Source organism: Trachinotus anak, unplaced genomic scaffold (assembly GCF_046630095.1).
Source record: "Trachinotus anak isolate AG129_WGS33_773 ecotype Australia unplaced genomic scaffold, CSIRO_AGI_Tana_v1 ptg000015l, whole genome shotgun sequence".
In the NCBI taxonomy this organism is placed as follows: domain Eukaryota; kingdom Metazoa; phylum Chordata; class Actinopteri; order Carangiformes; family Carangidae; genus Trachinotus; species Trachinotus anak.
The window spans coordinates 13,608,957-13,842,827 of record NW_027273866.1 but is presented as its reverse complement, the minus strand read 5'-3'; the positions used below and the strand labels follow the sequence as shown (position 1 = coordinate 13,842,827).

At 41.8% G+C, this 233,871-nt stretch overlaps 11 protein-coding genes and 1 long non-coding RNA gene across 34 annotated transcripts; 4 read left to right on the top strand and 8 right to left on the bottom strand.

Moving 5' to 3' along the window:
* Positions 1-4,646: 4,646 nt before the first annotated feature.
* psen1 (presenilin 1) lies at positions 4,647-17,395 on the bottom strand. 2 transcript variants are annotated; one of them, XM_071497853.1, is made up of 11 exons: positions 17,239-17,395; positions 15,324-15,409; positions 13,174-13,514; positions 12,517-12,658; positions 10,978-11,045; positions 10,626-10,846; positions 9,949-10,047; positions 8,942-9,034; positions 8,663-8,836; positions 7,018-7,136; positions 4,647-6,807 (listed from the first exon to the last, which is right to left on the bottom strand). In XM_071497853.1, the coding sequence occupies exons 2-11, from the start codon at positions 15,357-15,359 to the stop codon at positions 6,652-6,654; spliced, it is 1,449 nt and encodes a 482-aa protein (XP_071353954.1). In that variant the 5' UTR covers positions 15,360-15,409; positions 17,239-17,395; the 3' UTR covers positions 4,647-6,651. The 2 variants fall into 2 exon arrangements, with proteins under 2 accessions (XP_071353954.1, XP_071353955.1); XM_071497854.1 differs by having other exon boundaries at positions 17,243-17,388.
* Positions 17,396-17,758: 363 nt separating this feature from the next.
* Positions 17,759-20,595, top strand: LOC139632710 (enhancer of rudimentary homolog). Its single transcript, XM_071497855.1, has 4 exons — positions 17,759-17,915; positions 18,772-18,859; positions 19,150-19,270; positions 20,454-20,595. The coding sequence occupies exons 1-4, from the start codon at positions 17,913-17,915 to the stop codon at positions 20,554-20,556; spliced, it is 315 nt and encodes a 104-aa protein (XP_071353956.1). The 5' UTR covers positions 17,759-17,912; the 3' UTR covers positions 20,557-20,595.
* A 2,316-nt stretch (positions 20,596-22,911) lies between these two features.
* On the top strand, positions 22,912-39,545 carry LOC139632562 (BRD4-interacting chromatin-remodeling complex-associated protein). 2 transcript variants are annotated; one of them, XM_071497505.1, is made up of 14 exons: positions 22,912-23,035; positions 23,450-23,633; positions 24,744-24,789; positions 24,916-24,958; positions 25,170-25,235; positions 25,436-26,965; positions 28,269-28,502; positions 29,077-29,749; positions 29,871-30,019; positions 30,751-30,812; positions 32,120-32,268; positions 33,024-33,118; positions 33,431-33,533; positions 35,101-39,545. In XM_071497505.1, the coding sequence occupies exons 3-14, from the start codon at positions 24,749-24,751 to the stop codon at positions 35,820-35,822; spliced, it is 3,867 nt and encodes a 1,288-aa protein (XP_071353606.1). In that variant the 5' UTR covers positions 22,912-23,035; positions 23,450-23,633; positions 24,744-24,748; the 3' UTR covers positions 35,823-39,545. The 2 variants fall into 2 exon arrangements, with proteins under 2 accessions (XP_071353606.1, XP_071353607.1); XM_071497506.1 differs by having other exon boundaries at positions 23,000-23,633.
* Positions 39,546-39,617: 72 nt separating this feature from the next.
* exd2 (exonuclease 3'-5' domain containing 2) lies at positions 39,618-48,048 on the bottom strand. Of its 5 annotated transcripts, none has more exons than XM_071497515.1 (10): positions 47,866-48,048; positions 46,191-46,259; positions 45,671-46,089; positions 44,737-44,993; positions 44,116-44,242; positions 43,301-43,611; positions 42,882-43,027; positions 42,402-42,537; positions 41,612-41,980; positions 39,618-41,132 (listed from the first exon to the last, which is right to left on the bottom strand). In XM_071497515.1, exons 3-10 carry the CDS (start codon positions 46,061-46,063, stop codon positions 40,916-40,918), a joined length of 1,956 nt encoding a protein of 651 aa, XP_071353616.1. In that variant the 5' UTR covers positions 46,064-46,089; positions 46,191-46,259; positions 47,866-48,048; the 3' UTR covers positions 39,618-40,915. The 5 variants fall into 5 exon arrangements, with proteins under 5 accessions (XP_071353616.1, XP_071353615.1, XP_071353617.1 ...); XM_071497514.1 differs by having other exon boundaries at positions 45,671-46,104; positions 47,866-48,046; XM_071497516.1 differs by having other exon boundaries at positions 45,686-46,104; positions 47,866-48,046.
* A 515-nt stretch (positions 48,049-48,563) lies between these two features.
* numb (NUMB endocytic adaptor protein) lies at positions 48,564-89,368 on the bottom strand. Of its 7 annotated transcripts, none has more exons than XM_071497509.1 (11): positions 89,203-89,368; positions 66,987-67,123; positions 61,757-61,831; positions 56,426-56,458; positions 55,604-55,678; positions 54,281-54,421; positions 53,610-53,814; positions 52,943-53,239; positions 52,550-52,693; positions 51,690-51,833; positions 48,564-50,843 (listed from the first exon to the last, which is right to left on the bottom strand). In XM_071497509.1, the coding sequence occupies exons 2-11, from the start codon at positions 67,110-67,112 to the stop codon at positions 50,095-50,097; spliced, it is 1,989 nt and encodes a 662-aa protein (XP_071353610.1). In that variant the 5' UTR covers positions 67,113-67,123; positions 89,203-89,368; the 3' UTR covers positions 48,564-50,094. The 7 variants fall into 7 exon arrangements, with proteins under 7 accessions (XP_071353610.1, XP_071353608.1, XP_071353609.1 ...); XM_071497507.1 differs by having other exon boundaries at positions 52,943-53,242; positions 89,203-89,367; XM_071497508.1 differs by lacking the exon at positions 89,203-89,368 and adding an exon at positions 88,726-89,162 and having other exon boundaries at positions 52,943-53,242.
* Positions 89,369-93,441: 4,073 nt separating this feature from the next.
* galnt16 (UDP-N-acetyl-alpha-D-galactosamine:polypeptide N-acetylgalactosaminyltransferase 16) lies at positions 93,442-131,234 on the bottom strand. 2 transcript variants are annotated; one of them, XM_071498003.1, is made up of 15 exons: positions 130,572-131,234; positions 121,770-121,951; positions 120,269-120,367; positions 120,100-120,167; positions 115,408-115,473; positions 110,777-110,898; positions 104,547-104,634; positions 104,109-104,193; positions 103,359-103,462; positions 101,674-101,800; positions 100,551-100,643; positions 99,929-100,012; positions 98,669-98,795; positions 97,512-97,628; positions 93,442-94,351 (listed from the first exon to the last, which is right to left on the bottom strand). In XM_071498003.1, the coding sequence occupies exons 1-15, from the start codon at positions 130,770-130,772 to the stop codon at positions 94,208-94,210; spliced, it is 1,707 nt and encodes a 568-aa protein (XP_071354104.1). In that variant the 5' UTR covers positions 130,773-131,234; the 3' UTR covers positions 93,442-94,207. The 2 variants fall into 2 exon arrangements, with proteins under 2 accessions (XP_071354104.1, XP_071354105.1); XM_071498004.1 differs by lacking the exon at positions 130,572-131,234 and adding an exon at positions 129,689-129,733.
* An 11,468-nt stretch (positions 131,235-142,702) lies between these two features.
* On the bottom strand, positions 142,703-168,200 carry vps39 (VPS39 subunit of HOPS complex). Of its 2 annotated transcripts, none has more exons than XM_071498105.1 (24): positions 167,602-168,200; positions 167,285-167,350; positions 166,641-166,705; positions 166,283-166,325; positions 165,966-166,060; positions 164,346-164,444; positions 164,137-164,229; positions 163,272-163,455; positions 160,373-160,493; positions 159,290-159,410; positions 158,835-158,964; positions 158,046-158,188; positions 157,700-157,840; positions 156,362-156,503; positions 153,745-153,831; positions 152,160-152,233; positions 151,793-152,009; positions 150,340-150,468; positions 149,856-149,958; positions 149,441-149,486; positions 148,465-148,614; positions 145,563-145,697; positions 144,986-145,077; positions 142,703-144,484 (listed from the first exon to the last, which is right to left on the bottom strand). In XM_071498105.1, the coding sequence occupies exons 1-24, from the start codon at positions 167,672-167,674 to the stop codon at positions 144,403-144,405; spliced, it is 2,631 nt and encodes an 876-aa protein (XP_071354206.1). In that variant the 5' UTR covers positions 167,675-168,200; the 3' UTR covers positions 142,703-144,402. The 2 variants fall into 2 exon arrangements, with proteins under 2 accessions (XP_071354206.1, XP_071354207.1); XM_071498106.1 differs by having other exon boundaries at positions 158,835-158,961; positions 167,602-167,815.
* A 571-nt stretch (positions 168,201-168,771) lies between these two features.
* LOC139632974 (transmembrane protein 87A-like) lies at positions 168,772-182,102 on the bottom strand. Its single transcript, XM_071498284.1, has 20 exons — positions 181,943-182,102; positions 180,743-180,800; positions 179,491-179,588; positions 177,661-177,777; positions 177,467-177,514; positions 177,302-177,343; positions 176,953-177,079; positions 176,770-176,831; positions 176,308-176,491; positions 176,109-176,208; positions 175,859-175,952; positions 174,152-174,223; positions 173,896-174,004; positions 173,454-173,512; positions 173,214-173,317; positions 172,289-172,365; positions 171,539-171,603; positions 171,386-171,438; positions 171,031-171,061; positions 168,772-170,879 (listed from the first exon to the last, which is right to left on the bottom strand). Exons 1-20 carry the CDS (start codon positions 182,036-182,038, stop codon positions 170,838-170,840), a joined length of 1,638 nt encoding a protein of 545 aa, XP_071354385.1. The 5' UTR covers positions 182,039-182,102; the 3' UTR covers positions 168,772-170,837.
* A 1,982-nt stretch (positions 182,103-184,084) lies between these two features.
* On the top strand, positions 184,085-193,828 carry ganc (glucosidase, alpha; neutral C). Of its 5 annotated transcripts, XM_071497529.1 has the most exons (25): positions 184,086-184,292; positions 184,666-184,728; positions 184,940-185,042; positions 185,550-185,677; positions 186,118-186,294; positions 186,390-186,411; positions 186,510-186,579; positions 187,216-187,312; positions 187,441-187,624; positions 187,841-187,985; positions 188,385-188,620; positions 188,728-188,854; positions 189,136-189,215; positions 189,508-189,651; positions 189,753-189,849; positions 189,935-190,036; positions 190,311-190,485; positions 190,867-190,935; positions 191,073-191,137; positions 191,228-191,304; positions 191,399-191,473; positions 191,602-191,715; positions 192,602-192,714; positions 192,878-192,981; positions 193,376-193,827. In XM_071497529.1, the coding sequence occupies exons 1-25, from the start codon at positions 184,264-184,266 to the stop codon at positions 193,495-193,497; spliced, it is 2,718 nt and encodes a 905-aa protein (XP_071353630.1). In that variant the 5' UTR covers positions 184,086-184,263; the 3' UTR covers positions 193,498-193,827. The 5 variants fall into 5 exon arrangements, 2 of the variants coding, with proteins under 2 accessions (XP_071353630.1, XP_071353629.1); XM_071497528.1 differs by having other exon boundaries at positions 184,086-184,728; positions 193,376-193,828; XR_011693584.1 differs by lacking the exons at positions 192,878-192,981; positions 193,376-193,827 and having other exon boundaries at positions 184,085-184,728; positions 191,228-191,320; positions 191,399-191,715; positions 192,602-192,637.
* A 1,018-nt stretch (positions 193,829-194,846) lies between these two features.
* On the top strand, positions 194,847-208,258 carry capn3a (calpain 3a, (p94)). Of its 4 annotated transcripts, none has more exons than XM_071497531.1 (20): positions 194,847-195,244; positions 195,778-195,847; positions 196,837-196,955; positions 197,174-197,307; positions 197,713-197,881; positions 198,038-198,121; positions 198,332-198,426; positions 198,567-198,644; positions 198,849-199,009; positions 199,322-199,503; positions 200,034-200,242; positions 201,972-202,008; positions 202,195-202,272; positions 202,491-202,548; positions 203,133-203,197; positions 203,617-203,685; positions 203,807-203,885; positions 204,551-204,667; positions 205,916-205,974; positions 207,126-208,258. In XM_071497531.1, the coding sequence occupies exons 1-20, from the start codon at positions 194,993-194,995 to the stop codon at positions 207,150-207,152; spliced, it is 2,142 nt and encodes a 713-aa protein (XP_071353632.1). In that variant the 5' UTR covers positions 194,847-194,992; the 3' UTR covers positions 207,153-208,258. The 4 variants fall into 4 exon arrangements, 2 of the variants coding, with proteins under 2 accessions (XP_071353632.1, XP_071353631.1); XM_071497530.1 differs by having other exon boundaries at positions 203,133-203,206; XR_011693588.1 differs by having other exon boundaries at positions 204,551-205,974.
* LOC139632572 (uncharacterized) lies at positions 203,380-206,561 on the bottom strand. 2 transcript variants are annotated; one of them, XR_011693590.1, is made up of 4 exons: positions 206,099-206,194; positions 205,871-205,991; positions 204,487-204,679; positions 203,380-203,658 (listed from the first exon to the last, which is right to left on the bottom strand). It is a non-coding gene; the product is annotated as an uncharacterized lncRNA (long non-coding RNA). The 2 variants fall into 2 exon arrangements; XR_011693589.1 differs by having other exon boundaries at positions 205,871-206,561.
* An 85-nt stretch (positions 208,259-208,343) lies between the features above and the next one.
* znf106a (zinc finger protein 106a) lies at positions 208,344-227,436 on the bottom strand. The gene is made up of 22 exons (XM_071497526.1): positions 227,331-227,436; positions 225,184-225,266; positions 224,710-224,771; positions 222,992-223,186; positions 219,348-221,276; positions 218,805-219,270; positions 218,395-218,464; positions 217,979-218,133; positions 217,226-217,286; positions 216,594-216,914; positions 215,104-215,926; positions 214,535-214,584; positions 213,149-213,294; positions 212,911-213,045; positions 212,635-212,751; positions 212,327-212,518; positions 211,984-212,046; positions 211,708-211,827; positions 211,489-211,560; positions 211,173-211,244; positions 210,306-210,452; positions 208,344-210,003 (listed from the first exon to the last, which is right to left on the bottom strand). The coding sequence occupies exons 2-22, from the start codon at positions 225,262-225,264 to the stop codon at positions 209,947-209,949; spliced, it is 5,334 nt and encodes a 1,777-aa protein (XP_071353627.1). The 5' UTR covers positions 225,265-225,266; positions 227,331-227,436; the 3' UTR covers positions 208,344-209,946.
* Between the last annotated feature and the right edge of the window lie 6,435 nt (positions 227,437-233,871).

Here is a 233,871-nt window from a genome sequence, read left to right as displayed (position 1 = left end):
GTTGATTTTTAATTTTTGCCTGGTCAATAATTCAAAACACTGATTTCAAATAAAACAATAACACAGAGGCTCTTGGAGGAATTTGGATATTTAATTGCTATATCATCCTAAACATGTTAAAATAGCCTGAAAACAACACAGAAAAGTGATAATTTTGGGCTTTTAAGAGGAAACCACGACCACCACCAAAGCTATTTTAAACATCTGCCAGTGTATCTTTATCAAAAAGATTTTCTACCTCTCCCCTCTTCTCTCGTCTCTTTTGGGGATGAGGTTTCTCATAACATCCCAAGAGCCTCAACCAAACACCCAGAACTTCTGAAATGGTGCATGTCACTGAGGGCTCCTGTAAAAATATATCTTGGGTGTAGCGTGCATCTTTGATTTTTTTATTTATTTATTTTTGCTATGATTCATGCAGAAAGGGTGTGTGGAAACAGCCAGAGAACCATGGGGGGCCCAAGACTTTTTCACATGTGAATCACCCAAAGACAAACTGCTTTCAGACCAAATATGCCACCGAAACCCATTCAAGCCACATGTTTGTTTATCTGGTTACACAGAAAGATCTTTTCACATCTTCAGGCGAGGATGAATGACTCACACGTCTGGGCCTAAATACTCAAAATCACTGCAACTTCACTACCCAGCCTCATGTCAGTCAAAGCACCACTGAAGTTCAGTAGACCATCAAACAGAAACTGAGTTACCTCCTGCAGTTCCAGCTCAACCTTTTCATAGAAAAAGTCAGTTTTGTCATCTATTTAAAGCTCCCAAAGAAGAATATCGTGTCCGTCCAACATCCCTGAGCAGCTGGTGCAACATAATCCAAAAGGTTCGTAGCACATGTAGAATATTTACCACAGGATATTTTCTGTACAAGGACTCCAGTACGAGGCGGAGATGGAGAAAGTATCAGACCCTTTACTTAAGTAAAAGTAACACACTGTCAAAATACACTGTTGTAAGTCAAAGTCCTGCATTAATGTTACTTAAAAGTTTTCAAGTTGTAAGTGTTGTTAGTAAAATAAAAAGAGAAACTTGCAGATAAATGTAGTGGAGCAGAAAGCACAGTTTTTCCACTCAAGTAAAGTGCAAGCACCTGATGCGAGTGTGTGTGTGTGTGTGTGGGCTGAGATGAGACTGACTCCAATTCAGTGACAAACTGTGATGGATGAAGCCTCGTTCAAGGGCTCTGGTTCTCATCCAGCCACTCCTGTAACAGCTGAGCTGCTTTTTCAGTTGATGTTCATCCATGAATGTGCAAGACAAGTCATATGCACCTGGAGTGGGTCCATTCGGCTGCACGTTGGTAAGAACCTGGTTTAATTTAGCTCTGGGTCTAACAACTTTATCAAATATTTAGTTTCCTCTTTGTTTCTATCATCAAAGAACAATGTAAAAAGTATGGAGGTTGTCATTTGCACAAATATCAAATATATCCAGCAAAACTTGAAGGAATAGTTTTGCATATGCTCTCTTGTGGAGAGAGATTAGAAGATCAGTACCAATCTCATTGTTATCTGTTGAATATGAAGCTACAGCCGGATGTGGGTTAGCTTAGCTTAGCATGAAGACTGAGAGCTAGGAAAGGTCTAGCACAACACCCCCATGAAAAAGTTGTAATTCTACACTTTGGTTTTCAGATTAATTTACACCATGTTAGTTAGTGAGCTTTAGAGGTCCTGGTGTATTTTATTTGAACAGGGTCAATCTGTTCAATTGTTCTGATTTAATAGACACTGAACACCAGATTCAGGATCAATAAAATCCTCTCAAACCTCAAACCTACAGTCAGAGACTTAAAGATGCAAACAGGAGTGAGTTTCACTTTCAAATATCTGTTGATTCGCAGAATTTACACAACATACTGAACATCAGCAAAACTTTATTGTGGTACATTTTCACTAAGTCACACTTGCTCCATTTTCTCTCCTCTCTGTTTTCCCATGGACTGTGACCCAGTGTGGAGGGAGGCACCTGAACTCTCACATTGCACAAGGTCGAGGGCTGGAAGGGATTATCAGGCATTTTTAGCACTTTTGACTCTCCAAAGTCCAAAAATAGGTGACCACCCACTTCTTCTGGTCACTGAACAACAAAAAATAATATCCAGTGGCTGTCGTCAAATAAAGTCTTTTACAGGGGCCGTGCAGCCTTTCTTCCATGCATGTTTTTTTAATTATAGAAACGTAATAAGCACAATGTCTTTTGCATGATTTTCGCCCACTTTTGAAAACCCCCTTTTCAACCCGATTCCACATTTTCCACATCCACATTTCTTGGAGCCCTCCAGTTTTGATTCCTGGTCGTTAAGTCTAGCCATAGTTTTAAAAGGAGCCCTAAACCACAGGATTTACGTTAACATTCAAATTACTAAACTTTACACCCAACCTCTTCCGGACCTAAAATGTACACAAACAGGGACAGAAAAAAAAAAAGAAGCTCTTTCTATATGTTAAAGAAAACAGCTGTGCCCAGTTTAGCTTTCATGCCCACCCAGTCTTTAGAAATCTTCTGTAACCAGCTGCTTTTTCCATCTGCCTTGTCCACTCTTGTTTTCCTCCAGGACTCTGTTCTCAGCACGCCCAGCTCACATCCACCTTCAGTCACATTTCCACCCTCCTTGTGGGCCCTCAGAGCTGCCGGCTCAGCTTCTGGGCCTGCCTCTCCTTTGCATTGAAGGCATATTTTGTGTCCTGTAGCTGTTCTATAATCTCCTTGGCTTCCTTCATCTCCACAGTGAGCTGGTTGTACTTCTCCACCAGCTCCTGGTTCTCTCTCCGGAGCTCCACCACCAGCTGGCTCAGCTCCTCGCTCTGCTTCCCGCAGTGAAGCTTCAGCTGCTCCATCTCTGACAGCGTGTCCTCCATGCGCTTCACCAGGCTCTCCAGCTTGTCCTTAGACATCTTCTTTGTATGTTTTATTCAGCTTTAAAGATTTTTTAGCTCTTTTTGTCTGAGCCTTGTCTCTTTTCTCCTGTCGTTGAGCGTCCGTGCCTGTTGCCCGTCGAGAGCGATTACTTAAATCTAATCCTCAATTCTCACATGGAGCAGACTTCCGTATCTGCACAGTAATCCCCTTAGCAGAGCTATCCTGGGAAACCTCTAACGCACATAGGTGTGACACACAGTCACAATGTCTCTGCCTAAGTCCACTCTATACAGAGGATGAGTGACTGACAGATTACCTCAGTTCACTCTGGAGTGTCATCCACTTGTCACCAAATAAGATTAAAGGCCTTCAAAGAAATGTGGAATCTAATTTAACATCTACAAGGAGAGAAGAAGATTCAAATTTCTTTCAATGGTTCCTCATCATTGAGAAAAAAAAAGAGGTTTTATGAGTTAATCTCGTCTGGGAAAGAATGCCAAAGCTTCAAGTGCATGGTGTAACATAATCTGAACGGAGCAGGTGTCTGGAATCGATGCAAGAGAGGCCTTATAGAATTAACTCTGCTGTAGTTCACCAGCTGAGTGACAGGATACACATGCCAGAACGAGGCCTCACCAAGGGCTGGTTAGGTAAGGCACAGTATGAGGCTAAACATTCTGGCTAAACTGCCATACTGTGCCACTGTCCCGGCCGGCCAGGCCAAACAGTCCTCATGGTGACAGCTAGTGCATCCAGCGCTCCGGGCGACGTGCCAACAGCGCCCGTCAGCCAGTTGGCATCGGGGGGCGGCGAGCGCGGGATGCCAGTGCATCAGCATGCCGAGGAATTTCCACAATGTTCCCACCGTCCGCAGAGATGCTGTGCGTCAATTCCCAGGAGGGTTTGTTCACTGGACATCAGTGCAGATGAAGCATGAGAGACAACAGCATTTTATCACAGTGTGAAAGGATTTAACATGCAGGTCCAGGGGCGCTGAGCTTGACCTATGACCTCTGTGTAGAAGGGGGCAAATGAAAAGAAAGAAGAGTTTAGTCTCATAGAAATAAAAGCTGACATCACACAGCTTTATCTGTTGTTTTGTGCTGTATATCAGGTATGCAGTATGTTACTAGGTACATTTACTCAAGTACTACAATTTTGAGGTATTTGCACTTGTTCTTCTCCTTCTTTTAGTTTTTATTTCACCTCACTTCAGAGGGAAATATTACACTTTTTCCTCCACTCTAGTTACTTAGTATTTTACAAACAAACAATATAATCAGTTTACAAAATATGAATTATTATTTAATTATTCTCTAATTGTTTTAAACTGTGCAACAGTACATAAAGCTCTTAAACTGTGTCAACCTCAACCAAATACTATAATACCATAAACAACATGGCTCAACAAAGATCAAAACATTGTCCATTTAAATAAATGTACAGATTGGAGTCAGTGTGAAAGCTTTACACTTTTCATGACTTCTGATTAACCTACAGTTCATGTGTGTGTGAACAGGGAGTTAACTATACTCACACTGAGCATGTCGATACTTTGATGGACAGTTTGACTCTGGCTGATAAAGAACAAAAAAAAAAAAAACACAAGCACAGTCACCACTTCGCATCAAAGCTGCAGCCAAAAACCAAACCAAACTGATTTCACAGACGACCACTTGAAGGCACATTGTGGTCCACACTATCCACACAGGCTGAGAAAAAATAAAAATGAGAGAATCTGCATGTGGAACAAAAAAACAAGGGGAAAAGAGTTTTTTTCAGTTTCATTATTTATTAAAAAAGGAACAAAATCGGAATTGAATAATCTTGCATAACACATATATGCATGTGAAGGACAGAAAAAAGCCAACATATTCCCTAAAAATAAAAAGGGAAGAAAACAGTCTCAGAACAATTATTATTATATTGTTCCCTCTTGGTTTCTTTTCTCTGCAAGCATGAAACTCGAGTGCAACAACAAAAGAGCAATCAGTGCAGCTCATCTTTACTCTCTCACTCAGAATTACCTCGTACGTGAGAAGCCACAGAGTTTGGGTTCATACACATCTCACCGTTTCATAGCAGACCACGATTTTCTGAGCTTAAACTGTCTGGTTTGTGTTTAACTTTATTAAAGTAGTCAGTTAGGCTAATAATGCTCGATGACAGGAGATAATGTTTGCAAAAATGTTCACAAATTCAAGTATCAAATTTAACTAGATCTACAGCTCCCTCATTTACCAGGGCTGGGTGGTTTTTTTTCTTCCTCAACACGTGAACATTATTTCTGTCAAAACTTTTGTTTGTATTCACATTTGCCCAGATTTTCTGTGTAGGAACCCTGCTAACATTTACCGCTATGTTTCAAAAAGTACAAAGTTTTTCTTGTGCATATCTTGAAAAAACAACAATACCTGTGTATAGATGAAATCATTTTAGTGTTTGATGTAGCATAGTTCAAGACAGCACCAGGCGAGCATCATGAGGGCAGCTATAGCCTAAAGGTTCAGAGTTTGTGACGAGATGATCACAGGTTACAATCCCTGGACAGGTTGGAAAAAAAAATTTAAAAAATCTTCTATCTCAGTCAGGGTAGAGAATGAAAAGCACATTTCTGTCCCACAATAACGACGACAACGACGACGACGACAACTACTACTGAAATGCCCTTGAGCAAGGCACTGAACCTCCACCTGCTCCAGCAGAACTGCTCAGCGGCTGACAGTACATGGCTAACATGGGAGGCAGGTCTCAGGTGTGAGTGTGTGTCAACTTTCCTCCCTCTGTAAGCTGCGAGTTCAAATGTGATTTAAGGTGAAATCAAGGACCGAAAACACGTGGTGAAATTAGTCAGTGTCACAAAAACACTAAATTTGAAATTCTTCATACACATTTTCCCACTTTTTCAAGTGAGAAAGATTCACATGTTAAAACCTCCTGTTCAGTGCAGATCTTTCTGGGTGTGAATCGCTCTGGTATCAGAGCTCTGGATTTTTGTGTCTGAAGTGGAAGAAAAAAGGTCTTAACCATTCTTAACAGCGGTGAGGAAAGCACGCTCTGGTGACTGACAGCTCATACATAATCAAACTACACATTTACCAATCTATAATCAATATCATTGAGTGTCCATTAGTCTGATGAAGGCTTTTTGAATCTTCGGTTAAGTTTGGGAGTGGTGGTAGCTCACAAGTCATGAAAACGAACCTGTGACGGGAAAGGTGTTTGATTAAAGTCTTAAAGGGGAGATTCAATCAAACCGTCTCCCTTTGCTCAACAGCTACTGCCAAGGTGTCCATGAGCAAGGCACCGACTGTAAAGCCCCAGTTGTAGAGGACTGTGGTTGCACTGGGCAGCTCCCAGGTATGAAGGTGTGTGGATGTGAAGCAGGGCGCTGCTGGAAACAGAGCAGATAAGCTCTTCCCTGGATAAATAAAGGTAAATTATTCTCACAGACTTCTCAGATTGTGCCTGAGAGCGGCGAGGAAGATGAAGATTTGAAGATGAGGTCCCAAGTTGAGCGAGAAATGTCACTTCTTGGTTTAAAACAGAAATAAAATATTTAAGAACAGCTGTTGTGGGGAATACCCTCTCTCTCTGCGCCAGAGATAAAGGCAGAACAAAAACAACTTGTGTCCCATCATCGTGGGTTCTTAGGAAGGGATGTGGGGGCGGAAGGGCCCCCCCTGCACCACCATTTGTTCCCCGGCTGTGAAGGGACCTCTCTCGTGTTGTTAGCCAGAGAGCTGTGTGGGTGTGGGTTATCGGGGCAGCATCCTGCTAAATGTAGAACTGGTGCAGCGCCAGCTTGTCCATGAAGGGCTGCACCAAGTTGTCGGTGGCGAAGTAGAAAACCAGGCCGAAAAAAATGGAGATGGGCAGAGCGGGGAGCGCTTTCTTGAAGATGGCGAGGAGGAGCAGGGTCAGACACAGGCCCTGTGGCGGCAGAGACAGACAAAATTAAACAGAGGAAATAACGCATTGAGCAATTGTGTACAAAACAAAATCATCTCTGAAGGGGATAAAAGGGCCTGTTATACAATCAAGTGGTTCACATAAAGTGTGGTTAGATAATGTGCTGGGAGACAGAGATGAGGTTGTGGTGACTTGAGCCTGACACCAAAATAAGCAGCTGTGGTCACTCACAATGAGGATGGCTACAAAGCAGGCGAGCGTGGTGTTCCAGTCGCCGCTGGCTGTGGCTGAGGCCTTTCCCACCAGCATACTGTAGAAGATGAAGTCTCCGAGGCCCAGCTTGACGCCCCCTGAGAACACAGGATGACACCACAGTCAGGGTGGAGTCAATTCAAAAACAAGATTCGCTTCAGCCCCACACCCTCCAACGCTCATAGAAATCTTTCCTCAACTGTAATTACTGTACAAACAAGAGCTCGACCCCATATTTACTGAAGCTTTAGGTTTGAAAGAGCACAGGTCCCCAAATAGTACAGACATGAAACCTAGCAATTGCCATAAATAATCGCTTCCTAATCTGCTCTGACTGAAAGCGGTCCACAGACTGACATGGAGTCACACTCACAAACACACTCATTTCACAGGAAAGTGAACACATAAAAACATTCCTACATGTTTTATGTGTTTGGAGAGGGGGGAGCTGAAGGATGATGATTACACACTGAGCTGGAGGCAGACAGAAAATCTGGGAATTCACGAGTTTGAATTACAGAGCTTGGCTTCATATTAGGGCTGGGAGGTAAATCTAAAATCGTCATAGTCTAGTTTTACTCATGTATTTAATGGTAAAACAAAGTCTCATTGTCCAACCCCCCCAGTAGATGATACTTATGATAATACAGAGTCAGACAGTTGTGTAGGAAAGAAACATATTTGCTTCAATTTTGATTACGAGCATTAAAAACAAGAAATGAATTAGCTAAAAAATGAAAGATTGTGAATTCATAACTTCACATTATCACCATATTATTACCATAGTGACTTATGATGTTACTGATAGTAATAAAATGTGACATACCAGCAAGTATTTTGTCCAAATTTAACAATTAATATGTTTTTATTAACATACAATATACGAGACACTGCCTCGTTACTGTCTGGTTAAAATCATTTATAGATTTAGTCATTTGAGTTTTTCAGAAAAAAACAAAGAATTTGAATTGAATGTTTCTTTTTGGGCTTCTTCTTCTACTTCTTATGCTACATTAACACTTAAAAGCCCATTAAAAATTTCTGAAAAATACTTTCTCACAAAGCTGAAATAGAGGAATTTTTATAAGCTCATTAAAAAAAACATTTCATGGTTGTCACAGCAAAGCAGCAATATAACAGTTAATACCTTTTAATATCTGATCTGTACTAAATGTGGTTTTCAATATCGATTGTTCAACTGCAGAGTTGTCAGTGGTTTTAAAAGAGCCGCTGGCACTGACTGTAATCTCATTAAATGGGAGGCTAATGAACTGATCGCATAATTAAATCAATGAAAGACATCTGATCCATCTGCATCTGTCGTCACTTTAAAGCTCAGACTTATTACAGAAGCAGGATCTATGCTGGGCTACTGCAACAACAACTCAAATGAATAACTAAAAAGACTGAAAATAACAATATTCAATACAAGCATGTTACTTCACTGCATGTGTACAACCCCTGTTTAAATATTTAAATGTTCTTTAAACCTCTTGTAAGTGGAAGGTCACATGGTTGAAAACACAATACGGATCCTTACAGCGCCAAACAACTTGGATCCTGTTTTTAATACAAATGTCGGCTAAATGACAAAAATGTAAATCATCCTGCTGACAGCACTCACTCTCTTCATCGTCATCTTCAACAGGCGGACGAGCAGAAGGCATCTCCTGGATCTCCCGCCTGGACTCCTCGGTGGACTGGAGCGGCCCCAGCTGGTGCTCCTGCTGGTTGACCCAGGAGGGGTTGAAGCCTCCGTCGTCCTGTGACGGACTGGAGGGGGCGGGAGACGCCACGGCTGCAGACGAGCGATATCAGTCAGACTAAACCACAATCACACTGTGTGAAAGGTGACCATCCTGCCACAGGTTGAACCCCACTCAGTCATTAACACCCCACTCACCCTGTGGAGTCTCTTGCTGAAATGAAGCTGCTTCTGTCGAGTTCCTCTTTGGCCTGTCAGTGTCGGCCATGTTGACGAGCCACACCATCGTAGCTGGAGAGGAAGTCAGTCAAAATGGTAAGAGGCCTCACGGTTTGTGTTACAACAGAGTCAAAGAAAAACCAACTGAAACTTTAAAAAGGTTGAAAGGTTTAAAGTATTGATTGTGTCGGGTCATCATACAGACGTCACAGCTGAAGCTAAAATACTAAAATCAGTTGAATTGGTATTAAAACAGAAGCACTGAAAGAAACTGAAGAGGCAGTTTGATGAAAGCACCAAACATTTGAAGGAAGACTGTGAAAAATGTTTAGATTTGAGTTGATTTTTGAGCACAGAAAGGAGTTGAAGTCTTATTACAAGAGACTGTGTTGAAAGTAACTGAGGTGTTAGTTGAAGTGAAATCTCTGGAGTGAGTCCGTGGAAGTGCTGGGAGTTGAAATGTTGTTGTAACCACATAAAGCACTAAGTCTAAGCACTGAATGGAGTTCAGTTTAAGTGACTAAAAGTAACTGAAGTGTGAGCTAAAGTGGATGTGTTTACTTGAAGTAAACATGCTGAAAAAAGTCAAATCACAGCAAAGAGTGAAAACTTTTAGTGAAAACACAGAAAGCGGTTGGTTTCTGAAAGGAGTTGAGGTGTCAGTTGGTGTCTAACCAAGAGCTGAACTCAAGGCACTTTTTAGCACTGTTTAATGTGAAGTATTTGATGTACAAGCACTGAACAGAGTTGAAGTGTCATCTGAAATAAAAGCGCTGATGGGGTTTAAGAAGTTATGAGAGGTGAAAATGCTGAAAGGAGTCAAAGTGTTGAAGTGAAAGCACAGGAAGCAGTTGGTGTGCAGGCACTTTGAGTTTCTGTACATTTTCTCTATATAGCTCTCAATTGTCAAGTATTTCATTGCCCTCCTCTGTTTTACTAAAATAAAATGTTAATAAATTTGGGTTTATAGTCGGCATCTATCTTACAGGAATAGATGAGAGCTGGGAAGATGGGTTCGTTCCTCTCCTGAGCTGTCTCCACCAGGATCCTCAGAGGCCCTTTGGGACAGAGCACCGCTAACAGATCTGTGAGAGGGAAGAAGACAGAGTTCAGCTTTCAACTTTGTCTCCCAGTAGACTTCCTATTCTCATAGATTTGTCTTTCATTGCACATTTCCCTTAGAGCATTTGTGTTAAGGCTTTAGGTCTTGAGATGTAACCTTCCTTTCAGCACTATGATGATGACATCTGTCCCTGCTTACTGCATATATGCATAACACTGGAGAGAAAAACAGATCCTTACAATAAATGAGAATATATACCGAAGTCACAACAGTGGTTCCATTTGAAAATTTTACGCTTCAATTTACTTGTTAATAAACTGGGCTTTGGTTCAAATGTCATTGCCTTTTACGATTTTTCAAAAGTGCTAAAATGCTTTTACATGGCTGCTTTTCCTCTAGTAAAATAATTCTGTACATCGACTCTGTAATTTAGAAACAGAGTTAGATTATACATTTGGAGTTTTCCCTTTTTCCTCAAGCACTAACAGGAACCAGATGACTGAACATCGGTGCACAAAAACATCAAGGCTGAGACTTCAGCTTTCTTCCTTAAAAGCAGAAAGGGTCAAAGCAAAAGGAAGATGAGAGAAGAGGATTTACCGTAGACCGATATGACAGCTAATATAAGCCAGGCGGTCCACTCTGGCAGGTACTTAATGAAAACCAGGGCCATGAGGGCGCTGATCATGATGAGGTAGGCCTGCTGGAGCCGCAGAGGTCCTTTCCAGTGAATACACATCATGCCCACCACTCCGAAGTTCCAAATTATTACCGCCAGGGTGAAGTAATCCATGGCCACATTGTAGGTCTTGAAAACCTCTCTGTTGGACAACATAGAGACACGACTGAAATACCTGGAAAGACTCCATCTATTGTCATAAAGAATTAGTACACTTGACATTTAAGAGAATCTGGGGCAAGTTTGGAAAAAGAGGGAAAATGTGAGGCTTACTTGAGGTAGATGTAGGAGAAGAAGAACAGCAGGAGGAGAGAGGAGAGGAAGAGCCAGCCTTGGATCACCTTATGAGAGACAGAGACATGGGATTTAATGTATAGCACTGTTTCAACAAAGCAGTACCTGCAAATACCTGTTACTAGTGTTTGTTTTAAACTACCACGACTACCAGATGGGTGGGGTTTACCACAGAGGGCAACACACAATGAGCGCCGCAGAGTTTGGACAAAGTGAAAATCCTGATGAGCCCCACCTGTCTGGTGCTCCAGGTGTCTAGGTTTAACTGCAGTTTAATGAACTTGGTGTTCAAACCATTAACGGCAGCTTCCATTATCATAAGAACCTTCAGGTTTTTTTCAGTATCTTGAAATGATGAGACATTCACCTGGAACTGTGCGGGTTTGCAGAAAGTGCTCTATTGACATTTTCTTCACTGTTAGGGCAGAACAACTAATACCCCTCTATCAGCCTGTCAGAGCAGGAAAAGGTGTTACTAATAACATTCATGACGACTCTGTTCCATTTAAGTGTCGCAGTAAGGTCATGACAGTGTCCCAACATGCAGAGAGAACATGAGAGAATGTGGGGTTGGGACTGGCACACCTAAATGCAAGGCAGGCATTTCAGTGATAGGTGCACCTGTGTTTGGCAAGTCAAAACGCCCCCTGTCCATCATGACTCCATCCAACAGGTCTAGTGACTGAGAGGAAAACATTATGGCTTTGTTCCCTCCCAATCTCTCCCTGTTTACTACAAAGTGGATTTATTTTTCTTACTATGAGTGATGGAGTCGAACATGAACAGGAGATTGTTTGGTGAAGTTAGAACTCAACCGTTCTGGTTGTAGATCTGTGAATTTTTGTAACTGTGTGTCCTTCTCACCAATTTAAAGTGGACAAATTTCAGTGAAGAGAAGTTTACGTCACATACTTCCGAACACCAATCAGAGTTTAGCAAAACTGGATCACAGCATGATGGCAGTTGTGGGGTGGTTTGCTTTGGTTGCCTGTAAATCTAAAACCTCAGACCACATCCTCACAGCCTTGATAAAGAACACTTTTACAGTATTAAACTTTAAAGAGTGTCAAATCATCAAATATGTCAAATAACAGATTTTGACCTTTTTATGTAGCTGGGTTCATGAAGGAACATCCATCATATCAGCAGACAGATGCTGGTGGTGGATGCTAACATTTCAATGCCATTTGCCAGTAGGCCTTTTTCAAGGAAGACGGTTTTGACATTTTTCCACAGAAGGAAAAGCACAGGTGTAAATAATAACATTTAATTATGATGGCTGAATTCCATTTAGCTGCTTTGGTTTTTAGGCTCCTGGTATTGTTGGTATTATAATACTGGTACTTGAATAAAGCTGTAACCAATGTTAATACTATTTGTAAAACCTGAGCTTTGAAAGTCCTATGAAAAGGGTTTTTAAACCTAGTTTAAATAAACAGAAACATTTCATTACATTATTCATCTCAGGCCTGCAGTATGTGAAGCAGTGTGATGTGATGGTGAGGTGTCAGTGTGTACCTTGTAGCAGCGGTACTTGTATAACAGCACCAGCACCAAAGTCATAACGATGATCACAGTGATCATGATGGTGGCGTTGAGGATGGAGTTCAGCGCTCTCTGTGCTACTGTGTCTGTGTCTTCAGGGAACGGTGTGTAGATCCTGAGGGTGACATTACAATGACACATTACAACGACATGTCTCAGTCAAACAGCAAAGAATAGAAAATGTATAATACATGCAATGGTGAATTTATCTAGCTCACCGTGTCATAACATTTTATATATACACAACTTTTGTTTTCCTTGTATAGTCTGTGTGCAGTTACTTTCCCTGTGGCTCTTATTAAAGGTGATTGACATCAAACTTATTTGCTCTTACTATTTCAGGGAGGTTAAATTGCTCTGAATAAGAGCTAAAGATATACAATGTTATTTTTAGGTGCTCTGAGCCAGATTCAGACTCTATCATAATGATCTTATACAATTACAGTGATGTCTTGGTATTCAAACTATGTAGGAAAGATACAGTGCATATTGCATTAACTCCACCTAGTGGTACTGCAGGTGTGTTGCATTTCATTCAAACACCGGAGCAGATGAGCTGTGAAGCTGGCACAAGTCCCATATTATTTCCCTATCTATCAACAGCCGCCTGATAAAGGTCATAACACTTACAATCTCTGCCCATCATTATGGGTGTAGAAGCTGACAGACTTTATGGTTGCCACAACAACCACCATGCAAAGGGTGACGGGAACGAACAGCATGATGACATGCTTGGCCCCATATTTCAGGGTCAACTCCTCCTCCTCGTCATCCTCAGTCTCCACCACACGTGGAGGATGAGCGGCAGGAGGCTGCCCGTTCTGCTCCGGCCCACTGCCGCCGCCTCCTCCTCCTCCACCATTGCCTCCTCCTCCGCCAGCTCCTGAACCGCCCCTGGAGCGCGCTCTGGCCACCCCGGCTTCTTGTGGCTGCTGGGTGGGTTGAGGGGCCGCACTGGACTCCTGTTGGTTCTGTCGGTATGAGAAGACGATCTCATTATTTTCTATGTACGCTCACTGTTTAGGAATTTCTATGACATTGGTGTAGGGACAGATTAAACAGCACATTCCTAAAATTACATAAACACAAACAAAACATACATGTACTTCCAGATCTTTCTGAAATCAAAAGAACTGTGCAAAACGTAGAGAAAGTAAACTGAGCGACACTAGTGATTCCTAAGAAGCAACAAGAACATGCCTGCTGATCAAAACCTCTATCTAGGTGTGGTCCAGTTCCGCCACAACAAGTATAATCCATGAAACCTTCTGGGACGCCCTGATGGGCTGAGACATACAGTGTAAAAAGTAACTGGGACCGTGCTTGCTCCAACTTTATCTACCTGATTCAGTCACTTGTCGAACATCTTTTTTTCTCCCCCATCTGTCCTGTCACTCAGTACTCTGAACTATCCAATAAAAAGTATATATATTATATAAGTATATATATATTTTGGGCATTTAATGAATTTATATGAAAAGTATGGAGATGACAGGAAATAAGGGGTGAGATATGGGGAATTTCCCCAGCCAGGGGCTAATTTAATCTAATTTGCTAAAAATTCAAGATTTAATTTGCAACACAAGATACTTTCTCCTTTCTCTTAGTCAAAAAAGTTTCACTACTCAGAAGAAATGCGATGCTGAGCCATGCAGGAATACGAGTCTTGTAGGACTGTGTGTGAGCAGGACCATCGTATCATTCTATGAAACACAGTTTTTATTGGCAGAAATACTACTGAACAAACATGAGAGCAAACTGTTATCAGGCCATCCATGTTTCAGAGCTGAACTGGCACATTTACACTCACTACACCAGTTCCTCCAAGGATAACAACACTGTGCTCATTCCCACTCACCCCGAGGACCTGTTCCATCAGGAAAAAATAAAGAGGAAATTCAAGGAGACTTTGTGAACTAAAACTGTCAGACTGCCAGGCGAGTCAAGACGTGCAGCAGCCCAGACATGAAGCAATCTCACCAGGTACAGAGAAATGAAGACGGGAGGGTTCCCCAGGGACTGATCTGAATAGTGAAAGCTGCCACGGCCCTTAGAACAAGCTGCTGTACAAAGTGACCTCAGTGTGTGGTACGCTGCATTGTTTCTCAGCCCTGGGAATAAGGCCAATGTTAGTACCAAGGACACAAGAACTACAGACTACTTTAGTGAATTAGTTTTAAGCTTGTCAGTTGTTGAGTGTTGTGATACTGTAATAGTATATCAAAATGTGTATTAAATAGCTATACGGACAACCTCATAATGGCCTGAAGGACCTCTTCACTATAATCTGCTATCTGAGACAGAAATGTAGACACCCAGAGCTGAGAAATGTGGTTGTACTGTACTGTTATGGGGTAAACAAAAAACAGGACGAGGCTTAGGATTGCTCAGCTGATTGACACAGTAAGGGAGACTTTAACCCTTTGGATACGCAAGGACGGCCACACCTTTATTTACATTGACAGCAAAATGCAGAGAGAGGAGGCAGCATACTCATATTCATGTTCCTAATGTTTCTACTTCAGTGATTCAAAGCCTAAAATATTTCCTTATCAGAACAGAACCGTCTATAATCATCATTCATTCTATGAAAAGCCAAATAAAACCAAAGTTACCAGACTGAAACTCCCCCACAGCGAGTGGTGTCACAGACGGACTAGGAAACAGATGCCTTTCATCACTGATGTGACACTGAAACACTCTTGGCTAATCATTACCCAATACATTAACATGGACAGACAGAGTGTTAGAGCAACTGTGACACATTCTTTCGTACTCACCATATTGTTTTCAACATCCTCTGCATTGTTCGCCATTGTTGGCTCGGCAGACACTTGTCCTCACATGCAAACCAAATTCTTTTGCCCTGATGACAGAGAGTGGGGGGATAATATTGAGCTCACAGCAACAGACACAGATGCAATAAAGGCATATCAGCATATCAGCAGCAAGAAATCAAATCATAGTTGTAAACATAGAGGGATTGTAAAGCCCTGTGAGGCAAATCTGTGATCTGCAATTGAATTGACAATGATTGAAAAAAAAAAAATAGAAACAGTGAGAGACCATCTTATTCTGGAGCTTAACCATTGAAAAGCTTTGCTGTTAAAATTACACTGATGTTAGATACTGATAAAAGAGCAGATTGTCGCATTTAAGGATAAGTTCACAGTCTGTCTTCATTCCCAGGGATCCACTGATATTTAAAACAAATAAGATTTGAGTAACTCTAAAAAAAAGTATCTGTAATTAATACCTTCATACCATACATGTGTACATTCAAAGAGTTGCTGTAATCATTCCTCCTGTCCACACCAGTCATAAAGTGTTGCCTTCCTCGAGTGACTACACAATCCCCTGACCTCATTCTGTACAAGATGCATTTTAAAGACGAGCCAACACTGACATCATAAGATTTCAACAGTCTTGAATTAGTTGTATCATGTGTGTGTCTGCCTAAGATCTCTTCTTAATATGAAATTCCCTCTTTGTGTTTCACTTGACAGTGTTTCCTTGCTGAGCAGCGGTGGAGAGACAGTGACACAGAGAGTGAACTCTGTACTAAATAAACAGAAACTTTAGGAGTCACCAGCTGCTGAAGACTCATATGTAGGCTGTGGGTAATGTGCACACCACAGTTTGTCTTTAATCAGTTATTAGATTATTAATACTGATGCAGTGGGTTAGCAGCAGGTCGAGCTGTGAACTACTTTATATACAGTAGGTAGTTTAGTCCAGGGGTTCCCAACTTTAGGCTTGGGCCCTTGGGAGGGGTCACAGGATAAATCTGGGTGGCCATATGATTAATGAGGTGGGAAAGAAGACAAGACTTAGTTCTGTTTTTTTGACTCTTAACTGACCTTCGCAATCATTTGAGAAAAATTGGAGAATTTTAGCTCTTTGTGCCTTAAACAATCATTTGAATTTAACTATTTGAGACAGGAAACATCTATCACAGACATCTGAAATTTGACTGCCAAAAAGGCTGAGGTGCACTTATTTATTATTTTTAAACTATATTGTATTTTATAAGCTTATCTAATGTGGTTTTAGGTAAAATCTCCATCTGCAATGTAACCAGTAACTACAGCTATCATAAAGTGGTGAAGTAAAATGAACAATAACCCCCTCTGAAATGTAGTGGGGTAGAAGTAGAAAATATGTGAAAGTGGAAATACTCAAGCAAGGGATAAATGTGTTAATACAGATTCTACCCGCCACTGCATGTGGGTATCATGAGGAGCTAAAATCTGAACATGTCATTGATAAAATATGACAGCAACTATGTTGGTTAATTAGTGATCAATTTAGCTGTTAAGCGTAACATGAAAGCTCATGACCTTTTGCAAATACTGCTCAAAACTAAGAGTTGAAACCATGAACAGCTAACTACAGCGGGGATGTAACGTTCACGTTGCTGATTAAACGCCGGGAGACCATATCTTATTATCAGCCTCTTTGTTGCTACTGAAGGCATGGCGTGCGGTTTGCTGCTAATATTATTTTATAATTACATAAAGGCTAAGTTAATTAATCATCTGTATTCATTACTCACATTAGCGACTCGCTAAAATGGCTAGTTAGCCAATAATGTTATAATGTTAGCGGCCGCGCTAGGTGGCTAACGCTACATAACTTGCATAGCTCAAACAAAATATAGTACATGAATAGCAGGCTTGAAAGAATTACGCTTACCTACTATAAACAGTGGATAATTTCCTTGATTTTGTGTTTTGAAGTAGGTTTAAAACCCGGGCGCTTTCCCTTCTTTGTTGTTCCTGTGTTCTCACTGAACATCCGGCCGCTGGTGTGAACCGCGCTAGCTACTTCCGGGGGGCGTTCAGGATCAAAACGTATTTTTGTATTGTTGTTAATTTCGTCAACGTTAAAATAACAACTTTGATTTAAAAATATATAAACATCTTATTTATATGATAATCAACTGGGCGTCAGGCTGTAAACCAACGGCAGACTAAAATTAGCGTCAGAAAATGTAACGTTAAAAACTAAAATGTACATGCCGCGTTCAAGTCATATCGTACAGAAAAGTGTTCGCCCGGGAATTTACTGCTGACTGCATGGCTGGCAATTACACCAAAACAGAATGTATCATTGATATTAATACAATCCATTCAGCCATTTTCTTTCTATACACTGTTGCTTATTAATTTCTACAAATATATAACACTGCTTAACACACTAGAGTTAACTCTTCCAAGTCGAATCATAGCTGTTTTTCCTACTCTGCCGACATTACATGAATGTAGCATTAATGGCCACTTCTTCTTCCTGCGGCAAAGGTCAACCTGTTCAGAAGAAGCAAGGATCCAAGAAAATCGACCGAAACCGACTAAAAAGATACTAATAACATGGTTAGTACACTGTGATCCAATGTTTACAGGGCATATTTTTGTGCGATCGTCTGAAGTCAAACTAGTGTGTCAGTTTTACCCCAGAAGAGATGTTTGAAAAAACAAAAACAAAAAAAAACAAGCTCTCTGCTAACGTTAGCATGAATGTGGGGGACGTTTAGCAGTTGAGCTGCACCGCCGCACTGTCGCAGACAAATTAAGTTCATTTCTACTGCTTACGAAAATAAAAACACCCCAATACAAGTTAAGGTCCTGCATTCAAAACTTTACTGTAGCAAAAGTGTGGAAGTATTATCCAGAAAAAGTACTTACAGTGGAATAAATGAAAAAACTCCATGCAGGGAGATAGCTAATGTGAGATAGCTATTATATGCTTTATCATTGAAATGATCTATGCACCAATATTTAAGCAGCATTTAATAGAACTTTTCTTTCAATTGACTAATCATTGCAGTTCTGCAAAGAACAACACCACAGTAAAATAAGACTAATTGTGATAATTGTTAACTATTTACGTGCCAATATTCCACTAAAATACCTTAAACTTCTTTTACAATTACCCATCATTTGTTAATTAACCATCAGAACTCAAAGCAGAGACCTGAAGTTGTTAGTTTGTACAAACAGCCACAACAAACCTGAGCACATTCAGTTTATGTTGAAATAATATGGAACAAGATAAGCAGCTCTGTGCATATGTAAATATTGAAACAGCAAGTGTTTCATACTTTTACTGCATGATACACTGATGAACACACCTTGAATATATTTATTTGGTCAAACGAGACAATTGTTTCAACAGGATGTTGAAATGAATAGTTGAACCAGTCTAACATCGTGTGTGTTTTTTTTTCAGTCCCACACCATCCTGCTGGTGCAGCCCACCAAGAGGCCAGAGGGAAGGACGTACGCTGATTATGAATCAGTCAACGAGTGTATGGAAGGTGAGCTGATGATTGCTGTGTTGTTGTCTTCACACAAATATGATTAGAATTGTAGATTTTGAAGTTGAGGATCTAAATAGTGCTTGTTTAGTATAATTTGTCCAGGACATAGAAATGGAAATATACAGATATATCTACATTTATGAAGTATTCTTCATACAGACAGTTCACAGTAACAGTTTAGCCAATTTCTTAATCAGCAGCTATTTTCTCTAATTAATGTAGATGGTTGGGTGAACCGGTTTTACAGTGAGAAGCGTGATGTACTGTATTTTCTGGCTCCTGCACAGGTGTGTGTAAGATGTACGAGGAGCATTTAAAGAGAATGAACCCCAACAGCCCGTCGATAACATACGACATCAGCCAGCTGTTCGACTTCATCGATGACCTGGCCGACCTCAGCTGTTTGGTGTAAGTTTAACAAGGAAACTGACTTCAGTGCATTTAGAACTGCTGCTAATAAACCAGCCTGTACTGGTTTACATCTCTAAAATGTTGTTGTCAAGATTGATTGTATTGATTGTAATGTGACACTTTGGTTGGATTCCACACAAATATAGTATACACGAACAGAGTATGGCCCTCCAGTTCTCCTTAACAGAAGCACACGTGTTGTAGAATAGCAGAAACATCATACAGAGTAAATGTAGGTTACATCAAGATATATTACATTTTGACAAGCACGTAAATATTTGCTCTGTAATCTAGACGCTGCTTTTTCACGGTAGCTTTAGATAAACTCATGACACAATATGAATTGAGATGTAAGAAGTTCTAAAATGGGAGAATACTCTATACTCAGTTTTGAAAACACACTGTGCTCACTGTTTTGGAAATATTTGCATTTGCAGAGTGATAAACACACTGAGCCTGAGCTGCGTGTTTATCAGTTTCCATGGTAACTACTCTTCCTTGCTCATGCTGGAGGTTGGCATGCGTGTCCCACAGTTTACCTGTTTATTTACACCTTCCCTCTGGAAGTGCCCCCAAAGCTGTGAGTGTGACTTCATGTGGAGTTACTCCAGAGTGAGGCGCTGGTGGAGAAACGTCCTGAATCCCTAAAAAAAAAAACAGAAACCCATGGGAATTTTAATGTTGTCAAGAGATGCAGGAACATTTGATACATTTGTCCTGTAGTGATTGAACAGATGAATCATTCCTGGCCAAAAAGCTTTCATGTATTTATTAGGATGTTTCTTGCTCTTCAAAATGTACATGTAATTCTCCAGGAATTACAAAGCCTCCAGCCAAAGGAAGGTAAATGAGATTTTAAGGAGTGAGGGTGAACAACGTTGCTTATTCCTATTTTCTCCATCATGCAACATATAATTCATTTCTCAGTCTTAGTCAGGCAAGTTATTTTCATAACATACCACCCATAAGTCAACTGTACATTCCTCAGCATTTTAGTGATAGAAATTTTGATTTGACTAGTTTTTAGAAACTATTGTTTAACTTCCTGTTTTTCCGTAAGAACCTGAGTCTTCTGTGCAGACTGGAGATTTCTCATTAGAGAAGTGAGGATCCAGCACAGCCGTCCAAAAACAAACAAAAACAGACGTGAAACTTAATGTCATTTCTCGTGCTGCCTCAGGTATCGTGCCGACACGCAGACGTACCAGCCGTACAACAAGGACTGGATCAAAGAGAAGATCTACGTGCTGCTTCGCCGCCAGGCCCAGCAGGCGGGAAAGTGAAGCCTCTGAGGGGGGTGGGTGGATGGATGGATGGATGGGTGGATGGGTGGGTGGGTGGGTGGAGAGGGTTGGGAAGGGGGGGGGGGGGGTCACTATTGTTTTTACTATCTGTAACTTGTGTTTAAAAAGTTTGACCTACCTTGTTTTGGGAAGTTCTTAAAAAGTGTTTTTCTTCAGGAAGAAGGGTGAAGGGTGTATTTTGTATTTTAATGTTTGACTTATTAAAGATTTCCTTTAAATAACATCAATTTTGTCTTCTCTTCCCGATGTCTCTTTTATTTCTTGTCCTTTGTTTTCTGTCTTGCATTGTGTCATCTTTTGCTTTTCTTTTCACCGTTTTCCCCTCTTTCCATAATTGTCCTTTCCCCTTGACTCTCATCGTCCTCATTTCTTTATATTTTGTATTTTATTTATTTGTCTCTCTGTGTTGTCTGTGCAAAAGTGCCTCCATTGACTCTAATTTGCAGTGTTGCACATGGTACTTCCCTCTTTTTCGCTCAATACACTGACAAATAAGCATGTCATGTAATATTGATTTTTTTTTTTTTGTGCCTGGTGAAAATATTTCCTTTTTATTTTTGGTTTTTGGTTTCCTATCTATCTGTCCTGTCTTTTCTGTTTTTGGTCTTTTTATTTTTGGGGTTTTTTTTCACTTTCAAATTCTCTTTCCTCTCTGTTTTCAGTCTTTTTTTCCCTTCTCTCACCCTTTCTCACTCTGTGTTGACTACAGAAAAGCACAACTTAATAACAGTTGGCGTTGCAGTTACAGATTACAATCTTGCAAATAAGCCTCCCTCAGTATTGATTTTTTTAATGTGCCTGGGAAAAGTATTTGAATTTCTTGGACTTTTGAATAAATAGGCTTTATGGAAATAATATTTTAAAACAAGTCTCTTCTTCCACTGGTTTGCTTTCTTCCTGTTTTTTCGTTGTCAGAAAGGTGCAGCTGAGGATGTCACTTTGCTGTGGTGCACATGGTAATTTCCTCCTTTCTCACTCAATACGGGCACAACAAGCGCTCAAAGAATACTGAGGAATATTTACAATTTCCTGGACTTTCAAAGCAGAGGAGCCTCGTGGGAATAAGATTTTAAAAACCTCATGTCCTGTCTTTTCTCCCTTCACTCTTCCTTTTTTGTGTTTGTTTTCCTGTCTGGGATTAAGATGAAAACATGTTTTATCTTCTTTCTGTGATGTCTTTTCTCCTTTCAGTCTTTATTGTCTTTTCCCCTCTGTTTCTCTTTTAGTGTTTTATTCCTCATTTCTCTTTTTTGTCCATCTTTTCCTTCCTCTGTCTCACTCTCTCATGGTTTGCTGTTGACTAGGGAACTGCTCAGTTTGACTGTTTGCTTTGCTGTGGTCTATATGGGAATGAAATTTCAGAAATGAAATGTTCCTTCTTTTGGTACACTAGCAAACGAGCGTATCTCGAAATATCGATGATTAAATATTTGAACAAGAAAAAGAAAAATCGATGGAGCTGGATGAAAAACATCTGCGCCCTGGATGGAGGAGCTCCGCACTGAAGCGCAGGCACTCTGACGCGTCTGCCGCCTGACGGATCTCAGGAGGCGGCCACGCTCCTGCAGTCGCGCCGCTGAAGCTGGATCCTGATCCTCGCCTCCTCCTCCGCCTCCTCCGCCTCCTCCTCCTCCTCTCACTTGTATTTTTTCTTCCCCCACCTTTGTGTTGTGATCTGCTCTCCCACTCAGCCTGTTTCTCACACCCACCCCGGTACCCCCCCCCCCCCACCTCCGCCCCTCTCTACACCCCTCCTTCTCCTCCCCACCTCCATCCCACCCTACCCTACCCTACCCTACCCCCTCCACCACCGCCACCACCCCCTCTCCTCCTTTTAGCATCTGAAAAGCCCACTGAGTGAGAATCGATGGCGCAGAGGCCCGCTTGACAGGACAATAAACCACAAAGAAGGGGTGAGTTTTTTTTTCCTCCTCTTGCTTGTGTGTTTTTTTTTTTTTTTTTTTTTTTTTTTTTTTTGGTGGAATCGCAGAATTACTCTAATGGCACACCGACAAGAGACCCGCTCGGGGCCGGCTGTGTGGAGGTGATATTTAACACAAGGCATCTTTTGTTACCGCGATATGATTTGCAGCAGGCGTCAGCTGCCGCGGTCCCAAACCTCAGTAAATACACAGAATCCAATAAGAAAGAGATGAGAAAAACACCACCAGGTGCAGCCGGCGGCTCCGCATCCTGCACCGTCTGGGACGTTCATTTCACAGGAGCACATTCACCTTACGTAACCTGTGAATGCATCACTGTGCCCCGGTGCTGTTGTTGCACTTGCCGCTGCAGGTTTAGATGAGGGTCGTCTGCGTGGATTTCATTGGGCGATGCGGGACCGTGCGGGTGTGAATGCGGCTGTCGCGGTGTAAACAGATATGTCAGCGGCGCCGGAGAGGGAGGCTCGTCCTGGGTGCTTTCTGAGGGACCTCCCCGGGAAATTGAGCGCAAGGCAGTGAGTAATGTCTAAAAATGTGCGATGTGCCGAGCGTTTCCACGCTGCTGCTTCTGTGGGGGCTTTTTTTTTTTCCAGCCATGAGGAGAGAGGACAGGTCGCATCCAAGGCGCAGGGGGAGCCGTGTCTCCACAGCTGAGGCGCTCAGACCTGCCGCTCATGTCTGTGATAGCCACAACAATAGCTTCCATTTTCCTCATCAGCCTCGGGCATAATCGATACAGCCACACATGTGCTGCTGTCACCGGGGCAGGGCCGGTCCAGCCTGGCCAGGTGTCTGCTGCCGCCGCTCAGGAGAAGCTGATGAATCATATATTGGTCTGAAGTCTCACCGGTGAGATGAGAATGTGTTTTGGCTTCTGGTAACCTCAAGTGACCTGATGGCATGTGGTCGTGTGTTTGTGTGCCCCCCAGCCCCCCAGCCTCTCCACACCGTGAGGACGCAGCGATGCCCCAGCAGAGGGAGGACCCGTCTCCGTCCCGCCGCCTCGGCCTGGCTTCCCCCCGCCTCCAGACACTGAAGCCCGGCCACGGCTTCCCATGAGGCCACCACCAGAACTCAGCCTGACCGCTCTGTATGGGGCCTCTCACATATGAAGTAGGTTCACATTGTGGTCCTCTGTCTGGACACATGAAGGACCTCAGCCTGTGGGCGACTGGCTCCGTCTGTAACTAGCTGAGATAATGAACAGTTGTCTCACCTTGTTAACTATGAAAAGCTTCACTGGTTCCCAACCTGCGGTCAAGAGAGATCTGAGGGGCCACCAGACATTTCTGTTACCTTAAATAATTTAGTATTTTTCTATTTTTCTCAGTTTTTTTGCTCTTTTATGTGAAATAAATGACACTTTCATCTCCTCAGGCCTCTAAAAATCCTTTAAATGAAACTATCTAAGAGGAACAGTCTCCGGTCGAACTGCTCAAAACTGATGTCCATGACCCTGATTTTGAAGGGTCACAAGTCAAAAAGCCTGGGAACTAGTGATGTCTACAAAAGTCAGAACTGAAGCAATTTGTCCATTAATAAAATATTCAAGCAGCAGTAAATTTAACAAGCAGCTATTTTGACAATTTTTCAATCATCAAAACCTTTTTTTGACCAACATTTGCTGATTCGGCCGTATTCCTTCAAATGTGAAGATATGCTGTATTTCGCCGTTTTTTTGGTCATGTACAGAGGATTATTTCTGTGGTTGAGACTGTCGCTGGCTCTGGAAACTTGTAATGGATGCTTTTATGACTTTTCCTTGCTTAAACTATCAATTAATTGAAATTATTAATCTTTAAATTACATTTCTATAGCAGCATTTCATACAAAACAGAAAAGCAAATAGGAACATGTACTGTTCGTCACTCAAGCAGCAGCTTTCTGAATGGGCTAGGTGTGGTTTTAGCTGGGACAGGAAACTGCTGTAGTCCAGTCAGAGGCATGCATGAGTTTATCAGACTCTTATTTTTGAATTTATAATAAATCTATATTTCTTAGAAGGGGAGTAACAACCTTAGTGATGCTGCTGACATGAATACTTAAACTAAAACTGCCATTCATGATAACTCCTGGGTAAGAAGTTACCTACAGATTGATTATTAATGGAAATAATGATTGGTTGCAGTCATAATAACAATAAAAAGAGGTGTAATGAATTTTTTCTCCCTCACTGATTAATCATGTCGCTCACGATTGCCTTCCTCCTCCTCTTCCCCTCAGTTGACATGGAGGATGAAGATGGGACTTGTCTACTTGATGTTTTGTGGTGAGTTTGTCCGACTCTCACAGGGAAACAGCACAAATACACATAACAAAGTCTTGTTGTTGCACCGAATATTCACCAAGATTGAACCGTGTGATTACAATCCTCTCACTCTCTTCGTCTTCGCAGTGATCCCCAAGCCCTGAACGACTTCCTTCATGGGACCAATGAGGTAACAAAAGTAGACTTAAATAGAGAGAGAGTCAAATAAAAAAATCAATAGTGCAAATGATAAATTTGAGATGGGAATATTTCTTGGCACACGGTCTTGTGAGATGTGAGGAGGAGGGCTGACGGTGGGAAAGAGAGTCATAATTTATACTGCATGCATGTAGAAGGACTGTGCGAGCCCAACCCAAAATCGACTGATTTTATCCCACCAGCTGCAGACTGAAGACCTGCTCATTAACTCCTCCTCTGGGGAGCCCTCCCTCTTCACAGATGCCCCGGTGAGTGTCTGGATCCGCAGCCGGCAGCGTCACAACAACCAGCATTTTTCCCAGGAGAATGATTTTTTCTCTCCTTCTGTGCCTGAAACTGCTTCCTGTTAACGCCTGCTAATCGCACAATTCTCCCCTCCTTTTCACTCTGCTTCCTCTCTCCTGTCGTCCGCACCTCTCTGTCTCTCTCCCGCTGCTTCTTCCTCCAGAGCCCCGTCTCTCTGCTGGGAGATGGCAGGGATTCCCCAGACACGCCCCCGCCCGGGTGCGTGGATCTGTCCTTCCTGGAGGAGGCCCTCCTGTCATCGCCGGAGGGTGGAGAAGAGCCACAGGTGGTGCAGGGTGGGCCACCTGTGGAGGGTGGATGTGAGGCAAAGAAGGGAGAAGTGCAGGCGGTGGAGGAGGTGGAGGTGGCGTGTGATATCCTCCAGCAGAGCCTGCAGGAGGCTGAGATCACTGAGCAGACCATGGCTCTGGAGGCAGGTCTGGCCCAGCCCGGGGACAGCCTGTCCCTGTACTCACCTGCTCCTCTCCTCTCTCCTCCCACCATACCATTCGTACCCAAGTCTGTGACCTTGCCCGTCACCCCGGCGTTGCCCAGAGACACCCAGGCAGCAGTGGAGCCTCCCCAGCCCTCCCTCCTGGCTGTCGGGCCTGGCTGTCCTTCGCTAAAACCTGCTGCCCCGCCTCAGCTGATGGGGCTCCTGCCTGGAAATGTGTTCCCTTCTCCAGAGACCTCCTTCTCTCTGAGTCCGGCCCAGGGCTCCAGTATGATCATCCACAAGGCTGTCCCCAGTGTGACCAGTCGTCCTCTTATCACTCCAACCCTGAGAACGACAGCAGCAGCACCGGGAATCGTCCTGCAGAGGGCTCCTCTCCCCATCCAACCCAAGATCCCCATCAGCATTCAGCCCAGACTGGTTCAAATTAGCCCCAAGCCCTCTGGGCAGAAACACACTCCAGGTCTGACATTTGTTCCTGGGACTGCCTCTCCAAATATTTTACTGTCCCAACCTCCAGGCCAAAAGCCTAGTGCTCCGGCGCCGCAGCCCACCCAGCAGCTCCCCAAACCAGTCAGCCTGCAGCTAGTCAACCAGGGCGGCTCCTTTGTGCTGCAGCCTCAGGGACTCTTCCAAGGCCAAAACCAGTTCCTTCTTCCAGGCCAGTCCCCTGTTACAATCTCTCAACCTGCCAGTGCAGCTCGACAACTGCTGACTCCCAGTCACCAAGGCCCGACGGTCCACAGCGTGACTCCCTCCACCGGGCAGCTCGTAGACGGCTCTCAGATCCTAACTGTGCCCCAAAGACAGCTGAACTTCAGCCCTGTCTTCACCACCCCCACAGGGCAGCTAGCGCTCCGCCAAGCCACTGTGCTTTCAGGACCCTTGCATCTACAGTCGGCACCCCCCACTGTCTTCCAGATGCCAGCACAGCTGGCTGGAACCTACACTCCAGGAGGGCAGGGGCAGCGTGCCACCCTGGTCCACAGTCCTGCTCTTGGAAACATCACCTTGATCAACAGTTCAGGGGTGCTTCCCTCAGATCTCACTTCCATCTCAATTGTTAATGGCCCCTCAGTGGTTCAGGGGCTGCCTTTTGCCGCCCAGGCCCCGGCTCCTCAGGCAGGAGTGCCAGAGGGACAGCTGAGCCTCCAGCAGGCGTCGGTGGTGCTGCTGCCAGAGCGAGCTGTTCAAGAAGAGAGGAGCAGTTCAGAGGAGACGTTCCACCAGCTGCCACAGGTGAGCTGCCAGGTCTGCAGTGTCAGGACCTCTGGAGCGAGGGCACACAGAGGAAAACATCTTAAACTCGATGTTTTTATGTAATAGATTTTAACTGGGTAACTGTTAAAATAGTCAGTTAAAATAATGTCTATTTTTGGCTAATGTAGTGAATAAAATACCTGACGACTCAACATCAGATTTATGCACCAAGGCTGTAAAACCACTGCTGCTCAATGATTTGCCACTTTGCTGACAATGACCCACTGCAGCCAGAGATATTACAGGCCTGTCTCCCTCAGCAAAAACAGCTGCCAAATCTCTATCATCTCATTACAGCCCCTGAAGGTGCCATGTTGTTTTTAGATGTGAAAGCAGATTTACACCATCTCTCCTTCAGCCAGATGTTAACTCACCGCGTGGAGTTTAAGTATGAAGCTTCAAATTAAAAGACCATACTGCTGGTTTATCAAGTTTTAGTCTCTTTACATCACAGATAAACATTTTGTCAAGCATATTGTTGAGTTTTAATTGTTAAAATGTTTTTTTTTCATTGGTTCCATTTATTTTCAGGCTGTTTAAAAAAATCTATTCGTAGACTCGTGAAATTTGTTTGAGTTGTGCAGTGAAATGCAGATTTTTCAAATCAGTCTACACTTGAACAGAACGACCACTCACTGATAATGAACTGAACTAGACTGTGATGGATTACACCACTCACACAAGTTTCAAGAGTCCACTTATTGGTTTTCTTCCTGTATGTGGATGAATGAAAACCAGTGGATACCAGGAAAGGTAAAAAAAAAGACCTTCAATATTAAAATATACTGTATTTGTAGTTACATGAAGTGGGTAAAGTTGTATTTCTGGTTACACACTCATCCTGAGATGTTAACACAGGTGTTTTGATGAAGACGTATGATGGAAACGACCTGAGTTCGCACCACTGTATTGAGGTGTGGAGTGAATCTGAACACACTCGACTGTTTCAGCAGCGCAGAACCTAATTTCTGATGCGTGTGGTTCAGTCTTGAAACACACTGTAAAATGTGAATGACTCATCAGATCTTTTATCTCTTTGTTACACTGTGTTTTTAATGAAAACATTCAGAATGCTGGTTGTATAACATCCCTGCAGAAAATCTAAAATGAAATAGATTTTATTATTTAGAACATTTATATAAAAGTGCTTGACCTGTTTTTTTTGGTCAAATTATCAAAAACTTAATTGCACTTTTCTGAACCTGGTAGTTGTGAGGTTGTTTAAGTGATAAATTCAATCTCTCTGGAACCTGATACACTTTCGTCTCCTATCCCTCTGTAGCCCTACGGACACGTGCTGCAGCACGTCTCAGTGCAGCCCACCTCTGCGGGGCTGCAGGCCTCCTCTCCTCCTGTAGTCACAGTCCTGCAGCCTCCCCCTGAACCACCTCTGGCCCCTGATCCAGCTGTGGAGATGCCCAAACTTCTGATGCCCCCAGCAGACATGACCCAGGTAGTGGAGGAGGTGGCCCACTCGATGAGTCAGAACCAGGCCTTTATGCAACATCTGCAACAGGTCAGAGATTCAGCGAGTTCTTGTTGATTTTTTTACACAGGGAGAAAATGTTTGTGGCGGCTCAGAGCTCGTGTTTGTGTGATTACAGTAGAATTATTAACAGCCTTGGGTGATAATTCTGTTTATTGACAGTGGAATTATAATTTGTTGATGTGATGCTTATTCTGCCTTCACTATCGGTGCAGCTGAACACATGCAGCTCACTAACTCCCTACAGTATATTACTGACACTCAGTACTTCACTCTATAGTGAGCAGTAAATATAGATCATTATTATCTGCACTATGGGACCCATTGCTTTGTGGGACTGAGAGCAGAAGGTAACGTTCACACCGTGGAGGCCTTTCAAACATAAAGTCTATTTAATTCTAACTTTATTGTTAACAGGGGAAAAACGGTTCCTCTTGCAGCAGTGAAATTTAAAGACAGAACAACAGGAGAGTTTTTAATCTGGATTTGGAAGCTGGTCCATCTCTGTGAAACACAGCAGCTGAATGCAGCCTCGCTGTGTTTGACTCAGACTTCCTGCTTCCTATAAGATCTAACTAACTGCACGCGTTCATTTCTATCACAGCAAGCACTTAGCTCTCCCATCGCGTCTGAACTGCTGGTTGGAGCGCTGCCAGTGGTGCCGATGGAGTCTCTCGCCTCCCCTGTGGCCAATGAGAGAGAGACCCAACCTCAGACCCATGCAGTCCCTGGTCAGGACGCCCACCCCGTGATGTCCGACCAGTGTGTCGAGGCTTCTCCGCTTCACTCAGACCCTGAGGACACGTCGCTGCTCTGCTCCTCCCCTCCCATTCAGGACACCGGGAGAACAGCTCCAGGAGCTTTCTCCCCTCCAGCTGGACCTCAGATTACTCTACCTGGTCCCGAGAGTTCAGTCCCCCAGACCGCAGCTCCCCAGCCTCTCGTCGAGCCCCAGGTCCAGTACCAGGTCCCTCATCAGCTCCAGGCCTCACAGGCCTTATTTGCCCAGAACCAGGTGCAGATCCAGTCATCTGTTTCCCAGCCTCTGCCCCAGCCTCTGCCCCAGGTCCAGGTCCAGGCCCAGGCCCAGGCCCAGGTCCAGGTCCAGGTCCAGCCGTCTGTTTCCCAGCCTCAGTCCTCGACCCATACTTCAGTCCACAGCAGCCCCCCCTCTCTGCTTGTCAGCGTCTCGGTGCCTCAGCAGCAGCCTGATCCCACGGCTGCTCGTCTCTCCAAAGGAGGAGACGACTCCGCTGTTCAACAGCACACACAAAACAGTGAGTGTCACTGCTGCTCAATGAATCCAGCTGTTAGAGTCACTTTTCATCACTTCTCCACCATCATCATCATCATCATCATCACTATCATCACCTCTGTCGTCACTGTGTCCTTTCTCAGAGCCAACAGCTGCCTTGGCCGTGGAGAGTAAAGCGTTTACTCTTGATGTCCATCCACCCTCTCCAGCAGCCCAGGGCGTCCAGGTTCACGGGCCCCCGGCACCCAGGGAGTGTGCCCCCCTCCAGACGAACCAGCAGACAGGCACCAAGGTGGGAAATCCATTCACCTTAGGTCCAGTTCATTTTGGAAATACAGTATTTACATTTTAGACCTGGAAAAGACTATGAATCTAACTTTGTGCCATTTACTTTTTGATTATTTCTAATTCTTGATTTGATCAAAAAAATGAATGTTTCCCAAAAATGAAACATATATTCATTTGTCTCTCCATGTTGTATCATATTATATTTAGAACTGCAACTACAGATTATTTTCATTATTGATTAACCGTCAGTTATTTTCTCAACCAACTGTTAAATTGTTTGGTGAATAAAATGTTAGAAATTGTAAATATTCCACTCAGGATTTCCCAGAGTTCAAGCTGACATGTTTGAATGTCTCAGTTTGTCCAAGATTTCAAATTTACTGTCATATCAAATATCAAATATTCACATTTTGGAAGCTGAAGCCTGATTCAACTAAAAGAAAATGTGACAGTTTTCAAAAAAGTTGCTGATGAACTTCTCTGATTAACTGATTAACTGTTTCAGCTCAAACTGCTTCATATAACTTGTTTGTTTCCTTTTACACTGACAAATAATTAGTATTAACATTTTTATGATGTCATTTCTTCTCTGCTGAATTGGCTCCAGTCTTGAAACAGAGATAGTGGGCTTTGAAATGATGATTTGTTAAATGCATCAAATTTATAATTAATGACTTAAAAATGTGCTCCTGTCTCCGTCCTTTGATCTCATCCGAAATGTTGTGTGTCTGCCAGCTGGCAGGTCCTGTGGAGCCGCAGAGAGACGAGAGGCTCACACCAGCAATGCGCAGACACAGGTAAGAGACACTGACTCCAGATCTGCGCTGATGGAACTCACCATGAGATGATCAGTTCACTCAGATTTAGGAAGACACACAACTTCTCTGACTCACAGTCCGTTTTTCCTTATTATGAATTTTGAACACATGTCGTGGAATAATGGGAAACTGGCTGAAATTGAAACTTAAAGTGAATCAGATACTGAAGATGCAAAGGAAGTGATGGTAAAAGGAGTCACTCTTGTTGTATGTGGCCCTCATGAATACAGAAACAGGTGTAACATCCTGTGGAGACACAGCTGTCTCTGTGCTGCACTCTTCAGCAGTGAGAGTAACTCAGTTCTGTTCGTCCTGTGAAAAACCCGATGGCCTCCTCAGGATCCTGGTCCTGGATACGATCCACTGCAGAGGAGCTTTCTTACCTCACTTCATTCATTAACTATAACAGTTGGCAGGTTTCAAACACATGGATTAAGTCTGATCCTTCACCAGTGTTTTCTAATCTCAGTCCTCCAGGACTGCTTTTACTACAATTACTACGTCTACAACTGTGCTCCTGTCTCTGCTGCTGCTGCTACTCTGGCTAACACTGCCAGCACAGTGATGACAGCCAGTGCTTTACTGCTTCCAGTGCTTTACTGCTACCAACAGCAAAGTAGGATGTTTCCTCTACAAAATACAACATCCTCTGGGTCCTGGATTATTACATAATCCTGTGGTCCGGTCTTCTTGAAGGGCCTTGTGTCAAAAACAACTTTTAAGTGGGTGTTTTTCTCACAGAGGACATTCTCCTAAATACAGTTGTGTTTCATCCAATTAACACAAACTAACTGATCTACGTGAAACCTGGAGCCGTGTAGTATCACAGTGTGCTGGCTGCTTTCTGGGTCTCTGTGAAAATGATAATGAAGCTGGGAACGTGGAAACAGCAAAGCCTGGGGCCCTCACACTGAAACTAGTTAGAAATGATAATAATGAATAATGATGACTTTTCAAAATAAAAGCTACAAAGTGCTTTACAAGGAACTAGGATGTAGTAACATTTCTGATAGCACTGTTACTACTGCTGTTACCACTTACTGCTGCTGTTCCTTCTCCTCCTACTCTCATACTGACCCACCGACATGTAACGTACCATATTAACGTGTAGAAGAAACACAGGATTTAACTACTAACCAATAACTTTACATCAGTAAACAATCGGTGAATCAGAAATGTGTTTATATGAAGTTGCCGTGTTTTATTACTGTACCAGTTGTCGTCTCCCTCCAGGCTGTGGGGAGCAGCAGCTCAGGCTAACACGGTGTTTTCACTGCGGCCCTCAGGTTCCAGCAGCAGCTTTGTTTGGACCACGGAGCCGTTCAGCGCCCGTTCACCGGCCCGGCCTTTTCCACACTGAGGGACGCTGTGAGACGCCTGCTGCCCTACCACGCCTGCGCCGGTCACCTGCCAACTCAGAGTGACTTCAGTTTAGGTCGGTGAGCTTTGGTTGATGGAGATGAAACCATCTGCTGTGGATTCAAAGCAGTGTGACAGCAGCTGGTGATTCAAGCCCTTACTGACAAAATCAGAAGTTAAGGCCATGCTACAAGTAACTATTTTAACCTGGATGATGGAGAAAAGATCTAGTTTTTAATCAAACATTGGTGCCAAAGTGTTGGGGCTACGTACCCAAAGAGGGCAAGAGAAGCTGGAGACAGTAACACAACCAGAACAATTTAATGACAAGAACAAAATGATGGATGAATTCATAGAAACGCATGGTATTTGACTATGAACATTATTTATATGGAGAAAAAATGTTCTTCAAATGTGGAGAGGGGCGGGACAAAGTGATTGTGCCACAATAATTGAAATTATTCAAACATAACACAACTCTTGCTTCAACTTATATACAAAATAAGTCAAAAACATTACTATCGGGGCAGTGGTTCTCTGTGGAAAGGCCTCATGCTAAATAGACTTTATTCAAACATAATACTTATTAACATCACTTTAGGTTTCAGAGCAGAGTTTGAATCTCCCATGTTTAGAGGCTTTTTTCCTGTGTATATATCATCACAGTTCACAAAGCAAATTTACATTTACTCATTTGGCAGAAATTTTGATCCAGAGCGACTTACAAAACTTACACAGAGGTCATATCTTTTATCTTTTCAGTCCCACATCAGGGTGTAATAATATCATTAATAACGTTACCAGAGTGTGATGATGCTTCTCTTTCCACAGTGGACCAGGAGTTTGACACTGTGTCAGGTTTCCTGCTGAAACGCACCAAGGACATGGTCAACAAATACAGGCAGCTACTGGTTAGAGAAGCCCAGGTGAGAAACCGCACTGCTCTCTGTCTGCTCACCTGTATTTATGAGCTCTGAGTCTCGAGTCGCTCCCAAATCAAGACCGAGTGTGGGTATTAATTCACTTTCAGCTCAGACATCATTACCAGATAACTGCAGTAAACAAGCTTCTTATGAGACCAGGCAGCTTTTTGATTACAAGCCCTCATTCATGTGTGAATGGGCAGTGAGGGCCCTAATGAAGCGAATACAGGCATTCAGCTCAGTCGTGTGCTCAGCGCTGTGCGGAGCGGTCCGGTGAAGCGGTTTGTTTGATGAGATATGAACTGATTTCCACAGCAGGAGAGTCCGTCGGCAGAGATGGTGATGCTGGAGCGTCTCTTCCTTCAGGCCGAGCGATACGCATTAGCGGAGGACAGACGGCGAGCCCGCAGAGATCCAGGTCAGTGTCCCGGCAGGAGATAATAATCATCACCACCACCTACTTTATTACACACAGGCTCTGTCTGTGTGTCTGTGTGTGTGTGTGTGTGTTTAGCTGCACTGTCTGTTTTGCCAAGAAAGATGCTGTTTCAAATCTCAGGGCTGAGACAGAAAATCTGGACGGGGTAAATGAGGAAAGTGAATTAGTGACACATTTTCTCTTTTTTTCTTACAAAGTAATTTAGCGGCGCCTCAGAGCGCGACACTTAACCTCCATATTTGCTTCAGAGCAGCTCCCAGGTGTGAATGTGTAATTAAGCTGTGTAAATGTGGAGCAAGGGCGTGCTGAGAAAGACTCAGCGTGGTGACGGAAAAATTACATGTGAGAGGTTAAGAGCAAATTAAAGCAGGGTTGTTATGTTAATTAAAAAGTTGGAGAGGGGGAAGGAAGCTCTTGAAAACTGTTAATCTCACTGCTGTTTGATCCTGGGACTTATGAATTAATAATAGTCCAAAAATATTACAGATTTAAAAGTGATATTTGATACTCTCCAAAACAAAACCCTTAAATGTATTAATAATGTTTTACTTGTAGAGACAGCACACATGAATAAACATTGCTGCAAATGAGTTTTTCATCCATAATCCCTGGACAGACGTTACATATTCCCACTAATATAGCTCATAAAAATAAATACATGTGGAATATTGTTGGAAAAACAACAGGATCCCACAGCAAAAACCTAGAAGAAGAGGAGCAGACTCAATTTGAAAACATATAAACACATACACACACATAGCGCTTTATACGCTAACAGCAAACATCACATCTAAACCCTTATCTTCCCTTAAATTCACCACTAAGTAGCTTTAGCATTTAAACACATTAAAGCCACATCTGTCTGGTATCTTTGGAAATTTTGAGCACAATTTAAAAGGTCATCTCAATCAAATTCCCCCCAAAAGTTCATCACTTCACAATAAAAGCATTTTAGTATCAAACTGGTAAAATAGTAACAAACAAGACAACGTAAAAGAATTTATAAAACAGAAACAACATCAGTTAAACAGCAAACCAATGGCTGAGAAAAGTAACAAGGGAATATAACATTCAATTTTTCAATTTTCAATTTTTTGTTGTTTTCTTGTAAATTTCCATTGAATCAGATGGTCCATTTTTCAAAGTTTAGGGGCTCGATCTCAGACCTCATCATGTTTGACAGAAATGTGCAGCTGAGTCTCATACAATTAAAACTAAAAAGATTTAAATGGTTAAATGATGAATGAAAAGGCCCAACAAAAGGTAGAAAATAAACTGGGATGAGAATTGACCCCTGAGGGCCAACATGATAAATACAGTGCTGAGGCCTGCAGATAATCCAGAGTAACAGGGACACATTTTCATACAAACAGAACTGAAGTCACCGCTGCTGTATTGGAGAGAGCAGAAGTCTGAGAGTGATGTCTGAAAACGTGGGCAACTGAAACTGAAACCATCTGGGGGGGTTAGATGAGGCGATTTGGGTTTGTTCAGGAGGTCAGAGGAAGTGACGCTGTTACATCGTATCCCCTTCTCTGCCCTCCAGAGTCATTCATGATGGCCTTGGCTACATCAGCATCTTCCCCTCATGGAGCCCACTCCTCCGGCCCCTCCCACCTGCACTCCTCTGGCAGCCCCTCCTCTCCACCAGCTTGGACCAGACTGTCCGACCGGCCTCCGGGACTGAAGACGTACCGCTCCAGCTCCCGCGGGGCTCTCAGGCTCACCATCAAGCAGGAGTCCGGCTCCCGTAAGGTGGTCCACAACTCGGCCTGTGACCCCGGACTCAAGAGGGACCACACGGGGCAGCTGACCAACGGCGGTGGAGCCGTGAACGAACGCCACTCTCAGGCACCCAACGAAGCACCCCAGCGCCCTCAGCACGACGAGACCTCCAACGGAGCTCTGCCTGGTAACACTGCAGAGGAAGTCCCACAGACAGCAGCACCCAATTCCAAAATAAAAGCCCCAAATCCTCTTTCTATGCCAGAGCCACAGGCTGCTTGCTACGAGTTGCCTCCCAGAGATGTCAGTGCCCCAAAACTGAAATGTTACAGGGCGGATGCGTCTCCTCAGCCGGAGCAGCGGTTCAGCCCGCCGCCTCCACCCCTCCAAGAGGACAACATGCTCAGTGAACATCTACAGAGTGCCATCGACAGCATCCTGGAGCTCCAGCGCCTGCAGGGCCCCTCTGCAGCCCCAACCAGGGCCACGTCAGGCCCTTCGCTGGACCAGGCTGTCACCAGCATCCTGGAGGGACACCTGTGAGGTAATGTGCCCTGACAGACGTCCACACAGATCCAGAAACATCTGTCTGAGCTGGCAGAAAACAGAGGAAGGCGTACGTGACTTCTTATCTGCTCCCAGAACTAAAAGAGATTCAGTTTCTGGGTTTCAGATTTTACTTTTAAAGAACTGATTGTTTGAAAGAAGAGAGGAGGAAAAAAATTAAGAGGCACTATAAAGAGATGCATACCAGACAACAGCACTATCTATAGTCTGATAGATGTTAGATACTTCATTTTGATGTACGTTTGTGGAAAAAAAAAATCTATTTGAATAGGAGCTATATTGTTTCAGTGGTAGTTAAGTCATTCAGAGGTTTACGACACTGGTGTAACCTTCATCAGCATATAGTATATAAGTAATAGTGAGGATAATGAAAACGTGGAGTAGACTGAGATTATTCAATAGTTTTTTATAAGATTTCTTTCAAAAAAAAACAAAACGTAAAGTTTCTTTTGCATAGTGCCAAGCTTCCAGGGTATTTATTTTGATAATCTGTGCCAATTGTGTTTTCAGATGAGTTGCATTGAGAAAGGCAGCAAGTGTGTGACGAGCGTGTGTGTGTGTGTGTGTGTGTGTGTGTGTGTCTTCATTGGGAAATAATTTGCGTGGATCTAAAGAGAGAGAGAGAGAGAGAGAGTGAAAAACATTGCATCCTGCGTCGGGGTGGTACATGAACATCCCGCAGGCTCCATCATCTCGGCTTAACGAATGAAACTCCAAAGAATTTGTGACTTGCTACATCCTGATTACACCAGCAGACGTCCATGTTGTGTTCCTTCCCACAAACTGGAGTGTGTCTTTGTTATAGCAGAAAGAACCCGAGGGGGCACAGAAAAAAACAAGAAAACAAACAAAAAAAAAAACACAATAGGCAGTTGTGCTTCTTTTTAAAAAAATGTATTTCTTTTTTTTTTTGGGACCCTTGTTGTCGCTCATGCTGGAGTCTGTGAAATAGTTTTCTGTCTGTTTCCAGAGACACAAATGGTCTCCCATACTGTACGTGTTAACATGCAAGCAATAATGAGTTAGGGTTGTTAGGAGCAGTGGTGGTGCAGCGAAGAGGAGGAAGAAGAGGAGGAGGAGGAGGAGGGGGGAGATCTTTGCCTGTTTAGCTTATTGTCGTGATTGGATTAAAAGAAAAAAAAGTTTGTTTTTCAGGAATGAAAGATGCTTACTTTGTCATCGGAGCCCGCGTAGTGTAGAAATTGTGTTTCTAACATGTTTCAAGGGCTTGAGGGTCACTCAACAGCAGAAATGACCACGTAAAAAAAACGTCCAGTTTATGAGAGAAAAACACCAAAACTGCAGTTTGTTTTTCCACTGTACAGAACCTGAGCCTCTCTGCATCATCAAAGAGCCTTTGACCAAAAACTAGAGGAATCATCCGCTTCACATTTTCACACCTCTCTTCATGAAATCAACAGTCTGTAGCCCGCTGTGCTAAGCCGAAGATTTATTTCTCACGCAGCCATTTTGGAGCAATATATAAGTTTCTGCAGCATCTTATGTTAATGTGACAATCTTATTGGTCTGAGTGAAAATGTGAATTCTGTTCACATGAGGGGGGGGTTGAGCTCATGTGGCACGACTCTCCTTCATGAAACGTGTGCAAAATATTCTTTGTGGATGGATTTTACCTTCAAGGTCGAAATGTAAAATCTGCAAAATCTTTTGTAATATAAATTGAAAACGTGCTTCAAAGTTTTAGTTTTTGGAGATACGTACTGTTAGGGGTCAGATTGGAAATGTTTAGAATATGCCTTCAGTGTACCTTTAAGGAAATGGAATCTGCAAAGAAAAGATAATAATTAATGTGAAGTTTAAAATACTGTAACATCTGGTGTTCTGAAATGTGAAAGTAACCTGTCCCTTCAAAAAGATGAAAAAAAAAAAAAAGCTCAGAGATTTGGGGGCTAAATCAAACAGGACTTCTCATGTCTTAAATTGCATTGTCATTTTTTTTATATATGAAATTGTCTTTTGTTGGAATGAACAAAAGGAGTTATAATATGCAGTAATTTAGTGTTGAAACTCTCTGCTGTAGTTCAGGTAGACACACACCAGAGGATTCATGAAGCAAAGGTTGGTATTTTGGGAAATACAGTTTTTCTTTCTTGCTGAATGAGATGAGAAGACTGATATCACTCATGTCTCTGTTGTCTCTGTAAATATAAAGCAACAGTTAGCTTAGTGTAGCATAAGGATAGGACACAGCGAGCCTGGCTCCGTCCAAAGATCACAAAATCTTCCTACCAGCACCTCAGAAGCTCATTAAACCTTAAAAAAATCTGATCATAACGACGACATGTTGCTGCATTACGAGGACGATACTGCACAGTGAATTATCACCTACTTTATGAAGCTTTATAGTGAGTTTCAGTTCATTATTCCGGCTGTTTAGCTTCACTCTCACTGTTCTCATGGGCAGAATAAACTGTTCACTACCTGCTCAGCACCAAACAGCAGACAGACAAAGGCAGAGAGCTGGCGAACACAGTGGAGCCACCACCTGGCACCAGCTGTTAAACTTTACAAACCAGCTAAAAGTATTCATGTAACACAGGTGGAGGGAAATGTGCATTTTCATTTTTTCTTTTAAAATTTGCACTATATTTGGATGGAAACCCACCAAAATTGTTCCAGCAGGAACAAGTGGAAAAAAGTAAAGTATAAAGTGAAAAAAAAAAGAAAAAATCTGTCATTTTGCTTCTGCGAGTTTAAGTTTTTGATGGTTGTCTGACAACCACACAGTGATGACAAACTCCAGGAAATACTCTTTTGTTACCCTTGGCCAGTCGGGCTAGCTGTTTTCACCTGTTTACATTCTTTATGCTAAGCTAAGCTAACTGGCTGCACTGTACAGACATGAGTTATATTGATATTCTCTTTAACTCTCAGTAAGAAAGCGAGTTAGCATATTTCCCAGTTTGTTTTTTTCCTTTAACAGAATTTGTTTGAAAAAAAATCAGAGAAATTAAAAACAGATTGAATCTTAAGGTGTGTTTCCACCCTCAGAGGTTTCACTGTAATGCAGTAAAGATGTCAGAGTGTCTTTCACAACACAGGATTGCACTCCTCGTCACCGCTAAACTTCTTAAAAAGGGGAATTCCACCAAAATTGACTTGTTTTTATTTTTTAAGAAGCACTTCCAGACATTTGCCAAAATCTTTGCTCTTTAATTCAAAGACACTTAAAAGAAAAATAAATTCTCAAGTTAACTTTGATGGAATCCCCTTCAGTGAAGCAGCCTCATGTGCCATTGTTATTGTTGCATTATGTCCTCAGTGTCAAACACTGACCATTAGAGATATTCTTCGTTTTGTCAGCATTTTAGGACAAAGGGATAACATCTGCATGTTGAGCCATTTTGTTATTTATTTGTAAATGTTTTCATTTTTCTGACTGAACTGTGAAACCAGGGGAGCTCATAACTCTTACACCAATTCAACTTCAGATACAAAACATTTGACTGACAGATTGTTCTGATGCCAAAATCAAGAGGCCTTAATTCAGCAAAACTAGATTGTAAAAACTGTCATTCCTGACAAAAAAAAAAAAAAAAAAAAAAAATCCAACTAAAGACTCCTTTGACCTGAAAGTCATGAGTGATTCATATATGAAATGTTAAGAAAACCGCTTTTGTACTCATTTTTACAGACTATTTATTAAACTGTGATTTTGTAAGAAATAAAAATTAAAAAGGTGAATGTGGTTGTGTCTTTTTAATGCTTGCATGTAAAGATGTGTTCACCAGCAACACAAGTCACACAAGATTAATACAAACATGATTTTTATTTGTTTTTTAACATTCACAATTTAGGAAAAACAAACAGCTTCAGGGCTTACATCCAGGAAATGTGAATAAGACAAAGCAGCTGTTTAAATAATAGTCTCATATATTGTAAATAAATTCATTATGCTCAAAAGATAAATCTGCCTTGCAAAGAGGGTGGGGGGTGGTTTAAGGTCATTTTTATAAATCACATCAGCGTTGGCACCTTTTCTTCACTGTGCAGTTTGGATTCTGTAAAACGACGTCGCTGCTGTAAACTGAAACGAGGTCATGTCCTGACGCTGTGACAAGTCTCCAGTCTGGTTTGGGGATTAAGAGGCACATTAAAACATGAGCCATGGAGTTGTCCCAACCATCAGGAGAATCAGCAGCAAGACATAAACATCACAAGTTCAAATGATCAACTGAACGGGCCAACTTTTCTCTGCAAGCATTTTGTCTCCCCCTGCAAAAAAAAAAAAAAAAAAAAACACAACCAAAAAACAGTCCGGCTGAAAGGCACCTTGAGGTCAAATTCATCTTTTAAAAAGCAAAATGGCCAAAGATGAAATTTGATTTCAAGTGTCTTCTGGGAAATTCATCCTTCATCCATTGACTTAAAACAGACAACAGACAAATAAAAAGCAGGGTGGAGCGCCAGACAATTTAAGGTCATATTAAAATGACCCTCTCTCTACAAAGCTAATCATTTATCCTCATACTGATGAAGTAATAAGCTGCTGACCTGCAGGGAGGAGTGTGGGTGTTAATTAAATTTAAGGAGGAAGTAAGAGCAGGCTGCAGCTTTGTCTAAAAATCACTTCTTAAATTTAATTTTCTCAACCATTTTCATAAATAATTATATTCTCATAATAAAAAAGTGTCCATATGCAGTTACATAACGTCCACCATGGTGTTGCAGAGTTAGTGTTTTCTCAGATTCAGTGCTGGCTTTCCTCTCCACAGGGAGAGTTTCTGTTTAAGTTCACTCTGGGTCCACGAAGCAACCTAGCAGCATCTCACAGGTGAACAGTTTCACCAAACAAGAGTGAAACGACATCCACCCTCCATCACAGTTCAACTGTATTCACTCACACGCTCATCACGAGTGGGACCTTGACAGCCGCCACATGCTGGTAACATTTTGGTCCTGGCTGGTGGATTAGTGCATTCGCCCACTCACTATTTAAAAAAAGAAAGAAGCTATTTGGCTTGCAAACTCGACAAAGTGGCTGCAGAAGTTTCAAATCCAACTGGCACTTCGACCAGCAGATGAGAAAATCGAGCATCCTGTCCTGTTCAGTTGAGTTTGATGGGCAGGTCCTCTCCGTATTTGCGGAGGAACTTGCTGTGGTTGTGGTCGACGGACCAGAGGGGAGGGAGGTGGCGCGGCTGCATGGCGGTGAGGAAGTGCTGCCTCCACCGACGCTCCAGGTCCATCAGGCCCCGCAGGCCCTGCTCAGCGTGAGCTTGCACCACCTTCAGGCCGTGAGGCACGTAGGCCTCGTTGAATATCCTTCAGAGGAGAGAGGATGTAAGAGGATGGGGGCACACTGTGTGGAAAGTGACACAGCTCTATAACGACTGCTGCAGGCCAGGAGATGAGCATGACATCTATTGTTTGTAACCTTACTGTTGTTGGGGTAACAAGTGTTGTCAGACTTCGTCAGCACTGAAAGGGATTCGTTAGTCCAGTGGTGTTACTGGAGGCTTGTGTAACGCATTTTACTGACACAGTGGAAATTAATTCATGACGACAGTAATGAGTTCATAGCCAAGAACAGCCAGAAATTACAGCCGTCATAAATGAGATAAAAAAGACAGACTGGAAAATGTTACATGTTAAGAAAATGACTTTGAGAGAGTGACTGATGTGGCGTATTGTTAATTAGTGACATTCAGTCTTGCACTTTTCAGCACTTCTTGCTGTGTGGTGGATTCTGCGCACAAAACATTTTTCCCCAGTGTAAATATTTTAACACAGTTGACACTCACCTCGTCTCCAAACCGGCGGCCTGCTGCAGCGCCTCATCCGTCAGCTCCTGCTTTTCGTTCATGTTGAGGAAACTCTTGATCAAAAACTGCAGCTCGTCTCGTCGCTGCTCTGGCAGTCCTTCCCCGGCGGTGAGCAGAGCCCGGGCCGCTGAACGCACCCGCCGTCGGTCCGAATCCTCCAGCAGACGGACCCCCTCCTCGCAGCCCTGTGGGGCGGCAAACTCATCGGCGAGCTGCTGCTTCAGGAAGCTGTCGTGCACATTGGAGGCGGCGTGGCAGCTGGTGCAGAGCAGCAGGATGTCATGGGAGTTGTGGTCCTTCATCTCTGTGGGAAAATGTCGTCTGTACTCATGTGGCACGATATTTTTCCTGTGTGACCAGAGAAAATGTATTAATCACATCTACTGAGTATTTAAGGTCTTTCCAAAATGAGATAATGAATAGACACTAAATGACTCCGAGGAGGAAAGTTACTGTTTTACTTAAAACAACTTAGGTCTGGGTTGTCTACCCTGACATGACCAGTCAACCCACAAAAAAACTATTCTCATAACTAGTTAATCCTTTAAGTAATTTTTCAATCACAATTAAAGAATTTCATTGGGTCAAGCTTCTTAAATCTGAGCGTTCACTGTTTATATCACTAAAAATTGAGCATTTATGATCTATTAACTGTTCTGGGCTAAATGATAAAAAACCCAGACAGATGAATTGATAAAAAGACAGAATTTCAGAAAAGAACACCCTCAACTTCAAACCCAGATTACAAGGTAAGAGAAGCAGGTCAAACCTGATGTAGGAATCTGCTTTGCCACAGACCACACACAGATTCTCCTTGGCAGTGAGATAATAGTCCTGCTGGGAGTCAGGACGTCCTGACGGCTCAAACAACAACCTCACAACAAACGGGTCTTCACTCTGAAGCACTGGGTCACAAACAGATCTTAGTATTACACATACAGCAGAGGAAGTAAATGGATGTAACTGGATAAATGGATTAACTCTTACAATGAAGCTACAATATGCAACTTTTAAATAAAAATTTTTCATTTTATTTGGTCAACATGTGTGATGTTTAAATGTGTTTGCTGGACAAACAAGACATTAAAGTCAATGATGTTCACACATTCCCATTTCAGGTGTAAGTTACCATCTGAAGAGACAGGGAAGAAACTCTAAACTTGAGGCAAAAAGTTGCATGTTGTAGCCTTAAAAAGTTTAAATTAGAATGAGAAACACTTGAATTAAATTTTTACACATTGTGGTTTACCTCCTATTCCTTTATCTAGGTACCATTTGGCCTTCTTCTTGTCGCAGGTACACAGGGGCTGGCCATCGGGAGCGTGGAGGAAGCAGTTATCGTAGAGAGGAGACTTCCTGTAACAGAATGATGAGGCTTGAACTGAAGTCTGCAGCCTGTTAAACAAAACGTTATTCTCATAGAAGTTTATTTGAAATTTGCACCAGTTAGAAATGCATAAATGAAGTTGGTTTTTAAGCTGAGATAAAACTTAATACCTCTATTAAATCATGTATGAAACAACATCATAGCAGAAAAAAAAGAAGTGAAGATATGGATCTGGCATCTAGCATCTTCAGTTTTCATTCTGCCACCCACTATGCCCCAAACAATAAATAAAAACTGGCTACTTTTTAGCTGTTTGGCAACCTGTGTAGTGCCTCCCTCACCTGGCAGAGTACCCCACACCCAGAGGTTTCCTCTTGTTATTCTTTCGTGGGTCTGGGACTTGCTGATCTCCAGACTCTGGGCTTTCATAAGTGGGAGGTTTCCGTGTCCTCCGCCTCCTCTCTCCATCAGCGGCTTTGTCGTCTCCGTCTCCTCGGCCCCTGAAAGGCACATCCACCAGGCCCTGGCAGCGGGCGGCTAACTCAGAGTAGGAGCTCCCGCTGGAAGAGGCGGGTCCGGCTTCAGAGCGGAGGCCGAGGAGATGGAGGAAGAGAGCGATGGAAACTTGGGCGTCTCTGGCAGCATAAGTCATCTGGAGGGAGCAGAGAACAAAGATTTAGAAGAAAACATGTAAGTATTTTCCCATCTCTGAATTCCCATCTCAAACTTTTCTTTTAATGATCTCAGTGTTATTCAACATTGATAGAAAGGTCTCCTGGATAATGCAGTGATGCTGTAGGTTGATGTTGTGGCCTTCAGTTTCAATCATTTCAACTTGGTTTTTGAGAAATCTATTTTTTTTCCAGTAAGTATGGTAAGACAGATGGCTCCAAATACTACATTACCCATGAGTCCCAGCTGCTGTTGCTACAGAGAAGAATGGCAGATGAGCAACTAGGTGAGTTCAGTGTCCATCTTATCTATGGAAGTACTATCAAATGAGTCATGTAACACTGTCTGTAGAGAAAACAAACTGGAGTTCTGGAACCAGGGGCCCCCAGAATAACTTTGAATTATTGATTGTTTATCAAAGTCGATCAGAAAAATTAGTGGTGTGCAAAAATGTGAAAAACGTTGTGATGCATTACATCGCTACCTGCTCCATTGTCAGTTGATCTGCCTCCCAGTCACTGCAGCGCAGCTCCAGAGATTTATCTAGAGATACATTCAACAGATCTGCTGCCAGGGACTTCAGACTGAGGCCATTATTCACTGCAGCTTGCCTGAAAAATGGAGAAAACAGCCATTTTGAATTTACATAAATAACTTCTCTCAAAAAGTTATGTTTCCAAAGAAATGGGTTCACAAATCAGTGGCGTGCGATGACTTTTACAGATAGGCAAGCAGAGCCTTTAGCTATAGCAAGTCACTAATCAAAGATCTGAGGATTATCCCCAATGCACAAACGCCCATAAAGATGCTACTCTCATCTCCACTTACAGCCTCTGCCTTTGTCAAAGGGACCCAACAGAAACAATAGATACAACAGCTGGTAGTCAAGCAAGCTTCCAAAAACAATGACCTGGTGCTGCCACAAGAGGGCAGTAAATTATAAAGAACGCAAACAAGCATCAGCTCCTCCTAGGACAGAACACTGTTCTGAGATCAGATGTAAGGAGAGATATCGCTTCTACTTCAGTATCTATTAATTATTGTCTGTTTTTAGCACTGCTTGCCTTGTTTGCAGTGACAGCACACCACTACAACCAAACTGTACCTTTGTCTTAAGGCAAGGTAGCGCAGGTCGACAGTACATGACAGGGACAGACCGTAGTCACGCGTCAGGCGCTTGCCATCTTCATAGCAACCAACGCCGACTTTCAGAACGTGGGGGTCTCGGAGGACTTCTATCAAACTGAGTGGGAACGGCCTCTGACCATTGCGAAACGGCAGCAGCCTCACCAGGACGCAAAGACCTGAGTATGAGGCCATCTGTAACAGGGAGACTGCGGAGGCTTGGCCCTTCGCTGAGACCTGCAACAGGAAACAGCAGCCAGGTCAGACAGGAGCGTGAGCCGCTCGAAATGTTAAAGAGGGAGGTTTAACAGGAAAATTCCACCCTTCTGATAATTTCACATTTGTAAATGGACATTAAACATATTTTTGGAGTTTTCTGGAGTTTGTTTTTGTACCAAGTAGAGTGAAGTACTTCTGGGTGAATTTCTGGTCTATGTGGGCAACTGTCACTGGACATACTGATACAACTCCCCGTTTCCCTTGATTTGTTCTTCCTGTATAATAATTATACATTAGTTTAAAAGAGTGACTGATATGGACTCTTTGGACTGACACCAAAGTAGTAGTAGTAGTAGTAGTTGAACTGAACTTATTGTCAACAAGGCTGCAACAAATTTTCATTATTAATTAATCTATTGATTTCTTTCTTGGTCATTTCACTAAATTTCATTATATACGGGAAAGAGAGGAAGGAAACAGTCTCATTCAAGAGTCTACAAAAGGATGTTAATCATTTTTGCTGAAAAATAAATAATGGATTCATTAATATTTTTGTTAAATAAAGTTTTGCCAGATCAACCATGTATGTGTATACCAAACAAACAAAATAGCCCAAACACAGGGTGCAACGCTGAATCATTCGGGGTGGATTTTTCCTCTTCATACTCTACAAACATGCAAAAGGTATTTCTTACGCCTTTGGTCTTTACCCATTCACAGTCAAGCCCCAGCACAGGGAAGACTGACAGCTCCTTTTGCATCAGGGGCCACAGCTGCTGCCATTCCTCTTCAGAGCTCACCATGACTGGTTTCACCCCAAGCAGCTGTTCGGCAGAAGGTATCTGTACAGGAGGGGGCAGTTGTGTGGTCTGACACTCCACAGCCTTGAATTCCTTCTCTACAAGGTTTTGTGGTTGGTTGTATTGACACTGCCCAGATGCGGACTCCTTTTCCTCAGGATCAGCCACCTTCTGGATGGAAGGCAGCCTCTTCCGTCTCGTTCTGTAAACTCGCCATATGAGCAGCCCTCCTAAGGTTGCCCCAAGTACTGTTGTTATGACAGCAGTTACAGGCCCTCGATGAGACATGTTGACTTGGAGTGATTATGAACAGGCTGAAAAGTGCAAACCTAGAGTCAAAACACAAACGTATTCTGTTTTCAGTGGCTGGATCTGCATGTTCCAAACTGTTTATGAAGGGGAGGTGATGTTTTACCTTTCCTGTCAGTAGGATCCCATGTAAACCTGGCTCTGTTTCTGTGATCTGGACAGGCACTGCATCCCTCTGAAACAAAAAAATTGAACTCCGTGGTTCCCCCGTTTGATACAACAGTAACAGTAGTAACATTAGAGCTCTTGCTGTGGTTGGTATTTGGGCCTGAAGCCTGCTTGGTCTACGATTGAGTGAAAGTATTGTTGCCAAAAAAATGTTCAAAATCTTTTCTGGTCAAATTAATATCATTTACCTGTATTTTTCATGTGGTAACTTTACTCAATTTCATTTCTGCACCATTCACAGATTACAGTGTTTGTCTCTTTCTTCATGTGGGGGCAGCACCATTTTTTATAATCATTTACTAATTTTTCAAACAAAAATGCCAATAAATAAATAAAAATTTAAATTCTGCTTTCTTCAGGTCAGGTCATCAAGATTTCCAGTTCTCTCTGTTTTATATCACAGTAAACTGAATATCTTTTTTTCTAACGTTTTATAGACCAAACAATCAATAAATTATTGTCAGATTAATTGATAATGAAATTGTTAGTTGCAGCTAATGGGGCAATATTCAATGTTACAAGGTCATATTTATGATCATTTTTGTACATACAATGTTAAAGTGCAAACTACAAAATGGAAAGTTTCTGCTTCCTTTGAAAGAACAGACTGCACTGAACTTCATGAAAATAGTGAACCTGTCCAAGAATCTGTAAATGTGTAGTCTGATTTATACAGTATATAGAGATTTATGAATCTCTAACAGAAACTGAACCTATACATAGGTCGGTTAATCTGAAAAAGGCACAGTGCATATATGAAAAAAAAAAAAAAAATCAGAATATATATGCACTCAAAAAACTGAATGTAAATGCCCGTTTATTTTGTGTGAATATAATTAAATGTATGCTCAGGTGTGCTTCTCAATTGTTACAACTCCAAGGATTTTCCTCCCATATAATAATGTTAACAACAATAACAATAGTCCCGTAAACAGAGGCGGCTGAGACATCACCAGGTGAGGTGTCAGGGCTCTGCAGACCCATAAACTACAGTTGTTGCTGTCACATCAACAACAAAAACACACAATACGATAAAGTAGCTACGTTTTAAAACAAGCTCGCAGATGCATTATGGGTAGGTAGTTTCCTAATTGGGTCACACAATTTGCTTTTACACCGGCACAGGTACAGTTGTGTCAGATTAGCCGCCAGCTAGCAAGCTAACATGGGTCTCACAAACGCAACTAGACAACGACAGCAGTTGACTTATAACGTAACACAAAACACAAGCTCAACACAAGACTGAGCGATTATATGACTTAACTATGAGGGCGACGAGTTCATCTACAAAACCGTTAAAGTTAAGCTAACACTTAGCAGCTAGCAGTTAATACACCTTCTGCTAACATTTGCCGCTTCTAGGGTCAGAAACTGAACCGGGTTACCTTTCTCCGTCTCAGGGAACATGTTTTACAGGTGATTCCTTCTAACATCACTTGCTGCCATGATTCCGACCAGCCTTTCTCGTTAAGGCAGAGTCAAACCAGCGTTAGCCGCTACAGTTAGCCGGGTAACTTGCTAACTCGTTAACTCGACCTTGGGTTGAACCGGACACACGGCCGCTCAACAGCAGAGGGACTTTGTTGTGTTAGCAGCGGCACTTCGGACCTTACCTTTACGTCCGTGACCAACACGACGCCAGTGTCTCACACATGTACACTTGCTTCTTTCTGCTGGCCTGGCCCATGGCTTCCCGGCTGTATTTATAACGACGCTGCCGCCGCCGCCGCACCGGGACGCGGCTCTCCGACTCCCGCCGCCTGCTGGACGGACGGACCGCGGTCACGACTCCACCATCAACCGCTGGGAAAGTTCCAGCTTTGTTTTTAAATCATCTCATTTTGTCTGAAAATAATTGAACATAATGATTCAGTGGTTTCAATTTAATAATAATTGTTTCATGTCAGCAAAAAAAAAAAAAAAAAAAAAAAAAGATACACAATCTACTCATCTGATTATTTATTCAATATTTTTAAGGTCTTAGCATTTTATGCATGCGCTTGCAATAGGGCCCAAACTTAATATTTTAAGAGGAGGTCCTCACATAACTTCATTTTTTTTTTGAAGATACTCAACTCACATCACATCACACAGAAAAAAGCTGTAAATTCTCATATATAAGAAGCTGGAACCAGTGAATGTTGGTCATCTTTGATTGATTAATCTATACAAAAATAGTTGAGCATTTCGTCTTCGGCTCCTTCTTGTGCCCTCAGGACTGGCACTTAATTCCTCATCAGCCTTAAAGAATTTTACTGTACAATGTAATATGATCAAAAGACAACAGTATTGAGGAACACACACCACTTACTCCTCTACCACCATCAATTTATTCAATCTTTTAGCTTCAATATTTCTCCAAAGAAGTGGAATTAAGTAATGAAATAATTACAAAATGGAAAAATAGATCAGAGAATAGATCATATTCACAGGTTTGATTTAAAAAAAAAACAAAAAACAAAAAAAAAAACAACATAACAGAGAGAAATTAGACAGTGAGAGATGAAACCGTTTTATCTCCCTGTAGTTTTCTGCTGACTGTCAGAACCACAGCAGGCTAACGGAGGTCAGGGCAGGTCAGCATGCAGCTTATCAGCTACTGCAGCACCACAACTGACTAACCCCTGTTGATCAAGGTCACCTGTGAGGTCAAATCATCTACTTTTAGTGCTTGTGCAAAATAAAAATTTAGAAATCAACTACTAAAAAAAAATAATAATAATAATACAAGAGGTGGAGGAACAGAAGATGACACATCCTAATGTGTTAAATAAAAAACAAGATCGTTACCACGCAAATGACAATGAAGACAGAAGGAGTAAAATGTTAAGTACTGATGTGTACTAAACTATTAAAAACTGAGCACAGGTAAGAGAGGCAACCAGTTGGGCACCACCACCATTGCTAGGTCCACATTGATTGTTGCTGCAATGATACCGTATTTACAGTGAGATGCTTCACATCCGATCAGAGGATGCAACAGACGGCAATAAAGAGATCTTTCTTCAAAAATAAAACAATAAAACACAAAGGTAAAGCAGCTGTCCCTTCACAAAATCTCTTTACATCACATTAAAAATTAGCACTGCTGTGAGCTGTGTGTACAGTATAGATTCTTTATAGATATATATATATTTATGTATAATATATAGCGTCATTTCTTGTATACACGAACATAAACTTGTCTCATTGTAGCTATCCTGTGCCTTTGGCAAGATTACTTACAACTCTTGTTAGATTCCAAAGCTATTTAAAATATACTTAATGCATAAAAATAAAGATTTTGGCATTGTCTCACTCTTCTTCTGATTGGGAAGTTATTTACGAGAACTTCTCATCTGGAAGCTGAGTTCTCTCAGTGCTGCAGTTCCTCTGCCAGGTGAGGGAGGTCTCGTCCTGTCAACAGGGGGCGCTGGGAGCTAGACCAAGCAAAGGAGGTGTAGGGGACGGGAGCAACCACACCTGGGTGGGTGGGAGAGGGCTGACAGGGGGCTGAATGTGGCCTCGGCACAGATACTCCACGGGGTAATGACGACCTTGCGCACCACAGCACAAAATAAAAAAACAATACAGACAATGCTAATGAAATGCCTGGGGAGCTGCACCCTTGTTAACAGCAACCTGCGTTGTTTTTTTTTCTGCCCTCACTGCTGTGCAGAGTTCTGCTCCCTGTTGATTCACCCGTTGCTCTCCACTGTGCCAGTTCTTTTCAGCCTTGCTGAGCTTGTCCGCTGAAACCGAGATGAAAGGAGGCAGGACATGTCCCTCTCTTCTGTAGTCAATTACCCACCTCCTCGATCTAATCTTTATTGTCCAGTACTTTCTCATCTCAAGCAGAGTCTTCAGAGCTGGATCTCGAAGGTCTTGTGCAGCTCGGTGGAGAAGGGATTTGTCGGGGAGGGTGTGGTGCGCTGGCGCGAGCGGCTCTCCAAGGCTGCCCACTGGGCCTCAAAGGCATCTTCCTGCTGCTGTGGGGCTGGCTGGGTGGCCGGGGAGGATGGAGCGAGTTGGGACGGAGCAACCCAGCTGTCTGCTCCATTAAAGGTCACACTACCGTTGGATGGCTGGAGGTGAACAGGGTTCATTGCCGTGGACTGTGGGGGTTTGATGAACGGGCTGACGCTGCCGACAGCCTGGATATCATGCTGGGGTGTCGTAGAGGCAGGGATGGGGAACGGCTGGGGTTGCGTGGCTGAGCCAAACACATTAGCCACCATCTGTGAAGGAGTGATACCGACCACGGGAACACTGGGCTGAGGGAATGGCAGCCCGTTGGACACTGGGTAGGAGGCTGGAGCCTGAGCGTGGAAGGCAGGCTGGCGAGGGGGCAACATGGGCACGGCGGGGGGCAGAGAGGACATGAAGGGAACAGACGGAACGGACGCCACGGGTATCGGCACGGGGGCAGTGAACTGCTGAGTGGGAGGCGATGCTGCTACCATGATTGGATTAGGCTGCGGCCCTCGGACAGACTTGGTGACTTCATCTAACCACCGGTCTGCTTCTGATGGTGTGCGTTTGTGAGAGGATATAGCTGGAGAGGATGAGGGGGGGACTACTATCACTGGAGCAGGTGATGACCAGTCACTTCCTGTTGTCAGAGTACACAGAAAAGGCAAAATAAGTGAATAAACCAAACATTTAACAGGGAGAATGACAGACCCAGTTTATTTCTGATGAAGTTTAAAGTAGCAAATAACACTCAAACAGCCCTGTCTACATTAACTAGGTATAAGAGATTACTGTTTTCAATGTACACATAGACATACAGACAACTATCACTGGACCCCTTTGATCCAGTGATACAATCTTAAAATCTTAATCTAAAAAATGTGCAGATTCTCAGTCAAGCTCTGAAGTTATGAGGAGCAGAGTGTGATGGACATCAGAGATATGGATATCCTTGGAAAGTTTAAGAAACACTGAACCTAAAAATACGGTGTGCGTTTGAGTGTGTTCAGATTTGAGTTATGACTCTGAGGAAAAGTTCTATTTTTCTTGCAATATGTAGTAATCTGTCACTAAGGGTTTTAAAGTACTTTAACTGCCTCAGTGTGCTTTATGTCACGGCCACTGCTGTAGCTCCTGCTGCTGACTGTGTTGATAAGCAGGACAAATCAGAAGGTCAGACTCTAATGATTAACAATCTGTTGTTCAGATCACCGGTGCGCACCTACCTCCTTCGCTTCATGTAACAGTGTCTCCCTCACAGTTTGAAAAGCTCAAGTTAAAGTGATTCTGACTCTGAATCATTGAACTTTTTTTTTCAGCTATTGTATCCCCATGTCCTTTATAATAACAGGAACTTTACTCTTTGCAGACACACAAAGGCCCATTGTAATGTCCTCATCACATATTTTTAATTTCAGTGACACCCTCTCGGTGCATCCTGTGACATGCAGGCCTTGCAATTCAACCTTCCTGAGGAGCTGCTTACCTGGCTGCACTGAGGCCGGGGCCCCTGCTGGGGTCTTAGCCCAGGGGTTAGTTTCTCGAGCAGGCAGAGCGGGGGCCAGAACTGGGGGGTTAGCAGTAGCAACAGCAGCAGCAGCAACAGAGAAGGCGGGAGGGGTGCCGTTCACTACAGCGGATAAAAGACAGATGCTAGTATGGAGCAAGCTTGTGTGTCGGCTGTCATGGAGCCATGTTTAGTTAAACATGCACAATGTTACCGTGCAGTTAATTAGCAGTCTTAACAAGTGTTAATCACATGTGTTAAATAAACGTACAAACTTAGTTATAACAAAATGTGAGCAGGCACTCATTCTCTAACTATTTCAACATGATCATCAAATCACTGGAAGTCTATTAATTTCCTATGGAGCCAAAATACCCAAAATTTCAGCCAAAATGTGGGCAATGAATGAGACTGTTGCCCAGAAAAGTTGGCCACAGATAACATTTGGCTGTCATCTGCAGCTAACAACCATCTATTTGTGTGTGCTTCCTCATTTCCCTTCTGAATGTGGTAGTTTAGCCTGTCGAGTGCAAAATGGCCGATTAGTTGATTACACACATTAAGACTTTTATTTTTATAATTAAAAGAAGCTAAAACAATTGTTGCTGCATAATAGGCACATACCAGCTGGCACAGCGAACTAATTTAATGTAACTTTATGGCAGTAAAAACCAGAGCAGCAATAACATATCATTTCTCTACTTAAAGCTTTGTAGTTGAATCGCAACACAAATTCCAACAGAGCATCTCATGCTACACAAAGCTGGCTATTAACCAATCAGGTGAGTCGTCATGCACAGTTACATGTTAGATACTCAAGGCTCAAGAAGAGGCTGTACCTGGTGCTACAGGAGACTGTGGGGATGAAGCTGGCTTGGGCATTGGTGCTGAAGAGAAGGGGTCCTCTGGAGGTCCACTGAACGCTGTTGTGATCTGAGTACACAGCGAACTGATGCTGTCACCTTCGCCTTCTACCTCAGGTACTAGTGGAGGAGACCAGAGAAAAGGGGGCAAACATCACCAAAATACACAAGATGAAAACACATCACTTCAATAAAAGATCAAAATGATTTTGTTCAGAGAGTTGGTTGATGTTGGATTAGTCACTAATCCAAAGTATTTCCAAAATAAGACTGAAAAGAAGACTTTTATTCTGTTCTTTGTGGATCCTTTCAAATAATCCTGTGTACTCGAAGGTTATCAGTTAACAACAAAAGGAGCTGAGGACTCACCTGTGTTTTTGATGGGGAAGTCCGACTTGCGCTGCATGGTGGAGGGCAGCTCGTTCATGCGCAGCGACAGCTGTCGTTTGAAGGGAGACGTCTTCTGACTGAGGGCCGGGAAGCCTCTGAAGGAGCCCTGCCTGGCGAGAGCCTCGGCCGGTGCGTGCCTGCGGGGGATCGCCTGAGGTCCCAGGGCGGACACAGAGAGAGGCGGGGAGGACGAGGGGGATGGTGAACCTCCTGTCTGGTGTGCTGAGGAGTTTGTCACACTGGTGGCTGAGTTCCCAGCAACCTTCACATCTGTCTCTGCTGTTAGAGGAGAGGAGAGTTAAGACAAAAATACTGTTTTATAATGTGTCTTCAGGATAACGTTCCTTGAACTTCATCAAAGGTTCAAACATGTTTAATTATTTGAATATATGAAACAAATACTAGAAGTTCATTTTGCATTTTTTTACAGAGTTGAATTTTACAGTGCTGGGTATCTATTCTTATTGGTAGGTGGTACTTGGCTGTTCCTCAAATAGCAGACTTCTATTTTCTCTTCTACATGAGACATAAGCCAAACACATCCAGCATTAACATCAGCTGGAAGTGGGAGTATGTGTATAAAAAGACCTTGGTTGAACAGACCGTCCGTTTTCCCAGGTCAGGGAGTAACATAACAAATACAGACCTTTTTTAGCATCCTGTAGCTGCCTCATGACTTCCTCCCGCTCTGCCGCCTCTGTTGCTGTAGTAACACGAAATGAGCCCTCGCGGGTGAAAGTTGTTCTGTTGGCGTCAAAGGTTGCCGTGACCCCACACTCCTTCTCCCGTTTCTGTTTTCGCTCCAGACAGGCGGCAAATGCACAACCCACAGCGTGACTGAGCCGCTCTCCCTGAGAGAGACAGTGAAAAAAAATTTGCTGGGGTCCTGTGTTCATTCAGGAAATCACTTCCATCACTGACCATCGAAGTGTGAAATTAATATAATGGCCTAATTTACATGAGCTCAAAGCACAGTCTTAATGTGAAGTAATAATTAGTTTTCCTATTATAAACATGATATGAAATATGCAATTTACAACAGGGCTACAATTAATTATTTTGATTAATGTTTATTTGTTGATTGTTTTTTTTTTTCTTTAGATTGATCAAAAATAGAAGAAGCAAATCCAAAACAGAGAGGAAGCTGAGGACATACAACATTTGGTGTTTTTATTTGATAAATGTCTTCCGCAATTAGTTGATTATAGAACTGGTTAACCAAACATTTTCTGTCAGGTGACTCACTGATTAACCAGGTAATTGTTTTGACACTAGTTTACAATAGTATTAGAGCATGTATTAGTGATGATTTCTCACTGAGTCTTTGATGGCCATAAAACAATGGCAGATCCAGCGTCGCGTAGTGCCGTCCCTGCAGATGTAAGAAAACGCCCTCTCAAAGTTCCGGTCCGGAGCACAGAACGACACCTTCTCTATTGTCTGGTCCAGGATCAGGTCCTGCGCAAAGAATAACCATTAGCGCGTGAAGACTATGGTCAGGGTTAAGTGATTCTCACTCGAGTCGGTTCAAAATGTAAGATAAATGGTTGTACAGTGAACAGTGCTTCAGTGACAAGGTCTGGCTACAAGGGTGCTCAAATAGGACTGAACTACTCCCAGCTCCAGAAGCACCAGTCTGCACCCTGACCCTCACATGATGAGCAACCCTCAGAAAGGAAATCTGGATGCTGGATTTCGTTTTCCTGCTTTAATAGAAGATAAATACAACACATACAGGATCCTGGATGTCTTAACAGCATCTTTTCACATACTACAGCAAAAAACAGACTGACACATATATCCAATAACTGTTTATCACTATGTTTCAGATCTAAAATTACTTTTTTTGTTATTTTCTGTTATAAATTAACATTTTAGCCAATTCTCCTGGCTTGCCAGACTTTCTTAGTGACTTAATATTGGAAAAAAAGTGTTTATTTCATTCTTATTAACAATAGATTTTGAAAATTCACACTCATTCAGTAAAATCCTTTGACAATGAAACAGATGATTCCTCACACCAGCAGTATGTGGGTCAAAACAATAAAGGAGAGAGGTACATATGTATATATGGAGGTGAACTCTTTTAACTTCATTGCTGAGCAAAAGACAAACCTCAGACACACTGGTCCTAAATTAGACCCTTAGTCCAAAATGTGTATGGTCGCCTGGCCTTGTTAGCAAAGTTAACTGAGTGTTAGCAATAAATACCAACATATTTAATGACAAAACTTAATATCTATGTAGATTAAGAAATAAAAAAAAGGAAGAGAGAAAGAGAAAAGGTCTCGTCTTTCTCTTTCTAACTTGTAATTACAGCCTCACAGAAACTATGAAGCCACTTCTCTTTAGAGTAAAGGTTTGATGCAGCACCAGTGCTTTCCAGCAGGTGTCAATATAATCTTTAATGTGATACTGTTTGCTCAACTCATATCTTCTCCTGCAGGTGCACTGAGCACATATTTCTAAAGAGGATCATTTGGAGGTCACTGGACCAGACGAACAGCAGCTTCACAACCATTATTGACGGCTGCAGCTCAGCAGCTTCCATCTTTAAAGCTGCTAAAGCCACGCGGGCTTCCTCTGGCAGCTCCTTCTCTTTGATCACGCCTATGATAGAGGACTGAAAGGAGTTATTACCTTTGTTTTGTCGTCTACAACACGAAGCCCATCTGCCGATACCCACAACACAGCCCGCACCGGCTTCTTCCCAGCCTGCAAGCACACACACACAACAGGAAGAGGATCGAGTTAAGAAACAAAGAAACTTTTCCAGTCTTTCCTTATCCCCTAAGATTACCTCCCTTTGTACCAATCCTTGGTACCTATTCAACACACACACAAAGCACACCTGTAAATAAAGAGAAAGCACCAAGTAAGAGACAAAAAGACGACACAAGTCAGGAGCTGTTTTCTCTGAGTTATGTGTCGTTCACTAGTACCCAAAATGTAAAAAAAGAAAGAGGATGATTGGCATGAGATTTGGTGCACAGATGCAGTCGACAGTGGTGGCCCCATTGGTTAGAACAACAATAAAATATCTGTGCACAAAAAGGAAATGTCCATTCACACAAGCTGCTCATTGTTCCATTCTTGGTTCATGGAAGAAGGGCTGAAGGGAGAGAAGGCACGCCTGTTAACAAACACACACACACACACACACACACACACACACACACACACACACACACACACACACACACAACACAAAAGTGCCCCACCCAGCCTAAACCACCCCACCTGCTCACAGACACATGCATCATTGTGTTTGTCTCTCTCCAGACAGATTTCTCCCCTGTGTATGAGTGTGTATCTGTGTGTGTGTGTGTGTGTGTGTGTGTGTGTGTTTCTTCCAGCCTTCAGACACAATCAAAGGGTGAAGTGTTATGTGAGAGGAAGAATAATAATAATAATGCTAATAATAAAGAGAAACACACTGGGACACACAAAGCAATAACTTACTTTTGCAAAGAATCCTTTGAAGAATTTCCTGTCCTGGAGGGTGGGTGAGAGGGGTGGAGGAGACGGAGGGAGGAACAAGGCATGAAAATGTTACCTAGGAAGTCTAAGAATTGTCTGGAGCCTACAGGAAGGGTTTTTGATTTAGGTTTTTTATTTTTTTGGTGAAAGTGAAACTGGGTTATGGGTGGGTGGGTGAGTGGGTGAGTGAGTGAATGAGGCAATGGATCAGGTAGCTCCACATGATTCCACACCGACAGATGTTTTAATGTGGTTGTTACTGTGTTTTATGGTGATCACTGTTAGTACGACGACACCGGAAGCCAGTAAACCACATTATTTGTTCCCACCAGACCCCCCTGGCAGCAGGAAATGACACCCCTGAGTTCTTCTGTGACTGAAACAAACAGCAACAACCCTGTGACACTGCCACAGCTAAGACAGCACAGCGAGCCGCCTGGACAGAGGAGATAGAGATGGCAGACCTGCAGGTGTGTGTCTGTGGAGGGGATAATCCCAAATCCCGTTTTTATTCCTTCTCCTCTGATTCCTAGACCGAGACGTGGCCCTTCCATGGGGGTTCAGCAGACAGAAACACATTCCCACAGATGGCAGTTTGACCTCTGAGTCGAGCCTGTGGCTGTTCACCAGTCAAGCCTGAGTCAGGGGTCAAGTTTAGGCCGCCGCAACCACATAAAGACACCGCAACCAGACCCGGCCCAGCCTAGTTTTAATCCTCCCTTCTTCCCCCGCTCCCTGAGTGTTCCTCTCCTCCCCATAAGCTGTGAGAAGGAGTGCCACTCTGCTCCTGTTACACAGCCATGGTGGAGACAGCTCTCCAAGCACCATGTTAATGCATGATTTAACGTGTTAACCAGCACTGGAGATTCATTTGGAATGAGCTAAGCACTTGTTAGTGTGTGTGTGTGTGTGTGTGTGTGAGTTTCTGAGAACCACACAGACATGCAGATGCTGGCAGAGCCTGCACAGCTAGTATTAGTAAGCTAGGTTGTTAGGCGCAAACATATCTATAAGGTTAAGATAGCTAGAATGGGAAGGCAGTGTTGGGGGAGGGGGGATTTGGAGGCATTTCTCTGCAATAAAAACCTGCTTAAAAAGACAAAAAAAATGTAGAACACCAACAAAAAGGTAACACAATATTCAGGTATTCAGTGTGAATTGTGATGAAACTACAGTAGGGGAAAAAGCTTTCTGGGCAGAAAGGATAGCTGAGTTTAGAAAGATCAGGGTGAAGCCAACAAGGCAAAAATGAAACAACTGAAGCGGGAAACTTACTCTGCAGCCATCAAGCCTCACTTCTGTGTTGATGAAAATGTTTAGAGCTGTGCATACTTGACCTCTTTTTAATAGACAACTGCACCACGCACAGTCAAAAACCTTCTACTGCTGCTAACAATCGGTGTCTCTGGCCCCGAAAACAACACGAACCATCAGCAGGATGTGCAACAACGAATCACACATCTTGTGCAACATCTCTGACAGGCCTACTCTGTGCAACAAGTCACTGTACAACATTTGCACAAGCACGACAGATACCCCTGCTCCAAGACAGAGTACGTCATCCTGTTACTAAACCTGACAGGCTGTCAGAAGAAGCTAAAACCAGGAGGAGGACGATGCGTGATCCTGTGTAGTAAGTGTATTTTTTGTGATATCTCTGTGGTTAAGTTGAGTTCAGGACATGACTGGAGATTTCCCTCAGACCACATGCAGCTCAGGGCTGAGGGAAGACTCTGTTTTGTAGTTTCCCACAATTGGTATTTACTCAGGAAATATCTCTAGTGGGGGTGGAAAGGCATCTGAGACAACTGTTCATACCATGTGACACTAAAAGTATTCATTGAAACACACTGTCTGATGGACTTGGATACACTGTCAATGATGAACCCTGAGGCTACTGTGTGTTCAGGTACAAATACAATTGAAATTCTTTCAGCATGCTAGCGTCTCTTGGTGGGGTGCCCCACCCTGTCCACACAGAGGAAACACTCCTGGTCATTGTGAGCTCCTGAGTAACAGCGAAAACATTCCCCTGCTGCTAAAACACAGAATACACCTCCAACCCTGGGCTGCTGGCCAACAAGCAGCAGCAGGAAGTGACGTCATAATGACAAAACAAAAGGGCAGCTCAGGAGGTTGATAGTGCCGCAATGCAGCCTCCTCCTCCTCCTCCTCCTCCACCCGCCTCCATCCTCCTCTCTGAGTCACAGGTCACAGAGCTGCGAGAAAACTCTCATTACCGCCCCAAAGGCTGCTGGGAAAAACAATGGAGTCGGCTTAGAGCTGTAACTGTCACACACAAGCACGCGCTGACTGACAAGCTTAGACCCCCAACAGGCACGCTCCAACTCAGGACACATACAGAGAAATCTCAACAGATTTACTTCCATGTTTTTCATCAACATCAGCTCACTGCTCTTCATCTGACTCTCCCACCCCAAGACCTGAAGAGCTGATGCTGCCGGATAATGTTGTGTTGTGGCTGCTGCCTGGCTGCAGTCAGCTGATGTTCAGGAAACAGCTTCCTCTCATCAGCCCACATCAAATATTAAGTGCCTACAGGTTTGGGCCTGGTTCCTGACCAATTGAGTTATTAGTTCCTGGAACAAGAGTTTACTGCTGAGTAATATTAACTCACATTCACTTAACTGGTGGGGACTATATCTGTTGCTTGGCAACAGTTAGCTACTTAGAGAGTCAGTGAGGATGAACTGGGATCTCTCAGGGCCTCGATAATTGTACATCTGTGTAGAAGAAGAGTGGTCCTGGTCTGGGCTGGATGATCTATATCTGACATAAATCAGGGGTTTTTGTATTCTACGCCAATAAGTCCCCCCAGCCCCTCCCATTTTTCCCCATGTACCGCCATTAAAGGGAAAAGTGTCTGTAAAACTGTTTACAGAGACCTCACATTAGTGCTGACCCCTGAAATCTCATCAGTCAGGAACCCCTGACTCAAATCCTCTGAGTCCAGATCATCGCTTCATTCTTTTTAAGCAGGTCGCTGTAGACAGAGTAACACAGGGTGACAGCATGGCAGCCTATAAAGCTAACAGTCCTACTCTTGTCTGAAAAACACTTCACTACAAAACTAATTGTAACACAGAGAGAATGAGAGTAATGGAAATGAAGTGCAGAGCGACGCAATGCAGCACGACCCTTCTGTTGCTCCACTGCTCTCAGCTCCGGTGTTGAATGTTAGTGAATATTAATATTTCTGTTATGAATTTTTAAATAGTGAAGATTTAGTATTTGTAAAACTTTTTCCAGAGCCTAGAAGTGTGATTTTTCCCGTGTGATGGTGTCTCAGTGTGAAGTGTATGGGATAAGGCAGCAGACTTAAGGAAGGAGACGACCATGCTCAGGTGTAGGGGAGCGCACAACAAGCAGACACACCTGGAGGAGAGGAAAAAATCTGCTGTGTCCTTTCACTGGAATGAATGGACACCGTCTTACTGTATGTAGTTCCCAACCAACGCTGATTGTTTTCTAACATTTCCTGTAAGACGAGCCCCTCAGGCTCACAGGTAAAAAGTGCTACGTCAATGCCAGGACTCCACTGGGAGAAGGCCGCTTTGCAGGAAAGATGATGTGTCGAGGAAGAACATGAAACGATGGCAGCCTGACTCATATTTTGACGGAGGCGAGCCTTAATTTCCCACCACTGCTTGTAAATGCAGATCAATAAAGTCATGCCTGTGCTAGCTTACAAATGAGGTCTGTGGGTAGCGAGGAAGCGAGGGAGGATAAATGCCAGAGGAGACAGAGGAGGAAATGTCATTAGGTTGAGGAGGGTCAGATGGTCGCGGCCCGCGGGACGACGGGAGGCAGAAGCACCCGCCCCTCCTTTTGACTTGGCTCCATTTTGTCCAAGTTGTTCAAATGACTGTAACTCAATAAGATGTCACAGCTTCAGGCTCTGTGTTACACCATGTGACCTCATCAAGCACCAGCCTGCATGTGCTTACACCGCTTGTACTTGTGTGTTCAGGTTTTGTGTTTTCACTATAAGAGCATTATGTTTATGTGTGTTTGTTGTGTACATCCAGCATCTCTGGGTAAACTTCTTCCTGTGTGTGTGTTTATGTGCCTGTGAGCCCTATCTGAGTGCGTGTTATAGTTGTGTGTTTGTTGTGCTTGTGTGTCCTATAAATTTGTGTCATACCAATGTGTAAAGCTGTGAAACACGCATGCTGCTACAAGTGTCTACAAGTGTGTGCATGCTTGTGACTAAATATAAGCACTGTGTGAAAGCACATGCTGTATGAGCGCATGTGTGTGTTGTGTGTTTGTGTGTGTGTGTGTGTGTACGTATCTCTCTGTGTATATGTTCTCTCATTTGCATTATGTTAACTTCTCTTTTTATATCTTGTTTTATTTTACCTGATATTAAAATCTGAGTGTTTTTATTATCCATTAAATTGCATGAAAACACTCTCAACCATGTTCTTCAGTATAATCATACCAACAAATAGCTTTCAGCGGTTCAAGTAGTCTTCAGCAGCTCGTAGAGTAGAGCATGTGATACAACTAAAAGGTCCTTAACACCGTTTTATGCAGCAAGAAGAATATGGATTGATAACAGGAGAGACCGGGTGACAATTCTCATTTAGTCTGAGTCATTTTAAATTGAAACTGAAAGTGAGTCACAGCAGTTGTTTCATGACATTTGTTGGCACAGAATTCAAATTTTGTCCTGAGATATGAAGAGCTGAACAGGCTCCGATCATACAGAGACGGACCCCAGAGGCAGACCTGTCAACTCAGGTTTGGCCTTGACTTCAGAGAATCACACTCATTTACCCACAGGACTTTATAACCTGGGTGGGGCCTTGGCAAACAACTGACAACATGGAAAAGCAATTGCTCCACAGCCCCACAGCCCCACCCCCCCCCGCGCTTCCTGCTGCAGCAGGAAGTCCACGCCGGCCTATCTGCTCCAGCTGGGAGAATGTACAGGGAGAGGAAGGGACGTTCAGAGCAGATCCCGACACCCCTAGAGGTTGTCTGAAGGTAAGGCTGGGAAGAGACGCTCACATTTAGCCACACTTGGGCTTTATCTACACCCTAGGCAAACTAGGCAGCAATAAACAGTGATGAAACACTAAGAACAACGAAACCTGCATTCTGACAAGCAGGAGGGGGGCTGCCATCAAACAGATGTTAGAAAGAGTCAGCAGGAGGCTGGTATCATAGAGAAGGAAATTATTGGAGGAAAAGATAAGAGACATAAGTGATAAAAAGGAAGTAGGATTTCTGGTAGTTAGCAGCCTTGTTCCTGGAAGTACAGACAGATTTTCTAGTGAAACCTACCGTCTTCAGCCGCTTCACTGCATCCTCGCAGATGTGCATCCCCCTGGACTCCTCCACCTCCACATGTCCCAGGTACTGCAGGGTAGAGAGAGGTAGACAGACAGACAGAGAGAGAGAGAGTGAGTGATGCTGCGACAAGTCTTTTCTGTGAAGTTGAAGTAAGACTATAATAATAAACTCTAGAAATAGATTGGCTATTTAAATGAGTCCAGATTGTTTAATACCCCCTGATACGGTGACGCTGGTGATTTACACACCTAATTAATTAATTACCATTTGGAGGTCAATTGCAGTTCAATTCCTCCCTAGTTGTTCCCTTAATTTTGTCCATGGAGATAATGCTGAGCCGTTCCTGTTAAATATAAATGGGCAAGTGGGCAGATGCAGCGGCAAGTGTGTGATTCTGTGAGGAAGGGACTGCATGAGAAAAACAAAACAAAGACATGACCAGACAAAAAGAAGCTGCTCTTTCATCCGAACCCAGCTCCTGTGTGTTCATGTGGACTTGGAAACCTGACCTGGATCAGATCTTCTGTCTTGGCTCATCCCACAAGACAATTAGAATAAAATTGTACGTCTGTGGGCAACACATCAAATCCTACCACTGTGGTATTTCAGGACCACCCACAGGATATTTTAATGGATGTGGGCTCCCTCACCCGGAGTAAAGACTGCCTCAACTGACAATTCTCTTATTAAGAACAACTTTATTATTAGACCAGTGTGTTTTAGCTTGTGGCGTTCACCAGGGTCATCCCCATCCTGAAGCCACAAGCTGATGGTTCCATAAATTACTTTGTTCTTTATACTACAACTGAGGGCTGCAGCTGACAAGCATTTTAATAATGGAATAATCTGCAGATCATTTTCTTGATCAATCATGTCACGGTTTTTTCATTTTTCAAAATATTGAAAAATGCATGTTATAATTTCCCACAGCCCAAGTTAATGTCTTTAATGTCTTGTTTTGTCAAACCAATTCACTCATAATCACTTTAATGTCATGTATGACAAAATCCTCACATCCGAGAAGCTGAATCCTGTATATTTTCGCCATTTTTGCTCTAAAAAACCCCCCAAAAAACGAAAAACATTTATTTCATTATCAAAATAGTTGCACATTAATTTTCTGGCAAACAACTCATCAATTAACCAGCACCTCTACTGCAAGTGTTGCTGCAGTTTTGATCTTTTCAGACCATTTTTCCTTCTCCATGCTTTAGTCACAGTCTAACATTAAACCTCAGGGAAAAGAAGCAGACATTACATCACCATATATGTCACATATCTAATGACTGAGGTCATTCTGAAAACCGCCCTTAAGGAACAACTAATTAATCAAAAAGCAACATTTGTCAGGATTTGTCAGATGCGGCTCAGGAGAAGACAGATAACGCCATACTTTACTTACTCTCCAAACACATGACAACCTACATCAGGAATTATGCTTAAGTCCTACGTGAGTAAGTTTATCTGCAACTGAATGAACGGAAAAAGCTGCCTCCTCCAGCTCGTCCCTCCCTCCCTCCCTCCCTCCTCCTCCTTGACCTGAAGCAGCATCACACCCTGCTGTGTGTCACTCCAGACCCACAACCCTGACCGCCCCACAAGCCATTGTGCATGCAGGGCCGGAGAGGAAGTCCTTACCCTTTCCTTATAGATACACGCAGAGCAAGTGACGCTGGGCTCCCGCCTGTCACCCCCACCCTCCGGCCAATCTATTTTAAGAGTGTGACGCCACAGCTGTGAGTCACACTGTCGGTGTATTAGAATACACATTGTGTATACAGTTACACATGTAAACACACGGCAGAAATGCATGTGTGTTAAAGACAGCTGATGTGAGGAGGCAGCTGTGGGTAGTGAGGACAACGAAGAAGCAGCGGTGCCACTAACAGGGGATGCGCCAGGAGACGGGGCTAAGGTGGATGAGTAAACGCAGGGGAGGCTCAAAATGTCACAACAGATGCTTTAATGTAGCATCTTACTCCGTCCTGTTAGTAACTAACTGGCAGCAACGATCTGGAGGCTGAGACATGCACATTTAATAGATGCGCTCAACCAAAGCAACTTAAAAAAGAAACAAAAAAAAAACAACTGAATTAATATCTCCTGTGTTTTGTTTTGCAGGGTGATTTGGTTCTGAAACCGTGGTTTGTCTGTGGGCGACCCCAGCATTAGTTCCGCTTGGCACTAATCCTACAGTGGGCTCAGAGTAGATTAGTTTATATATGATGATATTTGTATTAAGATGCTGTTACTGCAACTACAGTGTTGGTGTCTGCTGAGGAACGACTTAATCGGAGATATTATATTTACATTTTTCTGTCCCTGGGGCTGATTTTCCAGGTGCAAAGGGCCAGCAGAGTTAACATAACAAATAGAGAGAGTGCAACACTGGTGTGCATTTAAATTCACATTTTGTAAATAGGTGAAGCAGTAAATGATAAGAAGTACAGGGGCCAAGATAGCCAGACAGTTAAAGAGAGCAGTGCTGCACTGTTTGAATACTCAGCTTTTATCTTAAAGGAATATTTGAAGATTCAGGGAACTACACTCATTTGCTTTCTTGCTGAGAGTCAGATGATACTTGCCTCATGTCTGTGGAATAATTATGTAGCTGGAGCCTGCAGCCAGTTAGCTTAGCCGAGCAATAAAGACTGGAAACAGCCAGCCTGGCTCCGTCCAAAGGTAACAAAAATCCCCCAACCAGCACCTCAGAGGACGGCACAGGGACGAGGTGGCATTTCACACACACACACACACACACACACACTAGTGTAAATCCTCTGGATGTAATCCAGATGGATTCCAGGAATTAATTGAGGGTATTGGCCATAAATCAGCTTCAGTGATATATTCTGTCAGATTCAACAGAAAGTCAAAGCCGTGAGCAGCCTCACAAACTGCTTCTTTTCAAGGTGTGAACAACGGCAGAAAGCAAGCTCACACACAAACGCACACATTCATCTCTGTACAAATAAGTCCACATAATTTAATTCTACCAAGGACATAAAGGCAGATTAATACATTTCCTTCTCCTCTGTTTTCATTGGTAAGCAACACACACAGGCAATTCAATCTAATCTCACATCCTCCTGCAGCCTTCAGCAGGCTGATAATTCCACACAAAAGTCCTCATTTTTATGCCTTTGACAATCACCTTGAATCATGAATAATTGTCTGTCTAAGCGGTTCATGCTTGAAAAGCAACATGCACACGCACAAATGTTCACACACATAAAACACAAATGCTGCTTAATTCGACATATGACCAATAACTGCCTGTGCACAGGCACAGGTCTGAATGTGACAGTCAGTGGAGAACTGGGCTGCTTGTTAAAGATGCTATTGTAAAGGGGGACACCCGAAGCCACAGCTTATCTAATTACACCCCGTCCTAACATCAGCACCAGCCCAGATTTCCTCTTCTCCTTCCAACACCACTTTCAAAACACGCTCCTCTCTCTCTCTCTTCTCTTCTATCCTCCTCCTCTTCCCTCTGTTCGTTCCTCTGGAGTGCAGCAGTCAGTGATAATTTCACTGCACCTATTCCTACCCACACACAACTGGGCTCCTCTGAGGCACCTAGAGCAAGAGACAGGGCGCGGGAGGGGGAGGAGGAAACTGAGGAGTAGCATGGTAGGTTGCACTGGCACGGTGAGAGCCAGTGCAGAGAGAAAAAAAATGTGCTGGTAGAGACGTGTGTGTGGCTGCAGAAGTGATCAAAACAATCTAAACAATCAAAGATTAGTTGTTTCTTTTTTTCACTTGTCCACTGTGGATGACAGATTTTGTAATTAACTGTTGTAATTAACACATTCACAATTTACCATAAGATTTTTAGAATAATGTAAGACCCTACAATGGTAAGTTACCTGAGTTTAAAATGTGACACTACTGACTAATCAGTTACAGAGAATAATTTAGCTTTGTTGTTTTGTTGATTTATGTAGGAGCAGAGCATCTTTAAGGAAAGATCAATAGTACTTTCTCTCGTCTCTTTAAAGAAAAGATCAAACACTTGAAGAAAGAAGTAAATTAAAACTACATGTGAGAACACCGAGTTCATCTACACCTTTAAAGAAATGTGAAGAAAGAGTAGAGCGGCTTCTACTCGGCAAATCTACCTTCGACGGTGAGGGAGGGAAGGTGTGTGTGAACATGTGTGTGGAGGGAACATTTGGAGCTAAGAAGAAATCTTGAATCCAGGGCATTGCACACACGGGCTGAAATGCATGTATGTAAGACTTGCAGCCATGGAGCAACACACACACACACACACACACACACACACACACACACACACACACACACACACACACACACACACACACACACACACACACACACACACACACACACACACACACACACACACACACACACACACACACACCGCTTCCACCTCAAGCCTCTATCTGTTCAACTAAAATCTCAAACCCCCTCCACTGCCTTCCTTTACTGTCATTTCCACCTCCCTACAACCTCTAAAGGCATTTTCAATTCCCATTTCTCACTCAAATGATATGCACAACCCATAACCTGTACACTCCTTTGACCTCAGAGTCAGAGTCTGTGTTGGGGAAAACTCGACTCTGAGGTTTTAAATTTCCCTTCAGCCTGAGTGAGGTGAACATTTGGACCCATGTGATGAGAGGAAGTGTACCATCGCGCTTCTGTTTGCAAAAGTGAAAGGTTTTGTTGCCACAATACAGTGAACTCTCCACTTCATCAAGTGCAGTGCTGCAGGTCCAGTTAGTCCATTTCTGAACCCTGAAGACTGCATATAGAAAGAGACTGTACATTCAGCTGTGTCATGTGACTTCGTTTCACTGCCCCTGAGTTATTTGTCAGGTGGAACAATGGAACTTTTTGGTAAATTTGTATATTTTACTTAATAATTCAAGTGGTTCTGAAAATTCTTGGAGGCCAGAAATCAATTGTGAGCACACATCCCACAGGTTTGGAAAGCTATAGCAGATAATCTTGCAACCTAGATAAAAGCTGTGCTCACACTCGCTTATGATTAATCACAAGCGGTGCCCTTGGGGAGCGAGGCGACATGCAAGTTTCTCTGAAGTATGAACATGCCACAGTAAGGTCAACACTGCACTCTGTGTGTGTGAGTTTGTGCAATTGTGTAATGTATATGTGAGATTTTGTGCATGCAGGTGTGTTTATGTGTGAGGGTAGGTGCAGATTGGTGGGGGGGTGGGGGGGGGGTCACCTTGACTGCAAAGCTGCATTTGCCGCTGCGGACCGCCTCCTCGTCTGTCTGCCACTGGTGCGGCCGACTGGACTCCGGCACATAGACGTCTTTCTTCCGGCGGAAGCTCTGCCGTAGCTTATTCATCGCTGAGCTCCCTGCGAGTGATGAGAGACACTTTGTTAAACGCAGAGTGAAAACTGAGCAGTCAGCTGCTGCGACAAATAAAAAGGTGCAGCACTGGAGGGAAAACTGGAGAAATACCAAAAGAGGGGCAACGATTACAACAGAATTAAAACATATTAAGTAATAAAAGTTTTCAGGCCTGGGAAATGTACCAGGTCACATTCAGTCAATCAAGTATGTCAACACAGCAATTAGGCAACTTCCTGTGTTTGATAACGGATAAGAAGTGATTGTGCAGAACCAGAATGCTAGACTACTACTGTCATCTGTCCTGTTAAGTGCATGTAAATAGAAATGCTTTAAACACAGACATCAGTGCACAGCACAGTAAGCTGGTGTCTCTCACAAGGAGGAACAAAAGAGTTGAAGCCTGAGTCACTGTCGTGTTAGGAGTCAAAGGAAACGAAGCACACTGAGGGAAGTCTGAGAATTTTTAGCTCCTCATTACACCAGGGCAATCACTTTACAGCAAACTGCAATCCAGGTAATTTAACTTGCCACACAATCATTAATTTTTCCAACCTATTCAATAAATATCTGTCGACAATTAACTCATTAGCCATTGAATATACATATAGTACAGTTAAGTAAAGTCTAGGCTCCGGACATCACTTCTGTTGGATATAATGACACTGTAGATGCCAGAGTGGCTGCTGCAATCATTTATAACAAGAGCACCTCGGCAACAAGCAGACGATCAGGCAGAAAGAAAACAAACTACCAGGTTAGCGGAGAGGCCAAATTCTTTGTGACAAATAAATAGCTGAGCGATAAATACAGCTCTGTCTCTGTGTTTCCTGTCAATCTCACCTGTTGCTTTTACTCTAGCTCTCAACTCTCTCACAGCAGCATGTTGGCTGCTGTCCTCCTCCTCCTCCTCCCCTACCTCTCTCTTCATTAGCTACAGCTCTCCCTCCCTGACCCTCTCAAGCCTGGAAATATTCAAAACAAATTAATTGAGTAGCTAATCACACTGGTCCGACGGTTCAGCTTTCCCAAGTATGTTTTCTTAAGTTTCTGGGTCCTGTGATTTTTTCTAATCCCTCTGGTCCAGACTGCACCTCCTCAGGACGAACCCCTTTGAGTCTGTTTTTCAATATTTGTACAGATTAACCTGGTTAACTCATTTACGTTAACATTAGCCATTTGCAGGAGCAGTCGATATTGACTAACAGCTACGCTGGCCATGTTCTCTGAGGGGAAAGGCCAACAACAATCCTTTCCTCCCGCTCATGATCATGTTTTGATCGAGAGCGTGCACATAGAGGAGGGGGTATTCAGACGGGTGCATGGTCTTGTGTGTGTTTGTGTGTGAGACAAAGAGAGTGGGGCAAGGAGAGGCTGAGTGAATCAATGCACTGCACACAGCTCTACAATGAAATGAGACTGTACCCATTTGAAATAGTAAGAAAAATAGAAAATCAATACGTGGTGGTTGATGTTGGAATTGTGGAGGGACGCCGCAAGTAAATCAATGCATGGGAAACACTGTAGTAGTTTTTCTTCAGGTTTCACTTCAGTGCAGGGTTAAAACAGCCCAATTAATCAGGCTAAATGCACTTCTTTAAACAGCACATGTATGTCTTCTTGGCTTTGGGAGGCAAAGAAAAGCAGAGACCCAATTAAAAGTTGCTGATCCAAACTAGACCTGAGAGGTGCATCCATCATAGAAAGCCTGGTTTATGTCTCCCAGAGCAGCCAATAACTGGGGAGAGTTGTTCAGCAGTGCAGGTCAGACTGTGAACACGTGAGCATCGAGCAAACTCCTTGACTAACAAGTTGCACCCACTAACTTCTGAGCTGATGAGGATCTGGCGGGATTAAAGGTCTTTAATCCAGGAGAACTGACTGTCCACACACACACATATACACACACACTCACACACACAAGAACAAGCAGCAACATAGCAGCGTACACTCACATCACACACATATGCACCTACTTAACTACACACACGCACACATGCACACACAGGACTGAGCTGTCTGTTTGCATAATGAAACCCGTCCTGCGAGCCGGTAATGGCTGGGGGTAGAAAGTGTGTTTGAGGTGAGGCTGTCTTATCTGTCCGTGGCAGGCTGCAGCTCTGTGGGCAGCACACAATGCAGCTTTGAGTCCTGACCAGGCCACCGAAACACACACAGACACATCATACTTTCTACTGTCACTAAAGGGAGAGGTGGCGGGGTGTCTGGAGTGGACCGTGGACTTAGAAAACATCTCGGGAGCCTGAATCTGCCGTGTGAAGTGACATATCTCTGTGCTTCAAACAGCCTGAGAGCACCTACAAAAGCTGCTGTTTAGGCTCTTTTACAAGCCAACTACATTTTATGAACTAATTATGACTTTTAAAGGACAGCTAGTCACCTGGCCAAATGAGCGCTGGTGTGGCCAAGCCTGAAAGCCAGAGGCCAAATTCAAGTAGAGACTTTGGCTGGAGTTGGTGGATTTTTCGTTGCCCCTTTTCCCACATGTTGTGTAATGGAAACTACAGTGTGGTACAGCCAACACCTCTCCTGTCTGTTGTTCACAGAAAGACAATCACGACCCCTGATACTGCAAGTAGAGGGCCAGAAACGATGTCTAACAAGTGTTTACATGTGTGCAACCACCTGCATATTAACAGCTAAATGCACCTTTCAGGTGCCATGATGTAAATACACCCAGTCTGACTCTAGTGTGCATTAAAATGTGTTTGTGTGCATTTGACTGTGCACGTAAGCATGCAAAAGTTGTAGCCTGCAGCAGGGTGAAGTGTTTGAAAACAAGAAGACTGAGTGAGAGGGAAAAAATATTGCTTCACCTTTCACTCACTCACTCACTCTCTCTCTCTCTCTCTCTCTCTCCCTCCCCCTCTCTCTCTCTCTCTCTCTCCTAACACACTCGTTTATTTAGGTCATATCATGTTTGGGCTCACTGCAGTGCCAGTGACAGGCTGCATGATTCCAGCCTGCAGAGTGAAGAGGAGGAGCAGCGCGATGAAAACAGATTTGTCTGTTCCTGAGCACCTCGTCTTTGGTGCAACAAACAACAGCATTTGTTTCCAATGTGCCGTGCACACGTTACGGGTAAATACAGTCGCCTGGGATTCACTCGTCACACAGTCACCAGACACGAGACACCACCCAGGGCTTCTGTTTTTAAACATGTTTTCAAGATGTATCAACAGAGCCGGTGTGTTTTAACACATCTTTAAGCAAATAGTGCGTCTGTGATACTGTGGAATGACATTTTTCGGTAGGCAGTGTTTTAGAAAACAGGCAGCTCTTTTTCAAATTTGAAACAGCTGTGTTGCCAGTTTCACAACCACACATTTTCTGCAGATAACTACCAGATGGAGATTAGCTTTAGAATGGCAAAGATTGATTATTGATTGATTAAACTGTTTGGTAGTCAATGCATTAAGTCTGTAAAATGGAAAAAGGAAAATCACAACATAGAGCCAACCAAAGGACCAAAAGATTTCCTGTTCACTATCATAGGCAACAAATCTGCAAATCTGGCTATTTGAGATGTTGGAAACTATTCATTATCTTAGCTTAAAACATGAAACCAAAACTGTTATTCATGATTATTTTCCTGCTGATTGACATATCAATTAATCAACTAATGATAAGCACTAATTATTTTTGTAGTTACGTTTTTTTTTTTTTGGTCTACAGTCAGTTTTGACACAAGAGGTCTGTCAGGAAAACCCCAATAGTTGCTGGCCAATTCTGGGATGAAGAAGACACCAACTCAGACTAAAGAATAGAAAAAAAAAAAAAAACATTTCCAGCCAGGAGATCTCAATTTTGACAGCCGCTTTGAATTTATTCCAAGGACAGACAGAGGTAGGACACTGTTAGCTTGAAAATGGTACTTTTTTCCATCTCATAGGCTAATGTAGGCCCATTAATACCCCATTTTTTTGTCTCATCTCACAGCGCCTTACTAAAACTCACCTTCTAAACCACTTAACATGCTACTGCCAGCTTACAACCCACACACCTTCTCTCCTGACTATTGCAGCGTCTAAACGATACAAACAAGGAGGCAGCGGGAATGTAAATGAAAGCACATATATTCATGTGCGTGGGAAAGAAAGCGCACACTCGCTCTGTTTCTGTGTATAATGGTGAAATGTTAGTGCTCAGCCAAGCATATGCACCTAGGGAGTGAGTGTACAACATGTGTAACCATTAGCAGGAATGTGATGTGTGTAATGTTGTCAAAATGTGAGATGTTTGGACCGAGCAGTACCAGAAAACCAGAATCCCCCATCAACATGTTCCTGTTTTGAAAAGGCTCGACTCGGGATCCCTTATCCCTCATACCCCAACCACACTGACACAGGATAAATCCACGCTGGCAGGTCATTTCATTAAAACCAAAAAAACATTCATTTCTAACTTAAAGAATGCACACAGAGCAAGGAGTCTTTATTCATCACACTCCTTCGGCTAACTTGTCCTGATCAGGGCAACCAATCTGAACTATTATACCACAGATCATCTGACTTTACCCCTCAGTATTGCTTTAAACAAGGGATTAACCCTGGTCTGACAGAGTATGAAAAGGTTTTTTAATAATAACTGTACACTTTAATTGTACTCTCACATTGAGGGGTGAGATTATTTTTGTCTAATTTTCACAATGACTCCAAGTGTAAAAACTGCAGCAAAACCCTTTAATGAACTGATCAGGTGAAATACTTTGTTCAGCAAATATACAGCATGACACTATAGCAGTGTAACATGTCTTACAGCACGGTGCACTGAACTACAAGTTAGAGAGTCTGTGTCAACATCGGCAACCAGGGATTAACCTGTGAAAGCAGCCGGGTGGGTCAAAAGTGGGTTGAACACATGTTCATTATCCCATGTCAAACATGGAGATTGTATATGAAGTACATGCATTACCGCCAGCATTAGCTAACTCTGGTGTGTGTGTGTGTGTGTGTGTGTGTGTGTGTGTGTGTGTGTGTGTGTGTGTGTGTGTGTGTGTGTGTGTGTGTGTGTGTGTGTATGTGTGTGTGTGTGTGTGTGTGTGTGTGTGTGTATGTGTTGGCAGGAAGGTGAGCAGCGACAGGGATGGAGGCCAGGGGGAGCAGAACACAGAATGAGCAGTGAGGGGGAAAGTCTGGCTGTGTGTGCCTGGTGCAGAGCACTGGTGTGGGTGGGTTGGTGGGTGGGTTGGTGGGTGTGGGTCATGTGAGGTGGGTTTAGCCCCTTGTTTTGGCCATGATCCAGGGGGCAAGGAGGGAGGCAAGGCGGGAGACCGAGAAGTAGCAGCAAATTCAGACAGGGACAGGTGAGGCGAAGGTAAAGGGAGGGAAAGTCGATGTAAGTGGCAGGAGGGACAGAGGGAGGTCAAATAATTAGAGGTTCAGACAGAGAGAGAGAGAGAGAACAGAGCAGCTGAGGAGGCTGAAAGGTCGGGTGGAGAAGGCAGCGGTAAAAATTAGCACAGCTTCCCTTAGGTTTGTTTTTATTCCAGCACGACTTCAAAGGTTGTTTTTAACTGGATTAAGAAATTAAAATCAGTGCAACCTTATGACCTTAAAGAGGTGACTCAAATCTGCAGTAAAACAGACACATATAATAACTTCTGACGGGCAAATACATCATGGAGTTTATGATCTTCTCTTATGAGGCATAAACAGCAACAGAGGAAAGAATCACGCTGATGTTACTTACTTACCTTCAAGTGAAGCAGGCAAATAAAGCTCAATATAAATGCTGATTTTACATCTACAAAGCAACAAGAGAGCAGAGCAGAACACGGTTTTCCCACTGAGGAAATGAGTTGGAGTCTTTAGGCAGCATGTAATGTTTTGTTTTTGCCCTGCACTGGGTCTATTAAAGTTACTAGATTTATTTCTCTGCCTCTTCACCAACAGACTTCTTGCTTTTCTCAAACAGCATGGTGCACATAAACCTGACGGTTTCCAAAGGTGAAACTTTACTGTTCACAGTGAATATCCCAATATAACATAAGTATATGTTTAGCTACTTATACCAAACCAAACAGAAAGAGCCAGAAGTGAAGGGTACTTTATATTTATGGCCACAGGCTGCACGACAGGTATAATCATGACAGATCAGAAACAGAGACAGAACGTTCCTCCTTGTCAGCACTGAAACATGTTTGTCTACTTCATGTCAGAAGGCAACTAAACGTCCAAGGGCCAGCTTTTACAGCATCAAAAATAAAACAATACTGCGGCGGCTTTTAAAACTAAAAAGGGAGTGAATGGAGGACAGAGAGGCAGGGAGGGGGAATGGAGAGAAAAGGCAGGCGGGGAGGTGAAGGCTTTGGTGTAGGAAAGCAGGAGCTGAACCCTGTTGGAGCTGTCACAGCTCCTATAGTCTGGTGCCGTGAGGATCTTTGGCTGTTCTCCTACCAGCACTAATGAGCACAATTACACAAGGGCCGTTTATACTCTGTGTGTGTTCATATACACAGGAACTAGCAACAGCGAGGGACAAAAAGCATGGAGCTCTCTGAAGACCCTCACATGCAACATCATCAGCAAGTTTACTGGACAATTACAGACAAAAGGACACACACGCAGTCCACAATGGTGATTAAGTGTAAAAACACAGAAGAAGAGAGAGCGCACATTGGACAAACGGAACAAAACTACAGAGATAGAGCAAAACAGAGAGAACGAACAAGACTTTTCCCTCTGCCAGTGCTGTGCTGCTGCCCGGGAAGGAGGGAGGGAGCGCTGCTGCTGGCTGTAGATGTAACAGTATTTGAATAATCTCTCCAGGAATGGAAAACTGATTAATCCTTGCAGAAGGATCCTAGGGATGAGTACAGGGGTTGGGTTTCAAAGAAGAGATGGAGGGAGGGAGGGAGAGGCTCGGAGAGCGAGTGAGCATGAGAGAAAGAGAGAGAATGGGCAGCAATTCAAGACAAAAAGGCCCCACTGTCTCCTTTCATGAGTTGCCCCACCACTGTGCCAGCCGATACCCTTCATCCTATTTTATACCGCTCTGTTTAGGGAATTCCACATCTTCCGTGTTCAGGCTGAGTTTATAGTGTGGAGAGCAACAATGAGATAGGATAGCCTCAATCAATAAGGCCAGCCATCCGTAATGCAAAGCACGCCTGGCCAGCGTATCGGTTGAGCCCTGTTATCAGGGAGCCAGCGGACTTGAGGTGATAGGGCCTCTGTTCTGCTCCCAAACGGCCATATGAGGAGAGAATTTGAAAAATGCTGTTACCGTGGTAATCCAATTTTCTGGGCCCCGGTTTGTGGCTCGGCATGCTTATGTGAAAAAGAGGGGCAAAAAAACCCAAAAAAAAACACAAGGAGAAAGTCTGGATGAACGTGTGTAGCACATCAAACGGAAAAGCGATACTCAGCACACTATGCTGAGAAAACTACAACACCCAGGACAAACTGTGAGTTCTAGATGGGGTCAAAGGTCAGAACATTTCTAGTTGATGAGTTTATGGTGAAGGCTGAGGGAACTCAGTTTGCAAACTATTCTCTCACCATCTTTACCACCGATATCTACACAACAAATTCAATAAATCCATTAACTACTGGAATTGGAAAAGTCACAACTGACATGTTACGCTGTTGCTCGGGGCTGCAATTGATTTAATTACAGTCTAATATTGACATTCATTGTTCAAGTACGAGAGAACAATGTGACATAGGGCATCCTGCAGCTCCTTTTATTAATGCCAACCCCTCAGTGTGACATTCTGGGTCACGTGCATCAGTACAGAATTAATTACTGTGCCACAGTTTGGCCCAAATTGCATTAATGTCTATATATATATATATATATATATATATATATATATATATATATATATATATATATATATATATATATATATATATATATATATATTCAGCAGAGGGACGTTGTCTGTACAAAATCAATTGCACAGATGTTTTCCACCCTCTATGAAAGTGTATTTGTGTGGCACTAACATATCAAAAGCAGAGGCAGGTTTGTTTTTCTCTGGAGAGCCACATTTGGTCGCCATGAATGCACAGCTAATGCAAATGTGACAGATCAGTTTCTGTGCTAAACAAACTGCCAACAAACAACAAGTGAAGCACCACTTGCTATAACTTGTTCGCCATAGGTTATGTGTTACGTTAAATTATTTTTCTATCTGAGTCTTGTGCAGCTCAGTTTTTCAGTTACAGGCTGAATTACACTGTGTAGCCAATGCAGTGGCATTTAAAGGGTTTCATCCAGGCCGAGGTTTATGTAATCTGTTTTTTTTAACCTGGCAAAACAGATTTTTGATACAGCTGTGACCCCCTAACCAGGATCACACCTGTCTTCATCATAGCTAATTAGTATAATTGACTTCAAAAGGCTGAACATAAAATAACTAGAACAGAACTCACTGATTCAGCAGCAGTGTGTCTGAGACACAGTCAGTAAACCAGTCAGTCATCGTTAGCCGCCCTGCGTCAGCACGCCACCCTCTGCTTCCATGATCTATACACTTTGCACCATCAATGTCCTCAGAATCTCTGTATTTGATAGCTACAGCATGTGTCTGTGCAGAGATCCACACACGTGACCTGACACCCTGATGAAAAGACGGATGCAGATCCGAGCTCTGACCAGCGGGTCGTAACGTCCTGACCTGCGCATCAGATACATGTTAGGAAGCATTATTAGCATGAGAGCAAACTCAACCACTAAAAATACTGAAACATGCACATCAACAGGACAATGAGTCAGTATTTTTATTATTTGTGGAAAGCATCTATTTTCGGAGGGTCAGAATGTTTAATGGACAGAACAAGAGACGGGGAGAGAACGACCAGGACTCAGGACAACTGGGTGGTACTCAACAAAGGAAGGAAATGATGGGAACAGGAGTCCTGGCTACTGTTTGCACGGCTCACTCGCACCCTGTCTGCCACTGAATCATTTCGGAGACCTTCAATCTGTTCCCTGCCCCCAGCGAGACATGACGACCCCTGTTTCCTGAATACACATGACTGACCAGGGTTAGAGGAGACAGAGAGAAAAAAAAAAAAACAGGGCCCAGACTGCTGCACAGGGATACTGAGTTGCTCTCTACTCCAGCCACTTCTAACTGTGCGCGTACATCCTTGTACTGGCTTTTTGTGTGTGTGTGGCCATGCTTGTGTTTGTGTGTGTGTCTGTGCGTCTAAGAGCAGCCAGGCGTGGTATTAAGGGGGCCTGGCCCGACAGCGAGTCGACCAGCCAGCAGGCCATTCAACACTGAGAGCCACACATCACTTTGGGCAACAGCTGAGGCCACATTTAAACGGCCAGGGCAATGCTCTGGCACCAGGGAGTGGCAAATCACTGTCACTGTATCGTCTCCCCTCAGGCGTGCCCCGGCGGTGATTCACAGCCTCAATCAATAGGCAGGGTCTGGCCTGGTTTCCACCACGAGGCTCAGAGCGGGCACCGAGAAGGCTTCCTTAAAATCTATATTCTTTGTATTTGCCCCAAAACAGCATTTTTTTGTGATTGTTTTTCAAAAATTCTTGCCAGAGGAGACGGTGCGCCAAATGGAGTGGACTTTCAAGTAAATGAAAAGAGCTGTAAACACTGCGGCCGTGCTGTGGAGAGGGGCCGCTGACTGAAAGCACTGGTCTGCTATGAGGGGTTTGATGTAGTAGTCTGAGAGCCCCAACTCCATCAATCCAGGTCCCTCTTCACGGCAGAGTGCGGCTGCGAACACAAAAGGTACCCACTCGTGTGGCAGCCGTGAGAAGATGTCTTCATAAAGTGGCAGAGACTGTGCACACCGGCTGACCTATAACAGTCATGTGTTCCTTTCTCTTCAATGGAGGAGAATCGCTGTTTTCCTCGTTGGGGCGAAATCAGTGTCGTGCAAACTGTGGGACAGAAGCTTAACCTCCTCACAGGCGATCACTCAGACTCAACCACAATACACTGTCCCCACTTTACAAGTGAACTCTGCACGGAAACTTTGAGTAAACCTCGGAGCAAAAGAGCTACTCATGGAAACCCTGTTTACTTTTTCCCCTTGACATCACTCACATTTACACACACATGCAACGCGGCGGTGGTAGCACCAGCGCAGAACACACAGGCTGTGGTGGATACACACTTGCATAAACACACACCTGCCATACACCCACAAGTTTAAACGGAATACACACACAATACTTGTGAAAACACACCCTCACAGAGTTGCTCAAGGGCCCAGAGTCAAAATGGCTCTATTTTTATTAAGGTTGGTGTTCTAAGGAGAAGTAAAGAGCCATTAGAAGAGTTGCAGCACGGTGGAGAAATCAGGCCAAATACTACACACTGGGTTTTCTCTCCAAGCACAGCAGTGACCTGAGGAAACACAGCCGGTGTTACACATTCACCAAGCCTCAGAAAAGCGCTGTTAATACATGATCTATAAATCCTACTTATGGTTGACTCACTACTAAAAAGGCCAGCTTTAGCACATTTATAGTCTCAGAGGAAGAATGCTGATCTAAGAATGCAGTGTGCAAATCCAGGCTGTGAATATGCTCGTATATAACAGCAAATTATTCAAGCTGAGCCCCTGCTGACTAAAACAGATAGCTGACCATTCCTAGATAAGTATTCCTACTGTGATTTTGTGACCTTGTGAACCTGAGCCCAGAGGGTCCGCGTGGATTAGTGAGTAGGTGGAGACTGCCACAATCTGAGAACGTCGGTTAAAGTCCCATGTGTCAACATTCACTTTACGATCAACCACAAAAAAACGTTCAGCGACACTCCTGTTGTGCTGAAGTGAAGCTGAGGACTTAACCACAAAAGTTACAGGCCTTTCCCCCATGAAGAATGACTTGGGCTGTGTTGCATCATGTCCTACACAGACAGACACACTGTTTCTGTCAAGTTAAACAGGTCTGGCTGTGGCTGTGTGAGCCAGTTAGCATGTAGGGCAGAGGCATGAAAAGAGACATGCAGCAGAGAGCACTTCCTGCAGAGCTCCTGATTCACAGGATAAAAATAACATACCACAGATAACGTTATCAATAGGTGAGTGATGTGTCGGAAGCAGTCTGTGGCAAATTTTATGCGCAGTTGTTGGTTTGGGCCTCAGCGATCACAAGTCAAAAGATCTCTGAGCTGACACTCGGCTCTTCCTCTGCACCAGCAGTGCTGTCACTTCTGATTTAACCACCGCAGGCGGAGTGACAGTCTATAGCTGGGTTTCTGAAACGCCGTCATTACTGCTGACACGAGCCGGCTGCCACCACCTCCCTGCTTCTAATGCAAAGATGTAAATGCTTTCAATTTTAAAAGCACCTCTGGTTTAAATCTTAAAGAAGTGTTTAGGAGCACAAATAGCACAGAGGAAGGGAATCACTGTGAGCCAAGATCTAATGAAGTATCTGAAGAGGGCTGAATCAACCCTTCAACCAGATTACTTTAACTTTAATTAAATAAACTGAACTGAAAACAACAGTGACGTTCAAATCTCTTTGTATTTTACTTGTGAACATATGTTGGCGTTTTAGCTGATTCTGACAACTTCCAGTGAGCACAAACATGCTGCTAAATGGTTGCAGTTACTTTTACATTATAGTCAAGTGTTTATTTAATGCTGAGAAGTTATAGTTTCCTCTCTGCCCCACTCTGCTCATCCTCCTCCCTGTAGTGCTCTCATCCTCCCTTCTTTCAGTTAAGGTGACCCAGAGGAGATGTCTGCCCAGTAGCTGCCAAATGACTTTGCTATTTTAAAAAAAACAAACCCGAGAGCAAACTAACTCGCCTGACTGACGCGACAGCTGCAGGGAAACACTCTGTTTATATCATATTGATTAAACATGGCGACTCTTGCATGATCACTAATTTAAAAAGAGAAGTGAGTCAATTTAGGCATCAAAGAAAAACTACAAAGAAGGAAAAATGATCAGAGCCAATTAATTTGCTCCCCAAAAGAACCTTCTGAGCCAATTTCCAGGAGAAATTAAACTGCATGGGGATAATTCTTCTGTTGTAAGCGCGGTGCTAAGTTAAGTCGTGCTGTTGTTGTGTGGTTAGCAGTCCCTTTAGCGTATGCTTTTATGTGGCGGCCACTCTGGAAACTGTTTGGAATGACTAAAAGCTGGCTGTTTCTGTCATTATCATCATTACCACACACAGATTATTTAAAGCAGAGAGCGACATTTTTCAGCAGCATTAGGTTAGCCACAGCGGCACCACATAGGATGCAAACGAGCCTGTGTTTGTAGGCCAATACAAAAACAGAGCTAAAGAAATGTGGATGGAAGATGCAAAAAGAAGACTGAAAAGAAATCTTCCACCTTTAATCATCAAGATAAATAATCATCATTTGTCGTTGCATGTTGCTAAATAATCAGACGTGTTCACAGCAGTAGAAACAAATCACAAATCATCAACACTGCCCATCAACTAGCAAACCTTCACAGCTTGTTCCAGTTTTATCTATGTGGCCAAAAAGATCATCACACAGGCAGGCTATCTGAGAGCAGAGAGGTGAGGAAAGCCCTGCAGTGTGGAACTGTGTCAGTATGTGTGTTCACTGTGTTCACTGAGTGATGAGGACCTGTCACTCCTCAATGCCTTCCCAATCATAAAGCAGAGATGGCTGCAGGGCGAACGTCTTCTGCCGAGGCTTTAAACACTGCACTGCTGGCTTCTGACATTCACACACGCACACTTGCGACACTTTGCAATGATTCGCATACACACTCACATAACGCAAACACACAGGACTGAAGCTGCGAGGGCAACACGCAGAAGTGACAGAGGTGTTAAAGGCAGAAAGACGGAGACGTAGAAGAGAGGTGACGGTGTGAAATGGATTTAAAAGTGGGTGAAGGAAATCCTGCGAGAGAATAAGAGATGGAAATGAGGGAGAGAAAAAGAAAATATTATGGAAAAATACTCGCAGAAGAGTCAATATCACGCAGAGAACCCACTCTATGGCTCCAGCTGCTGAGTCAATAATACAGCTTTTCATCCCAATGACACTATGAGTAAATGGCAACACAGTGCTGCTGGTCAGTGGCACTAACAGTGCAGTGTGTGTTTGTGTGTGTGTGTGTCAGTAGCGGTATTTGTCTAGCAGCAGGAGTGATGAGAGGATGGAGTGGAACAGGAACTTCCTGCTGAGTGAGCAGACATGCAATCGCCACACTGCCCCTCTGACCAGGCCAAGACACACACACGCACACATATAGAGTACGTAAACACACACACACACACACACCTACAAATCCCCTTCTTTTCACCTCATCCGGCCTCCAGGTCAGGTGAACTGAGTAAAACATACTGAATTGTGAAACATGGGGATAACAACTGATTACTGTGCCCACGCAGTTATTTGAGTCTATAAACTGCTTTTTATTCAGCTTCAAAGCGAAAAAGGAAACTGAGTCAAGCAGTAATAGGAGTCCACATGATGCAAGGTGGGTAGTATTGACGTCAGGAATCAGCCAACCAAACTGGTCTTGTGAGCGTGAATGTGAGGAGCTGTAGTATTCAGTGCGGCTGCTGAGCTGCTCGCTCATTTCAGGAATTCTTTCCACGTACCTGAGCTTCCTTCTTTGTGTTCTGGTTGTGCTATTTGTCAAGCCATGGATGACTGTAGAATACAAAGTTACGCAACAGATTAAGCCACAGTGCTGGGGCTACCTGGCTGTTTATCCAGCAGATCTATGGTGCAGCTCAGGCAGGACTTCATGATTTAGGAAATTACACGGAGGACGTGCACAGCTACTTTAAACCTACGAGTACATGTGTGCATTTTACCTCCTGAGAATATACTATGTTCCTTAGAAATATTGACTTAAGTCTTGAGGGCTGGAATTGTGTTAGCTGTGTGGTTAAATTAGATTAGGGAACAGAGCACTGTCTCTAGAAGGACAGGGAAGGTTTCTGTCTTTGCCATTTTTTTAGTTTCAGGGAAATAATTTTAGAAATGGCTGCATGTTGGAGGATATTTCTGAGAAACGAGCCTGGAAAGCACCTGTGACCGTATGATGCAGGAGTATGAACTCCAGGACTGACAGTGAGAATGAGATTATATCATTACAAGTTCCACTCCAAAACACTGAGATCCTAACCTCATAGAGATTGATGTTTATGTAAGCAGCAGTCTCTAAATGGCAACTTCTTCCATGGTGAGTTTTTATTTCAGTGCCAGGAGTGATTCAGCAGTCATGGTAGACGCCTTCTTTTTCCAATAATGTTGGACAACTCTTTTGTAAAAGAGTCCAAAGTAGAAGGCTGTGATATGAACATGAGAAGTGATTTCACCATCACACAGAGCAGCAGCCAGGAAATCGTGCTCATTCTCTGCAGCCAAACATGAAGCTCAGGCAATGAAGCCATTTTATATTTTGGTCAACCTTTAACAAGCTAGCATGTAAGGCAGTGTAATGTAATCATGTTTGATAAGGTTAAAATGAGGGTTACTGTGTGCAGGTTTTCATTCCAGCGCAGGACTAAACCAAGTAATGTTTCCATCCACCACACCTTCAAACAGAGAACAAACTAATCGGTAAAATCAGCGAGAGTTCATCTGAACAAAAATCTGTGTGGCACATGACTCAGGTGTCTTGTTCTAGGAATCTTTGCCAAGTAGCGCGGCTGCTGGACACACTGGCTCCAGGCTTGAACTTATGACCTTAGCTATCTATCTATTGCATTCTGCATGTTTTTGGTAAATTAATGAACTTGATCTAACAAGGATGACGTGTTATTTTTCTTTCTTTTTTTTTTTTTGAAAGGACGAGGGAAGGACAGGCCAGCCCTGTCATCTGTGTCCAGACAAGGAGGAATAATAAAGCCGACAGACATCAAGCCTTTTCCTCCTTGGCCAAAGACGGGCTCTGGGCAGGCAGGAAGACAGACGAACAGGCGAGTAGGCATGGACTGCAGAGCATCAGAGAATGGAAAATTACCAGGGCTCCACAATCAGCTGGGCACCTTTGATCAGCCAGAGCCCAGGCACCAATTACTGTGGGATAATCGGTAGCCCTCAGAGACCTGACGAGCTGCAGGCACTGTGGCCACAACGGGTCAGTGACCAGCAGGCAAAGGCCTGGTCAACAAGGCTTGCGGAGCCAAAAGCCGGCGGTGCCCCTCGCTGAAATGCTGCATGAAGGCGGCCAAACAGACAGGCAGCACAGCGAAGCCATTGTTCCCCTCCTGTCGACTCAGCACAGTGGCACTCTCACAAGCCAGACATCCTCTCCACAGACCGCTTGCTGGTGGAGGAATGGTGCACTGGTGTGGGGTGTGTGAACCTCCTGCTGCACATGCTTCTGGTTTTTTTTTTTTTTTTTTTACCCCCCACACACTTTCCCTTGTCCCTACAACCCAACATACGTAGAACTAAAGTGCACACACACGCTGCTCACACACCTGTCTCTGTAATTCTGTGGTAAACAAAAAGCTGCAGTGCTCAAGGCAGCACTTGCTGCACAGTGATGCAACACACAGGAAACACTGATAACCCTCTTCTCCTCAGGAACAAGGCTTCAACTACCTGTTCCTGACTTACAGTATGTGAAAGGAATGTGGATTGACAAAGAAAGCAAATCAAACTGCGTCCGACACAAATGTAACATTTTTTCCAGCAGTCTGGCGTCTGACACAAATGCAAGCGAGCAGCAAAGATTTATAAACAAAAACTTGGCCTCTGCACCTGAGGCAGAACATGATATTCAGCTCATTAATAATTGACATCTTTCTTGTGCTGGGGAACGTTCATCATCGATTAGGCCAGGCTACAACGCTGGCTGCTGCGCTGTTCCTCCCTCCATTGTCAACAATTCAGTGACCCGAAACAGTTCAGACACTGCTACAACAATAACTCTTCAGTCACTGCTGCAATAAGAAAATAACTCGATTACACCATCGGCCTTGAATCTGAATTTTTGTGCTCAGTCTTTTGCCTACTCATTGCAAACTGCTATCAAACAGAAACACAGTAGCCAGTTGACTTTGGATCAGACACACTGTAGTTACACAACAGTCAGTGCTGGTCCAAAGAAACCCATATGGGCCAGAAGGAGCTTCCCTGTACACCACGAGTCAGCAGAAGAGTCTGAGCTCAAAGCAGTGAGGCTGGAGGGAGGAGAGCTGTAGCACTGGGGGAGGAGAGCATGTTTTTGAGGACATTTTGATCAAAGACAGATATTAATGACATCTTTTCAAGCCAATTTAAAACAACTTGGTCTTGTTACCAACACTGTCCTTCATTTGATACATTATTTATCAAAATCATGAGTCAAGTAAGAGATACCTTTTTAAAGAATATGTAAACATGGCAAAAACCTGACCAATCATGGAGTGCAGACTTTAGCTGCTGGTTTTCAATCAATGCTACAGACACAATTCTGTCAGAACACCACAGATATTGAGATTCAGTACAAAGCCTGGTTAGAATTACAACAGAAAATCTGATTTTAAACAGTTTGATGCTACAGCTCAAAAGTTGTAACTATACATTTCATACAACTAATATCACACATGTGAAAAACAACACATTGCAGCCACTTTGTATAGTTCTACTTCTATACTTTACTTTGGACCTATTGTAATCCAAGATGGTCACTACTGGTGTCAGTGAACACAACCAGTCCAGCTGGGGGGGGGGGGGGGGGGGGGGGGGGGGGGGGGGGTGACTCAGGGGTTTGAGGTCAATTCATGTCAGACACAGTGAGACATGACAGGGCTTCCAAAAAGAGACAACAACAACAAAAATGTAGCTCCTAGCTGGCAAAAAGTCATTCTTAGGACTGCACAAATTAATCGAAATATAATGAAAATTGCAATATGGCCGAGTGCAATACCCAAATCACAAGAGCTGCAAAAAAATCAGAGGAGCTGCATTTTTTTTGACAAAAGGTAAAATGTGTCATATTGTCCAGATGTAAGGGAAACTGCTTTTTGGTACAAACCCCAACGGGAAAAAAACAAAAAAACACATAATCATAATTTTTTAGATTTTTCAAAGAATATGAAATACAAAAACGATCATGGCAACTGAAACCGTGACTCATATCACAATCTTAATATCTTCCTAAATAATTGCAAATCTTGCAGCCCTTGTAATTATTAAAGATTCTTATGTTCTCATGTTAATAGCAGCTCATACAGCACGTGCTTCGAGCTAAGGCAGTTTGCTGTCTGAGGCTGATCTTGAAATGCATTTCCTACTTATCTGCATGTTTTGGAACAGACACGCTGATGTTCGTGTTTTCCACAGTGTGTGCTTTTGTTAATGTATGCGCATCAATATCGTTAATAGGAGGAGTTTTTATTCTTCTCTTTGAAATGAGGAAACAACTCTGAAATCTTTGTTGGGTCTTATTATTATCGCTCCATCACCCAGCAACTGCTGTAGTGGTTACCAGGGAAGCGGTGCCACGGCAACATTGATACATGTCCAGAGTGATGGTGGAAGGCGGAGCCAAGAAAGGTTGGGACTACACTGAGACTATACTGGGAACAGCATGCAGACACTCTGTCACTGTAGCCATGTAAATGGAAATTGTGCGCAACATGTGAGGGAATGGCATCGGTGTCACCCGTGCTCTGGACAGGGAGTCATTAGACATAAACACAGACACACGCAAATGCGTCACTTGGGTTTGAAACAGGGAGTCATTACACCAACCACACGGTGAGATGGTCACAATAGTGGAACTGAGAAGTGGGATTCACAAAGGTGCGACATCAGACAAAGTTTTTAATTACACAATGAACGCAGCAGCAGGTAAAGCCTTCTACACACAGGTTATACACGGTTTAGGTAAAGGTAATTAAAATTTGAGGATATTAAGTGACAAAAATGTGGTAGAGAAGATGGACAGGGAAGGCAGGAGGAACAAGGAGGGGTGGGAAACTTTTTACTCACAAGCCAAAATAATTGCAACTACTGCCATTTGCCAAAAAAATGGCTTGTAGAAAAAAAGAAAAACAAAATTGAAAGACCAGATTCACTACTTTATATTAGATTTTTTTGGGTCAATCTTTGTGTTTTGTTTTATAAATAATGTGTCTTTGTGAGGTAAAAAAAAAAAAAAAACTGCAAAAGGTGTACACATCTAGCATTCTGACTGGTACCAGCAGCTGCTACAAAGTTCCCACCCTGTGAGGTACACCACCCGTCTCTCCATCCTGGGTCACTCGTAATTAAAGCAGAGATCAGAGGGCTGAATAAAGCATGAGCTTTTCCAGCCCAGGGGGCTCAAGTATCACTCTATATAGGGGCCCAGTGAGACAAAAAGAGTCCATGAGCCCATACTATACCCAGGGAGGAGTGATACAGACGCAAACCTGAAAGGCAACTCCTTGCATACAGTGACGCAACCCCCCGACCCCCCACCCCCCTCCCACCACCACCACAGCCCTCCCAGGTCTAATCCACAGTTTAAACAGCCTGGGCAAAATGAGGAGCTCAATGCCCCTTGGACCTAATTAAGAGCTAAAGATATTGTCCCAAATGGGGACACTCAAAGAACTGTTCAAAGCAGTAAAACACCATGCAACACCCACCTTCTCACTGTTGTTCTCCATTTTTTAAATGAGTGCTGACGCAGGCAAATACTGTGTAGACTGTATAAAACAGGGGGAGTAAATCCACTGTAGTAACAGAGCCACAAACACTGATATAAATGCAAAACTCAGTTTCCTTTATAAGGCAAAGAGATTGGTGATAATCTGGTTAACACTGGTTGTTGATGTTGTGGAGAAAAATATACTCCTGCCAGTGAACTGCAGAGAGATTTATTACAGGTTTTTATTTGTGTAAAAATGTTATATGCTTATAACTGCTAGCGGCTGCTTGCTGTTTGAATACAATAGTGTGCAGATAAAGGCATGAGATCTGCTTTTGGGTTTGTTGGGGGAAATTTGTTGTACTAACCAAAACACTGGGGTTTAAGAGCAGTCAGAGCAATACAATAAATATTTATCCGGTTTCCTAATTTAACCAGACAGTTTTGTGGGCGCACATGTACATTCGTCAAAGATGCTCCTCAGTCTTGAACTTTGGAACATGTGGACTTGTTTACAATCAGACTGAGGAACAAACCTTCCAAATTTACTGTTTCTGTGAGAAAGTCATGGCCAACAACAATTTTCCTCTGTGACAGAGGACATCGTACTTACGCTGCTCACAAACAAACATGTTAGAGAGACAGGCTCAAACCCACTCTGCAGTTCCACAGAACCTATTTTAGGCTACTTATGTTGAAACGGGGTCAGCTGCACATTTGAGATCCTGATTGTAAAATCTCCCCTCTAGTTGAATCTTCTCAGAGTGTCTCTGCTGGATCCAGTCCCAGTCAGCTCAGAATATGGAGCTGCGGGTGTGGATCTGCCATATGGACCTAGATGTTCATGATGCTCGCAACACCATTTGTCCTCTGAGGGAATCATGAGAATAATTTTCAAACTTCCCTTGGGTGCTGCGCATTTTACAAGTCATTTTCTCTCCACTTAACCATAGCAGCAAAATTTACTTTCGTGCCCTTTTGCACACACTTCATCCTGAGTCATGCTGTCCAATTACAAGTGCACCAGGGATTGTAAGTAATAATCTCTTGACTGCAAGCAGCTCTTTTATTGAAGTGTTTCAGTAACCCATCATCCCACGAGTTTAGTTCTTCGGCAGAGGAGAGCGTCAAAACAAATCCAACTCTAGTTCCTGTCACTTTGTTATTGAGATTCATGCCATCGAAAAAAAAACAACACACAATTTCTGATCATATTCTCACTTGCACTGAACAATATCACTATTAACTAAGAAGAGAACTGAATTTTCAGGCATCTCAGTGCACCTGAGTTGACATGTCCTTCTTCTCACCTTCCCACACAAATCAAACGGAATGAGTAAACATTTGAGCAATTTATGAAATCATTCCAAACGTGCCTGGTGTGCCCACACTTCTAGTGATGTACGATGTTGACAAAAAGCACAGGTTATAGATGACAGTATCCACCAGCACATTCAATGACCCGCATCTAAACCGCAGCCCCGAGTGAGGATTAACATGACAAATAAACAGGACAGGTGAGCAGTCAAGAGATGGGCACAGACAGATTGCCCTGATGCAGACTGATGTTGAAAAAGAAGAACCGAGACACAGAAGCATATCTCCCATTCCTGTCATCTCATATTGCCTCAGTTAGCACTGCACTGAAAGCTGAGCGGACACCGACACTCACTCTGCTTTCACCATGAGCAGCAAGAAGCTCGGCTATCTTGCCGCTATCAGGGGACAAAAGTGAAGCCCTTTGATTGCATCGTCATCGCACAGCGAGGTTATCTTCCCCGTGTTGCATCACTACTCAGCATTCACATGTACAGCTCACTGCCAAGAAAAGGCCTCTCCTTTGAGAACAGGGCGAACTGCTGAGAGTAACGCTAGTTTCTCCCACAGAGTGAATCACAAAGCTTTGGACAGAGACTTGCTCTCTCACTCTCCCCCTCTCTCAAACAGCCGACAGACTTGCCCAGTGGGTTTGGTGGCAAATAGCCGATCTTACCTCCCTTATGCTGTAAGATGAGATAAACCATTAGTTACTTTCGAAATTTGGGGGGGAAAAAGAGATACTCCTAAATCCCTCCTCTCTCTATGTATGGGAAAGATCATCAAATTCCTTTCCAAAAGACAAATACAATGTCCAGATGGTTAGAAATTCCATGTACTATCAACATAAATAGAGTGTGACATTAGAGCTAAAGTAACTAGTCATTTAATCAACAAAAATTAATCTGCATCATTCATCATTGCAGTTACTTTCAAACAAAAATGACCAAACATTTATGTGGATCAGGTTCTCAAATGTGTGGATCTGGTGCATTTCTTTGTTGTATGTGGTAGTAAATTGAACAGATTTTGGTTATGGCCTGTTGGTTGGATAAAATATGCAATATCAATACATGACATCTGGCTGTAGAACGATAGAATGGGCTTGTTTTTGTTTGTTTTTTTACTATTTTCAGATAATTTACAGCCAAAATAGTTAATACCATATATGACATTCAAGTAACATTACAAAACAGTTGCATAACAATGCTCACCACAGCTAATGCAGTAAAATAAACAGACTATATCTCATATCTTTGTATTAATTCAATTCAAAAATCTCAGTAATGACTTAAAGATTATGGATAATCATGGCAATGTGACTGCTGTCCAATAAACAGGATGTTTCAGCCGAATGAGTGTGCTGCTGTGGCTATCATTCAATCTCTCAGGGAGCTATCTTGGTAAGGTCTGCATGTGGAAGGTAATCTGACCACTGATGTTTATCTGGACAGGGATGGAAAGCTTTTACTCTGTGGCTGTACTGGGGAGTAAACTCGCATACAGGCTAAAGCTCCAACAATGATATCATTACCATATAAGAGAATCATCTAGGCCACATTATCACACCTCACAAAAATTCAGAAGGTTAAGTCTGTGAGTCACCGTTTATATCTTCAGGGCAATCAACCTGTCTGATGGCTGAGTGCTGAATCCATGAGCTGTCCGTGTTTCACCAGCTCAAATTTTAGCCGGACACATTTTCACAAACTTCCCGAAGTCATTAAAATAAAGTGCAAATGAACGCTGGTCCTCACCGTCAGCCTCCGTGTGTATCCATACCACACACAGCACAGATGGGACAGTCTGAAAATGATGTGTCAAATAGCTGAAAGCTATCCCGTGTTTCTGACCCGAGTTGGATTCATTATTTTGCTGAGTAACGTTGATCCCTTAAAGTTAACCAGGTAAGTTGAGTATCCTTAGCTTCCTCACTAACGTTAGCTAGCTTTCTAACCTCATAGCTCACTCGCTAGGGCAGAGACCCTTTTCCGATATCCGATATCCGAGGTGGGACACGGCTTCACAGCTCACGTATGGATCCTTCTGTTATCCAGTCGGGTTAGCAAGCGGGCTAACGCCATGTAATTGGGTGTGCGGGGAGCTAAGAGCCGCGGAGCTAACATAGCTGCGTGTGCCGCATCCGAAAAACACACACACACAAGCTAGTGCTGCTTAGCTTGGCGAGCTAACAAGCTTCACCGGGCAGGCTAATTAAGACACCCGTTACTAACCTGTGATCACCGCTGCGACCCAGAAGACGCCCCGCTAATGCCGTCACCTGTGTATCACGAACCGTGCCGTGCCGGAATAATTCAAATTCCACAGAAAGCGCAGGAGAGCCGCCTCAGTCCAATCGCTTCAGCCACCGCCGCTGAATGGCTGCTACTCGGAGACTCAACCAAACTTCCTCCTTAGCAACGGACCGCCTCCGCGCCACCTCATTGGCCGGCGCCCGCCGATCGGAGGTGATCGATAGACGATGATGCGACCTGGATCAAAACTGGGCTTTCCCTGCGTTTCTTACAAATCACGCAGAACAGCCAGGGGTTAACTCTTCCTCTATCTGACTCATGTTTCCAGGGCTGCAATAAAGATTAGTTTCATTATTGATCTGGAATAATGTGCAGGTAATTTTCTGGATTAATCATTTCATCTATAAAGAATAAGAATATAGTGCAATGTGACAAAAACGCTTTTCTGCCCGACCAATTCAGTTCATCATGATTGATGACACAGAAAAGCTGCAAATCCTCACATTTGAGATTTTTGTCAAAAAATAATTGACTAATTTATACATTTATAAAATATTTTAACCCTGTGATGCCTGACCCCAGAAATAATGGACAGAAAATTCTGATTTCTTGAATCTGGAACCTTTCACAAAATTTGGAAGAAAAAAAATTACAAAAAAATATTTGCATATAGGTTTTTCCAAATTTTATACACGATTTTACTACATACTAAAATGCAAAACATTATGTAATTATAACTTGCTTCAACAGATTAAGTGTTCATGTTAGAATATTACTAAAAATTTCACAGAAAATGTCACTGGAAAATCATAAAAATCCACCAGGGGTTGGAAGACAAGTATCAGATTGGATACGAGAGGGTTTTGAGTGAAGTTTTTACCATAAGGTGATGCAATAGGTCTCAGAAATACTTGTATCAAATTTGATGCGTTTGACATTATAGGATTAAACTAAATCATTTAAATGATTGAAAACTAGCTGCAGAGCTGAGCTCGCTGTTTGTTTCCTGCTCCAGTCGCTGAATTCCTTTGAGTAAAAGATGAGCACACGTCTGGAATCTCTGTCTCTGCTCCTTACACACTGGATTAATGTAATACCCGGGTGCAATGAGTGCGTAGTGAGGCTCCAGCAGAGATGGAAGAAGTACTAAGACTTATTAGATCTTAGTACACAAGTATTAGATCAGATAGCCAGTGGTGAAATGTAACTTATTGCATTTACTCGAGCACAGCACATTGGTGCAGTGTTGTTGTGTACTTGTACTTTGAGTATAACTGAGCAAAATGTTGAACTTCCCTCTACGCCACTATATTTATTTGACAGCTACAGTTACTAGTTTCTTTTCTGATTTAAATTTTCCAGTAAAACACGATGAGTTCATAAAATATAATGTTTCTCGAGATAAAACTGTAGCTTCCAACTTTTTTGGCTTGTATAATAAATCAGTGCTTAGTTGGGGCCCCTTGTCATATTTCAGATGTCTATGATTTGTTTGCAGTTTCAGATGAAAGAGAAGTTTCCCCTGTTAACGTCTCACATGGTTTTATTTTCTCCAATATTTCACAAAATAAAAAAGATTGGCGAAACGTCCGAGACAGATTTGTGTATCAGGATTTTGTCTTTCTTCTTTCCTCTCCTATTAATCATCTCACGACTTTTCAGATTTATCTCGTGACCCTTGGATGGGACCGACCCCTAGTTTGCAAACCACTAGAGTAAACAGGCTTGAGCAGTACAATGCAGTAAAATAAAATGTATGTGATGTATCAAAAGTTACAATGAATAATGGGTTGTTTACATTATTATTATTTATAGTATTTTTGCTGGATCATTATTACTGATGCATTAATGTGCAAGTAGTGTGTTATATTTGTATTAGTTTGAATTTGATTTTACATTAGACTACTATTTTGATAATTGAATAATCATTTTAGTAATTTTTTAAAGCTAAATGACCAAAACATTTGTTGGTTCCAGCTACTGAACAGTGAGGATTTGATGCTTCATCACAGATTATAGTAAAATAATTATCCTGATCTTTTAGACTGTTTAGACATTTGAAGACCTTACATTTGAATGTGGGAAATAATGATAAAATGTTTTACACTACATTCTGGCGATTTATACACAAGCATCTAATCGATAAAGTGAGAAAATAACGAGCATATTGTATTGTATGATAGTTTAATCAATAATGTATCAAGTTTTAAGTTTATCATATTGATCTTTGGATGTAAAATCATAATGCACAGAGAACTTTTAACTAAAGCTGATATAATGGGAGGATATAATGGTAATGTTCATAAAAACAAACGAAAAAAAACTAACTAAAAAGTGTGTGTGTGTGTGTAAATGTATTGGTTTACATGTCTCCATTGGCATCCAGTATCTGTCAGACATCTGACTAACACTTCATCATATATCAGGTATCTGGCTGATATGCAAATAAGCCCGGCCAGTGAAGGAACTCATGAAACCACATAGTTTAAAAGCCCATTAGCATAACACCATAGTCTCAACGCACCTCCTGTTTCCACACCAGAGATCCTAAAAGTGATTTTCCTAATATCTGTTACAGCACTTGAACTGTGGCCAAGGCAGACATGTTTTAACGACTGGCATTCACTGTGCTGTATTTAAAAATCAGACTTTTTATTGTCTTCTGTCCAGCGTCTGCCATGTTCACCCCCACTCGACCCACCCTGCTAATGAAGCCTCGGCCCCTTTAAAAGGCCACAAGTTTATCAGCATTAAGTTGCATTCCTCACATAGCTTCCAAGCTTATTAATCTGCAGTGTAGCATGTTTTGTGGCACTGAAGGTTACAAAACCAACAAAGGGAAGAAAAAAAAAGAAGCTTGGTTAACAAAGTTGTCGAGCCTGTTACTGTGATTATTGTCATGCCAATGTGTTTCTTTGCACCAGCTGTGAATCTCCCTCTGTCTCTCTCTCTCTCACACACACAAACATTATCTCCGTCTCCTTTTCACTGCCTCTCTCCTTTTATTCTGAATTATCTCGAACACAATCTTATTTATGACTCCTTCTTTTACAACAATCGCCCATCCATCAGCCTGTCAAGGTCAGAGTCATAAAATGTTGCTGCTGAGCCTCTCACACATCTGTTAGGATACCCTGCCCCCTTGTGGTCACAGGGGGTAGATCCCATAATGTGACATGTTCACGACGCCCTCCCACAGCCACAGTTTTCTCTTAATGCGCTTAATTAGCCTTCTCCTCAGGACTGTGTGGGTGGGACGTTTCCTTAAACCTCGTCTGTGGCTGAGTTTTGTCACCTCATTATTTAAAATCTGCTTTCATGACATGTTTGAACTCAAATCTCAAAGTGGTAATTATCAAGCTGTCACCCTTATTTGTGGTGAGTTAGACAGAAAGCTGCAAAGAAGTTTCCACTGTATTTATAACACAAAAACAATTTATTATACCAACAGCGTCTTTGTAGAGCACAGACTGTGACAGACTGACACTTCGTCTCTCTCCTGTCAGTTTCATTGCACCTGTTAGAACAGTAGAACTTCCACCTTTTTCAGCTCTTATTTAACCTCACTGGCCATATTCAACCTGAGCAGAGGCCAAATTTGCCAGACTAATTACTAACACCCGTGCAGAGCCTTAATTCATGCATGAGGACTAACAGGAGGCTGTAATGCTCATTACACACCAGCACAGTCTAATGTGATATATGCCATAAAATCTGCCTTTATGATGCCTATAATGTTCAGGTTTCGTTTACATTGTACATAGATATTTAAAATGTAATGTTAGCATGATAATATGTTTGTATGTATGTAACATTAAAGCGTATTGCAGCCTACATTTAGTATAGTAAGTATGTGTATAGCATGCTAGCATAATATTAGCATTAATCTCAAAGTCTCATTATGATAGATATTGAAATATTTCACTGTGGCCTCAAGAGGTGGCAACAGACGAACCTGCTGACAATACCAGAACTACACTGCTCAAATTCTTAACATTTGCTTTATTACTTGTTTGAAACATTTGAAATTTAGCTGCCAGTCAGGATTTCGTGTATTTACATTATTATTGTTTATTAGAATTTACAAAGTGACTCATTGTAGTCCGAGTCTTCGTTGTTTAAAGTGATGAAACTGGTGGTATTTGACGTGTGTTTATGGTTCAAAATCACATTCAAGACCAAACAAACACAATATTACAACACAGACTAGAGCAACAATTTCTTTGTTACCACATTTTATTTTTCAAACAACATATAGAGTACTTTACACAAAACCCAAGCCATTATCTGCTTCAAATATTTACATAAAACTTTGTAGAGAGACAGAAAAAAAACATTCTTTGGGTCTGACCATGCAAAACAATAAATAATGTTCCTGACAGCGCTTTGCATGGTGCTTTCAAGACTGCTATTCAGCAATAAAGATTAAAAAAAAGCTTCAGATTTTAGTTGGCTATAGATAAAGCTGCCCTGGTCCACACAGTCATCAGACATGCCTGAACCTAAGACTAGGCAACAAGACAAGCAGTGACTTTGACTCAGAGTAGGTCAGGTGCACCTCAACACATTTGCTACAGTACAGTATGCGCTCGTTTGTTCTGAGGCAATCCACACTATTCCAATTTTAAGCAAATTGTTGACCAGGATAGATACAGAAATGAAAAAGTGAGATGTGCAACAGTTTTCAGTGAAAAGCTTAGATTATGTAGAAGAACTGCAGCATCCTGGAAGGATGAAGCACTGTACACGAAGGACCTCAGATGGTTTGCTCAGCAAGGCCTAAAAATGTTGTCGGTGACAGTCTTGTCACTGAGACACAATGAGCAGGAGCTTGAAGTTGAAATTACAAAAGTACAGTTCTCACTCCTTATATCCCCCAGCAAGGCGACAGACAGTGTGCAGATGTGACCCCCCGAGTCCTCCTGGAGGCCGGGTCCAGAATCTGCTCCTCTCCTCCCTCTCCCTCGTCCCCATCAGCTGTGGCTCAGGTGATAACTTGAGGCTCCCAGGTCTGGCTGGCCATCTGGGGGCGACACTGTGCGATGACTGGAGGACCTGTCGGGGTGTTACTGTCCAGACAGAGGCCGCTGACCATGTGCTGCAGAGCCGTGCCTTTTGGCTTCCACTTCTGAAGAGAGAGAGAAAAAATGGAAAAACATCGATTCATCTCTGCCATTTAGTTTTATAGAAAGCACACACGTCCTCATGTGTTCTGCGTTGTGTAATGCTTCCTGCACATGAATGATAGGTATCAGCACAGGAGGTTCATGTTGGTAGTGAGTAATGGAGTGAGTCAGACCTGGATTACAGTAATCAGACGAGTGATTGACCTCCTCTACTCACAGTGGAAAAATCAAAGAAAAGCAGGCTGCGGTGCACGGCAGTCTGCCATCCCACAAGGGAAGAAACTGTTTGTTTTTGCTGATAAAACGTCCTGCATGTGCTCCATTTGTTACCAGGTTCAGCAGTGGTGGAATGAAACTTACACCACTTAATTTTTCAGCTTCATACCTCTTCATACTTCTACTCTACTACATTTCAGATGGAAATATTGTTGTTTTTACTCTTTTGACAGCTTTAGTTACCAAATATATTTGTTTAGACACAAAAGTACCAAAGATTTTAGATACACAAAAGAGTATAAAATATGATGCATGGCTATAAATTACCCAGTGGTATATAGAATAGGTCAAACTAGCGCCACACACAAAATGCTACTTTCACATTAGTTTCACACAAGTAATATGTAATAGTGAATCATTTTTCTGTGTTATGTGTACTTTTACTTTTGACTTTTAATTCACATATATAAGTATATATGTATGAGTGTGTCTATATTATGTATTATGAAATCTGATAATTAATTTTACATAAAGACTTAATACAAACAACAAATCTTGATATTTATATTTATTTTTAAAGAACTGTGATCAAGACACACTCTCTGATGGCGATGCAGACAGGTGTAATCTGTTATTTAAGATATTCTCACTGATTTAAATGGGATGAACAAAATACTAGAAGCACCTCTCGGTGTGATGCAACACAGTTTAACAGAACCACAAACTACATGCACCAAAATGAAAAAAAAAATCCAGTTGAATCAGTCTCAACAAAAACTGAACATTGGAACCGTCATGAAGGATTTACTGCACGGCTGTTGTATTAGTTTTATCTATAAACCTATAAACTGGCAGCTGAGCTTCAGTGAAGAATCTGAATACACACATAATCCACAGCTGAGGTGTACAGAGGTATATTTGACTGCAGGCTTAAACTTAGAGGAGGGAGCGTATTACGAATTCATATTATCACCCCTGCTGCAAAAATTGGTGTGAAAACCTTGTTGTATTTCTTTTATTTATTGCTGTACTTTCTGATAATGTTCTCTATGGATATAATTTCCTCCTTTGCTCTTTCCCAAAATCAATAACAGCCCATTCTGATGAGGCGGATCAGAGATGTAATTCTATTTAAATTCTTTCTTACCAACACACCATATTATTTTTTGTATTGTGATATTTTTCCATTGAGTAACAAGTCACCTCCATAAATCTAATATTCCTGTCCCTGTATGTAAGAGCACTGGAGCGACTGTGACAAGAGACTTGAGTCCAAAAGTAAAGATTGAGAAGGCGTGTCTGCCATAAACAGTATTATTATACTGTTTATGGCAGTATAATTATTATTATTAGTGGTTTGTTTATTTGCTCACTGATTAAATAGTTAGAGCTGAACTTAGAGCAGCAGCAGAGCGTGACAGTGCCACGCACAGATGTCTTGAGCAATATGGAGGCTTATCAAAGTGTGGTGGGGGTTAACTTTAAAATCCTGGAGGAGGGAGGGAGTGTGTCTGTGTATATGTGTGTGTGTCACATCCTGTAAACATACACGTGTGTATCTGGGTGTATTTGTGTAACAAAGACAAGGAGGGAATGAAATGTCAGAGAGAAAATCTAACAGTTGAGTAACTGAGTTTTTAAAGCTTGATATATTATGCACAACAATATATGTGTAATGAAGCTGCTGATCGCAAACATTTGGAGCCAGTTTTCTGTCTTGAAATACAGCTCATTCATGCCGAAGACTTTCCAAGTATTTCATTCTGTTTATTGTTCCTGGAGAAGCCTCTAAAACAGCTTTCAGACCAGGATTGGACAAAATATATCCAGTAAAACCGAAATTAATGAAATTCTTTCAGGATTCAACTAAGAAATCATTTACAAAGAAAGTCAATAAAAAAATTTATGCTGCAAAAATAAAATGCTGCAAAATTGTGCCCGACTGTTTTAATGCAGCAGTGATCAGGGAAAACCCTCTCATTATACTGGTGATGGATGTCATGACGGAAATCCAACACTTAATAAAAAACCTTATAACATTAACTTCTGTCAATAAAGTGTAGCTTTGGTTTAACCTTGAAATGAGCCATGTGTTCACATTTTAAAAAAACCCACCACAAATCTCTTGTTCCTCACAGAGTTAAACACTTCAATGCTCTTTCATTGAGACAGCAAAGTCAGAAACAAGAAAGAGCGCAAGTAACTTTTTCCTTTCTAGGGGATTAAACACTCAGGACAAAGAAGCCAAATGTCTCCCACAGCAAAAACGGATTGCTTGTTAATCTCCCAGTGAACTCTCAGAGGACTGCAATGGGCCTGCAGAGAGATGAGAGGATGGTCTGGCGAGAGTCCCACACACTCACACACATGGTTTAAGTTAATAACTCCTTCTTCAATGACATAAATCAACCATGCAGCCAACACGGGTCCACATGGGATGTGAGTGTTCAACATTCACAGAGGCGAGAGCGAGAGAGGAACAGGGTGGGGTCTGAAGTTATGGGAGCGCTTGTTCTACGGCATCCATAAAAATCAACTTGTCTTCCTTTGACGGGAGCTGCACCAATCAGGCCACTCGGAGCGTCTCAGCCCTCCTGGCATCAGCACCAGCAGCTGGCGGGCTGCTTAGCATCTGTCCTGGAGCCACCTCTTATCTCCAGATTGTTCATGTCTGAGTTCAGCGCTGTCAGTGGCACATCAAGGACGGATCGGCCGCTCGATTCCAAAATAATAACCAGAGGGAAAAACTAAGACCTACCGTTAACATGACTGATAGTGGGAGATTAAAGCTTGAAATCCTGTTTCTGCTGTTAACCCTTAGTTCACTTCATAACTAGAAAAACAAAATAATTGACACTTGTTTATGTCTCTTTTTTAACTTTAAAAAAGTCTTTCAAAATGGAAATGAAACATATTTTTTAAAAACCAACACAACGTTCTTCTTACCTGTCTGGGCTCCTTTGTGTTGCAGGGCTCCATCTTGACCTTTGACCCTGCCGTGAAGGCTGAAATGGCCAAGCAGAGGTCCTGCTGTCGGATCAGTGGCTCTATCAGCTCCCATCTCTGCAACACACAGAGAAAAACGTAGAGGACACACGTTAGGGTTCATGTGATTTTCAGAGGAGCATTTGGTTTCACGTGTTCTTTTTTGATACAGTACAAATATTACATCTGACACTTGGACCTTTCAGCTCACAGTTAATCACAATGAATGATTTCCATACTGCACAGTGATGCAACGGGTTTGTATAAACAATGGTACTAACTCAAAAGACTATGCACAAGACATTTAACCTTACTGGATTGCATATTTTTACTGCTATCAATCAGAAACCAGTAAGTTTATGTCCAGCTGATTTACAGAGATGCAGTCTGAAACGAAGGGATTGAAGTGCTTCCTGGAAAGAGAAGAACTGCTCCAAGTTCTTCTCACATTCACTGGTCTGAGCCTCATTTCCCTGTCAGTGATGTGCTCTTGAATCTTTTTGTATCACTTGCCTGTTTTTACCTGAACCACAGGTTAGAAGTGTCATCCGAACAACTAACAGTAACTGAGACGCCCAGCTGAGTTTGTACTGTATGCATCGTGAGTAATGTAATGGTGAAATCATAACAGTGATTAATGATGACTAATGTGACTAAACTTCATTTAAGGTTTGGCACATTGTTCCTCACGATGATGATTATTTAGCATATGTTTATTCATTCTGCAACCCGGCAACAGAAGATGTTTTTTTCACCTTGGCAACAGAATAAGAAAACTAAAGGGACATCATATAAACATGTTGATAAAAACGTTATATTTCCTAAAGAAAAACATCACAACATGAAGATATTGCTTTTCTCAGCCACTTATGTTACTTCATTTGTCTCACAAAATGATATAAGTCATGCAGTCACTACATTCTGTACAGATCCAGAGGTCCATGTAACTGTTGACATTTGACATTATCCCTGTGCCTCTACATTCTCACATCAGTGCATTAATCATTAATATGCCCTCAGATCAGTGTCATCAGGTCAAATTCTTACACATTTATTGTATTTCATATCAATAATTCAGACTTTAAGTGTATGGCCCACAGCCTCCTGAGGGTCCTGACCTGTGACTGAGGCCTGTTGGCTCCGATGCCCCTGCACTCTGCCAGGCCCAGGATGTCGGTCCCACGGGTCTCCAGACACAAACCGCCTTGTTTCAGCACACTGGACACCGCCTCCTGCTCGGGGACCCTGAGGGAGGCATTTACAGAGAGGAGAGAGGTCAATGAAAGGTCTTATTACAACAGCAGAGAACAGATGGATTGAACTGACTATTTGCCCTATTGAGGAACTGAATCACACCACCAAGCAATCTGCCCTATTACAACACGTACTTATAAAGATATACGGTTACAATTTGAGAAACCACAGTTACTTGGAAAGAAGCCATAGATACAGCTGGAGAGGGGTGGGGGCTTCACTTGAGAAACAAGCTTGTGGGATACACACTGATAAACCACCCTGAGACTCTCATCCAAATCAGATACAGACCCTGCTGTATATTTAGATTATTGGCTCTGAACTTGGGGGCCATGACACCCCAAGGGATTGCAATTTTATTTTGTAATACGAAAAAAAAACCTTCTGCATTTATTATAATTGTGTCTTTTTTTTTTCCTTTTGGAATGAAATGATGGTTGAAAATTATTTCTCCCTCATTTCTGCCACTTGGCCTCAATATAATAATCTATCGAAAGAAAAACAGATGAACAACTTATTTTTCATTTGTTGGTTTTTTCTGGTGTTTGGAAGAAACCCTTGGCTCTCTTTGCTGTTACATAGCAGACATAAATATTAAGAACTTTATTAGGGGCACAGGTCAGAGGTAAAGTCATGTACAAATTTCCCCCTCTGCTCTAAATTGTGTGTTTTGTTTTATTTTATGTGACCTTCACTGATTTCCGTTTGACACCAGAGGACTGTTTTCACATCCATCTGTTTCCCCTGTGTTCACCTTTAATCTGAGTTTAACACTGGGATGTACAAGCAGGATTTTTTGACATCACAAGTTTTCACTAGTTTTTAAACCAATCACGGTCCAGTATGAGACTGAGAAAAATGTGCTGTGAAAACGTGAAGTCTCCAGTGCTCATACACCCATGCTGGGTCTTGTGCAGTCTTGTGTCACAACACTTTTGACCTGAAATTTAAGTCATAGATTACGGAAACGACTTCAATGTCATTTTCAGATTTTGTAACGAGTTAACTTTTTTGTGGATCACATCATTCAGATTCAGATGTTCAGCAGATTAATTGTCTAAATCCTAAAACATTTCTGGATTCAACATGGAGGACAGTGCCTGCTGCTTAGTTTCGTGTCGTACCTCAGCTCAGGATAAACGTTTTCCATGTACCAGCGGAAAGGTTTGCAGTTCAGCTTCCTCCGCAGGGTCAAACGGTCGGCGATACTGCACAAACACAGACAAAGAGAGTTAGAGAAAGACATTTAAAAGTTAGATCTGCCTCCAAGAAGAAACAAGACATGAGCTCTGTGGAGCCCAGAGGACCACAATCAGCAGCTTGGTGAAGATAACTCAGCTGCAAACTCAGCTAATGGGGATTTTACTAACAACAGCGTTAAACCAGCCACAACTCATTTCTGCTAATCAGGGCTTTTTGTTGTAATCCACAAACACAGCAGTGGCTTTATGCAAATGTGCTGGTCCATGCATACAAATAAAACTAGTGCACATAATACAGTACAGTGTTATTTATATGGCATCAGCTGTAATGGGAATAATTAGCAGGTTGAAACATGTTGTTTATCTGAGTGAAACAATATCAAATTTGTGCAAATTAAAGTGTCAGAGACAAACAATGACATAGTGATGAGAGACTAAATCAGTGAAGCTCTATCCTGTATGAAACATAATGACACCTGTATCTGAGCTGCTGCCTCTACAACACAGAGAGAGAGAGAAGGGGATGACAGTATAATACACAAACCTCCCAAAGGCCTTGCCCTGGGCCGACGGCCTCGCAGAGTAGTAGTACTGTTTATACTCATCCATCCACACCTCAGCAGCCCGCCGGGTGTTCCTGCGTGGACACAGACACAACACCTGCTCAGACACGGTAATGACAGTGCTTCTGGCATTCCTGCAGCTAAATCTAATGGCAGCGTCGCACACAGCAGCCTTCAGATGCCAACAAAATAAACTAATAAACAAAAAAAGATTTCCTTCAGGAATTTCATCATCCTTAAATTCTAGGTGTATTTATAAGTGGAGACAAATAAGAAGAAGAGATAGTTTGGATTCTTCAGAACAGTTCAACTTGTTTAAAGAATTTGACTGTGCAAGTAAAAGATATTTATACAAAACTACATCCTGATTTTCAGCATCAGTTGATGTACTGTGTGTATACTGTGTATACCACAGATTTTCTACTGAATCTGGTTGTGGACAAGACAAAAACTTTATTTGCTCTGTATTTCATTTACTGCTAAACTACAAAAAATACACATAGACCCGTCTGTGGCCTCACAAAGGTTTTATATACTCATGAAGGCTAATCTGTAGTTAACAATCACTATAATGTTGTCAGGAGCACTATTGGAGGTGGTGGTGAGGGAAACAGACTATACCAAGTTAATGGAGGACATGGCAAAATAACTTATGACATCCAGTAAAGTTGTATCATCACTGTTAATCTTTTGCTGATGAACCATATAATGTCCTATAAATGTTTCCTGGCCCCCTCCTGGTCTGCTGCCAGGGGCTTCTTACACTCTGCTCTGTTCATCCAGAGAAAGTTCAGTCTTTGTCAACATCTTAAAACCTTCTGGACGTCCGGAAGAAGATTTTAGGTTTGAGTAGTTTCCTGTTTTTACGTTACATGAGGTCTAGGTAATGACTTTTCAAAATCCCACTTGCTGTCACTTGGTCAAAACGAGTGAAAAGTGTGAAAGCACTTAACTTCACACTGAGCTGTGCTGAAATATGTGACACTTCAGATTTTAAGGCTGACTGAAAGATTAGCCTTCTTTGCAGCTGGTAAATTGTTATGCGGTGTAATAACACTGCACAGCAGACAGGATGTCAGGTTTCTCACAGATCAACCCACTCACTTAATGTAGGTGAGAGCGTTGCCTTCTGGGAAGTCGTACGGATGCCGTTTCCTGAACACATGACCCACACGGCTGCAGGGAAGGATCTCCAGACTTCCTCCACACATCCACACCCGGAAAGAAAGCTCTGCAGGGGAGGGAAGACAGAGAGGGTGAGGCCAGGAACACGGGCATGTAGTTATCCGAAGTGGTGTCTGTCTATCTCTAAATTACACCATTTAACTTGCACCATCCCAAGTTCAGCCTGGCCATGTTCACCTGCTACATTTTTCATTCAGCAGATCACTATAATCTGGAAATCAATAGTAGGCAAGCTGCTGGGGTGGATAAGTTAATGCTCTGCTGCTGCCTTGCAAATTCCAAGGACATGTTTGGGATTTTCGGAGCACAAGCTGCTGAACCTCCGCAGCATCCAAAAGCATCTGCAGTCGTCCAGAGTCAGACAGGCTGCAACACGACTAAATAGGCAGGAGCGGCGTGCAAAGCTCCAAATACTCCAGCAGTGCGTCGGGTGCACGGGCGTTGCCTTCTAAACAGAACAAGCAGAATGCCGGCACTCACAGATAAATACTCTTCTTGTTTAATGTGGGGTATTTCAGCTGTAAGCCATCATCAGTGTAAACTATAGTAGTGAACGTTACAATTTATACACACAGGTGAGGCTTAAACGCCACCTATCAAAGACAGAACATGATAGTTTAATGAGATACAGCCATGAAAAAAATCTCCTAGGATCAACATCTCCAAGGAGGAAGGTGTAGCCATGACAACAGCATCACATGATGCCAAACAGCTAAACTAAAAGTGAAATAAAAGACTTATACAGAGAGATACATCACAGATGCTGGTAAATAAAGATGTATATAAATGCATAAAAAACAAATACAATTACAACAATACTTTACATGATGTATGTACATTTATATGACCTCAGTAAAGAAAAAGATGATTTGGAGAATAATCTATGGTTAAGAATGTCCCAAGGGAATTAAGACATTAACATTTCCTCTTCTGTTACTTAAATTTAGAGATTTCATGTTTATTTGTGGTTTTAAATTCGTGACTCTTCAGCTGCTGGAAACAGTTGTGTGTTTCTCAAATAAACAAAGCAGTCAATGTGACAAATAAGCACACTTCTCTTCCTTCCTGAGAAAATGTAATTTTTGTAAATAAATTATTTTTGTTTTTGTAAACACAAGGCTCTTTATTAGTTTACAGTGAATGGGAAAACCATTATTCTTCTCATTATGCACGATAATAGGGTGAATCCAGGTCAAATCCATTTCCCCTCATGGATTTCCTTTTTAAAATAAGCAACTTGTAGCGTGTTTAAGCTTAGAAATAACCTCATTTAGGAATCTGGTTCAGTATTCCAATTTAGTATTGAGTAAACTATGTGTGTAATCTCCTATCCTCCTATTTCCCCTCTGCTACTCACCTATTTAATGTAAAGCTCATTTAGAAAATACCAAAGTATAAATTATGAAATCAAACCCTACTTATTGGAGCGTTTTTCTTTATGAGTCACAACAAAATTTGCAATATCAACAATTTCAAAGTCTGTGTCTGAAGGGCAGAGTGAAGCCTGGGTTTGTCTACCTATTTAAAGACAGTGTGAGTGGGACGTCTGTGGAGGATGATGAATAAAAAGCCATTATTCTGATTCAAGTACAAGTTCAGCTCACCAAAGTTCTCCCCTCCCCAGATGTCCATGTGGGTGTCATACTGGCCCAGGTGGTTGAACCAGCTCTTGTCCATGACGAAGATCCCACCAGCGATGACGGGAGTCCTGCACAGAGGGGGAGGAAAGAGTTATTTATATCCTTTCCACCTTTTAGAGAGTTTATTTTTTACAAGTCAGCAGACTGCATAGCCCTCTAACTCTGCAGATGAGCTCACCGTACTTCAATCTAAGTCATATTTCCACAGGAAAACAACAAAGCAAAGGAGATGTTTGAGCTTGGATTCCCATATAGCTGCTATATTTGCTCCACAGGAAACAGACACAGAGGATAGAGAGCAGGGAGACCAGCCGATTTTTGCTCTTAGGTCCCTGAGCAGGTTAATCCCTCATGGGCAAAAGAATTTAATCTCTCACAAATGTTCCTACCTGACAGAAGATAAGAGACAAACAGGGTTTATGTTGTCAAATGAGAAGAAATCCTATAATCAACTTTAATGTGGTCTTAATTTGACCGTTTTCTCATCTAGAATCACTGAGCTGAAGAATCTCACAGGAGAAAATATAATCAAAAAATATCTTTTTTGTATGTTAGCATATGTAACAACTGTATGTTTTGTCAGTGCATTAATGAATATCCTTAATATTTCATACATATACATGATATACTGTATGTTCACTATGATCTTTTCGGCACTATGGCTACACCGTGGAAGAGGAGGAAGAGGGCTGATGAGGAGTCCTGTAGACGGACCTGATTGGCTGTGTTGGGTCACTTCTCGCCATTTTCTGCTCGATAGGAATCTGCTCCCACTTGAAATGGAGACTCCAGTCAAATCCTGACAAAAGACAGACAGCACAAGTGAGACGACAAGTCAAATCCTGCAGTTAAATTTACAACCACTTTATCCAGACATCAGCCAAGAAGACAGTTAGGAGCATCCTGCTCATTCTGGCTGCTGCCCACAGTTCATACCAATAATAGCTACAAATCCCTGCAGAAAATATTTTTTATAATTCTTCAATTCTTATAATCTTCACAATCTTTCTATGCAAAGTGACTGAAATCCATTTTTAAAATTTCTGTCATTGTTTTTGAGTTGATCTGGCTGTTGTGAAACAGGGGTTTTCCTTGACTCCAGCTGTGTGTTATTAACTGTTACCATTCATGATTTGTGTTTTGTGTCCTGACCTCCTCTTAAGTCTGCAGAGGCAGCCAAGTAGGCAAAGTTATCCAGGCTGATGACGTCAATGATGGGGCTGACCACACGCGTGTGATCCTGCAGGGGAGGACAAGACACATTATCATTGAGACACTTCTTAGACATGATTTAACATTTCATACTTAAACTCTTAAAAGAATTTATACGTCCTGTTTGATCGGCAAGGATGGACGTCATAAAAGTTTTTAAAGTCAGTATGTTTTATATTAGAATCTATTACATGAAATCACAACCATGTTTTTAGTATTAGGACATGAGAAACTGGGTCAACATGAAATGCAAAAACATGTTGTGCAGAGATTACAACATCAAATGATCACTTTATCCATCACAGTAGTTACAGTAATTTCTACCCTGCTAGAGTAGTGTTAACAGAGCCAACATGGCTCTAGAGATGCTAATGTTAGTCGGTCAGTCCACGACTTTGGTCTGATCTGACATATTGCCATGAAACTTTCATTCATGGGGCTTGGAGGATGGATATTACTGATTCTGGTGATACTCTGACCCTTCATCTTTCTCAATATCCTGACGATCATGTTTCCCAATGAATGCAAACATAGCAAACATCACGTTAACACTCTTGCTGTGAGCATGTAGACATAATCATCACTATACCAACCACTTATATCTACATTTACCTCATCACAACTGATCAAGAGCTTCCTCAGCCTCAACTTTTATCCTACTTGCAATTCGATGTTCTTTATAAGGAGCTTTACAACCTCACAGAGAAGCTTCGAGGGGTTAAACACCGCACCAGTCTTTTGATTTTCAGTAACTCATCTGCACACTTATAGCTCCTTTATATAACAGATGAATTTACAAGCAAAAACAGTCATGGTAACTAACAAACTATAAAATCACAAACTGAACTCTCACTGTTTTCAGAAAATGTTATGCATCATAATGTATTTCAATATCAGATTTTAAAATTTTAAAGTTATTTTTTTTTGGGCTTTTTATGCCTTTATTATAGTTAAGTGGAGACTGACAGGAAAGGGGGTAGAGAGGGGAATGACATGCAGGAGAGAGTCGGACCGATCGGGAGTCGAACCGGTGCCCGTCTGCTAAGAGCGTCTTTGCACCCAAATGGTATGCGCCCTAACCACTCGACTACCGGGCCGCCCCTCAGATTTTAAAATTGTATATGCTGCAATATATCATCTGATCACATCATCCTCTCCTGCTGTGGTGCAGATTAGATTGTAAGTGACTAACAACACAACATACACAACAGTAATAATTAAATGACAAATACTTATTTTGCATTGCTGTTTTTTTTATCTTGGGTGGATTTGATACTGAGTGAAGCACTGACTTTAAAATTTTCATTCAACTTTGGATTTTTGTATGAGAAATTTGATTTTGGATCAAGTGTAAATGTAGGACGGCGCTCTGTCTAAAGCCAGAACATTTTATCAAACGCTGTTTTAATCAGACAAGAATCTTTCTCAGGATGTTAAAGTTCAGCAAATTACTTCAGTTGTCTTTGTGTGTGTCAGGAGGATAAATCACTGCCTATTGATGAATATTAAGTGTTGCACTACTTTGTTAGGGCCGTGGCTTAGTCTCCCAGTGGAATGTGTGATGAAAGACAGGCTTGATGATTAACTCCCTGCTGGATCTTATGTTTTTGATAAGCAGAGATAATTACTGGGAACACAGAACTTTTTCTTTCAGTTGAGCGCTGTTGTATGTTTACAGTGTTTTTTGTGTTAAGCCTATTAGGATAAAAATGTGAGAACAGAAAAAAGAGAGAATAAATAAATGCACCAATTATTTGTGCAGAACATAAAGGGCATTTGTGAGTGTGCCAAACTTCCCCACTCTACCCACAGTTCCTAGTGGACATGAATTCATGAGGAATGAACTCTGAACCTCCTGCTGCAGAAGTAACACAAACCCAAAAGTAAACACAGCAGAGGAGAGAACTGTTGATTACTGATAGTCGCTGCGTGTGAGTGTTGCCTACATCTGTCTGTGCCAACACTGGTGTTTGCCCGTGAGGCATCTGTGTGCGTGTTTGTGTAGTGGAACAGCTTAACATCAGGACACTCCAAATGACTGTTTCCAATTAGAGCTGTCGCTCTCTGTGCTCAGAACCTGAACCTGGCCTGAACTTTGTGCTCAATGCACCAAAAAGTGCAGGGGAAGAGCGAGTGTGAAAACACCACTCTGCCAGAGAGCAATTTAGAAAGTGATGCTCTCAACACCTTTAAGCAATAGACATTAATTGGGCTTTTAATGAGTCTCTGTGATTTTCGTAATGCATGAGGAGGCTGCACTTCCAAAGTGGATGTCACCGGTGATCTCTGGATATCTCTACCCTCTCTCACTCTTTTCTTCTCTTTATCACAGAGTGAGAGTGCTGTGATTTTGTCTGTTACATCTGGCTGCTTTTAATGCCACCGATAAAAGAATTTCAGCTTATTTTCTACTTCAAAATAGGATATATACGGCTCTGGAACAAAGCACCAATTTACATGAAAAGTGACATTAAAAAAAGAAGAAATGGAACAAAAATGAACAATTAACTATAGAAGAGAATAAAAGGCTTTATCTGGCATGAGTTTTGTGTGCTCTGAATTTCACATTTTCCACATGATGTGAAGATCTCTGTTCCTTTGCTTCATCACACAGCAATGTTGCATCAGTGTCTGAGTAAGAGACCAACAGAGGACACACTGTCCAGCTGGGGTTGAAGGTCAAGCGCCAGGCGTCTGTCTTGAATCATGTCCTCTGCTGCACATGCTTGTTTGGCCTACACCATGTGGAGATATAGGACTTTGCTGTTTGTGGTGCAGAATACACGTTTTCCTCAACAGAAACAAGGTTGACACATTTTCTGTGGATGAAGTTAAATCTCAACACAAATTATCTTGAGTGATTTAGAGTGAAACCTGGTCAATCAATACAATCATTGAAAAGGACAACAGACTGGTATTGTTAGTGATTAGAGGCACTGTTGGTGCAAGTCTGAGGTATTTCTACTGAACTCAGGTATTTTGATTTTCTGCCACTCAGTACAGAGCATTCAGGTAGTATTCAGACCCCTTCACATTTTGTACATTTTGTTGCAGCCTCGTGATAAAATCTTTTAAATCAGGCCTTTTCTTTTTTTTGTGCCTTTATTTGATTTGATAGAACAGTAGACAGTGACAGAGAGGGGGAATGACATGCAGGATTTGAACCGGAGAATCACCTGCTAAGAGCATTTGTGCTCACGTGCTACATGCCCCCAAATCAGGGCTTTTGGAGCAGTGGTCAGCCAGGTCATGCTAACGTCAGCCTGCAAAACATTCTGGCACCAGCTTTCAGTAATCAGTGAGACTTTCTGCTTCGTGAGCAGAGGTGCTTCTGAGAACTGTTCTGATCCGAAATGCTAATTGTTTTTGGTCTGTTAGACAAATGGTTCCCACCCTGGAGTTGGGTCCCTGGATAAGCATGAGAGAGCTACAGGGTTTCAAGATGATTAACAGGATAAGAAAGAAGAAAGAATAAACATATTTTTGTTAGACTTTTCTATTACATAAGCTTTTTTTTGTCTTGTGAATAAGGTTGATTTTGGTGATGAGGCGTCACAAGTTGCTTCACTTTAATGAGTCACAAGCCAGAAAGGTTGGGGCCCACTGCTTTAGCTTTGGTCAGAGAAGAAAAAGATGAATAGAGGAGAAGAGCATCATCCCTTTAAGTTACTGTACTTCTTAAGTGTGTAAGTGCTGTAGTAAATTATCTTCAGCGCATTGCAGTCACTCTCTATGGTCTACAGAAGGTAATACATTTGAAGAAATATCACCCAAGAGGTATTAAATATCACCTCAGACAATGACCACGCTGGAGAGAGGGCATATTATAGTCTGTACTTTTCACTGAACCCCAACATGTGCGAGCAGAGAACTCATCCCTGGTATTTCACAACTAATCAAATTAAAGTTTTTTCAATTTCTTTTTGGAACTTAGAAATGCAGAGCATTGATAGGATGCATTAAAGGGAACATACTGGACAGTGACCCCTCTGCTCCCAAAGGCCTTTATGAAAACAAAACTGTGGTCAGAGGAAGATTAATGAGTCCAAAGCCAGGTGCAGCCGGCCCGAGGAGCTGGAGCATTACCACTGAGCCCTGCACTCTCATGACTGCCGGACCAAGAGACTGTAATGCAAGCCGGATGAGTCACAGCAGCCCAGAGCCAAGGATGAGTGTACGGAAAGACAATGTGCATACACTCACTCGCATCGTGTAGAGTCTCCTGAATAAAACATTCAGATGTGGTTTGAATAGGAGTTCTGTTGCATGCAGACTTTAGGTTGTCGTCTGTCGCACTTTCTGAACCAGCGACTCCTGTCCTTTAGCAAGGTGACTGCTCGCTTTTAGGTAAATACTTTTTAAGGAAAAGTTCAACAATCTGAGTCACTTGTTTTCTTGCAGAGAAGAAGAAGTGTTTGAACGACGCAACTCTCATGTCTGTACGGTAACCATGAAGCTACAGTCATTAGACGGATCACTTTGCTTAGTGTAAAAGCTGGAAAAAGGAGGAAACAGCTGCATCTGAAGGGAACAAAATCCACCTATCAGCACCTTTAAATCACATTATATCTTCTTTTTATTTCATTTATACACAAACTGAGTTTGTGCAAGAAAAGTCCAACATATAAAACTATATTTTTTGCTTTTTTTTAATGACACAACTGATATTATGTTGGTTAGTCAGCTTTAAAGGTCCCTTCAGACAGGGCCAGGCTAGCTGTTTCTCCCTGCTTCTAGTCATTATGCTAAGCTAAGCTAACCAGCTGCTGGCTCCAGCTACATATACACCAGACATACATGAAAGTGGGACCAGTCTTCTCATCTAACGCTCAGCAAAAAGTGACAAAATGTAGCATCCAGAATGTCAAACGTTTTCTTTAATGAAGAGGCGAGGCGAGATGTGAAGTATTGTGGTGCACTGATAAGACTGAAGAAGCAGAGGAAGAGGAGAAAGAGCCCATAAGAGAGAGAGAGCTCTTATGAAGAATCGAGGCAGTGGACACAGATGCAGCTCCGCCTTAAAACCAGAGCGGAAAAGGGAGTGGATGAAGAAATGAGGCGCATTGGAAGCAGCTCGGTCTGAGCGTCAGACTTTAGTGGGAGCATAAAACGAGAGGAGAGGCGATCACTGAGAGAAATATGAGATGAAACAGTTCCTGATGCAGAGTCAGTGGGAGTGCCTGGCCTGTGACGGGGGATGGCAGCAGACTTGGGGAGCAGCTGTGCTGGTCAGAGCCCAGTCGCAGGTTTGTAATGTCAGGGGAAGGAGGAGAGAACAGTCTATCAGTCATTAGTGAGTGATTCATGTGTCTTTCTCCAGCTACATCTCTCTTTATCAAAACGCCACACTCGTGTTTCAGTGAGTGCACACAATCATTTCTGCAGGCGCTTATGTGTCTGTAGATGCATGTATTTATATTCTGTGTGCGCTTCACTTTTACGACTTTAGGAAACTGATACAGAAATGCAGACTGAGACGGAATCAGTGAGGGGCCGACGGCCAAACTGCCCTTGAAGTTTCGCTTGAAAATACCAATGAAATTAAAAATGACAGAGCCAAACCCCCTGATAACCAAGAGTGGCTGGTTATGCATTTCATCTTGTGCACATTTTCTTTTTGAATTGCCAAACATTCATGTGTGGTAGTGTCCCTGGTGGGCTGCATAATTATTTTGTAGGACGCGGTGAATGTGGAGAATCTTCCCACCGCATTAAAAATCAGAAAAGATCCCAGCATGCAGCCTGGAGCCGGAGTTAGTGCTGTCACCATGCACAACACCAACCGCTGCTGCAACACAAAACAGACCACCTAATCGTCTGAAACGCTCCAGAGTCAAGTGGAAAACACATCGGCTGGGAAAATGGCACCACAGTCTTTCCAGCAGTGGCAAAGCAGAGTGTGACATCTGGCGCACAATGGCTTAAATCTTAGCTGAACAAATTGAGTGTTTATTTAACAATAAGCAATGCCAACGTATTACATCACGGCCAATAAAATCTGCCCTGAAAAGCAGCAAATTCCCCTGAAGCGTTACATCACAGGGGCAAAAAAAGCAAATGTTCCACCTCCAGAATATATGTGTGTGTGTGTGTGAGAGCTGCATGTAATAAGAGTCTAATTGGAGAGTGTGAATGACGGCAGACTGGGAGCCTGTGGGCCTGTACTGTACCTCCTTGACTCTCTGGATCATGGGCTGGAGCCAGTCAGCGTTGACCTCGCAGTGGCTGTCCAGGAAGGTCAAGATGGAGGCCGAGGCCGTGTTGGCTCCTCGCACACGTGACCGGATCAGACCTGAGGGAAGCACAGGGCAGGAATGACACTGAAGTCTGAAACCACCACTGGACCTAATTCAGTCGTGCTTCACTGTGAGGAGGGAGTCTCCTGGTGTTGCTGCAGTGAGACCAAAGCACATGTTTGGGTCGCTGTTAGAGGTGATTTCAGATGTCATAGTCAGTTTACTTCTCTGCTCCTCAGCCTGTGAGCAGCTGTGCAATAACCTCTGTGGCTCTGTGGGAGAACTGTCAAATTACTGACAGGGAAATCCAGACAGATTGCGTCTTAAACTGAGATGAAGATGATTGGTCACTCTTTATTCTCATTTCATCTCGACCACTGTAACTCCCTCTTCACCAAACTGCTGCTCGGCTTTGGACCAAGTCCTTCAAAAGATCTCATGCAGCAGTGATCTAGATTTCTTCACACTGGCTTTCCATCAAACTCAGAATTCAACTTCAGATCCTTGTGCTAACTTAAAGAGCTCTGCATGGTCAGCTGTTTTCAAACTAAAGAAGACTGTGACTCCTGAACTTTGGCACTGACCTTATATCACAAGTGTCCACTTTCTAGTGTCTATTGAAGTTGTTTTTACTCTTCTTAAGTCTGTATTTTATTTCTGCTGCTTTATTTTTTTTATTGTGAAGCACTCGGTGACATTGAGCTCTTGAACAGAGCTCTATAAATAAACTCACAGCTCAACTGACACTGTTGGAATCATCTCATCTTCATCACATGGAGACTGTACACTTATGACCCACATTATAAATTAGCCGTGTGAGTTTGAACAGTATGGGCACGTGGGGTCTAACAAAAGACACAACCATTAAAAGAGTCCTCCACCGATTTAGCATTTCACTCCTCCAACACTGTCTGATTTATGATGGACGGTTTTAAAAAAAGAACCGGGTACAATGTCTTTTTTATTCCTGGTGCCTACATTACTCACAGTGCAACCCTTCAGTCAACAGTTTGGTACCTCCACCCCCCCAGATTTTTTTAAAAGTCTTTATCCCAAGCTCATCCTACACGGTTTATCAGTTTCCCTCTGGAGCCACAAAAGGCTTCATACAACTTTACACAGTTTTTTTTCCACATATGCAGTATGTGACCTGAGACCTGTAAACTCACTCTGATGTGTAAAATTGGTTGAGTATCCCTTTAATGTAGGGTTAGGCTTGGCTTATTTTTGTACTGTGACTCATATAAGGAACCACAATTCAGGATATTTCAACCTCTGTTGCATCAATTTTTCACTGTTCCTTATATAAAACTTTATAAAATCCAGCACTAAATAGATGGAGTATTGTTTTAATATGATTCAGTGTTGATTGATGTTGCCCACCGTCTATGCTTTGCCTTGCCTACAACTGAATTGATCTTTATTTCCTGTTTTCCTTCCAACAGCTGCAGGTGAACAGGTATGAACTTGCTGCTTCAGGTGCGGATCACATGTGCGAGTGGAGGGAATGATCAGGAAAGTTTTCCAGTTGGCTGCTTTGCATTCCAGTGCACTGAGTCAGTGTGTTGACAGAAACACTGGCCTCCAACCACCACTCCTTCTTTTATATTACTGAACATCACTGAAAAACTGTTGATATTTGATTTTGGGAAACTGACGTCATGTTTACAAGTGATGCCTTTAAATGCTGATGACTTTTACTGCTGTAAACTTTAAACTGCATTCATGAGGTCATCACAGGTCACACTGCGTCTGATTTGTCTGTTATCTGTCTGCAGGAATTCAAATATAAACTATAGAACAATGCTAATATAAGGTAAATCCCACATTTGTTTTTGTCCGGAGTTATTTACAGATCTATCTCATCGAAGTGACTCATTTGTTGAGAGGAAATCGTCTGTGTTTCTGGGATATTCATGTTTGACTTCAGCTGGTAAAGTTTAAGAACAACCAGGCTTTAAAAATAAAAACAGTTAATTAGATACCATGTGTCTTGCTCTTTCCCCGAGCAACCACTTTCAATTCCTTGTTAAAAAAACAAAACAGTGTTAATTTGGAGCCGAGGGTAGAGTGTATTTTAAAGGAGGTCAAGTTGAGAAAAGAACAGAGGAGCAATGGCAGCAAAGACGTAATTATTCATCAAAATTTCACACAGTAATTTGCATTTTACACAAGAAATGGATGGAGGAGGTTAATTGTCTTTTCCCTTAATTTTTGTTTTCTGCAGCTTCTACAGTTAATTAAACACATGCATCTCATCGTCTGAAGAGTCACAGATCATCAAAACAACACAAACTTGTGAAACTGTTTGAAAAACTAAAGCCCTGGAGTTTAAACTGATTATCTGCTTATCTGATTACCTGCTCTACAGAAATATGAGTCAGAGGGAAGGAGTGATTATTGCCTACATTTTTTTATTTTATTTCAGTTTTTTATTTTTAACAAACTCCTCAGAGATGCACTTTATAATGAGATAAACACACGTCTATTTTTAAGGTCATTAAACAATGTGCACAAACATGTAAAACTTCACAGAATTAACAGATAGAACAGAAACTGGAATGAAGAAGCTCAGTGCAGTTTCACAGTAAAGCAGTACATAAAACACAAAAGGGCTTGATAAGAACAATGCACTCAATCATCCTATATCATTCTGTCCAGCAGTTACAGAGCAACATCTTTTATTTGGAGTCATGTCTCTGGCCAAATGAACTGATTTTATTTTGGTTTTATTGTTTTTTTTATTCTGGTTCTAAAGCTTTTTTTTACCTATGTTAAGCGCTTTGAATTACCGCTGTGTTCTCTGTCTGTCATTTGATCCTTTGTTGATATAAAACATTGATTATAGTGGCATTTCAACGTTTATTAAATTCATTTTAATGTCAGATATTTAATAGCAGCCTATTCCACCCATCCATGGTTTCTCACCTATCACAATAAAAGCCTCCTCTTTTGTTCTGTTTTCTCTGTTTTGGTAAAATCCCCGGCAGCTGCAGCTGGGTTGTATTTCTTGGTTTATCTGGTTTTTACACTCAACACTATTTTAAAGGCCAACCTGAGCTCGCTCCTGGCTCATGTGACTCGGCTGCCAGTTGGGGAGCAGTGGCCTAAATCCAACGTGCTCGTGTTTTGTCAGCATGTGGTTCATAAACCCAAACAAAGTCTTTAGTCTGGAGCGAGAGCAACAACACAGGCGGCAACCTGAGTAAGAGGAGTTTATTGTTCAGCATCCAAACAAACCAGGAACACTGGTGCTTTTGGCCTTTAGTTTGGCTGAACTTTTGTTTTCTGGGTCGGATTTAATCTAATTCAGAGATTAAATTAATTCAGTTCAGAAACCTGCGGGAGATGACTCCAACCAGGGCTCCCTGTTGTTTACAGTTTGTGGTTTTGCTGCAACAGAAAAAGCTGTGACAGAGTTCATAGAGTGGCCTTGTTCGTCCAAATTAATTTCCAATGTCAGGTGTGCAAACCTGCACACAGGAAGTGACAAATCCAAATGAATGTATACGAATATATATGAAAGTAAAATGTACCAAATACATGTGTGTACAATGTATGTATGTGTTGAGACATGGACAGAAGCATGTTTGTGTACTGAACATGTACATGTGATCAAGCTTATATTTTATTATTGTATTTATATGTGTTTGTTTCTGTGTGGAAACAGAGAAATATGTATGATACTAATTATCGTTTTATTTGTCTTTTTTAGACTGTACATCACCATCAATGCATTTCAGAAGACTGTTTTATTCAACTTCTTTTTTTTTTTCTTTTATTCTACTTTTATTCGACTTGTAATGTGTGGTGCTTTTATGATAATGAAAACTGACTGTTTTAATTACACTGTACAAGTAAAAACACAACTAGGGTAGAGAGTTGAAAATGAGCAATAGCTATAAACTCTGTGCAACACATCACTTTCATGCTCTGTATCGTAACTATGTCAAACTACATCGTCCATATTGATTAAATAAATACTGTGACTGTGAAATCCACTGGAGTCTATGTATGTATGTGTTTCCACTTCTAGTCTTTTCTCTCTCTCTTCTTTGGTCTTAACAGATTTTGGTTGTTTTGTGTCGACTGAGGCTGTGATACATTTAAAGAGGTTACTTGCACTTCTTTGTGATGGGTATTTTTCACTGTTTTATTACATTTTACTGACCAAATGATTAATTGATTGATATGAAAACAATACAAATGTAGTTGTAGTTGTAGTCCTGGTTACCAAACAGTTTTCGTTGGGATGATTCACAACGTATTACTCTATTGTAACTACATGAAAACTGCTATCCCTGTCCATTCTTTTTAAAATTTAGTTTCATCATATTTTATTTTATCAGCTTTAATTTTCATCTTCGTATTTTTAAACATTATTTCTATTGCATTCTGTATGTAAACCAGCTTAAATTGACCCAACTAAACATTTCTTGCCTTTTCTTTCGCCTTATTTTTTTAAACACACCATGTACAACACCTTTAAGCCCAGTCTCTTTTCCAGTAAGCCACTTTGTCTCCCCTCCATCCCTCCCCCGGTCTCCCCCCGTCCCTCCACTCACCCTCTCTCCTGCCGTTCCTCAGGCAGCGCACTTTGGGGATCTGAGAGAGCAGCTGGCAGTCCTCAGCTGGAGGAGGAGAGCAGAGGAGATGGGATGTTATGGTGGGAGCAGAACACACACTGAGAAAAACATCTCTCTTCATCGCCTTGCCTCACACTCTGTCACTCACACAAACCCACAAACACACTGCACTCCCGCACTTACATTGATTTAGAGCACTCACACACACATAAACACAGGCACTCAAGCACATAGTTATACAGGTACACACCCACTGACACAATATGACCTAAACACTTCACATTCAAACACAACATCCATCACTGCTGCAAATAATCAGAAACACATAAACACAAAAAGTGCATATTTCAGAATGACCAAATGCTCAACAAAAGAGCTTCATCTTAGTTGATAATCAAATTCTTCTTTTTCAATCCAACAATCTTTTTTCCATAAACAAACCCAGCGAGCAGCCAGTCTCCTTCATCCACTGTCGTTTTCTGCATGAGTAATAACTGGCACAGCCCTGCTGTTGACACATGCGGACGGACATCGCAATCAGCGCGCAGACACAGGTAAACACACGCACACACCTTGAGAGGATTAGCATTAGCAGCAGAGTGTGAGTATGAGCTTGCTGAGGGATTGTGGGTAGATCAAGCAGACCCCCTGCCAAGCAGCGATGCAGCCGTATGTTGACAGAAGCAAGCAAGACAAGTTGTGAGCCTGTTTCATTAAATTTGCTGTGCGTACAAACCTGTTTGTTTGCACTTAAGCTGTTGTACATGTGAGAGCGGGAGAGCTCCCACAGAGGGGACAGCTGGTGTGTGTGTGTGTGTGTGTGTGTTTGTGTTTGTATGTGTGATGAAGTGGCGGGGAGCTTCAACCGCTCAGTGTAGAAGAGCAGAAAGTCATAGGTCGCACCCACTGAGCAGATGTTGTATACTTTTAGCCAGACTGTGTGAGTCCATCTGTGCATATGTGTGTGTGTGTGTGTGTGTATGTGCTCGCATGTTTGATACATTTACATGCATGTAACTGCATACTGTGCATAATGTGAATATCAAGTATGTTTACACAGGAAAAAATGACTACATACAAAAATTTAAATATTTAAGATTTGTCTAATGGGAGATTTTTTTCCCATGATGCACTGCACAATGGATATATATATAGGCTACTTTGAGCTGATGAAAACTAAAAAACAGCTCAGCAACAAACAAATAAAGAAACAAAAACAAGGAAAAATTTGGTATTCTATGCATGAAGATATCAAATTTAAAATTAGCAGTGGTGATTCAAAGTTGGAGTTTAGTGGATGTAATTCGGGCTACACCTTGTGTGATTTCCTGTCAGTACAACACAGTGAGTCCCATTGATTTCTTTGACCCTAACTGCCACAACAGTGCCCTGTTGACTTTAGCACATAGTGTTTACTGTAGAGTATTCTTGTCTCAGCACTATTGGAGTCACATGCTGTTGTCTGGACTTGCCGTAAAGATCACTGTCCTTGATTAAGGATGGTGTCCTTACGATTAAGGCGAGCCTTAACAGGATTACACTCAGGCAGGACGGTCCCTCCCCCACCACCTTCTCTAGCTGTTTGTCTGCCAGGTCACATCCATTGACCAATCAGCTTACACTCTCACCCCCTTGGCTGAACTTCACCTGCACAGCAGGACACAGCAGCTCTGTCTTAAATGTTAGACAAACTGTGAAATCTCTGTGTTGTTGGGTGTTTTATTGTTGTTGGGAGTTATGTGAAATATATAAAATAAAAAAAACAAAACAAGCTACTATAGCACACCCATTGTGTACGATCTTAGTAGTAATGTTGTTAGCCAGTTTGTTTTGGCCACTCCCATTAACTCTTGGGTATTTCAAGTCTTTCTAACGTTGTCATAATTGAAAGTGAGAAACACTGTTAACTCTGAGAGGACAGCATGAGGATGCCAAATGATTCGAAAACAAGCTAAAGTAAACTTTGTTTACTTTTGGCAGTGAGGGGATCCATGTTCATGCTTCACTGACCATTTTGTCAATTTTGCCTCCATTATTGTTGCATTTGAGGTCGTTTACAGTTTTTATATGCCTGACATCAATTAGTCATGTGACCTAAAATCACCACACCCAGAGTTTAGAATATTTGGTTTTAGTTTAGATTTTTGGAAATCTCATGGATAATTTATGGACTGTATTTTGCAATGTGACAACCTCCACGTTCTAACATCATGTAGTGATTTGGATTTTAGTCAACATGCTCGACATCCTGCCCTGAAACCACAAGCAGCAGTTTTATTTTATTTTTCTTGGTGGGGTTACTGAGGCTTTTAATAAAACACAGCTTTAGAAAGTGGCATCACAGGGAGGTGACAGAGAAGCGCCGGAGGAAACTGAGTAGGGGGCTAATGGGAGGCTTACTGGTTGACAGTCAGATTGAGCCAAAGCCACAGAGTGGAACACAAAGTGTGTTTGGTGTGATAATTAACACTGAAAAAATTGAAATCTGAAACAGAAAGGATGTTAAAAAATGGTTGCTCAAGGGCGCTTGGGCAGAGAAGGGATAATTCAGAGGCTGTTGGTGCTGCCACTTCGTCGTGGGTGCAGGTCGACTGGCGGCAGCAGAGGGAGAACAAACGAGGCATTAGTGAGCTAATAGAGCTCCTGCGGCTGCTGCGGCTGAGACACTGCTGTTTAGATGTCTGGCCAGCTATGACACCTCCGAGTGTGTCTGCATATGTGTGTGTGTGCGTGTGTGCGTGTGTGTTGGCGTGTGTGTGTGCCTGAGTACACAGCGAATGTAGGTCGCTTTGCTGCTCCCACAGACAGAAGATGCATGTGGTGGTAATTACAGAAAGCGCTGGACAGTGAGAAGCATGAACTCAAGTAATTCTCCTCCTGACAAAGGGGAATAATTACTAAAATGTGGTTATCCTTTAATGTCACAGTCCCGGTCAGTTACATAAAAACATAACCTGCTCTTTATGGTGCTATTAAACTGATTTGTTTCCTCATCTTATTAATGTCAAGGTTAATTAGACTACTAATTTGATTTTACATAAAAGGTAAGTAGTTTCTCTTGGTGTTAGCAGCTCCAGCTCCTTCCTGCCATGGCCGTGTTGTTTTCATCCCTCGGAAGCGTCACTGACATGAAAAGCAAGCTAATCCTCAGGATGCTCTCTCTGATTGTCTGTGATATTAGCACTCCTGTCTCTTGACATTATCCTCCACCTACATTTTCCTATTACCGGGCCTTCTCTTCTGCTGGAATATTCCTTTGACATTTGCATCACATATATTTATAGCAGATGATAAGAGCTAAACAGCTGGCACCCAGACTCCAAGCCAGGATGTTAGAATATTACAGGTTTTGAGCCCAAATTCCTTCAGTGCAGCCCCAACCTGCTAAGAAATTTGTAAAAAAGCCACAGAAAAAAGTCACATTTCATTATATTGTCTGTAAACTTTTCAAAACTTCTTGATACTGCTAGTAATATAAATCATTTCTTCTATAATTATTCTAGGAACTCCAGGGAATTGTAATCCTTTGATAGATGGTGATAGTGGAGAGATGAGGGAGGATGTTGTGGTCCATGGTCAGTGCCTTAACCCCACAGGAATGCTCTGGCTAATAATATAATTACGCTGGAGAAATAGTAAATCCCTTTACTTTAATTCAATGTAATACAAACAGTCCAATTTAAACCTAATAGAACTGTTCTTTTGGCCCGTTTGGGTGGGAAGAAACAAGCTGTAAACAACACTAACATATTATCCCTTTATCCACTGACATATTATCTATTATCCCCCTTTTGATTGGTTGATATGGTGAACATTTACACATCCACCAGTCACAGAGAAACATAATATTATTCATTCAGAGTCATTTTTCTGGCCATCTTCTGAATTTAAGTCCAAAGATTCTCTCCACTTTCAGTCCCCACCAGCTCCAGAGGGAAATATCTGGCTCTTCGGCTGCTAAATGCTGCACTGTGTTCACCAGCTAGTGGCTAACTCTGTCTGTCTGCCCTTTGATGCTGAGCCAACCAGTGCTCCAACCTGAACAACCCTCCAGGCGTACCGGACCTTGGTTGTCATGGTTACAACAATAAACACGCTGACTGTATCGAGAGCTATATACCTTCCTTCATCGCCATGGTTACTATAATAACAGTCCTGGCTTGGTTAGGTTTAGGCACTAAAACTGCTTGGTTAGGTTGAAATAAGTACTTCCGATAAACTACATCACCGAGCTTCTCCCTTTGCTACTGTCATAATTACTTTGGCTGCTAGACGTCGCCTAGCAACAAATCGTAACCATGGGTCTGAATAACCTGCTGCATAAATGTCACTTTCTTTTTTTAGCTGAAAACAGTTTCCGGCTGTGAAACCGACCCTGATGAGAGCAGTGAGACTGAGCCGGAACAGTAAAACCAAAACAACGAGCTGAAAGACACTAAAACTGTGTAAGGCTGAGAGGAACTGTAGTGTGGATAATTCTCTGGGGGTTCTTCACATACTAGAAGTCATGTGATCCATTGTTGATACAAAAATATTGATTATAGCTGCTTTAAAAATATTGTGCCTCAAAACATGTTTCAAAATTGGTCCAATGAAAACTCAACACAGAGGTTAAAGGCTCACTGTGCTCCACCTCAGCTTTAACCAGCAGTAAATAAAAGAGAAACTCACGGTCAGAGCTGAAGTCATCTATCAGGATTATTTCTTGAATCAGAGGTGCAGGACTTCGCATCAGGACACTAAGGAACAGAGAGGAGGTGAGATGGAGATGAGAGAGGAAAAGCATGAGTCAGTGTCATTGCTCCTGTCTAATCAGACCAGTTATGTTCCACCTCATTACCTTTTGATGGTGCGGAGGAGAGTGGAGCGAGCCTCATTGTGGAAAGTGATGATGATACTCGTGGAGGGAAGGTCGGTGTCGTAAATCAGAGAAGCACATCTACAGACAGACAAATGTAACACAGAGTGTGAGCAGGTTTAACTTCTCCCTCTTTAGAGATCACATGTGTGTGTTACATTCTCTGAGATGCCTCACACACACAAACATCCAGTCACTGAACACACGCACGCACACACACACACACGGCAGGGTTCTGGGCAGCTGTGATGAGCAGCGGTACCCTCTGGAGTCGCCTCAGCATTGTTGCTTTGGTGACATGGAAATAGCTGGTTGCCAGGCAACAGTTGCACAGGTTTTTTGACCCTCTGCTTGAATCTGCTACCTGTTGCTGGCTGGGGGCTTTAAACCCAGGTCAGAAAGCATGAGGATGAAATATCACACACCACTGATTCTGTTATTGTGCAACAATTAATTCACTGTTTATTTACAACAACGAAACAACAATAAATAATGTAAGTGCTACTTAAGTGTTACTTAGATTACTTAGTGTTATAAACTCATATGAATCCATCACAATAGTGAATACAATCACTGTATAATTCTCTTTTAACTGCTTTAAAGGAGGTTGTACACTGTTGTTTGTATATTATGCTCCTGCTATTTTATTTCTCAGTGTAACTGTGAACCGAGTGTTGCTGTAACAGCCAACATACCACCAAACAATACTGGTTCAGAAAACACTAGGGCTGCAACTAATGATCATTTTCATTATTAATTAATCTACAGATTATTTTTATCTATCAATTAAGTTAATTGTTTTGTCTAAAAATATTGAAAATATTGATTTCTGGCACAACTTCACCTATTTTCAAGGTAAATGGAGAAAGCAAAAAAGTCTAAAGGGATCAAAACTCCAACAGAACTTCCAGTATTACAAGCAACATTTAAAATAGCTTGTGATGTGTTTTGTGATGACACTGATGAAGACCACAAAGAGACACACACCAGTCTAACAGTTAAGTTGCTCTATACTGAAAGTTATAACAGTTCAAAATCCAAAGATCCAAAGACAAGCATCAAATCTTCATATCTAAGAGGTTAGAAACAGCAGAAATTATTAATTAATTATTCAGTCATAAAAATTATTATATATTATAAACGTTTTAAGATTTAATTTTATAAACAGCATAAAGAAGCCATACAGAGTCACATACAGGAGCATTATATGTTTTCTGGTCATAGTTGGGGTTTAAAGTCTGTGTCTTTATTCAAAAACTGAACTCAAATCTCTTAGAAGTCCTTTTAAAAGCCATTTCATCATCCTGTGTATATTAATTTGTCTATCTTTGTGTCAAAGGGATACAATCTAAGATACACTGGTCAGGTTACTCTACACCACTCCAAATCCATGTGCAGCCAGAGCTTAAGATTAGTCCCTGATCCACTTGTGCAGATCAAAGCAGACGGACAGCACCTGGGCCGCGGCTCTAACCCTGCTCACCTGTAGTGTCGGGTGTCTCTGATGGCTCGCTCGCTGCCCAGCCGGTCGCTCTCCTGCAGGTTGAAGGCGTGCTCTCTGTACGGGTCGTCCCCTGGCTTCATCTGTTTCCCCGCCAGGTACGCCTTCTCATCGAAGCCGCCCAGCAGCTGACCCTGCTGCTCAGGCCGCGGAGGCTGGGTCACCTGCAGGGGACACAGCAAGGTGTGTTTAAAGTCTCACATCAGCCAAAAAAAACAGGGATAATATCAACAGCTCGAAAGAAATGTCCAAGTAGAAATAGCTGATTAAAACTGAAATCAAAGTAAGACGAAATGATTAAAAATGACAAATGTTGTGACACACAACCACAAATGGTCTCTGAGACACATCAGCCTGAGTTGTTTCTGGTGTCAACACTCGCTGCCATCACCTCTGTCAACACTCTGCTCCTCTGCCACATCTATTATTACTGTGGAACGGCTCAGTGCAGCCTCCTCATATTTGAACTGTCTGTGTTAATAAGCTGTTGAGGAAAAGAAGCTTTGTTTCATTTTTTGAATTCCACTGTTGGTTGTGAATGTATTTCACAAGCCGTCAGGTCACAGATCTTTCTGTAAAAGACGAACTGAACCTTTGAAACAGAAATATAACACAAACAGGGCTTTTTACAATCTCCCATTAAAACTGCATTCATGCTGAGAGGCCTACACTATGGTTGAGATTCAGGGTTCATTTTGACACTACACCACCAGGTCCATGTAGTAGCTGTTCTGGAGCTTTTGATCATATCTCATGATCTTCCTTGGCAGAAGGAATTATAGACAAATTTCCATTTTTTCTGGGAACTTTTAGGACTTCTTGTCTATGTTGGTTTCAAAGGTGAGGTTGAGGCTCGTGCTGCGTATTTCATAGGACTGCAACAAAAGCTTGTTTTCCTAACTTGATAAGCTTGATTAAGATTTTTTTTTTTGTCAAACTGCTGGAGCTGAAACAATTATATCTCTAGTTGTTTTGATAACTGATAAATCTTTCATGTCATTTTAAAATGTCAAACATTCTCTGGTTGAAGTTTCATCAGATGAGATATTTTCTTGCTTTTCTTTGTTTTCTATCAGTGTAACATGAATGTCGTTGGGTTTTGGACCAAACACACGATGTGAAGACGTCATTTTTGACTCTAGAAGCCTGTCATTATTTTCTGAAATCTCAGAAACTAAACTTAATCACTTGACTAAAAAAATGATTGAGAGTGTGAGTGAGAATGTAAATAATGAAAATAATTATATTATTATAGCCCCACAACACAAGCTCCTATTTTCAGGGTCATCAATGAGCTTTCAAAGATATTCAATTTATAATGAAATAAGACATGAGAAGCGAAACTGTTGTGGAAGCTGGAGTGTTTGACACTTTTGCTTGATAAATGACTTAAGTAATTAATAGATTATCAAAGTTGTTGCTCATTAAACCACTGTTCAACTAATTTATTAATTACAAATTGACTACACTTAATTTTCTACCTGAGCAGACAGAGTTTTATCATTTGACTCTAATTCACTGATTTACACACCAAGGTCAAATGCTGCCTTTGTCAATGGGGGCAGTTTGGGATTCAGGGACACTCTGACACGTGGATCGAAAAAATCAACACAGAGCCTAATGGAGCACTCACTCTACCTCCTGAGCCTCAGATTAACCAGTCAACAGTTTCACCCATGTCCAACACCTCCTCTGCTGTGGCGCTGCATTGTAATCCTGCGGCAACACTGCTCATCTAGTCTTCTTTTGCACCAACCTTTAAATCAGTCTGAAGAAAAGTATCAGCCAGATGATTCAAATTTAAATGCTATTTTATTATTCAGGTCAGCGTGTCAGTGCTAACAGAGCAGAATGGGATGGGAACTCATCAAATCAGAATACACAGTCAATAAATCCTCAGTAATTAATGAATGTTCCCCGCAAGGAAGGTTTCATACTCGCTGGCAGCCTGGGAGGGGTGAGCGGGAGGTTAAAACAGCTGATGAATACATAGAGGCATGAGAGTGGCCCTCATCAAAGAGAAACAACAGCACAATAGACTGATGGAAGAATGGAAGAAAAAAAGGAAAAGAAAGACAGGCTTTGTTCTGTGCTGTGTATTAAATATTGGTGTAGATGGAGGAAAACGTTTCAAAGATTCACACACAAGCACGTCCTCAGTGTTCAGGGCACATTTTGATATCACTGTATTAATTTCTCAAACTAAAGCTCTAAAAACTCACTATACACTGTCGGCCCGGCACCGAACAGCAGACAGACCCAGTTAGAAACTGACTGGTGAACATGGTGGAGCCCAAAACAGGACTAAAACACACATGGTCAGAAATGAATGATAAAGTTGCTCTGGTTCTGTTCTGTAGGTGTAAATGTCTGCTTACATGTTCATCATAGCATCTTTAAATGTGTAAAATGTTGTGTATTTTGGCAACATGGGAGCAGCAGAAACAAACTGTGAATACACACATTTATATATATCACCTTTTAAGTTGATGCGATGAAGTCATGAACAGCTGCTTATTTACACATCCAGCAGTTACAGAGAAACATTGTCAGTCATTCAGAGGCGTGTTTGTTCACCAGATGAATGTACGTCCATATTCAGTCTCTTTTAGCTCTGTTTTTGGGCTCTACCAACTTCTGAGGGAAATATCTGGCTCTTCAGCAGCCAAATGCTCCGCTATGTTCACCAGCTAGTGTCTATAAGCCTGGCACTGGGAGTGGTGAGGCTGAAAACGCAGTGAGAGTGAACCAAGAACAGTAAAGTTGTGGTCTGGACAGATAAACAGTTAAAACTCACCATAAACTCTTTAAAATCGAGGCGAGCTGCAGATTCAGTTCATCGCTATGAGCCACCGCTTTCACATCAGCAAAGTTTTCACATTGTCTCTTGAGACCTTGTTATTATAAGAATAACGGTTACAGCCGCTTTAAGTGGGCAAAGCACCAGTTAATGCAGGTTTGAAGGTGGTGAGGAGGTTGAGAGACACTTACACGCTTTTGAACAAGAGGCTTGTTCTCAAACATGAGTGTTAGCAAACATACAACACAAGCTAGCATATACATTAGCTCCTGCACTTTAGCCAACGCTCTCCACACACTTTTAGAGCAGATTAACACAAACTAACACACTTTGTTTCATGAATCATCCTACTCCTACCGTGGAGGAGAAAACCAGAGGTACGCAAACCTCTGATGTAGGCTGTGAAAAGTAAAATAAATGTATGCTAATATTAACGGTATGAACCCACCTGTACAAACTGGTCTTTTTAACTTTTTATTTTATTTTATTTTTTTATGAATTAACTTATTTTGTTTTATACAGTATATATAATTTATTCAGCTGATGGTTTTATTTTAAAAAAAAAACAACTTTATTTTATTTAGTGATATAAAGAAACTAAGAACATTTACCCAGACTACTCCTCTTTACTACCTCGCTGTTATATTTCTACTCTTCTACATTTCAGAGGGTAACAGTATAATTTTTATCCCATGACATTATCTTAACTTCAATTACTTTTCAGATTGATAATACAAAATATGATCAACAAATAACGCAGGACTTATTATTATAGATTACGATAATACTTTATTGATCCCTGGAGGGAATCAATAAGGGAAATTATCCAGCAGTATATGAAGTCATTAAAATTAGCCACAGCTGAACAGCTGCAACATTAGAGTGATGTACACATTAAAGCATCAATACAATCCATGAACATGATGTACATTATTATGGAATGGGCCATTTTGAATAATTAGTAATTTTACTTTTGGTATTTTAGGTATATTTTATTCTCATGCTTCTCTCTGACAGAGTATTTCTACACTGTGGTATTGCTACAAGCATCAGAGTACTTCTTCCACCTCTGCTTTTATTTCTTTACATTTGGTTATTTCCTGAAATCCTTCTGCATTTGATGTTACTGTATTTTAAGTGCACCTGTCAAGCATCTCATAACTCTCTCACTTACAGCCTCTGCCGAGCGGCTTAGCATCAGCTGCTTGTTCTGGCACTTTTATTAGGAATTCAACACATAAAGGAGTTACTCTGTAAAAATTCAATTCAATTTTAATAAGCCGTTTTTATCAGGGTATTTCATGCTGCATTGTAAAGTGTATATATAAAGCACACATAAAGTTAAATTGTCTTTATTCCTTTTCCTGTATTTACTTCCTGTGCAGCTTTGGTTAAATTAAGTATTGCATTAATTATACTCCTTTCTACCTCATCCAGTATGTGCATGTATTTAAACATAAGGCTCATTATCACTGCATGATGTGGATCCAGCAGAATAAGATCTGGGCACAAATTATAACTTCATTGCATTGTTATATGTGACAGTAAGCCTCTATCTAACCATGTTGACCTGAGTGTGTAGTTTTCACCATTGTCCATCAAATTTGACTTCGCTGCTGCTACTTCAAGAGAATCTCTATTTAAGTGCAAAAAATAACTCATCACATACATCTAGAGACAGGTCTAATAACACAACTCCTCTGCATGCGAAAAATTACGAGTTAACTACCAAAAAATCAACTCATTTCACAAGCATGTGTTCCCATTTTGGGCCATGCATGCATTTAAAGCCAATATTATTATCACCTGTTATGATAAAAAAAATCCAGCATCGTCCAAACGACCTTGGAAAGGACACTAGCAGGGTTACATGTCTATATTTATCACTACTATTACTTTGAGCTGTTTCATCTTTTCTGACAGGAAGCGGGTGCACTAAGATGACAGAGTCAGGCCAGGACAACAAAGTGGAACAAGTGGTTGGAGAGTTTGTGATTAATTGATTTTCATCTGGCTTCACACGCTTGTCAACAGTAAATACTATTAAAGAGGTTATTTCTTCAACTCTATCCTAAAGTTCATCTGAGCCACTTTCACCAGTAATATTAGATAATGAAGGTGTTTTACTCTTCATAGTCCAGACCTTCTTCCAAAATCTTGTATCTAATATCCTTTGGTAATCTGCAAGTGTCATCCTGACCAAAACAGAAGGCGCTCTGTGGCTGGGTCCACTGAATTAAATATGAATCTCATCTGGAATATGAACACGTGTCCGCTGCCTCTTTCAAGCCCAGTTAAAAGACTCGACAATGCTATGGACACACACCATATCAGAGCATATAGTGGTGACGTGGTGGGTTCAAGTCCTGTTCGTGATGTGTTTACGTGTCATACAGTGGAGAAGAGGCACAAAGACAATTTTCTGCTAAAGGTGGGGTCATGTATTTCTTTGGACCAAGAGGGATTCAAACAGGATTTAAACTGGGGTTGTTTGCTCGTGTGATCATGCTGCTGTCGATCAAATAAAACACCCACACAGAGCTGATCAAACAGATTAGCTGAGTTTTCAAGTCTTGATAAATAATTCATTAACGGATGTGTTTTTCTGAACTTTAGCCTGAATTGTTGCAGAGTTTGTGATGATTATTAATGTTAGAAATCCATGTTTTCAGGGGCTTTAAATGAGAAAAAGCGATGCTGTGTGTAGGTACTGAAAGTTGCCAAACTGTTTTGCATTAGTGGGGGTTTGTTCTCTTACAGTGTCGTCCAAGTTTTGTGTGCATTACTGTAGTGGAAAATATAGCTAATCCTAACTCAAACAAGACTGTTGAGAGCATTTAACCCAATTCTCTTGTGAACTGTTTATATGATCACATGCTTAATCAAAAAAAAAAAAAAAAAATGCCAGGTTGGTCAGAAAAAAAAGGTCTTGGCAGAGAAAGCAGCCTGAGTCCAGGACTGACAACTACTCAGTATCAAATAATAGATAAAAAATGTGACAAGCCTCCTCATAATCTTTTGCTTTCATCTGTGCTTAGAAAACTTGGCCACACATATGAAAACACACAGGAGCCGTGACATCAGATGAAAGCTGCGGATAAAAACAAACCGGCGAACTGATTGGCTGGACGTGGATCTGCGGTCCACATGTCCACTGCTGATGGTGAGGCCTCGACAGCAGATGTGCAGGTCAGAGAGCCGGCTGATTACTGCCGATGTCGAGGTTAAAACACATCGTGTTCACACACTGTCACTGGAGGGGGAGGCCAGAGAGTGGTGCTGGGAAATGAGACCACTCACCAGAGGAAAAGAGGGGGAAAAAAGTGGAGTCAGTGCAAACAGATTTCACAGATGATGTCATTTGTGAATCAAATGCTGCTAATGAACGGACTTATGGGGGAAAGAAAGAGGGAGGGATGCGAGGAAAAGGAAGGGAGGAAGAAGGAGAAGTAAAGAAAGAAAGGAAAGGAAAGGAGAGGACATTGAAAAGAATGAAGGAAGGAAAAAGTACAGAAGAAGAAGGAAGAAGGAGATAAGGACAGAGGAAAAGACAAAAAAAGAGGGAGGGAATTCAATGAAAAAAAGTAATGGAGGACGAAAGAAAGACAGAAGGGCTTTCTCTCTGTACCAGCCTGGTGCGGCTGAAGTCTTGGACGCTGTTGTGCGCCGCTGGCAGCCTCTGAGCTTCAGGTCAGATTACCTGAACAAACTACAGCGAGGAAATCTCAGTTTGGTGACAAAGGTGAACGACCCCGCTGAGCAAATCCAAGATTACCACAGAAAAAAAAGTGTACAGTTCAAAGAGTGATCTGATTAGAGGTGATGTTTGTTAGTGGTTCAGCGGCAGTTTATGGCACCAGCCTGTAAAGTGCAGAGATGAAACCTCTTTTTTTATTCAGAGTGGTTCCACGTCTGTTTGCACGCATCTTCCGAACATCACCACACTCGTGGCCCGCGTTCACACGCTGATGCACACCACGGTGTCGGCTTAGGTAGCAGAGATGCCACAACAGCTCCACCGTTTGGCATTCGCCCTTGAATTATTTAATCCTGTGAGCAGCATTTTAATGATTCTGCTGCTGCCGGGGTTGAGACATCCTGACATGTTGGCACACATCCTCAGCCACAGCTGAAACATTTTTATTGGTCTTGTACATTTTGAAAGAGGCTCCAGTGAGCTGTATTTCCTCAACAGTCTGTGTCTCCTAGAAATACAATTGGATCTACATATTTAATTTGTCTGGCAGCCTGGTTGTGGAGCAGTTGTGGCAGTAAAGCAGCTGCAGAGCGTAAACAAAGAACTGGATTGTTTTTGCTGTGAAAATCTCATATTTTCATAGAAATTTAACAAGATTTGGATTTTAACGCTCAGTGAATATCACAGACTTTTATCAGGCTCAAAAGTTGTGCAAACTGGATTCAGATAATCAAATAAGTGCCATTTATTCTCGAGCTTCAATGATTAGTTGATTCGTTGACTGACAGAATATAAATTGGCAATGATTTCAATATAATAATAACATAAAACATAAATAAAATTGTTTTTATATCATTTCTCAAAAATGTGAGGTTTTGATACTTAGTGATACAAACATCACACAAACTAACAGTCAAATAAAACAAGCAATGTTATTACTTTGCTTTGAGCTGTGGGACATTATAACAAGTATTTTTCACTATTTTCTGTAATTTCATACTTAAAATGATTAATTAGTCAATCAAGAAAATAATTGTCAAATTATTATGAAAATAATCAGCAGTTGCAGCCCTAGTTTATTCTCAGGCTCCAAATAACCAAGTATTATTGTCAGTGTCAGTTAGTCTGTGAATTATTTTCCATCTAACAGTTTGTTACTTACATTTACATTTACTCATCTACTCATCATTTAGTCTAGAAAATGTGAAAGTGCCAAACATAAGTGAGGTCTTCTGAATATTTGCTTGGTCCAACCAACAGCAAACAACCCAAAGTCTTCAGTTTACAGCAGAAGAGCAGCATATTCTCACACTGAAGAAGCTTGAATCAGAAAGTATTTACTACTGTGATGTGTTTTTAGGGTAAAATGTCAGATTTATTTATTTCAACTAAGATAAAACTCACTTTGTATGTGAATACCTCATAGATTTCCATCGTGTGAAAGTGTAGCTGCATTTAAAAATGTAGATACAATCACTGATGAATTCTTTTGTCGGCGGACAAATGGATTATCCCCTCAGCAGCACAGCCCCCTTCACTTTCTCCCTGTTCACACACTAAAAGCACAAGCCACAGGTCTGGTCTCTCTGTACGCTTAATGCAACAGAAACCCCTGAAGGCAAGCAGACCAGATCTGCTCATCTGAGCTGGCAGGGACCCAGACAACAGCCCCAGCAGTCACTGTAGAGACCGTGTGGAGCCTGACGGCCACCGCACCTCCAGCCGCAGCCTTCAGAGGCTGTGTCCGCTCCTCTCCTGGCGCAGGCAGCCACGGGCGAATACAGACCTGACCCGACTGAAACAGGCCTTTAATGACAGACTGGAGAGGGGAAGGATGCCTCTTCGTGCTCTGAAAGCCCGTGTTTTTCACCTCACATGTGCAATCCAAGACAGCTCTCAGCATTATGTGGTTTACAAGGCGTTTGCGCACGACGCGCAGGACTTATGGAAAGCCTCTTACGGGTGCTTGAGGTTCTGTCGGGCCCGGGGAAAGGCACGGAGAGGCAGGAGCACACCGACCAACAGCCTCCACAGCCTGCAGATGAGTGCTGTGGCGGAACGGGGGGAGGTTGGGGACGGTGCTCAGAGCAGCGTGTTCCTGCTGTGACATCCAGCTGTGCACCACCTCCACCACCTCCACCACCATCCCCATCATCCCAGGTTCCACACACATGCACATCAACATGCAGCACACACTCTCCTGCAGCTCGGCGCTTTCAGCGACACCCCCGCCCCCCACCGCCCCCCCCCTCTTTCTCTTTATCCCCCAGCAGCCGCTCTCACTCACTATCAGCGGGATGGTCCTGTCGTCCCGGTGGATCTCCAGCCGACCGGGGACCACCTTCTGCCCATGGCTCCTGCCGCGGGTCTGCGACGCCGACGACGACGGCGACGACGGGGGCTTGTTGTCCTGCCACAGGTAATAAAACGTCCCCAGGATCCACGCAACGGTCAGAATCGCGATGGCGTTGGCCCGTATCCTGCGCATGGTGAGCCCATATGGAGGGCTCCGGAGGCGAGCCGGGCTGGGTCGGGTCCGTCCGCGGCAGAAGGTGCAGCCTCCCCGCCGGTGATGGGTTGAATCGCTGCGAGGACGGACAACCTCTATCTCCTCTGCCGGAGCGCTGCCTCTCTGCTGGGATTTGCGCACTGACAGAGCCAAGGTCCTAGCGCCGAGTCATATCACCCCCACCCCCCCCCCACACTAAACACACACACGATCACACACAAATGCACACACACACACACACACACACACACACACATCATCCATCTACTGGCTGCGATGAAGGGAGGGTGTCCAATCTGCATCTGATGGTGGTTTCAGGCACATAAAGGCGCAGGTCGGCGGGGGCGGAGGACAGTTTCATTCCTCCACCTTCTCACCTCTGATGCGCATCATGCTTTGTGTTTACTCCCATCGAGGGTCAGAGAAACACGATCCAACACTGTGGTCGTCTTTACATTTCTTTCCCTTTAAAACACAAAGCCCTTCCCCTTGTTTCAATCGCATTGTGTAATAAGTGCGTTAAAAGCAGCGGTGGAAAGTAACTGAGTACATTTACTCAAGTACAGTACTCTGAGGAACTTGTACTTTTTTGCATTTTATACTTTCACTCCTCTACATTTATCTGACAGCTTCAGTCACGTTGCAGATGAATATTTTACATCTATAACAAGCCGTTAAAACACACAGTTAAAGACTGAGCCAGTGGTTTCAACCCCTTTTGGTTTCTGCTGTCTTATAAAAACAGTGTGTGGTCGGTTTCACAGTTCAGATGTCTCTGAGTTGTTAACAGCTCCTCCATCAAAAGGTGGTTTTTCCCTCCAAACCTCTCATATTGTTTCATTTCAGCTAACATGAAATGATCCAACATCTCACCAAAAATCAAAGATTAGAGAAAAGGTGCAAACACTGGAGACAGATTTGTTTTTCTTCCATTAACCATCTGACCACCGCTCAGTAAAGTAGAAGCAAAGTAAACTAGCTCCACCTCAGTAACATGCAGCTGACACACTGATGATTCACTATTAATCACCATATATAATACTACATCATCATATATAATATTACATCATTAGTACTTTTACTTCAATACTTTTAATTACATTTTGCAGCTAATACTTTTTTTCACGTATAATGGAGTATATTTTGGTACCAGTGGATCTGAATCCGTCTTCCACCACTGACTGTGCTAAAGTGTCATTTTCATGTAGCCAGTATTTTATTTAAGTGCTTCCGTTTATAAAATAAAAATGATGCAGTGTTGCAGATTAAACTACACAAGAAAATAAAGAAAGACCAAGTAGCTTCACCTCAACCACCTACAACATTAAAGCACTTCTTGCATGTTATTGCAATAGTAACAATCCAATATTAAGATAATCTAACAGTCTGTATTTAAAAATCTTCTTTAAGTATTAAGTATTTTAAGTATTTTTACGGAAATGAATATCTTAGTAGAGTTTCTATGTTTTGTTTCAATCTTGCAACTAATGAATATTTTTGTCATTGTTTCATTATTTCCTTGATTAAGGTCAATAAACGATCAGAAAACAGTGAAAATGTTGATCACAGTTTCTCAGAGTCTATTGTCTTATTCTCAGCAGTTTCAAATCTGCAGACTTTCAGTTTAATGTGACATAAAACAGACAGAAGTTTCACTCCTGTCAGCCGAGTCAGTCAGCACACTCAGTAAAGACATATCCATCTTTTGTTTCACTTGCCTTCACCTCAATATAATGGTGGTGAATAGATTTTGATTTGTGGAGCAAAGAACTGGCAAATGACAAATGAAAAATTCAACAGCAGCATCTCTTTCCAGAAACAATATTACACATTAGAATAAGACACGGGCTTCACTGTCAACAGTTTTCATAGAGTTTATCTTCTGTGTAAAGTAGTTTCACTGAAAACTGAAACTAAAACTTGGATAGATGAAGCTAAAACAAGCAGCCAGAGAGCTCTGCAGAAATGAGAATATATGTTAATTTGAGTGAACTGACCCTTTAATTTCCTCCATACTGCTCCCCCAACGGCCAGAATCCAAATGAAATCTGCAACATATTTATTCAAAGTGTATAAGAAGACTCATTATTCTGCCTATGCATTTTAAATAATGCATTTAAATTAAGAGCCTCCAGCTCACGCAGAGGAAATTAAGCGATGCAGCTGAATTGATCATGAAGAAGAAAGATGCCTTTGCAGTCTTTGAACTGCAGCTCCATGAATATTCAGCCCCTCCTGAGTTAATTCTGGATTTGCTTAGATGACCTCTGCAACTATGACTTATTCAGTGTAGGAATAAAAATCTGAGGCGAATACATTAAACCGAGTGGACCCCTCTCCAGAAATCCATAACAGCCTTTAAACGGCTGCACAGACCTGCACAGAAATCAGAGCAGAGCAATAACACCCCAGAGGCATAACAGAGCTGAGGAGGCTGAACATTTTCATCTTATTCCTTCTCTCCTAGAAGAAACATAAAAACAGTCCCCAGTATGAGCTCATCCAGCCCCACCTAACAGCAATATACTGTGTGTGTGCGTGTGAAAGAGAGAGAGGCGTCCACACAGCTGGGCCCACCACCACAACATCACGAATTAGGAATGCCAAGTTCTCCCTCCTCAGAAACATAAGCATAAAGAAACCTGATCCAGAGACAGCAGGGGAGAGGCAACACGGAGTACAGTGAAATCAATAGCTGAAGGAAGAATCCATCTGCAGCTGCACGCTGTCGTATTCATCTGTGATGCATCCAAGCAATTACTTTGTGATGAAACATGGGAACTTTAATTGGTTTCTGTACCGACCTTCACTTTAAAGTGCCTCAGTTAAGAGGGTCACTTACCACAGGCCTCCTTTAGAAAGCATTTATAGTTGGAAGTAGTGGCTTTATTAATAGTAAACAGTAAGTTTATTACGGTTTTATACATCGGTAATAAACTAGTAATAACAATAAGCGATTGTTTGCCAGTTTGTAAAAAAATATTGGACCATAAAACCCTTTATCCTCTGGAAGAGAGCTGCAGAGAATCTGGACCAAACTGCAGTTAATAAACATATTATTAAGCATTTATTAACAGTTCCAACATGTATAATTACATTATTACTACAAACTAGCGAAAACACAGAAGCACAATCTGGCAACCCAAAATCAGTTCTCATTAGTGTTTGATCTATAGAGCATTAGTAATTGATCTTACTCTTAAACCGTCAGATATTATCAGCTTCATACGCTGGTTAACGGTAAAGTTTGAGCAAAAAAAAGACTTCCATCCGATAAACACAACAACTTGTATTGCCCCAGTGCATTCTGCTCTTTTAAGGCTGCTGTCAGTGTTAAAATGGTTCTCGATGACTGATTTCCTCTTGTATGATTATCAAATGTTAGTGCAAAAGTTTGAGTCTAGAAAGCAGCATTTCCTCTTTGATTCTGACAATAAAAGGAACACATTTAGCCAAAAGAAAACAAGAAAAACAAAGAAAATCAAAGGGATGCACACTATAATGCAGTCGGCTGGAGAAAAGTAATTAAATTGTGGCTACAGGACATTGGATGTGAAAAAAGGAGCAATCTTGGACGTGGGAATGCAGAACAAAGTATGAATATCAACTTTGTCAAAGGACAACAAGATAAAAATATATATCCTCAGTTATATGGAGGTGATGTGAAAAACAGACATTTATTGCTGATGTTTTACAGCAGATTGCTGAAAATTACTTTTATATCAAACTCCCCAACTGCTGATGTGACATTTTGTTGCCTGTATTTCACCAGTTATCTCCAGGAATAATAATAATGTCGTAGACAGCAACGAAATAGGCCCAGAAATGAATGGGCGCCCGAGCAGTTACAATGATAAAGTCTCGCAGGTTGGATTTTATATCAAACAAATCAGTCATTTACATGTAAAGAGTGGCTTTTCCTCTTCATTTAATCTAATTACCACGATGTAACTGTATGTTAAAATCAAAAAGTCTAATGAGCTGCGGGGCAGAGATCCCTCCACTGTGTCTGCTGTCTCTCTGAAGCTTTGCACTTGGAGGTTAATCTCATTATACATGTAAGCCGTCTATTCCCTCTCCTCCACCCCGTCAGCCAACGTGATCTGCCCTGCATCCAGCTTGTGTATATGGAAAGGGAAGGTCACAGAGGTCAGAGCCACATCTGGCTCAAGGCTGGGATATATTTGTCTTCATTCGTAGGGACAGGGCTGCGCCTCTCGCGGCTCTGCTGTCACTGTTATCTGTGGGAAAGACAGTGATGCCCCAAAGCAAGGAGGGGAAAAGTCTCTACATATTCAGACAAGGGAAGGATGAAAGCACACAGCAGCCATGGTGAGGTGTCGGTACTGGCAGCTTTGTTGGGAACACCCCACACTCTCAAGTCCCTTTGCATTTTTTTCAATCTCGGGACCTGGCAACCCAGCCCTTCACTGGCATGGTAATGTCAAGATCACTGGGTGCAGAGAGGGAACGACGGCTGCATGTGGAGTTTCCAGCAGGGTCAGTCTGCTGCTCGTGTCAACAGACCCTCTCCTGAGACTCATGGAAAGACAAAGCTCCACATTCCCATGTCAACAGTGGAAAAAAAGAGGAGAAAATGGGAGTTTTTCCAAAGTTAAATATACTGGGTGGGAACTTGGACTGAAAAGCTGGTGGGTGATAAGTCATGATTCATCTAAAATCACCATACTAATCACAACAAGCTAAAAAAACAGAATAAGATGACTGTTTTATTCTATTGAAATTGCCATTTTAAACATTAGGGAACTGAATAAGGCAACCACTTCCACAATATGTTATTCTTTATAAAGAGGTGCAACTGATGGATTTGTGAATGTTAATCACTGATTTTTCCAATGCTTTATACATCTGTTCTAATCTATAAAGAGCAAAGTTTGGGTTGCCAGGTTGTAAATCATTTCTCTGACTGTCGCTCATAGTCTTTTAGCTAGTTTATGACTCATTACTAAAGGCTCATGAGTTTGTCACTTTCTAATAGGACAACAGGAAATGTTAGTAAGTTAAATCATGATGCTAATAACTTGTGAATAAAAGTTTGTCGTTGTAAGTGTTAATAAACTCTTGATAAATCAACTCTGGCCCCAGAGGCTCTGCAGCTTTTTTTCCAGAAGAGCAGAGCTAAAATTTTCCACTGGAACAAACTAAGTGATGAATGAAAGGGCAACAAGGACAAAGTAAGGATTAACAACATAGTGACATTTCATTTAAAACCACAAATTAGTAAGTAAAACAGTAAGTAAGCAGATCAAAAAGTCATTAAGATTCCTCCTTTGGGGAAAGTGAATGTCTGGACAACCCATCCAACTGTTACTGGTGTATTTCAGTCTAGACCAAAGTGGTGGATCGATCAATAATAGTATTCATAGAGCCACACAGCCAGCATGACAAAAAAACCACATAACAAGGATTCATCCACACTACAGGATAATGTGAAATGATTCTGTGAGCAGAATTTGTCTGCACAAAAATGGTCAGACGCTTTTTCAAATAGGCCACAGTTATCAAGAGCGTGTGGGGGCGAGTGAGTGTTCTGCTGTGTCCTGGAACAAAAATCTCTACCAGCCTCTTTCTTCTGACCGTGACCTCCGACCTTTTTGTCTTTGAGGATTTCACAAAGATAATTTACCTACAGGGATTTTTATGTTTGTAAGTTTGTAGAAGAAAGTGTAAAGGGTAGATGAAGCTTTGTATCGTCTTGTGAGCGTGTGTGTGTGTGTGTGTGTGTGTGTGTGTGTGTTCTGCAGACACTAGTCACCAGCCTTTTAGTGCCGCCAAGAATCACTGCTGGCATTTCAGACAACTGTGCCAAAAAGATGAATCCAGAAAAGCAAACAAAGGCACAGAAATCCCAGCACGCACGTACGCACACACACACACACACGCAAATACATTCCTACCTTACCAATAGTGGACTGTCAGACTAAATCTAATCATTTTGAACACAAAAAAAGTTATACACATTTTTTTATTTAAGTTCTTCTTTCATAATATAACCACAAAACTGCTTTTGTTATTTTCTTTTAAAGCCTGTAAAAAGGGATCCTGCGACCCTGCGACCCTGCGACCCTGCGACCCTGTGAACCGGCCCCATGTCGGTCAAGGTGGGCACCTCCAGATCTCCACTGAGATAGAAACAGGGGGTTAAGCAGTAGCAAACTCGTGGTGGCTAATATTCTTTTTATTTCTATTTATTGTGTAATTTTACGACATGTGGAGCAGCCTCCACAGCGCTGCTGCCAAACACAGGCTGGAGCCTCCCTTGGTCCTGCCCTGTGCCCCTCCACCACCTCAGACTTCTGTTCCTGGCTGACAGGGCTGGACCCCAACGTGGTCGCCTGCCGTTGTAGCCCGTCCACCTCAGGGTTGGGCGTCTTGTGCATTTTGAGATGGTTTTCACTGAGATCGCATTCTTTTCCTCATTCATGATCTTTTAATGTGAACATTACCTGAAGCTGCTGACCTGTGTGTGCATGATTTTATCCATTATAATGATTGGCTGATAAGATAATTGCATGAGGTGCACAGGAATTCTTCATAAAGTGCTCAGTGAGTGTATTTGTTCGAGCCTCTGAGTGTTGTCTTTAGGTGTCTGATTTCACCTGAGGATTGAACCCAAGATTTCAAAACACGCTGAGCTATTTGCCTGTTTCATTCTTTTACTTAGAGCTGTTGACTCTTTCCTTCGGGTGCTGTTCGAAAGAAAGGTTGGGACCACCTTTGGAAGGTCATGGTAACCAGGTGGATATGCACCGTAGTAACAGGACCACTGAGAACTTCTGAGGACGTGGGTTCAATAATCCAGGAAACTTAATCGTAATCTGAAGTCCGCGACCCAGAGGAAAGATTCACAGCTATAAGAAACAGAACGAGTTCTTCTGCAGGCTTGGGCCACCGCTCTGCCACTGTTGGATAGGTACATAAGCAAATACACACACACACACACACACACACACACACACACACACACACACCTTTGGAGTTGTGAGGGAAAGGCCAAATACCTCACTCTCCACTCTGTAAGGTCTGTAACTCAAACTGGTCCTCACAAAGATAGAAGTACAAGTACACACACACACACACACACACACACACACACACACACACACACACACACACACACACACACACAATCCCGTAAGCCTCTAAGGAATTCCACTATGATAATAGTGGAAACTCAGCCAATCGCCTCTTGGCTGTAACCAGTGATCATCAAGCTCTGTGATGTTCAAGTTCAGTCTTGTGTGTGTGTGTGTGTGTGTGTGTGTGTGTGTGTGTGTGTGTGTGTGTGTGTGTGTGTGTGTGTTATGCAAACACAGAGTGTCAGAGAGCAGACACGCAGCAAGAACAAATTTATCTGAGCTTCTGTCCCGATGTGGAGGGGACAGAGCGGTGGCCCACTCACACAGGTTTCCCATGGTGCTTCACTGCAGAAGCTCTACTAATGAAATCATCGTGGTTTTGTGGCTTCGTGAGGCTGGCTTAGCGCTGTCTTGTTTTTCACCTTTGAGTCTCAAGGCAAGTGAATTTGTGCAGTTTCTTTCGTGCCAAGAGTTAGAGAAGACTGATGCTACTCTCTCACCTGACGCTTAAATTAGAAGCTGCAGCCATGAGACGTTAGCTTAGCTTGGCACTGGGACTGGAAACAGGGGGAAACAGCTAGTTTGGATCTGTCCAAGTGTAAAAAACCCAACTTCTCTCACCTCCAAACATTACTAAATATATCTTGTTTAATCTGAAGGAAAACCAAAGTGTAAAAGCAACACAGCTGTTTCCCCTCATTACCAGTCTCTGTGCTAAGCTAAGCTAACCAGCTAGCTGTAGCTTCATATTTACCCTACATACATGTGAGTAGCATCGACCTTCTCATCTAACTCTTGGCAATAATTAGCAGTTTTCAAAATGTTGACCTGCTCCTCTTTACATGGAGATTGAAAGTTCAGTCTTGACTCTTTAAAATCTTGCTCAAATTAAATGTAAATATCGACTTTTAAGTGAAAACGGACAGAAACTGCACAGATTTCTCACCATTTACAACTGGACGCTGTGTGCTGAAGAGGCTGACGTGATGCACGAGCGCTTCAGCTCCTGAATGGATCTTGTGGTGAGGCTGGTCTGTCTGAATGCCTTGTATGTCTTATATTAAGGTCTTTGAATAGCCTTGTTGTTGAAACGTGCTACACAAATAACCCTGTCTTAAGTTGTCAACAAGTTTATTATAAGATTTTTGCTTTCAAGTCTCAAGATGAGTATCGTAAAAAATCAGTCAAGTCCCGAGTCAATATGTCAAGTTTCTATGAAAAGGCAGCCTTGTTTCAGCTTAATGATGGTTTTAGAGGATGTGATAATAAAGTTTGACACAATAATCCTAACTCCATGTCTGCTCACCAGCTTTTTCCAGCGGTTTCAACCACATTTTATAATCTTCATCAATGGAAAGAGTTTGCTCAGTTGTCATGGAGTTTCTGTGATGTTTCTTTTGTTGAAAGTAGATGCACAATGTTAAACTCATATCACATCGATGACAGATCTGCTGACACTGTTTCACAGAGGCTACTGGGGACGTCTCATCTACGATAGATATGATCCCTGAAACCAAAACTCAACATTTACCCCACATGTTATAGATCTCTGATGTCAAAGTCCAGTGGAGCTGCACTAGAAAAGTTACTCTGATCGTCTATCATCCTCTACTTTTAGCCAGATGATGGCAAGAAAAGTAAAATATCACAACAAACACTAAATGGCCCATACTAGATGTTTTTTCACATGATGGATTGTCTCATTAAGTTACTGTTCTTACTATAAGTGCAACAGTTTTCTTAATTTGTCATTTGGGAAGAGAAGATACAGATTTTTTCCAAACAGTGACGTGTGATGGAACAAAACATCATTTGTGGTTTGTTTCAAGCAAGTCCCACCAGACGGGTGGAGCTGCAGGATGCAGACGCTTCTGAGCAGGAAAGTACACTATACTGATACACACATACTGTCAAACGCTGGTGCACGCTCGTGTCCTTTTGTGTGTCTCCAACCCCACCCATCACTTAACTGAAATCAACCACACGCAAACCATAACCAAATATTTGCAAATAAATTAAACCGTTTGTTTGGGGAGATAAACACACACTTGGCTGGAGTTGTGTCCAAGTACTGAAAGGGACAGCGCATCCGCCTCGCTGTCGGCCTGCCGGAGGCAGCTGACTGGGAACCAGCGAAGGCCAAGTTATAACAAAGCACAGAGGAATTAGGAAGAAAGAAAAGAGGCAGCTACAGTGTTAACACATACACCTCTTTAACACACACCTCGAGCACAATAAAACACATGGAGAATAATCCTTTATATCCCAGGTTAGATGAGATCTAAAAACAACAGATGCTTACAAAGACTTTTTTTATAATGTAATGAGAAATAGATTCACATGCACATGTGTTGGTGACTCTTACTGTCTAAGAAATGGTTTCAATACCTCACTTCCACCTCAGCTGTGACTTAGCCACCTGTCAATGAGTGTGTGTGACTTTAAGTCTGCCACTGTATAGGTCATTGTGAGCAAAGAGTAACTCCAGGAAAAAAAGCTTTTCTACAGTCCTCAAACTGTAAAAGTCAGTGTTGAGGCTTCAGGCTGTCAGAGTCTGGGATCACCAGGAAGCCAAGTTCGCAGCTCTCTGAGGCTGCACTTAGCAGCAGTGCTTTGAGCTAAATGCTAACACCAACATGCTAAAATGCCCACAGTGACAATGCTAACATGCTGATGCTGAACAGGTATAATGTTCACTATCTCAGTTTAGCTGCTGAGATTTCAACCAAAGCCACAAATATTCAACTCATGGTGGCGTTAGAGGAAAAGTGGGTTAACGCCAAAGTCAGGATTCAACCTTTAGAAGTGTGAAGGGCTGTACCATAACTGGTGCCAATCCAGAGAAGATAATAATAATAATAATAATGAAAGTAATGAAGTTTATGTGGCACATTTGCTTTGCAATAAAAAAAGGAACACAATATAAAAACACAAAAAGAGTACAGCTAAATAAAACACCCTGAAATGATCAAATGTTCACTGACAAGCAGTTATTAAAAAGTGATTTGAAAGAAGAAAGAGTCTGCAGCCCTGATCTTTTGATGCATCTGTAAAAAGTCTAGGAGTCCTACCTGCTAAGTCTCTATTGCTACTGAAAACCTCAGAGAGCGAGAGGTTACATAAGGATCAGTGATTATTTCTTAAGATAAGTGAAGAATTTGATGTGTTCTTTATGTCTGAAGGAAAGTCAAAGAATCACTGAAGTCTGAGGGTTTATCCTCTGGGGAATCATAGATGTCTGAACCACATTTCATGGCTATACATCCCATAGTAGCCAAAGTGGTGGGCGGATCAACGCGGCCGAAACAAAACAAAAAAACAGAGCGAAGGAGTCTTAAAATCCCACATCACATGCCAGCTTTGCAGAACATAAAGCCGAGGTGGGCTGGGTGAAACTGGGCAAACTCTTGCTGGAACATCTTTTCCATTTGCACACTAGTGCACCATTCCAAGACATGACAGCATCCCAGTAAAACACACACACACACACACACACAAAGAGAGCTACAATAATTCGGAGCAGGATGAATTATTCAGTGTTTCTCTCAGCCTCGTGGACTCTGCTTTTTCAAAGTCACAGGGGACCCTCCATACAACCATGTTAGAGCTCTCCATATGCTCTAGTGAAGCATCTATCAGCCAAACATATTCTGCTGGTTAGGGCCGAGTTCTCAGGCTCGATCCTGTCTCCCTGCCCAGACGAGGAAGTCATCGGGATCCGTCCGAGGCCCCGATGTAGAGAGCAGTTGGCAGACTTCACTGTGAGTGTGTGTGACTAACTGCGTTGCTGAGCAGTCGAGCTGTTGTGATTCTGTTACTCCAGCTGGCCCGGCTCAGGGTAGGAAGTCCATTAGCGGGACAAGTAACAGTGTGGGTATTCTCCGGTGCCTCAGCCCTGAGGATAATGGGCCTATCTGGGAAAAGGCTTCCAGATAAGATGGAGATGCTGGACTGTCCATGAATGGATAAGGAGTGGAGCCAAACTTTTATTCAAGGGCACAGAAAGAGGAAGTGCTCTTTCTTTAAAATGTCATACACATTATAGAAAAATTTCATTAAACCAAAACATTATCATTTAATATCTTTAATCAGTTCTGAGATTTTTACCTAAGTAAATGTAGAAAAACTCTGTTCTAAGTCTGCACTCAAAATTCTACTTCAGTAAGAGCACATTAATATTGCCATCAAAACATCTTTAAAGTACCAAAAATTAAAAGTGCTTGTTATTCAGAACGGCCCACTTCAGAAATAATACATATATTTTTATATGTATCAATCTGAATCTGCAAATTAGCTTGTAACTAAATCTTTTAAATAAATGTAGTGGAGTGTAAAAATATTTGGCTCCAAAATAGTGGAGTAAAAGTACAAACGGACATTAAATGGACATAATCAAGTACAAGCACCCCAACAATGTATTTAGGTAAACTATTAACTGTACTTAGTGACATTATTAAGCAAAGAACCCGGTCAGCATAACTGCACAGGCTCTGTACCCGTACGGTGCATTTTGTTTTTGATAGTGTAAATAGATGTAAAACAAATTAGATACTTTTTAATTGGCTCATGTCTTTTTTAGGAAATCTTTAAATTTAATCTTTTCAATGATCATTTTGATTTAAATAATTTGCACTATAATTCCTTAATATAATAGTATGCTGATATTGCTGATATTTAGATTTAGTAGATGTAAGAATGATTCCTCTTAAAGTTTAATTTTTATGAGAACCCAGAAAACACATCAATTGTGAGAATCCAAATCAAACTCAAAATAATGAGATAACATATCCCAGACAAAAAGACAAGTGGAAATGTTCATTATTTATTACTGATTAAAGCCAGACACAGATGGTACCTGCTGGTTCGCCCCTCAGAATCAAATATCTTCAATGAGAAATTTGTCATAACACCATCAGTATTCAGACAGTATACACAGAGTGGTACAAATATTCCCATTGAAAAACAAAAAATCTGAAACAGTCTTAGCAGAGAATGTGTGCAAACCTTTAAGAGCACAGGGGGAGGAGGGGGGTATTTTAAAGGAGCAGAAGATGCAGAAAATGCTACAACTTGTGAGAAAGTTAACTTAAAACTGCTGCAAAAATTCTCCAACTATTCAGACATGGCCTTAGTGGTTAAAACAGACAATGTTTGAGTCATGTCAGTCAAGTGTCCAGAGTGTCACCGAGCAGTCACACTCTGGACCCCAACTCATTCTAAAAACTTTACATTCATTACTTGCATTTCATTTTCAATAAACTGTGGAGTCCTGCTTCTTGAATTACCTCCCAGGGGGACGGTAAACACACACATTTTGTAACAATATTGCCATTAAAATGCACAGATCAATCACACCTCTCAAGTCATTCACATTAATTCCAGCTCATATCGCACAGATATGTGATTTGATAATAAATAAACAAGACATCCATCCACTTTTAAAGTGCTGTACTTTTGTGATCTATCTTAAAGTGAGACTATGTGATACAGCCTTCCTCAAGCCAATAAAAAGTTAGATTCATAAGCAATAAAGCTCAACCTCTCTATTCAGCCCAGCAAATTACATAGTCTCGCATTACAAATTGGTTTCATTTCATAAAGTTTTGATGTGACTGGGAAAGAAAAAACAAACAAGGAAATAATACAAAGGCTTAGGGTGACAGATAACAACTTAAAGAAAAAAGCATTAAAAGAGTGGATGTTGTCTCGTGGTAGTAATCATTAAATGAGGAAAAGAATATAACTGTGAATTACGTTAGTTGGAGAAGTCGCCTCAAATGTTTAAATAAAATACAAAACTGTCAAACATGCTGTAAGACAAATGCTGTTTTGCTTAGTCAGTACCAGCTCATGCTAAAAAAAAAAGATCTCATGACAGACATCTGACTTCATTGTAAGCACAATCTTCAGTCACAGAAGGCATTGAACAGTACTCCTGCAGAGTCTATATGGCATATGAAGCAGTGTTTGAGGCCTACACAGTGTTACAGGAGCGGAGAGAGACAGAAAAAAAAAAAGACAACCACCGACCAAGGCTTGTAATCATCTCCTGGTGAGATGAGGTGATACAGCTCCTCTTCCTCTGGGTGTCTGTCAATAGTGTCCATTTCCTTTCATGGCGACGCGTAGGGCAACAAATCCCTTGGAGCGTTATAGTGACACATACTTTTCAAAGGTCAGTGTCTACTTCCCCGTCTCTTTATTTCCCCCCTCCTGCTGAGCGACCACAGAGATTCTTCCTGTTACTTCATGCACAGAAAGTCGCAGCCTTTGCTTTCAGAAGGAGCTCCGGTTCTGCTCAGAGTCTCGAGCATGACAAAAATAGTGCCCAAGGTTAACTCAGGTAAAAAAAAATGTCTGAACTCATAGTTCTGCAAGGTGCTTTGGATATAAGCGTCCAGTTCTGAGCACTTCCAAGCTTCTGATGTATTTCTAGTTCATGGATGTCCAAGCACTGAAGTCCACAAGGAGGAAGGGGGGGGTTATTTATTAGTAAACAGAGGAAAGTGTTACTGCTCAGTGGGACACACGTTGCGGTCTTTGCAGCAGAAGTAATGAACCACCACACCGTTGGGATACCTGGCAAATGCACTGGAAGAGAAAGTTAAACAAACAGAGACAGTAGGATTATTATTCACTGCGTCACAGCAGATAAACCAGCGTTTAATTAAAATTCATACGTGTAAACTAAAAAAGAACAGGGTATGAAATTAACAGCAGCACAAAGCATAAAATCGTGTTCAAGGTAATAAAACTGAAACTGTAGACATAAAAAAATCTGATAAAGAGATGAAAGATATAGAAAGGGACGGTTACATTACATAGTATCATAATCACCACATTAATGAGGAGTTTCATGATAACCCCAAAAAAGATAAGCACTAAAAAAACCATCCCGAGATTTCAAATTAAAAAAGTTTCTTTGTCCCATATCCAGTATGTGCAGTGAAATTATAATAATTAGAAAAAGAGCAAACAAAGGTATAAGAAAAAAAAGATATAGGGCCAAATTTCAGAGATATGGAAAAATCTTATGTAAGTGCATGTTTTCATACATATGACAATTGAAAAAGCACTGAGAGACAGTTTTACCTGTTTCCTATTTTCTTCTTGCAAACTCTGCAGGTCTTCTCCTCTGTAATGACACATTTAACCTGCTGGTGGAAGATTCGCTCCTCCTGCACCTGAAAACACAACGTGTTTGGTGAGCAGAGGAAGGTAACACGGTAATGAACCATGGATCAATAAACAATTATTTTCATTACTGATTGTTCTGTCATTATTTTGATTAATTGCTTTGTCAATAAAACCGTTACAAATGACACAGCCTCAGTTCCCTCTCTGGATGGTCATATCATTTATCCTTTGAGCTGAAGCTTCTTGTGTCACACATGCATCTATCTACCGCGCTGAAATGTCCCTGAGTAGTTACTGAATCTCTTTCAGATGACGGGAAACCATTTTGTAGCTGATGCTGCTCTGACTTCAGAGTGAAGCCGATTTCTAAGGACAGAGGTCCTGATTCTTTTTTCAGGACAAAATAATCCCCACATGAAAGGTTTTTATCCAACCATCAGTCACTTCACTGATCACTACATTAGATTGTAAAAACTGGATTTTTAAGCTTATTCACATGAACTACCATGTAAACAAATTCTGTGGGACTCACCCTGAGGAACTCGGCCTGTAGCAGACTCTTTAGCACCTGGTTGCAGCGTTTCCTCTGAGCCTTCTCCTCCAGGACGCTCTCCAGGAAAACCCGGATCTCTCGGATCTGAGTATTTGCTGGGAGCAGATTGATGGCCTGGAAACCAAATAGCCAGCTTGTTAAAACACTGCAGAGTGGACATTAATAATGTCTAATTGTCTAATTTTCAATACGTCATGGTCTTTCTGACAACTGACCAACACTTAGTTACTCTTCCTGTGCAAGAGGGCCAATGACATTACGACATCAGGAGAGTAATATTTGTAAGTTAGGGAGATTTTCAGAGTCAATAAATCTTCGGTGGGAGAGATTTAGCAGAAAAGGAGCAGGAGTGGACGGCGGCCCTGAGGTGCAAGAAGCAGGTTTGTGAATATGAGGCTGCAGATTTGTCTGTCTGGGGAATGTGAATAAAAATGTTTCATTCTCTCAACAGCTACTGTGCAGTGTCCTTGAGAAGGAGCCTGGCCCCTGTTGGTCTTGTAGTGATACTCAATAGCCAGCAAAAGTAGATGAAGTTGAGATTTCAGGTTCATTCTTGACCTTGAAAACAACAACTGACAAAAGAATCTCACCATGATGCCACTTAGTAGCTGTTCTGGATAAAATTTACACATTTTCCTCGCACTCTTAGGACTTATTGTCTTCTCGTCAAGGTCAAGAATAAACTGTCAGCCTCAACCTTTATAACAACTTGAAGACGTCCTTTAGGCAGAGGCACACACTAAACAAATTAGTTTGTACGATGCATTGTCTCGGTCAAACTCAAAGGTCAGGTGAAAATCCAGCCACCACAGAGAGAGGTGAAGTGTGGAACTTTAATGGAGACAGTCATAGTGTCACACTCATTTGAATGAGAAGTTGTCACTTCTCTTGTGAAAAGAATAAAATGAGTTCAAAAATCCTGCTAACTTTCTCACCTTTGCACTGCTGGTCAATCACTGCATGAAGTGGAAGAGAATGTCACATTCAGAAAGTTAGAGAAATTGTCAGACACAGCCACTCCAGCAAAGAGTGGATACCCGACCCGAGTCCGACGGATCCCATCGGAAAATGGCGATCAGGTTCGGTCATTGACGGCCATTTGAAAGGTGCCAACACTTGTGTAATCAAGGTTACCAGGCAACCTTGGTAACAACATCTGCCTGACAGGGTAACACAAACTTGGGTTTGGACATTAAAAAAAACAAAAACAATGCCTGTTGGGTTAAGTTCAGGCTCAGTTACTACTTTCTCAGACACAGATTGGGTTTGGACAGAATTACGTGGCCTGAGCTGAGCGCTGCACTCAAACTTTAACATCTGAAACGTGGGTGTGGAGGGGGCTTCAGATGTTGTTTGACCATCCAACATACACTTTGGTTGGAAGCAGGCTGGCTCCTTTGTGCTCAGAAAAACAAAAATATGAACATCTTCATTTAAAAACATGTATTTGTTAATGAGAAAAGGAATAGTTGAAAATCTGCTTCATGTTTGAAGTTTTGTTCAGTCTTGTCTCACTTATTCTGGCAAAGCAGACTCTGGGAGCAAGGCCAGGGGAAATGAAAGCACAGTGCCATTAAAGTCAATGAGGGAGCGCAGCGAGGCAGAGGGGCACAGGAAGACAAGATGGAGAGGTCCAGTCTGCAGGATCTGAACCTAAACATGCTCATAAACCCGCAGTGTTCCCCTTGAGAGACTCTTAATTTGACATTTCTGTGATCGGACACAGATCAACGGTGCCTTTCACACACAATCATCTCCACTTTAAATCACAGATACAGCACAGTTTGTTATGGTGCATTTTACAACCTGAATACAACTCAGAACAGCTAATGGTTTCTATTAAATTATTAACAGTGACACAGCGGAGGCGTTTCAAAGACTGTCCCTGTTCCTTTGTGATAAGATATGGAAAGAAAGAACACACAGTCTGCTGATGTGGACAGTGTGGAGAGATTTTATGTAATTGGCAGCTGGATCGTAGTGAAAAACACCTTTATAAAACATTCCTCAAAGGATATTTTCCGTCCTAGACAGAATTTGGTAGATTGTGATATGAAGCTTTGACAAGAAAATTGGGTCATGAGCTAGGTTTCAACAAAACCGCCGTTATTCAATTAACTCTTGGCTATTTTGGGTCTGGGTGCAGATATTCCAAACAGAGGAATTTCAGCAGAGATTTTCACATTTCAACACAGTTGCTTCTCGTGGGAGATCTGCACCCTGCTGGAAATCTTTTTTTGGTTCAGTGGATCTGTTCTATCACAAAGGCAGCAGCTCTGTTACCCCCAACAGTGCCAACCCCCCCCCGATCTCGCTCTAAAAACAAACTGAATCAAATCTTAAAAGGAGTCCTGTTCAGTTCAGTCGCTGCTTTAATTTCACACCAAATGACTGAATCTGTGTGAGTGCATGTCATCGTTAATCATGTTACTGTATCTCATTTTAATCCAGCTTTAACAAACCGACTCTTATGTCACTTTTACTGCCACATCTTGTCTGAATTAGGAATGATTATGAAATTTGAGCAACTGCAAAGAGTCAACCAATAACTATAAAGCCCTGGGTTGAATCAGAAACTAATTCTTGCTTTCTGGTTTAATGAGCAGTTTGATGTTTGCTGCATAGGAAAGTTGAATCAAAGTGCAAGGAATTTGTGTCAGAAGACTTTGCCAAGGTCACAAAAGTCTGAACACATTTAGAGTAGAGTAGATTTCTGTGACTGACAACCTTCTTGATACTAACACAGCCTGATGCCGAAGCAGTAAACATATGTTATACTCCAAGGAGATAAAAAGTGGAATTATTTGTGAGTGTCACCAGGCTGGGGTTTGTTTTTTAGTCACCCTGGTGAGGAATGGAGCGCTGCTCTGCTGGTGTTTACCTTGGTGGTGTTGAGCTTGCTGTGGTGAAGCTCCAGGACCTGCAGGGCTGCCTGGAGGTTGGCTTGAGGCCCCGACAGCTCCATCTTGATGGGCCCCAGGCAGTGGACGTCAGGGGGTGACAGGTACATTCGCAGCAGAGACAAATAAACCTGCAGAGCATGAATCCAACTGTTAAAGTTTTATCTGAACAAGAATCTTTTTTATATTAAATGACCAGATGAGTTACTAAGAATTAGAGTTACACAGGAAATGCCAACACAGGATGTGCAGCACAAAGGCAACAGGACCACAAAATGTGGGGTTCAGACAAAAAGGAAAAACTGATTGAATCACTATTACCAAATGAAATTATCATTAATGTATTAAAACAGGAAATCAAATAAAACAAAATGGAATATTTGCCAAGATAAGAAATAAGAGAATAAATGATTAGATACGAGAGACTACACAGGAAATCAAATCAAAATGTCACCAAAAAAAGAACAGAAAGTAATTGTGAAGACCCTCAATGACTAATGTTGAGTTTATAAAATCTAGCCTTTAATTATAAGTTTAATATTAACAGAGGACTTTAAACACAGATATGTTCAAGCTTATATCTTATTTCTTTGTGATTCATTGATTTCCACCAACAAACCAATGCTCATTCATTCATTTTCAGTACTTTAGAATTTGTATTCTCAAGCAACATTAAAAAGAGGCAATGTCAGCTGTGATTTTTGGTTCAGTTGAGAAGAAAACTGGAAAGATTAGGCTTTTTTGCAGAACTGGCAATGTGCATGTACCATAAATAAACCATTATATTTGTATAGCACTTCCTGCAAACACAAAGGCACTTAACAGAAGGCAGCAGAGTGTGCAAAATGATAAAAGAGGACACAACAAACAACAGAATCCGAGCAGAAAGGGCACTGAATCTAAAATGAACAAAACAACGACACAAATCAAAGTGAAATTACACTAAAAGCCACTTACGTCTTTATTTCCTTCAACTGAACTGTTGTAGTGCCGATGGCAGTATCTGCAGAGTGCACGGAGAAAGACACGAGCAAATATAAAACATGATAGTTCTGCTTATTTTCATGATGTCGATCAATGCTCATAGAACTGTAACGAGATAATCAGGGTGGCTCGATCAGGTCACATGGGCCTTTAAAATCATTTAGCTGCCTGGCAGAGCGGGCTCCTGATTAAATATGGTTTCAGGGTATAAAACAGCTTTGTGCTATTTTTTTTTTTTACTTACTGTTTTATTCTCTTTTGCAGTCATAAAGCAGCTGTTAGTAAAATGAGCTCCCAGACTGAACAGGTAATATTTGGCTGTTGTTGGTGTTCATTTCCCACTCAGCTGTGCAGGAGTATGTGGTGTTTGTCCTGTGGAGGTACTCACTCTTCAGCCATGTGGGTGTCTCTCAGGATGTGCACGTAGATGAAGAGCGCCTGCTCGTGTTTACCCATCCGGCCCAGGAGCAGAGCCCGTTCCTCCAGCAGGCCTTGGATTATGGAAAGCAAGGTCAAAAGGTGAAAGTTACACCCCTCAGCTTAAACATATAAAGCTTCAGTAAAACTTTCCTCTATAGCTGAGCACATATGCACATGAGGTCATGGAAATTAAAGAAGACACATTGTTTTTTTTAGGAGCCTGTTGCATGTAGCCTGATATTAAGATCTGTAGTTAATTATGTATTTCTATGGTTTTAACTTGTATTAAAAAGAGACACTTTCCTTCCATATCTACAGAGTAAATGCTATAGACGTTATCTTTACACTATCACAGTCTTAGAACAGGATCACATAGTAAAAAAAAAAATCTATGTGCGTGTATTGTTCGTCCACTGTTCCCACATTTGTCCAAATGAAACCTCAGGTCTTACCATCGAAGGGAAAGTCGCTGATGAGTCTGGCTGGTTCATAGCTGGTAGAAATATTCAGGAAAGACAGCAGCTTGTTCCTGAACTCTCCCAGTGTGCCTTTCTCCTTTCCTGCAGCAACAGCCGGTACCCCTACAACAGCACAGAGGATTTTATTTTAGTATCTACAGCTGAAACGGTTCTTTGGTTAATTGGTTAGTCATGAAAGAAAAACTTGAGCAAAAACAAAACAAAAAAACAAAAAACAAAACACCCCCGCTAGAAATTTACTGGTTCCATCCTCTTCAGAGTGACTTTTTAAAATTCCTGTATGATTTATTGAGCCATGTTTCCACTATGATGGCCACAGGTTTGCATCATAGCAACAAAATTAAATCAAAATGAAAATTAAGTAAAATTACTCTCCTTTGGTTTTGGACTACCTTGTTTTTTTATATCATGCATTGTGTGCGAGTGGTCTGTAGGCAAGTGATAAAGATTTTATAAGGAAGGAAATACACACCCCACATTTGGTAAAGCTTATTGATACACACAATGTGTTTTGGTAAGAAACACTGCATATAAACCATATAAACATAACTTTTTGTTTTACTTGACACAGCAACTATAATTAATGTATAGGAAACTGCTGAAACAGGCTTAAATATTTACACTGTCTGGACACGCAAAGTCCCATCTCATTGTTGAGAATCACAATAGTCTCAGAAAAACAATATCCTAATATCACGGGCTATATACTACAAGATGCTTCATAGCTTGACGTGAAGCAATAACCTGCCACAAGGACAGATTTATTAATTCTGTTAGCTGTGTTTATTAGTTTATTTCACAGACAGAGTGCACGTTAATGAGCCTCTCTGCAAATGATGCTGTGTTGGCTGAGAGGTCCGTTTCAATGCATGGTCCCTGGATCCCTGGATGAGCATTAAAAGGCACAAACACACCCGAGATTAATGGACTTCATAATAAGCCCTGACACAGGCTTTATTTGCAAAGCGATCGGAGACTACCCTCTGGACGAGGAAGCAAAGGCAAACTGAACCCATATGCAGTGATGTAATCACATAGAAATCTTATGATAAATTAGAAAAATAAACTTTTCTTCTGGCATCAAGTTGATTTTCAAAAAATGGTGGGGGGATTTTGTGAAAAAGTTATGAATGCTCCAGGGTCACATTGCCTTACAGCTCTGACACTGCACACAACACACTTCCATTTAAAGCATTTCCTTTATTTTCTAGCTTTGCTCCAGGTACATGTCACTGAATGTGATGAATATCTGGATTAGGATGAAAATGGAAAATAAGCTTCTAATTTCTTGCTGAAATGTCAAAAACTTCACTTTAATAATTTTCATCCTTAAAGAGGTAAAATAAGAAACTGTTAAACTTTTTTCCAAGTGCCCAGAGATACTGTGTGCCCTTAAATTATCTTTCATGTTTTCTCTTGTTTGTACCTTCTGGCAGTGAGCTGAGGTACTCTTTCATCAGGACCTGAACCCTCTCCAGGTAGAGCTGGATCAGCACATTGTGAAACTCTGGCCCCTTCTCGTCCCACTCGTAGATGATGTGCTCCAAATATGGGATGGCGAGCTCCGTAAAGCCCTCCTTCAGGAAATTCAGCACCTTGTCTCGGGGCAAAGTCTCCACCTCAGTCAGGTCCTCCGTGAAAATCTGGACAGGAAGAGATTTTAAACCAACATCAGAGTTTTTCATTATGGGAAAATATGCATATAATGAAACTGTCAATATTATATCTGAAGGTTATGTTAAATAAAAGGTACAATTAACTGTTTTTCACAGTGTGAATTTTCTGTGTCCCACCTTCAGACCATCCTCAGGACAGATCTTCAGCACCCAGGGAGAGAACTCAAAGATTATGCCCAGGTTCTCCTCTCCTGTGTAGTAGGATTACAGTAAGTAGTAGTAAGTAAGTTTAACTTCAGCAAGGGAGCTCAGAGGAAAACAGGTAAGAAGATGATGCCATACATGATTTATATTCAGCTGTCAGCCAAGAAAACTTCCTCTCTTTCTTTCAAGGTGTCGTATGCAGCGCTTTGCCATCAATAAGTGATTACAACAATAACTGTGAGAAATCAGCAAAGAGGGCAAATTGGCTGATCATGAAAAAATATCCAATCATGCTACAGTATCAGATATGAGAATCTGTTACTGATGACAAATGCTCATTTTTCTGAAGAAAAAAAAAATCAATACTGCAGCACAACAGATTACTGATTTTTCAATTGTCAATTGAAAATTAAAGTGCAACTATTTTGATAATGATATATTGAAATTTAAGTCATTTTTTCAGCAACATTCCTTAATTCTCAGCCAATGGGAGGTTTGCTGCTTCTCTCTGTTTTGTATCATTGTAAAATGTTGGACAAAACATTTTACACAAAACAAGATGTTGGCTTGGAATCATGATGAAAATTTGTATTTACTTTGCATTAATTGTATTAATCTGTGATGAAAATAATTGTTACGTGCTGCTCAATTATGCAGTGTCATTATATATATATATATATATATATATATATATATATATATATATATATATATATATATATATATATATATATATATATATATATATATATATAGTGGTGGATCTCAACCGAAAATTAACACAGCAGAATAATTAATAATCCAAAATACAAAACAATTTTTTTTTTTGTAGTGGGTAGAAAGCAGCAAAATGTGCTGAATACATTATCAAAAAAAACATCAAGGGGGAAAAGATAATTGACCATCATTAAGCATAGTTATAATTAACGAATGAAACCACAACTTCAGCTTGCGACTACAACTAATTTCATTGGACATTTGCTGGATTGCTCTTCAGTTTAATTAGAAACAGGTGAAAGTGTGACAAGAACAAACAAAAACAAAATTACTTCCAACAGGTTTTTTTCTCCCTGAAGAAACAACCTCCTCTTTGTGACTGAGTGCAATTATTTTTAGGATGGTTTTTTAAAAATGGTTTAAACTGTAACAAATCATGGACACCAACAATGTAACTGTCATTGTTGATACCAAGTCACTATGCCACAGCATCACAATCACACACACAGCACCGTTAACTGCCAAGTACCCAGTGAGCACAGGATTTATCTTTGCATCACTGTTGTGCAGATAACAACTCTTCACAGAGTATCACAGAAAAACTGGCATACACTGTACAAAAAAAAATCCATTTAATCAGTGCCATACAAACAAAAGGCTGCAGATTGTGACATGCAGCAGATGCAGGCTATACATTATATCCAACATCCACCATCAATCAGAGTGAAAGATTTCTCAGAGGCTTTCCCAACATCACGCCAACAAACTTAACATATTTAGTGGAGAATACAACTTTGATGCTCTAAGTTAAAACAGATTTGAGCTGACCAGTGATTCTTACCCAGTCTTTGGAGGTACTCCACTGTTCGCTCGTGGCCCTTCAGCGGAGAGTTGGCCTTGGTGGACTGATCCAGCAGCACTTGCAGAGCTGTGAGAGGGCAAACAGGGTGAAGAGGAGCGAAGGGAGGCAAGTGAGAGGGGAGAAAGAACAAATGTGAGATTAGTCCGAGTGATGGAAAGTAGCAAGACGTCATCTACTTTGCTGCGCACTGCATTACATAATTACTCTGTCAACAGAAAGGGGATGAAGCACATGCACAGTGTTAATTGGTGGCTGGGAACAGCTGCTTTGAATTGGCAGAGGGGGGAGAGTGGCAGACTTCAGCTGCATGACATCATGAACACAAAGTGTAGCAGGCCGATTAAACCCAGCCGCACTCACAACCAGAATCTACCACAAAGCAAATAACACTAAGACAGCTCTGATCCACGAGGATGACGAGTCGACCACATGCAGGAAACCTCCTCTGAGATAAACTGTGTAGCCTTGACGGAGCTGATCCAAACTACGTTGAGAATACAAGCACACAACTGGTACTTATTGAATTTAAACATAATGGAACAATCCAGCTCACAATGGCTCTCGTATCTGGATGAGGATGTAATAAGCAGACCGCTGGCAGAGGCCGATGTAGGTTTGGCATCAAGTGATCCCTCATTTAAATACTAAACCCCAAATTCAACAACCCATTTGAAAGAGAAATGGGGAACAGATGTTTCATTGTGTTTTAATGTGATGTGTTCAGTTGTCATGCTGAGGTCTGCAACAGATAAACTATACTCCTACACAAACCACACAAATAAACTCTGATATCAGTCATTATCCAGTGATTGACTTCTCCGTTGTATGCTGCCTGATGAAATCAACAATCATCTCAGAGGAAACGTCAGTGGAAAGTGTTTCTCAGAATTGTGCTGTCCTTCGAAAAAATCTAAATAAAATAAATCTCCGCTCTGACTGCAATAACTTTCCAGGGACATCACCTTTTCTTTTAACCTTAATTTAACATTTTGAAAATATGTAGAGAGAGATTAACCAGAGACTTTAACCATGAGAGAAAGTATGCACTCAACTTTACATTACAGGGACTTGACTTTTCTCACAGATGGCCTGAACTAGCAGAAAACATTTCCTGTAGAATGAGCCATTGTTGAAGCTTTGTTTCTTGATTTCATATTGGCAATTGGCTAAAAAAAACCAACAAGAATAAGTCTGTTTTTACTCCCAGTATTTTGAAAAACAATGTCTGTCAACCAATGAGGCAATATTTAAAAAGAACCTCTGCAGCAATTTATCTTTGTTGTGCTGACAAACTTTGATCAACTATCTTCACTGTTCCTCCTCTAATTAAAGCAACGGTGCAGTGATTACTAAGATCGAAAACCACCACTGATTTCTTACGTTTTGGGTGAGATTAGAAAGGAGAAGCAAGTGTAATTAATAGCATTGATAATGAGTGCGCTTCATTTAAGTGAGCCAGTTCCAGGGTGCTGGTGTTGTGTAGCAGGCTCACCGTCACGGCTTACTGGGACACTTAATGGAACTGAGTCACCGTCAAAGACAACATTTGTTTTACAAGTCAACTACAAGAAAACTGTTTGGCTCTGTGTTGAATTCAGGTCAGTGCAGATTTTGTTAGAATAATCACAGATTTCAGTTAATTAATTCAAATGACAGAGACACAGGGGGAGAGTAAAAAGAAAGATACCCCTGTATACAGTACAGTACAATGTGATGCACAAAATGTGTATTTAAGAAATTCTTATGTGTATATACAGTATGTATCCATTTGACCCATTTCTCTTACTCTTACTCGTGTCTAAGTTACTCACACTGCAGGTTTATCCTCTTTTGTTTAATGCATGCTTTTACTTTTTTATTGTCATGTTTTTTTTATGTATATTGTGCCTTCTCTATACTTATGTAACACTTGCTATTATTCATTCACGCAAAAAAAGCATGTTTGACCTTGTGCTTGAACTCAACAGAGAGCATTTTCTAGGGGAGCCAAAAACAGCTGAAAGAGGTGTATAAATCCCCAACGTTTCAAATCAATTCTTACGCCCCAAATCACACATAATCAAACAAAATTCAGATTGCATTTTCAAAAGGAACACAGCTAAGTACAAATACACAATTAGGGAGCAGGCATGTTTTTGAGACAGAGCTGGGTGAAAAGTTGAGCCACTCTGTAAATAAAGTGTCCTCTTGAAGTAAGCCTGATCACCTCTTTTATTCGTGTCAAGTAAACACAAAATATTTGGATTTGAACAGAAAAACAATCTCATGATCTCATGCTGTTGAGATAAATTTGTAATTTGATAGTAAAAATGAAAAAACATTTATAAAATAGTTACTTTTCAGATGTTTGTTAATTCTTAGAGCAAAAAAAATGTGTTGCAAATCACATGCTGTATTAAAGACAGATTTAACAGGAGTCTTGGGACTGTGAAATGATTGTGGACATCCTCAAAGATCTGTCCTAAATTTGTCATTACAAGAGGTAAATATACACAGCTTCTTTCTGCAGATGATACTTGATGATTTGTTTGATTAAGATTCAATATTACATGTTCAGTTTGCAGCACATGTGGCTGTCCAGCTGTTAGTCTCTTACCTTTCTGGTGCAGGCCCTTCTTCTCATAAAGAATAATGAGCTCGCTGTACTTGTGAGCCTTCTTGAGGACATACTCGCTCTCTTCGATATGGCAGTGGTTGTTCTCCAGACGAAGGAGGGGGGACACCAAGGCCACGTTGGTCTGAATGGGGAACATAATACAAGCAGATCACACAACATGAACACCAAACATTTCCGAACATGAATCCATCCAACCAATCAAAGGTCAGGTTGTGGTTCGCCCAAAGACTACAAGCAGGTGACTTCACTGATTAGCTGATCCTCTCTGCTTCACAGTGTGTTTATCATTTGAATAATCTGGTGCAGATGCTTGGCACTCCAAAGCATGTGCTATCTCAGAAGATCTCGAGGCACTCTTAGGTTATCCATCCAGTGTTATCCAGGTCTGCCCTGGAAGTTCCACAGCTTAAATAGGGTTTATTATACCACGAAAGAGGAAGGACTTGGCGCCACTCTCCCTGAAGTGTCCTATTTCAACGTGAAGGAACAGCAGAGAGACTTTGAGGCACAGTTCTGCTCCTCAGACAGAGCCCAACTAATCTGCGGAGAAACTAACTTTGGATGCTTATATCTGTGATCTCATTCCTCAGTCCAACACTCTTTTTTTCTGCCTTCTAAGTCGAACGTTTTGCTTTGCTGCCCAGGTATCTGCTCCCCTGAATCAACCCCAGAAACCAATTACTGCAGCTACTCCACCTGAATGACTGTCACACTCACACTACTTTTAACAGTGACTCAGTTTTTGGTACTTCAAAGTGAATCTGCCAATGGGCTGTTTAACACAGGAAACATCTGGCTACATGTGAGGTACAGCTAACTGCCAGGTGTTGCTGCCAGCTTCTATGAGTGTTAAGAATTACTAACTTATTTCATTTTACTGTAAGCACAGGGTGGAGACTGCTAAGTTTATAAATGCTGATATAACTTAGCATGAAATATAAACTTTTGGACTGGATTCACTAACAATTACAGGTTTGTTGTAAATCAAACAGGTATTATATTAGACATGAGTGGCTTGTGTTTGTCTGTCCCAGATTAATTCAACCCTCCTGTGTGAATCCATTCACCTAAAGTGTAAACAGATGCAAGCAGATCAGGAAAAAGAACAAGAAAGGGCTTCAGATAAAAATAACAATAACTCTTCTAGTGTCTTTCATTACAAAATAAGAAATGACTGCATAATATAAAAACAATAGTACTTTGTAGACAGTAGGCCACCTAAGTGCTGCCATAACAAAACAGTGAGTCACTGAAATTAGGATTTGTTAGTAAATACATTAAGTAAAAGTAAGAAAAACTGGAAGATCATGGCCTTACATGCAGGTAACACTTCAGGAGGGTGGTGTCAATGATCTGCAGGAGTTTTTTGCGGCTCTTAATAGTCGGGGTGCCCTCCATGAGTGGAGATGTTGTGGAGGGGTCAGAGTCATTCAGCTGTTTCACCAGGTGGCTGCGTTTCTGTGTGGACATTAAAAAAAGAAAATGTAGATTATAAACATCACACTTCCTTTCATTTACACCAATTTCCTTGATCCTTACCCTTAATATGTTTTTATTATAAAATTATGACCTTTGGGCTTTTGCTCATCTACAGCTAAAATCCTTTATGAAGTGGAGTCTGACAAAACATTGCACTGCCATGGAGATCATCGTACACACAGACCTGGGTGAGGTAATCAATGAGAGCGAGATGAGCCTTCTCCAGCTCTGCCCCGGACAGGGTAGGCAGAGGGTTGGGATAGTGCAGCTGTTTGCGGTAGTCTGAAGGGAGCAGGTCCGGGTACAGTCCAATTACGTGGGTGGGATCTGCAGAACACGGGAAAGGGGATTTGTTAAATTTTATTCCATGTATTATTGTTGATTTTGTTTAGCAGTCACTGATTAAAGGAAAATGTCTTCTGAGGACAGAGTTTATGATATAAACACAAAACATTACCACAACAAAAAAAAAAAAAAAAAAAAAAGAAAAGTGCAGCCAGACCTGAAATCAAAAGCTTATTAGAGGAAGGAAATTCTGTCATCACTGTGGAATACATTCTCACACAGAGAGAAGATGTGACTTCACTGAAGGCGATACGTAAATAAAAACATTACCATCAATATACTTTACAATAAGCAACAGATGTCTGACGAAGAAAAGAGAAAAGAGAAAGAAAAGTCTGCAGGACGTCGTCCAACCAGATTCACCTGAATTAGGTTGCCACCATGTGGGTGAAGTGGGTGACATTTTACCACACTGCTAAAAATCTGTTCACCTCAACAAAGATGACCATCTATCAACTGCAGAACATATTAGGTCTAAGATATCAGACACTTAATGTGTATGCCTACAGTATGTAGGAGCAATGTGTTAGACATAAATAAGACATTATGTTCACATACACTTTGATACAGGCCAGGATCCATTTTACACATCTAGCCTGAACAGAGAGAATTCAGTTGAGAGCTCTACCTGTGCCGAGTTTGGCAAACACCTGCATGGAGTCATCGAATCTCTTCTGGCAAAACAGATTGAAGGCGTAGAGATTCTGGATGTGATGTATCTGCTGCTTCTTGTCTCCGTCTGAATCATCCTTCATCTTCTGGCAGAAAAAAAAAAAGAAAAAAAGAAATTCATGACACAACAGCAAAACCTCTCCAGTTTACTTATCAGAAGGCTATTGCTCCCAAGAATGTGAAAACCGCATGAACTGTCTTTTTGTGTTCTTTGAAATGCCCCTGGAAAACTGGGTTGCTAGATAAGCTGACCATAAAGAACAAAACCCTGAGCCTTTTACTATTTGAATGTACTGCTCCTAATCAAGATAAGTGATTCTGATGTCCCATCCTCTGAGCTAAAGTACAAATTGAATCCTCAGGAATCTAATCACAAGGTTTAATAGTGAAGTGAGTGGCTCTGTTGCTCACCGCCAGCTGAAGTGCCAGCTCAAACTGCTTGTCCTGAAGAAGCTGCCGGATCTGGCTGGCTATTGAAACGGGCACCAGGCGCCACACAAAGTGGTTACTGGCAACATACACAATATTCTGCCTGTGAAAGATAAGAGCAGAAAACAAGATTAGAGAGAACAGGTTGGAACAAAAGTGTTTTTCTTTGCACGGACGAGAACTGACATTATCACCATCATTATTATAAGAACTAATGAAAGCAGCAAGTGATACATGAGATTCTTTTAGGGATGTTCTGCATCATAAACAATGTGGGGGCATCATTATCAACAACAACCCCCCCACCAGTATTCATCATCAAACCTGCAAATATACACCAAGAGTGCTGCAATAGCTGCAATTGGCTTTTTTTTTTACCTCCAATGATTTAGTACTGAATGGGTATTGCTGCCACCATAACAAAATGAGGACACACTTCAGCTTCTCATTATATCATGAAAGATTTCTCATATTTTTCATTTTATTATGAAAGATTTTCTTGTTATTACTGCATATAAAATGATTCCATAACATAAGAACCTTTTCTTGTTATAACATCATATAATTTTATCTTTTTATATCTTTAAATATTTCCATTTTAATACAATCTGTATTTCATTCAAGCAAGAAATGTGGAGCCAAATGGTTACAGTGCATGACACATCACTGCAATATCTGCGGCTTGATTCAAGCCTGGGGACCTTTTTGCATGTCACACCTCTTCTGCCAAAAAAATAATCTTAAAAAAAGATTATAACAGGGTAAGTTGGTAAAAGCTTGTATGTCGTTAAAACAAGATCACAAAATGGTAACAATGTCTGAATTCTACATAAAAATTATTTTAAGAGGTGCAACAATGCAACAAAGCACAATGTGAAAGGTTAGACTTCTACATAAAAGTAAACAGTTGTCTGCAAAATCTGTTTGTGCTGAAGCTTGATCAGACTTTGGAAATCTGGCTGCAGTTTGCAATTGCACATAACTGCCTTTGCAAGAATAAGTTGACAGAAAATCCAACAAAATTATAATTTACAAAAAAACTTCACAGCAGTCTGCCTGCCTCACCCTGCTGAGGTGATGAAGCGAGGTCTCTGCAGCTCCACACTCTGCACCAGCAGCCTGGGCTCAAAGGTCCGGATCTCCACGTACCGAGGGAGAACAGCGATGATGTACGGAGGCTGGTGCTCTGGGAACATTAGCAAAAACAGTCTCACATTTTTGCTTATGTCAACCACAACCGACTTATTGCAAGTGAGTCTATGCTATAAAATTTTTTACACATCCTCTGCAAATCGTTCGATAACTGTGTCAATACACAGGTCCTACAAATTAATATTAAGGCAAAACCTAAAGAAACAGTTAAACGGTTTTGAGGGAAAGAAAGTGAGTAAAGTTTTTGGATATTAAATAACACTTCTATAAAATGGAGAACACACACTGCACACTGGCAGCTCCACGTAAACTGACACCTGTACCACATACAGACAGAAGTAGGAGTCAAAGTACAGTAACCACAATGTGCTGATTCAGGATGTCAACGTGATAAAATAGCTTTCTTGCTGATTTCGATGCTGGAAAGCAGGACAGTGGTGAATCACTACCAGCTGGTGCCAAGCAAGATGCTGGTGGCAAAGAGGGATTACAGAGAAATCAATGAGTGATAGTGTTTTAACATGCGTCAAACAGTGTGTGTTGCCCTTTAGGATTTAAAAGTGAGAAAACTCGACACAGAGAAAACAAGGGGAATCAGGACTAACTTTTTATCTCTTTCTGTCTAATTTGCCCTTTGAGAGTTTTGCTGTCCACGCCACATAAACTGTGTCTTGACAGCAGGTGCTTAATTTCTGATTATGGAGCGAATAGCTTAAGGCTAATGGGGCAGGAAATCCAGCCGGAGACAGCTATCTAGACAGGCCTGAGGATGGAGACTGCACCCACAGGCTAAAGCCCAGGCCCTCTGCTCCAGCCACGACCAGTCAGGATGGTCACTTAAAAGTGCTTTAAACTGACCAGCACTCATCCTCTGCTGATGCTCACCAAAAGCCAAAATGTTGACTGTATCAAAACAAGGAAATTGCAAACTGTATGAAACCACTGCTTGGAGGCATCATTTCCCCTTCATATTGTTCCTCTCTGCATTCCAATGAGAACAAACAGAGGGGCCTTTAAAACAATGAGAGAGCTCATCTGCATCACTTCTGTCACAAAGTTCATTAGTAACCCAGACCTGCAGTGTCTCAGTCACGGGATAAAAAAGCTGATCTAAAACTGTCTTTTCTCCTCTGACATATGGAAAGCAGCAGCACGGCTCAGACAGACTGGAAAGAAAGACTTTACACAAGGGAAGGAAAGATTACAGAAGAGAAAAGAAAAGGCAGACAGCAGCGAGATGACAACAACTCACAGAACAATGCCAGTATTTAGGCCAAATGCTTTCTCAGGTGTTTGTTTTAATATCCGATTACTATGTGAACAGACCTGCTCAATTATTGTGCAAATACCTTCATTGCTGAGTGATCTGTGACAAATAAATAAGTGAACAATATACACAGCTTCATTGCTTCACATTGTATTGAACAAATAACAACCAGTGAGGGTTGATTGCATGTTGTGATTGGTCAGTGAGCCCGGTCCTGACACATGCATCCACACAGAGGGGGCCGGTAGAGAGACAGACAGGGATGGTAAAAACTTTATGGATTTTTTTGATTGCACACGGGCCCAGTGATGCAGTGGGATTTCTCCCTGTGCTCCTGATGGTCAGCCTAAATATAACACACACTCAGAAAGTTGTCAATGTGTTTGTGAGAGAGAGAGAGAGAGAGAGATGGAAAGAGAGAGCTAGAGCAAGGACAAGGAAGGGCCGAACGAATCAACACACTGTGCACGGCTCTACAATAAAATAAGATTTTACACGTCTGAATAGTAAAAAAATCAAAAATAAATCAAAAATAAATCAATATGTGGCTGTTAATGTTGATATTGTGGTACATCACTACAAATAAATCAATGTATGGAAAACAGTGAGATTGTCCTGTCACAGGCACAGGCAAACAGCAACATACTGAACACTTTGTACTGATGCAGTAAATACTGCATACTGCACAATTCAGTAGCTCACTGTTATCAGAGGAACTGAAACTTTTATATTTTACCAAACAGGAAGAAGACTAGTTTAAGATGATGCTCAAACTCGCACTGAAAGAATTCTCTAACAAAAACCTGCATGTGACCTTGAATTAGGTCAATTTTATTGCATCTACTAAAACTAAATGTCACAACTGTTGTCTCCACAGCAGCTTGTTGTCTGTCCTCATGTGCTGAAACACTGCTTCTCCTTGTGGTGTTCTCTTGTTTGGTCCACTGCATTTATCTTTCTCTCGTTTTATCATGGGCTAGCTTGTTAATGTTAAGTGGTCAAATTTATAGCAGACAATGTCCTCAGTGAAATCAATCAATGCTTGTCCTTGAGATACAATAAACTGCATGTTATTGAAATGTGACCAAGAAGTTTACATTCTGTTTGTGTAAAACTGTGGATTTTTGAGGTTTGAAAGTTTCGTTGTTTAAAAAGGAAACAAAGAAATGCAGCAGATTCTGTTTTCCCTGGGAGAAATCGACTGCTAGGAGTGACACCTTTTGATAAAAGATTTTCTGTGTTATCTGGAAGAGGAACTATCAACTATAGAAAGCTGGGGGAGGATGTTTGGCTCTTGTTACTCTGCATTTGTGTCTGCTTTTGACTTTGCATTCAGTGTCTATTGATATTGAATAAAAGTTAAGTCTAGCAAAGACATCAGGCGTCATCAAAGGATAGAAACAGCAACTAGGATTATGCACTGAAATATAACAGACTACATTTTTTATAGTCAGCAGCCTGATAGAAAGTAAATACATCTAAAACCTAACAGTGTAGAACCACAGACAAGTCCTCATAGTATTTGTTCTTGTGTTTATTTCTTACCCATCGCTATAGGGATGTCGGTCCAGTTCAGGGCACACTTCTGGGTGCAAACTCCCTCTTCATTTAGGACCACAGTTAGGTCATCCTGCCCAACAGCCACCTTCCCATCAGCCAGTGGGGCAACCAGAGGCTCTAACTGTTTCCCAGTGGGGAAGAGCTCCTTGATGGAGCCACGGCCATCCATCTGGTTGACAGGAGAGATAGCATGGGTGAGTGAGGAGACCCAGATAGTAATACCTTTGTGACACAAACTTTATCTGTGAGGTCAGTTATGAAGTGCTTTATACAGACAGTAAAACAACACCAAGGAAGAGCCAAGATGAGAAATAACTCCACCAAGCATTAGCTGATAAAAAGTATAATAGAAATAAGAAACACAAAAAAAGCCTAAAATAAACACACGTATCAAGGACAACAAAACAGACAAGAACAAGTTATATAACAGCCTGCTTCTAAAGTGTGTTTTCAGAAGTGGTATAAAAAGTGACACTTCTCAAAATCTGTCTATGAAACACTCACTGCAGACTTGAAAGAAACCTGCAAAATGTTTGTAGCTTTACAGAACAATGAATAAAGGACTGAAGCCAGTTCACGCAGGAGTCACGACAGAGACGAGCTTGAAAATGTTGCTCATGAACTGCTGAAACTTTTTAACAGTCTTTTAGAAAACAAACTCAGGCCCGGAACAAACTCAACATGCAGATAAACTGTCGGGAAATCAGCCTTCTTTCAAGTCTACAAGGGATGTGTGTTTCAAATACAAAAGACAGATTAGTGGCAGAGGATCACTTTAAGTTACAGGCAGCAACGGACAAATAAATCTTAGTGTATAAAAGTGAGTGAAATCATTTCCTGTAGCACATACCCGAATAAGGTAATAGTCTCGTTTGAAACCAACACATATGGAGTTTTCACACCAAGCCATGGACTTTGGAATATCTGGTGCACCAAAGTCACCCTATGAGACAAAAAGAAAACATTAAGATGACTAAATATGTCAAAGGAAGGGGGAAAAAAACTTCCTAAATCTGGATCATGCTGCAGTGAGTCACACTCAAATATATTTTATTTTACCTGCAGCTCGTGGAACTCTCTGTCCTTCCAGTAATACAGCTGCAGTTTCTTTTTTACTGCGACACACATTCTCAGCCTTTCCTCCCCTGAGTTGGTTTGCTGAAGGAGGGGAAAAAAGAGACAAAATATACAACTCATGACTCAAAATCAGGGAAAATGTGAGTACAACACATAAAAGTGGAAATGAAAGGAAAGAATATCATTGTTATGACTGTCTTTTGTACACAACAAGACTTCTATGGAATCACACAAGTTTCTTGCTTGTTTCAGTCCATTTACCGCAAATTACAGTTTTAAAATATACTGTTTAATAGACGTCTAAAGGCTCTTTCCTGTCTTCAAGGCAGCTATTGTACACAGCAAATAGACTGATACTTGTTTGAGCTTATATTAATGGACATCGTGTTGCTTTTTATTTAAGGAAGCTGTCACAAGGGAATGACTTCAAATCGTCTGTTGGTATTATGTGTGTACGTGATGGGGGGAGCAGCAGCCTGTTAGAATTGAGGATCACCGCCAGTGTTGATACTGTCTGAGGCAGAGCAATGAACTGGACAAGCACTACAACTCTACATATGGGACTGTAACCGCGCTCATGTCTTGAGTCTTCGATCCAAATCTGTGAATCCATGCAGTACTTCAGCAGCACTAAAAGTTTTCAGAATGATAAATTACCATTAGTACTGAAATTTAAAGATTGCCTGGAACATAGGCTTTACTTTTCAAAAGAATGAGAGTCTATGGTGAGCTCCGAGGAACAGTCAGTAGTAATATGAGTTGTCTACAAATTAAAAAAAACAGTGGTTATGACTCACTCAAAGCCTAATTTGATCAAACTGAATAAACCAGTTTACTTAAAGCACCCTTGTCTTAAATCAGGAGGATACAGAGAAGAAGGGCAACCTTTGTTTCCAAGGCTGTTCAGCTCCTCAACTCCCAACCACCCCTGTCCCTCTGCTCACCCCTCTGCTCACCCCATCAGCCCCCCTTCCCCTACACTCTCACACACTTGACTCAGACTTGGGTCATGCACTGGACACCTCTGTTGCATACACAGATACAGTGACCTTCACAGTGTCTTTACTGCTATTTATCCATTTATCCATGCTCATATGCCATTATGCACCTGCACTGTATATACTGTATGCAACAGTGTTTTTTTTAATTGCACTAAGATTACAGCTAATCTTTTATCAGAATGTGTAGTTATTTATTTGTACTAGTAATTCTCCCATATCATTCTCATTATAATAGTACAGATTATTGTTTTTGCACTGTTATCTATTGTTTCTGTGCTAATGTTGTTTTTCATGCCGTTGTTGTTTTAATGAGTACAGTTTGTCTTTTTATGTCAACTATATGCGCGTTATAAATTGCCTTATAGGAACAAATAAAGTTTCTTGAATTTAAATGAAATTAATCAGCTTACCATTAAGACATTGAATCATCTGCCTTTTCTCTTTTATCCGTATACTACAGTATAGATGTGTGACATACCGTACAAGTGAAAATTGTTCTGACTACAAAGATTCAGAATGGGAAACAATATAAATGCACAAATATGATAGCAATACAGTAACAATACTTCTGACAAGTTGCCCAAAATCCAGTGTAACTGACCTGCAGGTCACATGCGAAGAGTGTGGCTCCTTTAGCTTTGGACACCACAGTGATCTGTTGGAAGGTCAGGAGGTCATGGACGTGGATGTTGTTCTCTGCAGGAGGCAATTAAAGACATTTGTAGATAAATGGTATGCTCTGTGTGTCAATATATAAATTGATTTTAACAATAAACACAGATACAGACTATTTGCAAATTATGATCTTTTAACCAAAGGTCCCAAAAAGGATGTGAACAACTATTCCAACAGTCAAAAATTTACTTACACTAAAATCCTACTCTAATACATAAAAATGTGTTTGTGATAAAAACTTACCCAGTAGACTGACAAGGATTTTGTACTGAGAGACAACGTAAAGCTGTAGAAAGAGTAAGAAAAACACTTAAAGGAGATTCAAAGCAAATGACACCATGATTAACCAGGCATTAGTGTGGACATTATCAGTACATCACAACTCAGCTGAGAACACAGAGCTCAGTTATTCAACACACTTTGCCTGGGCTCTTGCCACTGTCTGCTAGCATGATACATTAACAAAAGCATACTGTTAAAGTTGAAAGAAATCTGGAAATATTTGAGTTGTGACTTCCCTAAATAGACTTCAAATGAGTTTTTTTGATTAGTACAGAAATAAGTCGGATTATTCTAAATCTCATCCTACAATTTTATCTACCTGCTGAATCTTCTTTGAGAAGTTCTTGTTGGATTTTTCCAGTGTCACCTCAAAGCGGTTGGTGCCTACAGAGAAAAGAGACATGTTTATATGCATATACTGTACATGACCACCCACTTCATGTATATTAAGTAACCTATGACATTACTCATTCAATATTTATTCCAGCACTCTTTGTACTATTGTAATCTTATTTGGAATTTACACATTTAGAACTTAACAGCTTGACTTGTATATGGACACCGTATGTTGTTGTTTATTGTTGCTTTTTATATACACCTTATATGTATACATGCATCTTTATTTCAGCCTACTTGTATGTACAGTTCATACATACATGTTTACATTTACTGTTTATTTTCCTTCAGCTTTTTTCTTAAATTGTATGTCTCTTTCTTTGGGTCTAAATTCCTGAAATTGTACTTACTTAATACTTCATACTTACACACTAACTGTGTGTAAGTATGTACCGTTGAGAGCAACTAAGAGAACAGAGTCAAATTCCTTGTGTGTGTACACATACTTGGCCAGTAAAGCTGATTTTGCTTCAGAAACTTACTCAAACTTTTATTAGAAACAGGCAATAGTAAGTTGAGAAGGTCTGCAAATACACAGCATCCCACATCCCCAAACTTTCTTTTTACCTGCATCTTTCTTTATCCGGTAAAGAAGGAGATGCCCTGGTTTTGTTCCAACAAGCAGCCAGTCCTCTGTGTGAAGAGAAACTCAGAATCAATGACAGTTCAAAGGAGGCTGTCAGTCATTTCAGACATATTATGGTATCAAACACAAACTTTTTCAGTCACAGCTTGCAGGAAGATCATTCATGTCAATGGTGAAACAACTCATCGTAGACAAGCGGGACACCTGAGACTGCAGTTCAATAAACGCCCAGAGAGAAGAGTTCAATGTCAAAGGATAAAAGAGTAGCTGTGGGATACATAAAATGTCAACAACTTACCCCAGGCCGCAAGACAGTCAATCTGAAGTGGAAGCTTTTCCAAAATAGGCACTGGTTCATACGCGTCATGCATCTTGAAGCGATATTGCTGATTCAATCACAGACTGCTCTGATGGATCAATCCCACACGGAGTTGACGCCTGTCGGACAACAGCTGACTGACGGACCGCTGATGAATCGGTTAGGGTGGTACGCTTGTATGCGTCGCCATTAACCGACAGAGCAGTTCAGTGTGTCGACAGGCAATGAGGAAATCTGGTCTGGTAAACTCTGGCGTCGCTGGTTGCCCTTATTAAAATGCAGTTTGGCTTGTTAGCCAGCTATCTCTGCGACCAAAACAACAGCTGATCGTTAGCCTGCTAGCTCAGAAGTTAGCAAGCCACGGTTACTGCTCCTAAACATCGTTCCCTCTCACCTCATGTCGACTGAAAACCGGACAAATGCATTCAGTCACTTCGTCGATAACAACTGACGTAACATCAGGTAGCTCAATACGGTTGGTAATAAGAACCTTTTAGCCTAAGCACTTTAGTTTAGTTTAGCCAGGTTAGCTTCTCGCTACTTCCCCAGCTGCGTTAACGGCGGCTGCGCGAGGGACTGCCGTTTGACAGGCACGTGACTGAGGCCAGCGCACTCACGAGGAAAGCGTTAAAGGAGAAGTGACATATTTGTTTTTGTTTTTTAACGGTGACGTCCACTTCTCGCGAGACTGATTTGCAACTCTCGCGAGATTCGAATTCGTCTCTAACGGCGATGTTAAATTCTCACGAGATTCTTGTTAGTTTCTAATGGTGATGTGCAATTCTCGCGAGATTTTAACCACCGAGTCTTTAATGTATATAGAATAATTGACGAAAAAAATCTGTAAACTTACTCATTTATTATTCGCCAATTTGCAATAAACAGTTTTTGCACCTTTGGTTTCATTTTTTAATGAGTTATTTAATTTTTAAAAAGCATTGAAGAGCATTAAGAAGGCCAAAACTTTTATCAAAAAGTATTTAGTAGTTTTAATTCGTGATTAGATTTTCTGAAATGTGTGTCATCTCTAAGCACTAAAGAAACGCGTAAAAGTCATCTAACAGTTCCAAAGACAATATGCTATGCTATGAAGGCACCTACACATTAAATGCATTCATCCAGAATACACACAAAAGCTGACATCTTAACCATGTTTCAATATAAATTTTATTTGCAAGACATACGCAAAAAGCCATACAATATCATCAGCTTCACATTACATTGCAGACTCACATCCAGAAATTGGGCTTTAGTGTCTCTCTGAAATAAAATATCCTCAACAAGACTTGGACAAATATTAAAAAAACATAAATTAAGGAATTTAAAATATCCACACATACTGCAGTAGACTGCACAAGGACGGGTATATATTTCTGCCATTTAAGGCAGAAGATTATTTTGTACTGTGAATGGGATAGAATCAAAAGAAATCTGTACTTGTGGTGAAATAAAAAATATCAATTTCAATCAATCCATTTATCATGTACAGTAATTTTTTAAAAACTACTCTGTGCTACTGAATTTGGGTGAAGACCTAAATAAAACTCTGGGTGAGTTAGAGTAGATAACATACATATTCTCAGTCACATGTATCTTTAAATTTAAGCCAACACCACATCCACAAGGCTTATCAATGGATTTTGTGACTCAGTAACTAGAAAAGTTTTTCACTTTGGTGAAATGAAGTGGACCTAAATCACTGTTATGTGAAAATCTACACATTTTTTTACTTTTTATATAGAGGAAAATAAATGTACCTTAATTTTAGACTCATGGCTACTTTTGCTCGAATAATTTATAGGGTCATTAAGGTCATACATTTATCCCACTGAGGACCATGCGGTCTTTCATTTGTCAGTAAAAGCTTGAAGATAACCAGTCCTAGAATCACTTTTTCACTTGCTTCAGCTGTTCTGTTTAACGATTACACCTCAGAGAAGTGATCTGGTTTAACACTTGTGTCTACAAAACAGACCCTTTTGTTTACAATAGCATATCTAACAGGGTCATTACATTCTCCCAGCCCAGAAGACAGTGTGTTCCTGCTGACACAGGAAATTCCCCAAAACACAGAAGTAGCATGTTTTTCCCTGCCATCTGGGATATGCTTCAATGTCAATATTCACTGATGCAGCCGTGTTCATATGTAGTAACAGTGACAAACATACTGAATTTCTATATTCAAGATTACTCAATTAGCCAGAAAACAAAGTGTTAGTTATGTGTTAACAATAAGACATACATTACATTTATAATTTATTGGTTCGGCTACAAGAAATTAGCTCAGGAAATGTTCAGTGGAGTAAAATCCAAAAACATTTCTCTTTTATAGTTTCTGGCTAAATGGTTAATCGTTCCATACAGTTGCTTGCTCATTTGAATATTAAATATGGAACGCAATAAAACACATGCTGAAAACAGCAAATTAGTTTTTACATATAGTTTATGGCACAGCACATTTCTCACATCTCAAGTGTCAGACGCTGTGTTGCCAAAAATATAATCTCTTACGACACACAATAACTTGGTGTTTTCAGTATGCGTTTCCCCCTCCATGCATATCAATATCTGATATCTTGGCTGTGACGACTGCCAAGAATTATTATTTGTACCTGAACAGATCACAATCAAATCAGTGTTCACATTCCTACAAATCTGACCCCTTGGTTGCTGGGGTCACTTTTTAAAATTTGAAGCGGGTGGGAAAACTTATCCCAAATGTTTTCATCCTCACCCTCGCGCTTAAGAAACCACATAACCCATTAAATGCTGGATTAATCCAAAACCATGGTGCAGGAGTTTGATAAATATTCCATTTACCATAAGAGCATTGTGTAAAACGCAGTAAAAAGTTTTCTGCTTGAGTTTGTGACAGTGAAGAAACGTCTTTGAAACAAATAAAATATTTATCAAAATGCTCCGCTGTGCAATTGCTTCAGTTTCAACCAGTCCCAGAACGCCTGTCTACACATCAATAACAACAGCCAACCCAACCAACTCAGGGTTGCACAATACCGCCTTAATGTAACACACTAGTCATGCTTCTTTGAGCTTATTATGGTATTACACAACACCTGTGAAATGAAATGAAACAGTTATAGTGTCTGGAGAGAACAGTTGGCTTTGCCCGCATTTGTTTTGGTAATCAGATCACTCAGAACGCATTCATTGCTGCCTCAGTGATATTGCTTTCTTTTCATTCTCACATTTCATTTCTACTCCATTTTGGACCTCTCCATCTTGGTTTTCAGGATTTCCTGTAAAAAGGGAACACAGATTAATCCACATACAGTAATGTTATTGTGTAAAATGATAGTGACAGTAAAGGTCATCACCAGGAGCATTTTAATAGACAAAAATGTGACTGAAATCATGGGACTGGCAGGGGAAAGTAAAAGGAGCCTTTACCTCTTCTTCATCTAGCATCACAGGCAGAGCTCTGTATGGAGAGAAAACGATAGAGAGATGAGAGAAGGCATCCACATAGTCCAGTCCTGGGTCAAACATTTAAAAATACTGTTATTTGAGTGTTAACAGTGTATCTTTCTAGTCTTAGACGTCCTCAATGAGGTGCTGGAAGTGACATTAATACACTTACATAAGCTGAGACGATATGACATATTAAAAAGGATTACGGTTTTAATCCAGCACCTTATTCAAACAAGTTCCAGGTAGTGTAATACTGCATGTTTGGAGCAAAAAGGCTACACTGTGAAGGCAGAGACTGTCAGCTCAGTGTCTCCAATCCAAATGTACAACTTACACATCAGCAACAGTTGTAGGAATGTTCTCCTCAACCCATTTCAAATCTTCATCCTGGCAAAAGCAGAGTGTAGAAATACAAACTGATTAAACTATGTATGGAAAAAACAATAAAGGAATAAAAAAAGAGGAGGCATCATGGCAGTCAACCCACCTCTTTACTCAATAGTTTCTGGGAGCCATTAGAGTCAGGCTTTGAACCTCTCATCTTCATTCCCTCTGAAAAAAAAAGAACAACAAAAAGAGCCAGCTGAAATCACATAAAAGTCCCCGGTCCAGTGACATAATTATAATACAACCAGGTTACTTCATTTTCCATTTATACTATTATATGCTCATAAGATGAACATTTCTAAATGAATATGGTATCCACACTATGGTCTGCATGAACAGGTTCAGATGTGGCCTCAATAACACTGGGTTATACAACATGGCACTCCAACTGATGAAGTCATCTTCAGAGGATCTGAGGTAAGAGGAGCACAGACCTAGATTATTTATAGATGAATGGATTTGGTCAAACATGGAGCAATTAAGACTCAGAGACTGTGTGTGTGAAGTGTTTCCACATTTAGTGCTGATGTGACAAACACAAGGAAAACTGACTAATATTTATCCCTGCAGCTCTTATGGCTCTGGGATCTACAGTGTTTAAGCAGGGTTGTGTTAGCTACAACACTGGGCTGCTAAGGCACATGTTTTAGATACTGACAGGATGCATCTAAAAGTCTATTACACAATATTTCTCTGGTTGTCAGGGCATCCAAACTGTACAACTGTGCAACAGGCCATTTCATCCATTTGTATTCCAAACACTGTCTGACACAGGTGTCCTCAATAATGAGAAACTCCTGCACAACCCTTTACTGTTCTTGCAATGAGAAGCAAGATCAATGTGTTTTACCAAAAGCTTCATTCAGCATGGGCTCCTTGGCCTCCTCCTCTTCATCATCGTCATCAATCAGAGGGGAATGGGAGAACCTAAGAGGAAAGAGATCGCAGGCTTGAGATCCAGCTCCTAATGTTAACCCTCTGAGGCCCACTTTAAGGCTTTTATGTGTTTTCATAACTTTGTGTTTTGCTTTTTCAAGCTGTCATTAAAAGTTTCACCAACTGCTACACAGACTCTAATTATACATGTATATCTCACTTAATAACAACTTCTGTTCACTAGAATAGGGGATAGTAGCCCACAAAACAAACAACAAAAAGATTTAGAATTTTTACACATTTTATAAAATAAAAGTAAACCATAATAACCAAAGAAAGCTGTTAAGACTGCTCTAGAGGTGATTTGAAGCTTTTATCTTTATCAGTTCATGAGTTCTGCTCATTCTTTTTTTTTTACTCCTCCTTGAAAAATTTGCTCCAAAGCCTCAGCGGCACTAAACATCTTATTGCCCCCATCTTTCTTTTCTTTTCTCTGTCACAACAATAAACTACAATAAATTAGTTTGGCTATACAACCAACTAACAGCCAAACCTCTGAATCAGACACTCTGATTGACTGTGACAGCACACACTGGAGCCAATAGGAGTGTCCAATTCAGTGATGTGACTCTAGATGTCACCAGCAAAAGTGTTTTCTAACTTTGCACATTAGTTTATGACCAAAGTCAGTGTCAAACATGGACAAACAGGGGCTTGAAATTATGGTCCAAGAGGATGTGTAGCATAATTGACAATAAAGCTGACTTTGACTTTGACTTTGACTTGTTAGACAGCGCTGCTGTTGTACACGCTCCTGCGGGCTTCAGAGGGTTAAACATGTATCTGAAGAGACGTTTTTGGACTCCAGGGTCGCCCCCAGCTCTAGATTTGCCTCTGACCTCTGGCTGTTGGCAGAGGGCCGCAGCAGCACCATGATGACCAGCAGGATGGTGGAGAACAGGAGACGCCAGAAGGCATCGTCCACCCACAAGTCCCTCCAACCCTGCGGAGAGGATAAAAATAGGAGATGGATCTTTATCGAGTTCACTTTTCATCTCTGTGTAAACAGGAAACGGAAACCTCACGAAGAAAGCAGCAACACAATACAACAATCAATCAATAACAGAAAACAAACTGACCGTCTGGCAGTCGACCAGCTTGAAGACTTTGGTGGTCCAGATGATGAAGATGATGGAGGCTGTGGACACAAAGTAAACAGTGGTGTCATAAACCATATGCAAATGCTGAAAAACAGCACATGAACCCTCCCACCAGTTGAACCAGAATTAGAAACTGAACAAAAGGTTCTTCCAGCCAGACTGTTGACAAAAATATAAATGCATTCACATACTTTTAATGCATGACATGCATATTAAAACATTGTAGGGCAGATATGTTAAAGGACTAGTTGACACTCTGGGAAATACACGCCTGTGTCTCTTCTTTATCCTAAGCTATGCTAACCATCGTCTGGCTCCAGCTTCATATCTTTTAAGTAAACAGGCCCTCTAACAGGCAGTGTCATTTCTTTTCTCGCCCTCGAGCTGCTCTAATCTCAGACAGTATGTGGCTATAACTCACCCACGACAGAGAAGATGAGCGTGTTGGTGAAGTGCTGATACAGAGACAGCTTCACCACATTTCTGCGGAGCTTCAGCAGACGAGTGGTTTGAGACAGACTGATGAAAATGTAAATGCAGATTAAGGAGAACTGTGTTCCTGTGTATACATTCAATTAAGCATCATAAAAAGGCTTATACCATATGTGCAAAGCCTCTGAAAATGCAAATCCGGGTTTGCCCCAAGTAGAACTCTTGGCTGCTTGAGTAAAGGATATCCACCACATGACACAGGAGTCGATGAGGGAGAGGCTGAGATTCGCCACCAGGGCGACAGTACCATAGAAACCCTGGAGACAGAAGACAAGAGTCTGAGTTTACAAATGAGAATAAACTGGGAAGAGGGCAGGAGAAAGCAAATAGAGAGGAATGACTTCATAATAGAGGAGGTTACAATGCTGTTTTTTAAACATGAGATAAGCTTGTGTCGAGATCTGGTGAGGATTTAAGTCACTGGCCTCCTGACAGAAAACATCCACCCACCAAACTCCATCACATCCCTGCATTCTTCTTACTGCCTCTCTCTTCTCATGTTTGTTTAGTTTAACTTTGTGTTTTCATGACTCTGTGAACTTGCTGCAGTGTCTCTGGCTGCGTTTGAAAATCACTCTGAGATCAAATTTGTCATTCCCTGTTATCATCACTTGTCTGCCTCCCGGAGACTCAATCCCTGCACAACCTTCTCTCCCCCCTCTCTCTCTGTCGTCTCCTCCGCTCAAATCACACTTATTTATACAGGGTGCCTTGAAAGCTGCGCTAGGCAACATTTTTATGTCAAAAAAAAAAAAAAAAAAATCACTATCGGCTTCAATCAGCCTGCAGAGGTAATGTTCCATCTGCACTCGTTGAGACACAGTGGGTTCATTATATTTCCCTGAAAGAAATTCATCTGTCGCCATAGGAGATTAATATGTGAGCTTTAGAAGTGTAATTGACCTCCTGGAAAGCAGCGAGAGATTGTGCCTCTCAGAAAAAGTGAGACTCAGTGTTTAATAGTTGTCCTCCCTCACGCTTTTTAGCAAAAACTTTCACCAGGTGGTCTGGTTGTGCTAAAGATTAGTGTGTCCTGTTCTTCCTAACAGGATCTCTGTTTAAAAAAAAAAAAAAAGGTACATCTTGCTGCAATCTGGAGCAAACAAGCTGCAACTATGAAAGCTGCTGCTTTGAAGCTGAAGTCCTCAAGAGTTTCATGAAATCAAACCTCACTTTAAATGCTAATTATGGTGAGATTTTCTTCTTTAGCAATAATCATTCAATGCATTTACATTTTATACTAACTTCTCTTTATGGTCGTTTTATTGTTAGTGGTAGAGACTGATATTTCCACACTGTTCAAATTCTGTGCAAGCACATGCAAATTGGCAAAAAAGGTAATTTTGGATGTTTTAAATATTACATAGTTTTAAATATTACATAGAGTGATGGAACATGAAGGAGCAGTCACTGTAAGCTGTTAGATGAAGAGCTGCACACCTCCTCAACAAAGTTCACTGTGTCCTGCTGTTGTGTGGAAAACTCCAGCATGAAATCAGATCACAAATTACTAACCGACTTCTTTATTAAAGCAACGTGTGTTTCCTTGGCTGTTCTGCAAACATTTACAGCAGCTGCTCCTCCGTCACATTTCGGACAACGTTGCTGCTGGAGAAGTGTTTACTGTGCATTAGACAGCGCTTGCTATTACCATAGTAAGAGAGTAGAGTGAATTCTTGGGATTATAATATATTAGAAATTTTTAGATTGTGACATATGACTTGATGATTTGCATCTGCTTGTTGCTGTTGGTTGAAGTAGCTGATGAGAAGGGGCAAGGGGCCTGAGACAGTTGTTAACTTTTATGAATTGTATGAACGGTGTCCTCTGTGGCATCTGTTTCTCCAAGTTGCTTAAAACAAATATTGAGGATGAGAAGTGTTGACACTTACACCTGTCACTCTCAGCACACCCTCCACAGAGGAGAAAAGCAGGTAGAGAAGCCCAACAACTACCAGCCGGTGCACGGTGGTACCCAACCTGGGCCTGCACAAGCAGGGAGGGAAAACACAGTTCTCTTTTACTGACAAATGACTGAAATGAGAGTATTTTATGAGAGTTTGAGAGTTTTATGAGGGACTTTCAAAAAAATTATTACATTCTTAAAATGCTAAAAATGAAAAGTACAGAGACTGAACTTACTTGACTATACCATAGCCAAGACTGACTATGAGGACCAGGATTCGGGCTAAAGATCTTTTGAGAGCAGAGAGCAGCTCAGCAAAAATCACAGCACCTTGAACTGTGAAGAGAAAAACACACAAACAAAATAATTATTACAATTAAATCAATAAAAAAAAAATCCACCCAAACAAGAAAAAATGTGTAAAAATGAACCAACCGTAGTCTCCTTTGTACCGGATGCTCTGGTACTCTGAGTAAAACACAGCTTTCTCAAGCATGCCGAGGATGATGACAGCGCCGATCCAGAACTGGATCCGCAGCAGATCCCTCCAGTAGCAGGCGCACCAGAAGAGCCAGAGAGCCCCGAACAGCACGTACACAATGCACATAACCATGAAGAACTGTGACCACAGAAGAGAGACAAGAGTTCCAACCATGACTGTTTGTGAAGCTTTCAAACACATACATGCCACAATCACTGAGAAACTCCATCCACTGAAGAAGACCACAAGATGTGGTAGAAAGCTTCAGAAACTATAAGTTAGAAACTAGGTTGAGTTTTTTTTTAAATATTCTGTATGTTTCAGTATGAAAACGATGGTTGGTGGTAATCAAAGATGGTAATCAAACAATGTGTGTCCATATAATTAGTGTTAAAGACATTTCTTATGGTCCGTACCATCATGTGGGGCCAGTCGGCTGGAGAGGAGTAGTCATGTGGTCCCTTCATCTCAACTTTCACTGGGGAAAGAAAAATCAAATAAGTCACTTCTACTGACACTTGTTAAAATTCTCAGCAGTTAGTTTTCTACTTATTTATTATAAATATGAAAGAAGTTAAATAAATGATGCTGTTTCTCACTTGTGAAAGCAAAGTTGATCTGCTCTGGCCCAAAGTCTTCATCTTCACCTCCACGAAACATAGGCTGCACTCTGACTATGAACAGATATGGACTGTCCTCCCAAGCTTTGGCAACTGCACCGATATCCTGTTAAAAAACCAAAACAAAGGTTTGTGTGTTAACAATCAGGACAGATGAGTTCAGCCTCTACTTACCTCAACTACTTAGACATGTATGAACCAAGAGGTTTTTCAATGACCTAAATCCTGGAAAAATATTAGCCACAACAGAATATTTCCAGGAGCAGACTTTGACATGAACCCTGGAAAAACACAGATTTATGTTTGAAGTCATAAAAGCTCGTCTTACCGGCTTGTCAGGCCAAATAAGGCTCTGATTTGATGGCTCACTCTAAACACAACAGGGGGGACAGAGTTTTCAGAAGAACAGACAACACACACAATTTTTTTAAAAAAAAGCTTTTGTGTTTTTGTGTCAAATTAGATTCACAAGTACTGTCCCTCAGTGACTCACCTTTGGGCTGGTTAGGGGCTGATATGGGTTGAAGTCAGTATAATACACCTGGGTGAGAGGATAGAGGAAAGAAATGAAGTACATAAGAAACGCATGAGATTAATGTGTTGACATTAACTAACTGCTGCACCAATAAACACTGAGGTGATGATTAATTGTGCGCCCCTTTGTCTTATGTGCCTTTTGTAACAAACCTTTGGTAAGAAGAAGGAGGAGCAGTTGTCGAAGTATATGTAGCCCTGACTGTAGAAGCCACTCCAGCCGTCTTTCAGCATGTGGTCCATGCCAAACATGTTCTTCGCTTTGCTGTCCTGTGGGGGGACAATGACTTCATCTATGTGGTCAGTTACAATTGATTGTGCAACATATAACACATTTATGACTTTGCATTGACTATAGATTTAACAGACAGAATAATACATATATGATCCAACGGTGTTTGATGAGAGAAATAAAGTGCCTATCTATGAACAGTTATAAAAAGTAGTTGTGTTTATCTACAGTTACATGGAGGGATGGGAGGTAGATGTATTTTCAATGTCAGGGTGAACTCATGCAAAGGAATACATTTTTTCTAATGACTATTAAAATTTGCACATGGCAGCAGGTTAAAAAAAAGATTTCAATTATATAAAATCTTCACTTTATGAGTAAAAGCTGCGTCCAACAACAAGATAAAAACCACATGTGAGGCTGCATGAGGCTGCAAAAAGCTGCACATGTGGAGCAGCAATGAAATGAATAGGTAAAGACCAGAGATATGGATTTGATATGGTTTTAAAAAAAATTAATCTAGCAAGTGATCGCATGCAAGAGAGGGAAAAACCTTTTTCAAGTTAAACTAGTGAGAATGAAAAAGAGTCTGAAGTATGATGAGCATGAAAAACGCTTCAAAATAGCAGCTAAACTTCCACATACTTTCAATTCAACCCATCACACTACAATGAAAGTCTCCTTTACTCATAGAAACACATGTAAAATATAGAAAAAATACACATCAGTTTATCTATTAGAAACACCACTGATCAGTGTGTGATTCCTGTTTGAACAGAGAAGGCAAAAAAAAACAAAGTCCAGTGTCTGGTAAATAGTGTAAAATAAATACTGAGAGAGTAGGAGCAAGAAACTCAGCCACACATGTGGCTCACTTTACTGCAGATTTATGGTAAAGCTGCACATCTGAGCCACACATTAGGCTGTCAGTGCACATGAGCAGATGTTTGAATAATTAAGTGATGGATGATCAAGCGAAATACTTGGCCCCGACTAAGACACTGTAAACTGCATCGCTATATATTTTCTTTTTTAAAAGGAAAATGTTCAGGACTTCCTCACTACTTTCTTGTCATCTGCCGGAGAGCGAGGAACAACAAAACAACATCAGCCGCTCTCATCTGGCTGCTTTACCTGCTTCACAGGAGCGTTTTGAGGCTGAAAGGAGTCGACACTGACATTTCAAAACACATCTGAATGAAAAGGTCCTGATCGGGCTACAGGTGACCTCGATACGCCCTCGCTTTTTTGACCCTCTGCTGCAGGGGCCGCCGGTGACAAGGTGAAATGCATCGAAGCCAAAGCAGCAGCTGAGTTTGAGACGCTTCTGGAGGCAGAGCCAGCGCGGGCACAAAGAGGGAAGTGAAGCCCACGGCCATGAAAAAACACTTAAAGGAGGATACAGCAGCTGCTCTGACTGACAGACTGTTGATGCTAAATGTGAAACCAAACATCGTGAACTGGTGAGAACTCTGTGAAGAGAAGTTGCAGTGGCGAAAAAAAAAAAAAAAGGTGCTTGAAAGCTTGAAAATGTAGATAAACTTGTCTTCCCTGCAGAAAATCCATGCAGCAAATACACAGCTTCAAGTTTATGTTAATGTAATTAACAGCAAAATAATATCCAATAATGCCACTGATTCTCAAAACCCAATATCCATCTACAGTTCCTGCATGTGATATTTACATCCAGGGCAAAAACAAACAGTCAAACAGTCACAGTCAGACGCCTTGAGACAGAAGTCAATACTCACTGGTGTGTTGAAGACCTCATTGTAGCAAACAGAGGAGCGCAGGTACCAGGTGACGTTGAACACCAGGTTTCTCTCACACGACGCTGGGTCACCCTGGACTGCAGAGAGAGGACAGAACGACCAGTTACTCAGAGGGCGAGGCCCTGGATTATTACACAGTAATAAGGTCACACAACCCGTTACACACCATCACATGTCAATTTGTGAAAGCATTACAGGGATTACTCTGGGTATTGTTATTTAATTTTTGTGTGTACATACTTTCCCACGACCTCCCTCCTCTACTTTTTTTTTCCTACCATTTCCCCCCTTCATGTTGCTGCATTGCATCCTGGTCTATTTTCATCAGCGTCTCTCCGTCTTTCACATTGTTATGAATATCTCACTTACAGCTGTGAAACACTGATGCAACACATTAGCCTTAGAGAGCAGAAGGAGTCTGACCATTAAATGTTGCAGCTGTGCTGAAAATATAACCATCTAGGCTCCATCTAGTGATTTATAAGCAGGAAATAAAACCATCCCAGAATAAAGTGTCTACTGTGTGGTTTAAGGAATTTTTTTCCTGGTTTTAATTCCTAAAATTTACAGATGCTGTTGTTAAAATCATCCACCAAAGGTCAGGTAATGTCATGTTGGCTCATCTTGTGGACTGACAGTAATAGAGGGTGAAAATAAGGAAGCATATAGGAGCAGTGTGCAGGCGAAACAAGGCTTTTTCCACCATTATCCACCAACTCATCTGTGCAGTGCAGATAAGATGTTTTCCAACATTATGTAGGCTGTCAGGTTCAACACTGGCCCTCCAGGAAAATCTGCCCTGCAGGTTGCAGGACACTGGGCTTGTCCGTCACGTCTGGAGTTCAGCCAGTAAAAGCCAGAAACACATGGTGGGACATTCACTTCAGCACAACAATGCTGCAGCCGACAATTAAATATTAAACCCAGCAGTGTCGCTGCATCTCTGTGGTGATTCTTGAACTGTAATTACAACGACTGCCGTTGTCAAACTGAGACAGTAAGAGTCTTGAGCTCTTGTGATGGTGGATTTCCTGCTTTAGTTTGTTTGCTTTTTTAGACAAAAACTAACTTGAGGTGTATTGTAACTGGGTCCTAACTATGAGATGTGAAGCCGAATCATTCTTAGGTACCAGATGGGACTCTCAGTTGTAAATGTTGTCTTAAATTATGCAGTGTCTGGGTTGAGGAAGGAAAAAAAAAAAAAGCATGACGGAGAGGTCAGACTGCTCACACTTCATGAAGATGGTAGTGTTGGCGTACAGCGTTTTCCGAAACACGACATCTTGTGTCTGAAAATACAAAGAGACAATTCAATCAGCTGCTGTTTGGGCTCTCACCTGACATCCCCATCTCACACAGATCACATGTTATAATATCAACACAGCTTTTTGTGGACACTTATTATCAGATTATATTTCCAGCCTCTCAGGTGACAGAGTAGGAAAAAAAGATGACGTCAAGTTGATGTAACTTTGCAAAAGCAATCACAGACCCTAAAACCTATGGCACAGACGGATCAAAACTGCCATACACTGTTAATGGATCCACAAAATACAGGTCAGACCCATCGAATTGTGCTGCTAGAAATACATTTGTCTCAGCTTTTTCCCTCTTAACTACCGAAGTGTTTGTTTTTTGAGCGGCTCTCTTTTTCCTAAGCAATGTGCAAACTACAAGGGTTAGACACAAGACACAATAAATGCATTAACTAATATATTTTTCACCAGTAGGAAATTTTAAGCTTATAGCTAAATAACCATGCTATAAAAAAAAAACATATCTTCCTGTAGGCTGCATGGCTGCAGATTCTGTAAAATGCAGGTCTGCAGAACAAATGCATGTCCAGGGAAAGGTCATGTCTTTTGGAGGCCAGCATCACTGTATTCTGAATGAACTGGCTCTCAGGTGTGGAGCCACATCAGGTGGTTCACTCAGGTAAACAATCACCTGCAGACACTTCCCTGTCACTACAACCCTAAACATTTCCAAACAAATATGGAGGCAGGACATTTGGAAACACTTGTGGTCTGTCTCCTGGAAGCAGCTCGTAAATAAAACTGGTCTAGACAATATTAACAGTGACTTCTTCTGTCGTGCACCCTTCTCTTAATTGCATGTCTGTAAATAACATCTTGTCGTGCCTTCACTCAGTCCCACCGGTAGCGTATTAGTTTTGCAGAGCTACATAGCAGAAGATGAAACTAGGACTATGACATTCAGAGTTGAGGTTTTAAATGGACGCAATCTACGAACAGGAAGAATAAAACACAGCTGTCAGAGCCTGAATGTGTCCGACAGGTCGCACACAGCGGAATGAAGGCTGCAGGGGGCTAGTTGGCTACCGCGGCTAACAGCTAATGCAGTGGTAGATTCAGACGACGGGCTGTGCAATAAGCATAAAAACCTTCATGTTGAAGGTTTCAACACTGACCGAGTTGATCATGTTCCACACGGAGAGCTCTGCCGCCGTCCCGAGGCGGGAAACTAACGCAAAAAGCAGCAGACATAGCGGACGTGCATCTGGCATCTTCACTTGCGCATCTACTACAGGTCAGAGCCGCATCGCCTCCTGTTCCGGGGCGCCTCCGGCTGTCGTTCCGCCGCCAGAGGGCAGGAGATAGTGCGCTGGCGAGGTGATGTTCCACCCATAGGTTCCCTCAGAACATCCTCAGTGATCTTCAGCACAAATTCCTCACCTGCAGTGATCTCTACCGGAAGGATGAGCAGAGGACATTCCTCCTAAAGTCCCCTGAAGGCCCACTAGAAACATTGTCAGGGAATACCAGGACCTTGGAAAGGACTATTACAACCTCCAAAAGACACATATAAAGCCTAAAAGCCTTAGATTATTATTGTTATTATTATTATTATTATTGTATTATTATTATTATCATTATCGTTATTATTATTATTATTAGTAGTAGTAGTATTATTAGTATTATTATCATTATTATTATTATTATTAGAAACCTCCTGAAGGAAGACCAGGACCTTGGAAAGGACTATTACAACCTCCAAAAGACACATATAAAGCCTAAAAGCCTTAGATTATTATTGTTATTATTATTATTATTATTGTATTATTATTATTATCATTATCGTTATTATTATTATTATTAGTAGTAGTAGTATTATTAGTATTATTATCATTATTATTATTATTATTAGAAACCTCCTGAAGGAAGACCAGGACCTTGGAAAGGACTATTACAACCTCCAAAAGACACATATAAAGCCTAAAAGCCTTAGATTATTATTGTTATTATTATTATTATTATTGTTGTTGTTGTTGTTGTTGTTGTTGTTGTTATTATTATTATTATTATCATCATCATCATCATCATCATTATTATTATCATTATTATTATTATTATCATCATTATTATTATCATTATCATTATCATTATCATTATCATTATCATTATCATTATCATTATCATTATTATTATTATTATTATTAGTATTATTATTATTAGAAGCCTCCTGAAGGAAGACCAGGACCTCTAAGGACCACTAAAACCTCCAAAGGACACCCCCAGAGCCCCCCTACAACCTCCTAACATCCCTCTGGACCTTCTGCAGAACCTCTACAACCTTGTCATCGACCACTAAGACTTCCAAAACTACACGTAGAATCTTTTCGATCACCATTACAACCTCCAAAAGACCCCTAGAAACTCCTAGAAGATCTCTACAAGCTGCTCTCTGACTGCCACGCTCCTCCATAACCCGTAAAGCACCACTAGAACCCTCTTAATGATAAAAAAAAAAAAAACAGTGGAACCTCTTCAGCGACCACTTGAACCTGCCAAACAAACCCTAGAACAACCTAAAAGACCTCTGGAACATTTCCCATCAACCACCTCCTCAATAACCAGTAGATGTATATGTGTGTGTGTGTGTGTGTGTGTGTGTGTGTGTGTGTGTGTGTGTACATATATATATATATATTAAGTGACCTATTATTGTCTCAAAAAAAACAGTGTCTTAGAAATTTTAAGCACCACCCATCATCTAAAGCAATCCAGAACTCCTACTTTTAACCTCTAACTTATCATATCCGGTCTGTCCAAAGTGGATGTGAACGTGTGTGTGTGTGTGTGTGTGTGTGTGTGTGTCTGTTTTCATCTGTTTTCTGCCATTGCAAGCACTGATCTAGAGGAACAGAATAAACAAAGAAACGATGGGTAAGCAATGCTTAGCCATAGACTTTAATGTAAATCTAATACAGTATATATGTAAGTGTAACATAGCTCTTATTTTTTCTGTGATGTATAAAAATAGGGGTAAGTGAGTCTTGCAGAGGCTAGACAGGTTGTATTTCAGTCTTTTTTTCTGTCACCTGTCCCACTTCCTAAAGACAACAAAATCTAATCTTAGACACATTTTGCACTTGTCACCATTTAATTTTATTTTTTTTTAATATTTTATATGTATAAAGAGAGAGAAAGAGAGAGAGAGAGAGAGAGACATATAAATAGTACCTATGATGATAATACTATGTGCTTCAGTGGGGATTTTGCTTTGAAAATTCACACCGGATGTGTGGTTGGTGGTGCTGGAGCGGACTTGGTGTAGTCACATCCTGTGTGGTCGCTGTCGTCCCGGCTGTTTGACCTGTCACTGTCAGGGAGCGAGGTTACACACAGTTGTGTAGTTAATGTCCACACCAGGAGCCCACAAGCGACTGTGAACGGCTGGTGTTTATTTTTATTTCTTTTTTTTTTTATTATTATTTTATTTTAGCTGGAAATGGCGGAAGTGAACCAGCCCGTTATTAGGTATCAACAACGAGCTGTTTTCAGACGCTGCAGCAGCGGCAGGTTTTACTGGGACTCTTGACCTTTGACTTTTCATACTTCAGTCCCCGGTGGTTCAACATGTCATACAGTCTGTTTCTAATGTGAAATGAATTATGGTGTGTTTACATTATTGCACAACAGAAGTCTGCATTTTGTGGGTAAAATTTTCAGTGGATTTTAAGTTTTTCTTCTCAAACTCTTATTTGAGGGTTTTATACTCCACAAAACTACAAGGTTCCTGTACAGGTGTCGGAGAACATTTCATCATGGACAGACAGGAAATGGTTTACTTCCCTCCACATGCCTGGTATATGATGTGTATATATTTACATTCTCTCTGCTTGTTCCTCAGTGTTGTCCCTGATGATGAAGGGAAGGAAAAGTTCAAGAACAGCAGCCATGTTGCTTTTTACAGGTATGTTGGACATTTACTACCACAGTATAACACATCATCTGCACTCACAAATAACTCTACAATCAGCCACAATTAAATGCATTTTGCAGAACATAACATTTGATTGTGTTCAGTAGAATTTCAGCTACAGATCATGTCAGTGTATTGCTGTACAGGATGGCTTTAAAATGTGTGTTGCACCCTAATGTTGATTGTTATCGTCACTTTTGAGGCGACAGATGCAGGGGCCACGCTTGCAGCACCGAGCCCTGCTGGACACCATGGTGCTCACGGAGAAAGGGGCACGCTTCGAGCTGTGGGAGCCTGACACACAGGTCTGAACACTAGTATCACTGCAAATCTAAATCAAGGACGATCACTTTATTCACACATTTGACATCAATCAGGCAGAAAGTCCGACAAATAATCTCCAGTCTTTTTCTCTCTGAATTATGAAAATGAAGTTGCAGGTTTATTCCTTTTGTGCTAAAATGATTTATTGGAGAAAAAAAAAATCTAATTATGCACAAGAATTTATTAGATTACACAGGAGGATACATCATCATCATCATCATCATCATCTTATCTTGAAACAGCAGTGAATTTAAATTAAAGTCAAATTAAAAAGGTCAGAAATGGTTAATTTCACAGAATCCTGTATATAAAAAAATCATTAAGGTTAAATAATGAAATTCCCCCTAGGTGATAACGTAAGCTTATTTCACAGGATAATTTATGTTGGGCTGAAAGAGCCTGCACTTTTATGATCAATCATATTGTCTTAATATAAAATATATGAACTACATTAAAAAAAAAAAAACCTGACTTTGCTCTGTTCACAGACCAGACTGCTTCTCTCTGTGTCACCTTGCGAAAACGACACTGTAAGGATACTGATAGATGAACTCCGGCCCATGAAAGCACGCTACCGAGTTCCAGATGTGATAACTGGGGAACCACAGTGTGAACAGTGAGAGCTGCACCACCATCATCCCTCCATTATAATATCTAGTTACATCCACTGACTGTACTGAACAAATGCACTCCTCCTTTCTTACGCCTTTCTCTGATGCACTAAAAGCTTTGTGCCTATGTTGTGTGATCCTCATGTAACATTACTAACATAAGCTGCACAGGGAAAAAGACTGAGGAATAATTTATAGCTACAGTCAGTTTAGGCTGGTTAGGAGCTTCTATCTGAGCAGTAGTTCTTCTCCATCAGTTGTTTTTTTTTGTTTAGTCAAAATGTCAGCATCTTAAAACAGCTTCTAAGTTAGAATTCTCTTTATTTCCTGGAAACATTCCTGGTCGACTGTATTTACTGAGCATGCCGATCATTACTACGTCTTGATTTGTGTGATTGCTGCAGTGCTTTAACAGTGTTTGACCTTTCCTCTCATCCTCTGGCAGGTTGAGAGTGGAGACACAGACTAAGGACTCCGTGACCCTGTCTTGGTCTTCAGGACGTCATCAGGTCCGTGTTTGGCATTTTCCTTTCCAGGTGGCGCTCCTGTGTGAAGATGAGGTGATGGTTACATTCAATTCGAAAGGCAAACTGTGGTTTGAGACGCTGCAGGATGCACAAAGGTGAGGATTGCAGGGAAGGGTCGCATACATGAAAAGAAACTAAATGACGCATAATTTAATTGCTTTTATTTATTCTTATTATTTATTCTCCTCAGGGCCACGTCTCATGGTGATGAGGTAAGAGAATGGCAACACTGTTCAAACTGCAGTATAACATTACTCTTACTTGAAGGCCTATAAATACCTCTGCTCTTTTTGTTTTGTTCCGCTGACAGCTTCAAGAGGACCCCCCGAGTTTATTATGGAAAGAGACTTTCAGGCACTTTGTGGACATCAAAGCTAATGGTTTGTGCCTGCTGTTAAATATTTTAAAGGGCAAACTTGTCAGTAATGAAGTCGTTACCAAATGTTTGGTCCCATTTTCTGAGCTTGTTCAAATCTTCTCCCGCCCCAACATAATGACCCTGAGTGGAATGACATTTGGAAATGGTATTTTATTCTGTTTACTTGTCAAACTGATCAGTTTTAAGAGATGGAAAACAGGAATGTTAAAATTGTGAATATGTAACTATAAATATAGCACTTTTCTTACACTTTATGAAAAAAAAGTAAAGTGAAATGGATTCTGTAGGCCGACAACTTGCTTTCTCTCCGTGAAGCCCCCTCAGGAGAACATATAAGATATAATGCTGTTTGAAAGCATTAGAGAAAGGAACTCATATGTAACTGTAATTTCTCAAGATGGTTCCAAGAAAGCGCCAAGTCATTAGTACAAGTACAAGAACTGACATGCTCTGTTGATGAACTTCCAATTAATAGCTTCTAAATACTTGCTAGTGTCATTTGCTGAACATTTCCTTCACCTTCAGTATGGTTGTAAAAACAGACATACACTTATATGGAGGGTAAAGTTTCCAATGATAAACAAACGGGATTTACTCCTTTATTACATGAATGAAAGTGGTTGTTGTGCATCTCCAGGTCCCAGCAGCGTTGGGGCGGACGTCTGTCTTCACGGGCTCAGTCATGTGTATGGTCTTCCAGAGCACGCTGACAGCCTGCAGCTCAGAGACACCAGGTACACACATGTATATGAGCGAAAAGCAACACGTCTCTGTTTGTAACCGTGTGATTTGTGCATCTGTCTCGTTGGTTTGCAGCCTTCAGTTATCAGAGAGTTGTTTAATAATTGATCTCATTTCGCAGTGATGGTGAACCCTATCGGCTGTATAACTTGGACGTCTTCGCCTATGACTTGCACAGTCCCCGCGGCCTGTATGGCTCTGTGCCTCTGTTGGTGGCCCACAAACCCGACAGGACTCTGGGTGTGTTTTGGCTGAATGCATCGGAGACTTTTGTGAACATACATTACAGCCCCACTGACCAGCAGGTAATTAAATCCCTGGGCTCTCTGTCTTACCACTGTCATACCGCTTTAAATGGCAGTGAGAATTTCCCACTGCTTTAGCTCACAATGACCATAATAACGTCTGATCCTCCTGCAAGTTCTCCTGGTTTCAAACAGACAAAACAAAGTTTGTTTAAATGTATCAAGAGCAGGATTGTTCAAAAGAAATGTTCATAGCCCCCCCCCAACCTCAACCAGGACGACCAAACACCCCCAGTGAAGAGGAGGCGGGTGCAGCCTCAGACTGACGTCCACTGGCTGTCAGAGAGTGGCGTCATTGACTGCGTGCTTCTGCTCGGGCCCAGTCCACAGCAGCTCTTCAGCCAATATGCTCAGCTGACAGGTGTGTCTGCAACACTGGATGTATTGTATTATATTATTTTTTTATATAAGATAAACTATAAGCAATTAAATTAAATCTTATTGTGGAGGTTTTCACCTTATGATGTCCGAGTTATTTGTAATGTCCATCTACAATTAAACCTTTGATTCATCTTTTTATGTTTAACTAAAAGTGATCAGGCATCATGTTCCTTAACAATTAATTTTTTTATTTATTCTTCTCGGACCACGTATGACTAACTAAAATAACTGCTTGCTGACAGAGAGGAAATCAGACCGATAATAAGAACAATGAATATAGCTGCTTTTGATTTCATCCTCCAGATGTTAAATCCTGTGAATGATTCATTAGTGTGAATCAAACCTCTACTTCCTAACAGTTTCTCTCCCCCTCTGCCAGGATATCAGTCCCTGCCCCCCCTGTTTGCCCTCGGTTACCACCAGTGCCGCTGGAACTACCACAACGAGGCAGATGTGAAGGCTGTAGACGCTGGATTTGATTGCCACAACATCCCTTACGATGTCATCTGGCTGGACATCGAGCACACGGACGGGAAGCGTTATTTCACCTGGGACCCTGCACTGTTTCCTGACCCGGCCGGCCTGCAGCGCCACCTGGAGAAGAGGGAAAGGAAGGTCGGTGGCAGGCTGCACAACAGCACGTGGTCTACAGAGCTTTTTTTTCTGCTTTTATCTGCTGCAAGTTGAAATGAGTGATTGTGCATTTATTTTAAATCTTTTAGCTGGTCATTATAAATGATCCCCACATCAAAGTTGATCCTGATTGGTCCCTGTACCGTGAAGCCAGGGATGGAGGACATTTTGTCAAGAACAGAGAGGGACAGCTCTATCAGGGCTCGTGCTGGCCTGGTAATGGTTTTCTAACTTTAAAGACATAAAATGGATTAAACTCTCCACTGTTAATACCACCAGCCTCCACTGACATAACGTTAAACTGAAATTCTGTCTATTATGATGATTGTATCTTGTCTTTTACATTAGACATTTTCCAGGATATAATCATCAGATTATTTTATACTTATTATAAGATGACTTTTTGGAACCCGTCCATATACATTATACACAAATAAATGGAAATGATTTTCTTTATTTTTGCTTTTTGTAACTGTCCATATAAATGTTTCACATAGGTGAGTCCTGTTACCTTGATTTCAGCAGCCCAGCCGCTCGAGCGTGGTACTCCCGCTGCTTCAGCCTGGACAAGTACAAAGTAAGTGGAGAGACAATCCACAAATCAGTAATAATGTTATATGCAGCACAGTTCATTCGTAAGGATTAATTATGCTGTTTCTTTGGTTTATGTTGCTTTCTTTAGTTGTATTTTTTTAAATGTTTTGTTGCAGATGTGAAATAAAAGCTTTTTCTTTTTTTTCACCTTCAGCAAATGCTTTGACTCCAGCTCCTGACAGGACGATAAATATTCACAGGATGATAAATATTGTGTGGTAAAATATTCACAGCGAGCAGTTCTGCTGTTGTTGAAGTGTTTCCGTCTGGTGCAGGGATCGACACCGTCGTTGTTTGTGTGGAACGACATGAACGAACCGTCTGTGTTCGACGGGCCGGAGCAGACGATGCCGAAGGACGCAGTGCATTATGGGGGCTGGGAACACAGGGAATTGCACAACCTGTATGGCTTTTACCAGGTGAGTGGGCTTATTTTGATTCTTTTTAGAAAGATCAAACCCCAAGATCTGGATTAAAGCTGCTGATGTGCAATGTTTGTATTGTTATTGTTTGCTCAAAGCACATGGCCACAGTGGAGGGTCTGGTAACTCGCTCAGGGGGCTCAGAGAGACCCTTTGTCCTGTCGCGCTCCTTCTTTGCTGGCTCACAGAGACTTGGTGAGGGATTTAAATGGAAAAATGTTAAAGATATGTTCATGTATTTATGTGTTGCTGGTTGTCACTAACTGTGTTCAATGTGCAGGAGCAATATGGACAGGTGACAACGTTGCCAGCTGGGAGTATCTGAAGATCTCGATTCCAATGCTTCTGTCTCTTAGTGTGACTGGCATAGTGTTTTGTGGAGGTGAGCGCAGGACTGTGGACACTGGATTCATTTCCTTTCAATTGTACAATCAAAAACAAGATTGTGAATGACTGTTTTGAGAGAAGAAAATACTGGACTGTATTTGGTAAACTTGTTTAGTAGACAGTAATTTTGTGAAATCTTAAAACTAGTTGATTAGTTCAGTAGTTTGTGTAATTTGAATGGTGCAGACTTATTGAAATGTGCTGCTTTTCTGCTGTCTCACACTTTAAGTTGTGCCCTCTTATATTCTCCTGTGTCCTCTGTGTTTTAGCTGATGTTGGTGGCTTTATTCAGGACCCGGATCCAGAGCTGCTGGTGCGCTGGTACCAGGCGGCCGCCCTGCAGCCGTTTTTCCGCGGCCACTCTGCAAATGTGACGAAGCGCCGGGAGCCGTGGCTGTTTGGAGAGAAGGTTACTGCTGCCATCCGCACTGTCATCCAACAGAGGTACTGTCAGATGAGATTCAACCAGGGAGAGATGTGAAGCAGGGATAACGAGAAGCTTTTTGCTTCTTGTTTGAGCCAAAATTACAGATGAGCTGTTTTTTTTTGTCCATTAACCAAAGTGTTTCCAAACTCAGAAAGAAAGTTGAAGTGAACTGAACAGCTGATCAATTTTATTAGATGGCATGAACAAATCACCAGCGAGGCTCAAAAGACTTTCCCCTCATCATCGCATTTAATGTCTATGTGCAAATTTTAAAACAAACACAAATGAACACATTTTCTGATGCATTTAACAAGACAACTTAATACTTTACAATAATCTAATAATTCACTGTGACCACAAAACACACAAACTGTGAGTGACCCGTCTCTTCTCTTCAGGTACTGTCTGCTGCCCTATTGGTACACTCTGTTCCACCAGGCCCACACCTCTGGTCTGCCTCCACTCAGGTGAGTGTTGCTGCCACCTGCTGGTCTGCAGACACACCGCAGCCGCAGCACCAGCATCAGACACTAGAGGTCAATATTTCTCATGTTCTGTTGGTGTAATTTCAGCAAAAAGTTTTAGACACTCTCACTTAACACAGACCTCTGTGGGTGGAGTTCCCAAGAGAGCAGAGCATCTTCGCTGTGGACAACCAACATATGATCGGTGACAAATGGCCCTTTAATTTTGCATCAATGCACAGTGTACACTGTAATCATTGCATCGTGGAGTTTAACTGTCTCTGACCTCATGCAGGAGGAGCGCTGCTGGCCTGTCCCATCACTGAACCAGGTCTTCAAGAAGCCACGGTGTTACTTCCTGGATCTGGTGAGGTAAATCAACCACCAGGTAACATGTTCACATATTCTAATACAGTCATGTTGCACCTCAGTGTGGATGTTATATTAAGGTTTGTGTGTGTTTTAGATCTGGTATGATGTCCACTCCGTGAAGGTGTACGAAGGAGGCAAGACTGTGAGTCTTCCTGTCACCCTGGACACAGTGAGTGTTTCCCAGGATCCACACAGCAGAGGGGGAGTAACATAATTCAGATGAATTTTAATGGCGATATTTGAGACTGAAAATAGTCAAAGATTATATTATGGAAGGAAGGTGTTTCGTCTGTGCAGGTTCCTGTGTTCCAGCGTGGTGGCTCGGTGGTCTGCAGGTCAACAGGAAGTGGCTCCTGTACAGCTGAGCTCCAGAGGCTGCCCCTCTCCATCACTGTGGCTCTAAACTCTCAGGTAACGCTGAGAGGAAGTCGGGGGCTGCCTTCTGTTGATGTACCAGGTTTCTTATTGAAATCAGCTTTAGTTCTGGCCTTGAGTTTGAATTTGAACTCATTAAAAATATATAGACACACAAGACAAACAGAGACCCCTGTACAATCTACTATTTCCCAACCCCATTATGTAATTAGGAATGGACAAAATATTAGGAACACCTTGCACTGAGTTGGGTGTTCGCTAATTAAACTTAATTGTGTTAAAGCTTTAGCGTGCACTGTAACAACAGATATTTGTCATACAGCTGCATGTTTACCAGTTGTGTATTTAATTAAAGCTGCAACTAAAGATCATTTCCATTACCCATTAATGAGCCGATTGCTTTTTTTGATTAATCCTTCTGTCAAAAGAAATATAAGACAATAATAAAACAAAAACCAAGATGATATATTCATATTACTTCTTTAATTTATTCAGATGTTCATTTAACTGTCATATATGTGAAAGGAATCATCACATTTTTACATTTGAGAAGCTGGAACCAGTGAATGTTTGATTATTAATTAATTAAAAAATAGAAGCTGATTCCTTTTCTGTCATTCGACTAAATGATTAATCAGTTAACTAAATGACTAATCATTGCACCTTCTTATTTAATACAGTATGGCGTCTCTGACATAGGGTTTATAATACTACGATGTTTAACTAATGAATATTGGTCGTACATAGGTGTAGCTGCTTCAGTGTTAATAAAAAAAGACTAATTCTGCATTGATGTGCAGTTAATTTTGTACCATGATGAATAGGTTTTGCAACTTTTTAGTCAATGAATTCTGTGTTTTTGTGTTCAGACTTGTGTCATTTGAGTCGTTTGAGTCCAGACTGCAGCCTCTTCTCTCTGCAGGGTGCCGCTGATGGTGAGTTATACCTGGATGATGGCCACTCCTTCAGCTACCACGACAGAAAGGCCTTCTGTCTGCGCAGGTTCAGCATGCTGTCGGGCCGGCTGCTCTGCCGGTGAGTCACGCTCACACCCCCTGAAGAGGGATATACTTTAGACCACACAGAAAAGGAGCTAAAAAAAAGACGTTTTAGTAGCTGACGTGAAACTTAATTTTAAAAAAATAAAAGACTTGACACATAATGGTGTGATAACTGTTGCTGATGCTGCCTCTCTCAGTCCTGCCAGTGAAGACGGAGCGTTTGACTGTGACACTGTCGTACACTCAGTCACCGTCCTGGGAGTGAAGAGCAAACCGTCCACTGTGACTGTGCATGTGTCAGGTGAGGATCTCTGGTGACATTCAGAGGATTTTGAGGATAATGATGCAACAACAACAGTCATCTAACATAAACAGGAGAATTCAAAACAGCATCAGCAGCATCCACTTAGATAAAGCTTTAAAGAAAACTCACGTTTATTGCCCATTTTGTAGCTTGTTGTACTTTCTGCATCTAAGTGTCCAAACAGACATCATCATGTTTTCTTCCATATTCACTGTTTTCTTCTATTGTTCTTATTATAAAGGGACAAACTCACAATCGAAGCGGCATTGTTATTGAAACCTAATTTCTCAGTAAAAAAAAAAACATAAAAACAACTTTTTAATTGTGAAAAAAAGACCAATGAAAAACATGAATCCTTCAAACTTTCTACATCTTTTCTTTTTATCACCAGGTGCTAAAGACACTCCTGCTGCGTTTCAGTACACAGAGACCTGCTGCTCACTGACAGTGAGCCAGCTGAACCTGAGGGTGGCGATGGACTGGGAGATACAGATACAGATAGGTGACCTGTGAATGTGTCCGGCCGCTGGGTTTGTTGTTTCAGATGGAAGAGGTGAGGAGACTGACGGACTGCTAAAATCACCAAATTATTTTTTAATTGGCAAAAAAATACTTGCCTGAATATACTTGAATTACATAGAATTAAATTAAGCAGTTAGTGCAAACGGTATGACGTGCATCACTTCACAGTTCTGTTTGAATTATTTTACTCATTTTCTTTTTAAGCATTTTTCAAGAAAAAATTTTGTCCAATGCCTCAATGTACTTCTCTTTCACTGATTACTGTACTTAAAAAAAAAATCACATTTGATAAAACGTGAATAAAAGAGAATCTATTGTGACAAACAAGAGAACAGAAGATGTTTAATTTAATGTGTGAACAGTGAGTTATTTTGTCTTGAATTATCATAAAACTACAGGGTCAAATAATAATTCTGAATATGAAATTATGTCTGATTTTAAAGTGATGTCTCCTCCAGTGGATGAATGACGGTCTGATGTGCAGTCACATGCTGTAACAGACCTTAAATAATACGGCATAACACATAAATTTAATTTAAAAAAAAATTAGATTAAAAAAATAATAATGTAATGAAAAAAAAAGCCAAAGACAGCAAATTGGCTTTTAGATGTTTTTTAAATATGTGCACTGATTTGGATTCTTTAAGACAGTGGTGGAGGCTGTTCCTGAGATGTGGAGCAACAGTAACAGGACTAAACAGTGACTGATGTTGATTCTCTGTGCAAATATTCACTATAAGAATTTTTTTTCTAACTTTCCTGCCAGACATTTGTTACCGTATGTTATATAATCTTGTGTTTTTCCACCAGAATTTCATTCATATCTGAAAGGAAAAACACAGCTGACTGAAGGTCATGATTCTAAATCAGGGCCACATGTGGTATTTATATACATCACATACTGATCATCTGAGCTGTTAAACAACAACAGCTGGATTGAAGATGTACTTTTGAGAGCAAACCCTAAAAATGGATGATACTCCTCTTCATAGCATTAGCCTGCTCTGGTTATGCTGAGACTGCTCAACGCTGAGCTCCATTGAGAATAGGTTTAAAGGGGTTGAATGCCTTCTGCTGAGGCAAGGCATCTACCGACCACTCTTTACATGCCCTCTGGCGCGGCCCGCTGGCCTTTGTGTCACCCAACAATGATGGCACCGGGGCACCACAGCCGGAGAGAGAGCATTGTTCGGTGCGGCCAATGGGAACGCAACAAATAGAAATTTATGTGATGTGTGAGTTTCTGTGCATATGTGTGTGCGTATGTGCGTGGTAATGCAAAGGTGAATGCATGTGGAGTGAATGTCTCTTTCACACCAAGCTTTTGCATCCATGCTGTGACGAAGGGAAGGGGGACGTCACACAAAGAAAGAGCCAATCACACATTAGCTGTTTGGATTTATGCCAGGGTTTTTAGGCTTGTAAGACTTTAGTACAAGTGGCAAAAGCCAGTTTAAAAAAAAAAAAAGAAGTCAGCTGAGACGAGATGCCCTATACACCGTCTGGCTTTTTCTGCGACCGGTTGATCCGGGAACGAGAGAGGAGAGACGGGGAAGGGTCTCTGAACAAGCCCCTCCGCTTCAACAGCCAGGACTTCACTGTACTGAGGCAGGAGAGTCTTCAGAGTAAGAACCTGTTTGAGGATGACTCTTTCCCGGCCACTGTGGAGTCTTTGGGCTTCAAGGAGCTCGGACACAAGTCCAACAAGGTCAAGAACATCGTCTGGAAGAGGCCCAAGGTAGGAGGAGGAGCAGGGGGGAGGTTAGACCGGGTTGGCACATGGAGAGGCACGTTGATGGCAAAGTTAAATAAAGAGGGGGATGGATCACACATGTGGGAGGTGGGACGTTATTTTTGATACACAGCAACATCAAACCTGCACGGAATCTTTTTTTCCCATCCTCATGAGGGATTATTTTATGGTCAAAAGGACTTTACCTGGAGATGCAGATGTGATCAAAATACTCCCACCTTTCCCACATGGACCGGAATTCAGTGACTCTGCTGCCACACAAACTTAAAGTGCCACTTTTTTTCCTATCTTTTGTTATACTGGCTTTAATATCATGGATGTTTTACTTCTTACCTATTTAAAGATGACTGTAATTTTGCTCCAGTTGTTACTTAAACTTCCCAAAGTCGCTGGTTTCTCTCAGAGATCTTTACAATCCGACAGCACAGAGCTTCTTAATGTGTAGACTAACTAAATTAAACAGAAAGCTCGTATGAGATCGATCCTTAACTGCTCTCTGTGTTTATTATTGTCTGCAGGAAATCTGTGAGAATCCACAGTTCATTGTTGGAGGAGCCAGTAGGACAGACATCTGCCAGGGAGATCTTGGTAAATTGTGTTTCTCTTATTAACACAGAAAAACAGTGTGACGTGCAGGTTTCATTGTGGATCAAAGGTTTTTTATTTTCAGTGCTGATTGAGTTCATGATGAATTTCAGTATTGAGTTTTGATTAAGATTGATTAAGATCTGAGGAACAAAAGAAAGGATGCTTAAAATTCCAGCATCTTCTATTTCAAGGTGTGAATCAACCATCTCTTGTTGTCTGGTCGTATGTTATTTTTTCAGTTTAAGCACAGACAGAGGCAGAAATACTGGAGGCAAGTTGGAAAAAAGGGGATGGAATAAATCACTGCATGACTGAAATGCTGTTTTTCTTCGAGAGCGTTCGAAAGACCTGTTTGGATTTGACATACATTGTGACAGAGCTATGCATGGACTGATGGGGAGCTGCACGTACTGTAGCTCTGGGGATAACAGGGGAGCAAATATCCCATGGATCCCCCGCGCACGGCCTCTCCGCTTGCAGTGGCCTCCCCATATTGTGCTTACTCTTTTGGAAGGGAATCCAACCAGCAGCACTTCTCATTGTTGTCCAGTTCAGGCTGCAAATAAAGGGGACCAAAGGGACAAAGGTCCTGGCAAACACTGTTAACCATTCCCTGTTGAAAAACTTACATTGTTCCCCGGCCGGCAGCTGATGCCCTGTCACACACACCTGGACAATCACAAAACTCCAACGTCAGCACTCAGCGACGGTCTTTTCCTCCAGCAAAACAAAATCTAGCCGTCAGAGGAGTCTTTGTTCCTGTCATGTGGGAAATGTTCTTGAATGAGGGGCATGCAACACATTTCAGTGTGAATCCAAACAGAAGAAAGTGAGAAAAGACTAAAAATAAATCAGTATATCGGCTTAAAAAGTCCAAACACTTCCCATCTTTATCCCACCTGAATATTTTCCCTGCACTTTGAACTTTAAAGTCCAAGACATTAAACTTGTGTTTAGGTGAAATAAATGAAGTGATGTTCTGTGCTCAGGTGACTGCTGGCTGCTGGCTGCCATCGCCTGTCTCACCCTGAATGAGAAGCTTCTCTACCGTGTTGTTCCCCAGGAGCAAAGCTTCTCAGAGGGCTACGCCGGCATCTTCCACTTCCAGGTCAGAAACAGAGACCCCATCATTAAATTCAGTCCTTTCTCCTGCATTTTACAATCTAAGGTCAAGTTTTCTGGAACACGTGGAAAACAACCTTCATTCTTTTAACGTCACTACTACAAAATAAAGGAATGATCCTGATAAAGGAACTTTTGATTCAAGTGTTTAACGTCATTTCTCGTCCTTTCAGTATTTGATCCTCACTGTTTTTTCTCCCTCAGTTCTGGCGCTATGGCGACTGGGTCGATGTCGTCATTGACGACCGCATCCCAACCTTCAACAACCAGCTGGTCTTCACTAAGTCCGCCGAGAGGAACGAGTTCTGGAGCGCCCTGCTGGAGAAGGCCTACGCCAAGTGAGTGTAGTGAAGAGAAGAGATTCTGAACTGAGTGTTTTCTGGTACATTCTGGTATTTTGACCTTTTCCTGCAGATTTACAATGAAGAACAGGGCTCAACCACATACACTTCTTTGTTTTATTAGATTGCTGGTTTTTGATTTAGAAGAGGTCATAGCTGCATTTTTCGTAGCTACACACAGTGTATTAGAAGTTTTCTACAATTGTTTTTACAACTGATTTTTAGGGCTGCACTTTTTTGTAATTAGTCTTTGTCCTTTTTGGCGAATAAACACCCTACCACTCAGGTTAGGGCTAGATGATAATAATAAGAAGAAAGTACCTTTATTTACACCAACAATGGATATGTCTGAGTAAAGGAGTTGAAAAAAGAAGCGTAACGTCTGTGTTCTTCTCTGTCCAGGCTGCACGGCTCCTACGAGGCCCTGAAGGGTGGAAACACCACCGAGGCCATGGAGGATTTCACTGGTGGAGTCACTGAGTTCTACGAGATGAAGGAAGCTCCCAAAGAGCTCTACAAGATCATGAAGAAAGCTCTGGAGAGGGGCTCCCTCATGGGCTGCTCCATCGATGTGAGTCAGACATTTTTATCTTGAAGTTTCCAAATCTGGAAAACGATTTTCTTGCAAATCAATGGATTCATCTTTGAGTATAAAGCAGGAAGTGTTTTCAGTGTTTTCTAGTTTTTTAGTCCCTAATGCGATGTCACATGATTTGTGTATCTTCAGTCCCTGGTTCCCGCTCGCTTTGAGACTCGCACTGTGACGGGACTCGTGAAGGGTCATGCCTACTCTGTGACGGCAGTGGAGGAGGTAAAACGACTGCCGCACAAGAAAACAATCATGAGTGTGATGTGCTGGGATTGTTGCAGAGCTGCACAACAAATGGCAGCACAGTAACAAGGCCGGTGTTGAGGCGGACGATTCATTGTGGGGTCATGGTTCCTGCATTAATGTGTCCTAAACTTTACGACAAGCAAAGACAATATGAGTTTAAATGTTAAACTCTGTGTTTTCCTCCAGTGTAAACCATCTCAGCACAAGGAGTCTAAAGTTCGTCTGGTGCGTCTGAGGAACCCATGGGGTCAGGTGGAGTGGAACGGCCCCTGGAGTGACAAGTAAGGAGTTTTAAGTGCTTTATTTTCAGCCTCACTTTTCTGTTTGATGATGGTGCAGCTGTAGACTTTTTTTTTTTTTATTCATTCCAACATTTAGCTGAGTATTTGATGAAATTAAACCATCTTGTCCTCTCTGGCAGCTCTAAGGAGTGGACCACGCTGTCTAAGACTGAGAAGGAGAAGCTACAGCACCAGAGCGCCGAGGATGGAGAGTTCTGGTATTTTTACCTTTTTCTTCCAGTTGTGAAATGTGGACTCCAGCCACACGTTTCTCCACTGAGTTATGTGGATGTTGATTTGGTCATTTAGGAGGGAATATAAAGTTTACCACCAGTTTGTGTGTATTGCTAACATTTTAACGACAGCTTTTCTCAGTTGCCGAGATTTTAGCCACATATCCATCCTCTCCGCCTCCCATCCAGGATGTCATTCGAGGATTTCAAGAAGAACTACACCAAGATCGAGATCTGTAACCTCACCCCTGACGCCCTGGAGGATGATAAGATCCACAAGTGGACGGTTTCTGTGAACGAGGGCCGCTGGGTGAGAGGCTGCTCCGCCGGAGGCTGCAGGAACTACCCAGGTATAACTGCTGTGAACATTTTTACAGAAGTTTGTACCATCACAAATATAATATATGTTTATTTATATATTTATATATTTACACACAGTGGCGCAGTGCAGGTACACAAGCCTGAAAAAGCATCTTGTCAGCTCCTTTCCTTTGAGTGAACATGACCGTGATGTGTAGTATAGGATGAACCAGAGTGTCTGTCTTTCATAGGGTGGATATATTATTTTTGACCTCCGATAAATACTCATTTTCACAATAACAACAATGATGAGTCAAAGCCAGATGTTGCAGATGTGAAGACACTCACTATGTGTCCTGCAGACACTTTCTGGACCAACCCTCAGTACCGCCTTCGTTTGCTGGAGGAGGACGATGATCCCGAGGACAACGAGGTGGGCTGCACCTTCGTGGTGGCTCTGATGCAGAAGAACAGGCGGAAAGAGCGCAAGATGGGAGCCAACCTCTTCACCATCGGATTCGCTATTTATGAGGTCTCCTGTTTGGTTCTCGCTCATGTTCACATCAGAGACAGAATTTGCACAAAATCCTCAATCTTTGTTAAAACTTGCAGAAAACACTTGTTGCAAATTCCACAATTCTTCATCACATATTCAGATTGAAATGAACCAAACTAACTTTTTTTTATTTAGCATTTGTTGCTGTTCTGAAAAGAAATGTGTGAATTAGCTCATTGTGGATATTTTTTGGACAGTTTGTTTGTTAAACAGCACTTATCATTTTAACACCAGGAGAACAATAGGTTTTGGCCTTAATTTGCATCCTATAAAAACACAAACACTGATGTTCTCTCTGTGTCTTCACAGGTGCCAAAGGAGGTAAGGACGGAGTGAACCAAACTGCCACAGTGGAGCAGCAAGTTAATTACACCCAACACTGTTTGTTTTCACATCCCTGCTCTCAGTTCTTATTATCATCACCAGCTTTTAAACAATATAATGTTTCCATGTAACATTTCCCACTCTTCCCACTGTGACCCCCCCCCACCCCCCCCACCCCCCCACCCCCTGCCCAGATGCATGGGAACAAGCAGCACATGCAGAAGGACTTCTTCCTGGTCAACTCCTCCAAGGCTCGCTGCAAGTCCTACATCAACCTGCGCGAGGTGAGCCAGCGTTTCCGCCTGAGCCCCGGAGAGTACGTCATCGTGCCCTCCACCTACGAGCCGCACCAGGAGGGGGAGTTCATCCTGCGAGTCTTCTCTGAAAAGAAGAACACCTCAGAGTGAGTGGGTGGGGGCGACCGGGGTGGCCTGCAGGGGGCAAGCTGGGCTGCGTGAGGATGGAGTGGGTACAATAGTTTCCCCCCCCCCGGTACAATAATATAGTCACAGATGTCTAGTTAGTAGATGCTTATTTCATTCCATTAAGGTTCCTATGTGTCTTAGCAGGGCTGGGTGTCGAAATGCAACATATATCAGAACCATAGTGGCTCTTGATTGTAATTTCCAGGTATTAGAGCTCGAGACTACGACTAATGATTATTTTCATTAATCTGTTTATCATTTTCTCTAAACGTTCTATCAGAAAATTTTGAAAAAAAGTGTAAAAAAGAATTTTCCAGTTTGATGAGATGTTCATTTTATTATCAAATTCTCAGTTTCTAAAAAAACAATTTGGCATTTTTATTTTAGAAAAAAAACAAACAGTTGCCAGTTAATTTTACATGGATCAGCTAATTGATTAATTGCCCTAACACTAAATATGCAAAAATACAATGTTTCAGACCTAAATTTCTTTAGGTCCAGAGGAATCAAATAAAAACTGTTTTGATCCCTGTTTGAATTAAACCTGTTTTAAAGTCAGTTTGAGCTGAAAACATTTTAGATTCTTCTAATGTGAAAGTCTTTGTGCAGAAGAAAGATGTGCCTGTAATCAAATCTCATCTTTTTTAGTAGATGTTTAGCACTGGAAGCTGCAACATTAAGATTATAGAACAATACCCAGCCCTGCTTGTTTGTATCTAATGTAGACAATACCAAGTATAACAGTGGTCTAACCCTCTATGTGCATTTGAAAGTGCAGGTTTGTGTTTTTTTTTGTCATTGAGGGTGGGGTTTTTGTCGGGGTGCTTGGTGGGTGGGACACAAACCACCAAGAACGAACAATTTTAACGGCAATTTGATTTGTAGAGCTGGAAGAAATCGGCCCCAGTTCGAAGCTGTTATGGAATCTTTTTTAGGACAAGCGACTTCAGATTTGGGCACGATCCGGTAAACTTTCAAAATATTACTCAAGCCTCAACTAACCTCCACCCCAACCCCACCATCCCACCCCCCCACTGCTGCCCTGGAGGACCAGACTGCTTACAGCGCTCTGATGGACCGAGGCCTGGCTGTGAACCAGGCTGTGGGATGGATGTGCACAGCAAACAGATCCCTGTGATGGGCGCTCACTGAGCAAACAGGCTCTTAGGAAATACAAGGGTCATTTTTTGCAAATAGAATAATAATCATTACAATTAGTTTTAACCTGCTTAAATACCAGACCGGTATGGGTTATCACAGAGAATAATTAAGTGACAGCTTGTGCTTTAAATGTCCCATTTGCCTTCACATAGGTTAAAAAACATTATTTTCAAGTGCATTCTGGGACAGTTATGACTCAGCTGCAGGTGGATATTAAACCACATCTGATATAAATTGTAAAAGCCAGGAGACAACGCCCTCTACTGTCACTGAGGAAGCAGCAGGTGGTATGAAACTAACACGTTTTATTCACAGCTTCTTCTTCATGTGGAATCTTTTTTGTCATGTTGTGCGATGTGAGTCTGGGACTGTAAGCCTTCAGAAATGGTGTCATTCATTAGTCAATACCTCATTTGTGTCCTGACATCTCAACCCTCAGCTCAGGAGTGAGATGATGTGCTGTAGTGAACATGTTGGTACAGGCTTATGGTCCAGATGAGATGTTGTTGTCAGCATCATGACTGCTGTTTGTTCGTCTTCATCCAGGGAGATAGAGAACAGGATCGAGGCTGACCATCCAGTGGTAAGTCGTTCTCTATCTTTTCAGACTATTCGTTCACATTTAATTCAAAGCAGAAAGCACACAATTCAAATCAACACTAATTCTAAATAATGTAGACTGAGGCCAATGACATCATCATCATCAATCACATCTTCTTCCTCTTGTCTCGTTTATCTCTTTCTACTTTGTGGCTCCATGACGCCTCAGCCGGCGCCGGCCTCGGCGGGGGAAGAGAGCGAGGAGGATCAGCAGTTCCGGACTATTTTTCAGGAGATAGCCGGAGAGGTGAGTACAGGAAGGACGGAATGTAAGAAGAAATGAGATTTTTCCACCACTTATCTTTAAGTCATGGTTCTTTTGGACATAAGCATCAGAAAATGAAAAGAAAAATACCCATTGAACAAATCAATGGCTAATAAATTAATAATCAGGGGCTGTTCATGTAAAAGTCTGAGATATATGAAGGTATATTAAAAATCTTCTCTCTCTGGTTTCTCTCCCAGGAAATGGAAATCACAGCCAACGAACTGAAAAATGTTCTGAACAGAGTGATCACCAAACGTGAGTCCACTTAACTCAGCTTTTAATTTCTATTTCAACCTCTTGACTGAGGAACAAAAACGTCTGGATGTTACTGATAACCTGAAGCACAGTGATTTTCATCTGTTGATGGACTCAGAATAGAAATCTGTGCAACAACATTTGAGGTGGAATGAGTGCAATAAAAAGAGACAGAAAACAAAGAGATGAAATACATCAAATTATACTTCTCTTTAAGCCAAAATATTTCTTTAATCCAACAATATTTTTTCTTAATCACTAGAGTCAAGAAAAGAAAGACAGAGGAGTTTTTCTGGTTGATTTGAACATTATTTCTATTTTTCTTTTTAGTATTTCACATTGGCTCCAGCCAGGGTCAATGCAGCCTGAGTATTACTAGTTTATTAATCTGTTACCACTTAAATCCCAGGGTTTGAACATAAAACATAACTGAGGGATCCTGGAAGATGTTTAAGATTTTTGTTTTAAAACTTTAAAGTGAGTTTTCAATGCCAGAAAGCTCACTCCCGTCGACTCCTGTGGATGTACTTTATTTATTCATTGCCCCTTTATATATCTCACATCTCTCTCTGTGTTATCTCCAGATAAGGACCTGAACACTGAGGGCTTCAGTCTGGAGAGCTGCAGGAGCATGATTGCTCTGATGGACGTATCCTTTGTATCGAGTGCATCGGGCTGGCTGTGTTGTCTGTGAGAGGCACAACCTGCCGAGACCCATGGCAGGGTCTGTGATGGACGCTCACAGGGCCGAGGCTCCGTTTTACCTGTTTGTCACCACACAAACACAGTGACATTCCTCTTAAAGGAAAAAATGAAACACAGAAGACAAACTGAACTGTTCATTTTTATTTTCCATCATCCACTGATTAGCTGATACGATATATTAGTGATGTTATTCCCAGACGCACAGAAACACAACATGAGCTCTTTCTTTGGGAAAACCAATGTTTTTTAACGTCTCAAATGTGACACTGAAATGATGTTTTGCTGAGATATAACGTCAGCTGTTTTCTGAGTGGACACTGACTTCTGTGATTAATGGTTTTGGTCTTAACTGTTGGTGTTCAGATGGACGGGACAGGTAGACTCAACCTGCAGGAGTTCAGACACCTGTGGAACAAGATCAAACAGTGGCAGGTGGGAATGAAGGTTTCCCTCTCTCATTTATTTATGATTGCAGAAACCTCTTCTTGTATTTACTCTCAGCTGAACTTTAAAATCTTTAAATTACATCAAACTCATGTGTTCTCTCTTTCAGGGAATCTTTAAACACTATAACGCCGACCAGTCCGGTAGCATCAATAGCTACGAGATGAGGAACGCTGTCAATGATGCAGGTAATAACACATACAGGGAAATCTTAAAGGGTCTGTTCATCTAAATCACTAAAAGGCATATTTTATAAACTTAACTCTGCAAGTATCTCTCCATGCACTGTTGGTACGTGTGGTTTTATTTATGCACGTCTGCAGCTGAGATTTCTTCCACCAGCCAAATAATGAAATGTAATTTGTGGTGCTCAGTAATCGCAGTCCAATAATCTTTAGAAAAGAAAAACACTCAAGATAAAGGAGACTGATTAGTTTGAATTGATCCTTTACAATGTACATGTAAATGCCATCAGTGGGTTTCCAAAAGCTGATACAGAAGCTTTTGATTAAAGTTGCTGAAAATAAGATTTTGACGCCAATATTTTTACTTTTGTTTGGCAGTTCTTCTAAAATATTAAGAACTGGGGGGGACCCACAGGCAACCCCTCAAGGACCCCTGTGGGTCCCCATACCCCACTTTGAGAACCACTGGCCTCAGTCGTGGACTTCTGTTCCCTTTTAGCCTTGAAAAGATTATTTGTTTAATGCTCTGTCCTAATACCTGTGATGTAGATGTGCTGTTTGTGGACAGTAGCAATGACTCAGTCTGTGCTGCAGATGAACTTACAGCCTGAACTCATCCTCTAAATGTCCTTGTCACTGTACAGTCATGTGTCTTGTGTCCCGCTCAGGCTTCCGTCTCAACAACCAGCTGTACGACATCATCACCATGCGCTACGCCAACGAGAACATGAACATCGACTTCGACAGCTTCATCAGCTGTCTGGTTCGGCTCGAAGCCATGTTCAGTAAGTCAGCGCCTGTGAAGAACATACGATCGGTCACAGTTCAGTACAAGCAGAGCAGGAATCTGACAAAACAACTTCTCCAGCCTTGCAGTTGTATTTAATCTAGTGCTTCATATTTTAGAAACTGATTAACTTCTGTAACATTTTCGCAAATCATCAAGTACTGGATGGTTCTTAAAATTCAGTGCAGAGCCAATGTTTCCAAAGATGCTAAATTATGGAGAAATGTGTATAAAATGATGCATAATACAGCTAGAACATTCCCATTTGGTCCAATAGCAAAGCTATGATGGTTCAAATGTATTATACTCACTCAAATCAAAAACACTAGTTGCCATTCTTACACAATCTGCCAGACTGCAGACACTAAACAGAGACTCCAGAAATTTACCATGCAGCCCTGGGAAATTTGATCCAGAGCAAATTATGTTACAACCTCAAGTTGGTTCAGGGGAGTAAAATAAAACAAGGAGAAGAACACGAGGAGTCAGTTTGTTCAGCATTTCAGTCTTTTATTGCCACATAAAGAAACTTGAGTGTAACTTAATGTAGAGCCCTGATCGAAATAACGAAGCACTCAGCCCTGAGTAAAAAGAAACTGCCCCAAAAGAAAAGTTACAGCTGTAGGCCTAACTCTCTGCCTGCAGATGAAAACAGGAGAAAAAGTAATGTAACAAAAATGGCTGCTCTCCCCTGCAGGGCCTCCTGGCAAATCGATTGGTTCACTGAAATTTAACTGCTAAAATCAATACTTTTTGTCCCGCATCATACAAGGGAGCAGGTCCTGCCCCAGCCGCTCTGGGTGTGGGAGAGCGAGGCCTTTAGGTGCAGCTCCACGGCCTTTATTTCTTTTTTTCTATGATTGCAGGGGGAACAGGGAACTTGAGTAATACATCTTTGTTATTTTTGTGTTTTGCTTCTGGCAGAGATCTTTGTGTAACAAAACAGCAGCTCATAAGGGGCACTCTAAAGAGAAAAACAATGCTGCCTGTGTTTGGTATAAATCTCTGCATGGCTCCTCTATCATTCTTGGAGAGAAAACAAGCTGCTGAAGCTCTGGTACTCTTTAGTGTAATGAGTCACAGCCTCACTGGATTAGTAAACATGGCTCTTTTTCAGCCTCCAAACAATGTTTTATAAAATTTCCTGGTGTTTAATACCAGGTTCAGAATGTTTTTCGTGTTCTTGAATGAGGTGACCCACCCTGGTGTTGAGCCGCAGTTGCAGTGTGATGTTTTTTCTCTGCAGGGGCGTTCCAGGCCTTCGATCAGGATGGAGATGGAACAATCAGACTCAGTGTCCTGGAGGTAAGCGCTGACCTGTTCTAGCTCCACAAACACAGTTTAGATATGAGATATAAGATATTCTCCCACCTCAGAGAGAATAAGTGTATAAGTCCATTTCTGCTGAAGTGAATCTAAATGAATCAACCTGCAGCAAGAGAGAGGTTATTCTAAAGCAGCTAACAGGATGTAGCTCAGTAGACAGTGTGAAGCTGAAAGCTCCAGGTGAAACCAACACAGTTAATCAAGATGGATCACACCTGCAGGACATCTAAACATTATCCCAGGGCTTTTATTCTGAAAGACCTTGTGTGAAGGAGCATCTCATGCAGAGGCAGGGACCCACACTAAGGTTTCTTTTTTAAGATGAAAGCAAAAAGTGTTGGATTTCAGACTTTTCTCTTGTCTTTCCTAGTTCGTTTTTAAATAATTTGCAGTTTTATGTGCAGAAAAAAGATTCAAATAAAACCTGAGCCTGAGAAGAGAAAATCTCTCCAACGCAACTTAACTTGAACTTTAAGTTTTTTTCCCAGATAAAACAGAGGGTTCATCCAACACAATTGATAAAGTAATCAAATGGTTATGTAGACGCACATAGGTCTATTGTCCATTAGAGAGACGCAGCTTTACAGTACATTATTTTGATGGTTTCTGTTTGATAAAATTATTAATTGATTATTGATTATTGGCCCTAAATCCAGCTTGTAGACTTTACTACTGCAAGCTGGTGTTGTGCAGGCAGTGTGGTGGATTGTAGGAATAACAGTTGACAGCAATGTGCATCAAGTGCAGATAAATAAAAGTGCGAGGAAAGTGCAAAAGTGTGTGTATTGGGACAGAGCCACAGAACACAATAAATACATAATGCAAATCCGTAAAAACAAATGCTAAAACTCCCTTCACACAAACACTAGACGTCATCTTCCTCCTGTCCTGTTGTCCCTGGTTAAAACTCAGGAGATTTACTGTTACTTCATAACATAAACTGATTGTTTTTGAGTTGAAAAACAGGATGTTTCTGCAGGAATTACTTTAATTCTGACCCTAATTTTAGTGTTTAATGTATTATATGATAATTGTAAAATTCTGCATCATCAAAAGTGTAAACTAAATAAAAACTGAGCGCTGTGTGAGGGTGTAGATGTATTGAGGCTTTTCCTTCTCTCCGTGTGCAGTGGCTCCAGTTGACCATGTACGCCTAGAGAGGCCCGTCTTCTCCCAGGTGAGCTCCACTCCACACGAGGACCAGACCTGCCAGCCTTTACCTCAACACTCAATGTGCCCGACCGCCGTTAGCTCTCCCCCACCTCACCTCCAGCCCCCCCCCCCACCCCCCCTCTCCAACAGCTCTGCTCTTTCTGACTCCAACATGTTCAGCCTGCTTCTTCCAGTTTATCTTTTCCACTTCTCTCTTCCTACAGTAGTTTGTCCTTCCGTTATCATCAAAATATCAGTCTCCTTTCAGTCATCAGCTGTTTTGATTTTTTTTTTTTTTTTTTTTTAAAACACACCCATACCTTGTACCGTACTTTTCTCAGGCATCAAACACACACAACCTCCTTTTTTTCTGTCACAATACCTCACAGAGCCTCCTCCCAGGAATCCACCTCTGTACTAGTTCACTGTTCATCTCCACTGACTAATATCTGCTCCTTCAACCATGCCCTGTGTCATCTTCTTCTTCTGTTATCAAACTGAGCAGCAGGGGCATGTTTCCTGTGTCCAGTCCAGTGAACTGGGCTCTCTAGTGGACGATGAATAAACTTGTGAATCACTCTTACACTTGTTACATTTCTGACAGCACAAGCAACAATTTCTAGAAGTTTTCAGGCCTGATCCTGTTTTTCATTCACTTATTTTTGTCAATAAAATAACACTCCTGGATTTACTGTTGGCCTAGAGTAACACGTCAGTACGTTACAACCCCCGCTAGCGTCACTTCTGGGTACAAGCCGCCTCATGTGCTCTGGCCCTGTGGATAGCGCTCCCTGGTGGACAAACTCAGGCTTCCTCTGTTCATCTCACCCCCCCCCCCCCACCTCCCCACCTCCCCACCCAGACAAATGTCCAGTCTGACAGTTGTTCAGCTCTGCATGTGGATGGACCAGATTCAAGGACAAAACTGTGGAGACGACAAGTTTTCGGTTCAAATCTAGATTTGAAAGAATATGGCTGAGGGGTTGGACTGAAGCTTTTTGTGGGTTTTTTTTTTCTTTTTAAGGCTTTGGTCTAACGAGTGTACTGCATTTTTAACCATTTTAATCAAATAAATAAATGTGTAGCTATTGGTTTGACTGCGTTACCAGTAGTTTTGATGTGACTTGTGGAGTTTTTGACCTTAAAATTCTGGTTTCATTTAAAATCAAAGAACACCATAAAGAAGACACAGAAAATTGTTTTATAATGTTGCAACATTTTTTTTTATTATTATTAACAATTTCTTTGATTGCACTTTCATAAAAAATATCCTGTCACAACAACGATAATAACTGAAAAACTTGAAGAAACTCAGGAATGCCAGGTACGAGGTGAACTGCACGCCTTCCTCAGTCATAAATAACGAGTGTGAGGAGAGATTTTGGAAGTTGGCGGCCGTGAGAACATCAGGTTAACAAAAACCTCAAAAGAGGACACAACCAAGAGAGAGCTGTAACCACACAAAGTCTGCTAAAGAGAGCATCCGCCGGGCTTTCACACACGTTAAAACAGGCTGAATGTGCCTTTAAAAAAGTGGCGTTGTGTTACCAACTTGTTTCTAAGGGGGTGAGGTATGGCATGGGAGATGAATCCTAATTCTTCCCTTCAAGCTCTTCCATCAAACACCTCCTCTAAACATCCTTCACCTCCTCGCTTCATTAGAAAACTCTTCACTGTGGGGAAACACAGCTCCGGGGGCCTTTTCTGCTCGATGCTCCAAATATAAAACTCCAAAAACAAAACATTTCCAGGGAGGAAATGGTGTCATAAAAACAGTACTTCACACTCACTCATGGAAAACAGAGCTCCTTAAACCACTCTGTCGACAGTCACAAGGAATAAACCCACACAGATAAACACATGTAGGAATACGCACGCCAACATGTCCATGTCTTGGTTCTGTTATCACCGCAAATGTAAATTCTCAAATGGCAGCCTCAGCCAAGTCACACAACACTGCACCAAAGTCCCTCAACACCTTTAAATCACCTGAATGAGCAACAAAAAAATAAAATAAAATAAATGTAATCCTAAACCGCTAACGAAACAAAAAGAACTGGGTTCCTCTGAAAATAAAATAAAAACCAAACCAAAATAAATAAATTCTGTCACTTCAATGAAACTCCCTCAAAACGATGATTCACACTGTTGAACTACGAACCTGGGACAATACACCACGTCATGATTGTCATAAACAAAACTTTACTTTGAGTGAATAATGGCAACTACATAAAAGAAAACAAAAAAAGAAAAAGAAAAGTAAGTACAGGTTGCTCAACATGACACATCACAACTGCACAACAACAATAAAAACACCTCTTAACCCATGCCATATCGTAGCCAACCAATCTGGATGATGATGATTATTATTGGTTTTTGTTGCAGTTTCAAAAGAAAAGCAGAACAAATCTCTCCGATACCGGCAACGCTGAAGTTTCTTCAATAAACAAAAGTTACGTGTTTCTTTGTCTTACTTTGGTCAGTGAAAAGAGGAGCTGCAGTGGTCGGACAGACAGAGAGAAAGTCGTGTTTTGTAGAACATTTAAAAAAATAACAAAACAAAAGAACGACAGCGCAACCAACCCTCTTTTCGTGATTGTATTACGGTTGGTTTCCAACACCGAACATAAAGGATGGAGTCGTCAGACGCCACTCATCAGGCTCCAACAGGAGCGCTGCTAAGTTAAGTGGGTCCCAAGAACATCCCCCCCAATATGGGAGGTTAACAGGGTGGGGGGGGTGAAGGTAGCAGGAAAGGGAAGAGGGCTCAGGAGGAAACTATGTTCCCATCACCGGCCCTTAAGGCTCCAGTTCAGTCTCCTCCTCAGCGTGTTTCTGCATGTGCACCGGCATGCCCTGCAAGAGAGGAACACGACAGATCCACAGCTTAGAGCGCGTACCTACAGCTAAAGGCTGCAGCTGGCTGTTATTTTCAGAGTCAATTAATTTGCCAGTTATTTTCTCACTTAGTCAGTGCAGCATCAGAAAACAATTTAAAATGCTCAGCACTCTTTCCCAGAGCTCTAAGTAATGTCGTCAAAGTCTTTAACGCCCCAAAATATTTGATCCTTGATCCAGACTGCATGAACTGAACTACAGGTGCCACAGTGACCCTGTGTGTGTTAAAACAGAGTCGAAGGCAAAACACTTTGTTTTACCTGCTTGGAGCTGTTGCGTGCACAGAAAAACTCTTCACAGTTTTTCCAGCGGCACTTGATCGTCTGGAAGCTGGTGCTGGTGTGGTCGTTGATCAGGTGCTGCTGCAGATGCTCCGTCACCCCGAAGACCAGCGAACAGCCGTGCCACTGTCAACAGAAGACAGCGTTAGCCTCTTATAACCAGGGACAACACGCTCAGGACGTCTGTAGACCCAAGAGGCTCATGGTGCAGACAGAACAGATTTCGCCCGGTGACATTTACTTGAAAACAGGAAAAAACATTTTCCTCCTGATATATTCATAGTCTTTTGTTTTATATATAACGTTACCTATTCAGGCATCTAGAATTAATCAGATCAGATAAGAGGAGGTAAAAAGGAGACCAGAGGGAGGCCCACACTGCCTCATGACAAAACACTTCAATTCTAAACATCACATTAGGCTGCTGTGTTTCCTTTGCTCCCCTGGTGACAGCATTGGATTCCTGTTGCCTGTATTTTCACAATGTGTGTGCATCACTGGACAAACACAGATGGCCTGACCTCATGTTTACATTTTTGTCAGACTGGACAGCCCCTGTGGCTCAAGGGTTAAGAAGGTGATCATATGTCCCTGGTTCAGTCAGGGGCCTTTCTCCTTCTCTTTACTACAGCTGTCTGATGAAGGGATAAAATGCTCTAACAGCAGAAAATGTGTGCGTGAACATAAGATTTGTTGTGTTTTGATTTCTTCTATTACATCCTAAATATTCCTAAATGAAATCCATCCACATGTTGTGTCATCAACTCTTCCCAATCATCTGAATAAACTCTTCATCCACAACTTTTCCATCCTCCTCTCAGTACTGCTCCCCGTCCCTGATCTTACCCTGCAGCGGTAGTTCTGCATCAGGTTCAGTTTGACGGCCTGCACGCTGCCATCGTAACAGCCTGTGTAGATCTGAAACACAATACACACACACAAATGATGGGTTAATATCTTAGTTTTTAAGATCATCATTTAAAATCCAACAGATCCCCATCACATGACCACACTGAAGATCATTACTGTCGTTTTTAACTGTAATCTTTTACTCTACAGTTGAGATGCTGCTGCAAAATGAGGATCTCTGCAGCTCCAACAACCGTCTCTGTTTTAATTTCATTGTCTTTGTGTGTAGCTGTGGAATAATCCAGTCTCTCACCATGTTCTTGTGGATGGCCATACACATCACCATGTCCTTGTGTCCAGCATAGACCTGCAGCTGCTCATGAGACTATGGAGGTCAGAACAGATAGAAATTAATTCAGATTTTGTTTAAAAAAAGAGCCATGGAAATATTGTCAAACTGATGTTTACAGCAGAGTCAGACTAAGTCTGAGTGAAATGAATCTGTGAGGACAGATGGTTTGAGGATGCAGACCTGGAGGTCGTAGACACGGACCAGTTTGTCCAGGCAGGCGGTCACCATCACCTTCCCCAGGATGGACACTACAGTAACAGCGTGACTGTGACCTTTATAGACCCGCACCAGCTCTCCTGTCTGTACACAATGTGGAGAAAATACAGTGTGACGGACACATATTCATTAATACATTTGTGATTCAGCTACACGGTGAACATGGTTTCTTATTTCAATAAAACAACTAGAATTATAAACAGGAACCACATTGTATTATGCATAAAGGGATAAACTCACATGGATGTTGTGTGCGTAGACACACTGATCACTTGAGCCACTAAAGACCAGATCATTGACCACCTGAGAGAACGGAGAGACAAACAATAAGGAAATAAACTCAGTCTCAAAGAAAATGAATCCTCAGCACTATTAAAAAGTTAAACATGAGAGAATTAAAACTTGAAGTAGAGAAATAATAAGTTATTTCCTCAAATATTTCTCTGGAAAAAACACACTTTAAACAAACCTTTATTAAAACGTCTTTGAAAAAACAGGCGTAAATCAAAATATAAATTGAATCTTGAGCTTGTTCCTTCTCATTTCTTACTTTCAGTTTTCTTCTGTAATGTCTGAGACCTACCTTCATGCAGAGGACAGTCTTGGTGTGTCCCTCCAGCGTGCGCAGCAGGAGTCCGTTCTTGGCGTCTCTCACACTGATGGTGCTGTCGTAGGAGCCGACCAGCAGGATCCTGCGGGCTCCCTCCTGCGACGAGGCCAGACAGCTGACGGCCCGCGGCCCGTGGCACTCGAACACATCCATCTGCTTGTTTGTCTGAACGGATCATTTGCACATTACATTTACATCACCAGCAGTAACGTGGGAAACCAAGAGTCCAATATACAGTGACTCACTGAGTGAGATTCTCACGGTGCAACGCTTTTTCTCACCTTCAGGTTAAAGGTCACCACTGTGCCGTTGGCCAGGCCTGCGTACAAGGTCCTCCAGCGGCTGTGGAGGCAGAGGACTCGGTCTGACAGAGAAAACTGCTGCTCGAACTCTTGTGACTGTGAACACGAAGGAAACATCACAGAGTCAGAGACCACAACACAAACTGAATCCAGTACTAAACTACCACGTCTCTTAAAGGGGATCTTTGATGTTGAAAGTAAGAAACTTTAACTTCATTTGATATTCCACAGAAGAAGAAGAGTGTGCGCGTTCACCTTGAGACTGTAGCAGCGGATGGTCTGATCACTGGAACCAGAATACAGGCGATGATGCAGGCAGGGAGTCGCCGACACCAACAGGCAGCTCACTTTGGAGGTGTGACCCTCGAACACACCCACACACTTATGACTCTGCGACAAGAAAATACAGGAATGTTGTGTTGTGGCAGCTGCTGAAATATTTGTGACAGATGTTAATGAGCTTGTGGGTCCATCAGTGATCATCGGCACCCACCACCAGGTCGAAGGCTTTGACAGTCCGGTCTCCTGAGCACGTGTACAGCAGCCCGTTGTGGATCTGCATGGCGTTCACCGCCTCCTGGTGGCCCTTGAACGCCCCCTCAGTGGGCAGATCATCCTCGCCGTGGTCAGAGGATGCATCTGAGAAACACACACACACACAGAAGACAAACACAAACAAAGATAAACAACAAAGCAGAAAACGATGTATGCTGAACGAAGGCACAGAGCCACACTCTGACATGAAGACTGAATCAGATGAATACATGCAATTTGCTTAAAATGCTTGAATTCAGTTTAAAAATAATTATCATTGTCTTCATAGCTTAAAGGACGACAATATATCCAAAGTTGTTGGTCACCAATGATAAACTGGTGCAGGTTTCTAGTTCTCCAAACTCTCTCCAGGTTGTAATTTGTCTTAATGTATTAAGATATTCATTTATTCTTAATTTTCTTATTAAACAGTAATCTCTCCTCTTAAAAAAAAAACAAAACACACACCAGTCGCTTTCTTTCTTTTTCTAAATGCTGGACAGAGCATGAACATCTAAAGAAGGGGCTGAGCAGCGATCAATATTCAACAGGTTAAATATACACATTCTCAGAAAGTTGCGTCCATTCATCACAGCAGTCGTCAAGCTGCACGGGGTCACTGTGGGTCAACGGCTCTATGAATATCTTGTCCATAAAAAGTCATTTAGGTGCTACAGAGTCTATTTTAATTTGGTCAGGGAGTGCGACATTTCTAATTCTGGCTGCTCAGAGTGTGATGGGATTGTGTGTTTGATAACGTGCTCAAACTTCTGATTTCTCTCTATTGATTTAGGGATGGTGAAAATGCTAAATACAAAATGATGGGGAGATAAAACGAAACTTATTTACAAGAAAAACACAATATGAAAATCTTAAAGATTAACCACAGTGTGTTCAATATAGTAAATAAATAATTGAAGCTGCCAATAAACTGAACTATTCTGTCGGATGGTCAAATAGCTTCAGACACTTCCTCTCATCTTTCCAACGTCAGATTAGGTAGAGGACTCACTGCTGTAACTTTCAGAAATTATAAATCCAACATTTACACTAACTTCGCGTCATGATCGGCCAGCTGTGTGGAGGTGAGAACGGTGTGCGCTCTCTTCTCTCTTTTTTCACTCTTGACTATTAATTCTCTCACTTTTGATGTGGACAACTGAGTGCAACACTACAAATGTCCCAAGAGCAGGCTGAAAATGTCTCTCTTCTCTCCACATCTCTACACAGTCCGCTTTTCACTCCATGATTTCCCACACGGTCTGAAAACATGTGGTACAAACTAGGTCTGCTCAAGCATAAACTGACCCTCACACCATGAACAGCTCTCTGCAGAGGAACATACCTGATGAGGTTTTCGTTATCTTGGGCAACGTGACGGGTAACGACATGTCACTGTGGGGAGAAGAGGTGGTAATGGTGAAATGATTGCTTTTAAATGATCTGTGATCAGACGCCATACACATTTTTACACTTTACTGCATCATAAATGTTTTAAATGACATTTATTTATTGTTCATACCCATTTATTATAATTATAAATAAAACAAATTTAACTCTAATTACCAATGGACCTGACTGCCCGACCTCAACTCAAACTCCACTTATTTATAGCTGCTATGATTATTTGATTAATCTATCTTTTGATCAGAAATGTAATTAACAAAACATTTAACTGATTCATCTTTTACGTCATTAAATAAACATATATTCTGAGGTTTAAGCTTCTTCAACATGAAGAAGTTTCATGTTTTTCAGTTTTGTGTCATTGTAATGTGAATATCTTTGAGTTTTAAGTTGAGATTGTTTTGTCCAAAGGTCAAGAATGAAGCTGTCGGGGTCAGTAAATAATAAATGTGTGGGTCATGTCCCTGGAAAATAAGAAAAGGTTGAGGAAACAGAAAAAGCTCTCACCTCTCAGAGGATTTACATATTTCCATGTCACTGGTGGAGGTGACCTCGTTGCAGGCCAGACTCTGCGGCTCAGGTCTGGAGGAGTCTGGGATCTGGACCGGAGTGGGAGCTGGAGCTGGGGCGTCCATGTGAGGCTGCTGACAGGCTGCGGTGACCTCCATGCTTTCCTCTGAGTCCAAGTTCAGTGTCAGCTCAGCGGGGGCCACCTGGGGGAGCTCTACCATGTCTTTGGAGGAACTGTGGTCCGGCTTCTCAGGTCTGGGGGCCGGACACGGCATCTTATGCGCGTCCTCGCTGCTCTCCATGTTCAGCTCGCCCTCCCTGTCTTCTGTAGGCAGAGTGGAGGTGCTGACCTGAGAGCCTCCACTGGGTCTCCGGCATGGGCGGAGCCACCTCGGCCTCAGCGGCTCTCCATCTATCTCAGTGTCGCTGCTCTCAGGCTGCTCCGTCCCCTGAGCCTTCTTCAACACCTTCCTCTTCTTCAGCTTCCTCACACGCTTTCCGTTGCTCAGCTCGGATGGAGAGGCGGGCTGATTGAGGACTGACGGCACAGAGGGAGGCTCAAAGGTCTTTGTGGTGGCACAGTCAACAGCGCCCCCCACCTCAGAGCCCCTCCTGCTGGGTGAGAGAAGCTTTATAGAGGCTTTAGAGTCAGGGGAATGGGTGTGACAGTGAGTTGCTGTCTGTATGGCCTTTTCCGTTGTCTCGGCCAGTCCCGACGGGCTCTCTTTACGGTCTCCAAACTTCTCCCACATAAGTTCTGTGTTAGTTTGGTACAGCTCAGACTTTCTTTCAAGAGATGGATGGAAGTTCAGGGCAGAATCTGCAAAGAGTTTCAGAGGCATGTGGATCAGTGTAAGGCAGATTTAAATGGCATGAACACAAAACAGAAGTTGAGTACTTTCTCTATTTTATCTGCACTTATCTAAATGTAAAAAATCTGGCAGATAAAATCTATGAACATCTATTATAGTAGTACCAGGCTACGTTCAGACTGCAGGTAAACGTGGCCCATATCTGATGTGTTTCCTCATTTGTGACTCAGATCTGTTCGGTGTGAGCACTATTCTGATTTGGGCCACTTCCAGATGTGGTCCTAAATCAGACACAGGTCGGATTTTTGATGTTGTTTGATATTTTGGAATCAGCTGTGTTTGCTGTGTGCTGGACAGCAGTTTTCTTTTTGACTGCTATTGACTGACACGTTGCTTCACTTCTTGGCATATCACTGCCACCAAGTGTCCAGATGTACTGAAGACAACATCCCTCATGTGCATGAGACAGGAAGAAAACAGGGAGCTGCTCTTAAAAACATTTCTCCATAGCCTCAAAAACTCCAGAGCAAAGAGATACAATGATAACAACAGAGACAGTGATCAAGGAGCAATAAAATAAATAATGAATAAAAAGAAGACATTGGTGGCACGATTATCAAATCTCTGCACTGCCCTGGCACTGATATACTCACACTGTGCATTAAATGACATTACCTGGTGGAGAAGCTGCAGCAGGAGCCACACGCAGCTCCGGTGTGGTGCTGTGAGCACAGTGGGTGATGGTGTCCAGAGGGTCCAGCTCTGAGCTGACATGGACCGGAGACTGGGGCTCCTGCTTGATAACGACAGGCATGAAGGGAAGGCTGGAGGATGGAGGGGAGGCACGCTGAATGAGAGGACTAGGACTCGGGGCGCCGGCAGCAGCAGCGTCCATTACAGAGGAGAGCGTAACAGAGGAGGGCACATGTGGGTCCGTCTCTATGAAATCCATCTTCTCTTCCTTCAGTTTGAGCTGAGGTGTTACCTCCATACTACCTGTATAAACAAACACACCACAAAAGCTTCATTCCACTGTTTATTTTCAGTTGTATTTTCTGCATCTACCATACACTCTCACCCTGGAAAAGAGCCTCAATGTATTGTACTGTATGTATTCAATGATTACAACTAGTGTTAGGGTCAAATAGCTATAATAAGAATTGGTTTCTGTAGTTAGTTATAGTTGTTGGAGCATGCAAATTCTGTAGCATCCCCACTTAAACCTCACATGCACTTATTAGCACTGAAAATAAACATTTACTGCATTAATTACAACTGAATGCATTTTACACAACACGCGTTCTTACCTTGCATCCCTTTTAGTAACTCAATGCGTTTGTTTCTCAGTGTGCTCATCTCTACAGTCATCTGAGGAAGACAAAGCCACAGAAGAACCATCAGAAAGTGAATATTGTTGCCTCTAAGTGAGAAATATTGAGGCAATAATTACCCTACAGCAAAGCAAAGAAAATAAGGAGCCTAAAAGTAAAGCCTGAACATGAATTGACTTTATTTAACATGCAGAAACACTGTTATACTTTTAAACAGTGTCATCCATACACTAATAATAGTTAGAGAGAGTGGCATATGAAATTGTGGTCCTCTGAGTGAAGAGACACTTTCCACCCAGCCCTTACAGGAAATACAATCACTCTCTCAGACTGCGGTCCAACAGTGAAAGATTAGAGGACAGAAGAGACGTTTTTGTACAGCAGCTACATCCTCACCACCACAACAATGGAAATAATGAAGTGGCTGCCAAGACGACAAATATCCTTTAAGTTCAGTTGTGGACATTGAGACTCGGAGAATCATCCACTCAGAGGGGAGAACCTAACACTCTGTCTTACACTCTACACACTGAAACATGGATGTTCACAAACACGTTCACACCAACCTGCTCTTGAGGAATCAAAATGAAAAGTGAGTGTTAAGTGTGTAGGCGCTGCAACTCATTATTGATCTAAGTGTGGGACAGACCCTGGGCATATCCATTATGTAATTAGCTGAAGAGATAAACCTTGAAACGACAGAGATCTTTTTTTTTTTTTTTTTTTTACCTGCTGTTTGACCACCATCAGACGCTGCACCTCCATGTAGGCAGCCTCCAGTGCAGCCCGGGCCTGGATCAGGCTGGTGTCCACAGTCTGCAGGGAGCGACTCATCTCCTCCTCCCGCAGAGACACAGCCAGCAGCTGGTCGATCTGTAAACGTTCTGCACACAACCCAAAGGACACTTCAGAACCATGAGCAGCAACACTGCTGTGGATTTCATTCAGTATCTGTCATTTTAAAATGAGTTTAGCTGCAACCGCGCATTGGCCTAAATCATCATAGCACATTAACAGAATATACAACAGCAAGCACATACACTGTGACCCAAATTCAATATGGATTCATTACTGATATTATCATTTTATTAATTATGCCCTTACAAAAATAATAATAAGGACAATTATTAATCAAAGACATTAACCTTTTTTGGATTTGACCCTCCGTCTTTTGCTATTGTGCTCCAAACAAGACGTCTCTGCGCTTGGAACATCCTGAAAGAGACAGAGAGACGGTCACATCCTGCTCCTTTGTATTAAAATAAACACAAATACAAGTGTCCAAAGAGTACTCCACCAAATTAACATTGCAATCTACTTCCCTTTCAAAAACCTATCCCTTCATTCCCCACAATGTAACTTAGCTGCTAACAGATCAGTCAGAGATTAGTGTGTGTTATGTTCATGGACGCTTGGTTCTGCAAGCAGCAGGCTTCAGGGGTCCAATAACATCACTCCCCCAGATTTTTTTTCATTATCAAACTTGTAGTCTCTTAACTCACTCTGATGTGTAAAATAGGTGGAGTTCTCCTTTAACTCTGTTTCCTTTACTCACCCCAGCTGCTCTTCTCCTCTTCCCCGTTCCCTGACCGTCCAGCTGCTCCGTCCCTGAGCTGCTGTCCCCGAGCACTGAGTCCGATCTCTGGAGGGCCTTCACTGTCACTGATGTTAGCTTGTCAGGCTGCTTCTGTGCTTTAGCCTCAGACTGACCGAGCATCTGCTCCACCTCTTCTCCACAGTGACTGTCTTTGTTGCCTTGAGCGAACACGGGAGAGATGGAGGACACCTGCTGCTCTGAGCTCAGGCTTTCTCCTTCCGTCGTCTCCTTTGACACGAGGGACGTGAAGAGGGAGGGAGTGGATGCAGGGGCGAGGCTGCTCTCTGATAAGGAGCGTTTTCGGGAAGCACCTGGAGAAGAGATGTCTATCAACGACTCCCAGTGCAAACCCTCCAGCAGGGGAATGTCATCCTCCTCCTGGCTGTGGTCCTCCTGCTCGTTTGGCACCATCTCTATCCCAAACCTGGAAAATGACAGAACATTACATGAAGCAACTTTTAAGGACTGTAACTGAAATCTAAATGTAAGATCAATCTTCACCTTGGCATGCCTTTCCCTTTGTCTTGCTTCTTCCTGACCTCCTGATAGACCTGTTCCCAGTTCACATTGCGTCGAGACCCGGAGGAGCTGATGAGCTGCCGTACTGTGGGTTTGAGCCCCGAGTCCTTCTCTGTGTCACTTCTCCGTGACTCGCTGAGGTTTCGCACGCGTCGGGCGATGTTCAGGTTGGGCTCGTGGCTTCCTGCTTTGCTCTTAGAGCTGATGTGTTTGGTCAGGTCACGTTTTAAGACGGGAGGCAGGTCAAGTTTGGACAGACTTGTTGTGTTCGACCCTGAGACTGTCTGTGCCTCGCCACTTCTGGAGGCGTCGCTCTCTGAGCTCTGCCCTTCCTCGACAGCCTGCATGGCTTCACCTGGGGCCACTAAGCAGGTTTGCTTCTCCACTTTCTTCCTGTTCTCCTCATCTTCCCTGCTCAAGGCTGCGGGCTCTGGGCTCTCCATGGTAGAGGTGCTAACCTGTAACGACTGCAGAAACTGGCTGCTGTCTGAAGACTGCAATGCAGGCTTTTCTGGCCTGACCAAGTCGGGTAAATTTGGTTTAGTTGCGTTCTGCCTACAGCTGTTCTCCTTGTTTACTCCTGTCTGACTCTGAGCATGATCCCTTTGCTGCTCCTCCACAATGTGCCGTGCCGTTTCCGGCCTGTTGTCACTCGAGCTGTCCAAAGAGCCTCTCTTTTCTAACACAGTCTGTCTTGATTTGCAGAAGGTTTCTGGGAGCTGCCGTTCTTGCTTTGATTTCAGGGGCCCAACAGATGGAGCCTTAGAACTGAGTCCACTCTGCTTTGCACTTGGCTTTGATTGTGCATGAGCCTGACTGGAGGCCTTACTGAGCTGGGCTCCAGTGTTGAGACCAGGAACTGAGGACGTCTTCCTGTCCTTATCCTTATGCAGCAGTGGCTTATTGGGCTTCTGGTTGGGAGGAGCAGATGTGGTGTTCTGGGGGCCGTCTCTCTGAGCACTGCTGCTTCTGCTGCTGCTGCTGCTGCTCGTCTCTCTGGGCTTGGTTTTGGGACTTGTTTTATGTCTCATTTTCTCTTCCACATTTTGTCCACTAGAGGTCAACTGCCCTGTTTTCTGTTCAGGTCGGGACAGCCTGGTAAAGGCACTGGTTTCTGGTGTTTTGTCTTGCTGCTGTGGTTTGGGCACTTTGAGGTGCTTCTCTGATGAGTTTGGGTTGGAGTCTTTATGGGACACAGATTCAAGGCCTTTTGTGACTGGATAGGGTGACCAGCGACAGGCCTTGTCCAGCTTTGGATTGCTACCAAAGGTCTTAGAGCTTTTACTGCTGTTGTGGTCGGATTCTGCTGTTTGCCCCTCCCCATTCTGAAGCCCACCACCCTGCTGACCTCTCTGGTCATTGGGTGTTTGTGAAAACTGGTTAAGAGCGCGGGAAAAAAAACTGGGGGGAGGTGGACAGGTAGGAACAGCCCCCAAGAGGCTTATGGGTCGGCCCCTTTGTGGATACTGGGAGATATTGTTGTGGCCGTAGATCCCATTACTACTGCCTCCACTGCTGAGCCAAGGCAGTCGACTATGCTGGTTACCAGCAAATCCACCCTGATCCAACTGCCTCCTGTTCCACCCTTCCTGGCAATTCAAGTTTCCACCAGCAAACTCATCAGAGGCCCACCTCTGAAAGTTGGGAGGCTCCTGAGCATGCCAGGTGGCACTCTTGCCCTGTCTATTGTTGTGCCAGGGTCGTGGCTCGCCTGGTCTGGCATTATATCTGTTGCCCCTGTACCAAGTATTGTGGTGACCAGATCCACCGAACCCCTGTGACTGCTGCTTCCAGGTGCACTCCAGCCGGTAACGCTCTTTCGCATCTTTTAACCGCTGCTGAAACTCCTCCTGTCTCTTACTCTCCTCCTCTTCTTTTGCCCGCTTTGCAGCAGCAGCTTCCTTCTCTTTTCTACAAACAGGAGACAGATACAGATATGCACTTTATTAGCACCTGTGCAATCAAATGCATTCTGTTCAAACATACAGTCTGGGTTTATGATGCTTGCAGTGTTATGTTTTTTGACACCATCCTGGAGATGTCAATGCAATTATATGCTTATATGCTTATGCCTATATGGTCATGGTTAGTGGCTGTGTTGTACTGGACTGCCTTACATTCAGAGGTATTTCTGATACTCTGTCCCTCTAATGTGTCCATACAGGGAGGACACCGCTCAGTATAATGCCCTCCAGTATAAAACCACCTTTGACTACAGTATGTAGTAGAATTTATGACAGACCTGTTGCACTGAATTACACTATGATGCACAGCTGTACCTCATAAAGTGGCTACTGTGCATAAACGGAAGCTTTAAAGCTGACATTCTTCTTCTTTCTTGTTTTTAATTTCTGTTTTTTCTCCTTTTATTTCCTCTTTTCTCTCTGTAAAGCACTGCCTAACTTTTTATTATATGAATTTTTCCAGAGAATCAGACACAAGGTACTGGCTCAGTGGTCTTTAGTGAGAATTGTATTACAGCCACAATGCCCTCACAAGAAATGTGAAACAAATACAAATGTAATCACAATGGATCATGTGACTTCTTGTATGTGAAAGGGATCATTTCTAGTGATGAACATAGAAAATTATCACCTGACCTTTAGCTCTGCAGAGAGTTTCAGACTTTACACTCGTTTTAGATTTCAAGTTTGCCAAATGAACTCAAAAGGTGGTGTAAAATGTAAAATGTAAAAAGTTGTCTTCACAGTTTGCTTCTCCTGCCCACAAGTGGCCAAAAAAAAGTTCATGTAGGGTAAAGACTCCTTTGCAGTAATGGTAAATAACATTAAAATATGCTAATTTCAGATGTATTTGACTCCGTTTAACGAGTTTCCCTGGCAACCGTATCTCTTGGCGCACTGTTGGCAGACGTCTAGGACTGGTTCACAGCGTGACCTACAGCTCTGACCTGCAGAGGGAAAATATCTGGCATGTGACGGGCTGACAGCTGAACGCCAGCTTTTGCCTTCAACAATCTCCACACACACTTTCCCAGCTGCTCTAGTGTGACGCTTCCTCTGAGGCCTCCAGCGAGGACAGCGAGATCAACACTGTGTGTTTTCAGAAAAACCTGCACACATATGGTAGCCTTACAGGTCAAACTCTTTTGAGGTTTGTGTCTATAAAACATGGAAGAAATATTTATCAAAGAAAAGCCCTGTGTGGTTCAGAGTGAAGGTTTTTATTTGTGTTTTTCTTCTTCTAAAGGGCAGGAAACTCAGGTCTGAACTTTATGTGTGCAGTCATGCTTTTTTTTTTAGGTTGTGTCCTGACATACGACTCCAGACACCGGTCAACACGAAGCAGCAGCTAAAAGAGTCTTGTGAGCACCGCTGAGCAGAATGTGACTATACATGGCTCACAGTGTGTACACACACAGCAGTGAGCGGTCACCTATCTCTACGTTTGTGGCTTAATCATAAAGTCAATATAAAGTATAGGTTAGGATTAAGCTAACTTTTTAAACTTTTAGATAAAGGGAATGTGTTATTATATTTATAACAATATATTTATTACATAAATTGTAATACTTAAAACCTACTAGTCAACTAGTCCTGTTTATTATTCCTCCAGCTTAAAAGCTAATAACATTTAAAAAATGTGCTGAATCAAGATTGTGTTACCTGATCTGTTCTTTTCTCTTTTCGATCAGGTCCGCCAGTGCCTGGTCGAAGTAGTCCTCCTCGTGGTCGTTCCCAGCATGCTTTTGTTCCGCAGCCTCCACATTCTGCTTGTGTGAGGGACTGGAAATGTGGCTGGCATAATCAGTCAGGCTCACCACCGTTACCTTGCACACTCTGCACTCATGTCCGCAGTCCCTGGGGAGGGAAGGGGAGAGCGGGCGTTCAATCGCTCCTTCAGGCATCGTTCTGTTCTCGTCTGCTTTGGTTTTCCTGCCTGCAGAGCCTGTAGCAACGTACTCTGGCTCTGCTGTCTGTTACTTCAACGTCAAAATAAAATCAGGAAAGGAGAATACTCAACAATCCTTAAAAAAATAAATAACTCGCCAAATTCTCTATCCGTCACAGATCAGGAGGTAGCTAACTTATAATTTGCTCTTGTTAAAAAGAAAGTTCAAATCTTTATCATCCTGATCTTGTTTTTCCTGTCTTCAGCAGGCCATAGGAGGCAGGGTGAGGGCAGGAGCAGCCAGGCTGGACCCAGGCAGCATGCTAATCGAGCTGTTTATGTCCAGCCACCACGACGGGCCGTGCAGCGCAGCACTGGGATGCGTGGAGGGGAGAGAGGCACGGCGCCCTCAGCCTAGTGCCCTTTCATGATGGTGTCTGCTGCGCTCTGCGTCTCTACAGAAGGCAATGTCTGTATTTGACCTCACACTCCTGTCTGACAGCTAGAACCCAACCCCCCCTTCCAGGCCAGCATGTGCTATTAGAACAGGCCTGAGCATCCTGCCGACCAATCCCAAGCCAAGCCTATGTAACTGGAGCCTTGTGCAGCTGCTCGCAGACTCCTCTTCAAAACCTGTCCCAACTATGTCACCCTGTGATTCTGATAGGGGTAGTGACTTTGCTGGCTCTTTCTCAATTTCTTTTTCATATCTGTGTCATGGCATGCTGCCATTTTCTGACCTCTCGTGCAGTTGGCAAACTCTTTATCAATAAGTCAGGGTTACTTTTTTGGTTCGACACGTTTCTTCTCAGCAATGGGATAAAGTTAAGCCTCAGCCGTCCCTGAACAGGCAGTTTTCTAAACTCTTGTGAAACTACCGCTCTCCCCTCCTAATACCCAAACATGGCACTTACAGCATACTGCTCATATCCATGTTTTATCTTTAAAAGGATGCTGTCTTTGCATGTCACTGTTTATATTAATGTAAAGCCCAGTAACTTAGCAACAACTCAAGACCTGAATCAGTATTTGCGCTGCTCGAGATTCTTCCGAGTCAGCACCGGGCCACATACTTTTAGTAATCTACATGGGAGTCACAAGATAGCCAGTTGCCTTCTATCGGTCATGCCTGTTGTTCCGGAGAGATTGTGTCTAAATATATGTGCCACAGTTGAGACAGCTGCCCCTATATCCACTTTACCAACACGTGCCCATGTGCACACGTGCCCCGTGACCCAAATGGATTCAGATAAAACTCTTGAACCACAGTCAAAGCTTTTGTTTTAATGTTACAAGCTCATTTTAAAATACGGTTTGTTGAATAAAAATGTACAGTCCACAATATTTGGGAAATAAAACATTGGTGTATTTCTGCAACACATCATTGCAATTTTCAGAATTATTATAATGTGATATTTAGAGTCTTATAGTATAGATTTCTATGATATCTGTGCATGTTGTTCACTTTTGCACAAACATAACAACAACTCACCGGCCTTTGAGCTTCTCCAGCTCACGGTGGTGCAGCATACTTCTCATGTGCTCATCCATCTCCTGCAGATGCAAGTTCGAAATAAAGCCTTTCTTTTAGGAATCCACGAATACATCAAAAACACTTAAGAGTTTCTAAGTTTAATTACACAATAGATGACACTTCACAAGAGAGGGAATTTACATGTTCCAGAACGCAGATGATTTAGAAAAATGTTACGTGTTATATTTGTGTAATATCATACTGATGCGGGCAAAAATTAAAAATAAGTATATAGAAGTACTTAAACATAAAAATTGTGACCTTAATATATACATATTGATTATATATATATTATTTGTAAAATCCTTAATGTTACACAACTCACGTAAAAAGAGTGTTAATGCAGCCAGAGCTCCTGTATGTATCAATGAAATCCTACAGTATTTATATATTTATTATTTAATATATCAACCATGTTTGAGGGTGAATTACCTGCTTGGAGACGTGGACTGTTTCACAGAGGATGCACTTTCTGTCTCCCGCCATTTTTGATGTGGGTGGATCTTGGCCCATTACTGTCAATAGAGGAAATGTATTAAAGTAAAAGGACTCAAGAATCAAGAGCTTAAAAAGCCCAGAGCAACAAGTTCAGTGATACCACCCTGAATTACAAACAGTGGGGTTCAACCTATGCTGGATAATTATGTACAGTGTATGTACTGTATGTTTGTAATTGAGCTCTTAGCAACAAGTCAGACAAATCCAACCAACACAGTGGAGGGAGTTTACGGCTTATTTTCTCCATACAACCACACCTAGCTATTCAACAACATGCCTCAGTACCACAGCCCAAATGCCAGCAGGGCTCCACCTGGACACTGGTCTAATTCCAGTCTGCTGATGGAGCAACTCTGCGGCCAGGAGGCAGTAGAGCCACGGCAGCACTAAGGCCATGTCTGGACGTGTTTGACGTTCACAAACAGGGTGGGAAACGAACGCCGGCCACGAGTTAACTGCTGCTGAAGTTAAGATGCAGCTGAGCATGTGGAGGCCTTGTTCTGTGCCAAAATGTTAATACTTTATGAATTAAGTATAAATAAAAGTAATACTTCTGGTACTGTCTAGAAACTAAACCATAACAACGAGGGGAAACATCCTTCACATCTCTATGATTGATGTTTTAAGAACTGTAAAACCTGTAGTCAGAGAAAGAAATACTGGAAGTGTATATTCAGCTGTGTTTGGTTCAGGCGTAAGATGAATCAAAATAAATCTAGAAAGGGGAAGGATACCTACACAATAAAAGCAGCTCAAATAAATCATTTATTTATCAATGCAATGTTTTGGCGACACAAACTAGCAGTTAAAGAACACGGTGTCATTACACAAAACTCCTGATCCGCTTCACCTGATGAAAGCTAATCTGTCTAAAATCAATATGCATTGAACAGAGATTTGAACAGTGTTTTGTGTCACCTTCCGTCTTATACTTTTACTTTTCTCTTGTTTTCATCTGTAGATGCACAGCTTCCTGACTTTTCCCCATATTGAATGATTAAGTAGTTAAAAAAAATAAGTTTAATGCAGAATAGGTCTAATAATCACCACAGTTAAAGACTGGTGACTCTGGTCTATATTCTGTTCATGACATTATGTTGACTGTTACAATACCTCCATCACTATTTCTCCTCTCTGCAAAAGCACCAGAGGGCAGCTATTTACAGTATAATATTAGAGGATCCCTGGGTCATATTCCCTCTCAGGTCATGAATCTCTAGGGGGCAGCAGGCTGGACAGTGTTATGCACCCGTTCAATCCCAAACAGTGATGTTAGCTGCTGCACTTACGGAAAAATGATCAAAATCATGCAAGGGTTCAGGTAAATGATGGTCTGATGTGGGATTGCTTTACAGAATGATCAATCATCACAGAGGTTTTTTTCTGTTCATGCAAAACTGAAAAGGACAGTTGACTTAAAGTTAAATTACATATTGAAGGATCACCACATAATGTAGCTTTAGGTTCAAAGCTATCTTTGAGTATCTGTGAGTGCTTGCGGAATCAGAAAGAGAACAAAAGCGCGTCTACCCAAATAATCTAAATACCAGCGACTTGTTAAGTTAGCTGCTAACAGTTAGCTACTGGGTGCAGAAGTTTATAATCACTCGTCGCACAACAGTCGAACATCTGATGTTTTGATAGCGATTACATCTAACGTTATTAAGCAAGAAACCCTCGTCTACTCCAACCATAAGTATTTATTTACTGTTTAAAAGACGCTTATGGTTAACTTGGTTTTGATTGTTGTTAGCCTAGCTGCTAAATTAGCATAAACCTTTGTGCCACCTTAATCGTTAAGTTAAAGAGCAAACAAAAAATGTCAACAGACTTCCCAGCCGCATGAGTTATAAGCTGTTAATACGAATTACAACTGTTGAAAGAGTTATCCTCAGCTTGAGCTGTTAAGTAAAACATTTAACTAGTGGGTTAGCAAGCTAGCAACAGTATGCTAGCCAGCGACACCGACGAAACATAAACGAATGTAGTTAAACTGTTACTAATCACAAAGGCGACAGGGAGTGCAGCTAATACGGGATGTTTTTATACGTTGTAAGCACTGACAAGTGACTGTTGACTACCTTTATAACATCCAAATGTGTGTGGGGCTACAGCATTTTCTCATCCACCGCTGAAGCTAACAATAACATCCACCTCGACCCCAAAGTGAACTACAACCCAGGATGCGTTCAAGAGCATCTCGGAAAAACCGGCTACCGCAAACAGTCTTGTCTGAGAGGTGAAAAGTAACTGTTGTTTTAGTAAGTGTTAGGTGTTGGGAGAGGATTCAGACCCTTTGCTAAAGTAAAAGTAATACTAATTCCACACAAATAATTGAATGTCCTAATAAAAGTACTCAATACGGTAAAACGTTTCTTGTGACTGTCATATAATTATGTATTATATCAATTGATTGTTATTACTCACGCATTAATGTTTCAGCAGCATTTTATTTTCGAGGCTGGTTGAGGCGGAGCTGCTGTATTTTGGTCTGGTATAATCTGACATTTTTACATGGCATTTTTACATAATTCATTTTTACATAATTAGCTCAACAACATTGTCAACCAACTTATTGATTAATTGAGCTCTAATTATTTATCTTGTTGAAAACTATTTTAAAAAGCATCAAACTTCATATGTTTTATATACATCTGAATCTTTAATGTAACCATTAACTGCAGTTATCATAAATGTAATGGAGTAAAAATAAAAATTCCCTTTGAAATGTAGATGTGTGTATGTCTGATTTTTTTTTCCAATTAAAATGAAGGGGGGGGGGGGGGGGGGGGAGGGAATTTTCAAACCCTCATAAACTTCCTCTTTGAACCAGAACCTCTCTGGTATATCCTACTTTTAGCTAGAGACTTCAATTCTGCCTTAAACACATATAAATCAACAATACACAACCACCATGTGTCTGTGGGTCAAGTGATTTACTTGTTTCATCTTCATTGTGACAAAACTCATGGACAAATCTCCTCAATTCTTTTTACACAACCTTTAAACATCAGAAGAACCAGACAGTCATCTAAAGCATCCGTGACAGCCCTCTGGCTCTGCTATGCCCTCTACTGTCTTGCCCTTGTTGCTGCTGGTTTTTTCTCCCCTCAGGTCCTGGTAAGCAGAGTTGACATCGGTGTAAATGGGTACACCTGGCCAGTCCATCGACAATGCATTTAAGATCAGCTGTCCCCATTTTCTCTCTCACTCAACCACTGAATTGCCCCCTTCTTAAACACTTAATCGTGGCATTTGGCTTTCTTTAAGGTAAATAAATTTGATTTATTCTTTATTTCAAGCTCAACTTTGTGTATTTCCCTCCCTTTGCCATGACCTAAGGGCCATCTCTAAGGCTATAACTGCAGGGTTCATGGTGTGATCTGACATTTACATACCAGTATATGTAAGTGGACTGTAAGAAGCACACTCTGAAAAGCCTCAGGGCCTCAGTCACATCCGTATGCCATTTAATCAGTCAAGGTGATAACTAAATAGGGCAGCGTTTAAATGGTATGTTGTTCTAACTTCATGTTTAATACACGCATGAGTGATCTCAGTCTTATTTAACTCTGCAAAAGACAAATAAGCTCATGTGAGTCCACCATTTCCACCAGCTGGACCAGTGCACCACACAGGGGAGACGTCCCACTTCCTGGCTTCCTGGCAAGGCTTCCTGCCCCTGGAGTGAGCTGGTGGCTGCCAGAGGGGGTGACACAAGGAATGGCAGAGACCGGCTGGAGATGAAGGCAGGAGTGAAGGCAGGGAGGTTGGAAGTAGTGGCGGTGGAGGTAGCTCAGGGTGATGGAAGGCAGGCACTGGGACTCTGGGTACAAGCAGACACAGGTTGGAAGAAGAGCTCGAGGGTAAAAAAAGATAAACACAAGACAATTTTACTCTGGAGAAATTACCGCTCTGTGTCATTCATGCCCTGTCAGTCCTGTCTGCACTGATACCCACAGCTGGTTGCATCTCTGCTGTGAACTGGGATCAGAATAACTACTAGACTCTTGTTTCTCTGCATTTTATTGTGATACATTTAAAATTCCTTAAATCTGACCTCTGGCACTTTCCATTGAGTTGCACTGATATAAAACACAGTTTCATACACAGACAAAGGACTGACAGATCGCATTATCCTTTTCATTTTGACCCCTAAAGAGTGGAGTGACATGTAAATGTTAATGAATGGACTGAAGGGTCAGTTTGCTTATTGTATTTGAATATTGCCACTGTACAGCAGGTGAAAATTAATTATCAAACTGATTTTCAATTTTCGTTTTAATATGGTCATAGAGTGCCTGCATGAGTATGTAAAAAAAAAAAAAAAGGGAAAATGGTAACTGGAATACTGCATTTTCTTTTAAATTTTTAGTTAACACATCCTGTTGGAAGTGGGGTCACATGACTGCTGGCCTGAACAGCACAGGTGAGCTGAGTGGGCAGCTCACACAGGTGCCTTGAGTTTTCTTTGTTCTGTGTCCTGAGCTCATTCTGTGTTTGTCCTTCAGTCGAGCTGCTTCCCTCCATCATTTCACCTTTGTTCCTGAGTGTGTTGAGTGAGTAGTTCATTTTATTCCCTTTTTTTTTCTTATATTTATTTTGTTGTTCAGTGGTACATCTAATCTCCTTGATTAGTTCTCACATGATTATACTGTATATTCAAAGTCAGAATGAGTTGATGTACTGATTTTGATCTACAATTGTTTGTTGCTTAATTCATGATATGACGTGACCTGTATATATCTTCTTCATTAAATCATGTCCAGTGTAATCCTAGAACACATACATGTGTGAAAAATCATTTTAATAAAGTCCCTTATAGGCTTCTATAGTTATGTCTGTTATTTCTCTGCACCAGATGCTTTCAGGATGGAAACACTACATTATACTCATGGATTGTGCTTCTAAAGGAGAATCCACCCCTGTTTTAAGATTTCACATTTCTTGTTCCTGTGCCTCAGAATAGTTTGGTCAATATGTGTGAACATGAAGCTCTCTCCTCTGAAGTTAGGGAGAACCTTAAAGTGTGTCATGTTCTATAATAATGAATGGGGCTCTGATGCTGTGAGGCCATAAAAAGTTTGTGTAATTTCTTACCCCAGAAGTAGTGTTGCAAATTTTAAACTAGTTTAAAATCTGGATGAGACCTGTCAGGTGGTGCACTGCACAGCTACGGGATTTATAGCTGTAAGATGCTTTTGTTCTATAGGAGCAAATTTCTGGGGAACTTTGTTTTGTTTTGTTGGCAGTGATTCTCTGGTTTATTAACTTTTAATTTTGAAAGATACATCAAAGGTTTTAAGTAAGATAAGGCCTTTTGCAGGTACTAACTCAGAAAAACATTGAGCTTCAGCTGATTATTTCGATTTGAATTATAACTTGTTAGATTGTAAGTTTGTTGTTTTTTTTTTTTTTTTCTTCAGATTTATCTTTTGGAGGAGAAAATTCTGAAACCTCCAAATATGCACCTGAATCTGTTATTTTATGGAGCAAAATCACACAACTTAGGAAGTCAGGGGGCACACACACCAACCAAGGCTCCTCCAAGTTTCTAATTTAACAACAGAAAGTTATTTCCCGTGTCTGTGCACAACAGGATACTGAAAAAAGTGATTTCAAGTCAGTCTGAAAAAATGCAGTTTCAAAAGTCAGTCTGACTCATTTAACAATTTTAATGAATTAATCCTGATTATTGAGTTAACTGTTAATTGCAGCTCCTGCTGCAGTGTTTGTGCTCAGTTATTCTCAGTTAGATTTTTCTTGTTTTCATTGTTTAACAACACTGAATTACTTTTACACTGAACAGAAAGGACCTGACTACTACTTCCAGCACTGTGTCATTCTTAAAAGATCTTTGATGTCAAAGCAGAAAGTTCAAACAGTACTACTCTCAGTCGTAGTGAGAGTAGAATACTTATCACATGTTTTTACAGAACGGTTTATCTTTTGCACATTAGAAACCACCCTGCTCGTGACCAAATCATCAAACTCATGTAGAATGTGTGGAGCCTTACCCTGCATCACCACTAGACAGCACTATAATCCAGCTGTTCACATTATTGGTCAGTGAAACCTCTCTCATATAGTAGGTATCACATTTATGTCACATCAGGTCCACAGCAGGATGGGCAACAGTTCTGAAGCCTGTATGAAACATAAAATATATTCACAGAAAAAATGTTCTGCTATCCTAACTTCTACCATGATGGTCGTCTGAACAGTAAATTCACTGTTACATGTTTTATATCTGGTTGAAACTTGCAGAAGGTGGTGCAGACTAACTGTAAATGTACTAGAGTACAGTACTCTTAAGTACAATCTTAAGGCATCTGTACCTGACTTGAATATTTATATTTAATGCTGTTATACTTAAATAAATATAGTATTTTGTACATTACTTCACAGCTTTTGTCACAGGTTACTTTGCAAATTCATATTATTTATAGAAAATATAATCAACAAATCCTGAGGCGTCCGGGCTTGATGGCTGGGTGCATGGCCCCCGCAGGGTCAAAGTGGCCGCCTCCTGAGAAGCTGTTTTTCTTTCTCATGGTGTGTGTCGGTGAGAACGAGGCCTGTGCTGGTGTTTATCACACACAGGAGACTGTGGCGGCAGTGTGGGGGTGTGCCGGTGGTGCTGGTAACATTTATCTCATTAGGATCACCTGTGGAGCAGAAAGCCCTGACAGCTCGCAGCACAGACGTCGCCTCTTAAAACACTTGACCCCCTTTTCCCCTGTGTCTGGTCCAGGTGTAATTAGCTGAAGTTCTTTAACGCCTCAGTGCACGTTCAGCTCTGAGCTCTGAGGAAAAAGGCAGTGACACGATGAGAGCACTGTCATAATCATCCCACACTGCTGATAAGTCACCTGATTTACTTGACTGAGATGATAGAGCCCATAGAGGCCAGAAACCGGGGTAAATGACCAGCTTGGCTCAGCCTAAAAGTTCACAAATACATGTTGTATTTTGTTTGAACACAAATATAAAAACAACAAATTCTGGCTTAATGGGCTGGGACTATTTCTTGACAAAGCATGGCCGCACACGGTCACCTCCAGGAACTCGATGAGATAACAGCATTCATATCCCTGTTTCCAGTGATTATCCACCTTTACATTTGACTCATGTGACACTGTTTCCCTCCAGTCTGTACAGGTGGAAAAGAAACGAACACCAGAACATTGTCAAACAACATCCATGTACGTTCAGTCACATGCAGCTCGGAGATGGATAATTCCAGCTTGTTGGTGCAAACCTGAGGACAAAATGTGAACTATGCACAAGGTTTCTCGTAGTGTAAGATGCTTTTCAGCTGGGTCCTCAGTTTGCAGTTAAATGACCTGTGTCTCTGCAGCTTGTTGTAGCTGCCATGTTTTATGGTTCATGGTTTGAACCCTGTGATTCGTGGACAGCCTGCTCTGCCGCTGTTGATTGGTTTCTGGCAGCGCAGAGGTCGTGTTTTAAATGAGATCTACAGTCTGTGGATATTTCCCCTCTTGTAGAACATGAAGCTTCCTGCAGGCGTTTGTGCTGCTTCTGTGCTCAGTTTGGCTTGGATTCATGCCCCTCTCATATCGGGCTTGTGTGTGTGAACTGTAGGAGCAGATGTTGGCCTGTAGGGGGAGACGTGCTCCTGCTCACCAACACTGTTGGTGAGTGACCCTCCCTCTCCTTCACAGCATGTCAGTATGAGAATATGATTTAATTCAAGGGTATAAGCTGTTAATTCTAGGGGACAATTAGAAACTGGGGGGTCCAAATGACTAATTGAGCAACTGAGAAAGTACACTGAGCGCACAAATGTGTAATTTGAGACAATGATTTGTCATTTGCGCGCATGAATTGCTCATTCGAGGGGAAGATTCAGCCAAATCGTTCTCACACACCAGCAGGCTCTGTGCAGCAGTGTCACTACTGTATTAGCCTGTCACTGGAGCTGTCACCTTTTAGTCTTCATTAGCTTTGTGTGTCTTCTTCAGTTCTGTTGTGTTGTTGTTGTGTTGCCTTGTGAGTCATTAAAATGAGAACATTCAATTTTTATACTTTGGCAGATATCGCAGCTTCCAGAGTCTCTCTCTCCTCTTCAGCCTCTTCCTGCAGAGCACTTCAGGTTCAGATATTTCAGTCTGCCCTGCTCACACAGCAGGTTTAACATCTACCCACAGATTCTCAGTGATGTTTAGGTCAGTGGGGGACTGTGGGGGCCGTTCCAAAAGCCTCAGCTTGTGTCTCTTGAAGTGGTTCATGGTGGATTTTGAGGATCATTGTCCTGTTGTGTAAACCAGCCTCACTGCAGGACGCCTGCATCCAGAATCTGCTGATATTTAACTGACTTCCCCCTAAAGCACAGTTTAATGTGTGTATGTAATTAAAGCACAGAGCAAATGGTTCGTCCCAGCACTGTTTCAGAGGTTCCCGTGAATCTGTTGCACTTGCAGTTGCTTTGCTTTCACCTTGTGTCCAGTTGAGAGCAGCTCCATGGGGTTCAGGTCTGGAGACTGTGCTGGTCTTCATCATGTGAAGCCGTCGTCTGGTTCTGTCTTCCTCTCTGACTTGTCTTTTCCTCATCATTCTGACAACTACCTCCTGCAGTGCATCATGGTCCTGATGATGCAT

What these genes read in the sequence shown, in the direction of transcription:
- LOC139632710 (XM_071497855.1), top strand. An exon ending in AGTCAACGAGTGTATGGAAG is followed by an intron (nt 18,860 to 19,149) that starts GTGAGCTGATGA and finishes GCTCCTGCACAG; the next exon opens with GTGTGTGTAAGATGTACGAG. An exon ending in GCCGACCTCAGCTGTTTGGT is followed by an intron (nt 19,271 to 20,453) that starts GTAAGTTTAACA and finishes GTGCTGCCTCAG; the next exon opens with GTATCGTGCCGACACGCAGA.
- capn3a (XM_071497530.1), top strand. Translation starts at nt 194,993, where the DNA reads ATGCCCTATACACCGTCTGGCTTTTTCTGCGACCGGTTGATCCGGGAA. An exon ending in CATCTGCCAGGGAGATCTTG is followed by an intron (nt 195,848 to 196,836) that starts GTAAATTGTGTT and finishes TTCTGTGCTCAG; the next exon opens with GTGACTGCTGGCTGCTGGCT. An exon ending in ACAAGATCAAACAGTGGCAG is followed by an intron (nt 203,686 to 203,806) that starts GTGGGAATGAAG and finishes TCTCTCTTTCAG; the next exon opens with GGAATCTTTAAACACTATAA.
- LOC139632562 (XM_071497505.1), top strand. Translation starts at nt 24,749, where the DNA reads ATGGAGGATGAAGATGGGACTTGTCTACTTGATGTTTTGTG. An exon ending in TCCTTCATGGGACCAATGAG is followed by an intron (nt 24,959 to 25,169) that starts GTAACAAAAGTA and finishes TTATCCCACCAG; the next exon opens with CTGCAGACTGAAGACCTGCT. An exon ending in CCAGCAATGCGCAGACACAG is followed by an intron (nt 30,813 to 32,119) that starts GTAAGAGACACT and finishes TGCGGCCCTCAG; the next exon opens with GTTCCAGCAGCAGCTTTGTT.
- galnt16 (XM_071498003.1), bottom strand. Translation starts at nt 130,772, where the DNA reads ATGCGCAGGATACGGGCCAACGCCATCGCGATTCTGACCGTTGCGTGG. An exon ending in ACAGGACCATCCCGCTGATA is followed by an intron (nt 121,952 to 130,571) that starts GTGAGTGAGAGC and finishes TGTCCCCTGCAG; the next exon opens with GTGACCCAGCCTCCGCGGCC. An exon ending in GAGGAACGGCAGGAGAGAGG is followed by an intron (nt 110,899 to 115,407) that starts GTGAGTGGAGGG and finishes TGCTTCCCTCAG; the next exon opens with GTCTGATCCGGTCACGTGTG.
- ganc (XM_071497528.1), top strand. Translation starts at nt 184,427, where the DNA reads ATGGTGTGTTTACATTATTGCACAACAGAAGTCTGCATTTTGTGGGTA. An exon ending in ACGCTGCAGGATGCACAAAG is followed by an intron (nt 186,295 to 186,389) that starts GTGAGGATTGCA and finishes TATTCTCCTCAG; the next exon opens with GGCCACGTCTCATGGTGATG. An exon ending in CCAATATGCTCAGCTGACAG is followed by an intron (nt 187,986 to 188,384) that starts GTGTGTCTGCAA and finishes CCCCTCTGCCAG; the next exon opens with GATATCAGTCCCTGCCCCCC.
- psen1 (XM_071497853.1), bottom strand. Translation starts at nt 15,359, where the DNA reads ATGGCGAACAATGCAGAGGATGTTGAAAACAATATG. An exon ending in CCCAGCTCTCATCTATTCCT is followed by an intron (nt 9,035 to 9,948) that starts GTAAGATAGATG and finishes CTTCCTCTCCAG; the next exon opens with CTACGATGGTGTGGCTCGTC. An exon ending in TGAAGATGACGATGAAGAGA is followed by an intron (nt 7,137 to 8,662) that starts GTGAGTGCTGTC and finishes CTGTGTTCTCAG; the next exon opens with GGGGCGTCAAGCTGGGCCTC.
- LOC139632974 (XM_071498284.1), bottom strand. Translation starts at nt 182,038, where the DNA reads ATGCCAGATGCACGTCCGCTATGTCTGCTGCTTTTTGCGTTAGTTTCC. An exon ending in AGCCCCTAACCAGCCCAAAG is followed by an intron (nt 177,344 to 177,466) that starts GTGAGTCACTGA and finishes TGTTGTGTTTAG; the next exon opens with AGTGAGCCATCAAATCAGAG. An exon ending in TGATGCTAGATGAAGAAGAG is followed by an intron (nt 170,880 to 171,030) that starts GTAAAGGCTCCT and finishes CCCTTTTTACAG; the next exon opens with GAAATCCTGAAAACCAAGAT.
- numb (XM_071497507.1), bottom strand. Translation starts at nt 67,112, where the DNA reads ATGAATAAGCTACGGCAGAGCTTCCGCCGGAAGAAAGACGTCTATGTG. An exon ending in TTATGGCCATCAAAGACTCA is followed by an intron (nt 53,815 to 54,280) that starts GTGAGAAATCAT and finishes TGTCTCTCTCAG; the next exon opens with GGAGAGCGGCTCAGTCACGC. An exon ending in ACAGTCTCCTGTAGCACCAG is followed by an intron (nt 51,834 to 52,549) that starts GTACAGCCTCTT and finishes TATCCGCTGTAG; the next exon opens with TGAACGGCACCCCTCCCGCC.
- znf106a (XM_071497526.1), bottom strand. Translation starts at nt 225,264, where the DNA reads ATGGGCCAAGATCCACCCACATCAAAAATGGCGGGAGACAGAAAGTGC. An exon ending in GATAACGAAAACCTCATCAG is followed by an intron (nt 213,295 to 214,534) that starts GTATGTTCCTCT and finishes TGTGTTTCTCAG; the next exon opens with ATGCATCCTCTGACCACGGC. An exon ending in TCCGCTGCTACAGTCTCAAG is followed by an intron (nt 212,752 to 212,910) that starts GTGAACGCGCAC and finishes TCGTGTTCACAG; the next exon opens with TCACAAGAGTTCGAGCAGCA.
- exd2 (XM_071497515.1), bottom strand. Translation starts at nt 46,063, where the DNA reads ATGTCTCATCGAGGGCCTGTAACTGCTGTCATAACAACAGTACTTGGG. An exon ending in TACCTTGCCTTAAGACAAAG is followed by an intron (nt 44,243 to 44,736) that starts GTACAGTTTGGT and finishes TCCATTTTTCAG; the next exon opens with GCAAGCTGCAGTGAATAATG. An exon ending in GGTGTGGGGTACTCTGCCAG is followed by an intron (nt 43,028 to 43,300) that starts GTGAGGGAGGCA and finishes TTTGTTTAACAG; the next exon opens with GCTGCAGACTTCAGTTCAAG.
- vps39 (XM_071498105.1), bottom strand. Translation starts at nt 167,674, where the DNA reads ATGCATGACGCGTATGAACCAGTGCCTATTTTGGAAAAGCTTCCACTT. An exon ending in GAGACTATTACCTTATTCGG is followed by an intron (nt 163,456 to 164,136) that starts GTATGTGCTACA and finishes CCTGTCAACCAG; the next exon opens with ATGGATGGCCGTGGCTCCAT. An exon ending in TACAGGCCGAGTTCCTCAGG is followed by an intron (nt 145,078 to 145,562) that starts GTGAGTCCCACA and finishes TTGTGTTTTCAG; the next exon opens with GTGCAGGAGGAGCGAATCTT.